The sequence below is a fragment of the Tyto alba genome, unplaced genomic scaffold (assembly GCF_018691265.1).
Source record: "Tyto alba isolate M040663 unplaced genomic scaffold, T.alba_DEE_v4.0 Super-Scaffold_10, whole genome shotgun sequence".
Taxonomy (NCBI): domain Eukaryota; kingdom Metazoa; phylum Chordata; class Aves; order Strigiformes; family Tytonidae; genus Tyto; species Tyto alba.
This window is the reverse complement of record NW_024881262.1, coordinates 386,137-598,110: the sequence shown is the minus strand read 5'-3', so window position 1 is coordinate 598,110 and position 211,974 is coordinate 386,137. Positions and strand designations below refer to the sequence as shown.

General features: G+C 49.1%; 7 protein-coding genes, 3 long non-coding RNA genes and 1 pseudogene across 31 annotated transcripts; 4 read left to right on the top strand and 7 right to left on the bottom strand.

Moving 5' to 3' along the window:
- Positions 1–2,987: 2,987 nt before the first annotated feature.
- On the bottom strand, positions 2,988–3,740 carry LOC116963243. Its single transcript, XR_004408045.2, has 2 exons — positions 3,386–3,740; positions 2,988–3,306 (listed from the first exon to the last, which is right to left on the bottom strand). It is a non-coding gene; the product is annotated as an uncharacterized LOC116963243 (long non-coding RNA).
- A 440-nt stretch (positions 3,741–4,180) lies between these two features.
- LOC116963242 lies at positions 4,181–11,995 on the bottom strand. Of its 3 annotated transcripts, none has more exons than XR_006165626.1 (3): positions 11,708–11,995; positions 5,035–7,372; positions 4,181–4,795 (listed from the first exon to the last, which is right to left on the bottom strand). It is a non-coding gene; the product is annotated as an uncharacterized LOC116963242 (long non-coding RNA). The 3 variants fall into 3 exon arrangements; XR_006165625.1 differs by having other exon boundaries at positions 4,181–7,109; positions 7,206–7,372; XR_006165624.1 differs by having other exon boundaries at positions 4,181–7,372.
- An 830-nt stretch (positions 11,996–12,825) lies between these two features.
- MINDY4B (MINDY family member 4B) lies at positions 12,826–19,562 on the top strand. Its single transcript, XM_042797017.1, has 6 exons — positions 12,826–13,005; positions 13,472–13,563; positions 14,527–14,644; positions 15,180–15,250; positions 16,943–17,843; positions 18,550–19,562. Exons 1-6 carry the CDS (start codon positions 12,826–12,828, stop codon positions 18,898–18,900), a joined length of 1,713 nt encoding a protein of 570 aa, XP_042652951.1. The 3' UTR covers positions 18,901–19,562.
- A 6,151-nt stretch (positions 19,563–25,713) lies between these two features.
- On the top strand, positions 25,714–34,323 carry SIAH2 (siah E3 ubiquitin protein ligase 2). Its single transcript, XM_032999336.2, is given in 3 exon segments — positions 25,714–25,873; positions 25,876–26,108; positions 32,847–34,323. Coding segments are annotated over 3 exon segments (936 nt in total). The 5' UTR covers positions 25,714–25,728; the 3' UTR covers positions 33,405–34,323.
- On the bottom strand, positions 33,022–36,244 carry LOC122153737. Its single transcript, XR_006165622.1, has 3 exons — positions 36,052–36,244; positions 35,517–35,688; positions 33,022–33,125 (listed from the first exon to the last, which is right to left on the bottom strand). It is a non-coding gene; the product is annotated as an uncharacterized LOC122153737 (long non-coding RNA).
- Positions 36,245–37,057: 813 nt separating this feature from the next.
- ERICH6 (glutamate rich 6) lies at positions 37,058–45,936 on the top strand. The gene is made up of 10 exons (XM_042800346.1): positions 37,058–37,166; positions 39,342–39,388; positions 39,493–39,609; positions 40,837–40,938; positions 41,016–41,164; positions 42,169–42,236; positions 43,062–43,413; positions 44,599–44,751; positions 44,993–45,224; positions 45,667–45,936. The coding sequence occupies exons 1-10, from the start codon at positions 37,058–37,060 to the stop codon at positions 45,928–45,930; spliced, it is 1,593 nt and encodes a 530-aa protein (XP_042656280.1). The 3' UTR covers positions 45,931–45,936.
- Positions 45,937–45,952: 16 nt separating this feature from the next.
- On the bottom strand, positions 45,953–48,168 carry LOC116964605 (annotated as a pseudogene).
- Positions 48,169–51,805: 3,637 nt separating this feature from the next.
- Positions 51,806–60,868, bottom strand: SELENOT (selenoprotein T). Its single transcript, XM_042797080.1, has 6 exons — positions 60,702–60,868; positions 59,230–59,340; positions 58,014–58,140; positions 56,631–56,718; positions 55,024–55,175; positions 51,806–52,617 (listed from the first exon to the last, which is right to left on the bottom strand). Exons 1-5 carry the CDS (start codon positions 60,866–60,868, stop codon positions 55,051–55,053), a joined length of 618 nt encoding a protein of 205 aa, XP_042653014.1. The 3' UTR covers positions 51,806–52,617; positions 55,024–55,050.
- A 525-nt stretch (positions 60,869–61,393) lies between these two features.
- Positions 61,394–85,311, bottom strand: EIF2A (eukaryotic translation initiation factor 2A). 2 transcript variants are annotated; one of them, XM_033004610.2, is made up of 14 exons: positions 83,882–85,311; positions 74,643–74,712; positions 74,232–74,306; positions 72,654–72,772; positions 71,389–71,488; positions 70,915–70,997; positions 69,676–69,749; positions 69,390–69,534; positions 68,401–68,517; positions 65,531–66,102; positions 63,953–64,069; positions 62,958–63,086; positions 61,972–62,037; positions 61,394–61,878 (listed from the first exon to the last, which is right to left on the bottom strand). In XM_033004610.2, the coding sequence occupies exons 2-14, from the start codon at positions 74,687–74,689 to the stop codon at positions 61,813–61,815; spliced, it is 1,710 nt and encodes a 569-aa protein (XP_032860501.1). In that variant the 5' UTR covers positions 74,690–74,712; positions 83,882–85,311; the 3' UTR covers positions 61,394–61,812. The 2 variants fall into 2 exon arrangements, with proteins under 2 accessions (XP_032860501.1, XP_032860500.2); XM_033004609.2 differs by lacking the exon at positions 83,882–85,311 and adding an exon at positions 77,032–77,137.
- SERP1 (stress associated endoplasmic reticulum protein 1) lies at positions 77,249–77,992 on the top strand. Its single transcript, XM_042801259.1, has 3 exons — positions 77,249–77,434; positions 77,522–77,597; positions 77,732–77,992. Exons 1-3 carry the CDS (start codon positions 77,351–77,353, stop codon positions 77,770–77,772), a joined length of 201 nt encoding a protein of 66 aa, XP_042657193.1. The 5' UTR covers positions 77,249–77,350; the 3' UTR covers positions 77,773–77,992.
- A 922-nt stretch (positions 85,312–86,233) lies between the features above and the next one.
- On the bottom strand, positions 86,234–211,431 carry TSC22D2 (TSC22 domain family member 2). Of its 19 annotated transcripts, XR_004408831.2 has the most exons (7): positions 206,690–211,430; positions 205,891–206,123; positions 203,524–203,666; positions 186,644–186,727; positions 185,791–185,916; positions 183,512–183,659; positions 138,245–138,835 (listed from the first exon to the last, which is right to left on the bottom strand). XR_004408831.2 is itself a non-coding variant. In XM_042801198.1 (5 exons), exons 1-4 carry the CDS (start codon positions 116,039–116,041, stop codon positions 88,743–88,745), a joined length of 2,166 nt encoding a protein of 721 aa, XP_042657132.1. In that variant the 5' UTR covers positions 116,042–116,718; the 3' UTR covers positions 87,825–87,935; positions 88,732–88,742. The 19 variants fall into 19 exon arrangements, 4 of the variants coding, with proteins under 4 accessions (XP_032860503.1, XP_032860504.1, XP_042657132.1 ...); XR_004408819.2 differs by lacking the exons at positions 138,245–138,835; positions 203,524–203,666 and adding an exon at positions 119,736–123,763 and having other exon boundaries at positions 206,690–211,423; XR_004408818.2 differs by lacking the exons at positions 138,245–138,835; positions 203,524–203,666 and adding an exon at positions 127,600–130,027 and having other exon boundaries at positions 206,690–211,423.
- Positions 211,432–211,974: the final 543 nt, after the last annotated feature.

Here is a 211,974-nt window from a genome sequence, read left to right as displayed (position 1 = left end):
AGGTCACACCACCGGCCCCCCCAGCGGACCCTTCTAGAGCACATCCCCCTGGACGGGTTTTCTTGTCACAGTTTCTACCCCAGGCGGAGATGATTTACCGTTTGGGACCAGCATGAACAACTCTGCGGACGTGGTGCGGTGAAGCGCAGCGAGAGGAGCCCCATGGCTGACACCCCGGGGCGCGGGGGCCGAGGGGCCCCCCACGCCTGCCGCGGGAGGGATGCCCAGCGCCGGCTGCAGAAATGCCAGCGCCGCCGCCCCGGCCAGGAGCCGATCCTCTGCGAGCTCCTGCAGAGCTGAGATCGCGCTGGGGAAGAGGAGGATTAAGCCCCACAGCTTCCCCTCCGACATCGCAAAGCATTCCCCTACCGCGTGGAGAGGTCGGGAGAGGTCTGCGCCAAGGCCCTGGTGGTGCGAGCGGGGGTTTCTCCTCTCGAGCCAATATTTGACATCTGGAGATGCCAGCTGCCGTGGAAGCGCGAAGTTTCGCTAACTTCTCAGCTGCGTTCTCTTTGTCGGCAGCCGAGGTGCGGGCCCACGTCCCCCCCGGGCCGGCACAGGGACGGGGGTGTCACTCCGATGCCATCGCCCCGCGGTTGGGCTCCATCCTGCCCTGGGGAGCAGCAGGACAGCGTGCCAGCAGCCCCGCCTGGGTGGAGGTGGGGAACAGGGCGAGGGGAACCAGCCCCTCGGGGGGGCCGGGGCGGGGGGATGCTCCCCACGGCCGAGGGATGGGGTGTCCTGTGCCACCTCCTGCCTCCGGTCTTCCAAACCGACTGCCAAACCGAGCCGGGGGGTTCTCCCTCCTGCAGCCGGGTCCTGGGCTGTTTGCCGTCCCGGTGCCGCAATCCGTCACCACCAGCAGCCGGCGTGAGGGAGAGCCGAGGGGCAAAGCCGGATCTCAGCCCGGCATTCTGCAGGAAGGCACGACAACAAGCACATTGACAGCGTGATCGCGTTCCTGATGGAAAAACACAAGAGCAGGGGTACAGGACACTGCCCCCCACCCCAGCACCTGCTCTGGTGTCTCATCTGACGAAGACACCACGACGTCACAACACGGCTCGCTGGGAGGTGGTTGGCAGGGTGGGGGACAGCCGGGTAATGACACTCCCACCCATTCCCCAGGAGCTGGTGCCTGGTCCGCTGGCGAGGGCCAGTTCTGCAGAGCCGGGTTCATTCTCCTCTGCCATAAAATGCCCAAAAGTGGTGAACTCTCCAAATCTGGAAGGGCAGCTTGTCGCACGCCCTGATTTCGAACCCCTGGAAAGAGATGGGTTTGCATCAGCCTGCTCCATCCCCCTTTACCTACAAATGCGGAGTAGCGTTGATCTGTTTTATTCTGTTTACAAATCCATGGGCGAATCTGTTCTCCTTATGTCAAAAATCTGAAGAAATGACAAGAGCTAATTACAAATCAACTCATGAGATAAGCCAGTATTTCAGAGAGGGAAGGACTGACTGCCTGATTTTCCAGGTCAAACTCCTTTTGTGCCAGCGGGCACCCTAGGGAGGCAATTAAATGAGGCAAGGATGCGCTCGGCGGAGCTCGCTTCACCGTTAGAGCCCAGCTCCTCCGGGGAAGTTTTCTTTGGAGCCAAGCTCATTTCTTCGGGCCCCAGAACACAACTCCCACAGGCTGCGGCGGGAAGGGTGCTCAGCTCCCCACGGCTGGGAACGCGCGAGGGAGAAGAGGAGGTTGGCTCTGGCTGTGATTATCCCCCGGTAGCGCGGTGCTGCGGAGCTGCTGCTGCGGAGCCTCCCTGGGATGCTGCGGGCACAGGACGGTGCTCAGCCGGCACGCTCAGCACCCCGCTCCGCCAGCTCCTCCCCAGCCTTCTCCCGAGCAGAACTACGTGGTTTACACCCAGTTTGCTGGGAACCTAGTGGGTACTCTGCCCTTTCTTTAAGTGCTAGTCCAATAGAGGCAAAGAGAATGAGGGGTTTATGTCAGTTTTCAGGAAGCTGGAAGACTGGAGCCTGTGTAGCACCAAAAAGGAGAGCAGCTTTTGTTACCAAGTGAAGCCACAACTCCTTCAGCTGGATGAAAAAAATGGGCATTTGATGTCTCGCACGCTGGCTGGCCCGCATAGTTTCCGTTTCCATAAAGCAAGATTTGAGCCACGCTGTTCCAAACGTCCCTGCAGGGAACACGAAGCTGTCGGAGCGCCGGACAGACCCAGCTTAGACACACCTGGGGAACCCCGAGCAGCTCCCCGGTGCGCGACGGGAAGCCAGGCTCAGCTCGTTCGCATCACCTCTACCTCAGGTTTTTTTCTACCCAAGCCCAGACAGCTGCCCCCCAGCTGGTGCGTCCTCACAGACGGAAAGAGAAGAACACGGATGGTGTGATTTCCACGGCCCCACCAGCACCAAACCACTGGGCTTCCCCCCGCGCAGCCCTGGGGTGCCGGCCTCGCTGCGGCAAGCGGCAGACGTCGAGGGGCCGTCGCGGCACGGATTTGCCTTTCTGCGGCTCGTCTCCCCAGTGAACTTACTCGACTTCACAGACCTCTGCTAAGTCTGATTTTTTTTTTTTTTTTTTTTTTTTCCTTCCCCCCTTTGAGCTACACACTTCCCACCCAGCCCTCGCAGCCCAGACCCCGTTGTCAGCCCTCGCCGAGGGAGCTCCAGGCAGAGCCCCCCGGCCCCGTGCCAGCCCGGAGGCGGCCGGCCTCGCACGGCCCCGTGCCCGCATTAAACATTCACGCTCCTCGCACGGCACGCAGAGGCGCGGGCTGGGACCGGCTCTGCTGGAAGTTTAATTGCGGTGTGACGGTGGGAGCCGACGGCGAGCCCCCCGGGGGGGTTCGGGCGCCGGCCGAGGCGCGGGTCTGGGGGGGCTGGTCCCCAGCAGCCCCAGTGCCCCCACCCCCAGCATCGCCCGCGGCTGCAGATGGGCGACCGGGAGGCCGAGCCCACCGGCCCGCGGGCAGGGCTGCAGGAGACCACCGGCAAAATTGCAGATCTAGACAAATGGAGAGAAATTTTTAGTTCCCACGGGTAAGATCTTTATTCTGCTTCATTATCACGTTTTTTCAGTTCCAAGTGTTTTTTTAATATCGTTTTTAATGTTATGTTTTATTACAATACTTACTCGGCTGTGCAAAAAGGTCTTCATGTACTCAGTAATGCAAGTACTACAGCTTTTACTCTTCCCTTATTTGCAGGGGTCTTGTCTGGCTGGCCTCTTGTTTCTTCATATGTTAGCGAAGACTCAGTTGTGGTGGGGATTTTTTAATTTGCATTTTGTTTTCCCTTTTCAGTTTGGAATTCAGTAATACAACTCATCAGGTAACTGTTTCTCTAAAAGGTAACATTTCATATTTGACCAGTGGTTTTTGTGACTGCTCCACCAGGTTAGTGTGTAGAGGAAATCACACACCTATGTAGGCAGGACAGCAGATGGTTTTATGGGGATTTATTTCTTCTGCTCCTCCTTTAAGGAACATGCGTTTTCTTCAGGTATTTTAAAGGAATGTCTTCCTCATCTAAAACAAAGTGGCGGAGCAGCCCAACATAAATTCACCTTTCTGACTGCAAGTGATGGTTTTCATGGTCAATTTTAGAACACGGGAAAAAATATATAACAACTTAAGATTTCTTAAATATAAGTATTTGGAAAACCTGCTGTGCCCTTAGGTTGGGAGGCACTGCAGTTCATCCCCTGTAATTCAGACACACACAGCACGACGTTGTACTCCAGTCCTTAGTTTGTGGGGATGTCTGCGGGGACTGAGTAAAGCTGGCTGCCCCCCTCCCGGTGCCCCCTGGCAGCACCAATCCCGCGCCCCCTGCCCCCCCGTCAGCCCAGCTCCCGCTCCTGCTGCCCACCCCACCGGGAGCACTGGGGACACTGGGCGCAGGCGAGGCAGCCGCCCGGGACGACGCAGCGAGCGCTCCTCTCTCCGCGCAGCGAGGCCGGGGCAGCGCTGGAGCTGGAGAGCCTGGGGGGCTGCCCCCCGCCGCCAGCCCCAGGACCCCCCGGCTGCCCCCGGACGCGGCCGGTCAGCCCAGCTCCTCGGAAACGGCGACGGTGAGCGGGCCTGCTGAATTAAGCATGGGCTGTAATTTAATCTCGTTAAAAGAAAGAGACGCGGGAACCTTACCCGGCGGTGTGGGAGGCTCGGCGTGTTGCTGCGCCGGAGGCTGCAGCCCGCAGTTACCCGCAGCAGAGGGGTATGATCGTAATCATTTATTCATGGGACTGCTGAAGAAGGTGAAGAACAGCCCTAAAACTGATGCACCGTAATCCTCATGGGATAATAGGTCAAACGACAGAGCGAGACGCGTCCCTGCTCGCTGGCGCTTTCCTGGCGAACAGCCCCAGAGCAGGAGGCAGAGGTCGGGGGGATCAGTAAGTTACTGCTACTCCCACCCCAACGCCCGGGATCAGCGCGCTCGCGGGGGGTGTCTGCAGCCCCCCCATGTCGGGAGCCTTGGCCAGGCGCGGGGGGGTCGGCGGGTGATGGCAGAAGGGGTGACGGCCCGTGACCCCCCACACCAAACCAGGCCCCCCCCACGGCAGCACAAACATAACGAGAAGCTCAAGGGTTTTGCCCCGGGGGGGAAGCGTGGCCGGGGCTGCGCCACCGAGCACGGTCGAACACGTCCCGTCCTGAAAAGGTTTAGGAGCACGACCGTGCTCGCTGCCAGCTGCACCAGAACACAACTGCTCCGTCTTCTCCAGTCCATGACCGCTCACACAAAGCACCCACCGCAGAGGCAAACAATTCTTAACGGGAAGAGCCACGATGTCCGTTTGCTTCACTTTGCTCAGCGAATACCTCACTCACTAAAATTAAAATTAATTAGGAAATATGTTCCGGGTGGGCTCAGGCAGCGTCCACAGACGGGGTGGTTCAGGGTGAGGCCAGGAGGCAGGTTCACCCCCCCCGGGCACCCGCACCCAGGCAGGACCCCCACAGCACCCTGAGAGGGAGGGAGGGGGGCAGCGGGGCCAGCACCCTCGCAGCACCCGCCCGCCCTCCCAGCCAGGTGCTCGTGTTAAAAGTTACCGTAAGGGAACCTCACCGGCGGCGTCAGAGGTTGCAAGCGTGTCTGCTTTGGGTGGGAGCCACGTGGGTTTTTGAACTTCCTCTTTTAATCCGGCTGCCAACCCAGAAGGGACAGGGGACGTGCTCGGCAATGGCCGTGCCTGCGCTCCGAGGGGGGCCCAGACAGCCCCCCTCTGCCTCCCACCAGCGCTGGGCACCTGAGGGGGGGCTGCACGGGAAACGCAGATCTTTCATTTGTCCCCAGAGGTGCCGCTGATGACAGTGAGCACCTGGCCCAGGTCTTTGCCCAGAAGGTGTAGCGTATCCAAATGGAAATTATTTCCACGCTGCAGCTGTACTTCACAGGAGAGGCTGAGTGAAGCCACCGAATTAACCACAAACATCATCTTTGCTTTGAAATTATGGGGCCTGGGTCTCAGTAGAGGATTTTACCTGCCCTGGCTGGGAGCGCACACGCTGCACCCGCCCCCCTGACGTTAGAGATCCCCCTGGCGCTGGGATGTGAAGGGAGCTGACCCCAACCCATCTTCCTCCTCCTCCTCCTCAGGGGCTGCGAAAGCTGCTGTTTGGAAAGGTGTCCCAGCTCTTCAGCGGCGAATGGGCAAACACACACTTCAGGTTTCGCGAGCCGTACTCCGACCTGGCCTACGCTTTGGAGGCAGAAAAGGTAAATGTTTCGGCACAGGGACTGGCATCATCTCCTTGGTGTCTCACGGGAGCTGGCAGTAACCCCGTGCCAGCACAGGCAGGACACAGGAACAGCCCCGAAACCACGGATGAAACGCAAAAAGTAAAGTTATTCTCGTTACCTTGTGACCGGGGAGTCCCCGAAGCAGCACCCGGGCAGAGGCCGGCAAGCGGCGACGCCGGCCCCGCGGAGCCCGGTCCCTGCTCGGGAGGGAGAGATCCCAAAGCTGCTGCTTTCGCCCGCACCTCCGGGATTTTCACCGGTGTAGCTTTCCACCGCGCTTTGGTCTTTGCCCCAGCAGGGCAGGAATCTCAGGGACGTTCTACAGGTGCCCCTGAGCCTCTCCCAGGCCGGTGTTATCGGCACGCAGAGGTTCCACTTGCCGAGCACACAAGGCCAAACAACAATGAGCGTGATAGATGTGTTTTTCAACACCCCAGCTGCAAGTCGCTCGAGCCTGGTTACAGCCCTCCTCGCCAACCTTCCAATATTTTCCCACATTCCACCCCCTCGCTCGAGACACCACCTCCGGTGGGCTGGCAAAGCTGGACGTGTCTGTCTGGGCTTGCGGGGTGCAGGGCAGGGTGATTTACAGCAGCACATCATAAACACATATAGAAAAAGGAGTAAACCTCTCCATATAATAATGCTTTGAATCAGGTGTCCCACCCATCCCGTCAGGGAACTAAACCTCTCAGCCAGCCAGGCACCACCAGTAGCTTGTTTCATTTGATGCATTAAGTCCTGGAGGTGTTGAATGTCGTTCTCTATGCTAGCGGTTGTGTTGAAGCAACACACACCTTCAAAATCAGAGCCGCGTTTACAGTGTCAAAGCAGCAGATAGTCCACCACCAGTCGAGTTTGTAGTGCTCCTTGGCATACAGCACTTACCTGCTCAGAAAGAAAATAACAATGAGGAACGTTAATATCAAGAGCATTTAGCATAGTATAATCCTGTAACACAAGATTACTGGGGCCGGCACGCCGATGAAACACTTTTTCAGACCTGCAGCTGTTAGTCCTCTCTCGCTAGAAAAGGCAGAGGAGTTGGTGACAGGAGAGGCCAACCAGACCCAAGTATTTACACGCTGATCTCGCAGAAATGGTCCCAGGGCACGTGCCTGTGGTATGAGACTGCAAAGCACGATGAGCCAACCGGTGATAAGGGAGGAAGCCAGGAGCGTCAGCCCCTTCCAGCAATTCGCACGCCGTCGCTCCAGCTCCTTCAGCTGGTACCACTCCGGGTTGGAGAACCTGGTGTGGGGTGATTGCCCAGGCAGACTGGAGAGCTGCGGCTTGTGCTTTTTCAGGTTGAATTTCAACTCGATCTTGGGTCTGTGACACCAGTAACAAGTTCCAACGCTGTCTCCTCTAGGCAAGGCACAGGTATTCATCAAAGGTACCTGAAATACAAGAACTCGAGAATCTGATATCAACAGAGGCCGTAATATAGGAGAAGCTGGGGTACAGAACCATACGGCATTCTCAGGGGTTATTACCTGAATCTTCACGTGTCTGGTCCCACCACACAATCCATCAGTGTAAACAATTCCATTTCCCCTGCAGTTAATATTTTGGGAGAGACACCATCCAGAAGAATTTCAGTCCTCGCTGTGTTTTGTACTGGAGGATATGATCATAGGGTGTTTGATGGTGAATATTCCAGCTGTTTAACAAAAACCTGCTTTAGTGAGATGTGAACACCAATGTTGTAAAGCTTCAGTACTGGCTTTAAAATTGTTCCTTCACCATCCCATTCATTCTTTCAATCAAGCCATTCGCTTGGGGATGGTAGGCAAGGTGGAATATCTAATCTATCCCTAGACTCTGAGCCCAGTCTTGGACATTATGTCCACTGAATGTGTTCCTGGGTCACTTTGTATTTGCTGAGGACGTCTGTATTGATGAGGAGTTGTTCTGATGTTTCGTTGTGCTGTGTTGATTAGCATACTTGGTGGGTTTAGCAAAAACCAGTCCTGACACTGTGTCCACAGCAGCGAATACATATCACCACCCCCTCGAGGGGGGCAGGGGGCCCACGTAATCGACCTGCCAGGTATTCAAGGCCCATCGGCTGTGTTTTATCTTTCCGCACGGCCTACATAACGCCCTCTAATGCAGCTGAATACAAGGAGAACAATTCTGTACACATCTTTATAAATAGGCAATGTCAAAGGGGTTTGGTTGTGGGAGGTGTCCCACGCACGTGCAGTATAAGCTGATCGATGCCCACAAGCTCCATGTGCGTTTATAGCTTGAGCATGTACTTTGGCAGAGGCCATATTACCCACTTCCCTACTATTTTGACTCAAGTGAACCACCTTTTTGATGAGCTGAGGCAGGCCTTACTTTTAAAGGATGCCTTCGTACATATTGCCAGATGTGCTGCCCCATATCTGCCCCCCATATAGGGCATTTCTGTATATACCGATGTATATATATCTACGCATATACCGTGTATATCTCTTGGGCCCAGCGGGGTAACCACCTTGTGAGGCTTTTGTACACCACCCAACCGTCAGAGTATACACGCCTTCCCCCCCAGGATGGCCAGAGATGCTGCAGCCACTGCAGCCCACGGACGAGACACCTGTTTGGAGCGTACGCAACCGCTCTCCGTTGTCTTTGCCCAGCTGCCGTGCACCTTGCACCTTCACCAGTGAACCACGCGGCTTCCTTGTGCTCTTCTGCTCTCTCGTCATCAGGGGGAGCCTCCTCCACGGGACATACAGGGACATCTCCAAGGGGAAGAGTTTCCTTGGCGTGGGCACACGATTAGGTGACACAGTTCCTAGAGGAGTCGTTACCTGTGGTTTTCCCAGTAGAAATCGTTGCTGTAAATAACGTTTCCATTTCCAATGTGTGGCTGCCTGAGCCACCCCTGCCTGGGCCCTGAGGGTATCAGCAGCAACCCGCCATGAGTAGGGACGGGGGTGTGTACAGTCACGCTAGCTTGGCCTGTGATTCTTTCAGTTTCTTGCGGTGCCCAAACTACAGCTAAAATTTGCTTTTCCATTGGCGTATAATGTATCGCAGAGCTCTGTAATGCCCGGGACCAAAATCCTGCAGGTTCATTCTGATTTTTTTAGCCCAGTCATCTGGCACAATCCCCACACGGTTGTGTCTCCTCGAACTGTTGCTTCTCACTCAAAAAGGATGGCCTGGCCGCGGGGCGTGCACCTGCACACGCCCAACCAAAGCATTCCTGCAGGCAGCAGAGGCTGCTTGCTGTGGCCTGGCCCGCTGCCAAACAACCTCCCTAGTTACCCTCTGCAGAGGGCACATTAACACCCCCAGATGGGGGGTGAAAGTTCTTCAACACCCTAAAAGTCCCCAAAAGATCTGTAACTGCTCTACTCTGGTAGGTACAGGAAATCTCTGGACTGTTTGCTGTACCTTACTTGGTATTTCTGTAATCTGACCATGTCAAGCTATTCCCCGAAATCGTACCGTAGCTCTAGGGCCCTGTATTTTCTTTGGATTAATTGCCCAGCCTTGGTCCTGGTAAATGCACTTTCAGCAATTCAGCAGCTGCTTGAATTTCTTGTTGTGCCTCTGCCATAATCCATAGATCATCAATAAAACGGTGACCAGCCAGGCTCCAGGCCCCAGTGCCACACCAGCCGCTGGCATCTGAAGGCACGTGGAGGGACTGCGTGCGCACCCCGGAGGCAATGCTTGGGCGGTGTATTGCTTTTGCTGCCAGGTAAAGGCAAACTGGCCTTGGCTTTCTGGAGCAATGGCTATGAAAAGAAAGCGTTAGCAAGGTCTGTCACCACCTTCCAGGGTTGTGAATTTTTGCTATTTTTTTTCTGTAAGAGTAATGATGTCTGGTACTGTAACTGCAAGTGAGGGGGGTGACTTTATTCAAATCCCTATAATCTGTAGTCGTTCTCCAAGAGCCCTATGGTTTCTGAACAGGCCAGACAGGATTATTAAAAGCAGTCATGGTTTCCTAAACGATTCCCACTTGTTGAAGTGCCTGGAAGATTGGAGCAGGTTGCTCCCTCCCCCTCCAGAATACAGCAGTGTTTGACAGTCACCACCGCGGCAGGCGCAGGCAGCACAACAGGATCCCGCTTGGGGAAGCCAGGAGGACAGTTACAGGTCCCACAGCGAACCCCGCTTGCCAAGTCCCGAAGCAGAAGCGACCATTTAGAGCTTCAACTGTTTGTCCTGCCAACACATCGATACCCAAAACATTCTTTAATTGTGGCAGGTAACACCGCTGCGGTAAATGGAGTGCCATTCCCTGTTGCTAAGATAACCTTAGCCCAGAGAGCAGGGGCTGGATTTCCCCCAAATCCTCAGGTCGGTGGCGTGGCTTCTTTATTATTACTATTACGACGTAATCCAATAACCTCAGCCCCCGCACCCCCCAGACCTCACACATGCAGGATCCCCCCCGACCGCCGCTCTCTAGTTACGGAACAGAAGGACGTCTGTCCCCCTCACAGTAAGGGGCACTTGGGGGGGACCTGCCAAACCATCGTTTCTGCTGTTTTGGCATTTGCGGGGCAGTGCCTTGCCTGGGGGGCTGGGGAGTGGAGCGGGGGGCACGGGGTTGGTGGCAGGGCCAGGGGCAGTTGTCTTTTTTTGCGTAAACGCTAACTTTTGCCATCAGCGAAACATTTCTGATGTAATCCCAGCTACGTCTGACCATGGGACACCGGCTCGTACGAGATCATTGCGCATTTGTTCCCTGGTCACCCGTGCTGTAACTCCTTCCAGTTTTGCTGCCTTCCCTTTATTCGCCACCCAAGCATCACCCGTGGCGTCTCCCACTGCCGGTATAGCCAAGGCTTTCAGTGAGGCAGGCACTCCTCTCAAAAACTGCCCTGTGATGCTTCCCGTGACTGCTACCCTGCCCGGATCAGATCCTGTAAGCAACGCGTGAGCCAGCCCGACCTGCCACATCAAATTAATACCTTCTGCCATCGTACACCAGTTTCCAAGGTACAGCACTGATTCAACAGGCACGGCATACGCTGTATAACCTGCAGCATGCAGCCACTGACGTAGCGTAGGCACAGTAACGTCTTGCCCATCGGGACCTCTGGTATTTTGCAGCTGAGCGTAGCCCCACTGTGTGTGATTATCACTGCCTAGAGGGTATAATACAGCTTTTTCACCCGTTAATAAATGGGGAGATGCGGCTCCACTATCCCAAGCTCACAGAATCCACGCCAGTATACCTTCCCCACTCCTGCTGACAGACCTCTAAAATTTCCCTTAACTCTTTTGGGGTGTAAGTACGCATGACCTGCACTCCCCCGTCCGCTTGTTCCCGATTCCACCACCTCCGACTTCTACATCCAACTCAGACTCAACCTCAGAGTTGTAGGATTCACTCCAGACATTTCCATCCTATTGCTCAGGATCCCGTGAAGGTTTTGCGATGAGAGTGCAAACCTGGGAAAGCAAAACCTTACTTTTCCCACATCTGTTCCATTAGCAATACGTGCTACCAACCGCTCTAGTGCCCTGCAGCCCACGGCACCGTGCCGCTTGAGCGGTGATCACTTCTTGTGTGATCGCCTTTGCATCTTGTAAACTCCCGACTTCCTTTACCAATTTTCTCGTTTCGCTCCATAATGCAACAACCTCACAATGAAGAGCTCTACGATCGGTCGCTAACATCCATCCCACACTCCCTGCTAACTTGGGAGAAGAATCTGATGCCGCTTTCCACAGCAACCCCCGTGCAGTTCCAGCTGCCTGGGGGTAACCACCGCCCCCTCAGCGACCTCAGGCCAGGCTTCCCAGGAGCCAATTTAGCCAGGAAAGTGCCCACGGGGGGGCCAGTCCCCAGCACCCGGCCACCCCAGAACACGGGGAGCCACCGTCACGGCCTCCCCAGTCCCCAACGCCTGTTCCAGCCACAGCGCGGCTGCCCCTGGATCCTGCCGACGACAGCAAAGGTGTGAGCCAGCACAGGCAGGACACAGGAACAGCCCCGAAACCACGGATGAAACGCAAAAAGTAAAGTTATTCTCGTTACCTTGTGACCGGGGAGTCCCCGAAGCAGCACCCGGGCAGAGGCCGGCAAGCGGCGACGCCGGCCCCGCGGAGCCCGGTCCCTGCTCGGGAGGGAGAGATCCCAAAGCTGCTGCTTTCGCCCGCACCTCCGGGATTTTCACCGGTGTAGCTTTCCACCGCGCTTTGGTCTTTGCCCCAGCAGGGCAGGAATCTCAGGGACGTTCTACAGGTGCCCCTGAGCCTCTCCCAGGCCGGTGTTATCGGCACGCAGAGGTTCCACTTGCCGAGCACACAAGGCCAAACAACAATGAGCGTGATAGATGTGTTTTTCAACACCCCAGCTGCAAGTCGCTTGAGCCTGGTTACAGCCCTCCTCGCCAACCTCCCGTTATTACCCACATCCCCGCCCTCTGCACACCTGCACCCCACACCTGCACCCCGTGCTCTGCACCCCACGCTTGCACCTCGCTCTCTGCACACCTGCACCCTGCACCTGCACCCTGTGCTCTGCATGCCCGCACCCCACACTCTGCATGCCTGCACCCCATGTTTGCACCTCGTGCTCTGCATGCCTTCACCCCACAACTGCACCCCACACCCTGCACCCCACACCCTGCACCCCACACCCTGCACCCCATGCCTGCACCCCAGGCTTGCACCCCACACCCTGCACCCCACACCCTGCACCCCACACCCTGCACCCCACTCCTGCACCCCATACCCTGCACCCCACACCCTGCACCCCATGCCTGCACCCCACACCCTGCACCCCACACCCTGCACCCCACTCCTACACCCCACACCCTGCACCCTGCACCCTGCACCCCACTCCTGCACCCCACACCCTGCACCCCACACCCTGCACCCCATGCCCGGCTGAGCTCGCTCTGGAGCAGCCGTGCTCCATCTCTGCGCTGAGCGAAGGTGCCGCAGTGCAGCCGCTGAAACGCTGAGACACCAAAACACCGCGGCATCGAACGCTTCCAGGGAGAAGGCTCAGGAGAAAAGCACAGGTTGTTGTAGGTGGGCACAAATAAGTGGTACTTTCCAGGTTTTTTCAGAATTGGAGTTACCTACGTCTTACTGCCCCTCCCTGGATATCCAATAAGTGAATTTATCTACATTCTCATTATCCGAAAGATGGAGGGTTTCTTCTTCCTTATTTACCATCATGCTATTGCCACCAAAAAGGCAGAAGACCGAGATACACGTCTAAAATTGCAAATAGCCTTAACCCGCCAGGAGGCTAAAATGCTTTTTACAAATGCAGGTGAAACTGATTTCAGAGGCTCTGAGACTGCAGAGGACGGCAGCCCTGACGTGTGCAGCCAGCGCGGTGGTGAGCAGGCATGCTCACCCCCAGCCCCATGTCAGCCCCGCGCTGCCTCGAGACCCCAGTCCCTTTGCTGCGGGGCTGGAGGAGAGGAAAAAAAAAAGCCCTGGTGCTTCTAAGCACGGGTGGTACGTGGAGGCCAGAGCCCTTCCCTGCGGCTGCAACCCCTGCCCGTGACCTCCCCACCGCGAGCGCGCAGCCAGGGCCGCCCCGAGCCTTCTCTTGCGTAAAGGCTTCTTGGGTTTAGGCACCTAAAATCTTTTTGAATTTGCTTTTCCATTTATCTTAGGAGTCGTCAGCAGCGCCTCCGAATTCCCACGGAGGAATTACCCCCTTGCCACTGCCAGTGGGTGGGCGCCCACCGGGCGGGGATTGCGGGGATTTCCAGGAGGTCGGCGCGGCATGTGCCGGTTCAGGCTCCTCAGCACAGGGGGGTTGTCTGTCTGTTTCTAGGGGGGAACAAGAGCCATTCTGATGGCTGTTCAAGTGCACATCATCGCCTACCTGCTCTTCATAAGAAACACAGAATACACTCACCTGGACAGGTAAGAAGCCGACCCTGCCTGTGAAAGCCGTTTCCGTGCGTTATTTGCGGTAAGACAGCCTAGCCCCCGCCCCTAGGTTTAACCAAACTAGACCCAAGTTCAGGTTTGCAGCTATAGGCGGGGATTTGCACCCAGGAGAAAAGCCTCGCCTGACTCCCGGGCAAGGCTTTTCCCCACCAAAACCGTTTCTGCTGCCTCGTCCCGGTCCCTGGCACCGCGGTCACGGCCTCCCCAGGCTGCCGGCCGATGCTGGCCCCGGGCGCGCTGCGAAGGGGAGGGCAGGGCTCAGCCCGTGGCACCGGGACACCCCCACGGCACCCCTGGATGGGGTGAGACCCCCCACGGCACCCCTGGACGGGGCGAGACCCCCCCCATGGCACTCCTGGACGGGGTGAGACCCCCCCCCGGCACCCCTGGACAGGGTGAGACCCCCCCACGGCACCCCTGGACGGGGTGAGACCCCCCACGGCACTCCTGGACAGAGTGAGACCGAGGGGCTGCGGGCAGCGGGGGGAGCCGCGGGGGGAGCCGCGGGGGGAGCCGCGGGGAGAGGAGCCGCGGGGGGAGCCGCCGTCTGCCTGCGCGGAGCCCAGGGCGCCGTGGAACGGGCGAGAGCGGCCGCGCCTCCCGCACCCGCGTCCTTCGCGGGGCTGGGGCTTCCACGGGCGAGTCGCGCCGAACCGCGTGCACCCGCTCCCTAACTCCGGTGCGCCACGCACTGCGAGCCCGTCAGCCCCACGGCCCCGAAAGACACTTGTGCCTCCTCGCAGGGGCTTTGGGCGAGGCCAGAGCCGGCCCCCCCCTTTCCTTGAAGCGCGACCCCCGTTCCCCTGCCCAGAGCGCCAGGCGGCTCCCCTGGGGCTGCTCCCCCGGCTCTGTGTGTACAGCTGAGCCCCTCGGTTTAGGAGGGGGCCTATAGGCTCTGGCATTATTCTCTCATTAAAAAGCTCGGCTTTTGGATAGAATTCATGTCTCCTTTACAACACCTCCCACCCCCTACCCTCGTGCCCAACAGATCCAACTGTTTGAGTTCTCTGAGAAAGCAGCAGCTCAGGAGTTCATCCTCGGCCACATAAACTCCGTAAGTACAGGATATTTGCTTTATTCTGAATGATTCTGTTGCTCGCTTACATCTCCCACCCAGAAGTGGACCTTTTGGAGATCAGCAGCATCCCCCGTGGCAGGACGCTCAGGCTCTTACCGTGCAGTTGGTTCCTGGATCCTCTCTGCCCTTTCCTACGGGCAGTGACCCTGCTCCCACCGAAAGCCCTGGGGCTGGAACCGCGAAGTCAGCACTCTCGCTCCACAAACGCTGCGTAAACAGGGGCAGCATTCTGTGCATTACTCAAATACAAAATATGGTTCCTTGCAACTTTAGCAAAAATGTGAGAAAAAAATGTGTATGAAACCAGTTTAGCCAATATCTGGAAGTTTCTTCTTTCTTTTTTTTCTTACCTGATCCTGTTCAGCAAAAATACTTACAAAATCTTCCCAGAATAACACCTTACTCGTTTGGCTCAACACACAAGTTTGTATTTAAGCAGAGGAATTGCTTTAATTCAAACCCATATACCTGCCATAATTCCTCCCCTGTGATTACTAATTTCTTTTTCCAGTTCAAAGACGAAGGAAGTAACGGAGTGATCCTGTTTTTATACAGTTTACTTTTCTCCAGGACGCTTGAAAGGTATATTGCATTTTTCAAACATTCTCCTCTAGGTTAGTTACGTCTTCTGAAATGGTCTTTTCCTTGTTTTACTCAAATGTCCATTCCTAGTCGAATGTGGAGAGGCAGCTGTCCGAGAGGCAGATGCAGACGCGCTGGCTGTGTTTTAGGGGTGCGGGTATTGTACACCCCGAGTATCCGCCTGGGCAGCAGAGAGGGGAGAAACCCTTCACACATGCAGCAAAAATAACGCACTGTGTGAAACCGGGAGTTACCCCACGGACAGCGAAAGTCACTGTCTCTGTCAGTTCAACTTCAGCGGGAAAATCACAAGAAATTTATTTAAACACGGAAGAATTCTGCCAGCATGACCGTGCTGGCAGAGGTGACGGGTGCGGCCTTTCCAAACCCCGTGTAACTAGCTGTGGGTAAGGATGCTTGAGAAAGGTCGAGGCGTATTTATACCCATATAAAACGTGATTCCTGTGAATGGGGCACTGTGATAGCTATTTAGCAGAAAACCGCACCACTAGTTCCAGCAGTCGTGTTGGGCTGTGCCCGGGTGTGCCAGAGGCCTCTCCTCGGTGATCGCGGCGAGGGAACCGCGGCTGCCTCCCCAGGGGGTGTGAAACGGCCCGAAACCTGAATTTTAGCAGGAACGGATCTGAAGTGCCAGCGCCCCAGCTGAGCACAAAACTGCTGTGTGAGGAGAGCACTGCTGTGCCAACAGCAATGACGGATAAGCCAGTCTATGGAATTTCTTCCTGCTTCTTGTTAATCAGCCCGGGATGTACCGCGACCACCCCGGGCACCGAGCCGGGCGCTACCGTAACCCTCTGTGCTTCGTCCTGCGGGGTCCGAGAAGATTTAGGCAGCACAGCAACTCCTCTGTTAAAATCCAGTTTTGGAAACATCACCTGTACGCAGGTATGATTAGCCTCATTTCTCAAGTTTTCTTTTTTTATTATTCCCACATTTCATTTAGGAAAAAATTCTCACTTGTTAATCCAATGAAAAAAAGAAAAAGCATAGGGCCACAGAAAATTATTTTGCAAATTCTAATCGTGACTGTCCATTTAAAAAATGGGTGATGATGATGATAATAATAATAATAATAATACTACTAACAACAGCAATAACAACAAAAGCAGGGGCAGTCTGGCGTTCCTCTGCCCGTGACCAGCACGGCCGAGCTGGGAGCGGCCACCGGCCGCCGTCCTGCCGAGGGCTTTGCCTGCTGCCCGTGGCGCGACCGGGGCTGTTTCCCGGCAGCCGTGCTCAGCCTCCTCCTCACGGGCCGAGCGGGGCCGCACGAGCTTGGCGGCGGCCGGGAGCCGCGTCCCGGCGGCGGGGCCGGCGAGCAGCGGCGGGGCCCCGTGGGCTGCCTGCCCTGCGGCGGGGCCCGGTGGGCTGCCTGCCCTGCGGCGGGGCCAGCGAGCAGCAGAGGGGCGCGGTGGGCTGCCTGCCCTGCGGCGGGGCCAGCGAGCAGCAGAGGGGCGCGGTGGGCTACCTGCCCTGCGGCGGGGCGCGGGCAGAGAGGCAGGTGAGCGTGGCGGGGACGCGGCTGCTGGGTCCACACCAGCCATCCCCACACCGGCCGTGCCCACACCGGCCGTGCCCACACCAGCCGTGCCCACACCAGCCATCCCCACACCAGCCATCCCCACGCTGGGCATCCCCACGCTGGCCATCCCTTCACTGACCATCCCCACACCGGCCGCCCCCACACCGACTGTCCGTGCCCCGGGCACCGAGGAGCCGTGAGATCCCGGGGCTGCGGACGCCCCGGCTGCCCGCCTGGCTGTGCGGCCTCAGCGGCAGGCACGGTGTCCTCCTCGGCACCGGCGGCCGGCTCCTCTCCGACTGGAGAAGGGAGAGAGTCTTCCACCTGTACTTCTACAGCAGGCAGGCAAAGACAGCCCACTTAACAATAGGTATGCACCCGAGCTCACGGGGCACCACACCGGGTATGGGTGTCACATACCGACTGTGCATAGACGCCTGTATGTGTGTGGCCAGGTGGGTCTTACACGTAGAGTTCCATGTTCTGTGTTTAATGTACATACGCAGGCTGTTTATAACATTAACCTGTCCCAGAACGCGAGGAGCCCGCTCCAAACAATGGTGTGAAACAACACAAAGAGAACCCTGGCTTCGAAAGGGCCGTGGCCATTTCGGAAGGGGTAACGCTCTCAAGCTGGTGGCCCGTTGCTGGCGAAGCTGTAGGAGCCTTTTCTCTGGGGGGGCCAGCTCCTCGGTGCCTGCCAAACGCCGGGGCGCTGACACCCCCAAGCCCACAGCTGGTTGCGGGGCACGGCGGGTGCTCAGCACCGCGCGAGGCCGCGGCCGCGCTGCTCTCCGGGGCCGGGGGCTGAGCGGGGCTCCGGCGGGCGGAGGAGCCAGGGAGCCACCGGCCTCACCTCCCCGGGCGCGCAGCCCGCGGTCCCTGCCCGGCACAGGGGCCACTCGGGGCTGCGCCGCTTCCCCCCCGGCTCCCAGCTGCAGCCAAAGAGCTGTTACTGGAGAAGTGACAGTTTTTCAGGGTACAAGATGCGACTGTCGCTTCTCTGTTAAATACTCAACACGGACGCCCTGTTTGAAACCGTATTTCACCTAATCTGGCTTTGCTATTAACGCCCCACCAGTCCCATACGAATGCCCCACTGCCTAAGTGTCCTAGAACAACTAGTAGGAGCAGGGAAACCCACAGGCGCCCACCCCTCCCACGGGACAAATCCCAGGAGAGGATGTTCCTGCAAGTGCAAAGTTTAAATACACCAGGAAGCAGAATCGCTTCACGATTAATTCAAAAGTTTGAATAAGCCAACTTCTAATGCAGCAGCGCTGGCGTGCAGGACGAGTTAACAGCCTGCTTTCAGATTTGAACTTAGACCGGAGTTCATATTTTCCTGCCCAGCAGCCAGGTGCCACCGCGGCCCTTGTGTTCCCCCTCGAGTTTTAAATCCATACCAGGAGGAGTGAACTGCTCCTTGTAGCATCAAAGCAGTTGCAGACCAGGCTGCACGCTTAGGATGCAGGTTTCTCGTTTCTCTGTGCCACTGTGCACCGTTTACCTTCACATTCTGAGTGCCCGGCCCCTTTTCCTCGCTCTCCCTTCACTGCGGCATTCAAAGTAAGAAACTTGACAACACCACACTCCAGGCGAAATTTGCAGGAAAGCAGGGTGAATCGAGATTCACGGTCGTGATACGCAGCGTGGCCGCAGATGAGGACGTGCACATCTGCTCAGAAAAACAATATGCAAACGTACCCTGCGAGGAGCGGAGAGCTGCATTTATAGTGCCTGAATTTCCCCGGGGGGTCCCGCACGGTGCGGGGGGCAGCCCCCACCAGCCCGGGGAGGCCGAGTCGGCGCTGCCCCGCGCTCCCTCCTGGGGCAGGTGGGCAGCACACCTGCGGCAATCCAGCCGCTTCTGCCTTTCGCCGTTTCTAAAACTTTTCTGAGGGGGGGTTGGGGTTTTTTTAGATTTTTTTTTTTTTTTTTTTTTTACTGCGTTTCCTTTTCAGACACTCATTTGCATCCCTGGGAGGAGGAGGAGGAGGGGGAGCGCGGTGGGGACCCAGGGCAGAGGCGTCCGCCCGTGGAGGTGGCCATCAGGACCAAGTGGGCAGGCGCGACCGTCAGCTGGAACAGGACAGACCCCTTCTGAAACGGTGCTGGACCCACCGGGAAAGCCTGCCCCGGTGCAGAGCGGGCGCCCGCGGCCCTGCCTCACTGCACACATTTCCAGGCGCGAGGGTGCAGGTTCTTCAGCTCCCCACGGCAGCTTTCCTCCCACGCCAGGCGGAGATGTTACAGAAATCGGGGTTTCTCTTAAGAGTGCAGTGGACGTGAAATCCATGTTGGCCGTTAGCAATATTGTGTGCACCTGATTTATTTAATCCAGTCCGTGCAACTAATTTAGCTGTTTGCAACGAGTAAAGTTTCCTCCCAGCTCTCTCCATCTGTGACCTCTGCAGCCGCGTCTCCCTCCCGCTTCAGCACCAGCTCGAGCGTGGACCCCGGCCGGGCTGGCTCAGGGGGCTGCCCTGCACCCCGCGCACCCGCGGGGAGGGCAGCTCGCCCGTGGGGACCGGGGCAAAAGGAGCTCTCATGAGGGGCTCGCTGCTGGGCAGTCACTGACTCCGAGCGCGGCCGAGTCCTGGCACCCTGCGGCACCTCGGCGAGCAGGGCACATCGCTCCTTGCTTGTGTTAACCGCTTTCCGCTTCCTTTTTTATAGACATCACCCAAAAAAAGACCTATTAGTCATACCGAAATGTGTGTTGCTAGTGACAACTGTACGGAGAACAATAAACCTTTCTGCAACTCATCCAGCAGTCTAGTTTAAATGATTTAAATTTAAAAAAAAAAAAAAAAAAAAAAAAAAAGAAGTGGGCACAACCAGCCTGAGATTCAGGCTGGCTGGGGGCGAGGACCCCGCTGGCTAACAAGCTGATGCGGGGGCTGCGCTTGTCATTGCCCCCCATCTCCAATTTCTGCTCATTTCAGTGTCCCCGCTGCAGGGCTGCCGGTCAGCCGAAGCGCTGCGGCCCCGGTGACACCGTGACAGGCGTGCCACCGCGCCAATGGGCCTGGGGCAGGGCTGGGAGCACCCAAAAACGGGGGGGGGGCACTGGCGAGACAGCCACCCCCACAGCCGGCTGCCGGGCTGCCAGCACAAGCCGGAGCCGGGGGGTTCAGCAGAGGACAAGGGGGTGCAGAGGAGCCCACGCAGAGGCAGCGGCTGTGCAATGAGGTGCTGCAAGACAGCAGTTATTTTAGCTGGGGAATACCAGCATGCGCTTATGCAAATAATGAATTAATAATGAATGAATGAAACTGTGCGGTAGACACTAACGAAGCTCAGTCACCCAGCACAGCACGGTATATTGCCAGGCTACATTCACTGTGTAATGGCTAAACGGGTTATTACGGAGATAAAAGGGCGCAAAGACCCAAAGGGCTGGGGGCTGCCGGGCCCCCCAGCCATAACCACACTGGTGACTCTGGCCACGGGCACGGGTGGGGGGACGGGGCGTCAGGAGCAGCAGCCCCCGGCCCTTCGGCCACACCGCCGTCCCCAGATCCCCCATCCCGCCACTCCCCATCCCCAGATCCCACATCCCTCCACTCCCCATCCCTCCATTCCCCATCCCTCCATTCCCCATCCCTCCATTCCCCATCCCTCCGTCCCCCATCCCTCCACTCCCCATCCCTCCATCCCCCATCCCTCCGTCCCCCATCCCTCCACTCCCCATCCCTCCACTCCCCATCCCTCCACTCCCCATCCCTCCGTTCCCCATCCCTCCACTCCCCATCCCTCCGCTCCCCATCCCTCCATTCCCCATCCCTCCATTCCCCATCCCTCCGTCCCCATCCCTCCATTCCCCATCCCTCCACTCCCCATCCCTCCGCTCCCCATCCCTCCATTCCCCATCCCTCCGTTCCCCATCCCACAGCAAACGCCCGTCCGATCGCGGCAGACAGAAGGAAGCGAAGCCAGGAGGCCCCAGGCTGCAGGAACAGAGGCCCCCGCCGCCTCCCTCGGGCTTTCATCCTTCTGCCCCCACATCTCCATGTCTTTTTACAACCTTCCTGCAGTGCGGGGCTAAATTTAAGCTGCTGATGCACCTCAGTGAGAACAAAGTCCTTGCTCATTTCTGCGCGGTTACATCACACCTGGGGATGCTTTACAAATAAGAAGGAATAATGACACAATCTGGCTATTAGTCAAACTTGTCTGAAAACCCCCCCCAGCTCTGGCACCTCAGAAAGCTCTGTCCTCATGACAGGGACAACGGCTACAGATTTTTCCTTCTAGTCTGGAAATGTCTTTGCGGAAGACAAATAAGCCTTGCAGCTCCCCCCCACGCTCCCACAGATACCCAGGGGTGCTGGCATGCCCTGGAATAGAGGAATAGTTGGGGGGATCAGGGGCTACCCGGCAAGGAACGCAAGCAACAAATCCAGACACGCACAACTGAAACTCATGCCACGTTCTAGCACCCTGCACGGGGCGACGACCGGGAGGAAACACGCGCTGTGGGGGCCCTGGGCTGCAGGTCTGCACCTCCGAGGGAGTCGCGCAAGGGGGACGCGGGATCAGCTGCGTGACACGGCTTTTGAGGCCGCAGGCAGAGGGGACAAGCAGAGCTCATTTCTCTGTTTACCGCTTGTTTCCAAATCATCTTTTTGCTGCAAACGCTTATTCCTACGGCGTAGACATGGCAACCTGCGGCGCTGCGGGGAGCCAGGCTACGGTTTTCTCCGGGGACTGGTGTCCCTGTTAGCAGCGGATCGGTAGCTGGGAAGCCAGTGGCAGCCTCTCACCCTTCTGGCACTTCCTCGGCCAGCTCAGGGTCTGACTTGTGCTTTCCCAATTATCCCAAGCAGAAGAACTGGACTCTATTCAGGCTATCTTTAAACCAGACACCAACCTTCTAAAAGCTATTTTGTACATTACTCATGTAAGACAACTCTTTGGGGCTGCTAAAAAAAAAAAAAAAAAAGTGGGATAGCCATATTCTGACATTTAAAAAAAATATATATATAAATATATAGCTTAAATAACATATTTTTAAATTACTCTCTATTATTGAAAGCACAGAAAAAACACATTTTCTTTGTATAAATATCGACACCGTTCCAGTCTGTGAAAAGGCTCTTATTTTCCCTCTTCCCCATACCACAGAATATCTAATAAACCACAAACCAAGTGAGAGGTCTTCTCCAGGGCCACAGGACTATTCTGGCCTTGTTTTCACACTGGGCTGCGGGACCAGCGGGGGAAAGTGCTCAGCACTCCAGGATGGAGACCAGGATCTCAGGGCCTATTAACTCTGATTCTCCGGTCTCAAAAGGCACGCTCATATGCCTGTCGCAAAGTTTCTCAACAGCTTTTATCCAAGTTCTCTCTTTTGCTTTGATATAAACTATAAATAAAAAAGAAAGAGGGAAATTTCTCAAAATCTTAGTAACTCAGTGGCCTTTTTTAGTCTATATATTGTATGGCCATATAATTTCTAGAGAAAATGGTACAAACATCTCTATCATACCTTGTTTAAATCTACTCAACTTTTCTTTTCCCAGCAGTTAGTTGTCAAGGGTTTGCATTTCTGTTGTGAATTCAGTTTGAACTGGAATTGGCTTGGTAAGCCATTGGTGAAGATTTTAAGCACAATTTTATTCCAAGATGCCAAAATACTGCCGTTATTTGAGAGTGGGCTTTTTTGGTTTTGTTTTGCTTTTAAATTACTCAGCGTAACTCGCAAATCTTTCCTTTTCTAGGGATTATGGAGAGGTGACTGTCACAGGCTTCATTCAGTGCATTGGCTCCTATACAGATTCATCCAGACTTTGGGTGCTCATTCCCACTTGTGCTTTCCCAGTGAAAGCTCTCCTGGTGTGGTCCACCCTATGGTCTTGTTACTTTGTGCCTTATAAAGTGCAAGGCCTTTTCATTACACTCGGATGCACAGTGCATTATTGAATGATTTCTCAAAATAGCAAAGGAAAACAACCTGTAAAGCACTGTCAGGAGAACGGTACTCAAAAGGATTTTTTCTCATTTCTTGGCCTGTGCCATCTTGCAAGGTTTAATGGAGCTTTGCGAAGATATGAAAAAAATCAGATTTCAGCTAATAAGGCAGCTTAATTTAATGGAAGTTGAGTACAGATAGAGCCTTAACTGAAAAGTTTCCAAGGCCTGGAGTCAAGAATGAGTCACACGGCTGCACATCCTAATGGATCCTCGATAATAACACCACTTTAGTGAAGTATTAAAAATGCTCAATGTGGGTATGTCGGGAGAAAGTATTGCTCGTTTAAGGACAAGAAGCCTCAGAACAAATTGCAGGGAGAACTGTCCTGGTTTCGGCTGGGATAGAGCTAATTTTATTTTTTTTCCTTCCTTCTTAGTAACTAGACTAGTGCTGTGTTTTGGATTTGGTACGGGATTTGGTATGAGAAGAATGTTGATAATACACTGATGTTTTTAGTTGTTGCTAAGAAATCAAGGACTTTTCAACTTCTCATGTCCTGCTAGTGAGCAGGTAAACAAGAAGCTGGGGGGAGCATAGCCAAAACAACGGCCCCAAACTGGCCAATGGAATATTCCGTATCCTCTAGCGTCACGCTCCGTGTACAGATAAGGGTTGATCGGGAAGCTCGCTCTGCATTCCCGGACTGCGGTTTCAGGATTCTCCCTTCCCCGGGATCGCTGGCCGGGAGCGGGCTGGCCGTCGGTCAGTGGGCGGTAAGCAATCACATTGTGCAGTACTCATTTGTATTTTCTGTTATTACTATTATTATTAACATAATTATTTTTATTTTATTTCAATTATTAAATTCGTTTTATCTCAGCCTATGAGCCTCCTTACCCCTCCAACTCTCTCCCCCATTCCCCGGGGGGGGGCTGCGCGGTGTTGGGCTGCCGGCTGGCTTTAAACCACGACAAGAATTCTTGGGAAAATAATATATTTTGAGAAAATCTTGCCCATTTTGCTGATGGGAAATAACCTCATATGATGAAGCTCATTTCTGTCACCCTGATTGGATGTGCTGCACAGGGGCACCGGGCAGGGTTTTGTACAAAAGAGGTGAGAATTGCACTTATGGCCAGAGCAAGGAGAGCCACGGCACCCCAGGGGCCAGATGAATATTGAACAATAAACCTATATACAAATACTCCTATATAACAATGACTTCACCGCCTACAAGAAAACACTCGTCTTGATTCCTCATCTTCCTTCAATAGGAAAGGGATTTGGGAAGATTTCTGTCCTGAGACTTCCACATCTTCACTTCTCCAGTGTTACTGGAACAGAAGATGTTTAAAGTATCGCATTTGTTTCCCAAACTTCTTTTATCTGGGAAATGAAAACAGCCCAACTCCTTTCCTTGTCTGGTCCCCACATGTGAAACCAGAACTAAGAAAATATCTCATTTTAAACAATGTTTTAGAGCAGCCCAAAACACCTATTGTTGTTCTTTTTCACATTTTCACTACTGCAGCCCCCCCGTAAGCATCACACCGGCTGGTGCCCAGCTCTCCTAACAGGTTTGCATTTGCAGGAGTCACCTCAGTTACCCCGGTCCCGTCCCACCGCGCCCATGCCGGCGGGTGACGTCCTGCGCCGCGATGGCCCACGCGCCAAGAAGCCGAGTGCAGCCCGTGAGAGGAGACGTTCCTCGCACCCCCCCAACCGCCCCCCCAGGGCGCGGACCAGTCACCGCCGCCGGCACCTTCCTTTTGCTAAAAGGGTTTGGGTATGGAATCATACGAGCTTAATTACCGCTGACAACGATACGTGCTTAATTACTGCTGATCATGATCATACAATCACAGAATGGGTTGGGTGGGAAGGGACCACAAAGCCCCCCCAGTGCCCCCCCCTGCCCCGGGCAGGGCCCCCTTCCCCCAGCCCAGGGTGCTCCCAGCCCCGTCCAACCTGGCCTGGAACCCTTCCAGGGAGGGGGCACCCACAGCTGCTCTGGGCACCCTGGGCCAGTGCCTCACCCCCCGCACAGGGAACAATTTCTGCCTTAAATCTCATCTAAATCTGCCCTTTTTCAGCTTAAAACCCTTCCCCCTCATCCCATCCCCACCCCCTGACCCAGAGTCCCTCCCCACCTCTCCTGTCCCCCCTTTAAGCCCTGGGAGGCCGCTCGAAGGGCTCCCTGGAGCCTTCTCTTCTCCAGGCTGAACCCCCCCAACTCTCTCAGCCCGGCCCCCCAGGGGAGCTGCTCCAGCCCCCCCAGCATCTCCGTGGCCTCCTCTGGCCCCGCTCGAGCAGCTCCGGGTCCTTCTGCTGTTGGGGGCCCCCGAGCTGGCCTCAGCACTGCAGGGGGGTCTCCCCAGAGCGGAGCAGAGGGGGACAATCCCCCCCCTGGCCCTGCTGCCCCCCCTGCTCTGGCTGCAGCCCAGGGCACGGGTGGGTTCTGGGCTGCCAGCGCACGGGGCTGCCTCACGGGCAGTTTTCCCCCCCCAGCCCCCCCAGCCCCTCTCCTCGGGGCTGCTCCCCAGCCGCCCCTCGAGGGCCCAGCCTGGGTCTGTGCTGGGATCGCCCCGACCCCCGGGCAGGCCCTCGCCCTTGGCCGCGATGAAGCTCACGGTGCTCCGGGACGGGGCTGGGAGCACCCTGGGCTGGCGGGAGGAGCCCCTGCGCGCGGCGGCGGCGCTGGAGGGGCTTCAAGGTCCTTTTCCCACCCAGACCCGTTCTGCGATGGTGATGGTGACGACGATGATACGTTGCTAATTACGGCGGCGAGCGCCGGGTGTTGAATTACCGCGGACAGCTCCGTTTCCCAGGGCAACCCCCCGGAGAGACCCCGCCCCCCGGAGACCCCGCCCCCCGGAGACCCCGCCCCCCCGGCCAGGCCCCGCCCCCCGGCGCATGCCGGGAGCGGGGCGGAGGCCGCGCGCAGCCGCCGCTGGGCCCCGCCGCGCCCCCCCCGCCCCCCCCCCCCCCCCCCCCCCCGCTCCCGGTGGCGCCGCGATGAGCCGCCCGTCCTCCGCCGGCCCCGGCGCCGGTAAGCCCTGCGCCAAGCAGCAGCACGCCGCCTCCCCCGCCGCCGTCCTCCCGGGGCCCGGCGGGGCGTCTCCGCCGCCCCCCCCCGCCGCCGCCGCCTCCCCCCCCGCCTCCCCCCCCCCCCGCCGCCGCCGCAGCAGCATCACGAACTGACCTCGCTCTTCGAGTGCCCCGTCTGCTTCGACTACGTGCTGCCGCCCATCCTGCAGTGCCAGGCCGGGCACCTGGTCTGCAACCAATGCCGGCAGAAGCTGAGCCTCTGCCCCACCTGCCGGGGCTCCCTCACCCCCAGCATCCGCAACCTGGCCATGGAGAAGGTGGCCTCGGCCGTGCTCTTCCCCTGCAAGGTAAGGGGGGGTCGGCAGCGGCGTGGGGAGCCCCCCGCCCCCTCCCCCTGCCCCCTTGCTCCCCCCACGAGACCCGTTGTTAGGGTGCGGCGCGACGCTCAGAGCCCAGCGGAAAACTTGGGGTGTCGTCAGCTTGCCCGAAGCACGGCGGAAAAGCTTCCCCCGGCGGGCGTAACCGCAGCCCGGGATCGGCGCGTTCTCTCGCGGGTTTTATTTTTACCGGCAGAGCATCGCGCGACCCTCCCGCCGCCCGAAATGCTAAATAACCCCTCGCCGCCGACACCCCCGGGAGCCAGCTGGGGCGGTGGGTACGGCGTCACGTCTGCCGGCCTCGGGGTTGCACGCTGAGCAGGATTTCCCCACGGGTTCCTGCCTCGCCTTCGCCGCTGGGCTGGTACAGAAACGTCGCGGCTTACGGGAAGGCTTGCAGGAGCTTTCCGAGGTCCGTCCAGCGTAAGCAGTAGCAGTTTCACTTGGGAGCTTGCAGAAGGTGATGGTTTCTTGGCATTTACAAAAACGCCCTCGCTGAAGGTACCCGAGGCGTCTCCTCCCGCACCAGCACGTGGGACTCGCCCGGAGCCGCTGCAGACACCAGAGCTGGAGCTCTGCAGCTTCATTTTCTGCGGGCCCGTGTCCCCTTCCTCCCTTTATTTCTTCCCCATCATAAACACAGAACAGAAAAGGAGGTGCTTGCTGGCCCTCTTTCATGGTTCTGCAGGTTTCTAAAGTGAAATAAGATGGTCGGAGTGCCACCAGCCTTTAAAAGCAAAACTTCTAACGATCCTTTCTAATTCACTGAAAATCCTGCTCTAAATTTTGTCCTAGTATTTGGCATAATCAGTAGATACAAAGGCTAGACTTCCCCCCCCCAGTTAGATTAACATATGCTGATGCTCAGTCTTTAAAAAGTGGTTTACGGGGGTAGCAGAAATTCTGTCTGTGCCTCTCCCATTAGTTCTCTGCAGCCCTCCTTCAGAAGGGCAGGGGCTGCTAAGCTGTCAGGTCAGTAATTACATCTGAATTACTCTTTTTTCAAGTCTGTTCTGTCTTGGTACTATTTCAAGTATTCAGATTAAAACATTTCAGTCTCACTTTTTTTAAAGTGGGTTTTCTATTTAAAAGAACTAGGTGAACTGCTCTGAAGCGTGTATCCTTCCTGATAGACGTTTGCCGGGGTGGCAGATACGTACAGGCAGGCGATGCCGAGCGGGTCCTTTTCACCTCTTCCTGGAACCCCTGGGTGCTCCTACCTCCGTAATACCAAAAGCACTTTAAAACCACAGGGAGGAGTGATGGAGGGACGGAGGCAGGAACTGCTGGAGCCGTCGCTGATGTGGAATAGGAGAAGGAAGTTTCAAAACGCAGAGCCATCAGCGGCGAGGGGAGAGCCGCGCTCGGGCGGGCGCTGGGACCGACGGGGCCGGTGCGGGCAGGGGCCGGTGCGGGCACGGGGCCGGTGCGGGCACTCGCTGCCCCTGCCCGGGAGAGCCAGCGCCGAGCAGCAGCTTTCCCGGCCAGCCCGCGGAGGACGCGCAGGGAGTCACGGCTCCTCTGGAGCCAACCCTCCGTGCCCGTTCCTGCGGTCGGGGGCCGGGGCGGCTGCCGGTGCCGCTTCCTCGCTCCCCCTCACGCGGGAGCGACTTGGGTCCCCGGTGCCCACCGCGGCAGCCAGCCGCCCCGCAGCCGGGGCCGGGGCGAGCCCGGGGGAGCAGCGCCAGCCAGGGCCGGCCTTGGGCTGGAATGCTGGCCCCGTTCTCATTTTCTGAGGCGTCTCGGCGGGCTCAGCCGTGGCAGCTGGTGTTCCCCCGCTCGTCCTAAGCGAAACGGACACATCCAGGCTGGGGTGGCTCCCCGGGCCAGGGCCCTCGCAGCGCTCCGGGGCGCAGCTCTGCTCCCGCCTGCTCATCCCTACGTGTTACGGGTAAACTAAGTGTGAGAGAAGGAACGGGAAGCCTACAGACCCTTCCCTGTGAAGAGAAGGCATTCCTAACTTTACCTGTCAGACTTTACCCACTTGAAAACAAAGGTTTCTTAAGCCCTTCGTTGATGGGACTGGCTCCTTCACCCCGTGAGGTTTGCTTTCTCCATGGGTAGAGGAGTAAGCACCGACAAAGAGAAGTGTGTCTAAGAACAGCCCCCACCCCTTGCGCCCCCGGGAGAACTGAATAGTGATCTCTGCATCTCTGGGGCAAGTTCTGGTTCAGGTGTCTCAGCTGTAAGACACTTCTCCAGTTCAGCATTCTCTAAATATAATAGGAAGGCAGCTAGTACATGTCAACCAGTTAAGAAAACGGCATTTCCAAAAATTCCTCCTAGTACTACTCCTGTGGTTGATGTTGTGCTCTTCACAGCCGTGGCCTGGGGAAGGAGGGGTGCTGGTGAGGTTTGCAATGGCTGAGGCACGCACCGCAGATCGGTTATGGGACTGGGAGGGCTTTGGCTCTGACCCGGCGAGACGCCAGTGCTGCAGGAGCCCTGGGGTGTGGGGGAGCCGGGTGGTGCTGCCGGCAGGACCTCCAGTTCTCCTGCGCCACGCGTGCGCCTGGCAGGGCCCGAAAACACAGCGCTGGCGGGGCCCCGCGTCCTCCCCACACTCACCGCGCACCCAGGAGCTCCTCGCAAAGGCGTAAGTCAGCCTCTGCTCCTCTTCCCTCGCACGCCCGCTCTTCTATGTGGATTTTTTTCTGCCGTGAGCAATCCCTGCTCGGCTGCTTTCACCGTTCCCAAGAGCTGCACAGTGAAATGAGCACATGTGAATGCTTTTCACTCTTTCTTCTTGGGCCCAGAAACAGCAGCCCGGCGCTGGGAGGGCGGCCGGCCGTGCCCCTCGCAGCGGGTGTCCATGGCGTGCTGCGGCAGCGCCGGGGCTTCGGCCAGAGCCGCCCCGCGCCGCGGCCGGTGCGCAGCTCGTCACCCCGTGCCGGGGCCTGGCCCCGCTCCGACTCACCTGGGGATTCCGCCGCCTTACGGCAGCCTGGCGTAAGCTTTCGGGGGGGGGGGGGAGAGAAAGTCAGCGCTCCAGAAAGTGTGAAGGAGCAGACAGACGGTGGTCTGCGCAGAGGAGGTCCCTGCGCGCCTGGAAACCGCGGGGAAGGGCACTAGAAGTAAGTAGGGCTGAGACACAGCTGAGCCGACAGCAAATGGGGACTTGGTGTTGCCCGTGGCTATAGCTGCTTTGAGGGTGGTGGTTCTTAAAACGCTTTAAGAAAGAATTACAATTATTGCATCTCTGTGCTTTACAGAGCTTCTGGGAAAAAAGAAATCTATAAGAGGATTTAAATCTTAAAGTCACAGGAAAGTTACTGAAAATATAAAATGCCTTTTAGTGCTCTGAGAAATCTGTAGAAGATAAAATGCACATCAGAAACACCCTCAAACTCCTAATTAATGAGTGCCAAAAGGAATTATTTGTTTTCCTTCACCAAAAATAATCCCCAAAACTCTTGCACAGGTACACCAGTGAATTCTCACTGCTGTGATTAACCCAACCTAACAGTAAGTTTTACTTATTATAAAGGAAATTACTTTTCTAGTTATTACATACATGGAAAAAAACTAAGTACAGGGGGGCTGGTTTTTAGGGGATTTAAACCCCTTTCTTACCAGCCTTCCTCGGAGTGGTGATGCTCTGCATCTTGGAAGCCAGGACAGATACCTTACATGAATAGTGTCTTTCAAGATCTTTAACACAGCCATCTGTAACGGGAGTTACTGCCGTGTTTGAGTCTCCAGATGGTCCCGGTCCTTTTTGAAGAAAAGTGAATCCAGTAAATACATTGTAGTGTACTCTTACACTTGGCTTTGTGGAAGAGCCTTTCTGCACCTCACAACCAACGCTTCCTATTTAAGAAGTGGAAGGCAGAGTGAGACTGTACATAAACTAACAAGTCTTAAATAATACCAGGCTAATCGCTTCCTTTGATTTTCTTTAGACAGGTGGTGGGAGGTAGGCAGAACCGCTCTGTGTCCTCAGACCACTGCTGCTAGACCATCAGTTCAAGGAAAGCATGACAGGTTTCCCATATAAGCAAACAACTTGAAAACAGACACTGTACGTTCATGTTGCTATTGTTTACAAACCTATTCCCCCATGCTGTCCAATACTGTCTCTAGAGCCCCTTCAGGGCTTTGCTTTAATTTAAAAGAAAAATGTCATTCTAAAGATTTGGAGTAAATATACTAAACCTCAATAAGGTCATACTTCCCATTTCCAAGACACGGTAGACTCTAAAAAGGCGGTGGGGTTTTCTTCTGATAAAAACGCGGTTTATTTTGTTTTTAACTGAACAGACATCCCTTGCGCACAGGGGTCTGCTTACATCGCCCTGCCCGCACACGCGCGCAGAGCTGGCACGCTCCGTACGCAGGACGCGCCGCTGGCTGTCCGCTCCCCGGTGAGCCGCAGCGGCGGGCCCGGCAGAGCCTTGCCGGTGCGAGGCTGGGAAAGCCCGGAGGCTGCACGGTGCGAGGCTGTGCGTCCCCGAGAGCTCCCTGGGATCGCTGCTGCGCTGGGCTGAGCACCCCCCCCGAGCTTCAGCGAGTGCTTCGGGAGGCTGGACGGATCTTAAAAGCAGTTTCACAAAGCACTGGAGGAGGGTGAAGCACGAGAGGGTCTCAGTCCTCGCCGGGTCCCTGAAGGTTGCTGGCACGCAGGCAGGAACAGGCGGGCCTCCTCCTTCCAGGAGCGTTGTTTATATCTCGAGCTACTCGTAGACTAGAGGGAGAGCAGCAGGGATCTGGACTTGGCAGTCTGTTCCCAGCTCTGCCACTGATTTCCCAGGTGGCTTCAGACAAGTTACTTCAATCCTGTGTCCCCGTCTGCCTTTGTTTACAGGGTTGATAATACTGGCCTGCCTCTGCGGAGCACTTTCAAGCTCAGCTGATGTTTTCTGAGCGCTTTAGGATGCTCAGAAAGCTATCCTGTCAAAATGAAGGTCAGAGCAGCACATGCAGAGCGACATATGTGGCAAAACCAGTCATGTATATGGTGATGAGCTCTAGGCTGACCATCTCCTCTTAGGAAAGAGAATACAGTGCTAAAGAAATGACTGTGAAAACAAGTACAGAGTACTTTCCAGCACGGAATACTAGGGATGATGAGCAGGGCAGTGAAAAAGCAGAAAACAGACACACCAGCCCAGGCATTAGCAGCACACCAGCGCTGTTAACACCGCGCACAGCCCGGGCCCCCCACCTCAAGGACGCAGTCGAGGCGAAGGTGCACAGGCCGAGTACTCGGAGCTCCTGTGCCACCGGCGCGCAGGGAGAGACGCGGCAGGCTCCCGCGGGGTGTGATGGGGATGGGATCGGCGGCGCTGGCCAAGCAGCACGGCCCAGCCAGTCAGTGCGTGCTGCTGGCCGTCCCCAGTGCCGGTGGGGCTCCTCGCCGAGCGGAACCCGCAGCGCTGGGTTCGGAGCGCACCGAAGCGGGCGCCTCTCACCGCTGTTTGCTCCCCTGGGTTTTGCGCTCTCGCTTCTGTAGCCGCCGCTGGTCGCTATCGCGTAGCCGGCTGGTTCCGCTCAAGCAGCAGCTTGTATTGTTGCAACTGGCTTTGTTAACGAGGGTGGACTGGGAGCTGCTCTTCAACACCTCGCAGGACTGAAGCGTTCAGCGGGGTACGGCCGCGGGAAGCGCCAGCAGCTGCGCACTAAAGCCCTTAGCAGAGGATTAGGCAGCAGGGGCAGGCAGCGAGGAAAGGCTCACGTTAACTCTTCACGCCTTATGAAACGAGCTCCTCCAGAAGCGCAAGGTCAAGTTTCTGTCCCAGGCCATGTTCGCAGTACGGGGTGATTTGCATCTTGGGCATTTCACCCTTCGAGCTGAAACTTCTCACAGACATATTAGCCCAGAAATAGTCATTTATACCTTGGTTGTAGCTGTCCTCAAAGAAACGTCACGGCATCCGTAAGCAGCCACGCACGCCCGCTGTAACCTGCGCGGTGGCGTTAGCAGTGGTGCTGATACCGCTACAGACACCTACAGACTGGGGGAGCTGTGCTCTCGGGGAGAATAGGAGAGACTTGTTTCTGCTGTGGAGGTGGTGTGAAAACAACAATATGGTCAGTGCAGACAACTGAACTGACTGCAGAAAAAGGAAAAGCTGGCCCCGCTTGTTTAAAGCGATTAACCCTCTGAGTTGCCCAATGACAGTAGAAGTTAGACGGAACTTACTTGTGTGCTAGCATTATGCTCAGTGAAAAATCAACCTCTCTCTCTCCACTTCTCACAACTGCAGTGTTGAAACTGTTACAGCGTTTATAAAAATTGTGGGGAATCTGCATCTGAATTTAATGGGAGTGCTTTTGCTCTGTGATGGTAATAAGATACATCTCTTAACAGTAATTCACTCTAGTAGCTGTTTGCTGAAACCGGAATCCTTTGTTCCTTTTAAAGAAAAGAAAAATCCAAACCAGGACTACTTCAGCTGATCTGGACCAATCAGATCTAACTGCAACAGCAAATCTAACTACAACTCAGCCTTACAATCCATTTTATCTAAGTGCTTGCGTTAGAAAAAAAAAAACAACCACAAAAGACAAGAAGAATCCATTTTTAAGTGGAAGCAAAAATAAGTAAAGCTCAGCTCTGAATCCAGGGCTCAATAGAAGTATCTAATGTAAAATTTGCAATGAGAACAAGAGTCCTGGTTGGTTACCAGTGTTTCCAGTTGACAGGTGGGAGCAGCAAACGCTCATGCTGGTGCCTTTCCTGACAGCTTGTATTTGGTCTTTTTCCAGTACGCCACAACAGGCTGCTCTCTGACGCTCCATCACACAGAAAAGCCAGAACATGAAGACATCTGTGAGTATCGTCCCTACTCCTGCCCATGCCCTGGTGCCTCCTGTAAGTGGCAGGGATCCCTGGAAGCCGTGATGTCCCACCTCATGCACGCCCACAAAAGCATTACCACCCTTCAGGGAGAAGACATCGTTTTTCTTGCCACAGACATTAACCTTCCAGGGGCGGTTGACTGGGTGATGATGCAGTCGTGCTTCGGTCACCACTTCATGCTAGTGCTGGAGAAACAAGAGAAGTATGAAGGTCACCAGCAGTTTTTTGCCATCGTGCTGCTCATCGGCACCCGCAAGCAAGCGGAGAACTTTGCGTACAGACTGGAGCTGAACGGCAACCGCCGCCGGCTGACCTGGGAGGCAACGCCGCGCTCCATCCACGACGGGGTGTCCGCGGCCATCCTGAACAGCGACTGCCTAGTCTTTGATACGGCTATAGCACACCTCTTCGCTGACAACGGAAACCTCGGCATTAACGTGACTATTTCTACGTGTTGTCCGTGATGTATCTGCGCAGCTAGCGAAACCTAGGCTGTCTGGACATAGTGCTTTACATTCACCAAGGGTTTTCTTTCTTTCTGTTGTTTTTGGTTTTTTTAAATGATACTCAACTATGCCATCCTGTATGCCAAGGTTCCTAACTAGCCAACATTTTTAACTCTGGAGAGAAGAGGAACAAAAGTGTTCTGTAACTAATATGAGTGGGAAAAGTTCTTTTTAAATTCTTGGGTGCCTTAGGAAGATTCCCCACACACAGTCACCTTTTTAAATTTAATTCTATTTTATTTAAAGAGTACTTCCATTAGACATGTGGCTTAAGAGACCTGAAGGACTGCATTCCTGTTTGGAGCACACCTAAAAGCCCTTTCAGCAGGAACATAGACTTGCTCTCTCACTGGTGAGCTTTAATAACAGTTTTTAATAGGTGGGAAAGAAATCCAAGCAACCTCTCACAAGAGAAGTTGTGACTCAGAGGGGAACAATAGGTATTTCAGTGTTGAGACTTCATTTCCTGCTACCTTATTAAAAAGGGATAAGCACTGGATCATTTGCTGTGTTTTTAAGAGGAAAAAAGGGGAGGAGGGGCTGGGGTAAAGCATGGCAGGTCTCGCTGAGCATGGGAATTGCCAGCCCCCGTCTGTTTTAGGAGGATCCATGAGCCCAGCACACGGCACAGCCGCTCGCAGCTGGGTGCAGGTGAGAGCAGGAGGCACACACCTAACGTATCTCAAACAGCTAGAGCCAGTAACACAGGAATATACTCGAGCTGTCCACATGCAGCTTCCCTTGGAGACATACTTGACTATTGTAAAAGTTTAATAATAATATAGCAAGAGCTTTATGGCCAGTGTCGCATCATTTGCTATTTAAGTTTTGTTGCCATATTTACTTTTATTTTGTAATAAATATTTTGCAAAAACGACACTGCATAGCATGCTGTGCTACTGTGCGTGCGCGTGGTTACTGTGCGCACTCTGCCTCCCGGGACCTGCTGGGCTTCCCCCTGCGTGGGCTCGCCCCGCGGCAGGACCCGAGGGGCTGCTGCCCACCCCCCCACACCCCCCCCACACCCCCCTCGCCGCCCAGCGCTGCTGCCCGAGGGGGAGAACCGGGTGGGGGTCTGAGACCCAGGGGCAGCTGTGGCTGCCTGACTCCCGCAAACTGAAATCACAGTCTGGCACCGAAGCTGAATCTGCCTGCAGGTCCCCCTCTGCGACCAGAGCCTTCTGTCTGAATCCCTCAAGAAAAATACCAGCTCCACAGATGGCTTTGCTGAATATTAAGATGTTTGCCATTTGGAAGAGGCAGTGAGTTGTGAGGTGATACAGTCTGCTGAGTTATTCAGCAGTAGGAAGCCTCACAATAGCAGAAAACTACATGTAAAGTGACAGATGAAGCTTGGTGTGAATAAATAGAATACGTAGGGAAGAAAACCAGCCCTAACTGCATCCCTCCAGGGAAGAGCTCTGGAGTTACGGCGGAGTCCTGTGAAAACGTCACCCCGTGCCTGGCAGCAGTCCCCAGAAACGTACACAAGAGAATGACAAGGACTGCAGCAGCGAGGGGAAGCTTGTTCCGGCCGTGAGAATTCGGAAGTGACCACAGAAAAAAACCTCCCAATGAATTACTCCAGTCTTTTCGCATCCAGTTCCCATAAAGATCCTACATTTGATCTCATTTACACTGTGCTGGCAGAACTCCAGTGGCATCAGCTGAGTGAACTAATTTGCTCCTGCTCAAGCAGGATCAAAGTCAAGCTCTGGCTCTGACAGGCGTTAACACCTGCGCTTTCAGCAGAACTTGTTAAGCAAGAATTCCTAAGGATTTGATTCATTTTCCCTTATTTCAGCAACATTTATAGTGAAAGATAATTTTTCTTACTGACAGTTGGGACACAAGGTCAACACGTCTTTGATTCTAGCAGGATTAGTTAAATTAATTGCTCCAGCGTTGCCTATATCCCCCATTAGATAAGTTAACACACATTATTGCACTAGGTCTTTCCACACCATTCAGTTCTGAAGGAATGGCAGACTTTTGTTATATCTCACAGCAAAAAAAAGCCCAACACGCAGTACCTTTTCTGACTGAAACCTAATTTAGGATAAGGAGTACCTCAGCTGGTGCTGCCACGAAGTGATGTGTTTCCTCTTCAGCTCAGTGAACGAGCAGGCCACAGCTGTTCCACACTCGGTCCAAGCGTTTTGGTTTTTCCTCCCTGCGCAGCTGGCTCGGCTTCCCGGGGGTGCTGTCCGGAGGCAGGCGAGGCTCGCAGGGCATCAGCACCCTGCCAAGGGAAGCGGCAGCACATCAGTAAATCTGTGAAAGTTCCTCACGATAGTCAGAAAAGAGCTACCGAGGCCGGCCTGGTTTCCCTGACAAGGCTCCTGACCGCCACCTAAGCAACCTGACTTTGAAACAGGGTGAAACGTGCCCGCAGAGGAGCCGGGCTGGCCGGGGGGCCAGGGCTCGCCCCACCCCCCCCCCCGTTACTCTTCCCGTTTTTTCCCTCAAAACGAGTAGGGCTTGCTTATTTTGTCGCCGAGCTCACGCGCTCGCGGGGCGGCGGCAAATCGTGACAGAAGCTCCGGCCAAGGCAGCGCGGGCCCGAGTGGAGCCCCGAGCCCGCGCGTGTCTGCCAGCGACGCACCTGAGGAGGAGAACCGCTCGCTTTCGCTCTGTCGGCGGGACGCGCGGGTTCCGCGGGGGGGCCCGACGGCAGCCGGTGCCGCAGAACCGCGCCGGGCGCAAGCGGGGAGCCCCGGGCCCGCCCCGCTTTGCCGAGCAGCCCCGGGCCCGGGCCCGGCCCCGCACCCCCGGGCCCGGCCGCCCCCCCCGCCTCCTCCCGCCTGAGGCGGCCCCGCCCGCCCCCGCGCGCTGTCCCGGCAGCCCCCGCGCCCGCCGCGTTGCTTTGGAGACGGCGCGCGCCAGCGCCGCCCCGCGGGGCCGCGGGCGGGATCGGGATCGGGGGTCGGGATCGGGGGTCGGGATCGGGGTCGGGATCGGGACCAGGAGCGGGATTAGGATCACGTTCGGGGTTGGGACCAGGAGCGGGGTTGGGATCAGGAGCGGGATCGGAACTGGGAGCGGGATCGGCAGCAGGATCGGGGGTCGAGATCGGGAGCAGGATTAGGACCGGGACCAGGATCAGGCTCGGGGTTGGGAGCGAGAATGGGATCAGGAGCAGGATCGGGATCAGGTTTGGGGTCGGGACCAGGACTGAGATTAGGAGCAAGGGTCGAGATCAGGATCAGGACCGGGACCAGGACCAGGGTCGGGGTTGGGAGCGGGACTGGGAGCTGGATCAGGAGGGGGATTGGGGTCGGGAGCGGGGTTGGGACCAAGAGCGGGGTCAGGATCAGGATCAGGTTCAGATTTAGGACCATGATCAGGGTCGGGACCGGGAGTGGGGCCGAGCGCCCTTCGGCCTCACAGGGGCGCGGGCTCTCCCCGTGTGTCCCCTCCCGGGCGGTGGCACCGGCTGTGGGGAGGCCCGAGGTGGGGGAGCTGCTGCCCCCGGGCACCGTCAGCCCGTCACGGGCCGTGGCCCACGGCGAAACCCACTCGGGAAAGGCCCCGTCGTGGGTATAACCATCCAGGGCTTCAGCGTCGCTCTGCCTGACTAATTGGTGGGTTTGTGTCTTCAATTAAGGGAAATGGCAGCGCCGGGCAGCGTCGAGCCCGCCGCGGCGCAGAGGCCGCCCGGAGTTCTGGCGTCGCAGACAGGAGCTGGCGGGCTCCGCGAACTCGCCTACAGAAAACCAAGTAAGAAACAGCTTTGCTCAAGAAAGAGGTTGCTCACTTGGATTGTCTTTCGCTCAAGCCACCCTGTGCCCCGGTGCCTTTCGAAGACGCCCGACTTCGCCACCTCCCAGAGACCCTTTTGCAAAGTGGCGGCACGCCCGGGAGCAGCCCCCGGGAGCCCCCCTCTGCGGTGCCCTCGTTAGCCTCTCTGCAGAGCCGCTTCTAAACGACCCTCAGGGTCCCCGAGAAGCGTGCCGGAACGCTGCGCCAGCCGGCCGGCGTGGGAGTGCTCAGCAGGCGGCAGAAATAGCGTATTGTATTCCTGTGAGAGGTACTGGCAAAGCCTCCAAGGACTGCTGAAAATATCTCAGCCTTTTTCCCGCCCTGCTCAGCTGAGCCGTCCCGGCATGTGCCCGAGTAGCCGGCTCCTTCGCTGGCCCGCTGAGGTACAGCACCGCACCCTCGCGTGCAGCACACCAGTGGTGGCTGCTGCCGGATCCCATCCCTTTTGGGCACCACATCCAACAGCCCTTGTGCTTCACTGTCAGTGCCGGGCAGCTCTCCTCTGTAGGAGAACGTCTCCCACATCTCACCTGCCCCTCAGAGCAGGAGGAGTGATCGGGGCCACAAAACACAGCACACCAACTGGAAGTCCTGGGGAAAGCTGCGTGCAGATCCGTCCCGACAGAAAGGGGACGTGCACAGCCCACGACAGACAAACATCACTCTCTTCTAGCCTTTAGAGGACGTTTGTTTGGAAATATGCTGAGAATGTGTTTGCAGGAGAAAAACATTGTAGGCTTTGCCCTTTTGGTGGAGCTTTGCAAATCCTTGGGATGACTGTCGCAGAAGCAATCAAAGTACAGAATAACCAAACAAACACCTACCTGGGTTTGGATGCAGCAGCGGTAGGTAGGGGCGATACAGAAGCTGCAAAGCCCACCAGAGAGGGCAGAGTAAGACCGTGGCGGGTCCACCCGCCCGGAGCACCCCGGGCACCCCGCGTCCCTCGGCACACCCAGTCGTGCTCCGGCTGCGCAGCCCCACCGACTGCACTTCGCACTCCCCGAACTCACTTCTCCGGTGGGTTTACGATCAGTTACTCTCTATGACACAGCTTCATTGCACAGGGTGATAGCAGCACGTCTTTTAAAAAATTTAAAATTTTTAAAAAATTAATTAAAAAAAAAACAAAACAAAACCAAAGTTCAGGCAAACCAGCAGCCACGACATTCAGCCTTCTAAAAGTGTAAGCAAATCCCACTGCATCGCTTTCAGATTCTCCTCCTGTGCATTCACTTCTGGGCACATTCCTGAGCTGTGGCTCCCACCGCAGGCCTGGGAGCTGGGTGTTGACCTGGGGCTGTTGTGATTTTTACCCCATCCTTTTTAAATACACGTTCAGATTTTTTCATACTTTCCAAAGAGAGGGATTTAGAAAGGATTTGGTATTCCATCCTGCCCAGAGTTTCATCTGGCTGTTTTCTGGAAAGCAGGACAAGCTTACTTAGGAGGGCAAGACCAATTGTGTGGCGACAAGGGGAACCGAAATTCAAGACTGAGAGAACTAGGAATGTGTTTAGCTTGCCTGAGGAGGAGGCTGTGGCAGCGGGCGTGCTGGCCGTGTCGATGTTCTCGAGGCGATGTATGTGGGACGGGACACAGTTGTGCTCCTGAGGGGCTGGATGTTGGAAGCGCTGTCTGCCGAGAGGGAACCGGGGCTGCTGAGGACGGTGACGGACACCCGGTCAGCCGAGATGTTCCCTGTAGCCCCAAAGGCCAAAAAGCCCTTTGCTGCACACACGCAGCACGGACTGCACTTGGAAATGAGAAAAAACTTCAACCGTCTCTACAGCTCTTTCTTCTTAGGACAAGGGAGGCTGGAAATGCTTGACAGGGTAACGGGATACTGGATTAGCGCTACAAGCCACTAAGCAATAAGCTGTCCCCACGACTTCAGTGGGATTTTAAAGCCCCGATCCTGTGTCAGTGCGCAGCTCCAGTCCCGCAGGCATCTGGGGAGGGTGACAGATCCAGAGCTGCCCTTCTGAAAGCGTAGGACCACGTCTGGCAAGATGGTCTCAGGCAGCCGATGTGGTTGGCATGCTGGAAAAGGAACAAATGTGTCTAGAAGATAAGCTTTCTGAGAACACAGCACTGCTCTTCAGTAACTCTCATTGTCGTTATTACTTGCAGCCCTGTCAGAAGAGTTCGGCAGCTTAGAAGTTTTGTGTGACATGGAGGTAAGGGCTCACCCAGGTTGCATACATACATTCTATGCTTAATGGCTTTACCCCTGAACAGAGATATGACCCCACATTGCTTTTGGTATTTTTTCCACTTTGAGTTCGAAGAAGATTTTGTGAAGCTGTTCAAGGAATCGCTGCGCACGCTCCCCTCCGTTGGCCTGCCTACCCTTCTGGCCTACAGACCTGAACTGTCACGAGAAAACATACAGATTGAGGTGAGTCAGTGGTGGGTGTTCCCTACTGCGTGGCTTCTTCTGTTTAATTCCTACGATTCCCATGCAGGAAAAATAAAAATAATACCCTTTGCCAAGCCAGCGCAGGAGTTCCTTTATGTAGGTGTTTTGCTTTTGGGAGGCTGTTGAAACGCTGCTTGTTGTGCACGCCTAAACAGCAAGAGGCTGTGCAGCTCCTCTCCCCACTGCTGCATCCTGTGTTGGGAATTTCCTAGCAGAAGATTCTGCCCTTTGGCTAAAACAGAGATACAAAATTTACATAAATACTAGGTATACAGTCAAAGAATACGAGCAGGGCATAGAACTCCCTGCAACCCTTAGCAGAGTGAAGTAATCAAGGAGAGTTAATGCTAGGCAAGAGGTGGGGAGCAAGGGAATTCCCAGGAACTGTGCTCCAGAGAAGCCAAGTTTTTCCAATTAGTATGTTCCGACAAGGATTTGAATGAAAGTGTTAAGCACGGAGCAGAGGAAATGAAGCACAAGAGAAGCTCACCAGCTGAGCAGCCCGGGGCCAGCACCCTTCACCCCGCGGCGCTGCCGCTGGACGGCCGGTGTCTCCCCGAGGAGCGCCGAGCTGGGTGCGCTGCCCTTGGGGCTGGGAACGCTGCACACCAAGTTCAGCAGCGTGCTCCTGGCAGCTGCACCTTCATTAACTCTGTTTCAAAACGTGTTTTCAAAAAATAGGTATTTCTTTCAGAAGGTCTAGTACCCATCCTGCAGCAGCCCTGATTTGCATCTGGTCAAATATGCTCAGCGCTTTTGTCAGTAAATCTGCTGGTGGTTCCTCACGAAATTCCCACCGATTTTACTACGACCAACAGCGCAACAATCTGGGAGGTTTTTTCTCTCCAAAGCCCCGAGCAATGTGTTTGAAAGGGTTAATGCATCAGGGTACTCAACTATAGCGTTCTGCATGCTCTGAAGCTTTCCCTCGGAAGGAATGGGTCTCATAAAGACCACAGTCATCCCATTTCTTTGAGGGTTTTCATTTATTTATTTGCTACAGATCTGCTTTTCTTTTTGGTGGTTTCCTGGACCTAATGTTTTGAATTAAATTGTTCCAAGACACCACAAACACAGATCTGTTTTAACTGCTCTCACACGTGGCATTTTGAGCAGAGCCCTCCCTCCCCAAGATAAGACGAGGATTTGCACGCTGACGCCGTTTTTCCGTCCTCCCCGTGTTCTCTCTCCCCACCTCCACTTCAGGCAGAGGAGGGCCCTGCTCCGAGGTGCGAGTTCTGCGGCAGCCTGCTGAAACCCTTCCCCTCCCTCGAAGACACTTGCTCACCGCCACGGGATTATGAATCGGTAAACTGGTGGGGAAGATTAGCAGAGGCGGGCTGCGCAAAGGCCTGCGCTCGTGGCATCCCCCTTCTGCCCCTCAGAAATTCTGCTGTGAGCGTCGCCGAGAGCTCTTCGAGTTCATCCTAAGAGAGAGGAAGCACCACGAAGGCTCCCGCAGCGCGCCGGCTGCCGCCGGCCCCCGCCAGCCCCCGGGCGACGAAGCCAGCAGGCTGCGGCCAAGGTGCCCGAGGTACCGCGCGGTGATGCAGGGGGGAGCGGGGAGCCGGCCTCCGTGCGGCAACGCGGGAGGGAAGGGGAGCGTTAAGAAAAGCAAACTGCAGCAAGAGGGAACGGAAGGAGGAAAAAATGTGCTTTAGGCAACACAGGTTCCTATTCCATCATCTGGACACTCACTCGTGGCTTTTCTCTTGCCAGGCTGAGTTAGAAGGTGCAGGGTACGTGCTGAGGAAAGCATTAATTCCACTGCTGACAGACCGAACATCTAGAGACAGGCAGAGCCAAAAACATAAGTGCAGCTGCGGGAGGGGTAGTATCTGGGTCTAGATTTCACCTCAGGGACAGAAGCAAAGCTTGAGTTTGTATTTCTCTGTTTTGCTGCATAAACTGTGACGTGCATTTGCATTCCAACTTCCAGTCACGAGAACTCTGCACGTTTGACTTCTCCTGGGCTGTTTAGCAGAAGGCCCAAAACCCATACAAGTACCTAAGCCTATGCCATAGGCTTAAAGAAAAGTAAATCAGCATGCCTGGAAGTAAACCCTTAGTTTCCTTGAAGGTCCTTTGCAGCCTGATGGTGTGAGCCCCTCGTGCTACGTGCAGAGCATAAACCAGAGCCACTGTCAGACACTGACAGATTTATAGGGAGCTAGGTAAGAATAGTGAACAAATATCATTGGAGATGAGCAGTTTTCTGGATCTTGTGGGCAGATCTCCTCTTTTACGTAAAATCTTGATGCAAAATCCATTCCAATGTTCAGCCCTGCTGTCAGTAGAGGTGGTGTCACTGCAGTCGCAGTCTGTTCACTGAAATCTCTGTATGGGAGCAATTCCTTTTTGTTGGGATACTATTTATTTTGGCGATATTCTGTTGCCTCTTAACTGCTATTTGCAGTCATGCGAGTGGAGAGAAAAACAGGTCCAGAAAGTTGTGTTCCTACAAGAGGGATATCCAGTACCTCTAGCTTTCAAACCAGGATATATGAAACATATACCAGGAATGCTTTTACTTCCCAGGCAGCGGGAGAGACAAATGGCCAGACAGTTAGCTTTCCTGGCAGCAGAGCCGACGAGAGTAACTGAATGTGAGTTTGCTTTTCCTTACGTATTTATTTGTCTATTTATTACAACAGTTAATTCAATGGAATTGCGTCTCTAATGCTCTCTAATTGAACAGGAGGATTTATACAGCGACACGTTAGTGCACTGTCGAGTGTGCAATCCCATTAAATTAGATACTGCCGTATTAAATAACCCCTCACATGAAAAAACAAAAGCAGTTATATTCCCATTGCACAGAGGAGGATCTCCGTGCCGGGACTTTCAGTATTTGCAGCTGAACGTTTCAGCCGAGATGCACAGAAATTACCTTAGAGAACAGCAAGTTGGCAAAGCCAAGCCCGTGGAAGGTAGGAACTGCCAGAATCAGGGCGATCAACGTTTTGCCTCATCAGGTGAATGCTCCGCTAATCCTAGCCCAGGCTGTGGATGGCCGAGCAGCCCTCTGGACCTAGCTATGAAGTCGAAGGCATTTTGACCAGTAACAGATGAGCTAGGTTTACAACATGGGCATATTTTCACAGGGGATGGCAGGGCACTGAGGCTTCTGCAGCACCAGGGATTTCAGATTGTCAGTCCTCCAGAGCATGGAGTCATGAACACTATCCAAAACAAGCCATTCCTTGCTCACACAGACGTGTGGATATACGCAACTGAAAAAACGACACCTTTTTTCAGAGTCCTGTTCTCCGAAATGGCTGAACACTTTGGACTGCCCCTGTTCGATAGAAAACACCCTGAGACAGGCTCCCAGGACAGACCATTTCGGCCAGAAATTCCCACTCCCCCTCGCCCCAGCCCCAGCCCCACTGGCGCTGCCCGATGCGCGCGGACCCTCCCTTTGCTCCCAGGTGCGACCCGAGCCGGCACCATCTCCTACCTGCTTTCCCGGGAGCCCCCGTCGCCGCAGGGCCCGACGCTGGTGCCCCCCGCGAGAGCAGCAGCGCCCGAGGAGGAGCCCGTCTCCCACGACGTCGCCCGCTGCGATTTCGCCCCGGCGGGCGCGGAGGCGAGTAGCTGCTGCCCGGCGCGACGCGCTCGCCGCGGTGGGAGCCCAGCCCCCCCCTGCCCCGCGGGGCCGCTCTCCTCCGCGTCATCGCTTCTCTCCCAACCCCAGGCAGCCAAGAAGGAGTTACTGGAAAAATACTACAAACACGGAGGGAAATTCCTGACCGTGCTTCCGGACGGAGCAGCGCAGCTGTTGTATCCTTTACGGGGCCCACTTGCCCGCAGTACTCCAGGGTCGTAACTGTGATTTGAAGCGTGTCCTGGTCTGCTTTATCGCAGAATAACCTGCTCCACCCCTCAGACTCGCCTCCATACAGCTCTTGGTCTGAAGCGTTTCAGACCAGCCAGGAGCCTTGATGAAGGACGGGCACGTGCGTCTAATTCCCAGCCTAACAAGTGCGCTGGCCCAGTGTTCAGTCCCACTCCCGAGCTCTGGCCACCCGTGGAAGGGCACTGCTGGCCAAGCAGGCTCCGAAAGCGCTCAGCCCCGTCCCTCCCCCGGGCACAGACCAGCACGTTTGGGGCCGATGCCCCTGTCCTGCGGGCAGGGGTACGCACCAGGTGCACGGACAAACTGAAATTGCTGCCTGAAGAAATAAAAACGGGGCCGTTCCACCAAAGGACCCTGCAGCTTTCAGGCTGCCTTTGCCGTTGTTTAAGCCATAACATTTTAAGTCACCCACATTATTTTCCTTACTGTGGCTGACTTCCTTCTGACCCGGGAGTGTATGAAAATGCACCTGAGCTCTGCCACCAAAGCAAATGGGCGTGAGCCTGCTCCTCTGCTCTGCCCTCCCGGCTGCCGCCGTCCCTGGGATGCTGCCGGTCGCGGCGGTGGCGAATGGCAAAGTGCTGTAAACGCCCGTGCTCACAGCAGCAGCTCTTGCTGGAGGGGAGCCCCAGTGAGACACCAAATACCTGCTGCTTGGGTCCGTTCGAGTCGGGTCTCCAGGGCAAACTGCTTGCTTGGTTTTTTTCTCTGGGAGAATACCTGCCCATTTCCTCTGCTGTCACCCAAGCTGAGCACTTGCATCACTTCTCTTTGCTAGGCTCGTGCTTTCAGACATAAGCACTGTCCGAGAAGGTGTCTTTAAACTTGCTAAGCAGTTCTGCCTGGGTTATTGGCTCGAAAGCAAGAAAAATGTATTCTGTATCTCTAACCACTCTTCTGTCAGTGTATACAGAATACTCCAATGTAGGAGAAAAGCACTGGCAGCCTCCCCGGTAACACTGGCAGCACACCACCATTCCGCCTTCAACACAGCGAGCTGGGTAGTATGTCAATTTTTATCCTCCAAAGTAGCACTCTGAAATATTTAGTATGTGGTAACAGACCAACCAGATGAAGAAAGGGGTTATGAACACCTTATCTGACAACAGCTATCCATCGGGAAATCTGGCAATCATTGTTGTACGAGAGAAAAACCAGCTTATTTGCATAGTACAGGAAGACAAGCCGAGTAACGCTGAAATACAGGCAGTATTTAAGTCCAATGGCAGAAGTACTTGCTATTATCCGAACGGAGCTGTGTGGTACGTTCACGTTGGTCAGAGCAGTTTTGTTCTCCACTGCGTGTTTTTAATTTCAAAGGTCATGAAGGGTATCTTTAATAGCATTCAAGAATTAAATGCAGCAGCTGGTAGGCCCCGCTTTGGGTGGCTCCCAGAGGAGCAAAGCTTCCCCAGCTGTGCCTCGGTCCCGTCCCTCCGGGGAGCGAGGGACATCGGCCGTGGGAGCTGCAGGGTTCAGCACTTTGATTTTCCTCTCTTTTAGGATAAACATGACTATTCAGGGAGGGCAGTATTTGGACCAGGCAGGCAGCAGGGTGAGAAGGTGGACGTGGCCAAACAGCGCCATGTCATCAGGACCCCACATCCCGCTGAGCCCCATCTTCATCTCCCTGAACCGGCACGTGGGGGTCAGGATCCTGGGCCAGGACAAGATCACCGTTTCTTTCCTCGCCATGGGACAACAAGCAAAATTCAACGTGGGAACCAAAGTGCAGGTATTTCTCACGCGCACGCAGGCAGCTCCACACAAAGCCGCTCCCCACAGCGGGAGCGGGGCGGCCAGGGAAGCCCCAGTCCATGGGGAAGAGCGCTCATCCTGCGGTAGGTGCTCCCGGGGTCCTGCCCCCCAAAGCAGCAGTGGAGGTGGACCCCTGCTCAGCCCCATGCAGGCGGGGGGCTCAGCAGCCCCAGCTCTCGCAAGGGGCTGCAGACTGCGGGAAGCGCTCCCGGGCAGGTCCCTGGCCGCGTCCCCCAGGGTCACCCTGGCTCTGCCGCGGGGAGGAGCCGTGACCCCTGCGGGCAGGGCGCGGGGCAGCTCCCTTCCCCCCTGGGCTCCTGCTACGGGGGCAGCTTTGTCTGCTGGGGAGAGACCGAAGCCCCGAAGCCCCGTCCCGCGCTGCTGCGGCTCTGCTGACGCCGCTTGCCTCCGCTCCCCAGGTCGGCGGCGGCGGCCGGCTGCCTCCCCCCGCCCGGCTGGGCGAAGACGAGCTCCTGCTGCTCGCCTTCAGGGTGAGGATCCTGCGGCTCTTGGACAGACTGTGGGGATGCTTAAACTTTCCTTCTAATGACCAACGGGACAAAATCAAGCCTCCAGCGTACCTGATCACACAGACTTTAAAGATCTTGCGGCTTTGCACAACTTCTGACATCAGCGCCGAGCTCCGCAGCTCGGTCAGGGCGATAGTAAACGCTCAAGTCTGACCGGCACGCATGTGGTGTGAAGGCCAACGCGAGCGGCGCGGGACGCCCGTGGTGCCGCAGTGCCTGCGCACAGGCACCGAGGGGTCACCCGCAGCCCTGCCCCGCGGCCGAGCACAGCGCAGCCCCGGGCTCTGCACGGCCCCTCTCCTGCGCCGTCCCATCCCAAGCGGGTCCCGCTCTGCGTGAGCGGGGCTCTGGGCTGGGGAGCACCAGAGCACACGCGCTTGTCAGCCCACGGCGAAGTGCATCTTGGCCACGGAGGCACCAAGAGGGGCTTTGCTCGGGGTAGAGTAAATCCGTGCTTGGTGTCAGCGCGTTGCTCCCGGGCAACCTCCCTTCTGTCTCCTGGCAGAAACCAGCCCAGGCTGACCGGTCGTCTGGGCCGGTGGATGTGGCACAAAGATAAAAGCAAACAGCACAGCCAAGTCAGAGCCTGGGTCAGGTACACAGGGAGGAGGCGTTTGCTCAGGAGTCACCGCACAGGCACCGCTCTGCACAGCCAGCGCCTCTGCCACGGACGTGGCGCCAGAGGGATGCCCAGACCTCCCTGGCACGAGCGCTGGACGGCAGCTCAGCCTGCTGCAGGTTCCAGACACGGCGGTTCCCCGTGCAGAGAGAGGGACAAAAGCCCACGGTTTGCCCAAAGCAACCCAAGGTCACTGTCTCGGCGCTGTTTGGGTGGGTGCCGGGGACAGAGAGCCGTTAACGCGGACAGCAGAGCGCGTGGACGAGCCGCAGCCTCCTGGCAGCAGCAGCTCATACCCGGCTGATGCAGTGGGAAGGCTCTGCTGCTCCGGGCACGCAGCGTTTCCCTCCCGCCGTGGGAGCAGCACGGGTGGAGGTGCTGGGGCACGGACCCCTCAGCAAAGCGGGGGCCTCAGGCCGGCCCCCGCCCCAGCTCCCAACAGTTCGGACGTTCGAGGCCAGGGGCTTCGCCTGGCCCTTCGTCCCGCGCCCCGGCAGCCTGGCGAGGTGGCTCCGGATGTCTTTGCTGTGCGGCGCGTAGATGAGGGGGTTGATGAGGGAGTTTGCCTCGCCCAGCAGCAACAAGGCGTCCTTGAGCGGGCCGGCCAGGTTGCAGGAGCTGCAGGCGGCCCGCACGGTGCCCCCCACCAGGGAGGGGCCCCGGGAGAGGCTGAAGCCAACAAGGATGATGAGCACGATCCGCTGCGCCTTGCAGTGTCGGGGGCGGGCGCGCCGGAGCCGCCTGGGCTGCACGCAGGCGATGCTGCCCACCGAGACCTGCAGGCACACCAGCACCAGCAGGGACAGAGCAAAGACACCAAAGCAGATGGTGCAGAGGTACTCGCTCTTGGCCACGTACAGGAGCCCGCACTAACCCGTGTAGTTGCCTCGCTGGAGGGAGGGCAAGATCAGAGGCAAGTGCCCGAAAAGGAAGGAGAGCATCCAGAGGACAACAAGGGAGAGGACCATGGGCGTCTTCTTCAGGAGGGTGGGGTAGGAGAGCAGCAGCGTCGCCGCCAGGTACCTGTCCAGGGAGATGAGGAGCAGCGTCAGGATGGAGCCGATGCGCGGGGTCATGCTCATGGCGATGCGCAGGAGGCACAAGGACTTGCTGCGGTCAAAATCCCCGTCGAGGATGTCCAGCACCTCGGCGATGCACATTGCCCACCAGCAGGTCAGCAGTGGCCAGGTTGAGGATGAAGACGTAGCTGGTGCCTGGCTGCTTCCTCCTCAGCTGGTAGACGGCCACGATCACCATCAGGTTGGCCGGGGGGATGAGGCAGCACCGTGTACAGGAGGTTGACCATCTTCCCTGGCGAGGAGGGTCCAAAGAGACGCCCAGGAAAACTTGGCCCCAGCGTGGAAAAACCCCACCACGAGGAGATGTGTCCTGAGCTGGAGGGGTGGGACAGAGGCGCCTCAGATCCTCCAGCTGCAGCCCGAGGCCAGGAGCACCTAAGTCAGTCCTTGAAGGAGCACTCTGCCCATCCCAGGAGACCTCCGGGACCTTCCCAGCCGCCACAAGTTGCCGGTGGTTTTTCCAGGGCTCCTGGCCTCCCTCCCACCCACCCGATTTCGCCCCACGCCTGCAGCGGTGCTCCGAGATGCAGAGCAGCCGGAGCCCTCGCCTGCGCTCAGCACGAACCGTCGCGGAGCGAACGCGCCCAGGGCAGGAGCTCGCTGCCGGGGCGCCGGCCGGCTCCCGCGCACGCCTGCGACAAGGAGCAGCTTGGCCAAACAAAGCCGGGACGAGCGGCCGCCGAGGACGGAAGGCGGGCGGCCCGCGCTCCTCCCAGCGAGCCAGCAGCAGCACCCCCTCCGCGCTGGGCTGAAACCACCAGCCCCTCCCAGGCCGGGCGCCCGACGCTCCGGCTTCCTCGCGGTGCTGCCCCTCGGCAAGGGGGAGGCGTGGGGCCGCAGGTACCCGCCGTGCCAGGACACCGCGCCCGGCGCTGCGGGGCCGACAGCCCGGGCTGCCGCCTACGGCATCTGGCACGGGGACACCTCCAGCCCCCACAGCCCACTCACGGACGGGAGCACGGGGGGAAAGGGGACGGGCAAAGGAAGCACCTCCTCGGGCAAACGTTGAAGGCGGGTCTGCTAAGGGCACGTTGGAGGCACCAGGGCAACGGGGCGATGCTCGGAGGGCTCCTCACTGTCCCACCATTTATCAGGTTCTCCCGGCCTCAGGTCAGCAAACACACGAGGTGAGCTTTTACTCTACACAGCTGCAACCACAACACTAGTAGGAAGTTGCACAGTACACAAATCCCAAAAAAGATAAATCTAATTTATGTCTCTGAACAAACATACTATATTCATTAAGTTCCCATTTATTACAGATCTGGAATTTAGGCCTACCAGTCCCAGACATATTACTTGCGAGTTGCTCTTTCCGAGCAGCCTGACGGCTTTGCCAACAGCACAGCAAACACCACGTGGAAGGGGCTGGGGCCGCGCTGCCGTGGCCAGGCAGCCCCCGCCTCCAGCAGCACCCGGTCCCGGGCGCGGGGCGGCGGAGGGGACCGCTGCTGCTCCCACCGCAGGGCGCTGGGCCCCCGGGCAAGGGCAGAAACGGGACGTTCAGCGGAGCAGCTGAGGGTTAGACCCACGGCAAAGCCTGTAACACACTCCACGGGGGACAATCACACACTGAAATTACCTGTGCCCACCCTCCCCCGCCTCCGAGCTCCCGGGGAGCTGCGGGCTCAGGGGAAAAGCTTTGATTAGATTTAAATATCTTCTAGGTTCTAAATCTTTGCTTGAGAAAGACGATCACACTTGGGAGTTCAATTTTGGCCTGTTATGCCATTCCAATTCCAGTTTTTAGCAGGCTTATGCGTGATTTATGCCAGCACGGGACGAGACCTGAACAGAGATCTCTGCTGCAAATGGCTTACGTGTAGCGGCCCATTTTTCTGCACTCGCAGTGGGAAATGCGAGACCCACTTTTTTCGTCCTCCCCCAGTCTGCACCCAGCTCACAGCAACTCCACATGTACATCATCTACCCTTGCGCTTAACAAGCCAAGACCCACAAGTGTGCATTTGCCCCTCAGATTTATTTTTTGATACCCATTTTGCACATGGGTGAAATCAATCAAGTGTTCAAATAGGGCTTTTAAGATAAATGGGTCTTTGCACCTTCATTTTAAAATGACAGAGTAGCATTGTGTAGGAGGGGAGAGCAAAAAACTGCAATTTTAACAGCAGGACACCACACGGGTCTCTGGGCTTCCCGCTGCCCCCCAGCGATGCTGGCTGCCAGACCCTTCCCCACAAAAGAAAGACGCGTTTAGTAAGGTGATTCGAGGAGAAACCCTTTCAGGATTACGGACCGCACGGAGCGCGCAGAGGGCCCAGGAAGCCCCGTGCTGAGTGTTTCTGGAGGCCAGAGGCGGGAAGGGGAAGCGGCACGTCCTCACCCGGGGCCCGTCCCCCCGGGCACTGCCAGAGGCTCCCCTGAAACCGCGCCGCTGGGCTTAAGCCAGACCTCAGGAAGCACCAACTTCAGACCAGAACAAGTTCTGATTAAAGCACCACAGACACCAACTCGTCAGTTGGCGCCTGCAACTGGTTTGCAGGAAGGCCGGCAGGTACCGCTGCCTTTAACGACCGCCAAGGTTCTCTATTTCCCTTTCATCGTTCCGTTTGTCTGTCTGGAAGTGCTCTGCGGGTGGCGATCGTGGGGCTTGGTCCAGCCCATAAAAACAAGTCTGCTCTGTGCACCGTACAACCCAGAGCAATTACAGACACATCTAAACCACTGCCCAGCCTCTGTCCCCAGCGCAAAAAGCTTCTGGTGCATGTCAGGGACAGGAGCAAAGGCTGGCGCGTATCTAACTCCAACGTCAATGCACCACCGTGCTCAGATGGCAGGGAAGGAACACGGGGGCAGCAGGCAGACCGCGAGGAAGCGTCACCAGGGCGACACTGGGGACAGCTGACGGAAAACCTGAGCCTAGCAACGCATCTGTGCACGCACTTGTTTTCGGTCCAGTTTGTCTGAAATGTATAACTGAGCAACTAAAGCTCTGCCCGCATTAGAAAATTTCGGTTCGTCTATTTCAGCAGAGAAGGCACAAATCACCTGAAGAGAGGAATTCCTCAGGGAGCCCAGGCAGCTCTGAGGCTGCGCTGAGCAGCACCTCCGCACCAGCGAGCACGGGCTGGGGACAGCGCCTCAGCCACCTGCAGCATTCCCTGCACCGGACACCGTCCGCACAAACCCCGACGGCTCCGCCGCTTCCCTTCTCGTCCGGTTCACCGCCCCACCGGCGGAACTCGCTCGCCCCATCCCGCACGTCGGCGGTTCTCCACGGGGGGTGACACCCCGCAGCTCCGCGCAGGAAGGGAGGTGCTGCCGGAACTGGGGCCCCTGCCCAGGGCCGCAGCGGCAGCAGCTCCACCACCCGGCACACCGCAGCACACACCGCGGCACGGCGCACACCGCGGCACGGCCACGCAACACGGCGCACACCGCGGCACAGCCACCCGACACGGCGCACACCGCGGCACGCACCGCGGCACGGCGCACACCGCGGCACGCACCGCGGCACGGCGCACACCACGGCACAGCCACCCGACACGGCGCACACCGCGGCACGGCGCACACCGCAGCACAGCCACCCGACACGGCGCACACTGCGGCGCAGCCACCTGGCCCGGTGCACAGCACAGCACAGCACACACCGCGGCACACACCGTGGCACAGCGCACACCGCGGCACACACCGTGGCATGGCGCACACCGCGGCGCAGCCACCCAACACGGCGCACACTGCGGCGCAGCCACCTGGCCCAGTGCACACCACAGCACGGCCACCCGACATAGCACACACCGCGGCACAGCGCACACCGCGGCCCAGCCACCCGACACGGCACACACCGTGGCACGGCCACGCGGCACGGCACGCACCGCGGCACGGCACGCACCGCGGCACAGCCACCCGACACGGCGCACACCGCGGCACAGCCACCCGGCACGGCACGCACCGCGGCACGGCACACACCGTGGCCCAGCCACCCGACACGGCGCACACCGTGGCACAGCGCACACCGTGGCCCGGCGCACACCTCAGCGCACACCGCGGCATGGTGCACACTGCGGCCCAGCCACCCGACACGGTGCACACCGCAGCGCACACCGTGGCCCAGCACACACCGCAGCGCACACCGCGGCCCCCGCCGGCGCGGGAAGCCAACCCGGGGAGAATCCCCAGCCCCCACAAGAGCTGCCTTCGGGGCCGGGCTTTAGCCCGGGGACCTTCCCCCGGTACAGCAGCACCCAAGCTCTGCGCAGCAGCCGCCGGGTTTCGGGAGGCGCACAGGCAGAGGAAGAGTCCAGGCTCTGGGCGTTCCCTGGGAACACGGAGGTCGTCAGCGGCTTAGATAAGACAAACACAAGATTAATGACTTTGGAAAGTAGGCTTTTTATGCATTTTTTCAATTGCAATTCTAAGATTATCCATCAGTGACTCAAACAAGGTACTTCACACAGTAAATGAGAACTCTTTATTTAAATTAACTTTCTTGGTTTCTATTTAGGACAGTAGAAAGGCCCAGCTTTTCACCTCTTCAGAGTTGTCAAGGAAAAGCCTCTTGAACTGGCCAACATGACTTAAAGAGCAGTTGATCTTAATTTTTACTGAAGTCACAAAATGATGTAACTACTCTGCATATAATTTTGTTTATATAATTTAGTATATAATGCACTGTTCAACTCTGCCATATATTTTGAAAAATATACAAACCTGCTTTAACCACATTAGAGATATTTGATAGACAGCTGTCAATTACTTAACAGTTCAGGACAATATCAGACACTCCTAGAACTTCATTTTAAACTACAAAAAGAACATAAATTCATATAAAATACAACAGATTAAACAAACTTTTTTTCCGAGGAGAAATTGGGTATCAACTCAATCTGCCATTGTGTGAAACATGAATATAAAATAAGTTACAATTAGTAATGCCTGCATTGTTGAGCTATGAACTGGTCGAATGAAATCTTAAAAAAACTATACAGTATTATTGCACTCCATGACTGTGCAGTATCTGGAAACAGGCCAGCACTGAAAGAGGTCTTTCATTAAGTTTTTTTTCAGGAGGCACAACGCGGCTGCGAGAGAAGCATCCAGTCTGTACTAACAGCGTGCTGTCTTCAGTACAGGCCTTCATGGGTCTGAGCCACGCTGCCCGTGGAAATCACCACCTAATGCCTGGAAACGGAGACACAAGCGTTACAGTCGGCAGCGGCCCCCGCGCCACCCACCGCTGCCGAGGCCATCGATCGCCGAGCCGGGGAGCACGGCAGGCCCGGGGGGCTTCACGTGAGCCAGGGAGCACAGCAGGCCCGGGGGGCTTCGCGTGAGCCGGGGAGCACGGCAGGCCCGGGGGGCTTCGCGTGAGCCGGGGAGCACGGCAGGCCCGGGGGGCTTCGCGTGAGCCGGGGAGCACAGCAGGCCCGGGGGGCTTCGCATGAGCCGGGGAGCACGGCAGGCCCGGGGGGCTTCGCGTGAGCCAGGGAGCACGGCAGGCCCGGGGGGCTTCACCCGAGCCAGGGAGCACAGCAGGCCCGGGGGGGCTTCGCGTGAGCCGGGGAGCACGGCAGGCCCGGGGGGCTTCGCGTGAGCCGGGGAGCACGGCAGGCCCGGGGGGCTTCACGTGAGCCAGGGAGCACAGCAGGCCCGGGGGGCTTCACGTGAGCCAGGGAGCACGGCAGGCCCGGGGGGCTTCACCCGAGCCGGGGAGCACGGCAGGCCCAGGGGGCTTCACGTGAGCCAGGGAGCACAGCAGGCCCGGGGGGCTTCGCGTGAGCCAGGGAGCACAGCAGGCCCGGGGGGCTTCACCCGAGCCGGGGAGCACAGCAGGCCCGGGGGGCTTCGCGCGTCAAAGCCCAGCTACAGGCACTGCCTCGGGGCGGGGGGGGGTCACAGCTCCTGCAAGACAGCACTATCATTACCACTACTATCATTTCAGTCCCGGCGACCGCCTACAAGGGTACCACCAGAATGACACTACCCTGGCATGACTTTAGGCAAGGAGCCATGAAAACACAAAGTCACCCCGTGTCTCACTAACCCGCAGCGTTACTTCCCACAGGGATGGAAATACAGCCGAATGGGGATTTTTTCTAAACTCGTACCCCATTAAATTAAATTCTACACAAGAACAGTCTTAGCATGCGTTGTATGCTGAAAAGTGACATCGATCTACTTTGCAACTAAGAATACTGCCCAAAACCCTCCAAATGCATACGTATAGGATGCTGGGCTTCAGCAAGCCCGTCTGACTAGTACAGGAAATGCTAAACTTTTTAATACTAAATAATAATTAAGAAACATGAAACAACTTATTTTATGATTCAGATGACTTTTGCTGAGTTACTAGGACAATCCAGACTTAACTGAACAAACAGGACATGCCTGCAGGAATCTAAAGTCAACTGTTTCTGACATTCCCTGCACGAGGACTTCGAGGTAGCAATCCCTCTGAACTGCTCTCCCTATTCCAGGAAGCCGCAGGAGGGTGCGTGGAGGGACCAACGGGGCAAAAAAGCAGGGTCTGAGCTCTGAAACAGTGAGAAAGAGCAGAGCGAGCCCCGGCTACAGAGCACCGTTTCCAACAAGGAGTGAGACTGCCTGTGGTGCTCAGGCAGAGCGTGGGGCTCTGCGCCTACACCTCCGCGTGCTGCGCTCCTGCTGACGTACACAGGAAACTGCAGAAGCAGAATCATGTCAACCAGAGCTCCGGAGGTGATCTGCACAGGCTCTGAGCAGAGCCAGGTCATTAACTGCTACAGCTGGGACCAGCTGAGCCGTCTGAGGTGTTGAGGCCAGCTGCAAGATGCCAGTCGGCAGAAATGGCAGCACAGGGTCTGTCACCTGAGAGTGGGTGGCAGGGTGGCAAGGGAATGCCAAGAAACCAGATTCTCAAACCAAAGCATTCCTGTGCCAAAACCTGCGCCACAGCAAACTGATACTTCACTGAAATGGTCTCCCTAAGGGTCAACTGTCAGTTTTTGCACCAAGATAGTCTTTTTGTAGTACGTCAATGTTCCTATGAAGAATTGTAAGCTATATGTTTTGAAAGCCACAGGTGACACAGGAACATGGAACTGGTTTGTCATTTTTCATAAAATATACAGGTATGAATGCAAGCCCTCTGCTCCTAACAGTCAAGGAGTATTTGCAAAAGGTTAAAACAGCACAGCACACAGATGGGAGCAAGAAAATGTTCCACTTTCTAGGGTCATGCAATTCAACTAGGTTGCACGTTACAGAGAAATCCCTTGCACAGACTACTTTAAGGCACATAATGCAGTGCGGTTTTTGATCTCTGCACAACATAGTTCACTAGCTTAAGACCTTCTGCGTGCAGTAACACATCTTTTTCTGACCAAAAGAATGCCAGCTTCCAGTTTTGAAACAGGCAGAGCAAACCCCAAACCAAAACCTCCCATCCAAACAGTACCCGTAAAATCACATGTCCATTTACTTAGTCACTAGAGCTGGTTCTCCAGTAAAACTTTTAAACGAACAAATACACAATTACAGTGTTCAATCTGCAACATGCAATCCTTCACATCCGAGTCAACAGACAGCTGGTGACTGGAAGAGACTTACAAGAAGTTTCAGTGCTGATAGATGGGGCTATGATCGATGATGAGGCATTGACTCCATATGCACATTGAGCTTCATTTCGTTATCAAGAATTTGTACAAGCTGCTGCATGGAAGGAAGGTGGCCAGACTCTAGCTTAGACCACACTGGAACATCTACCACAAAACACATGGAGGGGAGAAAAGCGTCATTAAATTGACAAAGTCAGAAAACATGTAGGGCTAGTTTAAACATAAAATTTAAAAGACCTAGGAAGCTATGCAAGTTGGAACCATTTTATATTGAGGAGAATATCTGGATCAAAAATGCCTCAAACATCTGGCTATACTAAAACCCTGTTCACCTAGGAGAACAAAGAGTCTAATGCCTCTATTGAGATGTACATCAGATGGAACTAGAGGTTCAACATATCCATTGACAGAATGTTTAAAAACAGATTACTGAGTGGCAGAATAGCATACCAAGTTTTTAAACCATTGCTAAATCTTGGCAACTTGTGGGTCTCATTAGTCTTCATCTCACTCTGCCTAACGTCTAAGCCTGACCCACAAAAGTTCTGCTTACCAAGATCTGGCCTGGAAGGTTCCAATCAAAATAGCTGCAACCATTATTTCCTGCCCTCCCCCACCATGGAAATACAAAAGGCAGCACAGTCCATAAATACTTCAGGGCAAACACAACATTCTTTTCTGATGTTGACAAATACTCCCTCAAATATCCCTCACTGCTACAGCTCTTCACAAACCCACAGTGAAAAATGCAATTGCTGTCATCGACATAAAACAAGAACCAGACTGGAACCACACTGTCCTAAAATGCAAACCAGAAACTTTCAGAAGGGCAGATGTGACTATTCACCCCTAGGAAGGCTCTGCTGCCAATCTGAGGTTTAGGACCAGAGGTGCATCGAGTTCAACTACTTTGATGCAACAGTCAGTCTTTAAAAGGTTCCGCAGTGTAGGACTTGACTCAGAAACTACTATACTGAAATGCACAATCATAAACTGAGATTATAAAGCAGAGAGCTGGATCACAGACTTGTACCTAGAGCTTGAAAAATTCTGTACTCCATCAAGCTTACATAATCTTTGAAACTATAAAATTATTTGAAGGCAGAAGGTCCACAGACTCTTAACCTGAAAAACCAGTACTGCTGTCCACTGGTACCGAAAATCTGGGAATAGCAGTGGATTCAATAGGATTCCAAGGCTAAATAAAGCACATTACAGAACAGGTTAGGGAAAGCATCTAGTTAACTGGAGTATGCTTCCCTAGTTGATAATTTCTTACTTCATGCACAACACATGCAAAGAAAGAACATAATACAGTTACTCCATGTGACCAAGCTTTCCTCTAAGTAAGTTTTTACATAGCTATTTTAAAATAAATTTAACTGATATCTGTATAAACTGCATTATAAGACTTCTATGATTTTCATCATTTATTGCGATATAGAATATCTGAAGTTTCAAAATTAATGCAATTACCACAGACAATCACATTTTTAAACACACCACATTTCATAACGTCATCCTTCATTCTCCCAACCCAACAGCTCTCACAACGTGGAACACGACGCGATTCCCTTAAACGGAAAGTTCTCGGCTCACCATTCAACGTTATTTCAAATGCACCTGTTGACATACACTGGTTCTCAATCATGTTGCTCAGGAAGAAGACCATCATGCAAGCATAAACCTAGAAGAGAACAGAGAGAATCCCCAATACTTCAGCCATGTGAGCCACAGCTTATTTTCCTCACTCTTAATAAGCACTGGAAGTTTACAAGTGTTTCTGAATTCCCCTCTTCAATCAAGTAATCTTTCCAATTGCACACACATCTTCCTTTCATCCTCCTCTTAAGAAGATTATGCACACTGCCTTCCCTAGACAGGTTACCAAAATAGCTCTGAAACCACCAAACTCGCAATCAAGCATCTCACTCCTTCCCTCCACAAATCAACGCGCATCTCAACAGCCAGTTTGCAAAGTACATGGCTACGCTGGCACCTGCAGGAGGACAAGGGAACAGGACTGTGCCTACGCGCTGCCTGTCATCCTCAGAGTAACACTTCCCATCAAAGAACCCCGGCCCAGACACAAACAGCAGAGCAAGCCAAAGCGCATTTGTTCACAAGATCTGTCAGCCCTCTAGCACTTCTTCAAGCTAATCATCTGGAGTTTTCCATGTGTATTGGTGCCTCAGGATGAAATGATGCAAGCTTCACCAACACAGCGTCTCCTTCCATCGCCAGCACCCTTCTGATTCCCTCCTCACACACAAGGGCACATTCCCACGGGTTACTGCAACACCAAAGCACCCAGCATGGGACATATATATAAATACATAAAGGTTAATAAACTTGTAAGTTGCTTTTGTTTAGTAGAATAAATCTGGAATAAGGTTACTATAAATCAGAATACAACAACATTAATCTGTTAGCATCATCAATAGATGCACGGGGACATCATCCCACAAGGCACAGGCTATCATGCCAGAGTATGTTCTGCAAAAACACCCACAGAATTTCAACTTGATTTTTCTAACCACCATCTAATTGCATGCCTAAGCTATTAAAAGCCTGATGAAAGCAACAACTGCAAAATAGTTGTGAGACAGCAGGAAAGGGAAGCTGTAATTTTAACACCACTGATACCAGCTTGAAACTCTTCTCTTGAGTCCTTGAAAATAAAAAATCCCTTATCATCCTTGTCAATAACAATGAGCTCAGCTGTCCCTCTGCAGCATCATCAGCTTGGAGAGAGAGATGCTGAGAATTAGTCGGGTCTGTCAAGAACATGAAGCACTACTATTAAGAGTAATTATGCTACTGTAAAATTCTCTAGTATATTTATAGAAGCCTAAAGATTCTGTTTTGGCTCCAGTGTATGAAAATTACACCAGTAAGAATTGTGAAGTACTCCCAAAGCACTCTCATGAAGTCATTCTAAAACTACTTTTCCAAAATAAAAGAAGAAATTATGCTGTTTACCTTATTTTCTTGGCCCCACTGCCAGATGCTTGGAGCTTGCATGCCAAAGAAAGCAAATGGATCCTTGCCAACGATTATTAAGCCTATTAATACTAGTTTGAAGACAGACAGGAAGGACGCTATGTGCCTATCAAAAGACAACACACAGAAGTGACTTAGAAGGTTCACAGTTACTCCACTACTATACAGCTATAATTCAGCTAACTAGAGGAATTTTGATAGTGTAAAATCAAGTGTTTCAGAGGAAATACAAAACTTTTCAAGTTTATCTATTGTCAAAAAAATAAAAGCAACACACATTAACAAAAGTACATATCCTCAGAAAGATACCACTCTCGTACACAATGTGTACAGATTTTTTTTTCCTAAGTAGACCCCAAGTAGAAATTTGCTTTCAACTTATACATGTCTAAACTGGATAATACGTTCAGTTTCTTGAAGAAGCTGTTCCCTGTTACAGAGACACATTTAATTGACATGCACTACTTCCTCGTAAAGCATTTCCAGCAGATGCAGTAAAATCCCCAGTTTTTTGTAAGAATTAAACCTACAGCCAGAACACACATTAACACTGAGTTGTTCAATCCTGTAGCATTCTTATTGCAATTATTACAGTAATTAGGTCAAGAAGCGGTTCAGAAGCCACCACAGTAACTATGGCATCACCTTCTAGCATGTACACAATGGTTTAAATAATAACACTGGTTTTGTTTTGTCTTTTTTGATATTTATTTGGGCTTCCCCCCTCCACTGTAGTTAAGGACATCCTGGTAGTCTCTCTGATGAGGTTAGCTCTCCCCTGACCTAGCTGTTAAAAACAAACAACTCTTCCCTCCTCTGCAACCTTAACCTGTTACAGGAATTTGTCACTATGAGCGTAAGGCTGAGCAACAAATGTCATGTCTGGATACATCATGAAAGAAAGCAGGAAAAATTCACTGTAAAAAAAAAAAAAGGTGAATTATATACTTTACTTTAGATTGGAACATGACAGGTCTCATCATACAGATATCCAGATGGTAGTATTAGCATGGAAAACTAAGGTGGCTATCTGGAAGAGAGAAGATAACCGAGCTTCTATGCAATCACAATGGAAAAAAACCCTTAAGTTTCCATTTTCAGTATTATTTAAGTGTTAATGCACATGTTCACCACTCACCATGCTGAGCCTACATATTGGAAAAAAGACAATTAGTACTGCCAGCCACTTGCTTACCTATATATAGGTTGAGGAAGGTAGTTCTCCCCTTCAATTCGGATGTCTGGGTACCGCTGGCTAATAACCCGCATGTACTCCTCAAACACCCGCCTGTAGCCTCAGGAGACACTAAAGGCAGACAGGGATTGTCACCAAAACTGGACTGCTGTATGTCAAAGTCGCTGCTAAACTGGCAACACCAGTACTCGCACTGTTCACAGTCTGTTAGGTTTAAAATAAAACTAAAATTCTTCATGCCAAAGAAGAAAACTGATTTGCAGCTAAGGTACACATCAAAAAGCCTGACAGCTGCCTAGGCACTTAGTTTTACACAAATTTGTTTTCATACGCTAACACAGACGCAATATTTTTGTAAAGTCCACTAAAGCAATGAATTATTTGTTTCCTCAGCAAAAAAGCTGTTGAATTAGCAATCAGCATAAGTATCACCTTGCTCTGCGTCAGAAAAAAAAAAAAAGAAAAAGTTTCACATTGCCATTTTAATTCCTCTCTAGTTAGTTAATTTTACATCTTCCTGGGACTGCCCACAGACAGGTAACATCAGTCCCAGTTATTTCTGTATAAGGATGATCAGATTAACTACAGAAGAGTTAAACATTAGAGAGCCGTACTTTGGCTCACATTTCCACCAGCTGCCTCTGCGGTAACTAAAATAAAAGCTATCGGGCCTCAGCTTACCGCAAAAGAAACGAAACCAAGCACATCCACCGCTTTTTGCGGTGCTTCACGGATCGGCACGGCACAGCCCGGGCCAGGCACCGCTCCGGGAGCCGCAGCGAACCTTCTCGTTGCCCCCGAGAGCCCTCCCGCCCCCCCGGCCCGGCCCGGCCCGGCCGCGCCCGGGGCTCCGCGGAAACACGGCGACAGACGCCGCCGGGGCCGGGTTCTTCCCCGCAAGCAAACCCCACGCACCAGAGCTGCCTCACCCCTTCCTGCCCCGGCTCGGCTTCGCTCCGAGCAGCCGAGAGCACCGGTAACGCTCCCAGAACGATGCCGAGAGCACCGGTAACGCTCCCAGAACGATGCCGAGAGCACCGGTAACGCTCCCAGAACGGTGCCGAGAGCATCCGCAACGCTCCCAGAACGAAGCTGAGGTGCCTGGTCTCCCCGCCTGCTACAGTCGTTAAAAAATAACCAACCAACCTTCGTTACAGCCTTTGCTAAAGTACTAATTCCTTCCAAACGCGACCCTGAATCAGCAGAACAGCCCATCTCACACTAAAAGGGCCTGAAAAGAGCGTTTTTACCGCGGGTCGCCATTTTTCCAGACGCCTCTCCTCAGGCGCCGCCCGGGGAGCGCCCGCGGCCCCGCTCCCGCCTCCCCCACGGCCGCCAGCCCCCCCCGCGGCCCCGGAGGGCTCCCTTCCGCGGCCGAGAGGAGGGAGCGGGGCCGGGGCCGGGGCCGGTGCGGGCGGGAGCGGGGGAGGCTCCGGCCCGCGCGGCGCCGCCATCTTGCCGGGCGCCCTCACCAGATCTGGAACTTGAGCAGCGGCCCGCCGGCGTAGGCCATGCGCAGCCTCTTGGCCGGCAGGCCGCCCGGCTCCGCCGCCCCGCCGCCCGCCGCCGCCGCCAGCAGCACCGGCAGAAGCAGCAGCAGCCCCGGCAGCCGCCGCCGCCCCGGCCCCGCCGCCCGCATCTCCTCCTCCTCCTCCTCCTCCTCCTCCTCCCCGCCGCCGCCGCCGCGCCAAGGTCACGCGAGCGCCGCCCGCGCCGCGCGCACGCGCCGACGGCCACGTGACGCCCGCCAGGCCCCGCCCCCCCCGGCCTGGGGCTGCGGCGCCGCGTCCCTGCCCGGGTCAGGGGCCGGTCCTTAAAACAGCCCAATTTTTAAATTAATTACATGAACAAGGCGGCGGCCCGTGGGCGCTGAGTGACAATAGGTGATCCCCGGGCAGGGGGGCGGGGCAGAAGGGGTCACCCCTTTCTCAGCATCCACCGCCACCCTCCCCTTCCCTGCTTAGCTCTTCTTTCCTGAGGGTCACAAAATAAAGGGACCGGGAAGATGGGAAGAATGGAAAATAAAAAACAGAGTAAAAAAACTGCCAGGGTCACCCCAGCAGCTGCAGCTTCATTTACCCTTTGCAGTCTATTTTTGATCATGGTGGCACGGCCCCCTTGGTTTTAAGGCTCTGCCCTTGTAACAGAACAACAGAAACACTTGTTATTATTAAATGCTCTTTATTTTTATCTACATCCCATTATTGCATAAAGATCACATCTTTTTAAATATAATAAAGCTATCAAAGGGGTAAACCTCATCACCTTCCCTCCTCACACCCAAACAAGGACAAGATAAACCAACAGGCTGCTTCTGGCTTTTTAGGCAATCTGCTTGAAGAACATAAGCACATTTCTGGTTTGAACAGCAGCAGAACTGGCTGATGGGATATTCATTACTGGTTTACTGTTTCACATGTGCACAAGTCTTTAGGAAAGCTTTTTAAAAGGCCAATGTGCAACAAATCTGTGGACTTTGACATCCTCGGTCATTTGCTGAAACATTTTATTTTGTTCCAAGTTAATACAAATTATATTTTCCATTAACTTTGTGTTAACACTGCACTGGATTTCCATGAAGTTTTAAAGACCCAGTTCTAGGTCTTCCAGTTCCTGAAGGAGAGCAGTTTCTTTCTGAATCTTCTCCAACTAGAACAAAAAAAAAAAAAAAAGCACAAGATGTCACAAATGTAGCTTATTATTAAATTAAACTTGAGTAAACTGCATACTACTTAACAGTACCTGATTTTTCTCTAGCTGTTTGCCAGCAGCTGCTTGTTCTTTCAGCTGCTCAATTGCCTTTAGTTTCTGTAAAATAAAATAAAACAAAAAAACACACTAAACACAAAAATACTGGTGAACCAAGAATAGAAAACACAGCCTTAGAAGTTCCTCCACATGCAACTGCCTGATTTACCAGGAGGCAGGTCTCAATATGGAAGGCACATTTCATTTAAGCATCTCCAGATGCTCAATCCAGAATTTCCCACCAATAAAAGATGTTTCTTTCAAGAACAAAACCTAGAGAACAGAAGTGCTTCTTAGTCTCTGAAACATAAACACCATGCATTATTCTCACCAGAGGGCTAGACCCAACTTCAGAAATTACGCCTCCCCTGTCACTACCCCTCCTTCACCACACATTTTCCTCAGAAAGCCTGGAATATTAATCCAAACAGAGACCATGAAAAGCAGGAGGCAGCCAGGATAAAAAAGCCTTGATGCATTATGCAGAAACAGGAAACATTCTCTAGCCTGAACCAAACAACTTTCATCCTGAAATTAATTAATCTGAGAATTTCCAAGATTGGCAGTAAACTTCATACCATTTAGAAGTTAGGGAAGAAACTGAAACCACAAAGTAATGGTTTCCTCCAAAAAAACAAGCAGCCCGCAGAGCTGCTTTCTAAGCACGACCACCTTCAAGCTGTGAGGACGGGGTGCCCGTGCAGCAGTGCTCCTAACGGGGGGCTGGAACACGCTGCCGTGACCCTGCCAGTGGCTTCTACGCTGCTGCTGCCCAGAGAGCTTTACAAGTCCTGGCAAGCGATGGCCTCTGCTGCTTTACAAGGTGGAAGAGCAAAGGAAGTTGGCTTACAAACTCAGGAAATTACCATCTACGTAAATGCCATCCTACTGAGCTCTGCTCCCCTTACAGACTAGATCTTACGGACCACCTCTAGGAGGAATATGCTGTTTGTTAGGGGGAAGAACAAATATTCTCTCACCTTTTTTAAATTCTTTATCTTCTTGTCAACTTCAGGATCTCCAGATGTAACGGCAGGTGCAGCACTCCGTGGTGCATTCTGTGATGCTGGGGACTGTGCAGATTCATGGTTCGCATCAGCTTTGGCCTCCTGTAGACAAACAAAACACACTGTCTACAAAATACCTTTGAGTATAAAGGGGCTAAAAAATGTCTTCAGTAATTTTTAAGGGATCCAGTTAATATTTCTTCTTTCACTAGTTTGCTGGTGTACTCCAAAATTTGTAAGTGACTTGCTTTGATGTATTGCATTACCTATTGCATTCCACAAGAAAAGGGTTATCTGTAACAACTCACGTGATGTTTGTTGAATTTCTGCTTTCTCAAGACACCAACCATACACAGCACAGGGAAACATCGTAAGGATGACATGACAAACACATACACAAATATTTTATCAAGTAGACTGGTGGGTCATTCTCACTGAAGTAAAAGAAAGGGCTCAAAACCAATGTAAGAAATTTTTAAAAAGCCTTATTTAAAGAAAGTATTGCTTCAGAAGTTTGTAGAAATTGGAAGACTAATGCCAAAAGCTGATCTTTATCTACCTAGCCAAAGAACAGCAAGCAAAGAGGTGACACAGAACAGGCTGTCTGGTCTGCCCTGATAACGTGCCTCAGCCCTGACCTGCCAGGGGACACATCACAGCAGCAAGTCCATTCTTACTTAACACTGAAAAAAACTGTGCAAATTGTCTGAAGGTGAAAAGTCAGAATTACTTGGGTTAACACTGACTTCAGCTAACATTCACAGCAACTAACCAAAGCTGTTGTTTTTAAGCCATCCTTTTGCACCTGCTTTAGTCCGATTAAAAAGCCCACCACCCTCCCCACAACTGAGCAGTGCAAGATGTGTGGAGGGTGCTCCGTGCAACTAACAGTCACTGCTCTGGGACTGATCAGTGTCGTTTGTGAAAAAACATTAACATTATCCTTGAAATAACCACTTCTCCAGTACCTGTTTAGCAGCTTTCTTTGCTTCATGCTTCCTTTGATTTTTGAGAGCTGTTTTAGAGAGTGGCTTATCACTGCTGACTGACTGTGGCTTCATATTCTGAGGTGGCTCGTCCTCATGCTGCAGGATGTGCAAAATTAACAGTTATGAAATCTGTATTCCATGTTGGCAAGTGTGTTGCTACAAAAAACTCAGCAGTGAACCCCAAAACCTACTTAAGACAACACCATATGCAAAAATGAACTGTAAAGGAAGAGGAAAAAGAAAATACGTGCCCTTTGTCTTTCAAGTTGCAGAAGACAGTGTGAAAAGGGTTTCAAACCCATCCATTCTCAAGTTTGCATGGGACTATCCTGTATGTCCTAAAGATTTCATGGTTTTCTGGTAAAATAACAAAATCATCGTGCTTTCTATTTCGGGGGGGGATAAAAGCAAAGAGCAATAAACCAGCACAAAATGACTGAAGCTTGGCTTTTGTTGACAGCTTTTAAACCCAAAGTCCTAGTAACAAGAAAGGAAAAATGGGTTGCAGGGAGGGGAGATGGGGTGAGGTTTCTTGAGAGGGGAGGGGTGTTGAAAAGGAGGGATAGTTTAGTCTTCTGTTTTTTTTAAGGTAACTCTTAATTGAGGAGCTGGTTGTTTTAACACATATGACAAGATTTCTTGCCCATATAAGTAAACAGAATTGTTTTATTTAACGCATCTTTTCTCTACTACCTCTGCTTGTTGATCATTTACAAAATCAGACATTAGCATGATTAATAGATTCCTCATAAGCCAAGCAGCAGCCTTTCCTTCAAAAACATAAGGCTCAAAATCAAAGCTCTCTAAGATGGAAACATCAACAGTGCAATTGTTAATTGTAATTAGTTGCTACTCAGCCTACTTTGAAAGCTTGCAGAAAAAAAACTAATTAGACAAGTAGGTCACTGTACTGAAATCTGTTTGAACTGCAGCTGACTTGCTAACAAATCTCTTTCTAGCAAGTAAACTTAACTAAAAAAAAAAAAAACAAAAAAACAAAAACAACAAAACCAAAAAACAAACAAAAAAAAAAAAGGCAAAACAAACAAACAAACCCCCCCCCCCCCCCCAAAACTACAACAACAACAAAAAAAAAAAAAGCAAACAAACAAACAAAAAAACAACAACCCAACAAACCTGTGGGGAAGACAGGCAACCATCTGTCTAGCTGGGTTCAGGCTGGTAAGTCAGGTCACCCAAATCAGAGGCTTCTATCTTAACTAGAGTATCCAAGCTCACCATAAACTAAATTTGCAGTTTATTGTTTCAGTGCATGTTGTAGAATGGTTTTGAAGTCTGCAAATGACTTTGTAAAAGGAGAGTATTTGGACCAAACAAGTTTCAGTGTTCCAACACACATTCTTGCAAACACTGAGCAAAGCATCGAAGAGGATTATCAAGAAAACCCGTCAAAAACCCCACACCACTACTGTCAGTCTGATTACTCTTCTAATGTCCCTCATTAAAAATACACACGTATTTGAGGCCAAGCTTCAAAGACAGCACGAGCAATGAAACAGAAGAGCCCTTCAGTTCACATATGAAACACATCCTTACCAGCTTGGAACTCGTTCCAGGTTTGTTCCTCAGGGCTGGTGGCCTGTAGGCTTGAGCAGGCTTTGGCTCAGCGCTGGGCAGCTCACTCGGAACCGCCTGGTACTTCACCGCTTTGGCAGGGAACACCCCATCCAGGAAGGGCTGCCAGGACACTTGCCACATTTCTTCGTTTGATGGAACTTCGTGGCTGTGTAACAGAGAGCCCGTGTAGTGCCAGATCTTGTAGCCGTTACTGACTCGGAGCCGGGGAGCACAGGTAGCTGTTACAATATGTTCCCCGTCAGGACACCAAGCAAAGTACGTGGAATCCGAGGCTACCGGTTTGGAAACGAGTTTGTAGTTTTTAACATCCCACACTTCCATCTGTCCCCTGAGATTTCCAAATCCTGCTAGCACTAGGATGTGTCCATGGGGGCTGTAGTAGGCAGCATTGCGAGGGCCGGTTCCAAAATCAAACACTGGGTCACATTTCAGATTAAAAACCGTTGCTTTGGCAGGCATAAAACCATACACAGCACAAAACTCGACAGAATTGGGGTTCCAAACGACATCATAAATAGGGCCATTTTTTGCTAAAAAGGAAAATAGGCAGCTGCTGTTAGGAGACTGTATCTTTTCAGTGCAAGCAAAAATAAAATCAATAGCAAATCTTAACTTCATGCTTTGCTGAAACGCTGATCTGATTATTGACAGTGAAAATGAATTATGCTAACAACAGAGGTAGAAACAACATTTTATCTTCTGATAATTTTAGTAAAGGTTTGCAGCAATAACTGCAGCCATTCCAAATCACCTCTGTAGGGTCAGCATCAGCACTTTAACAGTAAGTATAAAAAATTTTTTATTTTTTTTTTTTTTCCCCTCCTCGTTATTCAAGTATGATCTCTCAGGACCTTCTCAAACTGTCCCACTGGAAACCTGCAAAACCAGGATTTTTATAACACCTGGATACTAGTTCTTTTTTTAAATCTAAGAAATATCGCATAGCTCAGCTTTGCAGAGCTAAGAAATACTGATCTAAATTACCGTACTCACTGCATGGCATTTTACAGGACAGATTTTAAAGTGAGAGAGCACACAAAAAAATGGTTTTACACGTAATGATTAGAGCTTGATATTGTTAGAAGCTATTCTGGGGGTTAGAACATTAGGAGATATTGAAGAATGATGAATTAGTGATGGAAACTCATGTAAAAAGTACAGGGATAAATAAAAACCATAGGTCATTATAACTTTTCATAATCTGGATCTATCTACCCATATCTCAGATCAATGCCAAGTACATTATTGACAATTCTTAAATCCAGACATTGACCCAAAATATCAAACTGATTTAAATTGTTCATTCCTGTTACTCTAAAGCCTCGTCATCTTTAGAAACTAGGCTGTGCAATCACCCTGTCTGCGTGTTTTCCCCTTTAAAACTTTTTAGATGGCATTAACCAAAAGCAACTGCAGAGACAAAGGTCTGACAGGAACCTGCACGTTCCTGCAGGTCTCATGACAGTAGGCAGCTGGAGATGAGGGCAGCTTTACATGGGCTTCAACAGCCAAGGCAAAGGCTGCAGCATGAGCATCTATTAGTCAAAACCAAAAACCCCTCTACAAGTGCTAGTGTGAAAAAACCTTCAAAACTGGATTTCAAAAGTAACCAGAAGATACAAATCCACGGGAAGTGAGGCACCACTCACTCCAAGTGCCCACCACTTGCTTTTGTTGGAAAAAACAAGTTTTGCTATCAGTTTGGTTTTTATCTTGGAAAGGAATAGCTAAATTAAATGAAAATTAATGATAAAGTTCCTGTTAAATAAAGATGCATTGGAAATAAATAACTTCAAAAGGCAAAGAAGGTTTTAATAAGCATGTAATTAAACAATTAGTGTTCTCAATCTAACTGATGCCAGCGAGGTTCTAGATACTGAGTTATAGCCCTGATCGCTTTTCCTGGGTGAAGTTAGCAGCAAAGGGAAATGGGGCACAGTACTTGCTACCACCAGTTTCGCTACAGAAGGCAAACTGGAGATCTTCACCCAGTCAGCACTGGTACTGCAGAGAATATATTCACAACCTCTCTAGAGTCACCTAAGCATAGTCAGTCTACCTCACCCCACCCCCCGTGTTTTGAAATACTCACCACAAACTAGCCCTGCCTATAGTCCCAAACAAGACAGTGTTTCACAAACAGCAACAACTCAAGATAAACAATCCCACCCCAGGGAAATTAATGAATGGACTTCCAGTTCAAACAAGACACTGAAACGAAGCGTATCCACTTGCTTCTCCCCAACATGTCACTTCTGTGTCTCAGAGGACTTTCCGTTTCACAATACAAAAGAAAGGACTTCTGTTTTCCAATATACGTCAAAAAAATTGCTCTCACTCTGCCTCGACTCCTCGAGTAGCAGTCTCAATCACATGTCTCGGAGCACAGGTAGGACAATTGTCTGGTACCATACTTTCCTGCCCATTTTGGCTTCTCAGACATTCAAGGGGCTCCGTTGTCCAGGTGTTTCCTTAGTTAACATGCACAGTTCCCTTCCTGTGCACATGAACACCCTCCCAAGCAAATTATTTGCATCTATTAAGTGAAAGTGTGTGTTCTCTGCCTCTGACATTAAGACAAGAAGTATACCAAAGACAACAAGATAATGCAGTTATCAAAAGAAAAAAAAAAAAAAAATCACCTTACTCCAGATTTAAAAAAATTTCTGGTGAAGGATTTTGTTAAGATTACTTTATTTTTTCTTCTAAAGATTACTTCATTACACTAACAAAAAACCCCTCTCATATTAAACAAAAGCTGGTAAAACAGCAATTCCCACTATCAAGAGCTACAGTAAAATGAAAAAAAACGTCTGAGAGCTACTCACGCAATTGTACGACCGCACTTTCTCCGTTTGTTGCAATGTAGTGCAGAGTTTGCTCTCCGTAGTACGAAGCACCTGTTTTATCAACTTCTGTACTAGCTATTACTAGCACAGCAGTGGCTAATAGAAAAGACATACAGTTATTTCAATACAATCATTGCAAATTATATAAACTACTTCAAACTACCCTGAACAAAGAGAAATTAGTTTGATTATGAATTCTAGTTAGTTGCTTTCATAACAGTGCTGTTTTAATTCTCTTCTGAATTTATTTTTTCATAACTGTTAACTCAAACAGAATAATTATCTTCCTTTCTCAGATGAAGAGTGTAAGTCTATTAATTCACCACGCAGCCATAAAAAAAGAAATTCATCTGACTAAAGCAGAAACCAAGCATCCTGATCAGTCCTTGAATAAAATGTTTCATCAACAGCTTTTGTATGTACACCTATTTTATCAAAAACTGTGTGCCCACAGGTGGTTTCTGCATGTTTGTAATACCTTCCCTGTGTGCCAAACAAAGTGGGTTGAAGTAAAATCATTTTTACAATATTATTCTGAAACAGCTCATTGCTAAAAAACAGCAAAGGACACAGAGGACTGTGCAAGTCATCCCTATTGGAACAGGTCTGTGTATATACAATTTTACAGATTAAGAACAGTTTATACTCTGGTATAATCTTATGTTTACAGTCTAAATACGTTATCATCACAGAATGCAAAATTAAATCTGAATTTTCTATTAAACTGCAAAATTTACCAACCTGTAGAATATTCTCAATTACAATACACAAAATCACGGAAGTCAACACAGAAGAGTCATGAGCACTTCAGGGTATTCAGAACTGTAACCTTAGCCATTAATGCCAATGCAATGTTATCTTCAGCATTTAGCTGCAGATGCAAATTTAATGCAAAACCCACATAGTAAACAAAGTCATTAAATCCAAAACGGGTGGAATGTAAAAGTTTAAACATACAGCGGTTCTACCTTTTTTGTTCCATAGCATTGTCACCTTGTCAGCTTTAAAGAAACTTTTATTGGCTAGTGCAGACTGAGGGCCACCAAAGTTGGGATACTGATAGAGTCTAACGAATGAGGGTGCGCCTTTACTGCCCGGAACATACACAGCCACCTAAAACAAAGACACAAGATGTTATTGCAGGTGATGCTCTTGGTAGCACGGGGTCTATTCCCGACGAGTGCATTGTACTAAAATCACAGCAATTTTCTGAAGAAAACCAAGAAAAAATATTGGAAACAACATCAGAAGTACCTTGGTTGGCTGTGCTCCTGGCGATAACACAAAATCATTAACCTTTTGCAAATGCAGCTTGTTTGCAATAGTATCTGCAGAAAAAAAAAAAAAAAGTGGGATGATGTTACTGACAAACGACATTAGCCTGGATTACTTAACTCTGCCTTTTATGGGTCTGTGTCATGGATAATAAAGAACAGTGTATATAGCAACAAAGGATTCCTTTTATTAGGCAAACCACCAATCCTCCCCCATTTCAGCACACGTTGTTATTCTCAAAACCGACCGCCCCAGGCCTGCAGCCCAGTACTCCGTACCTGGGAGCTGAAGCAGCGGGAAGGTTCCAACCCCCGGGTGAGCGCGGCTCGCGTCCTGGGCCAGGGGCAGCGCTCCTCGCCCCCGGGCCCAGCGCGGAGGAGCAGGGACCACCACGGGCACAGGGAGCCGGGCGCCCTGGCCACGCGTGGGGCGCGGGGGACGCGCGTCCTTCACCGGGAGGCGACCCGCACCGAACCGCACCGGCCCGCGGCCCAGGCAGCCCGAGCCCCGCCGCAGCCCTGGCGGGCACTCCCCGCTGCCCCCGCTCGGCCTCCTCCGCCTCACCGGGGCCAACCCGCAGGAACCGCACCGCTCGCCGGCCGCGCTCTTAGCTCCCCCAGCAAGTCTTGCATCAGCTTTATACTGAAAACAAACAGCCGCCACAACCCAAGCCCACACGCCATTGCTCTACCCCCAGCAGTTCTAATTCATTTTTATCTTCCTGCTTCTTTCCTCCCCTCTCCCTTTTCAGTCTCTACTGACTCCAAATATTCTACCACCAGCAGTAAATTTCCCTGGAAAGAAATGCTCTCGCTTCACAACTTCATTTTTGTCATCCATATAAATTTTGTAATGAGCCATTGTTTAACAGCTCATCGACAGAATACACACAACCCAAAGCAGTAATCATAAATCACGTTCTCTGCTGACAATTTCCTGGCTCTCATTAAACGAAAAGAATACAGAATCAGGCCTCTTTAATTGAAAATTAGATGTATTTCATACTAGGTAAGTCACTGAAACAGTAAACAAGAAAGTATAAACATCATTAAGATATAATGATTCTGAATTCCAAATTCAAATAGAATGTAGACTATATTTAAAATAAAAAACAAGCAAAAGAAGAAATGAGGAAAAAATTTGAAAAAAAAAAAAAAAATCACCCAAAAGAAGATGCATATATAAAATGAAATGAAACGTATAGAAAAACTTGCGTACTAAAGTTGTTGTTTTCAAAGAAGTGTACTTCATTGTTTACATTCCTGGCACAAATGCTTTCATCATCTGCCCAGCAAGGACACCTACATTTAAAGAAAAAAATTAGAAACACTAAATGATGCTCATCTTTAGCAGTCTAGGAATTTTTTTCCTCCATTTTTAAAGCCATGGAAAAGTTCAAACATGATACACGTTTCAAATGGACAAATGACATCTGCATAGTAAAAAAATGTACAACTGGACTTAGTTATTGTCTCCCCAGCTTTCTCTGTGGTGCAAAATGATAGTGAATTTATACTAAGAAAAACAATTATAACTACATACAAAGATACTTACAAGCACAGATACTTGCTTTCAGCTAGTAGCAGGCGGTATTTTGAAAGCCAACACCACACTAAAAGCTCTATTTACCTGCATCAGATTTTGGAAACCACATTTCTTGGCAAACAATTAGCATCTGGAAATGTTATTTACCAGTTCTGCATCTTTTTCTGGATGAAAGATTTTAAACATTTTCCAGTTTTCACATCATGAAGTTGTAGGTTGGGCACCCCCGCCGTGCCATCTTTAGCAGCTGCAACACAAACATGGATTACAGTAGGGGTCTCTGGGGATTATATCTGCTTCACTGTGATGACATTCCACCTCACGACTCTACAAGCAACCAAACAGGCATAAACTTCTTCCTACCCCCCGAGGGACTAAACCCGAGACTGCCAACTGCTTTACCTATAAACACAGGTCTTTCTGCGGTCTTTCAGCCTGCAGAAAGAACTCAGGGTTCGAAGTGCAGGGTTCCTACTCCCCGTTACAAGACTAGGACCACCAACACCAGCATGGCTTTTTTAACGAGTGTTTTTTCATCAAGATCAAAAGCTACCCTCTTGGCAAGCAACGAAGGTATGCTCTCCCCTCCTACATTTTGTCCTCAACAGAATGCAATGCATTTTGTCCATCACACTGCAGTCACAGCTCTATCTGCAAGCCACACAAAATGGTTCTGCGGGTTTTAAACTCTTTCTGTACCCTTCTACTCACTCTGGATACTACAGCCTGCCAATTTCTACCAACGATTCAGAACAGACCTCTAACAGTTCTCCGACAGTCCACAGCTGGCATCAGTCCCATCACTTGTGCTGCCTCGTCTTACCCTACAACCCCTCCCAGAGACCTTCTCACACGCTCAGCCTATGGCCAGCTCTTTCTGTCCAAGGAAGCACTTGCACCGTCTGCTTCAGACACACAACTCAGACTCATCTATCTACACCTGGAACATAAACTCCACAGAGAGGCAGAGGAGAGAATAAAGCCCCCCGAACAACCGAGAACATGCAAGTCAGCTACACCCAGTGGAGGACAGGACTACTCTGAGACAGCTTACAATCTTCCTTGTCTATACATGAATGTAAACTGCTTGAACAGCACATTATTCATACACAGTTTTTGCACTAAGATCAGTCAGCAATTTTTAGAAACATGTGATTTACTTAATAGAGTAATTGTTAGTATGTGCACTCTGATTTAGTGTTTGTAAGAATGGTCGACACCAGATGCTTTCAGAAGATGCCATCCCTCCCTCCTCCGCTATATACTTGATTACCCATATAATTTTCTGTACACTTTCTATACTGCTCATTTAGCCAATATGGAACAATGGCAAATCAGGTAATAGGAAGCCTGCAAACCGAATTAAAATATGCAGTTACCCTGTGCACTTTCACAGCTGGTAAAATACTCACTTGTATAGGCCTGCCATGTTGCCAGAACATTATTCTTTGGCGAGAATTCAAGGCAAACTGCCTTTGGAAGATCAAAGGAACGCAGTAACCCAGCACTGGTGACATTCACAACATTTACTCTGGAACCAAAAGATGTTATTTCAGTAAAGCATGCTTAGAATAGTTAATTAATAGCCAAGGTAACTTTTAATATATTTTACTCTTCTAGATCTGTCCCAAATTTGGCCAATGTAACAAAATTAGAAGAGCTATTTTTCCCTCCTGCTTTTACTAAATTTTTGCAAGAACACAATTTAAAACCGGATACCCAAGCATAACAGAAACTAAGCGAGAGCACTGGTCAGAAAATATCTCATATTCTTATCTGCGACATTTAAACTCTGAACCAGAGACAAGATATATTCTACCCATAGAGTCCATCCACACTTCCACATGCTAAAGTTGAGCAATGGCCAAAAGAAAGGTTCTAACTGAATTAAACCACATATTTATCCCAAGCATTTTTAAACGTCTTCTATGCATAAGGATACAACATTTAAGATTTGGGCTTTTTGAGGTTTGGGAATGCGGGGAGACATGGACCATAAAAAGCAAAGGTCAGGCAGCTGAACAAACAAGGTCAAGCGGCACCTCTGAACACTGTGTATTAAAGATCTGCCACGTACGGAACCCAAGGAACGGAGGAGATCAAGTCAAGAAGTGTCCGAGCCACTGTGGTTCTCAGAAGCTGCATTAGGAGCCTGTTCCTCACCATCTCGCTAACTGCTCCCCCTCAAAAGTGAAGGAAGGTAGACAGCCCCCAAAACAGAGGCATAGCAGGACTGGAAAGATCTGCCATTTGGAATACGCTCATTTAAAGTATAGGTACCTGAATATACATCCTGGCTGTTTGAAAAACATGTTACCCCACAAACATTTTCTGGAAACGGACCTTTCCGATTGATAAAAATTAAGTTTTTAATGAAAAACTAAGAGTCTGGGTATCTTTGAGAACCAGAAACAACCATGAAAGTGATGAATCCTACATCTAAGTTATCTATTTTAAAAGAAATGGTTAAATGGAATTACTAAATACTTTTGCAGATTGCTTTTTTTGACCTGTTATAAGAATACTGCCATTTCAGCAGAAGCCTTATCACCTCCTTACAGCAGCAACCCCATTATGCACTCTTATGTAAAGTATGATCTCTGTAATGCACCTGGTCTACAAAAACCAGAAACCTTGTGATGTTTGTACATAAGGTGCATAGACTTTTAATTTTCTGTGAACTTTACTAACACATTAATCACAGAGAAACAGGTACTGTCATACTGGGAACTATGAACAAAAACCCAAATAAAGCATAACCAGATTCCAGGGGAACGGGTACATTATATATACAAGAAAAACAGTAACTATATCATCTGATATTCAGGAAGCAAAGCCATTACTGCAAATAATGCAAAAACAAACTGCATTTAAAGTGTGTATGCAAACATTTGTGTTCATAGCGATAGCCTTTACACAGACAGGAGTAAGTGGGGCGTAACTGATTATTTAATACAAACTAAACGATTAATGTCATGAAATGCACCAACTTTTCTCCGTTGCACCAGGCAAAGAGGGAACCATCCTTGCTAAAAGCAACAGTTTTGCAGTTTTTTCCAGAGTCCCTAAAGAAGTAAGAAATACACATTAGTATTCAAACACGCTGCATAAGTTAAAGTATTTTTAACAAAAGTAAAAAGCAACATGCCAATTTTCCTGCTGTGCTCCTGAGTAGCACTTTGTAACAGTGCAACCTACTCTGCAATTGTTCAGTGATTATTACCTGGGCAATGAGAAGGCAGGCAAGTGTAAGCCTTCAAAACCATCAATTTTCTGAACTACTGACAGAAAGAAAAAAATTCACTTAAATTTATACACTTTTCAACTCTAGAGTCTACCTTTACTTTTTAGAAAATTATTTATTTTGGGGAAACGATCAGAAACAGCAATAATAACAGTACCTTTGAAACGCTGTGCTCTCTGTGAAACTAGGTGGCCCATTCACCATATAAAGCCCTTCAGATCCTCTCACTGGAAGAATAAACAAACAACTTCTCATTCCAAATCCAGAACGTCTTCCAAAGCAAAAGCTTTACCTAATTTGTGAGCCTTGAGACCTGCACGCGCCTTTCCCCTGCTTGCATTTTAAACGAGGGGGGCTGTAAAGGAAATTCAGAACGCAACGTGTTGGCTTCGTCCCAGGCAGCGGCAGGACGGACAGGCGGGGCGGCGGCAGCGGAGGGGCAGAGCGGGGCTGAGCCATGGGCCCCAGCAGCCCCGACACCCAGCGCCAGGGCAGCGGCCTGCCGGACACCCCTGCAGACACAGCAGCCCCCAGCCAGCACGGCGCCGGAGCCGAGGGCTCGGCCCGCCCGCACCCACAGCCACGCCAGCCCGCTTCGCCCGGGAACCCGCATGTCCCTCTGCCGTGGGGCCCCGGTGCCAGGGCAGAAGCAGGGCTCCGCGCAGGGCTGGACCAGGCACCCCTGGAGCCCCCATCCCTCCCCTGTGACCCCGCGCCCGGCCGGGAGGTGAGCATCCCCCAGGATGCCTCTCCGGGCAGCCTGCGCCTGTGTTCAGCCTCGCAGTGAAACAGTTTTTCCTCGGTTTGAGCGCAGTTTCCTGTATTTTAGCCTGAGCCTGTTGCCTCACTGGATACCACACAAGAGCCTGGCTTCCTCTCGCAGGATGGCCTCACAGAGCTGCCCCTGCAGCTGTGGGACAACACCTCGTCCTAACGCGGCCGATGGTCCTCAGCGCTCAACCCTGCTGCCCGAGGCACCTTCACAAAGCCTAACGTGCAGAAGCTGAAAATTCCCTGTCACTGCAAGAGCCACACAAGAGTCCTGCACAGTGGGGCTGAAAAGGGCTGCCTGGATACTCCCCAACGCCAGGATTAGCCGGCTAAACACAGGAAGAGCACTGCCAAAGAAAGATTATGTTGGACTGATTTTTTTGCTGACATGAGGCAGGATTCGCCCCACTGTTAGTTTCAACAGCAAAGTTCAACTTTGAAAACGGAAGGCATGAAAGAAATATCAATATAAAACATGGTTTAAATCTCATTCTTTTCAGAGACATTGCCATGCTTATGGTAATGGACAACATGAAATAAAGGCAGATTCATGCAAAATCATGCAGTCAGATTTGCTATATAACGAATATAAAACCACCTTCACAATTTTTGCAATTGCAAGTGTATCAGAATTCAAAGTCAAAATGGGTGATCGTTACACAGGCATTAGCTGTTTCCTGCAGTTTCTCGTGACGCCAAAGACACCTGCTGAGGCGACAGGATTTTACTGACAAACAGGAGTCAGGGAAGCGAGATCTGCCCCAGCTGAAGCTGCAGGTGCTGCAGCTGTGTCACACCGAGGCGGCGGCAGGGCCGGGGGTGCACGGGAGGCCGGGCAGCGGAACGGCAGCACGGCTGCACACGCGACAGTTTAACGTCTGCCACCCAGGCGCCCCCACGCTGCCCTTCAGCTGCCAGGTGCCCGCCCTTCACCCCTCCCGCAGCACTTGGGACATTAACAGATGGAAAACGTTTTAAGCAACAGCTTATCAGTTTGGAGAAAGTCCTATTTCGGTAGATTTGGAATCCCCACTTGCTCTGCAGCCCTGCGCATCAGTGCGGGCACACCATGCCCAGCATGTCTCTAACTGGCTTCGCACCCTGGCCTTGGGCGTATTCTCCAGGTCTCCCAAGAAAAATTAAGATCCAAATTTACAAGAGATTACAGACAGCAGCACACTGTCCAAAATCCACCCTGACCAACCGCGGCCCCCAATACGCCCGAGTGAGGATGAGTATGTTGGCATGTAAAGCTTAGTAACGCAGGAAAGGAAAAACACTCGTGTCCGTTACGGCAAGGACAACTTAAAAAGTCGAAGCGAGAGGAAAACGAAGAACTATTAACGGAAACTCCGCACGGCGCGGCACCGATGGCGTGGCCCCTCCGCGCGGTTCGTGAGGCCGCTCCGGGACGGTCCCCGCGGTGCCACCACCCGCTCCTGCCCCGGGCCGGGCCCGCCCCGCGCTCGCCCCTGTCCTGCAGCACAGCGCCCCCCGAGAGAATTAACCAGGAAAAGGGACGCGCAAGATTTAAAAACGCAATTTTGCGTCCCCGAGAACCGCGGGGGGGGGGCGGTTCGGGCGGGGAGAAGCAGCCGGCACCCGCGGGGGAAGGCCCGGCCGCCGGCCCACCAGCGTCCCGGGCCGAGGGCTGAGCCGCCCGCGGGGCACGGGCGCGGGACGGGGCCCTGCGGAGGGCGGCGGCGGGTGCCGGCGGGTACCGGGGGGGCGGCGGGCGCAGCCAGCCCCGGTCCCCGCCGCCCGTCGCGACGCACCTGCCAGCAGCGGCGTGGGGGGCGCCATCTTGGCGCGGCCGGTCCCCGGCTCCGGCTTCCGCTTCCGGGTGAGCGGCGGCGCGGCCGCCCCGGAGCCGTCCACGTCGCGCGGGGGGCGGTGGCGGCACGTGACGCGGGGGCGCCCGCGCGCGGGTTGGCGGCGGGGCGGCGGCCCCGCCCCCCCTGCCCCGCCCCGCGCGCGCTTCCGGCGGGCGGCGCCGCGCGGTGCTGACGCTGGCAGCGGGCGGCGCGCGCGGCGCGGAGCGGAGCCGGAGCCGGAGCGGAGCGGCGGGGCCGGGTCCGGCCGGCGGGTCCCACCATGGTGGCCAAGCAGCGCATCCGCATGGCCAACGAGAAGCACAGCAAGAACATCACGCAGCGCGGGAACGTCGCCAAGACCTCGGTGGGCGGCGGGGGGCGGCGGCGGGGGCGGGAGCGGGAGCGGGGGCGGGGGCGGGGCGGGGGGGTGACGGCCGCGCTGTGCCCGCAGAGGACGGCCCCGGAGGAAAAGGCGTCGGTCGGGCCCTGGCTGCTGGCGCTGTTCATCTTCGTGGTTTGCGGATCAGGTAAGCCGGGCGGAGCGGGCGCGGGCGGGCGGGCCGCGGTGGCGGCGGGCCCCGGCCCCCCCTTCCCGGGGGGGGGGCCCGCTGCGGCCTGCCCGCCTCCCCGGCGAGCGCTCCCCTCCCCTGCTCTCTTGCAGCCATCTTCCAGATCATCCAGAGCATCCGGATGGGCATGTGAGGCGCCGGCCGGCGGGCCAGGCCCCCCCAGCGCTGCCATGAACTGTCCCCCCCGGCCGGCGCCCCGTCACCCCGGCTCGTCGCAGCGGAGCCGCGCGCGGCGGCGGCCGGATCGCATTCCAGGTCCCTTCACGAGTCATTCCGAGTTTTCTAGCCCGTGCCACAGTGCCTTGAACAGCACCACATGTATAAAGCAATAAAGTTATATTGTTGATCTACAATCGTGGACCTACTTATTCAGTGCAGTACACAGTCCTGTTTCTCTGTAGATATGTCCAACTGTATGCCATGTAGATACGTAGGAATCGACGCCTGTTGTAAGCACCCCGTCTTTGAGATCTGTTTAAGTCTCTGTATAGCTGGAAATGGTTTTATTTAAAGTCGGAAGCCGGGATGTTTATAGTAGCTGGCGTCCGAATTCGGAGCATGTTGGCGATGAGGCAGCCAGGCCGTGCAGCGCCCTGCAGCTCGCCCGAGCGCAGCGTCCTCTCTGTGCGCGTAGAGTAGTCTCACTGCAGCATGTGGCAGTGCCTCAGCGCTCAAACGCTTATCGCGACGGGAAGCTTTATCCTAGACCTCTTGTCCTAATAAATACGGAATGCTTGTTTGTATAGAGTTTGTGGGTGTTACTTAACTAGAAACCAGCGTGGCCGAGCAGCAACTGTTTCTGACATAACCCGGTGCTGAAGTTTCCCAGGCTGCTGGGTGGCTCCGGCCAGGGCTGCCGGCTCGCCGAGCCTCTCCGGGCTGCGGGCCGAGACTGTGCTGTAAATACTTCTTCAGCGACTTTCAACAAGCGGTGATGGATAGTTTTAAATTTTACGATGTTGTACGGGAATGTTTCGTGCGGGTACAGGGACCCTGCCCCTCCTGCCCACAGTTCTGCTTTTATGTGCAGCATCTGCAGAGTGTGGTATGTCTTGCAATATATATTTAATCCTATTTAAGGTAAATCCTGCTTTCGACTCGATTTCAGCTAACGATGGATCCAGTACTTAACCGCTACCTTACGGATGATCGCAGTTCCTTCTCGGTGATGCCGAAGAAAAAAAGAAAAAAAAAAAGCCCTCCTCGCATCTGTAGAAGGCTGTAACCTGAGATCACAGTGGAAAATGCTGCTATTGATCATATTTTATTGCGCGTTGGCCTCTTGCTGTCTGTTGTGGTAACAAAGGCAGTCTGAAATTGGTCTGCTGTTGTATGCTGTTGCTAAAGGAGGATTGTCTTTTTTCAGGTTTCTTAGCAGAAGCCAAATTTAAAGTCTGGTTAAGTTAGAATTAATAGAAAAAAAAATCTGTAGAGATTAATTAAATGCCTGTTAGCTGTGAAGGAGCAGATCTTTTGTATGAGTTGTCATATTTCCATATGAAATCACGGGGACTGGTGTAAACCAGGGCGGCCAAGAGCATGCCCCAGAGCCGAGCTGTGCAAGGTCACGTACGTTCCTTGTTCTTGGATGCTCGTATTTTGTAAGTGGTGGTGGGGGGAAGTATGTATAATCGCTGATTTTAAATAAAGTTCTTTTCAAAAGCGAGTTGTGTCCATTTTGAGGTTGGCAAAGTGGTGCCTTACTGGGTGTTGGAACTAGGCCGCTTCACCCCAAGCGCAGCTGAATTTGCCTCTTCCCCGCGAGGAGCCACAGGCCCCCCGGCTTTGGCTGCTCGGGGGTCTGGGCTGTGCCCTGGTGCTGCCCCCCTCCTGTCCCGTCCCCACGGGGCTCGGCAGGTGTCTGGTCTCTGCTCCCTGGGGATGCAGCAGAGGCCGGGGGGGGGGTGGTGTCTGGCCGGTTCCTGTTTCTACGGGAACACAGCCGTGACGGTGCTCACGAGCAGCTGGGGTGACCTGAATGTTCACAGGGGGCTTTACTGAATTTTGAAGGACAAGTCTGTAGAAGACTTGCTTTGGTGCAAAGACAGAACGCACCGATGCTTGCTGTGCAGTAGACCAGCGTGCTCGTTCCACTGCCAGCACCGCTGGGTTCAGACCAGAAGCACATTGTTAGTCTCGTGTAAATAAAGGGATGTGCAGCAGCTGCTTTGGTCGTAATTGCAGCGTGAACAGCAATCTTGTCTGACAGACCAGGGGCCAGCGATGGCCACTGTCAGATAATTGCAGTTTGGTGTAGTGCGCCACTTGAAAAGTGCTACTGGATTGAAACCAAAGTGCTCTGGGGGTGCTCTACATTGAAAAGTGGTGAAAGAGTAGTTGCAGCCAAAACCGGGCAATTACACAAGGGGTGAGAAGGATCTGGAGCTCACAGCTGCTTTTGCAATGAGCTGACAAAAGGAGAGCGAGGTCATTCTGCAGGTGAGGTGTATTAAATATCAGCAAAACGCAGTTAGAGGAGGGATGGGGCAAAGTGCTCTAGGAGCTGCCTGATGAGGAGCGTCTGCTTCATCCGTGCCCGGCAGCCAAAGCCCCCGGGGGGGTCTCTGCTTCCAGGGCTGTTCCCAAAGTCCCGACAACAAGGGACTCTGCCCCGGCAGCCAGGGCACTAACAGGCAGCTTAGTCATTTACTGGGGCAGGGAGAGGGAGGCAAGGAGAGGCGGTCAGCAGGGGGTTGCTGAGATCTGAGGCGTGCAGAGTTTATCTTCAGAAACTGTCTTGAGTGGTGCGCGCTCTAAGGTGACAGATGAGGGATGCCGGACATCCTAGGTTATTCCTTCCAGGCAATGGGTCTTTGTTTTATGATAACTTTGCATCCCACTGGAAAAGTGACTTGATTTGGGCACGTGAAACTACTACAGAATTTCCTTTGACCAGTAGATTCCATGTGCTTAGAAAGATCCAACTCTGTGACACGACACAACTTGAAAAGACAAAAAAAAAAAAAAGAGAATAACCCCCTGCTTTGTTTCTTGGCTCCTGTGAGTGGCAGACGCTCTTTGGTGGCCGTGTAGCAAGGAAGAACAGGCCATCAGTGGAGGATGCTCAGGTTAGGAAACACTCGAACAAACTGGGTATACACAATTCCACGGGACCCAGCAGGATGCACCCGTGGGAGAGATTCCTGAGGACTGGAAGAAAGCAAATGCTACACCTGTTTTTGTGAAGGGCGAGGAGGAGGATCTGGGGAGCTGTAGGCTGGTCTGCCTCACCTCATCACGCCCAGATGATGGAGCAAAGCCTCGTGGAAACCACTTCCAGGTACACAAGAAGCTGATCGGAAGCAGCCAGGGATTCACGAACAGGAAAAAGGGCTCGATTAACCTGCCAGCCCTCTGTGAGGAGATGACTGGCTAGCAGTGGATCCTGCTTAACTTCACTGCGGCACGGCTTTCGGCGCAGCCTCGCAGGCAAGCTGGGGAAGGAGGGGCTGGGTAAGCGGGCGGTGAGGACGGGGCCCGGCTGCTGCCGGCAGCGTGCAATCCCACCGGAGGCCAGTCACTGGTGGAAGCAGCTCCGCAGGGAAGGGCCTGGGGTTGGAAGGAGTATCACCTGCCGGTCAAGGCCTCCTTCCCCTCTGCTCAGCACCCCTGAGCACATCGGGAGCGCTGCGCTCGCTGCTGCTGGGCTCCTGGTACAACACGGGTGGGGAGGCACTGGAGCCCCAGCACAGGGCTGCAAAGTCCATCTGGCGCACTGCAGGGCTGAGAGCCTGGGGGAGAGGAGGCTCGGGGGGCTCTGAGAAGTGACGGGACAAGCAGCAACCGGCACATGCTGAAATATGAGAAATCCCATTTAAACACGGAGAGAGAACCTTCTTTTACCATGAGGGTGATCGGGCCCTGGAAGAGGTTGCCGAGGGGAAGGTTGGAGCCTCCATCCACCCCCCGGCTGGGCAGAGGGCCCCGGGCAGCCTGCGGTGCCGGAGCTCCGGCTGCGGCTCTCAAGTACAAAGCCGCAAAGCACCAGGCTTGTTTCTTTACAAAGAACCTGGGAGCACAATACCCGGATTTATATCCCCTCTGATGAGACTGCAACTTCTCATTTCCATGGACTGACAGAGCAGCTTTTCAATGCCACGGCCTGCAGCCCTGGCAAAGTAACACGGTACCCCAGTTCACCGAAACAGCCAGGTTCTTCACTAGAGCTGAACTCGCCGTCCCCTTGAGGTTATTAACCATGCACAACTCACTTTTATCTCAAATCCTCTTTTTTGTTTTGTTTTTTTTTTTTTTTTTTTTTGCTGTGAACCCTTCTCAAGACCAGCTGCAAGACTGCACCTCAATTAACGCACACCAGGATCCCTATGTTTTGCTTCGCAAGGCGAGCTGTGCCCCTTCCCCTGCCCGGCCTTCCCCGGGCCGCCACAGGCCGAACCGCAGCTGCAGCCGCCGCAGCACCGCGACTGCGGCCGCGGCTCCGGCATGTCACAGCCCCCCCGCACCCGCTGCACCCGCGCCGCAAGGTTCCCTTCACCTCAGCGCGGCGCAGACACAGGAATTATCGGCCCGCTGCCGGCATGAAAAACGTCCAGCGATAAAACCGACCTTATGAGCCGACACCACCATGTGCACCCACTCGGCCGTAAACCTACGGGCTGCACAGAGCTCACCTGACGGCATCAGGCGTCACACATCGCCTTAAACCCGCCCCGAAGGAACCGATTAATTTACAGAAAGGGAGCAAATTCCCCCTTCAGCAACAATAATTGCTTGGAGGCCTGAAGGCTGTTCCTCGGGGAGCCTAAAGGGGTCGGTTAGCAGGGATTGCGGGGCGGGCCAGCGCAGGCCCGGCCCGAGGAGCGAGGCCCGTGTCCGCCGGCCCCGGGGAACGGACGGAGCGGCCCCGGGACCCCGCGGGAGGGCGCCGGCCCCGGCTCCCAGGGGCCGCGGCCCCGGGGAGGAGCCGCGCGGGGCCTCCCGCCGAGCCCGGGCCTCCGCCCGCCCCGCTGCGCCGTCCCGTGGCCGGCGGCCGCCATGGCCGGGCGGCTCCGCGGCCCAGCCCGCCCCAGGGCCCGGCCCAGGGCCCGGCCCGGGATCCCACCGCCCGGCCCGGGATCCCACCGCCCGGCCCGGGATCCCACCGCCCGGCCCGGGATCCCACCGCCCGGCCCGGCCCCGCCAGCTCCGGAGGCCGCCACCGCCCCCCCCCCGCCGGGTCGTTGGCCCCGGCCAGGCCGGGCCCGCTCGGAAGCCTCGTCCTTTCCCCGGCACCGGCCAGGGCCGGGAGCCGCCGCCCCCAGGGAGGAACTCCTCCGCGTCTCAGAAAGCAGCCGGCTGGCCTCACACTCGGCCTTAATCCCCGCTCCTCGCAGCGTCGCTTTCTGCTCTATCCCCTCCCTGAGCAGAGGCCTGCGGCCCCCCCCCCCCCCGCCCCGGCTCTCATCAGGGTCTGGGGCTGAGCCATCCCCGCGCAGCCCCGGGGAAACAGACACTAAATCCTTCCCTCGGCCGGTGCGGGACCTGCGGGCAAACGCCAACAGCGCTTTGGGCTGGAGCTGCGGCTGTGCCCGCCGAGGGTGCGGGGACACTGCTCTCCCCCTCGCCCGAGTCCGGCTCCGGCAGCTGAACACGAGTGGGCGCAGAGGCACCGGGTCGGCCACGCCACAGCCGGGCCCCGGGAAGGAGCTGGGACTTCTCCAGCACTCTTCAGAAAGGAACGGGACAACTCACAGTCCTTTAACCTGAACGCAGACTGTCCGCAAAGAGAACAGCACTTGCTAATCACAAAAACGGCATATCGCACGGTACGAGCAGAAATAAGCGCCCTTGTGTGCTCATGGCGAGGGGGAATATCAAGGAAACATGGCTGTGCTAGCTCTCGGAACTCAGAATTGCCCCGTCCCACACCTCAGTGACTCACCTTCCTGGGGGATAACAGAAGTGCAATGAAACCTGCTTAAGCTAAAATTCAAGGGGGCTGATTTGCTAGACTGTTGCTTGACTGGAATCCTACCTTAGACCACAATACGTTGTGAATTCGTTATTGAAGAACAAAACTCATTTTCAGGAAAGACAGGCCCTGGCCAGCCCAGTGCTGTCTCGAGCAGTGGCAGCAGGAGAGGCTACGAAGGACAAGCAAGTTTCGCCACCCTTTACAGTTCATTCCCCTCCTGCTTCTCTCCGCACACCCAGAAGTGTTGCGTAGGGGTGGTAAGAGGATACATCCCTTGTCATCAACCTCCTGCCCAAGAGCTTCCCTAACCCCTTTCAGAGCATCTTACCTGCCTCCACAACACCCCGTGGCAACCAGCTCCGAAGTTCACTCTCTGCTACATGACGAAACACCTTCCCTGGAGGCGAGATCTGGTGAAGAGCCGTTCTGTGCTCACCTCAGCCCTCACCTGCTCTGGAGACTGAGCTGCTCGTGTCAGCTTTCCCCCCTTCAAGCCAGCCACAGCCTTCACCGGCTCGCCTCGTTAAACACTTCCTCCACTGCTTCCACAGCCTTTCCCCGCACGTTCTGTGGCATCGGAGACGCAGGGGCTAATTCAGAGGCACCACAAGGCTAAGTGTCATTGCGTTAAGACCTTTCTGCTTTTGTGCCCTTCTGCCGCAGACACGACGATTGCAGACGACTGCCAAGCATGCACCCAGCCGCGGCGTCAGCCCCAGGACAAAGCACTGCCAGGCCCGCCGCTGAATTACTGCTCCGTTCGTTACGCTGGCGCTGCGGAATAATTTCAGAGGCGCGTAATCACAGGAACGCGCGACAGCGCTGCTTCCCCCAGAGGACAGCATCACGCCTCAAGCAGCCGCTTCCACACGCGGCGCCCTAAACGAGCAGCCGAGAGCGACGAGCCGAGGCCGAGCAGCGGGCAGGGCTGCCCGCGCCCCGCCGCAGGCCCCCCGCGCGGGGGGCACAGACCTGCCCCGCGCCCAGCCTCGCGCGGGGCAAACACGGCCGGGCGGAGATCGCCGCCGCCGGTGCCGTCACACGCAGGGACAACACGGAAAGGCTCTGCAGCAGCGGGAAGCCCGCGGGCACGGCGCGCGCAAAGCCGCGCGGCAGCCAATCCGGCCTGGCAGAAACACGACCGGTTGTCAACAAGCCTTTCTTCCCCCTCTCTGAAGTCAAACGTTTCACGACATCAGGATGATCCTCTCACGCTGAGGAACTGCTGTTCCTTTCTCTCCCCAGGCAGCTGGTCAGACTGCCTCTCAGGACCAGACAGCAGCAATTCAAAGGCCCTTTAACTGCCATTTTATAGTGCTCTCGCCCAGCAAGCCAGGTTGGCATTTAGAGCTGAATACAACTTACCACTAGGAGAAAACTAAAACCAGAAACCAAACCTGACAGGAGCAGAGCAAAGCAAATAAAGCATTTCTAACAGGATCAGCTCGATCTTTGTTTCATCCCCCATTTTCAGCAGATTTACTAAATGCTTTTTTCTTTCTAAGAAAACACCCCTCGAGACCAGCTGTGTGCAGCTGGATCCCCCGGCCTGTGCAGCACAGCTCGCAGGCTACCCCGCGCGGTACAGGAGGTGCCCAGGCACCAGCCCCGCAGGAACGCAGAGGTGCTCAGGGCCGCCCCAGCAGCTGGATCCTCCGCTTCTGCCATCAGTGGGGTATTAACAGCTTTAGCCACATTTCAGATGTCTCCTTTTTATTTCACTCCTGAAGAATGAATTAGTGAATGAAGAAGTTACAGTGTTCCCTCCATAAAAGTTTTAATCAACTATTCATCTGAAGGACTTCTGTTCCCAGAAGTCTCCCAATATTTTTTTTTTTTTTTTTTTTTTTTTTACTTACTTTACCAGCTACATCTTTACTGCATAGCTGGAGTGAGCTATTGATCACACTGGAGGGAAAATACACTTAGCTACTGAAATATTTTGTTTTCTAATTTGCATGCAAAGCTCTTGTTTCACTAAAGGATTTACTACAATATACATGCATGCTTACAGCAGGCCAAGAGCACCCACTTACAACTAAAGATCATTTTATTTTACTACTTCAGCGAGTACTTTTTAATACACACACACACACACACACACACACACAGAGCTTTTTTGAACTGTGCTGTGAACTGATGCTTACCAGGAAGGTGTGATGCTCCAAGTTCCTGGAACACGAGACAAGGATGCTTCCTCGAGATCTGAAGGCACCAAAACTTGCAGGTCCCAGTGTTGCTTCTTTTGTTTCACCTAACACATAAACCTGCCCAGAGTTAGACAAATACAAGGATAAGAGAGAGGGAAACATCTGCAGGCAGCCGGACAGAAAAGGTGTCGGCTGAGGAGGAGGGGCCGGGCGGGGGTGCCTGGAGGGGTTTTGCAAAGGGCAAGCCTGGGCTTTAACACACCAAAACACCAAACTGTTTCAACACCCCAGCACAAAGCCAAATGTTAATCCACATATATCAGTGGATAACCAAAACCAACGGGTCACTGACAGCACCAGAATTATGCTTTTCCTAGAATAAAAGAAAAGTCTGTTGCACAAGACTCGGTTATAGTTCTGGCATCATTCTATTACTGGCTCACTGAAGCTACCTCTCTCCGTTTTGTTAAGAAAGAAAGTGCTACTGAATTGAGTTACACTGTAACAACATCTAGAGCCAAAAAAAAAAATTCAACAAAACTGCAGTTTAATTTCAGAAAATGTGTTAAAATATATACACATCAATTTGACACACTGCGTAAGTTTACACAAATGATGGTCTCTCTTGAAACTGTATTTATGAAATGTACATTTTTAATTTAAATACTCAGTATACACTGCACTTAATCTGCATGTTGCATTTATTAAATACATTAAAATCTGCAATGTAACAAAACGTTTTCTGCATACGAAATTCAAAACACCATTTTAAATGAACAAAAGATGGCTCACTTCATTTATTTTTTTTTTTTTTAAACAACTAGTGCATAGCACACTAGCTCAGCTCCACCAACACCAGCTGTTCTTTCTTTTTTATTTGACATTGTTCACAGACTATTACATATTACAATAAGAGTGCTGGATAAAAACATGAGGTACGAAAGTGGTTCAAAGATTATAGGTCATGCAGATCATGCTAGACAGCAAAGAAAGTTGTGAATGAGAAAACACTAAATAAAAATACATGAAGAATGTGCATTATAAAATAAAAAAAAACTCAATTACACAGCTTTGCTTCTTTGGTTACAAAGTAGGTTGAACAATTTCACAGCTTTTTATTCCCACCCAAAAAAAAAAAAAAATTATACGAAATGTCAAAAAGCAGAGGAATCATGGCAATTTCTCTCTATTAGAAAGTAGAAACAGAAATGAGCAAAGTTTTCTTCATCAAAATAGCCCATCAATTATTTATTATATCACAATAACTGGTGACTACCTGTACAGATGCACTATGGTCTTCATACTTACACTCTATACAAAATTTACATTCAAGCTGGATCTTTACTACCGTAAATAAATACCAAAGGTAAATTGCCATTAGTGTTAGAAATATGCCAGGATTCTTTTGTTCAATTATTGCCTAAACATTTTATCTATTAAACGCAATCCCATCTATCATTTTACTGATACATACATTTATTTAAAAAAAAAAAAATTAAAAAAGTTCTGTGACATTGTTCATGTACATTATGAAAATAGCAGCCCTGTAATAAATAAAACAAATAAATGAAACTAATGTAGGCAAATGTTACTTATATTGAAAGAACAGTGGCTCTTAGGATGAATTGTTACTTCTTATCAGATAGCAAGGCTCAAAGTAATCCACGGGAAATGGAAACCTTGGGGAGCCACCAAAGCTCTTAAAGACCTCAACTCCTGCACACCAAGCAAATGCATTCTCTGCATTAATACACTTCTACGACTTCCCCTGTGCACTGATGACTAACGGACACCAGCTGCACTTCGTGATACACCAGTGAGGGACAGCTCTTGCAGAATGATTGTCTAATACTGAAAAGGCCAAACACACAACAGAAGCGTGGCTACTCGCTTTCAGAGGAAGTGGAAAACATCAGTGGCACACGAGGACAGACTGCTCTCAGGTTTTTGTTTTCAGGAGGCAAGAAAGCTTTACGCTGAGGAGACATTCGGCTGCTGTGGAGGCTGCGTTGGCTGCGGAGGCTGTGCTATCACTGTTTGCGCTTGTGAAGTGCTACTGGGATTGGCCTGTTGGGTTGAAAGTTGGGATAACTGATCATTGTTTGAAAGAGATTTTAACAGTGCGTTTTCTCGTTCAAGTAAAGAGTTTCTTTCAACTAATTCTTTTATTTGTTCCTTCAGGACTTCCACTTCTTCTCTTACTGCATACATCAAATGGCTTTTCACTAGATCCTGTGGAGAACAAGTTAACAGTTAACACCAACTGAAAGAACAGTTTCATTCCACTCCAACCCCAGGATTTACTATTTTACTGCTTTCAGTTAAGTAAGTGGCAAGCCTGGAAAACTAAAGCACTCATCACTAAAAATATATGAATACATCAGCCTTTGAGAGCAAATAACCTAGCTCCTTAATTCACCGCAGAGTGGCCCTTACATCAGAAGCTTTGTTTCCAGCATTCAGCATTAAGATCTAGTCACCTCGGTTACGCTGAAGACCAGGAGTAGAATTACGTCCCAGCTACCTGGAGTGAAAGCATTAGCTCTGAGGCTTTGACCTGGAGGTAGGAGTCTGCGCTACACGATCCCAAGCGCTGAGGTGTATGAAAACCAAGAAATAAACAGGCCTCTAAAGCAGCAGAGGCAAAAAATCAAACAGATGTAACTGAAGCTGAACAAAACGTCAGGGATGGCACAGCATAAATGCCATTTAAAAACTAGTAATGAACTTCGCTAAAGAGACTTAAATGTGCTAATTATTTTCAGCACCCCTTTAAGTTCAATCAGCTCATTCACAGAAATTTGTAGGAAAATTAATTTAAGAACACCTCTGGGCCTACAGTAAAGGCAATCCTGGTTTGTAGTCATCCCATAGTTGATACACAAAATCCTTTTTTTTCAAATGATGGTCTCAGTCTGTCCCAACCAAAGGGATGTTACAGACTCACAGAAACACAATACAGCTGGAAACTTATGCTCAATGACAAACCACTAATCCTCACAGAAATATCAACTTATTTTTTACTTACCATCGCCTGCTCTATTTTGTTGTCAATGGCAACAACGCTTGCACCAGAAGAACTGCAAATATAAGGAGAAAATTTTGTGAGCATTACTGTGTCATTTGATTAAAACTATGCACGAATCAGCACCCACAGGACTCCTAGAGCATGCTTCCACTGAGAGGCTAGAGCTTCAGATTCAAGAATTCAGCACACAATCTTGGGGGTTTTGTTCCCCCCACTGTATTGTCCAGTAGTCAGAGCTCTTAAAAGACACTGCTCCTTCATTTTATAATTCCTCAGACTACGCTTACAACACCCTTAACCAGAAAAATGCATTAAAATAAACAGTGAATTAAGTGCTTTCATTCCTTGACTCCTTTTTTCAGCTTTTTTCACGGTGGAAAACAGGAATTCATGTGATATTCATAAGGTCCTTACCCCTAGTTTTATTTCCGGTAAATTGCTTTTATAACACCTTGAAGGAAAAAAAAAGCAGTTATTCGTTCTCTGGCTTTATTTGAAGACTGCCTTCAAGGTAAAGGAGTTCCTGGATCAGCACCATTTACAACTGAGTGGCAGCAGTCAACAGACGAGCAGGACACAACCAAAGCCCTGCACTTCACGACTGCACTTAGTTGGTTTCAATGAATTCTCTCGGGGTCACATTTAACATCTAAGAAACACACCACAGCTGGCTGGTTACAGTTAGGGTCAGTCTTGTTCCAAAGAGGACAGCCCAACAAAACGAATCACTGCCACTATAAAAAAAACGTGTGTTTACTGTGCGAAGCAAGACGTTGAACTACGTCTTTAAGCCTCGGGTGACGGCAATCCAGGCCTTAATATCTGTGCTGTGTCTTCCCGTCACAATACAGGAACGCGAGCCAGCGGCTCGCTCGGAGCCCCCCGCGCCGGGGTTCGGGGGGCTGGGGGTGCCCCTGCTCTCCCGCAGACTCGGATCGCCCCGCTCGGAGCGCAGCTGTGGCGCCGGGGCAGGGCAGCCCGCACTGCCGGGACTCCGGCGGAGGATCCGCTGCCCCAGCTGCACCCACACACACGCTCTGCCCGTGCCAGCCCTCCCACCCTACGGCGCAGTGCTCCCATTTCACCCCACAGCTCCGTGTCTGACAGCAGACAGCCCTTCCCGGACTAATTACCGGGCCCGCCAGTGATAACGACTGATAATGCTCCCCCGGAGATGGAAGTTGCTATCAGCACTGCGCAGCTACGTTTGAAAAAAAGTTAACGTAGGGGAAAAATGCAAGGTTTGCAGTCATGCTTGGAAACTCGCCTCTGAAAATATGAAACACTCACTGAAACCAAGTGTTAAGGAAAAATTACTGAAGGTTTTTTAAAATGAGTACTGGCAACATGCTCAGCAGTATTAGTTACATACGGGAAACAAAGCTCAACTACTGAAAGAGTGTGACGCTATTTAGAGAAATCCATTTCAGCAAGTCTCACAAGAATTGTCAGTACCTAGCACCCAACATTTACAAGCAGAGGGAATCGGCTTTTCAGCTTGAGGTAATAACAGCCTCTATTTCCAAATGAAACCAAGCTTGTCATCTAAAACAAGTGATGAACACTCATTTCAAAAGAAATTTGTTCCAGTGTCCTACTGTCTTCCAAGCCCCTTTCAAGCCATGCTTGTGGTAAACCACATCAGAATAAAAAGTATTTATAATTCATTACAAGGTTAATCTAAAATGGGAAGGAATATTTAATGTGTTTCAGATCTATCTGAAATTGTCAAAGCTGTTTGTGCTCAAGAGTCACTGAAATCACCAAGACTGCTCCATGTCACTGATACAGCCTTTCATGAACACCACTCTAGGAGTCAGGTGAGGCAGCTCTGAAGAAATAAAGAGGAGCAAAGTTAAAGCAAACAGCACACTTTACACTGTAAAGATGCAGAAGCAGATCCCACTGTAATTATACACCTTTCATCGATAGTTTTCTAGTTAAATTTGCCGAAGCACTGAGCCCGGACGGCAGAGCCGCTCCCTGCACAAGCCCCGTGCCCAGCGCGCAGGCCCTGCCCGCCCGCCCCAAAGCTCCACGCGGCCTGAGCGGCCTCCTGGTAGTCAGAGGCGGTTTCATCCTGGCGACAGTACTTCATTCCACTTTCTAAAAGCATACGAGAATTAGATTTTAAGGTAGCACACCTCCCATACGATTCTGTTCGTTCCTCGTTTAATAGAGCTCCCCTCAGTAAACAGCTCCGGCGAGGCATTGGGAAGCAGAGCGCTTCAGTGCCAGCTGTTCTCGTGGTACAGTCCAAACATGCTGCCAAATCTTAAGATTTTGTATTTTTCTCAAGGCCTTGGCTGTTGATATCAAATCTCAGTTTGCATTAAAATATTTTATCCCGTGGCTGCAGAATTAAATTTATAGGTACAATCCAGTCCTTATGAAAAGGCCAGAAAAAAAACAGAAGACACCTGTTAAAGAAGTCTTTTTGGATGTCATAAGCATCCATCATACTGGAAAGAGTTTGATACAACCTGTGAGTGCACCATCCACTGTATGACCTGTGTCTCAACTAGCAAATCCTTCGGTTAGAAGTGGAAAGACACTATTTAGCTCTAAGGAAAGACAGACCAACTACTACACTATGCTTTTAGACCAGTTGCTCCAGGAACTGTAGAAGTCTGACAATTATTGCCAAAGCTGTGATACATAAAAATCCAGAGAGTAACACAGGACAGTTAAAGGGATGCATTAACTTTTTTTTTTTTTGCAACTGCAAATTTCCCTCCCTCAAACGGAGCTTTTGCAGCCAACTAGCTGCCATACACACACACACACTGTAATTTAAGAGAACAATTCAGTTTGACTTGGCCCTCCAAGTTAAGGCTCTGCAAATGAAGGCTCTGACTGGAAAGGTTATACTGGTATACCAAGATCACTCTGAAGCTCATCAAGTACAAGGCAAAATTTATAGTCAGCAAAAATTACAAAGATTAGCAAGTACATTTTGCCATTTCCAGAGATGGGCAGTAAAATCAACATTTTTCTACGTTACATGCCAGATAGGCAAAACCTTATTTAGTCTGACAAATCCTTGTTTGGATTGTTTTTTAAAAAAAAAAAAAGTCCTACTGGCTTAAATGTAGTTTTTTCCACCTTTTACTTTGAAAGACCAAGGGGAAAATTACACCTTGACTGCTAATAACGCTGCTGAGCTATAGCTCACAATCAGGTATGCAGCGTTTGGAACAAAAGTGTTTTATCAAATACTTACAGCTTGCACTTCAGAATTCTTTATGTTGTATTTTAGGTATATTTCTCCTATATGTCTAGAACCCAAGAAGGGCATTGTAATTCTTTTGTTTCAAATGTCTTGCAAAGTGACAGAAGTATCTTGGACAATCATGTGTATACAGATTAAGAAAACGGGAAGAGAACTGGAAAGTCTAAGAACAAGTCTGATTTCACAGTATGTTACACAATATACAGCAATCACACTTTCCACAATGCAGCACGCTCTTAAAAGCCTCAGTATAGTTCTGCCTTAATTGCTGCTAAAACGTTTCCTATGGAGACGTGATATCCCAAGAGTATGGTAAGGTATTATTGGAAAGATGTTTCAGCACCACCAACAAACTATAATATTGTTTTTAAAGTGCTTGGTAGCCCTGTTAGCACAACATATAATCAGTGTGCGACTTGATTGAAAATACAGATACTATGTAATGACCAAACAAGCGTTCTTTGTAAAGCTTAATTTTTCAGTTCAGGAAAACTTACTTACTGTAGACTATTCCAAAACTTGAACAACACTGTTCACAGAATGGGAAAGTGATTAATGGAAAAAAATGAGGATGAATGGATCAGAAGACAGCAAAAAAGGTTAATGTCTTAATGTTAACTTGCTAATGGTGGGAGAAAAATTTAACCATCAACACCCCCCCACATTTGTAAGCACCGAGATCTATTTCAATGGTGAACTCAACCACCACCACTGCACTCAGCTTGGCATTTTCACCATTAGTGTCTTTAGATAGAACTACCATCCTTCTAAGAGACATGTTCTCAACTTCAAAATTCTCTTTGAAATCTAGGTGGAAAGACTAGGAATCAGACTTCAAAATAAAGGCATTTGCAGCTTAATTCTCTCTGCATGCTTAAAAAAGCCACAGTGGTTCACTTTTAGAGGTCCCACAGTCCTTAGTTATGTGTGTACTTTATGCCAATGTTGGATGCACTAGGAATGAGAGTTACAAACAGCCCTGCTTTGGCACTGTCAAGTACTGGAGTAGATAACAGCATTTCACAGTGAAATGAGACTTCAAATCCTCCTGACTGGATGACAAACCAATTTTGAAGCCTCAGTTTTTTTGGTTAGTAACAAAAAACATATTGTGAATTCAGCTGTATTACTGATTATCTGCATACTACTTTCCCAAAGAACTTCTTAGCAGCAAGCCACCCCCACGAAGACTGCCAGAATGCCATTAGTTTTCTTGATTTTTCTTGATATGTCTTTTAAATTTTAGCATCAAGAGTTACACTGTACTATTCACATCATGCTTTTAGATACATAAAACCTATCGCTCAACACTGCTAAACCTGCAAGAGTGGAAAAGATTGCCTGCAGAAAGGGCACACCAGTGCTAGCGAGAGTCTTGTCCAATGGCCTCTGTAACACAACTCCTCCTTTAAAGCACTACATCTACTTTGCTTTAGGCAAAAGTGGAAAAGATCTACACGCTGCAGTCTTGGACAGACACCCCTGAACCAGGTGACCTCCTCTGGCCCTTCTAGCTCTTTTGTTGTTTACTGCTTTAAACCAAACTGTTAAGCAACCTTTCTGGAAGGAACAGTAACGTACCCTGAAGTGTTCCCACATTTGTTTTGCTCACAAGTGAGTTACAAACTAAAATAATGCATTAATTTATCCTTTCCCCTCACTGGTTTACTCATTTATGAGCTACTATAGTCACTTAACCAGCCACTCTTCATGTCTTACCACTAGTTGAGCTATTTAGTACACCCAGAGAAACCTTACCTACTCTTGAAACAGTTAAGGCATGTTTAATTAGCCTCCATCCAATTACAAGATTTTATAATGATAGCTTCCCAATACGGTCTACTATCCAGCCTTGAAAGAGTATCTATGCAAATATTTCAGATTTTCATCATTGTTCTTTGTCAAAGCTGCGTGAGAAGGTCCGAAGCTGTGAATCTGCATCCTCAGGATTACGGGCAGGTGCCTGGCTTTCCCTGCAAGCCTACCTCAGCTCCTCCGTCAAACACAGAAGTGCTTGCTGCCATATGACAGTTAAGTTTTCCTCAGTTTTACATGCAACTCTGAAGATCAATTATTCAAGACAACATAATTGATCTCAGAAGCAACACATGAGCTCTGTAAGAGACAGAATACTTCTGGGGAAAATCAAGCCATTGTTTGAGTCAAATTGTTTTAGGTTTGGGAGTTTTTTGACATTGAAGAAAAATGCAGCTCATTCGTAGTTTTGGTAAGATTGAGTTACAATCTTTGGTAAGATTGATGAACCGAACACTCTTCCCTAGGCATGAAGACTAGTCACATTGTGCATCACTTCCCTGAGAACGAAGCATCAAGAAACACACTAACCACAACACTGACTGGATCAGTGTGTTACATGAAATGCCTGCCTTGTCCTAAGGCTTTTTACATTTCACATGGAGTTTTAGACTCTTAATTTCAAATCTGAAAAGTTTCACCTCTAAGAGAACCTCCAGATAAAGTTACAATCAAAGTGAGATGTGTAACTCTTGACTTTCTCCTGTGTACAGGAAGAGCATCCCATCTAATAGAAAGCCACCGAATAGGGAAACAGAAGTTGAGCAAAGTCCATCGCATGCAGATGCTGTCTAATTCATCACAATTACATAAGAAGAAAGATGTTTACCAGCAACACTGAGAATACATTTACTTGAGTGCTAATGTGGGGAGAAAATACACATTATGAGTTAATTTATATTGTGAAGGTTTAATGCTTCACACGAAAACACAATGGAAACATAAATCCTACTGCTTTAAATTCAAGTTTACCACCAATGGGTGTGTTTCAGGCAAACCCATCCAAAGCTCCTACAGCACTATTACTGTATAAAGGCAATCCAGGCACAGAAGAGCAGTCACCCAGACCCATGTGAATATGCCAAGAAGCCATTATTCCCCTTCATCTCCTCAGTACCCATGCCAGCTGAAAAGACAGACCCATGAGGCTTGTGTCCTTAGCAACACCTATGTAAACACTATGTCAGTAACAACCAGTATTTCACTAATATTTAATGGTTTGAATGTTACCAGCATTTGTCCCTGACATGGTGTGTTAGCAAAAAATAAACTACTCTACTGGAGCAATTTAGTAATCTCTTACTGTCTCTTGCAGGAGCACATGGCTAGCTTTGCTGACTTCAAATGGTCCCAAGAGATGGCTGCTCATAGAAGAATAATCCGTATTTGTTAGGGAAAAAAAAACTGAAGTTACACATGAAGATGTTCTATTATGTTTACACTAAAGTCTAACTCAGGCCCCTGAGGTTCACAAACTATTTCTGAAGGAGCTGCAAAACGTAATTAAAGAGTCTACTGCCAGCAGGCTTAAGATCCTTATGTTTTGCAGCAGAGTGTTAACCTCTATAGCGATAAAAAAAGGGGTTCTGAGGAAATCAGAAGTGCTTATGGTTTTCTCCAGAGATATTTCTCTTTCACAAATTGGAGACCACAAAAAAAGCCCCAAACCACTGCCTCATTATCCAGCTACTCAGGTCTGCCAACAGACCCCCACGTGCAGCCGGGGCCGTCCTGCCTGGGCCAAGGGAGCTACCGGGGCCCGGGGGCCTCCCATCGCGCCGCCCAGCCCAGCTCCACCGCACCCCTTCTGTCAAGCGCTCCCCAGAACCGGCTTCACTGGCTGTGCCCCTGAACTCCTCTCCATTAGGTTTTCACTGGAAGTTTGCTGAAGAAAGCTTTCGGTTTCATTCATCTAGTAAAGCAAAACGACGTAACATGATCCTAAGAAAAATCTAATAACCAGAGTACAAATGCAAAACCCTGTCAAAGACTTCGGAATCTGAAGAGATTAGAAATTTAAAACAAGCGTCAATCCTGATGAATTTGATTCTAAGTCTTTACAAATACTTGTTTTTACCATGAAGTGTTCAACAGCAAAGATGCAAAACTATTTTAAAGGAAGCCATTGACATTCTACCTGAACTTAATGTTTTACTATATCCCATGCTTCCAATACTTGTTTCAGACATTGTACATAAGCCTCAGATTTGTGAAGCCTCAATCTTAATCATTAATTATTTGATTTTAGGGGGTTTTTTGAATCAGCTTCCTCACCTGAAAAATTATTTCAAGTTGAGACATGAAAATAGATAAACAGATGAAGGCTAGACCTTAAAGCAAGCTTTTGGTCTACATACCAAATTTGTATTCAAAGCCCTGAAGTTTGTTTCAGTTAAATAATGAAGTCCTTGGAACCTAAATACCAACTCTGACCCATAAATACAGGAAAGCAGCACCATCCAGAGCTTAAAGAAAAATGCAAATTTGTCCAAGTTTCTGCTAGAAAAGGAAGGCGTGCTTTTGAAACTTAGACTAATGCTAGCACTTCAGCAATAAAAAAAAAGAGCAGGATGCATTAGCATTACTTTTAACCATTGGTGTTGTACAGTATACAAATTGTTGCCAAGCAAACTTTAAAGGATTCAGTTAAGCTTTGAAAGTTGAAAAGCCTCTCAAGTCAAATACAGCCAGTACAATGATGAAATAGTTATCAATACTTCAATAGCTAAACAAAATTTATATTCCACAGAGCTTGTTAAGTGGAAATATTGTGACAAGCCAAAGCATCACAAGGCATGAAGTTACATATCACTAGGACTTCAATTTAATGCTGACAAAAAAAAAACAACTTCAAAATCATTGAAGTGCAAGAAAGAACAACTTTGCAGCTGCTGATGAATTAGTAATGCATCTCTGTTGCACTTCAATGCAGTTTCTCGCCATGAGTTCAATGCTACCTTGGTAGATTTACTTCATATCTCGCCACAGTTCACATTTGCTCCCCATCTAGCCTTACTTACACAGAATGAAAGCAAGCCAGAAAGCTTCCTTTCCTGGTTTTGTAACTGAAAGATTTTAACTTTGCCAAAATTGTGTTTAAATACGACTCAATGGCCACAATGCCAAAAAGTTACTTTTCTTTGGAAAAGGAAGCTGTAAATATTTTAGTGAAGATCAGCTGGTCGCTGACTAGCATTAAACTCTTTCAGCTTACACATTATGTATGATACACACATAATGGAAGGAGGAAGAAAAAACTGTCACGTCATATAGTTTAGACTTGTAAGTTTCAGTGCAAATATTTCACTTCCATGACTGCTTTTTGACCTTCAGGCTGCAGAAGCCCAATATGAAGCTCTAAACACAAGCAGCAGTTCCGTGCAAACGAAAATGCCGAGAAACTTGCATAGAGCGAAGCTGTTCATGCACACCTCAGCACATATGCATTCCATACTTAAGCATCCATACCTATCCCAGAAGGTCTTTGACTCACGTAACTTGTTGAAATGGAACGCTTGGTAGAATGCAGTTGACGGATTCCTATGAGATCCAAGAATCAAACAGACATATTGAAAATGGGTTTGTAATAAAAATACTAACTCTCTTATTCAACCTGCATTACAAAGTAAATCAGCTGTCCAGACAGGTTAAATTTATGTCCAAAAGTTTACAGACTTCACAGAATGCTTAAAGAATAGTTTAATGACTGAAAGGCCTTCCTGTTTCTATGGGCTTCACTAAGGACACAGTGGTTCAAAAAGAAAGAGTAATCCTTGAGCCCTATGGATTTTCATGCTATTTCAAGTTGCTACGGTTAAAAGACAACTGTAAAGCCATTAATGAAACATCTCATGTTATGCTGACAATCCTGTATCGGTAAGCTGTATACCACTCTAATGCTATACATAACCTAAATTCAAAAGATACCTTTCACATTTTTCATATTTCACAAAACGCCTCTGCAAACAGTACCCAGTATTTCTAGTCTACTTAGCACCCTACTTTATATCCAAAATACACGAGTTCTCCAAGGGGACCTAGAAGTCAGAGCTAAATGTGCCATATTCAAGCTATGAGAGATTAAGTTACAACTGAAAACCGTATCAAGTTAAAATTGAAAAGTGGAATCTAAAATCTCGCAGACTTTGTAAGTGGCTGTCAGTCACCCCCATGCTTCCCCGCCGTGGTGTGCAGTAGGACAGCTGTTGGTGGGAAGCGCCTGGTGAGCAGTAAATCAGAGTGCTCCAGCTGCCACCCGGCTCTCACAAGCCTTCAGCATAGGCTCCAGAAACCCTGCAGAAAACTGGACTCTACCCCGAGACAGCCTGACCCTCCTCGTTCAGTGCCCATTTGCCCCACGGATGGATAGCAACTATACCAACAGTGTAGTCTGAAGATCTTAATTCTCCAAAGCCTCATCTGAACACTTATTGGTTACAAGATACTGGACAAAGCATAAAGTCAAAATTCTCTATTGCTAGTAGTTGTATCAGAGCATTATGCTTAAGCTTAGAAACTTCTTTAATTAATACTGCATTTCATCTTTACGTTGATATAGCTATACCAGCCCTAGAGAAGAATGCAACAGCTTAGTGGAAAATTTTTGAGAAAAGCTAGTATTTGTTCAAATTCCTTTTAAAGCCAGTTTTAAAAACAGAAGTTTATACCAACACTGGAAGCACAGATGCCCATCCCTCTAAGTTTATGGCAAGAATACTTCTTAAAACAATTGTCTTCAAGTTATTTAATTATTTCCATTTAATTACAATTGCTGTATAGTTGAAATCATAGAACAAAAAAAAAAAAAAAAAAACATAGCAGCAGCACCATAACAAAACACTATCTGAAGTAATCTGATTCCTACAGCAGGTATATACCAAAAACCTCACAAGGATAACAATATTTGTGCATCAGCAATGATCAGGAACCATTTGTCTGAAGTGTCTGTCACTCCTCCTCACACCTTTACCACTCTACCCTTCAAAAAAAAAAATAATTCCATGAGTCTGGTATTTAGCCTAAAATCTGCTACAGAAGTTGCTTGATCGAGCTGATATCACGCTCTTATGCTGGTACTACTTATGTTTTCATAAAAAGTACTGAACACTTGAGTGACAACTAAATACAACTAATTATAGGAAGAGCAACACAATAGCTAAAGGATATTTGAGTGATACAGGGACTTAACATATGGAAAGCAATTGGCATCTGCAGATCCAGAGAGCATTCCTTTGTTGAAAGCAAGGAGAGGCCCAAGCTCTTCTAATTCCGTTGTCTGTGGGGACTACGTAAAAAGTCTCTTCCTCAGAAAGTGACTAAATAGAAAGGCATTTAACTTCCAAGATAAATTTACTTGCAGCATATAGAAACCTGTTGCTATTGTTAGGTATAAAAAGTTGTGGTTTATAACCACACAGCATGTATTTCATATAGTCTATTTTTATACTGATAACCTATATGCTATATATTCTTGTACTATTCCTAAGCAAGTATCTGGAAAGGTATTAAAGTTTTCCTTGTTAAATTCTCGTTTGTACCCCTTGCTGTTGAAATTGCTTTTGCATTACTTCAGACAATTAAGAGAACATTTTCTAATCTGTAGCTACATTTTAGCAAGATATTAACTGGGGGGGAGGGGGTTGTGCTATCTAAACAGGAAAAGCAACTCCACAGAGGTAACATGAACGATGCCTAACCTGCAGGTCTGAACTAACACAACTGAGTTTCGGACTACTGAGGCATCTATTTTTAACCACATCAAACAGTAAAAGGTTAGAGAGCTACTAAAAATCTTCCTTCAGTTTGCAGTAACGGTTTGAGAAAACAGCTTACAGAAGCAGCATCATCTAGCCTGCTACTGCCGTGCCCCTGCTGAAGCACCAGAAGTCCCTCCGATGCTGCCTCAAGCGCCCGTGGGGCCAGCCTGGACCAGAAGAGCAGACTGCCCAGGTGCCCTCCCGGCTGGCGGCCGGCCCCGAGGGGCTGGGGCTCAGCCCCGGTTGTTGGCAGGTTGCCCCAGCAGAGCCAGCAGCCAGCAAAGGGGCCTCCCTGGTGCTGAGCCAGAGAACCAGCGCCCACCTCCTCTTCCACTGAAGGTACCCCAGGCACTTCTTCCTCCATCCCTGGGGCGAGGGGAGAACAGGTACTCCCCAGGACAGAGAGGCTCGATGCCAGTCCCAGAGACTACGACAGCCAGCCAGCTTAGCACATTTCAACATTCCAACTGCATCTCGACTGGTAAAAAATGCCTCCACGTTTCTGAAGTCCTACAACACATACTGTATTTATTTCCTATAAAAGCTCACAAACATCAATAATGACAACACCCTCCGACGTTATGGTTTCTAACAACAGTTTTCATGCAACATAATTTTTATCTAAACTTAAAGGATGAAAATTTATTCAGTTCTCTGAATACCTGAAATTTCAAGTTGTCCCTTTAAAAGGTAAGTCTAAACCACATCCAAAGTCTCACCTCATACTCAAGAGTATCCTCCCACTGCCATTAATCAGGACATTGCCAAATACAAACTTTAATCTAGAGAGCTCTGCTTTGCGAGAAATCATGTCCATGAAAACTGGCAATTTTTCAAGTATACAGATAAGTGCCTTTTAGTTTAAATAATGAAACTGGCTTTGGAAGTGCTGGCTATCAGCTTGGCATACAGAGGCAGCTGAACAGACGCCTTTTTTTCAGCTACTAGCTTTGAAGGAGGAATAGTAACATCATTGTTCATGACACAGCTGAAGCTAAATTTCAATCTGCAAACTACTGACCAACATCAGCCATTAAGGGCAACAAGAAAAGGAACACGTGAATACCACCACACTTTCCTTTTGCCACTTTGGGGGAAAAAGATGCGTACTAGACCAACTCATACAGTTTTCTCACTCAGTATCACTGACTTATTTTCATTAATTTTGAGAACAGGAATGATCCAGAAGACTAAAAAGGCATAAACACCCATCTTTGAAGAACATGAAAATAACAGGTCAGACAAGATGTGCTTGATACCGCAGAAGAAAACCAAAGCAAAGCAAAATCACCTATTTATTATTACCTAGACAGCAGCAAGCCAACATGGATGGCCTTTTCAGAAGCTTATGTCAGACAAAAATTCCTTCTGAGAAAAATAAACAGGCCTCTCAGAAAAAAAATGCAGAAGTTGTGATCACATTATAGAATTAGCAGATCTTTTAATGCCATCTTGCATGACATTTTTGTAAGTAAAAACACAGCTTATATGAAGCGGGTCCACCATTGATAACTACTCTGTACACGTGGCTCTCCAATGGTTCAGTGGAAGAGTGGAAGGATGCATCAAACAGAGCTCTCCACGGGTCTCCTCCGAGTGTGTTATAGGATACTTTAATCCATGACTTGGACAGTGGAGTACAGACTATCTTTATACCTGCAGATGATCTGCAAGCACTCTGGACAGCAGGAATAGAATTCAGGAAGATCTTGCCCAATTGGAGCAATGGTCTGAAATAAAAAGGATGCAATTCAATAAGGATAAGCATGAAGTATTATGCTCTGGTAGCAATAATCAGCTGCACAAGTACAAAACATGGAATGAGTAGCTGACTGCAATTCCACAGAAGAGAATCTAAACAGAATTTTAAAAATCAAAACCTTGCAAAGGTGTCAAACTTGCAATACTCCTCTTACACAGGATGTACATATACTGACTGAAGTCTTGTTTTATTCAGCTTGAGCCCTTAGCTTAGATTTTATGGCCGGTTTTGGATACTAACTCTCCAGAAGGATACAGGCCTATGGAAATCCAAGTAAGACCACTAGAAGACGTCGTATTTATTTTTTTTTTTCCAATAATCAGAATCACTAAGTAGAAAAAATAAGCATTTAAGATAGATGAAAGTCAGTTACAGGCTTCAAGTTGCTTAAAGCATCTGCAAAGGAGAAGAAAACTTGTTCTCACACCTGCTGGGTATAAGCACAGCACAAACATTACAGGGTTTAATTGAAGCGAAGAAAGTTTAAACTACACATCAGAATTGTTTTCCACACAAACAGCAAGGAATAGAAATGACTTCTTACAGAACTGGTGGGATTCCCATACTCGTCATTCTAGAAGAGATGAAGCTGTTATTGCTCCAAAAGATTTCAGGCCCTTAAGTCTCCAGATCAGCCCATAAGCCCATCTTTCACAACTCTTTGGGAATTCAGGACATCACTAACAAGAACTTTAAAGCAGTAGTTCTGCCTCTGAATAGGATCAACTCCTTTAAGAATAAAATTTAACTATGAAATAGAAAGAAAGAAGTAAAGAAAGCGGCTAGTTTATACTCTGAAATCAAACTGCCTTTCTGTTTGACTGTAAAGTTCATGTCTTTTTCTGGTGGAAAGTGAGAAATGACCATTCTAAACCAGATTTTTTTCTTAGTTGCAGACAAAACTCAAACTGAACCACCAAGTTTAAAATTTGAAAGTAACCGTAAAACACCCATTATTCTTGTGTTCCTAGTCTTAAAAGTAAGGTCATTAATCATACAGTGATGCATCAATAGGACTCGGAATTCAACAGCAAGCTTCGAGCCTCCTACCCTGCTGCCCAGAAAGCTAGAGAAGTCTGACAATATGCCTGTAAATAAAACTGTGTTCTTCAGCCACATCTACCAAAATATGTTAGGATGTTACTTTGTACATCTACATATTTCTGCAGTGCCAAAAGTGAACTAAACACTTCAAGTAGTGACTCAAAAATAGTCTAAAGATCAAGTCAGCAAATAGAAGTATTTAGCCTTTATGCAATCTCAGAATTACTATTTAACAGTCAAGAGACATGATGGTAAGTACACAGTCTGAGCTTACTTGGAGAACTATCAGCATATATGGATGTGTTTTTACTATAGTGATCAATAAGGAATCAAGTCATTAAAAAAAAAAAAAAGGTAGAGCCATCAGCTGCCCAATTTGATATGTACTAAAGGACAACAAATTAATTCCTCCTTAATCTCTAAAAGCTTATAAAAAATTGGATGTATTATTACCCAGAAACATTTTAAACCCAAGTTAGTTTTTAGCTATATGTCTTACTGATCACCAATAAAAGGCTGTATTTAACTAGGCTATTAGCTATGACCTACAGTGAAGACTGATTACAGTTGGTCTCCAAATGAAAACACTTGACATGGTTTATTTAGGATGTGAACCAGGGGGTTTGCAGTCACTTGATCATAGCTTATCAGGAAAGTCCCAGTAGAGTTTAAGACATTTTGAGATTATGTTTACACTAGTAACAGAATTCCTTCTCTGTCCCTCCTTACAAATAAAGAAGTGAAACATCTTTTAAAACACCTTCTATTTAAAGCAACTGCAACTTTGAATCAGCTTTATTTCATGAGGCTCCACCTACAAAGCAGACAGCTCTGCAGGAGAGAACTGACAAAGACTAAAGGTGGAAATGTCAACGTGGAACTAAGGAAAAATAAAATCTCAACATTAAAGTTCTTAAATTCTGTGTTTAATTACATATTTGATTCACATAGTTCCTTAAAGCCACCCTGAAAAGCTAGGATGAATTAGACACTGTTACATTCAGTTTTAGGTGCATTCTAGCCACAGAGGACAGGAAAATCTGACTCAATTAGCAGGCTGCATGACAGTTTTGGGCACAGTGGCTCTCAACCATCATGAGGGACTTTAAAGGGGTTGACAGGCTACTTTTAACTGAAACTATCATAGCAGTGGAGAGAAAGCATACTGCACAGATCCGATCTCCACTGGAAAAACAAGAGATACAGATTTAAGTGATAAAAAAAATCACCAAATTAGGACATGCTTAAAAGCAGTTCTGTAATTGAATTCAAGAGGAAGGAGATGAAAGAAAACCCAAATGTACCACACAATCATTAGCAAGACACTGCCAGTAGCACCATCAGTCGGTTTCAACTGCTTTCAAACCAACTACACACTCCCTCCCAACACTTTCAGAAACAATTAAAATCACCTTCAGGTAACTTTGTTGAGAGAACTGAAGCAGCACAAGTCACCTGGAATAAGACAGGGAAGTCTGACATCGGCAGCTCCATTTCAACTAGCTGCATCACAAACTCCTGGTATTTGGATTTCACATACAGAAGAGAAAGAACTAGACTTTATCAGACTCCTTTCCATAGCAAAGATCAGAGCAGTAGCCCATACTTTCTTTGCCTTGCTCTCAAAAGAGGATTTTGGAAAATAATCTGCACTGACTAGAAGTCTCTACGGAGAAGTGAATGCTAGATGACTGTCTCAAGCGCACAGGGTATGAAAGTCTGGCAGAGACATTCCACTCATCATTTGTTTGCTCTATAAAGATGGTGGCATCAATTTCCTGGGGGCTTGGCTCTCTAAAGATGACACCCCTAACACTTTTTAGTCCCTAAGAATGCTAGGAAAAAGAATAAAACCACTTTCACAAAAACTGGTAATGAGAATGCAGCATGGACAAAGCAGGTTAGATCAACATTAATAACGGTCAGACCAGAGGGATGTAGCAAATAATCTGAGTATTTAGTGAGCAACAGTTGGAAGCTTCTCAAATGTTCCAGCCCACCCTGAACAAAGAGCAGTCACTGGTATCACCACACGCCCCCTCCTGAGGACAACCACCCTTCTCCTCAGTTATACCAGAGATGCCAACAATTTCTTCTCGTCTCAGCACTGCATAGTTGTAGAAAACACTTTTATATTTGACTCACCAATGCATTTTAAAACATTCAAAGTCTTTAACAGTCTTGTACCAAATTAGAGCAGATGCACTATACCATTTCATATCTTTACTGCACTGCCAGACCCAAGATGATGCTGATTTGTGAGACAAAAGGTGATCTAGCTTCACTTCTACACTTTACTATTATTACCTGATAGAATAGCAGCAAGTTTTTATGGTTTTCCCCAAAGGATTGGTCTACTGACTATGAAAATCTGGTCTAAAAAAACAAGAAGAATTTTGACACAAGATTGAATTTAAACTCATTTAGCAGGCTACAATAATTTAGTATCAGTAAGTGTTCTGCAAATACAAAGTTCCTAGCTATAAAATCAGATAGCTTCTTCTACTATATACTCTGGAGAACAGCTAGTGCAAAACATTCTTTTAGCACAGGCACTTCATAAAGATTTGCTTTGGAGAAGCTAATCAGCCTAGATGTTTCAGGTGGAGCTGTACCTAGTTATTCACTTAAGTCTACCAAGTTTTGCTACAAGTAATTCAAAGCCTTCTCCGATTAACATCACTTTGTAGTTTCTGCCTTTCAAGTCTCTGGTAGACACTAAATCAGTAGAGCACGGGAACATGAAAAATGAGACATTTCCCTTGATTTTATTACATTCTTTGAAAGCACAAGTGCAAGTTTCCATAAAGAAAGAGTAAAAGTTTGTGTACTGGCGAAAATTAAGTCCAGTAGGAGATAATGCTTGAGAGCGCCTTGGATTAATAAAACAGTGGCACCCTGCCTTAAAACGTAACTAAAGAACAGCAGCCAGTAGTAATTGCATTAATTAAATTACCTGTTTTAGAAATAATCATTCAGTATTTCTGAAGGAGCTTTGCTGAAGAGTTCAAATAGTAAATTCTGATATGACTATTTGATACTAATCATGGAAAGACCAACGCAAGCGCTCATCTTCTAAACCTCTTATTTCTGATTTCAACAGTTGCAACTCAAAATTCTAGGTTCCAATTCTCTCAGGTCCCAGAAATTGGTCCCCAAACTTCAGGAGTCCTGTATAGTAGACAACCCTGTAATGTTAACAACTTAAAATCATTCAGGGCTCACCAATGATCGTTTCCATCATCTACATCCCATGATCTCACTTTCCAAAGCCAGTCGGTGCACTCTGGTCCGGTCAGGTAACCAGTGCTCTCCTGCTCTTCCTCCCCAGGCAGCAGCATCACAGATACACTCACTAGAACACTGAATGCTAGTAAAGCAAGGCTGTTTTGTGAAGGCTGTCATGGTTGTCAGTCAGGCTGAATTTTAATTACATAATATTGCAGACTATTTAAGGACTAATCTGAGTGATTCTGTTCTCAAATCAATACACTTAATAAATGTAAGATTTCTCATACTACTGACTTGTCTTCTCAGTGGATAAAGTTAACCTTCAGTTCTTGTAGGGAGAATACAAGACAATGTAGTTCACATGACGCACAGCTTAGCTTCAAAACAAAAAAAAAAAAAAAAAAAACCAAACAACACAGTAGATCACATCTTCAAAGGGAAACAACTACAGATTAGAAGTTGATAAACTTAATGGCAATGCAGAAGAAAGTCTTTGCTTGACCCAGTCAGGGATTCTTGCCACTATTAAGCAGCTTTCAAGAAAAGCCACAAAAAGGCCCATCAATACTATCCATCTTTGGATGAATTGAGACAAGCTTAAAAAAAAAAAAAGGACTACTTGAAAATAACTTACATGGTCTCAATAATAAACATCTTGAATGTCACCTCACAAGGACAGTTCTTCAGCATCTATTGTAATTTGCCAGTTAACATCACTATGCTGTATTATGCTTTTACAAATTATCCCATTCAAGACAGCAAGCTTGGAACACATTTAAAAAGCAGATTCTAATAAGCTAGATGAAAGGAGGTAGTAAAAAAAACAATGTAAATTCCATATTTCTGTATTTAAAAGATCCACATTTGCTAGTATTGCATTATACACACAAAAGTCTGGAAGAAATGTCAAAACTCTTAAAAATACAGACTTTTACACAACTTGGCTGGTAAAGAAAAAGGCATTTATTAATATGTATGAACATGTTATTGTAGAGGATTAGGCTCCTACTGCCTGCTCTGCCCACAAAGCTAATTTCTTCAAACCTACTGATGAAAGGGAAAGCTGATTCTGCTTATTGGTGAAAATGGCCTTGCATAGTGGAACAAAGTATTCATCTTCAAAGAAAACAGCCCAAATATAAGACTTTTTTTTTTTCCTTCCACTGAGTTGCAGTACAGCAGCTTCAGATATATCAGCTATCTACAGATACAAGTAGTTTCTGGTTTTGTGACAACAAAGTATTTCAGTATCTGTGGGGAATAAAGCAAGTGGAGAAAACAGATTCAAGCAGACTCAGGCAAATTCTATCCGTTCTTACTTATGTGATATTGGTCAAGAAAGCATTTATTAGCAAACATTTTAAATTCAATATTTAGCTTTTAGAAAAAGATATTAGAACCTAGACCACGTATTACATGGTTTATTACATGGTATATTATAAGTGTATTTGTATGCCTTTCCACACCGTTTACAAGTTCTTTAGATCTCTCCAGGTTTCACGCCAGTCTGCACTTGGCTGAAGTTCCAAGTAAAGCACTGTCAGTATGAGAACTTACTGCTTGGCTTAATGAAACAGTATTTTTAAAAAGGCATTTGTAGGGTTGGTCAAGGTATTTATATTCCTTCCACCCAAGTGTTCTACATAGGAGACATTCCCAGGAGTTGTCATCTACACCCCTACAAAAATAGCTGAAATAACTTGACAGAGGAGCAAGCAGTGGTTTTTTAACCCTCATTTTTGATCACCCCATCCTCCAATAAACCAGACAAGTTAAACTTGCTCTAGAAAGATACAAAATCTTCAGAAACTTCACTGAAACCAGTATCTCATTTCTTATCCATTCTGCACTTCTCCACTGCCACATCACATACATACCACATTCATCCCCTCCCAGAAATAAAAGGGTCAGGACCATGCCCTTGCAGGAAGCAGGTGAATGGTATCCTGGGCTGCATTAGACAAAGTCTTGCCAGCAGGTCGAGGGACGTGATCCTTCCCCTCTGCTCAGCACTGGTGAGGCCATACCTGCAGGACTGTGCTCAGTGCTGGACTACCCAGTACAAGAGAGACATGGACATACTGGAAAGAGCCCAACAAAGGGCCACGAGGATGATGAAGGGACAAGAAAGCATCTCTTCTACGAGGAAAGGCTGAGAGAGCTGGGACTGTTCAGCCTGCAGGTGAGAAGGCTCGGGGGGATCTCACCAATGTACATGAACACCCGCAGGGACGGGTCCAGGCTCTTTCCGGTGGTGCCCAGGGACAGGACCAGAGGCCATGGGCACAAACGGACACACAGGAGGGTCCCTCTGAACATCAGGAAACACTCTGTCACTGGGAGAGCGACTGAGCACTGGCACAGGTTGGACCAGACAACCTCCAGAGGTCCCTCACAACCCCAACCAGCCTGCGATTCTGTGACCAGTTTCTGCTACTGACACAGATCCCCATTTCAACCTGTAATCTCTGATGAGTACTGGACAAACTTGCCAGTCATCATTGTGATAGATAGCTGACACCTCCCTATGATACTAATTAATATTTCTACCTTCTCTCTGCACTGTTAAAAGCATTCAAGCAACCTGTCATGATACAAATGCAGTACTCCTAGCTTCAAAGGGAGAACAGATATATAAAAAAACCCTCCTGGAATAATTTTAGTTTGCATGACAAAAAAAAAAAATTAAGACAAGCATCCAGCTGTCCTTCATGTGGCTGAGTAACTCACCTGTCCTGCATGAGTAAAACCAGATTATCCCATTATGCAAAGAACTTTCTAGCACCCAAGACACATTTGTATTTATAAAGCATTAAGTTTAAAGATAGAGGAATTTTCAAGAGGAATGAAGATACAACCTTATACTGCACTTCAAGTGACCTTTTGTCTGAAGAACCTTCTCAGAAGACAGTAGCTTCAGCAGTTACTATAAATACTTCTATCTTTACAGTTTGTCAAATATAGGAATAAAAGCAGACACCTGTGGCTGACAATCTAGATTTCTCTACCAGAACTAAAACAACTGTACTTTAGCAGGAATTGTCTCAGAAGTTTCTTATGGAATCTTTGCCAGCACGCAAAAAGCACAAGGTTTGCATTTTCCATGAGCAACAGAAGCTGCTAATCACCAGCTTTAAACCTGAAAAAAATAATACATAGCCTCAATATGCAATAGGATGATATTTAAATACCCAGTACAGTAACAGAGAACAATTCCTTTTTACTACAGTTGTCACCTGAAGTCATGAAAGATTATCAGTACCTCCTGTAAAAATGTACTGTCTGAGAGAAATTTCAGCTCTTCAGTAGTTTGGTAGTAGTTTCGTAATCTTGCCTGCTCAAAAAACCTAAATACTTAAATATTCATCTCTTACCAAGAAGTTTAAAAAAGCTTCCATGAAACATATGCTGTTATTTCTACTATACAAGACAGCATTCAGAAATAAGCCGACTACAGAACATTTGTACTCTTCTATAGGGGAGCAGAAAAAAAATTAACCCACAGCAGCTGATCAGAATACTTCAGAGTATGAGATACAGAGAAGCATTTATGTCAGAGCTGGTACACTGCAGTTTTAAAAACTGAACTGTTTCACTTCGTGAACTTTTTTCTAGTATTTTCCCCTGCTTCTCCTTTTAATAATTATCTCACCTGAAACACTAATAGCTCATTAATTTTAAGAACGTATTGACTCCTCCTTAACAAAGGCATTTGAATGTTTAAACTAGGAAACAATGCTGTCAAGTGAGAAATCACATTTTTCTCTTTAGTTATCTTGTAACACTCAAACTGAATGCAGGGCAGGATAGGTCTTCCATAACCTAGAAACCAGTGTGGTGCTGGAGTTATCTTATGTAATTTTTGTTATAGATAGCACAGCAAAAAGTGAACACAACTAACTGGTGTTTTGTATGCATTAACCATCATTTGATATCACCAACTGTAACATTCACCTCGGATGTCCTATCTCAACTGTTTTCCAAATGCTACAGTTCTGGCTGTCCAACTGAAGACACTCATGACTGGAGAAAGTCTGTCTGTGTTTCATTCTCACGGGCTGCTACAAACACTGGTAAAGATAATCCTTCAGGAGGAAAGCAGAAAACATTCAAGTCTGCAGAAGAGCTCAAATTTCTAGTAAGTTTAAGAGCAAAGTGAAGAAAGGGACAGTATTCAATAATAATGCAATTCAGGTATCGCTTACTGGTACATATTTGAAGAATTTTTCCTTTAGGAATATAATAAAATATACATCTAGGGCAATACATAAGGAAACCCTTATCAGAACTACAATAATGCCCATGCCCAGTTTTGTCCTTGTTACGAACATGGTCTCAAGAGCTCAGTTTTATCAACAGTTAGTACACCATACAAATACGTGATTTAGCTGAACAGAGATATATATGCTGTGAAGAGGTCTGCACAATCAGGTTTTCAACAGTTTAGCTGCTGTAGTTGACAGTTCACAATTGCAGCCATTCATTAGCGTTCCTGGAATGCAGCCTGCACAGTTCAAGCTGGTCAGCTATCTCTGGAAAATGATCTATACTCTGCTCCTTTTCCAACATGCCCAGTAATATTTTGCCCCAAAAGTCTGCCAAACATGTAGGAGGTTTGAACAAGCTTTCTCAGTAACATTCTTTTAACAGAGGCAACATATTTCTTTTCCCCCAAGAGCCAAAATAAAGTTATTATGCCCACTGGAATATTATGCTTGTCAACTATAAATCTGTGTATGCATAGACACAAAGGTGAGTCGGGGAACTGACATACACCGATACCAAAATCCTCCCAGGTACTCTAACTGCCTTCCACTTATAATAATTAGTACTGCTGCTGAAGTCCAGCAAATGGAAGAGTCAGGGCAATTTTAAGATCCAGTTCTACTTGTGTTTTTACAGTATTTGTCAGACTCCAAATTCAAAGTGGACTGCAATAGTCACATCTGCCTCAATAAGAGTACTATTTCCCTCATCCTTGAATACTGTTGCCGTTTATTCTACTTGTAGCCAAATTTAGAAAGGAAAACTATGTTATGCCATAGATCTTTCAAAACTTCCACAGAACATATTTCTCTTTTTAAGAACTTAGAAATTTAGACACATCAACTGAAAAAAACAGCTTTGCTTTTTAAAGGAAGGTGTGGCATGCCAAAGGCTTTTCTTAATTCTTTTGGACCACTTATCCACCCTCTCTTCCCACTCAGGTAAGATTTCTTGATTAATTGATTCTTCATTATTCATCAGGCCAATGGAAACCGCAGTTTTGTCTAGACTACTGTAAAAGTGTACTGGACTATCAGAACAGGAAATTAAAGGTTTTCAGGCAAGGTCTTACAAAAAAGTCAGTTCTACACCTATATATACACAGTTCTATATGTCTACCTATATAACAGGCTACACAACCTCACGCCTTCACCTTGATCTTAGACATAGCTTGGTTTAAAACAGCAGACCATAAGATAGGAATAATACAAAGAACATTTTTAAAGATGGGAACTGACTAGCTTTTTATATCAGACCTCTGTTTCATACTTTATTTCTCACACCCTGTTTTCAAAGAATTCCCATTCTGAACTATTGTACCTTTAAAACAGTTTCTCTTCATATTCAGAACGGGTAATGATTTATCTAGATAAAGCCAGGAAATTTAGTGCTAGACAGTATTCCTTGATGAATCACTATTTTGGAAGATGACTATAGAAGAACAATCTACACAAGTTTGTCGAGCTTCAAGTATGTACAAATATTTAAATATAATTGAAGGTGTCAAAAGAAAATGTAGATACCTGCCCACACACTGACACACACACACCCCCAACCGCCCCCTTCCTGGGCATGTTACGCATTAATATTAAAAATAAAGAGAAAAATGCTTTCCACAAATTTCTAGCTCTTATGATCACAAAATAAACTCTCCAAACAAAACCCAGTGTTAACTTCCTGAATGTGCAGGCAGCCTGAAACAGGGACTCATAACGTGTGAACTCCCTTTGAGCCCTATTAGTTTTATCAAAGTGTCAACCCGCAGCCTATTAATGATACTTGAAGGTCTTCATTAACTCTTTCACCACTGACTTCAGTAGATAAAGCAGCTGGGCATAAGCCCATGGGAGTAGTGCAATTTAAATGGCTGGAGAGAGGAGAAAAGCATGAGCAAGAGAACAGCAGACAGGCAGGAGAGAGTTCTATAATAAAGCCTTCTCAGTCAGTAAAGCAAAGACAAATAGCTGTAAAACAGCCTTAACAAGCTGCTAGGTTTTTATTTTCTCCTTTCCCTGTCTGAAACCAGTAGAAGTCAGGCTACTGTTTGAGGGGAGCAAAGAATAAACTTGGATCTACTAGCTGCATATATATATATATATCTCCTACTTTGTAGGAAGTCTAGGCCTGTTTAAAGTAAGCGTTCATTGCTTATCAGTATCACTACTGAAGAAAGCTATTCCAAGCTGGGAGAGACTCTCACGTAGCATACAGCTCCTTGCCTAGTGTACCTCTTCAGAAAACGACAAGGTTTTATCACCCACTGCAGAAGCAGACAACCAAGAAGCACGCATTTCTTTTCAGATAACCACAAGTTAGTTTCTTTACTGAACATCACGATGTGGCACGTCAAAAAGAGCGCTCTGCATTTAGAGTCCATTTCTATTTCTTACTCATAGCTCTCAGAGTCAAGTTTCTGAAGAAGTTTCTTTAGAAGTGAATATGTGAAGCAATGCTGCAAGGTAGCTCAAGCTCAAAGACAAAACTACAAAAATAACTTTAAAAATCACTGTTCAGGGTAAGGGTACCAAGAACTGTCTCATTAGCATTTAACACAAAGTTAACAGACTACAGGTTTGAGTAAGTAGGACAGCTTTCCCCTTATCGTTATATAAAGTAATTCATTTGTCACAGATAATCATGTCTGTTACTACTATTTATATAAAGTATTAGAAGCTATGCAAAATGAATGCAAAATTTATTTCTTCCTTTCTGACTCCTTAATCATCAGAATTATTAAAGAGAAGACAAATCATCTTCTGATAATACACCGAGCTATGAAAGAAACCTACCAGCTTGAAATCTAACCTTATTTGCACAAAGAAGAGTTTGTCAGCTGGATCAGCAATCCTCTTAAGGTAGGCACAACTGCTAGAAAATTTTAACTGTTTAACTTTAAGTCCTTTGCTGCTTTAATCAGAACTAACACAACTCTCCAAAACATGGCTTTTGCTTGCATAAAGGCATTAGAGTTACTATCTCAAATGCAGCGCTAGTCAACGCTCCAGTGAGCACAAGACCTGCACTACTGTAGATTTACCTCTCCAAACACTAATTTGTCTTGGTACCCTCTCCATCAACTCCACCCCGACCCCACACATGCAGCAGCTTTACTAAAAGGCGCTCTGAGCGAGACTCTCTTGGTTATCTTAGAGTCAGGTACTCTCCCAAGGTGAGGGTATTCTTACAGGATAGTTCAAGCACGTCAGACCTTCTCATAATGGTGTTAACTCCTATTTTTAAAAATATAAACAAGTATAACCCACATGTATTTCATTCCTCCAAACTGCAATAATCCCTACAGTGAATGTTAATGGCACTAATTCAGTGCTCACCCACTGCTTTCCCTACAAGTCTTCTCTCAGTCTATGAATGGTTTTAGCCATCACACTATCCTTCAGAGCAGTCTCACAAGTCTATAGGAATAAAAGTCACATACATGCTTCCTCTCTCAGGCCCTCTGATGAGTTTGCTCATACTACATACCTTTGCTACAATTAATAGCTCCAAATTACTTTCCTATAAAGAAAATTCATGGTAAGGTTCTACTTTCCCCTGTGTCTACATCTCTGCCCAAGTAAATGGTGTCCATTTTTTTTTCCAACACAAAAGACCGTTATCTCTAGAGCTTTCACTGTGTAAGAGCATACAAATTCATATCCAGATGCAAGTACTTTCCTTACTGATACTATGAAGTGCAACCTCAACAGCAGGATAAAAATCAAGAATCTGTGTTATAAGCCTTTTCCAAGATACCTCACCTGGTGGCCCTGAGATAGCACTAGACCTCTATTTTTAACAACACTGCAATATAGTGGTGCTGATAAACCCACTTTAACCTGGCTGTCATTCGAGCGTTTTACAATATGCTCAGGGGACAGGACAGAACATACTTCCTTGCATACTGAGCACCAGGGTGCAGGACAGTTTTCAGTCTTTGATTTGGAACAGGTCATCTTAATTGTGCATTAAGCAGATTTCAGGCTACTTTCGGTCCTGTTTTGTGAGGAAAGTAATCACACTCACAGCCTGAGAACAAAACAGTTCATTACTTGCCTAAACACTTTGCTATGCTTTGTACTCCTAAAGAAAAATAGCCCAGGTAAATTTCAGTATAACTTTCTGAAAATATGAACTTACAAGAAACACTTGACAGTAACTTGAAAGTCAGTATTTTTTTTTCCCCTTAAGAAAAGGTACTATTATGGCATTATAAAATAATTCATACCTGTCTTCATCACCATCAACAGGAATAGATATGCCAAACACAGAGCTGGCAAGACTGTTCATAGGAGTACTTGCAGGTAACTGAAGAGGATTTGCTAGAGTGTCTGGAATGGGAGGCTTCACAAGAGGTTTATTTTCAGCTGTAAGAGAAAGTGGTGGCTGAGGTAGGGGTTCTGATTTTCTTCTCGTATCATCAATCTGGCCTACTAAGGACTGAGCTTGAGTCTGAAACTGTCCGAGGTTTGACTGTGGCAGATTCGCAGGTACATTGGGCGTGCCTTGCATTAACGAGTGTCCAACGTGCTGTGGCTGGACAACACCAGTACTTCTGCTGACAGAAGTGTGGCTAGTCAGCTGGGACTGGACTAGTGTAACAGGGACATTTGGCATAGTAACAGAAGTGGTGGTAGACACACTAGGCACATTTGTACCGGGCACAACCGCAGGCACGTTCTGAACTCCAGAGACCACAGCGTGGGGAGCACCAGGCATTCCTGACACTTGACTGCTTCCACCCATTTGATGCTGAGTCACAGATTTCTGTTGCACAACCCCAGTATGTCCAATGCCTTGCTGCACCACACCTCCTGGTTGCGGAATGGCAGTCTGACTAGCTTGTGTCTGGCCACTCTGCATTAATCCCGATCCCTGTCCGACCACTTCGCCAGGCTGTGCTGACACCCCCATCACCGGCGCTCCCACAGGTGAGGGATTTTGGCCGGTCACCTGCCCCACAGGAAGGCTGGAAGCCACAGTACTTGGAACAGAGCCTGTCGTAGCCTGTTGAATAGCTCCTTGAGACTGCATAATTGTCATGTGCTGCATGTATTCGGTCTGACCAGAAGGTTGCGTCGGTAGTAGATGCACTGGTGGAATCTGGGACTGAGAATAAGCAAATTGTTGAGGCTGAGTCACTGGTATGTTTGCCTGCTGCACTTGCTGCTGTGCCACAGAAATGCTTGGCTGCCCTATTGTCACATTTGGAGGTGCCATGCCTTTCCCGTTGGGTCCAGCCTGTGCAACACCCTGCGTATTTACCTGTGGCTGTGATTGCTGTGGCACCATCATTTGCTGACTTGCTACCGAAGCCCCAGAAAACATAGGCTGAGTAGTACTTTGAGGCATGGCCCCTCCTATGGGTTGTTGCGGCTGCTGTTGTTGTCCAATGACAAAATTAGGTTGCTGTAGAGAGGACTGGTTCATTTTCTCTGTCTGGAGCAGCTGTGACACAGCAGTCAGGGAACTGTCAGCTATAGAATCAGGGCCATGGGCCGATGCTGGCACCGCCGAGACCACGACGGAACCCCCTGTGGCACCGAGGCCGCTGTCCCTCTCTTGAGCAGCTTGCTCGAAGGTGCTGCTGTGCCTAATGCAATCTCCAGTCCTGCCCAGGACACCACCACTATCCGAGTCTCGGTCATAATACTCCATACACGTCCATCGTCCTCGCCTGTAGGGCTCCCCTGTACCATGGTCCAGCTTGATCACCCTGAAGCGCGAGCTGCACGCAGCAGCCACTGTCTGAGACATCGTCCCAGCAGCGGCAGATGCAGGAGGCCCTGTGGAGGGCAAGGCGGTTTGAGCACTGCTGCCTCCTGCCACAGCAGTGCCAGGGGCAGCAGCTGGCAGGGGCACAGCGGAGCTCTTGGGCACAGCCCCCCCATTGGGGGCCACTGCTACCCCGCCAGCAGCCACAGCCAGCTGCCCCTCCAAAAGGGGGTTGGGAGAGACGCTGCCAGGAGTTTCAGCCTCGCCCACGTTGTTGAGAGTCTCTTCGGAAGAGCTCCGCTCGCAGACATCCTCGGGGCCGTAGTCGGTGGCTCGGGAAACATCGAAGATCTCAGAAGACACGTCCTCGGTGCGGGACTCATCTGGGTCGTCCAGGCTCTCGGTGTCCTCGGTGATGCTGCTGGCCACCTGGGCCGTGGTCACGCTGGTGATCTGGAAGCAGCTCTTCTTCTTGGCCGGCATCTTGGACATGTTTCCTCCGCGGGGAGGGGCTCCGGCAGCCGGGGCGAGGCGAGCACGGTGCCGGGGCGGGCTGTCAGGCCGTGCCGGTCGGGCCGCCGGCGCTACCGCACATCCTCCGGCTGCTTCCTGCGGCGGGCGGGCGGGCGGGCAGCGCGGGGGGCGGCGGGGCTCCTCCTCTTCCTCCCCGTCCGCAGCCCTCCTCCCGCGGCCGGGACGCGGGGCCTCCTCCTCCTCCTCCTCCTCCTCCTCCCCGCCGCAGCCCTCTCTGCGGGACCGGCCGAGCGCCCTGCGGCTTCCTGCCGGCCTCGGCGCGGCGCGGGCCGCGGGCGAGCGCGGCGGCCGCAGAAGCGGAGCCCACGGCCCGCCCCACGCGAGGGGCCCCGGGCGAGGCCGAGGCCCGGGCCCAAGCGGCCCCGTCGTCCCCCCCCCTCCTCCTCCCCGGCCTGTCTCCGCGCTCTACCTGGAGACCAGCACCAGGCGCATCCTGCTTGGAACCGGCCCGCGGGCGAGCCCCGCGGGCAGCCCCTTCCCCGTCCCCGGGGCGACGAGGCGGCGCGGCGGAGGACGAGGAGAAGCGGCGGGCGGCCCCGCTGCGCTGGCCGGCCCCGGGAGCGCGGGCTCCTCCGCGGCTCCCCGCGCCCAAGATGGGGCTCAACTTCTGCTGCGCGGCACCCTGGGAAGGGCGGCGGCCACGCCCCCCACGGACGCTGCGGCGTGGTGACGTCACGCCCCGCCGGAGATCGGTGTGGCGAGGCGGGGGGAGCGGGGCGTGAGGCGGCCGTTTGGAATGCACCACCCCCCCCCCCGCCAACCCCTCCCCGCCCCCCCCCCCTCCCCCCGCCCGGTTTGGTCCCGCCCGGCCGCGCGCGGCGCCGGCCCCTTCCCGCCGTTTGCGGCGCTGAGGGGGAGCGGCGGGAACCGGACGGGACGGGGACGGGAGTCCGGCCGCTGCTGCCTCCCGCGGAATGGCGCCTGCCCTGGCACAGTAGCAAGCGGTTGCAGACACTCACTCCTCTCATTACCAGAATCGTCATATTTCCCAGCCCAGATTGGCTGACGGCCGATGCCTAGCCGTGGCTCTTGCATCCAAACCAGCTCCCCGCGGTTTGTCGCCGCTGCCGTGGCCCCGCTCGCAGCCCGCCGCGGCGGGCGCTCCAGCCTGGCCCGGTGCCCGCCCGCCCCAGCGGCGCGGCCCACGGCCTCGCCGGTGAGGCCCTGCGCCCGCCGCCGCGCAGCGCGGCTTCCTCACTGTCCGTTTCCACTGTGCTTCCTGCTAGATCCCCTTTTGTTGTTTGTTTTGTTCGGTTTTGTTTTGTTTTCCCACAGCTACATCATGCTGGTGGTTCATATCCAAACCATAAAGATCCTATCTTTGGTGTCTCCAGATGCTCACCTCTCATAAATCCCTGATACAATATATGTCAGTTTTTTATCATATCTCATTTCTGGTTTTCCAGCCACCAATGTCATGAGGGTTTTCCTCTACGGTAATTGGTCCCGGTTTGAACGGTCACACTTTGCAGCTGTACCATTAACCCACTCTGGCTCCCTGCTTAGGGCCACAAAGTGCTCTAAAGGCCAATTCTAAAATATGGAAGATCCCCACTACTAACTTCTCTTCGGTTCAACTGTTCCCTGTAAATGCAACAGTTCAGCCAAGTGCTGATTTATTTTGCAGTTTTGCAGGCTAATCCATCTCTTCCATATCCGTTTTCAGTAATATTTTCCAATGTGATACTTTATCAAATACACCTCTACTCTAGCTTCAACAGAGATTAAACCTACTGCATTAACAATGTAAGAACTCATTTATGTTAGAAAAGAGTTTTTAATTAATCTGGCATGAACCACCTTGATAAATTTATCCATTAAAATCAGACATGTCAACTACACAAGTCTTTGGCAAATGCTTTTCCACTTTTTTTTTTCCCCCCCACCTTTAATTTGAAGTTCTTGTCAACCATGCTAGCTCCAGTTCCAGAAAACTTCCGCAGGAGGTGTTTGGGTAAGTGTTCATTTGTGTTATCAGTGTCTTCCAATACTGTTTGGGCAGGTATTCCAAGCAGTCAGAGCCTGCATCCTTGAACTTTTTGTCTTCATTATCCTGTTGCACCTTTTCATTTCTTCTCTGGGAGGAAAGAATCCTGATGATTGCCCAAGTCTCCATTTCTTCGAGCATTGCTATAATTTTCACCAGCCCGGTGAAGATGGTCTGGTACAATTCGGTGGGAATCTGATGGTGTTGTTTGACCAAATGTAGAAGATAACTGGTAGGGTTTTCTCCATTGGCCTCAGGTCAATGTCCCACAGTTTCTTCCCTGCTAAGTAATAAACCCCAGCTTTTCTGGGTGTACTCTGAGTAACGGACTGTCCCTTCGTGTGTCACCATACACACTGAGTAGTGTCTTTTAAGTCCTGAATTTCAGGTTATACCCTATTGTTTCTTCTTTCAGGAAAGCATTCTGCCCTGTGGTATCTTGTGAATTCTCCTTGTGTGTGTAATGTCCTTGGTTTCCGTGTCTGTGTGCAGTGTGCCAAGACTTGCTTTTCTTCTCATCTTCCTTGGCACTTTGTCTTCTGCCTACTTCTTTTTACACTAGTGTGAACATTACTTTTGATTCTGCTTCTCTTTGTACTAGCTGATCCCTTATTATTTCCTGACCTCCTATTCTTCAAAGTCTGCCTTCTAGAGTTTCTTCGCTCTGCATATGTTAGGAGATGATGGACTGTCTGTGCAGCATCCTTTTTCCTCCGTAATGATTTTGAATTCCCATCTGAACTCCATTTGTATTTCTTGGATTTCCTCCTGGTATACAGGAGTTTTTGCTCCTGATACGGCATGAGTTCTGTCGGGCAACACTTTCTGGAGTAGCTTCTACCAAGTACCCACTGAAAGATAAAGTATATTATTTACCTTTTGTTTACTGCCATCTCTTGATGCTCTGGTCGAAACTTCATTCCTAGAGTTCATCTTTTCTGTCCAACCCTGACTTTGAAGAGGGAATAAAGACAGTCCCCCAGACTTCCTCCCAAACGAATTGCCTCCAACATGCAGTCCTTTGTTTCCTGCACCCTCTGCAATGCATGATTTCAAATATGCAAGTGTTAGAGAGGAAACATAATGTACGTAGTACAAGATCTCTTAAAAATTAGTGATATAATCTTAATACAAAATTGCAATGTTACAACTTTGTATTTCAATCTAAGAAATGTCTTATGTCCCTGAGAAAGTGTATTTTTGGCATGGGACGTGAGGCATTAGACCTTAAACCTGCCATTAGCCCAGGAACTATTACTCCTTGTTCCACAAGTCAACCAAGTATAATTTGATGAAAGAATGGAACTCTGAGCAGAGAGGGTGATGCTGCTAAGTTTCATTTTAACAGACAGCATGTGGATCTGTCTGGGAGCTTTTAAATTAGTCACAACAATGGTGGATGAAATACCCAAGGGAAAGTCATATAGCCAAAGATGCATAATAATGCAATATATCACACAGCACTACTGTTTATGCCACAGATACCAGTGAGGTCAGCAGGATTCTGGGATTTTTTTCAGGTTAGTATGAAAGCTGTAGGGAAGTGAAGTAGCTGGGATTGTATGTGGTATAGATCTTCTGTAAATGGTGATGACAATCTCTGGAGAAAATTTTAGAAGGGCAAGGAATAGCTAGCTACAGGAAACAGTAAAGACTTGAGATAACTTTTATATGTGGATTTTTTTTAATTTCTCTGTTTTCAAATGGAAAGCATTTGGGCATATTAATCCAATACATTCAGGACAATGTATGATAAAACCATTCCAGATAGAAATACATTTTGAAAGCAGTGACCCCACCCAGATAAATAATAGGCATATCAATGGAAAGATGCAAGATGCCAGAATGTAGGAGTGAGTCAATCCAGCAAACACTTTTCAGTAAATAAGGGAGTCTGTGGGGGACTGTTTATCATGAGCAAAAGGGACAGAAGCTCCCCCAAACTGTAATAGTTAACATTTTCTTTGCTTTAAAATAGTACATTTAAATTATATATATTCTACATATACATATATAAAGATATATATGAAGATATAAGGTATTTGTGAATGTTCTTATTGATTGACTATCGGATTTGTGTGTGGCATTTCATCTCAGTAAAATGTGAAATCAAAAAAGTCTCCCTCAGGAAGTGCCATCTTAAAAGTGCAAGAGAGCCTGAAAAACAGAGGAGAAGTTATTCTACTAGACCTACCCTTGTAAGTGATCTTTCAAAATTATTATAGGAAGGAGACTGACACACACATAGTGGGATGAAATTCTTTCCCACCATGTAAGTACACAGACCCGTAACAGGTAGGGTAACACTTTTTCAACATTGAACAGCTACCAGTAGGCTGCTGAAGAGTTGGCTGCTAAGCTGTAAGAAGAGATGTTTTTCCTGACAGTGCAGTGAACCAAAATTAGAAGTTATTTTCTTCTCATTTTTACAACCACTTTGTTACCTTAACGAATGAAAATATGTGTTAATACAGTAGCATGGTCTTCTAATTTAGATAGGTCTGAAATTTAAAATAGCAAAGATGCTATTTTAGAATCCATTAATTTGTCACTGTTGTTGTTCAGAATAAATTAACATTTGAAATTATAACATTCTAAATCCTGGATTGAAACAGTAAGTTGCTAAACCATCCATTCATGAGCTGTGTCTATATGAATATTTTTAACATCACCTAAAATGTAATGAGGAATGGGCTATTTGGCTGACATTTAGTGTGGTCTACCAAAGGAGAAAGGGAAATTAATAAAAGGTAAAATAGGGAAGGGATGAGGAACAAGAATGAACAAGATAAACTGATTTGCTAACAAACCAGAAAGGTTTCTGAAAAGTCAAGTATAAAAATTGCTACAGCCCCTGGCCAGGTTAGCCAAGATATACACAAAGAATCCACACAATGGCCTTGGCAGCATTACGCTGATAATGTTTTTGCAAGGCTGAATTAGTGCTGAACAATATTCTGGTATGTTGGGCACAAACATACTGATATTTTTATTAAGTGTCAAGCATGTATATATTCCTTTTTTGCCTTCAAGAAAAACATCTGCCACAGTTAGTTAAAAGAAATTCCCACCTGACTCCTGTTTGAGTTTCTGTGCATGTCAGCTGTGTGGGACTCTCGCGGTTTCTGTGTGTGTGTGCACGTGTTCCTGTTTTTCGAGATCTAGCCAGGACAGATGTAGCAGGCGGTGGTGAGGGCAGCAGACTCCTTGAGAGTTTTGGGTAATTCCGCTGCACTCTCTCCATCACTTGCTACCATTGCACATTTCACCGGGAGGATCCCTCGACGGAGTGTCAGCAGCAATGCTGTTAGCAGCTTTCCACACTGGTGGTTCTACTGTTTGGGGACTGCAGGTGAATTTGCGTATTTTGGTATTGAAGGATCACGCGCCAGTCATGCATAAGAAGGGTATCTGTCACAAAATCTCTCAGCCTCAGAGACTGAGAGGGCAGAAGTGCTGTCACAGGTGACAGAAGAACAAAAAAGAAGCTCCTCTAGAGTGTAAGCTATAAAGACTGAAGCACTGACTGCATGTATGTATCCAGTGAAAATGGTACGAAAATGTTCTGTTTGTTTGTTTATACGGTTTTGAAGGGGCAAAAGGTGATCCTTCCCATTGGTCATTGCTTAAATCTGTGTAACATTCAGACAGGGATAAAAGCTGTACATTAAAACCCCTAAACATTTAATGGAGTTTACACAGGCACACACACGCTCACATCTAGAGATGTATGCATGTGTGTATAAAGATGTATATTAACAAGTGTATATAGAAATTTAAAAATTTGAAAGTCCCTAATGCTAACAATAAAAACGCAATGTTTTTTAAAAGAAAGCTCTAGGAATTCTCAAAGGGAATTGGACTATTTTTTGGTATCTAGAGTTCATAGGTTCAGATTTCCTAGCCTTAATAACATTAGGTGATTATTGTTGAAGATTAAAAAGTAGCCTGGGGAAGCAGTGTGATCTAACAGATAAGGCATTTACCCAATTATCAGGAGGCCAGATTGAAATTGTTTCTGTGGAAGTCAGTAGGAAAATTTCAGGGGATTAGTTTTTTAACTTCAGTCTTACACCTAAGTTGGCATTTATCTGCAGTATGGCCTTGTACAAGTTATTTTTCCTTCTTTGTGCCTTTTTTTTTTTTTTTCTGTCCCATCTATCATCCTGCCTTGTCTGCAGATACAGGGAAGCTTACAGGGCTCTGCCTGCTTTTTTCTGTGTGCTGAATACTGAGACCTGAATTTTGGTCAGGCTGTGTGATACTGTCTTAGAAATAGTAACATACTGGCACAATAATGGACAAGCAATAAGCAATTAAATTATCACTAGTTTCTTTTCAAGTTTGATCAGAAATTTAGGAGTTACTAAAAATTCAACTTTCATGTATGTGAGCTGGGGTTTACCAGTTCAGTATTTTAAGAGTGCACTCCGTTTCAGATGACTCTTGTATCAAGATCCTGCGTTAACATCTTAAATTTTAAAATAAACAGTAATATCAGAAATACCTTTCCTTCACTGTAGACTGTACATTTTCCATTTTATTAAGCTAGTGGTGCTAGACAGTAAGACAGTTACCCAAATTATTCTTGGTTTTAAACCTCATCTAAATTACCACAAATTATTTCAAATCAGACTGAGATGCAATGGTGATTTGAATTTCAAGTCCTTTTGAATTTCAAGCTGCAAGACATTGACTGCAAGACCTGGAAGACAAATTCCAGGTTGCAGACTGCTGGAGGGAAGAAGGGCATAGAAAAGGGCAAATGAGTTACTTGAATGTCTAAGTAGGATTTTTGCATTTATAAAGGCCACTAACTATCAAGAGAACCAGGGAATAGTAGCTGCAGTATTTAGCTTTAGGCTCTTCTTAAAGTCTCATGTGACAAAAAGCATGGAAATTTCCTCTTCCCTGACCCTAACAAAATTGCTCTTTTTTTCTTTTCAGTATTCATTGTCTACTATATGGAAAATAACAGGCACTAAGTCAAAAAACTAATGAAAAAAAATTAACATGACCAACAAATGAGAGCAAATGGAAACTGTTACCCACGTGGAAACACATTTAAAGTGCAAATAGGAACGATGAATGTTATTAAATCACATCAGTTGTTGTTAGCCTGATCCTGACCCCTTTCAAGTCAATGGCAGAACCCATTAAATGTCGGTGCAAGCTGTGTTTTTCTTAACTGAGATATGTTAAAATCCAAGATGAACATTTGTACAGACCAGCAGACAGGTCTTTAGCATAATATGCTCTTCTTCATGATGGGTACCTTTACTTCTTCCATACTACGTTGTGCTGCCCCTGATTGTGGTGTGGGATCAGTCTGGAGCAGGCCTTTTCCTCTGTTCAGCATAACGCGTCACAGACAGTTGTGCACGCCTAAAGAATTATGTAAATAATTGATGGAAATTACAGCATTATATGGAACAGTTGCCTGAAGAGTGCTGTTTCTCCAGGAGAGTCTGTGGCTGTCTGTTAATAAACCAGTTATTGGCAATTACTTCTGGGCTGAATAGGCCCCTGTGTGGTTTCATCTGTTTGGTTTGGCTGTTAGCATTTACATAGTTGTTCTCAGCCTTACTCTCTGCTGTATTTTGAATCATTTGTGGCTTAGAGGCAGAAAGAAGAAAAGCGTAAGTCAAGTCTGAGCTGCAAATCCAGTTTGGGATTCTAGTACCTTCTTGATGCTGAAAAAAAAAAAAAAGGTGTGCATTTTGAAGTCATTATGAGGCAACTACCATGTGTTGGCACTAGCAATGAATTATTGCTGCAGGAGCAACGCTTTTAGAGAAGGCAAAGAGCAGACCTGGGTTTGGTCCATAGTTTAAAAGCCAGGAAGTATAAATCCTGGCTCTAGGATAAATAAGTCAGCTTGGTCTGTCTTTTCTTTCTCAGTCTGAACATGAAAAAGTTTGTAAACTGTTGATATTTAGTTAATAAACTGGAGTGCAATGAAATTTAAAGACACACAAAATTTCTTCAATGTGATATACAAATAGATTACCGCATTTTCAGCATTCCAATCTTATGATCAAGTGAAGTCCAGGTCAGGTTTCATTTAACCAAGTTAAAAGAGCAATGTGAATGGTTTCAGGTACCTTACATGGAGTTCAGCAGCATATTCACCCATATATTTCAAACTCACATTGAGTAAAGACTAATAACAATGGTAGAGTAAATCCACATCTCTTCAACAGACTTTGTCTGTCTTAAATTTTTCTGTTTAGCATGAGTGTACTTCAATGGTACTTTAATTTCAATAATTCATTGCTGAATTTCATGGAATCTAGGTTGCTCATTTTCTTGACTAATTCTTCTTTGAACAGTAAGTAATGACTTTGCTTCATGTATAAACAATTATTCAGTTTTTTTACCAGCTATATCAATTATATCTCAGTGTTAGAAGCATGAATAATGGCAGAACATTTACTTTTTTAAATTAAGATTGGATATTGTCTAAGCAAAAAGGGAATTTTAGACAGCTAGTCAGATACTTTAAATAACCTGTGGCATAACTTGATCTATAGTTATAGATCAATTTGCAGGACTGAGTTGCTGAAGTGTAGGTCCTTATGTAATATTTGTAGTGTAAAAGTAAGAGGAAGCGTGGAGTAGAAAGATCATCTGTTTGTAAGATGAGAGAAGTTACAGAGTAGACATTAAAGCGACAGCAACTCTATAATAATAATAATAATATTTAGATGGCCTATTTAAATAGACTTTCCAGGGAGTCCTGATTGTTTGGAACGGTGATGTCTATGCTCTCTAACTAGCTGAGACAACATTTATTTGGTTCAAGTGTGTGAGATACTCGGGTTCAAAGGTGAACCTGGATCTATGCCCCTCACGTTTCACTTCAACCAGCGCAATGCCTTTTCTTCCCCTTTTTACTGGTTAAGCATGCACTCAAGAGCAAAGATTAGAGCTAGATAAATAAAGGTGTGTGGGAACTTCTACATGCTTAGCTTCTGAGTAATTTTTGACAGCTCTATTGCTACCATATCATGTGGGATACAGATTAGCCAAAACTGGTTCCCTGGCCTTTTTTGCATAAACGTGCTACATAAAACTTGCATTCCATAATAGCTGCAACTTTTCTACAAAAGCACAAGTATTGGATTTGTAGTGGAGAATGAATTGATGGACTCTCTGGTTCCAAATGGAAGCTGTATACAAAAAAATTATACAAAAAAGTTATACTTCTGTGGCTAATTCCTGCTTTTCTCATCAGACTGTACAGGAGGTAGAATAAAAGCCTGTGACTTTGCACCTACTGAAACACTCATGCTGTCAGGCACAAAAATGATGGGGGGAATATAAACCTGAATTTTGTTCACATAAATCTCCATTTTTCTACTGTCAGTTTTGTTTTAAAACTTATAGAGTTGCACTGAAATCCATTGAAATAGAACTGTCAGTGAAATGGAGAGATAACTCAGCAAAAATAAAAGTGTTAGGAGTAGACAAGCAACAGCTGTTTATGAGGATCTGCATTTTGTATCATAATTATTTTATAATGGAAGACTTCCATTATAAACTTGATTAAAAGAAAAGGGACAATTTGTTGTCCTTCATCATTAATGCTGAAGAAGTGATCTCAGCATATATCTGTGTGTGCAGATTCAAAACACTTTCAGAGTTCTGGCTTGGGAGCCTGAGATAAATGAGAAAACAGAACATTTAGGGAAGTGAATATTCTGAAGCTTGTTAGAGTAAACTGATGTAAGCGGTACAAACTTACTTCTGGGTTAAATTAAAAGTATCACAATACTTAAAAAATCACTACTAGGATTTCAGTAATAATCACCTATTTCATGGTGAGCCCTAACAGATTCTCCATTAGGAGTCTGACCAGTGGAATTGCCCTGATGCTGTTAAATAGTGTGGAAACTCATTAGTAATACATTGCAAAAGCAGTTATATACTAAGCATTTTCATTTGGAGGAGGATTTTTCTTCTCAGTTGCACTATAAATAAGTCATTCCGTATGGATAAAAATTAGTTTATAAATTTTGGAAGTTAAGACCATAGGGTGTTTTTCTTCAGGGGCTTATATTCTGTGAAGGCATCTGAAAATCATTAAAGTCTGTTGATACGGAGCGGTGTCCAAGAAGAGGAGCTGTGGTCTCTGCAGGGATCAGTCAGGACTTAGTGACTCCCTCTTACAGAAAGAGAGCGGTGGTGGTTGGGTTTTTCCCAACCACGGTCACACTCTTGCTGAAGTTTGAATGAATTTGACAGGATCTGACGCGAACTAGTAGACGGGCTGCACGACGTCAGCATTGCTCTGCAGCAAGCGTCGCATCACGGCAGCCGAGTTTAAGCGTAGGTAGAGAGCAGACACAGAGCCAGCTGAGCTCGGTCCTTGGCTTTATCCCGGGGGAGATCTTGTCACCGTTGGTGGTGCTGACCCGTGCAGCGGACACCCCGTCACCCAGGCTGCCGCGTCCCGTGCCCCAGTGCTGCAGCCGACCAAACGTCACGCCGGCGCGGAGGCGAGAAGGTGAGGGGCGGCGGCAGAAACACGGGGCGAGCGTCGGGATGGGAGCAGCAGCACGCGTGCTCTGCTCAGGCAATGGGCCAGGCTTCTCGGGCACCGACAGGCTCCCCCCTCCTCGCACACCTGCCCTGCCGTTGCTGCGCGGCCGTTGTGCCCAGTGCTCTTCCTTTTGAGCGGCACGCCGTGAAATCCCCACTTCTGGGGGCTCTGGCCGTTCCCAGAACAGCGGCCGTGGCTCTGAGAAGCTCGGCTGGAGGGTCATGGAGGGAGCGTGTGACAGGCACCCAACCCACGGGTGAGCAGGGAAGCGCTGTCTGGCACCGCGCTCTCAAGATGTGTCCCGTGAGAAAACAGCGTTTCGCTTTTACATTACCAGAACTAATCCCCTACTTTAATACTCTCTCTGCTTCCCCACCCATTAGCACTTACAGTAGTTCAAAACCAGATTTATATATAAAGTGCCAGTTGCAAAATTGGTAACCGGCTTGCTTCTGTAGCTGGTGTCAGCAGGACAGGAACATATGAGTCCGTTTTACACTGGCCTTTGCAATCATCAGCAAGTGCATTATGCGAGAGAATTGAGAAAATACTTGTCAGAAAGAAATATTTGTTAATATTCTTTTAGTTTACTCTAACAGGCAACTATTGTTTCCCTTTCTCCTTAATGAGGTTTTGTTTAACCATGCAGTGAGTCTCAGGTACAGATGTTAATTCGATATTCTATTTGTATCAGTGTAATTTACCTTATATTAATGGCTGCAAAAATTAAATAGTAATGTGCTGAGAACATGGTAAATAAAAATATGGTTTCTGGCTTGCCAAATCTTCATCACTGAGCATATTTTTCCTTAGTGGTTGCCTTGCTGTAGTAAACAAGGTTAAGGGCTAGGCCATTTTATTAGTAACAATTTGGTACTGATGCACGAGAAAATTAATTTCTGTCCTTCCTTTTCAAAAGAGGAAGTTGCTGTTTTGCTGTAGCATGACATACAAAGCCATAAAAAAGAAACAAACAAATTTTGGTTAGGATAACCAAATACATTTATTGGTACTACAAAACCAAGTTGTTCTGTGATACCAAAAACCACAGTTCTTATATGATTGTTTAGTTAGTGATAGAATTAGAAGCAGCACTGTGACTTTCTTATTTGTGGATAAATGTACTGAACAGCGCAAATATCATGCAGAATTAAGTTTCAAGTTGTATTGCTCTCTTCTGAAAATGCAGAGTTGAGTAACTGAAGCCAATACTAGCAGGCATACATGAAATGCAGGAATCAAGCTGGAAATCCTTGTTCAAGCAGAATTTCCATAAAAATGCATTTTGGAAGTAGGCGTCAGCAAGCACTCAGAAAGATTTAGTGATGCTTGTTAACATGAAGAAGCTGTTTCCAAATGCTTTCCACTCTGATGCATAGATTCATGGGGTTTTTTCTTTTATTAAAATGCTAGTCAAGTGCAGGCACTGCCGATGATTTAACTTTAACCTGAATTGGTGACAAAGCCTGTGGAATTCTCAAGAAGTTTTTAATTGGATCTGAAATTGAGATGAATACACAACCAGAGGGTTCAGACATAACATACATAACAACAGTTGCTGGAACTGCAGTGAGGACAATGGATTCCTATTGCCTTTCCCATACTGTGGCATTGGGCGATGGCTTGGTCTCGGCAGGAGATGACGCAGGGATTAAATATCACTCTGAATGCTGCCTGAAGTTGCGGGCATCAAATTGTTATGACTGGTTCTTTTAATACGCTTCCAAATACTAGAAGAAGTGTCAGATGCATTTATATTAAAGCCAAATATGGTTTGGAAAATAGTGGAAAATACAGAGGTGAATCTCTTTCTTACTGAAGTGAACAGCAGGATTTCCTTTTACTGTGGACACCAACCTGTGAAGATAAAGTGCCTTCATTTGAGAATGGGCGACCCTAATAAAATGAGAAGTTTGGCAATTATTATGTGACATATTATCCAATATCTCCAAGGAGATTTTCTCTCTGAAAATATATGGACTATGTCTCTCTGAATTAGTAAATCTTACACTTGTCTGTTCACCTCTTTTTTTTTCACCTCTTCAACCTTCCTCCTTAGAGACAATAACAATTTCAACTCACATACATGTGATTGCCTTGAGAATGTTTCTAAAATGCTTTTGGATTTACTCTATGACTTGAATAATCCTATTCTATGTCAACACAAATTTGGCCTGTATTTTTAATTTGTTTCTTAGTTTTTATATAATGTTTGAAAATGAAAAAAAAAAAAAAATCACCTGCCCTACTTAAGTAGTAGACAGACAGGGTCTCATTACTGAATACCATGAGTGATGTAGATTTCCCTCCTTGGACAATAGTAATTGTTTGTGTTGGCCAATACTCATACTCTACAGATAACTCACTTCAACAGCACATAGTAATGTACATTATGACTAATTCAGCTTGTAAGCAGTTTTATTGTGGTCTCTCCAGTATAGGAGGTTTGGGCTTTTTTTCAGCACTAAGTCATGCGCAATTTTTAGATGATATAGTCATACGAAGAGAGGATCAGTTCAAGGAAAAAGGAAAAGTTTTTTTCTAAATTTCCTGGTGTTTCAGCATGAGCAACTTCACTTTGTGTTATGATGACCGTATAAAAGCCATTCAGTTTCTCACTTTTTTTCCCTCAGTGAGGCACTCAGAAGATTACATACGTTACTGTGAATCAAGCATTGTCTAGATCAAAGATCCCCTGGTTTTTTAAGCTTTAGGACTTTTCTCCATCTAATTATCTCAGATCTGTTTTTTTTTTCTTTCTCATCTGATGCCAATAACAAAGGGCAGAGACGGTAACTGAGATCAATATTGTTCTCTGTTGCGGAATTGCAGGTTGCACAACGCTATACAGTGGATCAAACACAAACCTGACAGATCTGCCAAGGCCCTCCAGATCTCGGACGCCTTGACGGGAAGGTTTGCCTGCGGGCTGCACGGCCCTTACCCGATAGTCCTTACTGTTCAGAGATGCTGGTTGAATGCTGGTCTGTGTCAACGAATGCAAAACAAGCTGAGCACAAGATGTGAACTATAAATGGAAGATTTCTGAAGGGAAGGATGCGGGCTATGAGAAAACGTTGCTGTCAGAGTGTGGGTGGCCCTTGGGCTGTTTCAGCATGGGGGCTCGCCTTGCCGCGACGAGGAGATGGTGGGCGTGCTCCTGCTCTCTTCTGCCCTGGTGTGGGGTGACTGTGGCAAGCAGCTCCCTTCCGCGGAGCACACAGGGCGTAATTCTTGGTCTGATGGCTGTATTGGCTTCAGTGAATCCGAGTTTCTCCCCAGGGTGACACTAGGGCTGGCTCTGTCCAGTCACAGTCTGCTCCGGTTGGGAGATTATCGTGTCATCAAGATCATTGCGAGTGCGCATAGGTCAGAACAAACCGGAGGAGACGAAGGTGATGGAAGTATGATGCTGAAATACAGAAAAACAGGGCAGTGGAACTGTATTTTTATTCTATGTAGACCAACATCACGGTTAACCCGTGCAAGTATTTCAGTATTTACTCATGTGGTAAAAGACTTTTATAATGGTAAGTAAATATATGGTACGATAGATTTAGCATGTGGGAAAGTTCATGGTGAGCTCTGAAAGAATATGAAGGTTAAGCAATATCAGTGTACACGCAAGTAGCAAGAAGGAGGTTCAGATTATTTTAAAGTTAAAATGTGCATGCAGGCATACTGTTCAAATTAACATGACAGTACACACATAAGAATTTATTTGAAATTACTCCTTTCAAGAATGCTGACATATTCAGATTTCTTACTCTATACCTTGATGCCTAAGAAAATACTTTTCTTCCAGTGTCCTTCACAGAGCGAGGCCTTCAATACCATCACACACCCAATTGTTAAAAGAAATACGCTGCATCTTCTGTATCATGTACTGTCGGTCTCACTTCTGTGAATGGTGTGCAGAGACATTTCAGCTTCTGTTGAAATGTAATTAACAGGTGGATTGCAGGGTACTTTCCTTGAAGTTCCATAAGGCTTATAAATACTATCTCCCATTTTTTTCGGATAATAAAACTGAAACCTGATTCACTCAAAGCTGCAAACCAAGTCAGTGCCCAAAGTAAAATTAAAATCTAGGATTTCTTGGTCTCCTGCCTACTCCTGTGAACACTAAGCGGTGCATTGTGTAAACTATCTTGAGCATATATATGCACTGTATAATACATGTTGCACTAGTCTGTTGTTTCTGCATCTGTGTTTTTGCAGATGCATTTTGACACTGCATAGGATATGAGGGGGAAAAGTAATTTTGAGTGTTAAATTACTAAAGGGTATTTGAGCCTATCCTTTGTTGTGTGTTCTCAGACAAGAAGGGAAACGAGGTTCTGCTTATAACAGGGGTGATGCAGAGCAGAAACTTGGAAAGCTGGAGATAAAGTTATGCAAGGAGAAGGAAGATACTTTCAATTCCCTCCCACATTTTCTGTTTATAGCCCTCCCTATTGCATTTCCTTTCTCATTCCTGCTTCCCCCTTTTCATGTGTGGCAGCAGGAGGGGATTTTCTAGGTTCCTGATGTGAGATTTTCCATGTGTGGTCCGCGCTGCTGACTTCTACGGAGCTGCAGTGGCTTCCCAGGGCTGGTGATCTAGTGCTTGGCCATCAAGGTTCTTGAGCACAGCACTTGGAGGACTGCAAGTCGAAGTCTTCTGTCTTCCTAGCAGGTTGCTAGAGATTTTACATAAGAATGTACATTTAGGTCACATCAGCATAACTGAAAACAGTCGTTAGGTCTGGGATTTTACTTTGGCCGGTATTCACAAAGACAAGCTGTGGGATGTGAAATAAAGTCAGTAACAGGAACCTGACAGGGACTTGCATTATGTACAAAGAAACCCCAAGTGACAGGTTCGTATGACTTTACCCTGTAGAATGTGTAATGTATATTACTTCCTTCCATGACTCATATGCAGTTGCACGTAGATAGGAACCCTGTAACCCTGTTCTCGCTTTGTAAATCATTAGACTTAATACCTTTCAGCCTTGTCTTGCTGAAATACTAAAATGAAAAACCACACCCTCACAGTCCCCGCTGGCCCTCATTCCAGCCTGGACAAATTCCTCTCTGCACCAGTTGCTGGCCCTAGCCCACTCAACTGTAAAAGAAAAAGCTTTCTGCCAGAGCGCTGGTGGTAGGATCATGACTGCAGGACAATCCTCCTTCCTTTAGTTTGCAGTTACATTTATAGGGAACAACTCGTGGTAAATTAAGCCATTTGGGGATCTACAAATGCAGAGCAGAAAAAGCTGGGTAACACATAGCATAGCAACGTTCTGGTCTGTAAGGAATCTACCTAGACAGCACGCTAATTCAAATAAGAACAAAATTTTTAATGATTAAAGCAATCAGAATCTGATACCACATCTGGGTGGGTGCAGGGGGCAGAGATGAGCATTCTACGTTTTTTCGCAGACAACACAGAACCTGAATTACAAGCTCACATCACAGCTCTGATAATGAGTGAACTTGAAAGCACTTGTCCACAGTCTCCACCATGCCTTGTTGCAAAGAAAAAGTATCAGAATATCTTGGAAGGCAGGGAAGTTAAAGATGTGTTAGAGTTTTATGAGCTTGTTTTCACAGGTTATAAAACAAGAAGAGTAATTCAGCAATGTTTTTCTTCATAAATTTTATGAGTATTAGCAGAGTTGTTTTCTTTAAAGTACACTAGTGCATTGTATAAGTGTTTAGAAGAAAACAACAGAGGCAAAGAATTTTGATGTCAAGTTTGCGTCCAAACTCACAAAGTATAATGCAAGACAAACCTTGTTCTTAACTGTGCTGGTATCTATCTGGAACAACTGCACTATCAAGTGAAAGTAACACAGACACTGTGTACAATCTGACTCTGTAAAAATTGACTTCTGGTAACACAAAGGACCTCAGGAGTACCCAGTGGATATCCATGAAAATTACTGGATTTGCATATCAATTGCTTCAATTTCCTACATTTACATTTTCCACCAGTTTTTTTTAACCGTATGCCAACTGCTCATGGAAGATTTGATTACCCACCCCAAAAAAGGCCCAAGAAAGGAAATATCATAAAAATATCATGGCTGTATATTCTTATTTTATTCTCCTCAGTGACTGCCTGAAGCTTAAAAGGACGACCAAACCCCACACTTCTATACGGAAAATCACTTCTGTGTAAATATGATCCTTGTCTTGAATTTGTATGGACTTTTGGAGAACCTAATTTTCAGTCCCTAAAAAGCCATGGTAGTCTAAGCTAAATAACGACAGTCCTTACTCAAGCAAATCCACCCTTGAAACAAGGCATCATCTTTGTGCCTGAAGGATTCCCGTCGCAGTAAGTCACAATCTGAATCATTACCCCTGGAAAAAAATGTGCAGAACTGCCACTCTGCCTCTCAGAAATACTGAGGCTGGAGCAGTGGCCCTTATGAAATCCGGGAAGCACAGATGCCAGTTCCTGCAGCTGGCAGGGAAGAAGCGCGTCGGCGGTGCAGGCGGGGGCCCCGCTGCCTGGGGAGAAGCTCTGCTGAAAGGCCCCCGTGTCTGGTGGGCAGCAAGCGGGACACGAGCCCCCAGCCCTGGCAGCAAGGGTGCCAGCAGCATCCTGGGCTCCGGCAGCAGCAGCGCCGCCGTCCCTCGAGGGCAGCGATTATCCCCCTCCGCTCAGCTCCCTTTGGCCTCCCCCAGTCCAGGAAAGACACCAATAAACTGGAGCAAGTTCAGCAGGAGGCTGCCGAGATGGTCGTGGGGCTGGGGCACTTGCACTGTGGGGAGAGGCAGAGGGACCGGGGTTTGCTGAGCCCGGAGAAGAGAAGGTTTCAAGGCAGATCTAACAGCAGCTCTCCGGTAGAGGCAAGGAGGTTATTGAGAAGATGGCACCAGGTTCTTCAGTGCTGCATGGTGGGAAGGTGGGAGACAACAGGCATCGGCTGAGACAAGAGCTTCGGACTGGGTAGGAGGAGAAACTCTCAGCTCGAGGGCAGTCGAGCAGTGGAGCAGGCAGCCCGTTCGCAGTCACCACCTTCCCAGGTTTTCAAGACCAGACTGGATGGAGCCCCGAGTGCCCCGTCCTGACCCCATAGCTGGCCCTACCTTGAGTAGCAGGTTGGACTAGAGACCTCCCAAAGTCCCTTCCAGCCTGAGCTATCCTGTGATCCTAGAACAGCGGCATCTCTCTCTCTCAGCAGAGGTTCATGCTACGTTCTCCTCACTTTTGTCAGCAGACAGTGATAGCCTTTTCTCAGACCTTACTTTGTGCCACCGCAGTTAGCCAGTTTTCTTCCATTTTCTATGTCCCCAGGTACAAATTGGAAAAATAATGCCAGGTATTGCTCTGTCTCTGGTGGCTGTGGTGGTGGCAAGAGCAACGCAGAACAAACTGGAGTCTGTGGGTCCCACAGTTCTGTGAGCCAGAGAAATGACCTGTACCATGGCTGTGTAGGCTACGTGCTAGGTTCCTGTGAGAGTCAAGAACTGCAAAAATCTGTCGTAGCAATGTCCCGTCAGGCCTTAACACTCGGTTGGAGTCACGGTTCTTCAGGAGACCAGAATGGGGGAACGGAGAGGTAGACCTGTGAGAGGAACTATATGGCGAAAGAGTGCACGTTGTGGGGTTTTTTCTGCAGCTGCTGAAGTCCTCTTTTTAGTCATAACAGAGTTTCTTTAAAAAAAGCAACATGAAAAGTGAAGAAGGTTTAATGCCTAGTCCTTTGATGCCCTAGCCATGGTGAATGGCAGTAAGACGTGGTCTTGGCATTCTTGTGCAGTGGATTACAAATCACACCAGGAATAAGGAAATCCTTGGATGGATGCTAATTCATTCAGTGATATCAGGTGAATTTCTTAATCTCATTACATCACAGGTACTCCATTTTTGAAATAAGGTTGATAAACATCTAGCGTTGTTACTCGCCTTGAGATCTGCAGTTATAAAATAACAACAGCATAGGCAGATTCAGGATGACAAATGATCCACACATAGTTTCATGATCCTGGCCTATGGCAAAAGCTGTATGTTGCCATGATAGTTTATTCAATAGCCTCTAGCAGTTGCTAAGTAAGCGCTGTAGATTGTGAAATAACTAATACTCAGAATTAAAAACTGTGGAAAGATGTATCAAGTTCACCACAAGACCTCTCTAAAGACTTCCTCAATTTTTTGTTTAGAGAACATTTTAAATTCATCACCATCATGATTATTTTTATGTTGCCATTTCGCAGAGCCCTATTCAAGATTTATGCATTGTAAAGAATAATTGCGTTATCCAAGTAGGTCTTCAGAATTTGACTTCTTCGTTGGTTTGTTACTCAATATGTATGGTCATTTTGTGGGTGTTAGGATCTGACCATAAATTAAAAAAAAAAAAAAAAGGTTATCATGCATTCATCACTGTCTTATCTAGGTGCTATCTAGCTTAGCTTTTCACTAGTACTTACAAAACATGATTCCATAAAAGCTTTTTCTCATGACGTGTGAATGTTAATGAATCAGGCTTATTCATGGGAGCAAGATTTACAGGGCTGGGTCCAAAGGTAGCAAGCATATTAAAGTTCTGTAGCTTTTGAAAAAAAGAAGTAGGAAACTATCTCTGAGCATGGAAGATAGGTCCTGAACAAATACGTCAGTGGCAGTCTCTAGGAAGACAATCCTTCTGCAGTGAAACATGATCCAAATGGGTGTCAGAGGCATTTTGCCAATCACCAACATTAACTTCAACTCTCGTGTAGTGTGCTTAAGGAAAGCCCAAGGTTTCTGTGCTAAATTGGAGGAGAATGAATGCATTCCTGTTTCTAGGATCAAGACCACCAGGCCTTTAAGACACTGTCCAGTGGCTTTTGCATCCCAGTAAATGCGACAACTCAGTCCCGGCAGTGCCGGCGTGACGGGCCCTCGTTGTTGCCCGCTCCTCCCGACAGCCCCGTGCACTTGGTGGCCTCGCGGTGTGCTTGCAGCAGGAAAATCTCTCCGTTCTCCGTTACAGCCAGGCTGCCCGTGCCGGCGCAGGCAGCAGAATCTGCTGCTGGGGCCGAGCTCCGTGCCGGCACCGTGCGGTGCCCGTCAGAGCCGGCTACACCCCGGCCACTCGGAGCCGGGGGCAGGGCTGCTCCCACTCGCGGCAGATTATGTCGCAGCAAGCTCGCTTACAGAGAGCAAAGGTGTGCAAAGACGGACTCCGAGCCTTTGGACGCTGCCAAAACGAATAAAATTGCTTTACCCATAGCAGTCCTGAGCAATCCCCATCCTTAACGTAAACCTCTGTATGACACATTTGTCTCCTTAACCCAGGACATGCCTTTATAACCGTCTAGTTCTGTCTAAGCAACGTATGAAACCCATCAGAATGATACTCATTTTGGAGACATGTAGTTACACCTTGGACCAGAGTGAATTTATAAGCCTTAGGGGTATATAGCGTAGCTTTCATCCAAAGCTTAATTTTATTTTCAATTCCATTGATGAATTTACTGTACTGATTTCAAAGTCATAGGGCATGTTAGCTGGATGGCTAAAATTTCTTCAGAAAGGGGGATTGTGTATTTATAAGGATAACAGTAATATTCAGAGTGACATCAGTAAGGGTTATAAAAATAATCAAAAGAGTTTAGTTAAGGAATTAATACATTACCACACAGAATAACAAACGAGGAATGAGAAAATACAATTCCTCTGTGGAGGTTTTGCATAGCTGCCTCCCACCGTGCTGCTTTCCTCTCCCTCGCTGATCACTGCGGCTGGACACCAGATCATATACATCACTTTAAAGTGTTAGACCTCTCTTGTACACCAGGGGGGCAGCCACAGAGTAAACATGGTCACTAAGATCTTGCAGTCCCTCATGAATACAGTATGGTTTTAGTAAGGAGCAGAAGTGACTATGGTAAAAATATAGTAACGGCCAGGCATTTAAGGTTTTTTGGAGGTATATACTGTGAGCTCGGCTCTTTCATGCTGTGGCAAGACCAGCGTGCTTGATTTCTGCTGCATTCTTGCCTCGAGATTGCTTGTGCGAGTTTGTTCCTTCCAGTCTGTTCTCCCAAGCGGTGCAGACCAACCCCCAGTCCCATCCTCCCGGAGCAGGAACAATGTGTTGTCACGTCTCGCGGTGACTTTGTAATGTGGAGAAACTGGCATGGGGGATGAGATCACACTTGTTCTGTTTTCTGACCCGAAGGAATGTAAACCCACTGACCTCATATATGTGCAGACATTGGCAGATACTCTTATTCGTGCCACTTTGCAATTCAGCATTATACTTAGAGCTTACACTGCATTGTGCAGTGTGGAGACTGACAGCAAGAAGTGGTCTTATGAGACGCCAGCATTGCATCAAGAATAAAAACAAGCTCCTCGGGTAGGCTGACCTTGACATGAGAGGTGGCCCAAAGGTGGCCCAGAGTCCCTCGTTCCCTGGGCAGGCCCATGAGAAGGGACCCAGAACAGAAAACCTGGCTACCACGTTAGTTACTGCAGAAGACGCCTCAGAGGAAAAAGTGTGATGGGGAGCGGAGTCTCTGGAGACTACCACCCGGATCCAGGTGAGCTGTGGGAACATCCCCTCCAACATCCGAGGTGCCAGTTCCCTGCCTCCATAGCGGCCTCCGTGCAGCCCCCGGGGAAGGTGCCGTATGAGTTCCCTTTGGAACTCATTCACTCCTGGTGTGACTTCCACATGGAAGCCTGCAGCCAACAACCTCATGAATGTGCAAACTGCATGTGCTCTCTTACCTGAAACCAGCCTTCTCTGTGCTCTATTTCAGCTCAGGTTGGCCCCAGAGGCAAATCTGTGGCATCCCAGTCGAACGGGGGGTCACTCCTGAGGAAGATGACATAGCCCTTTGTTCTGCTGGGACACGGAAGAGGCTGCTGAAGAGGATCCACCTCCAAGCAATACATGGAAGGAACAAGCCATCCACACAAAATAATTGTTAGCGCAGTCTAGGGCGGTGAGAAGCTGGTATTAACCTCTCATCATATATCCTTGATTTCTCCTATAAAATTGTGTGCTCGGGCAGCATAAACTGGACTTGAAAGGTCGAATTTAGACAACCTTGACTTTAGTTGGTCTAACTCTGGTTGCCCGAAGCGTAGGTAGTTGAGCGAAGGGTGCTGAGGTTCCTAGTGTGCTCAAAGGATATCTTCAATGGCATTGAGGATAGTGGCATTTAGGTGTAGACTCCCTGGTGGCCATCGCTTATAGAACATAAGATTACAATCCCTGAGTAACCCTATTAATGAATATAATTAATTATATTAATTCTAATGTGCAGATATAGCTTCTGCCAAGAATGCGCCAGAGTGAGCTCCCTGCTACTGGTGCACAGAGGCTGCTGTGGGATGGGACGAAGCCGGGGAGGCACGTGGGGCCGTCCGGTTTGTCGCACCACGTCCTGCAGGAGTGACCAGTGGTGAAACGCCGTGCGGCCGGGCGGACCTGCACAGGGGCTGCGTGCTCCCAGCCGGGGCTGCGGTGGGGCCGCACGGGCTGTCTTGGTTCTTAGAGCTTGGTGATGGTATGACCCCCAAATATTCTTTTCCAGTTGAAACAATATATTATTCTGGATTTTCTTTAGATCGGTTTCCTTCCTCCGGTGAGGCTGGGTAAAAAGCTCTACAAGCACAGAATTATAATATGTATACATTGTGCTTAAATATAAATTATTTATTAGTATTGCTTCAGCTATAATAAGGTCTGTCCATTTGCATGCTATGGATTAATGAAAGATACTTCTGCATCTTTATAGGATATGTTTGTGCTATGCTATAAATTATCTAGCTTTACTTTGATTTCAGAAGCTGTTACAAGGTGGCTCATGGCTCAAATCTGTATTAGATGGTAGCAGGGAGGTAAAAAACCAAACAACTGTTCTTGCGTTTGACATTTTAAGTGCTTTTAGCAATGTTGAATATCCAGAAAAAAACAACATTACTTTGAAAGCTACCGTGGAAAATCATCAATGATAATATGGCCAGAGACAATTATAAACATGTAAAATGAGCAAAACTGGCATTTTCTAAATACGCCTCTAAGGTCTGATCATTTCCTCTGCATTTCAAAGGATTCATAGATTTTTCTACAAACAGTAAATTTGTATATATAGCGAAATTAAAAAATAGGTCATAGTTACATGCAAAAATAACACTTTTCCTTTAAGACTGAATAGTTCAGAGTCCTTACGCCGCGCCGAAGGTCCACATGAGCAGAGTTACTGACTCCGGTGAGGATAGCTGTGGGAGCAGAGGGATGTGAAATCAGGTCCAATTTTTGTTTGCTTATTCTAGCATAGATCCTCCTTAGAAAAGCAAGAAAAAGGCTCTTTATTCCTGCAAAACTTGTGGCATTATCCTCTGTAACCTTCACGAGGGTGGGGAGCTAATACCAGAACCTTTGCCCAGCTGCTCCCAGGCTGGCTACCCGGGCAGTCGGCAGGAACCGGGGCACTCCTTAACTCTGACCCCCCCAAAATGCAAAGGGTTAGTGCTGCAGGAATAAATCCTCTTTCTTAGAAAGAGTGGCATAGAATTTGGGGGGAGGGGTGGGGGGTGGGGAGTTAAAAGGTTTGGTCATATTCCCACTGAAGGTACTTGAAATGCATAAGACTGAATTATCTAGGGAGTATGACAAAAGTCTGACAAAACCTGGCAGTTTTAATTAATAGCCTCTCTTCAGCTGTCAGAATCCAGTGGGTCTACTGACAAGCCAAGACAGAGAGATGACAGATCAGCGTCTACTAACACCCTCTGGAGATGCCTTTAAGGTAATAAAATACATGTTTAAAAACATATACTTAGTCATCTGCACAAATCTTGAAGTCTTTCACAGATGCCCAGATGCACAGATTTGTGTCTCAATTACAGATTTCCTTGAATGAGACACTCAATTTAACTCTCTAACACAAGTCAAACCTGACATAAAAATGATTAATTATTGAACAGAAAGGTATCATCATGGCCATCTGTAAATAAAAAGAAGTGGGGAGTTTCACTATTGGAAATACAAAATTCACAGTTGTAAGGTCTAATACGTGGTGGGTTTTTTTTAATTAGCCAGATGAATAATAGATTATGGAATTGCTAAAATGACTGCTTAACATGGGTTTGGGTGCTGTTGTTTTGTTCTGCAGTGACAGAGATTTCCACAGGAGAAAAACGTGGAATCCCAGCCTAAAATCTCACCTGGCAGAGGTCGTGTCTTCAGGCTCCTATTGTGCCAGGACTGACGGCCTGCTAGGGGATGTCACTGAAATGCTTGCAGCCGCCAGTGAAAGCGCATCAGCCCTTTCACTAACGGCAGGTATGACGACAGGGGCTTCAGCGTGGCCTTTCCTGACGGTGAGTGCCCGGGTGCACAGCAGAGCTCCCTTTTATAGCAAGCCACACTATTTCTTGCGAGACACGTGCAGCGTCGTGTACAGGATAACGATTGCGTCTGAGCAGGCTAAACCTCGCGGCGCCAGCGTTACCGCATCGCCGCGGGGCTGTTCCTGCTCCCGCGTGGAGCGGAGCACAGCGGCGTGGGGTCTCAGGGGGAGCTCCGCGCTGCCCGTGCCCCTCAGCATCCTTACTGCAGCTGCCCTCTTGCTTTGTGGGTCGCCTCAAAGTTGGAGCCCCTAAAAGAGCTTTTCGCTGGGGGAAAAAGCAGCTCTGTGAAAATCCTCAGGCCGGCCTGGGGATCCTTCCTTTCAGGAAGGAGCCGTAGCGCCTGTGGGAAACACCCTACGCCTGCTTTCTGCAGGCGGGGGGGGAAAGTTTCCCCATGTGTCCTGGTGTGCACCAAGCCCCTCTGCGAGGAAACACCGCCGCGAGTGCAGTTCCAGCTGAAAGGAGGTCAGGTCAGCCGGGAGGCTGGGGGAGCAGAGCGGGCGCTAGCTCACGGCTGGAGAGGTCTGGCCTCCACTGCCCGCACACGAGGACAGTGACCACGCGAGACTTGCACCACAGCTGAGTATTTAGCCAGTGCTAAGCACACTCTCGGCAGCAAAGAGAAAGCAAACAAGTGAAAAGTGGCAGAAATAGGCCTTTGGGTTAGTACTTCAGTCCCCGTACCATCCCTGCGAGTGAACACGTATGCCCTCAGCCGATCAGTTTTCTTTCATCTGCGTAGCTGTGTTGAGATCCACAAGGCAATATAGGGTGCGCCCCCCAGCTCTGTGTGAACACCTCTTGTGTGGCTGCTGGGAGATTTTGGAGGCTGTGAGCCTATGGCAAAAAATAGGTGGGTCTGGTTTCCCTAGTCATCTCATTTAGTATTATACATGCCATGGTGATGAAGCAGTGCGAATCGTGAGTCTGCTCACATTCACTGATAAACCGGTCATGCAAAAGGCTCTTTGGAGTAGGAATTCAGCAGAAGGCATTTTACATCTGTCAGAAATAATTCAAGGGTGTGGAGTGACTCATTGGGAACTGCATGAATAATCAAGACTTCATTTTCAGTAAGACAAAGCCATGAACTTTTGTCTGGCACATCAGTGGGGAACATGTTCCCTGTGTTAGGGATTGTATTCTGGGGACTGATCCTAGCAAAAATACCAGAAGGAGGGATTTTTTTTTCAGTGAAAACAGACTGGCCACCTTTAAAGTGCAGTTTTGTGTATGCCAATATAGCATGGATGTAAGACTGCAAATCTCAGAGCAGAAAATAAAACTGAGAAAGCAAGCAAGCCTCGCACCGGTGTGTGGTCAGAGGAGTTTCTGCTGTAATCAGACAAGTGGCATCACACCTCAAGGTGTGCCAGTTTCCTAAATAAAAACAGTATCGCAGTGAACCAGGAAAAGAAATCCACAGCCTCAAAGCAGGCTGGAGTTGGGATCAATCCCAGACAGAAGCCCTTCCCACCACCAGGTCATTCTTCCCTCGGGATGGCTCCATCGCTCCATCCTCTTCCCAGGCCTCTCTCCTAAAGGACGCTCTGTTGTGAAGGGCCCGAAGTGAACCTGTCAGCAGCGTCCTACTTACCATCAACCAGTTCTCAAAATATACACCTTAACCTGCCATGACCCTCACAGCTGATGGTCAGCAGGACCTGCGTGTGCAGAAAGGTGACAGGAAGAAAACGAGGGTAAGCACTGAGGCATCTTTTCCACCCAGAGCCCGGGGACACCTTCTCTGCCATACAAATCTAACAAACGCTTCTTGAGATATCACTTCTTCGATTTTTTTTTTTTTCCCAGAAGAGAATACCATTTGAACTATAATCTGGTAAGATGTTAGGTAAACAGCTAATAAGTCTAATTATTGAACAGAATTAATAGTTTTGAGAAACAGTTGATGCCAGGTAAATCTTAAAAATAAAGGATTAAATAAAAATCCAGGCATAGAATTTGAGTATAGAACAGAAAAATGGGAAATTAAATCAGCCTAAGCTAAGTGTTTTAATATTATTCAAGGACTCAGATCTTTCCCTAGCCCAGATAAGAAGCAAAGAGATTTGTGCTTCAAAGGAGTGATAGATTAACTATTTCCTTTGCCCTTGGCCAAGGCTAGAAAGTTGCCAACCACCGCTGGTTCCCACTTGCTGTATGGAAATGAGGAGCTTGATTTTTTTTTTTTTTTTTTTTTTCTAGACTGCAAGTCAAACAACAATAGGAGTTGTGCCAATCTGAGGTTTTGATTTGTGGTGCCGTGTAAGAAGAACAACAAGAAGGGGGGAAGGCGGGATCATTCTTCAGCTGCCCTGTGCCAAGGTCCAGAGTCAAGGTACCCTCCAGGGTCAGGTGCTTGTTCCGTCAGAGCTGCCGGGTACTGCAGCCCCTGGGAGACAGAAACTCTGAGAGCTGGAAATATCAACAGCACTTGGGAACTGGAGACACGGTAACCGTAAGAGGTGGTAGGAAAAGTTTTATAAGCTGAGAAGAGGCTGGGAGAAAGCTTGCAAGTTCTGGTCACAGATTGGAGAATGGACAAAAATGCATCAAGTGATGGACGTTAGCTGGTGCGTAGCAAGGTCCAGAGGTTGCCACTACAGATCAGGTACTCCCAGCACTGATTTTCTTTATGTAAGTTGTAAAACACTTCCAAAAAGTACTGGTTAGGTGACAGGAAAATCTGCCCTTGATCTGTTCTTGCAAGGTCAGGGTGAAATTCATCACGACCACGATTCACCAGCACTTCACAGGACTCCCTGAGCCCACGCGAATGAGGCAGCCAGTGAATGTGAGCTCCGAGAGCGCCAGCCCATGAAGAAGGCACGGCTTGGAGCAGGACGAGGAATGCAGAGGCGTGTGCTGGAAGGTGTGGCAGGTATGTGTGAGCTGGTAATGACTGTGCTGAAGAAATCCTGGTGGTACAGAGGTGAAGGAGTCCAGGATCTGGAGCACCACCCAAGCTTTGGTGTCAGCCGAAGGGCTGATCTGCAGCCGTAGCAGCTGGTGCAGGCTCCTGGCATGGAAACGCTATTCAACAGCAGCGATTCTGAGTCTCACACGCTAGCAAAAGATATGGGCCTGCCTTGCTATTATCTTAATTTTCAAAGACTTTATAATGCTTTGCAAAGCTGTCCTGTCTTTCATTTGAGACTTCACTGGACAGGGCACTTCACAGCTATTACCACCCTCCTGTTCTCAAGGTCTCCCTGAAGCTGACTTCCTTGTCATCCACGTACAAGTGAGGAAAGACAGCAAAATTAGGGGTTTCGTTTACTCTGATGGAAAGTGGATAGAACTGAGAAATACGCTAGATTGTAGCAAAAACACTGTCTAGCATTTGCAAAACTGAATTACAGAAAGCTTAAGTTCTGGAACTTGAAATGTACGGACCCTGACAGACCGTGAGCCAAAGCTGTGGCAGGATCTGAACCCGCCTCTTCAGCCCCGCGACTGAGTTGCGAGTCCCTCTTTCCTCATTTTCCGTGCTGCAGCGGTGGCACACCACGGGCACCTGCACAGCCCACCCGCGAGCACAGCCCTGCCTGCCCGCATCGCCTCGCTGCGAAGAACGACTCTCAAGTATGAGAGTCTTTGCACCAAAACTGCTCTCCCCCCCCCCCCCCCCCCCCGAAGGTTTGGTGTTGTGCACCTTGTTTGCTTCACCTTGCCCGCTCCCGAGAGCCGTGGCAGCGCGGCGCTGGACCCGCTGGCCTGGGCAACGCACCGCTGCCCTAAGTGGTCTGGCTGGACCCCGGGCAGTTGTCCCCCCCCGGCGTGACCCGCTTGTCCCGCAGCCAGGAGGGACGCGCCCGGCCCCGGGTCCAGCCAGCAGCTCAGCACCAGCCACCGCACCGAGACGCTCGCAGGTGTTCCAGGCAGGAGACACGCTGGGTCCATCTCATCTGGATTTTTGAGGTTTCCCATCCCAAAGGCTCGGCTAGGTGATTGTTGTTCGGTTGTTTGATTTGTTTTGTTTTGTTTTTTTTGTTTGTTTGTTTGGTTGGTTTTTTGTTTTTTTGTTTTTTTATTTTATTTTCTGAGTGGTAACCTAAGGTGTTTACTACCAGACAGAATTTTTGGTTCCTTAAGAAAAGCAGCCAGACTCAGCTACTGAAAGCAGACATCTTCAGGGGTTGCACTGGGTGTCTGCTGACTTTGGGCCTTATTCTTTTATCTGCCTTGTCACTAACCCAGGCCTGCTGATGTGGAGGGATTGGATACACGGTGCCAAGAGCCTCCTGGGGATGTTCTCCCCCCGCAGCACCCAGAGCCGCTGCCCTGCGCTGCGCAGCGTGTGGGGAACGGGCACATCAGGAGGAAGGGGAAGCACATGCTGTACTCTGCTCTGGGGTAACGCAACCAGGGCTTTTCGCTGGAAACGTGAGATATGTGCCAAACGTTGCCATTGCCGCTCAAAGAAACAGGGCTGCTCTGGTACAGTCATCTGGGTTTTAATGTCTGGTTATTGTGAAAACTAAGAAACGCCATCCTGTCCACAATAAGAGGCCACCTCTGAATCACATCCTTCAGTAGATGTGCCAGGAGGAGTGCAAAGGAGGTTCTCATCACTATGTATGTCAGTAATAAAGTTTGCTGGGAGTAAGCGAGGGGTCCAGAGGCTCCTGGTATTTATCTCATGAGTTCTTTTGTTTGCATGGCTTGATCCTGGGAAAGCTGCTGGAACAGACCAGGAGGAGAGCGTGTGAGTCAGCCCTTTACAGAGGCTTCGCATACCCCTGCCCGAGAGGAAAAGGAATGTCATCACAGCCGCTGTCTGTGTGCCCCCCGGCTTTTCTGAGCTGAACAGAGTTGTGTCAGCTGAGAAGAGTGAAGTTGACCTTGTATGTGGACAGTGCCATGACAGCACAATTAAACTCTAATTGGGGGCGTTCTCTTGGTGAAAATTAGTACAGCCTGTGCTACTGATTTCTTCCAGTTTGACTCATATTTAAGTCTTATTGTTGAAAGAGTAGAAGAACAAACCTAGTCAGTCAAAATGGTCATAGGAGGAAAAGAGAAATCGATTTAGGAAATATGAATCACTTGAACTTCACAAAATTCCTGAATGGGGAAGCTGGGGCACAACGATAATGTAAAAAATCTGTTCGGTACTGGAAACAAGCCAAGTCCTGTGGCTTCTAAGTGGGTGTCTAACCACAAGACTTCCTGACTTCATCTAACTAAAGATGCTTGCTCATCATTCTTGAAAAAGATGCCACTCTAATCTTTTTTGTTCATGTAACAGTGCAGAGAAACTTAGCTTTGTATGTTATGTGTCAGTGCAGTTTGTGACGTGAAAATGAAGCAAACTAACAACTCCATCTTGTACTCTAGGGAAGTCCAAAGTAAATTTAGTATTGCAGCTAACATTATAGAACAAGATTTCTTGGGGGGGGGGGGTTCTAGTATATACAGTGATTACAAAATCACCTGCTTTGGTGGAAAAGGGGATTATAGTGACTGGTTTAAAACTGGCTACCTGGCCTGGCCAAACAGCTTTATCCACTGCAGAGATCATAAAGATCTTTATCACGGTGAGATTAAGGCATTGATTTACATCTGACAGTAAATTAAACTGAGATGAGTGATGCTGTAAGCATCTCCAGTTTCCTGCCTTGACTCTCTTGGATGTTGCTAACCCTAGACAGAAAATGCTGAACAGGATTTCTAGCAGCTCCTGACTCAGTGCAGTTTACAGCCCAGCGCATTAAAGATTTCTTGCACTTCTTTCAATACATTGCAGTAGTAAGAGCTGACTACGAAGAAATGCATGAGACCCTAGCAAAACTGAGTACAGGGCAGTACAACAGCAAATTATATTTAATGTATATAACTGTAAAGTGATGTAACTAGAAAAAATTATAGCTTCACCTATAAAAGATGAGCTGACCATTACCAGGCAGGAGTGAGGCCTCCAGCTTGTGCTAGGGAGTGTGAAATGTCAGCTCAGTGCTCTGCAGTGGTCAAAAATACCCAACAGCTTTAACACTGGCAATTAGTAGGGGACGAAAGCAGAAGACATAATTATGGTAGGGTACAAATCCAAGGTTCAGGCACACATTGAGCACCGTTTGCAATTCTGGTTGGCTCATGTCCAACAGGTACATCAGAACTGGAAAAGATTCAGAGAAAGGCAACGTGCTAGAAGCCATCGAGCAGGGTGGATAAGGGTGCCTACCAAGAGCAAAGGCTCGTAAGAGCCAGGTTCAAAGCAACTCAGAGAAGGTCACTCCTCGTGCAGCAGCACTAGCCCTGCAGAACGCTTTGCAAAGGGCGTTTGCAAAGATTTCTCAGGGACTCAAGGGGAAAATGGACAAGTACATGGAATAGAGCCAGTGGGACTTAACAAAGAGACCACAACCGGCTCGTAAAATCTCTTGAACCGAAAATAATAAAGGGTGGGAGATCAGCCGGGGAAAACCAGCAGACACGTTTGCCTTTTTCTTGCTGCTCTGTAGGTATCTGCTTGCGGCTGGGTTGGGAGCGAGGACACCGGCGCGACGGGGGCCGTGGCCTGCTGCGGTGTGGTCCGTGTTACAGCCTACACACAGAGGCTGCTGTGTGTCCTGCTCCTCTCTTCTTGCTTCAGGGCCAGCAACCTCCAAGATAGGGATGTGGAAGGCAGCCTGTGGTCATGAGAGCTTTGGGCGTGCAGTTCAGTCCACCCCTGCACATGAATCATCATCTGACTGCACCGTGAGAGGTTTACTGAGGAACTGAATGCCGTCCTTCACACGGGTCTGTACGGACAGCCCTGCCTCTGCCTGCACGTCGTCAGCACGGGGAATTGGCCAGCGGCAATCCTGTGTCCCCTTTCCCGGCTTCACGCTCTATAATTATAGAGAAACTGGGAAAGAAAAACAAGACTGATCTCTAGCAGGGACCCAGCGAGGATCAGGCATCAAAAAATGCCCCTGGGTTGGGTTCAAAGTATGCATGAAGAGGGAAGAAGCGTGTTGGAGCGATCCAGCTCTTCACCACGTGGCCTTGCCGGTGCTGAGGCCGCTACAGTTCCTACCCCGTGACTAACCTTGTCAGAACGTGGCCAGTGAAACACGTCCCGTGGCCAGGCTGCCTGCCTGCCTGCCTGCCTGCCTGCCGAAACGTAGCGGGGGCTCCGCTGAGAGCGTGGTAAATCTCTGACAGGCAGCTGAGGATTCAGGCAGTCTGCCCCCTCCACTGTGGCCTGCTTGCTTCTAATTTTGTGTTGCTATTCCCCATCTGATAACCATCACCCTTTGCTGAAAAGTCTGGATGAGCGTTTCAAAACACTCCTCTGAAAGAGGGATGTGGTGTTGGTTGTGGCTATTTAGAGCCGCTGCTCTGAGTGACGGCTGACGCTCACGGATGCGTCTGTGTAAACTAGCAGGGAGACAGATCTGCTTTCATACGCAGAAGTCGCGGGTCTCTGGTCTCAGGAATAGCATCAGAAGAGATGTCCTGCTGAACAGTAGCCTTGTTTAAGCAGTAACTGCCTTAGCACATTGGGTTCACACCTGCACCTTCACCGGATGATGCTGCGTTCTGGTATTCTCTGTGGTTCTCACAGTTTCACAAAGGTAGAACTAGAGATCCAGCTGTCCTCGAATGGCACAGATTTTAGTTGATGGCAGTCACACCGTGACTGCGCTCCCACCTTGTGCAATGCGCACAACGCTCTGCTGAAAGGTTCTGTGGTGTGCAAAGGAAACACCAGATATTTTGCTTCATAATTGTCGCTGTTTACATATTATCTTGGAAATACACTGATTGGTATTCAAGCCTGAAATGAAGTGAGTGTTTGGAAGGCCTCAGGAAAACCCTCAGGTTTTCAGGTGTGAGTCATCCTTCTGGGTTTTGTCTAGCAAGGCGGCGATGTGGCTCAATGGACTTTTTCTCCCTATAGCCTGAGGTGATACCGGCATTGCTTCCAGCCTTAAGCAGCGAGCTAGTGGGGCCGTGGGCGCCCGGGAGCCCGAGTGCAGCCCGTGGAACACAGACCAGCGCAGCTCCGCACCGTCTGCAAGAGCCCGTGGCTTTTCCAGGTGCAAGGGCTGCCCCGACTGAAGACCCCGACAAACGCTGATCATCCAGAGGACTTGTGACAGTCCTTCAGATCTCTGGTATATATTACTCATCTCTCTAAAACTTACTTTTATTCTCATTCCTGCCTTATTATTATTAGAATGGATATAATGTTTTTTCCCTTCCATCTACATTTTTTCCCTGAGTTACCTGAACTGTAATTCCATAATTACTCTAAAACAATTCTGTAAAATTTTTTAAAAGTTTACCACCAAAAATTTTTGTATATAGTGTATTTTAAATTGTATTCCTAAGGACTTATATTTACAGGTGTTAAAAAAAATAATAAAAAAAAAAAAATCTGAAAGCTGACCAAATTCTGCACTTTTCCTGTGCAAGCCCGGGCAAGCTCAGCAGTCACTCCAGGTAGTGCAGCTCGTCCTCATCGTGGTGGGAGCTGAACCGCTCGTGTCTCCTCTGTGCTGAAGGGAGGCGGTGGGGTTGGGGGGCAGTGGGGAGGAGGCGGTGGGGCTGGGGGCAGTGGGGAGGTGGTGGGGTTGGGGGGCAGTGGGGAGGAGGCGGTGGGGCTGGGGGCAGTGGGGAGGAGGCGGTGGGGCTGGGGGCAGTGGGGAGCCATGGCACGGGCGAGCGGGCAGCGTGGTTTCCAGCCGTCCTCGGGCAGAGTTTCTCGTTAAAGCCCCGAGACACCAGAGGATTTTGCCGAAAGGGCTGGTGAGGCTTCTACCCTCCGCAGGCGGCACCTGGCCCGGCCGTTCCTCTGCCTGGAGCTGGAGCTGGTGCTGGTGGAAGTGCAGGTAGGGCCCCCCCCGCCGAGCCTCTAACTGGGGACTGGCTGTCCCTGCTTTTCTTGGAAAACTCCTTCAGACTTGCCGTGCTGTGACAGCTTCTCGAGGTGCCACCCGGGCACGTTCCCCTCCCCTCTGCTGCTCCCAGCGAGCTCACGGCTCCCCGCAGAGCAAGCCAAAATCCAGACAGCCCTGGGATGATACCAGAGGGGAGCGATGCAGGGGAACGTTCAGAGCTGGGGAGGGGGTTGAGGGAGAAGGGGAAATGCTGGGAGCCCGTCGGTGGGTTTGGAGGACCTTTGGCGTGGAGACGTGCCCCCGCTGCAGTGAAGGATGCAGCAGCAGGAGCCGGCGCCTGACTGGGCAGGGGGGTCCTGGGGTGATGCTGAGGGGGCTGGTGCCAGATGGGGTGGGTGGGCCTGCCCCGTGCGGGGCGATGCCGGGAGCCCCCTGCGAGGCCACCGGCGTCACCGGCCCCTGCCCCGAGGAGCCGCGGTGGAGGCGGCATCTCCCCGGTGTCCCCCAGGACCGAGTGCCCCGGGGAAGGGACCTTCCTCCCGCGGCCATGCACGAGCCATGCGGAAAGCAATTAGTGATCAAAACAGAACGAAGAGGAAGAAAATGTGACTGACTACCATGAACATTAAGAATTTTTTTCTGGCTGCTCTGAGAGCCACCAGGTTAATTCAAAAAGGCACAGAGTTTATTTCTAGACCTACTGTACTTCCATGTCATACTATATAATAACTATGTCCCAATTTTGCGCATAGCTGTTAATTTTAAGTCACGCGAAGCCACGTGTGGTTAATGGTGGGGCGAGGCAGCTGGGTGCTCACACCCGGAGGAGGGGAAGGCCGGGGGTGCAGGGAGGGCTCGGGGCGTGGAGCCAGGCCCCGCGTTATCTCAGCTGCTACTGTGAACTCTTCAACCCTCACAGATGTTAAACAGCTTCGCGCTTGTCCCCTCTGTCACGGACTTTCAAAAATTCTGGCAGTGTAGGGCTGCAGCCAAGCTGGAAGCTGGGTGCTGTGGGCTGAGCCCCGCTCACCCCAGCTCTGCCTGCCTGAACCCCGCACGCCAGCTCACTGGCCCAGCGACTTCTTCAACTTTCATTGTCCGTGTGGTATTTAAAGTCCCATATTTTAAGCCCACTGGTCCCTTCAGGAGTGCATTATGGGCTGGCTAAACGTTACGTGGTCGCCTGCAATGCCACAGGGACCTGAGCTGCGCTCTCCTCCATGACAAAGCCCCTGTACAATGCTGCTTTTGGGAGCGTGTACGGAGCAGGCACAGCTATTGGCGTCTGCTGTCTGCTCAGCTCTATTTTGAGGTGTTTAAACTTAGCAAACTGGCTTTTTTTAGGTCCATATGCATAGATCGGGTGGTCACCTGTGGCAATATGTTTATTCACAGATTCTAGCTGCTTTCAGGGAACAGCCTTCTCTAAACATAATTAGGGCTATTTAAGTAGCTGCTCACAGTTACCTCTCGGTTCACACAAAACACCACATACTCCCTCATTGAGCAATAACTTCTGGAGATACAAGGGTGAAAAGCCACGGGCAACTCGCTGTTGAGTGCCTCAGAGATTTTTATGATCCCGCTGTAAATGGATGTTTACTTTTGAAGGGCTGCACACCTAGTATACTCTGCCATTATATGAGTCTTCACACTAGCAGATTTACCTGGCAGTTCAACAGTTGTTAATACCCTTTAGCCTCCCTTGCCCTTGCCAGTATTAATTCGATTGTAGATAGCTGTAGAAAAGCCTGATTTGGGGATGGATGTGCATTGAGCTGGTGGCACAGCATGCCCTTCCAACTCTGGTAAGTAAGCTCAGGAGGAGGACTAGGGACAGCTTCTAGGAGAGGAGGAATGGGAAAGCCTTGGCACAAAGAGGAGTGGTGACGCCTGAAAGGTTGGATGACATCCACAGAGGACAGTTTGCATGTCACAGTGACCACGTTCCTTTCCTTGCGCCTCTCCTCGCCCCAACATCACAGTGCTCCTTTTTCCTCTCCATCTTGCCCTCTCCGTCCCCTCCTTCTCCTCCCCTGTGCCCGTTTCTGCCCCGTGGCAATCACACAGCCCTCCCTGGCTCCATCCATCCCCCCCCATGACCGCCTGGCCCCGCTCATTCCCCGTGTGCACCCCCCCTCATTCAGCTGTGCCCCCCGTGCACCCCCCAGCCCCCCGCCTGCCTGCCTTGTCCCCCCTCGCAGCAGGCCTGGGGCGTGGTGGGACAAATGGTCGGGGTCCTTCAAAAGACAACTTCTCAGCATCGAGAGGATGGAGAATAGACCCAAGAATTCACCTCTCCAGGGACACGATGGCTTGCTTTGAATAAAAAATAAAGACATATTCAGATCTGGGGGATTTTTTTAGTGGCTTCCAGTCACCAGACCCTTTGGTTTTGTTGAGAAGACATGCCACCACTAAGAAAGGATGAATTTGCATCTCTCACAGAGAGAATTTTAGGCAGAGAAGTTTTTGTAGGTCCAGAAGGAATGTGCGATTCATCAACACGTGTAATAGAACATGTAAGAACTTTCCTGAGAAACTCTCAGGATAATAGGATTTCATTATTTTATTATGCTAGGATTTTAGGAACGAAGCAAGGATCAGGAGCTTACACATCTTTGGTAGAAACTTTGCATTCCCTGTGCACACGTCATCGCTGCCTGGCCCACCCGGGGATTCGGGTGTCCGGGGAGCGCAGAGCAGCGCCGGCGCGTTGGATCCCCCCGGGGAGCCCTGCAGCAACCACACCACTCCCGCAAGCACTCGCCTAGCAATGCTGCACTCACCTGGCGCTGTCACAAGTACAATTACTCTAACATGGAAATAAGAAACGTGAAAGACGCAAAGGCTGATAATAAACAGCTCCAATCCCTTCCTAAAAATGTTATTAACTAGTTCCTAATGTAACACCAAGAGGGAAATTTGGTGCCAGTCTCCAGCGCTACAGATGCCACCGAAAAACAAAGCAAGCTTTCCAAGGAGAAAAAAGGGCCACAAAAAAAAAGCATGAGCTGTGCAGAAACCCTCCTTGTATTTCATGCCCCTTCCTGCTTTGTCAGTAATGGTATAAATATAAACTCCAGCCTGCTAAGGCTAAATGCAGACCTTTTTCCTCTTTGTTCTGCCTTTGAGGGGACTGCTTTGAAAGCAACCAGACTGTCTTTGTACCAGCTCCATGCTGAAATTTAAACAATCCTGAGATCTACTAATAACATTTTCTTGCAATATCACAGGCTAAATCCTGGAGGAGGACAAAGCTGAGCTGACTGCAAGCAGCATTACGGACGGTGCTCTTTACCAGGCTCTTTTCTAACAGGCTGTATCAAACAAACCAACCCCCTCTCATTGTTTTAGACCTTTTTTGCCATGTTACCTGCATGTCTTGCACGATTTATGTTTTGTCATTTTCCTTCCTGGTAACCAGTCTCATTTGCTGCCCAGCCATTGCAAACCAGTGCGCAACAGAGGGGTTTGAAGTACAGTCCTGCACAGAATTTCTCGGTGTGTTGTTGGCTGCGTGTTACCAGCCGCATGGTGAGGAGAGAGAGACTGCGATAGAGCTCGGAATTTGCACCCGCACCCCCCATTTCTCAGAGCTGTCCCACCTGCGGCGCAGCAGGAGGGCGGCAGCCGGGCTGCCCCCGCTCCCGCGGGGCCTCGCGTGCCGGGCCGGGGCGGCTGGGATCCCGGCACCATCGCCGCAGCGGGGAAGGGTGCCCCGACACGCGTCCTTGACGTGAGCCTTGACACAAAAAGAGACACGGGAAGGTGAACTCCGACAGCTTCCGCGGTGTTTCGTTGCCATCTGCACTCACTTTTTTTTTTCCTGCAAGTTGCTTACATGTGGTTTCAGTGGAAAAGCTCTTCAGCTTTTGTCCTTCCTTCTGCCCTTAATAATTTCATTTCTGGGATTCCAACAAGGCCATCCTACTAAATGGATTATAAAACATACTTGCTCTTTAGGCTCAGCAGGAAAAATGTTGCCCCTGTAAGGGCTCACACTGGTTTGAGCAACATTATCCCGGGTCTGTACAAGTGCCAGTGAGCAGAACTTGGCCCCAGGCTCGGCCCCAGCGGGTGCTGAGCTATCAAGTCATCTTCAATAAGAGTCTCATTTTCAGAGCAGTGCAATTTTCTCCACAACGATGTTATCTTTGTTCCTCGGTTTCTGGCAGCAGAGCTGCTCACACATGCTATTAGCAGATGGCAAAAGATGTACATGGAATTTGCTTTCAGAACATTTCTTCCATTCTTCCTCCCAGACTGAAGAAGTGCAAATTCAAGCTAAAAGCATGTACTAGCTACAGCCCTTTTCCAAACCGGGCTGCAGAGAGTTAAAAGCAGGCTCCAGTAGAAACCTCTCAAATATTTCAGTCTCTCTGCTATAGTTTAACTACTCAGCACATACCCTTTGGTCAGAAATGCAGGGAGTGCATTTCTGTAAAGCCATGCTCCTCGGTGCCCTTATGTCAGCTTCTCTTCAGGATCAGCTGTTAACAAGCAGCAGGCACTGCAGGAAGGCAGAAAACTTCCCCGCAGCCTGGCCGGTAAGTCGCGGCATCTGTCTGTGGCCAGAGCTAATGGCCGGGGGCCTGGCAGGGCTTGGTGCGCTTGGTGTAGACCAAGATGAACACACAAATTTAAGGATCGGGCTAATAAATTGCCAGAACGGGCATGAATTCAGGAGCACGGCTGTCTGCGCGTTGTTCAGGCTCCAAAAGGAGGAGGCACGAGCCTGACGAATGCCACATCATCCCATCTTTATGCTGCTGTGAGCTGAACCTAAACTGGCCTTCCCAGGGGGCTGCTGCCGGGGGGGTCTGGGAGCTGTTGCTGTAACCATGTGCTTGAGCGCGTTCCTGAGTCACCATTCCCTTTTGATCTGGATGTCTTGTCTGGGGAAATAAATGGCTTTTTGAAAGATCTTCTTATTCAGGGTTCTTGTAACTTACAATTTTTTTTTTTGCCTCCCTAAACTGAGGCAAATTCTGCTCAGAGTTGTTCCTGAACTTGACGGAAAACAAACAGATGAAAGCCCACCGCTTTGAGACCGCCTCAGCCTTCAGACCTTACACGAGCACTTATTTTTCACCTGTTTTGTCTTCTCCCCAAAGGCCAATTTTGTTCCAAGTTCATGAGCTCATGCTGAAAAACAACAGAACACTTCCAAAGTCCTAAACTTCCGTGGAAACGCAGGTCTAACGCTTTGGGTCCAAAGTGAAGCTTGGCGTGTTGACCCCACGCGGCGCCAAGCGGAACAATCCCACGCCAAGACGGGAGGCGGGATAGTTGCAGCATTTGGGGAGAGGTGTGCTCAGCTACCCGCGCCGCAGGTCACCGCGGCTCTGCCCGCTGCCACCACCGACTCCCGCTTCCCGGGGGAGCACCGTTCGCAGCCACGAACCGGCTCCTGGAGGCGGGTGCCTCGGCCCCCAGGCAACCGCCCTCCTCCCAGTGACCCGCTGGTTAGACCAAGCTGGCCACTGGCAAGCGGGGTTCTAATTAAGCCTCTGCCTGAAGGGCCTCGAGCCCCACATCCTGCTCGCCCCGGTTGTGCCTCGGCGCCGGGGTGAGCGGCTGTGGCTGGGGGTGCTCCACCCCGCGCCGAGCGGTGCTGGGCATCGGGGCTGGGCATCGGGGCTGGGCATCGGGGCTGGGCATCGGCACCAGGCACGGCCGCCTCTCGCTGCCGCCTCTGGCGCTGGGCACAGCCCCGCCGCCCACGCAGAGCGCACCGTGCCCCCGCGGTGACGGCGATCCCTGCTCTGGGGCGCGCGGACCCGCCCCGGACCAGAACGCCTCGGCCCTCCTGGCCACGGGAGAAACGGGATCCCCGGGTTTTCCCACGCCCTGGGTGGGCGCCGCAAGTACCGGGTTAATGAACCGCCGCCCACCCCGCCGCTGCGGGTCAGCAGCACCGCGGAACGCCGAGGGTCTGGGCCCAGCACAGCGAGGCAGAGGAGAGCTGGCAGTGTGAGTCCCGGCAGGAGCAGGGCTGGGCAGTGCAGGCTGTGCCATGGCAGAGCCGTGCACCCCGGGGCTGTGCCGTGGCAGAGCCGTGCACCCTGGGGCCATGGCAGAGCTGTGCACCCCGGGGCTGTGCCGTGGCAGAGCCGTGCACCCCAGGGCTGTGGCAGAGCCGTGCACCCCGGGGCTGTGGCAGAGCTGTGCACCCCGGGTCTGTGGCAGAGCTGTGCACCCCGGGGCTGTGCCATGGCAGAGCCGTGCACCCCAGGGCCGTGGCAGAGCCGTGCACCCTGGGGCCATGGCAGAGCTGTGCACCCCGGGGCTGTGCCGTGGCAGAGCCGTGCACCCCAGGGCTGTGGCAGAGCCGTGCACCCCGGGGCCGTGGCAGAGCCGTGCACCCCAGCTGTGCCATCAGGCACCACGTGTGTGAGGCATCTCCATGTCTGGTTTGGGATTTAGCCAGCTGCCTGCAGTTCCAGGTGCCGATGCCATGCCTTGGCGTATGAGCCCACTCATTCTCAGGAAACCATGGTTAAAATCCCCAACGGGAAAGGTTTCAACCGTAAGTCAGATACATGCTGCAGACCACAGCTGAAACCTGTCTTCAAAGGACTGCTCAGGCAGAACAGGCTACGATGCCCCAAGGATACTGGAGGTTGTTGCTATTTTATAATGCAAGATTGACAGACAGGAGTACTCCAAAATTCGGACTGCTACCTGTCTGGATTTAGAGTTTCAATTTTCAAACCACTATTTCAAATGTGAAAGTGAAAATTTTCTTTTTTCACAAAGACACTTGATCAAATATTTAAAAACTGCTTCAGTGGTACAGTTATCGTGTTGATGGTCTTGTCTTTCTACCCTGTCTCAGAGAATTTGTTCCTTTTGTTAGATAACGCAGATGGAAGGGGTGCTGACTACTTGCTTTTGTTCGTGGAAGTCTTTAAGTTCCAAGATTATTTAAAATCGTTTTCTTCCATACAAATGTACTTCCTATTGCGCACTGTGCCCTCTCATCAAAGATGGAAATCCAATTCCCTGGTCTCAAGAAGTCGTCAAGATTTCAGGTGTTGCTGTTTTCACACCGCCCGAACACCCGTCTCCGTGCGCCCCTGCAATTCTGCTGGCAGACCAGCGCCGGGGCAGCACGTCCAGCGCTGCTCTGTGTCTCTGACAGGACTGAACGATCAAAGTCAAACCTTTATGTGCACCTGGTTATGCCTTCCCCTGAAACGAGCGCACGGTAGAGGCACTTTTGTGCCAACCACGGAATTTGTTTCCTTAAAAAAGTATTTTCCCTAAAGCCTAGTAGAGATTGCAGCCCTAGGCAACTCGCTTTGTCCCAGCGCTGGGGGCAGGCAGCGGAAAGAGCCGGCACTGCGGAGGGGGCACGGCCCTGGCGGGCGGGCAGCCAGGTGATCCCTGAGTGCCCGGCAACCGAGGGCAGGAGGAAAGAAAAGGCGTTAGGGGAAACCAGGATTTTTGTGGTTAAAAATGGGGAACAGAATTTTTTGGGGAAAAGAAATAATTTGTCACCTGGCTAAGAAGGCTAAGTACGGTGTATTCTGCAGTTCCTACCCAACTGCATGACACGGCTTGTATCGAGTGCTGTTGATACCACAGATCTCTACTATGCTATCTTCTTCTGTTTAAAGCCAAAAAGCTACTTTGACTTGGCTACATTTATTTGCCCTTTCCCTCCCCTGAAGCAAACATAACCAGTAAAATTCCCTGGTGTATTTCTCTCCTTCCTGAAGTTTCTTTTCTCATTTGCCCTCCTCCATACAATCAGACCCCTTTTCACACATGGCTGAACCTAGAAAATAATTTCGGGTGGGAACCACATGAACCAGTTCAGTGGACATCAGGTAATTGTGCCTTAGAGGCCTTTCTGAAGGACAAATATTTCTGGGTAATTTTCCCAGCTACTTTCCCTGTTAAATGAAAGACCAGCGAAACTAGGAAAATAACAAGGTGGCTTTGTAAAAGTCTCTAACTCACGGCCCCGTGAATCCACCTGCCCCATACCCCTGTGTGATCTCCTGCTGTTTTCTTCCCAAGATGCCCAACTTCACAAGTCACCTGCTTGTGCAAAATTTGTGTTGCTCACCGTTGCTCTGAGAATGGCTGAGATTTTCAAATACACTTCTCAGTAGATTCTTAGCCACTAAGAATCTAAGCCACTGCTTAGAGCCACTTCTAAGCCACTGCTGAGCTTTTGAAAAAAACAGTTCACTTTACATTTGCAACATTATATGAAAAATGATCTAAAAATCCTCTCTGATGCAGACAGACAGGCAGGAGTGATCCTGGGCATCTGTGGTTGCTTCCTGGGATTTCTCCTATGTTGAGCATTATAGATGAGTTCACATTGCAGCTTTTCCTTCCAGGCATTGTAAATTTGGGTATTACTGCTAACAAATCAATAACATTTGTGATAATAAATAAAAACCTAAAAGATTGATTAAAGTGAACTGACAAGTGTTATAGCCACAAGACAGTCACATAATCCTAACTTTCATACGAAACTAGACAAAGAACATCAAACAAAATTGAAGAGACTTTATGTTCTTCTTCAATATATGCAATTTCAATTACAGAAGTTAATAAATTTGTTTCATACTAAGAATGGAGGCACAGAGGGACTTTGCTAGATAAAATTTCTATTTTAGGAGAGATTTTAATTTAATAAACTGGACTTGTTTTCTGAGAAACAACTTGTAACCTAGAACAGCACAATGTCACTTAGGTTGTAGATTCATTAAAGCAAAGGCCTTTTTAAATTGCAAAACCTAACACGACAAGGCCCTGGTTTGTCCTCTTAGGAATGCAATACCAATAAATAACAATGCCGTGAGTTCCCAATCCCAAATTCTTTACTGTTGCTCCAGATACTACAAAGGTTATGAGGAATTTGCACAGCACAGGACTCCTTTCCCGCACATAACTGTGAATGTGCACACGTGTTTCCAGACTCTGGACAGCAATCACCATACAGACCCAAAGACGATGGGCGTTGTGGTCGTGGTCAGTGTAGAGATACATGTGAACGGGCAGGTATGTGCTGAAATGGGCTCATTTTAATTACGGAAAGCATGAAATCTGATAAATGTATTTGAGAAAGACGTTTTAACGCGATGCGAGTGCATTTGCTGCCCGTCCCCAGCGCAGCTGCCCAGGGGAGCGCTTTGGCTGCTGCAGGTCGCCCCAGCCGAGCCGAGCCCTGTGCCCCGCACCAGACCCGCTGAGCTCCACTTCCCATCGCGCACTGGACCGCAACGGGCCACAAATCCTCCTTCCCGTGCGGGCTCCAGCTCTGGGGGACGTGGGCCTGTCTACCCGATGCCCCTCGCCATCCCCCGGGCAGGCGGCCGGCCAGCCTCCCGCCGCCCGTGTCCACTCCTCCCGGGCAGCAAAGCCTCGTCCCACGCAGCCACAGTCACTGCTTCAGACTCACCATCCCCACTCCAGCCAGAGAGTTCAAACAGCGTTTAAAATACATAAACACCAGGAAAACCCTGCACCCCATGTAAAGATTTAGCTCAAACTCCTGTGCCATTCTGCTCAGGAGGGGAAGGAGAGCTTTTGCACGAATCTGCAAAATCCCCCACAAACTAGTACAGAAGGACAAGCAGTCACTGCCTCGGTCTGCATTAGGCTGGCGATGCGGGGCTCTGCATTAGGCTGGGAGACGCCAGGCCCTGCACTAGGCTGACTGATGCTGATCTCTTTGGGCTGTCAGAGCTGTTTGCCTCATCAGTGGCTGGCACAAAAGCCCTTCTAAAGCTTTATCCCAAAGGAATGCAGTGTCCAGCAAGGACTGATAGTGATGGGAGTGATGAAGTCCCTTCAGGCACGTGCTTCCAGGGCACAATGGGAGTTACCTGCAGCCCCTCATCGGTCCAGCAAGGTGAGGGATGCTGTTGGCTTGGAGAGAGAAAATGAAAAAGCAGATTCAAGGCTGGAAGACATCTGCTTTTCAGTGGCAATATGCTATTGCCTGAGAATTAAACTACTCGTGTCGTCACGTTTTCTTTGGGGATGCTGCTGAGGGACCTCTGAAGAACAAGGAACATCAACAGCTCTCCTGTGGAGCCTCACAAGGCTTTCTGTGTACTCCAGGTGACTAATGTTAGTTATGTATCTATGTGACTCAGTGCTGAACAGAAGTTACTTCTTGTCATCTGAACCTACTGTTGCTGCTCTTCCTGGGTGCAGGGTCATTAAGGCATCTTACCAGCCGCACTTGGCAAAGCAGTCATCTGCCACACACCTGATCAGTCTAGAAAAACAGCATTTATTTACCGCAGTTGCTCCAGATCTGGGTTGAAGATAAAACTCATTGGTTTTCAGGGCATTCTGATGCTTGCTAGATGTATTTGTTGCTTTTGGAGTAGCTGTCAGAGACAAAATGACTGGTAAAGCTCAAGGATGTCCTTTGGGGGCATGTACTAAATAAAAGCAAATTAAGATAAACTGTAGAAGTGCGCGGCTCCTTCCTCCTCCTGCTTATGGCCTTGAACTACTGAGAGCTCTTGATTATTTCTAGAGCTTCCACAGAAAGTAATTTTTGCAAGCTGTCATTATTGCACAAGCATCTGCACCTCTATTGGGAAAACGTTGCACAAAGCAAGATGATGAAAGCGATTCCTCTGTATCGAGCTCTTCTGGAGAACACAGACTGCCTAAGGCTTTAGATGCTGTCAAAGACACAGGGACATTAAATTTGTCTGAGGTTCATCCAGTTCAGCAGCGTCTCCAATAGCTGTCATATCAGCTTCTCAGGGGAAGGCAACTGAAGTACTCAGGGCTGACTATCACTTGAACCACATTCTTGCAGACTATTTCAAAGATTTCCAGTAGAGGCATCAGACCTCAAAAATTTTCCCAATCTTCTGGAAAGTATTTGCCATTCCCAGCATTTTGCAGACCATAGACCATAAAAGAACAGAACCAATAATTACACAAATGCAGTTCCCAAGAGATTGTTTTGTAAAAAAGCTTGACATTAATCACCAGATCAATGGATTACCTCTGACGCCTTTTAAAAGGCTTAGCTACATCTGCTGACTTCCATTTCGCAGTCAGCTGAGCAGTGCCGCTTTCACGTTCCTCTAGAACTCTTGAGCATAACCCCCCCTAGTTTTGGAGGTTTATTACTCAGCTTACTGATTTGCTGCTCCTTGGCTGACAGCTGGAGATGGGTTCTCCCGCTCACCCAGTGAAGCGTGTCCCCCCAAGAGAAGGTCCTCCCCAGATGTCTCCACAGCAGGCGCGGACACGGGGATTTGTGGCGTTTTGGAGCTGTCCCCCCCCCGCCCCGCGCTGCTCAGGCACCGTGGGCATCGCCCGGGCTGCTCGGCAGCGCGCACGGCTCAGCAGCTCCCTGGGCACACACTGGTTACAGCAACAAGCATAAGCTCAACGACAATTTCTGAGAAACCCCATCTGAGACACTTAAGGAACATGACTTGATTAGGTAACTTTCATAGACTCAAAAATTTGCATAACACTACGGATAGCAACATACGGTCGACCCATCCTGCCCCACGCCATAGTCACAGAAAGAGACGCTGCGGCTGCACAAAACCTCCCAGCCACGAAGCCGTGCGCTTCGCGGGGGCTGGGAGATCCCTGGGTGCCGAAACAGAAGGTGGGTGAGCTAGAACTGCTGGGCTCCATAAAGGGGCTGCGGGTGAGAGAGTCTGAGACAGAATGAGGTGTTTTCAGGGTGCTTTTGTCAGCAGGTGGGTTCCAGGGAAAGGGACCAGGTGCTCCTGGGCTGGGGAGTGCTGCAGATACTCAGCTGTTGGTCGTAGGCGGGCAGCCCGAGGACCGCTCACTCAGCGGGACCCTCCTCGTCTGCCGTGGACGCTGGGCTTGCCACGCAGCCCTGCAGCCAGCTTCCCTTCTGCCCTCGCCCCTGCAGCCTGGCTCTGCCGGGGAGCACGGGCAAAACGGGCGTTTGCAGGCTGCACAGCACCTTCTGCCACTGCAGGAAGGATCCCCAGCCCTCTCCTGCGGTGAGTGGGATGGGGAAACCCTGTCTGAGCTAGGTTTGTGCGGGATGGAGTGTCCCCGGAGTGACAGCACCCTTGCCAGCTGCGAATGGTGCCCTGAGCAGGATGGCTGCAAGCTGTGGGCAGAAGAAATCACCCAGCTGTGCACTGCAGACTGCTCAGTGTCACTCACAGCACCATCCTGCTCTTGTACCGCTCCACAGAAATACATGTTCTTTAAGATATAAGAAAAAGTGTGCTGATTCTAATTATTTCTAATAATATAGCTGTCCATCACGTGCATACACCCACAGTTTTCTCTATTGAAATGCAAACATAACATCTTTTAATCAGTCCTTTCTGCATAGTTAAAAAACCTGCTGTTTGATGTACCGTACTCTCTTCCCTTCATGCCTGCTTTGATTTCTTGATGCAAGTCCAGATCCACTCCAACTGCATCTATCTTATACTTGTGTTTGGAATGAAATATTTCATAACATGCACAGGGAGATCTATTTTGAGTAAATATGAAATTCTATAATTAGAAAAAAACAGAGACCAAACCATTTCAGGATTCTCAGATTACAAACATGTTGTTTGTCCCCATTAATAGCAGTCTAAAACTATAAAGTATATGGTATAATACTTGCAATGTTTATATAACATATATATAGCATTTTTTAAAGACACATTGTCCTTTAAAACCAGCTACATTAATAACTTCTGGTTACTGTGTGTATTTGTAAACTGTAGCAAAACACGATTTGAAAAATGCTGGGACTACAGTAATGTCTGTGAGTATCAGTGCTACCCAAAAGAGCATGGCATCTAGACACTAGATCTCAGCTTGTAGCCCTCCCTCCCACGGAATATATTTATTTTGTACATTACTTAGTGGTTTGGGGTTGATTTGCAGCCCAAGCTGGAAGAGGTCTGGTGGTGCCTCTCCCAGGCTGCACAGGAGATGAGCAAGCACCCTTGGGACAACCCAGGGGCTGGGATGGTTTTGGCAAGCTGGGCAGGAGTCTGTATTTAGCAGGGGCGGACCTCCCTCTCCCTCTTCCCCATCCCTCTCCCTCTTCCCCATCCCTCTCCCTCTACCCCATCCCTCTCCCTCATCCCTCTCCCTCTCCCAGCAACCCTGAACTGGCACCATCTGGCAAGCACAGAATCATAGAATCACCGAACAATTTGGGTTGGAAGGGACCTTAAATCCCCCCGCAGTGCCACCCCCTGCCCCCAGCCCAGGGTGCTCCCAGCCCCGTCCAACCTGGCCTTGAACCTTTCCAGGGAGGGGGCACCCACAGCTGCTCTGGAATGTGTTCCCTGTAAAAGTATGGATATCTTTAATGAATGACATGTTGATTTCTTCTGCTTGGATGGACGCCAGGCGTCCTCTTTAATATCAATAAAGTTTCATTCATGATTTCATCTCCTTTCTCATGGAAGGAGCACAAAGAAAAAGGCTGCCTGAAGACCAAGGGCTCCTGTTGGGAGGGCAGCAGCAGACCCCCCGGAATTACTGCTGACCAGAGAACCCGGCTCAGACTGAAAAGAGAGAGTATTAATTAGGATTAAAGGGAAGTAACTGGCTTAGTATAATATGACAGCTGTGCCGAAGAGAACACCACATTTTCTAGCTGCAATCCCTACTGTCAGATCTCTGTGTTACATTTTGGGTATTGGCCCAGTCATGCTGGCTGCAGAATATTCTCCGTTACTGTAAGTCACTGGAGAGGGGCAGAATTGTCTATATTTAGGCCATGAAGTCCCCCATATTAATCTTTACTCCCTCTTTGTTTTAGCACTCTGCTTTCTATTTTTACCTCACATATCCTGCAGCAGGTCTGGACATTTGAAAAAGGCAGGCTGTCCTTTCCCCAGAATAATTAATGGCCATGTCTATCATTTGTTTTCCATTTACTTCTTCCTTTCTTCATTTGTGGGTTTCCTTATAATGCAGACTATAAAAAATACTCCAACCAGAAAACAGAAGACCCGAAATGGAAAGCAAATGATAAATCAAATGGCAATAGTAGAAAAGAAGGGGTAACATTTTAAGCGCAATTTTGCCTAGAATCTCAGTCTCATTTGTGCTTGTTTGCGATTACATTTGAAAAAGAAAGCAAGGGATGTGTGGATGGCGGGCGCAAATCCTAACAGCAGAGCTGCCAGTCCGCGACAGGAGCACTACTCGCTGCGCACCTTCGTGCTCCATCAGCCAGGCTCTCTGCTGACTGCGCCACAGGAGAACGGCTCGCCCGGTAAGAAGGACGGTACAGCTTGGCACCACGGACACCAGACAGTCACGACACTTCTCACCGCAGGCCGGTGTTACTTCTGACCGGGGACCGGGGCTGCCGCGGGGCACGGGGTGCTTCACCCTGGCTCTGCCTCTCGCTGCTGGACCACTCCTGCCCTGGGCCTGGCCATTCAGCCTGCTTCCTCCAGCTCTCCTCAGAAGGAACCTGGTCTGGGCAGAACCTTTTTCATTTCCTCCAGCTCTCCCAGTTTGTGAATTCAAACATAGTGGCGACCTGCTGGCCGCTCTCCCCAGCCATCCTCAAGAGCGCAGGCAGCATCAGGAAGATGCCCTTCGGTTTGCTCTGACCCCTTTCTGCTTTCCACTGGGGTGAGGAAAGCAAGAAAAAGGTGAATTCAGAGGAGGAACAGCCATGAGTGTGGCCCTGGAGCCAGGTCCCCTCCCAGAGTGCAGGGGTCTGCGCTATTCCCCACCCTCCTCCAGTGCTGCCCTGGATGCTCCAACAGCATTCTGTGTGCAGGTTGGCACTGCAGACCTGGAGCTGCTGCCCCCAGGGATGGGGCCCAGCGTGGAGCGGCATTTTGTACCTTCCCTCACCACCTCCTGTCCTCCCAGCCCGGCGGCTGCGGCAGGGGAAGCCCCGGGAGAGTCGGCAGCAGTCGCAGAGCCCTCTCCCATCAGGGCATGCTTTGGAGCAAACCTGGCGTGGCTTCAAGTCATAGAGATCAAAGTGATATTCCCTGCTAAAGAGGAACCCACTAACCAACAGTGATGCTCTTCTCAAAGCAGAAAAGGTATGAAGAGGGGCATAGGCAAGGAGTAGGGAAGAAATATCTTTGGAAAAAAGCTCCAAGGCTGCTGGTGATATGAAATGCACAGCCTCAAACCCGGGCAGTGCACAAACAAACAGCACTCTGGAAAGACACTAAAAACAAAAAAGAGAGAGAAAAGGTAAAGAGGCATCTCTGAGCAGTGGTGGGGCCACCGTACCCCTACCAGTAACTGCCAGCACCAGCCGGTAGGTAACTCCTGTTCTCATCCACCTCAACAGACAAGAAAAGAAAAAGAGATCAGAAAAAATAAAAGGACAAGGCATTTTCCTGGGAGCGAGGAGCAGCAGTATAGCAGGCTTGGGACTACAGCACAGAGAGTTCCTCTTTCCTTGCAAAGGTGCGTGCAGGTCCTGAGTGTTTTTAACTTCCCCTGGGTTTGCTGGCCGTTGGTGCTCACAGCGTGACAGCAACGACAGGTTGCAGCGTGCTCCTTGTTCATGGTAACAGACCCTAACCTTTGCAAACTTTCCCTGGGTAAAATCCAGCAGGGTGCTGCGGGCGTAAGCTCTTCCTTCCCACTGCTGAAGGGACGTGGGTCCTCCCTGCCCGGCCGTGGCTACAGACAGATTTAGACCGACCTCTGCCATCTCGCTGCACAAGCCACGCACCCCCGCTGAGGATTTATTTTCTGCACCTGGCAGTGCCCCCCCGGCGAAGTGAGTCACCGCACGGGGCACGCACAGGGGCACCGGACAGCGCCGTCCCTTCCAGCCGCCCCGCGCAGCGCGGGGCGCGGGTGCCGTCACTTGCCCCGGGATGAGCCGGTCGGCCCGGGGGGCCCGCAGAGCGACCCCCCCCCCGTCGGTACCAGGCAAAAGGGGCAGTGAGGAGAGGCAGGGACACGCAGGGCGGAAGGGGGATAGTGCGGGAGGGTGGGGAGAGAAATTATTTCAGAGCTGGAGCTAATTCTGTAGAATCTGGCTGTTAAACAAAGAACCACAGTGTTTTTAAAATTCTGTTTATTGAATTAAGTCACTCTCTTGCCAACTGGATTACTTCAACTGGCTGAACAATCTGACACCTCTTTTTAGAAAAGAATTTGCTAACATGACCAACTCAGTATGACGGCATACCTAACCATCCCCTTCACTGTGCTCTCAGGGAAAACCAGGCACTACAGCTGAAAACAAAGCCCTTTTATGGGAAACTTCTATAGAATTCAGAAAAGACTTGGAATAGAAAGTAAAAGAAAACTCAGAGCATTATCTGTTTTGAAGACTAATAGAATCATGGATTGGTACTTACAGTCTAGCACTTTTTAGACATTTGCATTAATGTACAAGATGTGTATTCTTTTCCATTAAAATTTTAAAAGAAGAAATAATCTTATTATTACATATTAATAGGTGCTTTTGGAGCATGAGGTTTCTCCTTGGCTTCTGGGAATGCTGTTACAGAAACACTCCATATCGGGCTCTGAAGTCAGGGGAAGGGCCTCCCTTTGCCCTCCGTGTTAGCGAGCGCTGCGCTGCCAGCATGGCTGGGTGTACATGCTGTCATTTGTACTGCAGCAGCACCCACAGAGCTGAACGGAGACCAGGGCTTTACGATGCTGGCTGTGATCTTTGCACCCTCAGAGGCAGTCCTCGACCCAAGCAAGTCTGCTTAGAAGGGAAGTTTGTCTGTGCTTTATATATGGCAGCAGACCCAGAAAGATTATCCATGCTACCTAAGCAAGGTTGCTGGAAAGCTCTTTCTAGATGCCAAAGCAGTGGCTTAACCTGAAGATATATGTCTGCTAAAAGGAAACAGAGCTAGTAAACTTCACCTTTTCTTAACTTCTTTACTGTTACAGTTTAATTACTCTGCAGTCTGGACACCTGATAGAAGTCATTCTCTCCCCAAACTCCCCAGCAGACACGTGCCAGCTCTCCTTATAGCCATGAGCTGTGACAGTGGGACAAGTGCAGACACGCAGAGTTTGGAAAGTTATGGGCACCCTCTGGCTTCTTCTATGGCATCTCTAAGATATTGTGACTTCTTCTTTACCTCCAAGACAGCTCTATCAGTCTCTGGGGGCTTCTTTGTTCCTCTGAAATCCAGTCCTGCCTTCTTGCCCGCTGATTTCTTGCTCAGAAACAAAAGCAGATGTTTTACCCCAAGCTGATGCTTTCAGTGTTAAAACACTTGAATGTCACAGGACGATGTTAAAAAGAAAACAACGTAGCTAGAAAGAGCTCGAATCCTTCGGGACAGAAATCCCAGTGGCATGTTTTAGGACGCCATCTGTGTGAGAGATCACTGTTCTGGAGAGTTTTGGTGGCTTTTTTTGTATCTACCTTTGATCCATTGATGGAAATCATCAGACTTCATTAGATCAAACCATAACATCTCTCTCTGCCCACAGGCAGATAGATCATAGCCTTTGGCCACACGCTGTACCGATCACTGGTTCTCAAACTAAAACTAGCACAGGCGTATTGAGATCAGGTCATGATTTTAGCGTACAGTTATTCTTAATGAGTATAATCTAATATTCCCGAGACAGCTCCATATTAACTCAGGGAAAGACCTGATGGGGATTTGGAACTAGCTTAGTGAAATCAATTTACAAAACATGTCTCCAATTAAACCAGCTCAATTTGCACAGTTCTGTAAGTAACAGCCATTTTTATGGCGTGCGCCCGTCTGAGGACGGGCCCGGTGCAAGGCAGCACGCTTTACTTGCCCCTTCTCTTTCTGCCGCCGGCTAAAGGCCGAGCTGGAGGAACGGAGACGTTGTCCTTCACTTCCTTCCACTCCTGGAAAGCCGGATCACTGCACTCCCCCGACGCCACGCTGGCCGCTCGCCTCGGCGCGGGGGAGAGCGGAGCGGAGAGGGGGCCCGGGGACCCCGCGGCCAGGAGCGGGGGGCCAAGAGGCTTTGGGGGCCCCACGGCTTCGGGGCTGCCGCCCCCCTCCCGCAGACGGGACCCTTCCCGGGAACAACGCCGGTTCTCCCGGGCCGACGGCCCCTTCCCCCGGCATCCCCGGCGGGACCCTGGGCCTCGTCCCCCGGCGCTCCCGAAGCCGCCGGGGCGCGCAGGGCTCCGGGGACGCACCGGGAGCCGCGCACCTCCCTCGGCACCGTAACCTGAACGGATCTGCTGCTTCACTTAATACAGACGGCTGCTGTTTCAGTGTCCCCTCGGGACATTGCGTTCTCCAGAGAAAGGCCCGGGGACAAAGAGCATCTTTTGAAGGCTCTCATTACTTTTGTGCCATATTTCTCCTATCTGATAAGCCTATCTGTGAAATTCCAAAAAGAGATGGTTATCTGCTCTTACACAAATAACTTAGGCTAACGTTACTCTGATACAAACCTTCTGTGATACATTTCTGTAAGCAAAGAACTACTTAAGTGCTACCCTTGAGGAAATACTAGCACAATGTTTCACTTCTGTCTCATTTTGACTCTAATAAAGACTATTTTTTTGTCCCAGCCCTGCCCTTATATCATTACAGTGTGTTTTTCCTTTCAGTAAGCAGTTACTGCACTTATTGCTTCGAATGCACTGCTCTTTGGAATCAGCAAAACACCAAGGACGTCTTACATGAAGGAAACGTGATTTTGTCAAACAGTACAAAAGTCATTTTGTGGATTTTTGGACTTGCATAAGCCCTGTAGATTTATATTTCTCGATAATACCCCAGAGTACACGAGAAATTAACAACTCTGCCTTGGAAACTGCACTGGCCCTCGCGGCTGGACCCCAGGGCAAGACCCGCAGTCTCAGGCTGTCAGTCAGCACCACACCGACCCTGCACGGGGCCATATTCCCACCACCACTGAACATTAATTCTGACCTATCCATGAGAATGAACATTTTCCCAAGGCAATTCCCACAGCCAGGGCAGGAGGCAGCACCGGGGACGGCCGCTGCCGAGCGGCGAGCAGAACCAACCTTCCCCCTCTGATGCATTTGCTAGACTTATTTCACGGGCTGTTATGGTCTTTATCCTTTTTTTTAACATGCAGATTGAGCTGCCCACTAAGAAGCAAAAGAGAAAAAAATCCATGGCCCCACCAGAAAATATCTGTACTTTTCTACAAAACACATATTAGATCAGTCTAAGCTAAGCTTATCAAAAGTCTTAGACATCTGCACGTTGCTCACTCCAGTGCAGAATCTAGGGCTAACCACAGCAGAGAGAGAAATAGCTGAGGACACAAAACACAAGAAGAATTTTAAGCATTCACCACTAAAATACAGTATATATTAAAAATGCTGTCAGTGTTTACTGCTAAAGTCAAGAACATCCCTGGATTTAAGCTTTGTTCTATATTTCATGCTGAGTTCAACAATAAATATTCAATCACAAGAATGTAGTTTGAAAGTTCAGAAATTTTTCAGGCCCCTCAAAAAGAGTTTAAAATGGCCCCCTAAAGCAAAGGGCCTTTCACAACATTCAGAAGGCACTGAGGTTATTACTGCAAATCACGTTCTCATGGTGTAAATGTGCCTGCCGCACAGAGTACTGCCTGTTAAGAAGTGGCTTATGAAAGAGCGAATCCATGAAGAAACCCAGGTGGAGGGTTTGGTGTGGAGCCACCCCGGCTATTCTCACCCACCGTGGGCCAAGCCCAGCACCGACCACGTTCTCAGGCACGGGAGCCACAGCTTCGCCGGCTCCTGGCCGGACCATCAGAAGGACGCGGGGCTCGGGCTCACCCAGAGAGACTTTACGTGGAGACGCTCAGCCGGAGCAGAAACTGCTCCAGATGTGGGGGTGGCTGGTCTGCTGCCAAAGCACCCCCGGGCCCCTGTCTACAGCCCGGCTGCAACCCCCCCGCCACGAACCCGGGACAGGGGGAATGTTTGGGTTCAGCGGTTCATGCGGCACCGTCGTCATTGGTTCTGCTCGTTAATTAGCGCTCCCAAGCCTGAGGACACAGTTGGGCTTCACTCCCAGGCGGGCCACAGAGAGCAGGCAGCACTGCGGGTGGGAGGTGGGTGACGGGGCAGGTGACACTGCGGGTGGAGGTGGGTGACATTGTGGGTGACACTGCGGGTGGGAGGTGGGTGACATTGTGGGTGATGCTGCGGGTGGGAGGTGGGTGACGGGGCGGGTGACACTGCGGGTGGGTGACATTGTGGGTGACTCTGCGGGTGGAGGTGGGTGACATTGTGGGTGACACTGCGGGTGGAGGTGGGTGACATTGTGGGTGATGCTGCGGGTGGGAGGTGGGTGACATTGTGGGTGATGCTGCGGGTGGGAGGTGGGTGACGGGGCGGGTGACACTGCGGGTGGGTGACATTGTGGGTGACTCTGCGGGTGGAGGTGGGTGACATTGTGGGTGACACTGCGGGTGGAGGTGGGTGACATTGTGGGTGATGCTGCGGGTGGGAGGTGGGTGACATTGTGGGTGATGCTGCGGGTGGGAGGTGGGTGACATTGTGGGTGATGCTGCGGGTGGGAGGTGGGTGACTGTGGGTGACTCTGCGGGTGGGAGGTGGGTGACTGTGGGTGATGCTGCGGGTGGGAGGTGGGTGACATTGTGGGTGACACTGCGGGTGGGAGGTGGGTGACTGTGGGTGACGCTGCGGGTGGGAGGTGGGTGACATTGTGGGTGATGCTGCGGGTGGGAGGTGTGTGACATTGTGGGTGATGCTGCGGGTGGGAGGCAGGCACCACGACCGGCTCCACTCTCTGAGACCACGCAGGGGATGCACAGCCCTCCAGGACAGGTCTCTCTGTGAGAAGTGAAAAGCCTTTCACAAAGGGACCCTTCACAAATTGGCCTTGTCTCCTGTTTTGCTTATTTATAAAACAGAACAAAAGTCTGAAATGCTGGGGAGCAGGAGGAGGAACAGGTTTGGGGTTTTTTCCCCCCTTGCTTAAGAAGTATTTAAGGAATGTTAAGTTTGCCTCGATTTGCTAGAGGGTCTCCTGGGACCCACAAGGATGTTACTTTTCCCGTTGCTTCCTCAGTAATTGTACAGACATTCAGGACCGGAATTTCTCATCTAGAATACAAAACAGCAAAACCTCACAGTTCCCTGCAGTAGTTAAATCTGTTCTTTATTTATCAGAGCAGTATCACTCAGAATGAAAAAGCCCAACTCCTTCCTCCCCGCAAAGCTCATGCGACACCGGCCAATGCTCCACACCAGTGGCTCAGCCCAGCCTAGGGCCCGGCAAAGCCGCCGTGAAGGGCTGGACAGAGTCTGTCAGAGATGCTGTCAGTCAGAAAGAGGAGCAAATCTGCCTCCTAAGTTTGCAAAACCCCTAAGAATGCAAGTGCAGGTTGCCAGCTGAAAAGCGAGAAGATATAAAACACATTAAACTATTCAAAGTGAAGAATAAAATATAAAATTATTCCAATGAGGAATATTTTCATTTTAAAAAGCTGATACATATATTACCAGTCAGAAAGGCTGCTCTCTCTCCCAGAATGTACTGCTGCTGACAAGACCTTAACTTGTTGGCTGGTATCACCACTAACACCTGAGACAGCAAACAACAGCTAATCCTTACACCGTTTTTGTGCTAATGACTGGACAAAGATAACTGGAGTCCCTGGCAAGCTTCCCATTTAATTCAATTATCTCCAACCAGATCTGTGGTGATTGCACCAGTCAGCATACGAGAGAGCCAGAAGCCAGAACCCTGGATTCAGATGTTAAAAACCAAGGAAGTCTCCACTGTAACTTTCTGGTAGGGTTACCAGCAGTCTACTTTCCTGTTACTGAGTGACCCAGCATCCTCAACAGTTTATATAAAATGGTGTGGAAAAACATTTTTTTTTTTTTTCTGAAAGTGCTCATCTTTTTGCTGAGAAAATGGAAGCAACTTATTTCGTGTATATTTTTTTAATTTATTCTGAAACACTCTGTTATGTGTCAGTTTAAGCAGAGGTTACGCTGCATCTCCTTACTCAGAGGCTGCGTTAGAGCTGCAGAGCCTCCAGGAAGATCATGTTTCCCCTAATGCAACGCAGATGTCTCGATGGCCAGTCTGCTCCAGGCACCCTGGGAGCGCTGACCTCTCCCTGGGGACCCTGACACTCGGAGAGATTTCGGTTCCTGAGGTATTAGCTGAAAAATGCAGCTTAACGGGAAAAAGACTTCAAGTGGAAACTGACTTTGAAGCTGGTTCAACAAACTGAACACTATTGAATCTGGGAATGTCGAAATGTTTCACTTAAATAAAAAAGACATTCCTGACTCTTGTTTGGAGTTTCATTCCCACAAAATATTTAAAAAAATAAATTTTCTTTGTTTTTGAGATTAAAACAAATGGAATCTATATAAATTCCTCATCAGACAGGTACTGGATTTCATTCATCTCTGACTTCATTTCAAGGTAATTTCTTTAGAACCCAAACAACAGAAAATCTAAACAGCGTCCAGTACACAGTTACAGAACTGCGGGGGTACAATACCAGCTCCCTCCTTTCCCAGACTCACAAACCGTCTGATCTCGCTAACACCAGTGGCTTCTCTGCAAACAACTGCGAGGAGGGGGAGGAGACGGGGCAGCGCTGCCGTGTCTGGGCAGATGTGGCTCTCCAGCACGCTTGGGCAGATGTGGCTCACTCTCCAGCGCCAGAACGAGAAGAACACGAGACCAAATCTGAGGAATGTGCGAACACGAGGACGCTGGCGCAGGCCTTCGTGAACCTCTGCAAGCCCTGCCAGAAAGCGCTGCAGGCTCCTCAGCTGCGGGGTGACGGGACTGGGGGGACGTTCGTGATGCCTGTGTGTGAGTGGAGGATGCCCGGTGCTGCACAAGGACTTCTGCTACAGCAGGTTGGTCTACACCCAAGAAAAGAAATTAGCGGCTCTGTGGATCTTAACGGCGCAAGAAACCCGTATGTTTGCCTGCAGCAAGCAAGTCACCTTCTTAGCACCCTGCCAGCACGAATCAAGTTCACAGTGCAGCTGTATTAGGTAAAACCCCCGCTAATACAGACGGGGCCAACGATGGATAGTGATCCCACCAGGTCACTGCCAACGTGCAGTATATTTAGCACGCCAAGGCTGTGGGGCACGGCATAGCATTGCTCAGCAGATGGAAAATCCTGCCCTTGGCGGGGCTCATCAGGTTACGCTCTGCGGCGCGTAGGGGCTGAACCCGGGGCTGCTCTCGGCAGCCCCCCCGCCCCGAGCAGCGGCTCCGGGAGCAGAGGCCACACAGCAGCACAGCCCAGGGCTGCCAGCAGCTCTCACACAAATCTTGTCATACAGTGCGCTCACAATACTGAAATGAACACTGAAAACACAGTGATGGCTTTTTTCAAAGCATTGACCATTCATTGACAACTAAACTGTCAGCTTAAGCTTAGAGAAATGTTAGGAAGAGGTGTGGTACCTTGAAATTCTGATAAACGTGAAAAATAAATTAACTGGTGAAAATGAAGCTGCGAGAACACCTGATATATCCCCTCATTTGACACAGCTTCCAGGTCTGTGTGATAGTTAAAAAACAAGTTCCAAATATTTACCTTTTACTTTTGAACATTCTACTGTGAGCCCCAACAGATTGAAACATTTGCCCGTTCACATTATTCAGTTAAGAAGTTTTGAAATAGAAAGAGATTTGCATAGAATTTGCCTCGGTGGCACTTTTAAAGTGTTATGTCTGGGATAACTGGTAAAACCCCTAAAAGTCTGTACACTGCCAACACAAATAGAATATTTAAGGATGGGGGATTATCCATTCCTTCACAGGGCTGCGATACATACCACTAGCTGTCGTACACAGGCTGCTGTCAGTTCCTAGCAGCAATCTTGTTTGAAGTTCAGTCCAGCACAAGTAATGCTCAGATAGGCTTTTCTCCCGGAAAACAAAGCCTTCAGACATTCAAAAGGAGCCGTAAGGACTCATATGTGACCACCATCTTGGATAGATCTCAGAAACAGCATGAGACAGCAGAGATTTTCTGAAGCTTCAGAAAGCTTTGTTTTCTTGTGGAAAACCTGTTATGGCATTCCTGTCATCTTCTGGCCTGCGTGTGCAGCCTCCAGGATGGCCGAGAGTACAACAGAGAAGCCAAAAGCAGCAGCAGCAGTTAACACGACGCTATGTTCCTATCTGCAATTTGGCTGGAGAATAACAGTTCTCTGCAAATAGAGCTCAGCTGCCCTACATCAGCAATCAGTCTTTGAAGTTAGAACACCTGTGCTGTAGGTCCAGCTGATTAACCTTAAACACAGGTTTAAACACACCTCTACATTTTACAGCAGTTTTTTCCATCCCACGGCTCCAATGGATGGAGGTGCTGAGCGCTCCTGGCAGGGATGCTGGGCACTTGCCTCCCATGCCCTCCCCTCTACATGCTCAGTATCTTGCAGGAAAGAATAAACCTCCGCACTGCGCTCTAAAACCCAACTGTGTCCAGGCATTTGCTGGAGGGCCCAGGCCGCCCTGCCAGGCACCACTTTTATGCTGATTTAAGATCCATGTGGGATGACTGAAACAGGTAGCTAGGCCTTAAGCCTCATTGATTTTGAATTTATAATTAATGACTAGGAACTGTTTTATATATGATTAATAGAATGCAGGTGTTCCATAAACCAATATGCATAAACTGCTCATTTGTCCCACGTACAGCCCTTGCCATGGCTGACTTAAAACTCAGTCCCCCTGGATCAACAAAAAAAGAATCACGCATCTTGGTTTTAAGACATGAGAATAAGAGAAGAGTAATTAATTAGTTTTTAGAATGGGCAATGTTGAAAAATTAGCTATTATAGACTAGACGTAGATTAAGTGGGAATTATTAGAACAACGTGAATAGTTCTCAGAAGTTCAAAGCTGATCTTTGATGTATAGTAAGATAAGTGACTGTGGTGACCGAAAAACTTTCTGCCTACGACCACTAACTTCAGAAGAGGGACTGAGACGCGATGATAACTATCAGTTGAGACAGGAAGATATATTGGACTTTTGAAACCACTGAAGAATGGAAAACTGAGGGCTTGTGGGAAAACACCAAGAACGTTGAAAATTTCTTTTGACAAATATTAACTGCATAATGTTATGTAGAGTTGTATACATAGAGGATGTTTCCGAGCTATCCTCTGCCATTCATTGAGGTGATGGCCCAACTCTGAGTTGTTAATAAAAAGCAAACCTAGAGAAACCCCCAGTCTGGTGAAACTCTCTAACAGTAAGGCAGGGGAGACTAGAGCCGTGCAGAAATTTTCAGACTTGGGAGTTAGTGAGCTCTAACATAACTGTGTTAAACAAACCTTTATCTGTTGCTAAACAGGGGGGTCAGCCAAGGTGAAATCGTGCCCGACCGGGGCCGGTGGCTGCATGGGATATGGTGGGGTGGCAGGAGGGCTATGGTGGGGTGGCAGCAGCGAGATGGCAGCAAAAAAAACTCCAGGGCCTTTTAAAGCATTTCCAAACGCTGTCCCGATCCTCCTGCTGGGTGTCAGGTTATAGCAACTAGACAATCCACCCAAAGCAGCTGCGGAGCCATGTCTAAAACTGCATCACCTGCTTCACGGAAAGAGCTGACAATAGCATTAGCACGGAGCTAAAATTAGAGGCTTAATTAAGCTCTGCAGTCACTGGCATTGATGACAATTCAGCAATTCATATCCCTAATTTTTTTTGACTGAAATAATCATAAAGTCAGCTCCCATTCATGCTTCTCCTTGCTCCAGGGGGAAAAGCCCTGGTAGCCTGGCACACCTCGCACACAGGGAGCCCGTCTGGCACCTCTGCCAGGGCTCTTGCCATTCTCAGCAGTTACTGTGGCAGGAACAGACGTGGAAATAGATCGTGTGTCCACAAATCAGCACCGATTTACAAAAATGGGATGCTCTATTCAATGCCAGGGCATGGGAACCATCATTAACCATCACCAGAGCATGCATACATACAAGACATGGTATATTAGAAATGGACAAATAAAACCACACGCAGGATAATGATAGAAGATGAGGAGAAGACAGAAACAGGAGAAAAGTCAAGCTGTCAGATGCCGAATCTCCGTTGCTCTGGACTTAAGAAAGATGTTGTTAGTGCTGAGTTTGCCTCACCATTTGAGATGGAAACTGGTATTTGTTCATTTACTTGGGCCGTTCAAGAATAAGAATTCGAGAATCGGAGAGAAGGACCAGGCTGCAGGATGCACAGCTGTGAGCACACACGTTAGGTGTGTCTGGAAGAGCCTCACTGGATGTCCTGCCGCCAAGGCTGAGGTGGGGTTCCCACTCCTAGTCCTCTGCTCTGCGGGACAGCTTGCTCACTGCTACACATTCTTCCTCAAGCGGCAACTTGGTTCATATGCTAGCTCTGGAAGTGACTTCCTTTTTTTGCATTAATATTTCTGGGATGCAGTTCTGGTCCACTGGAGTTGAGTGAAAATTTCAGATTAATGTAGTTCTTGAGTAATTCCATGCAATTAATTCCTCACATGATAACAAAGAGTTAATTAATATATAGTCTGAAAGACAATAAGAATAGATTTACATTAATATTATTGCCAAGACTACTTCCTTCCCAAGAAGCAGATCGTGCCTATATCGAGGCAAATTTCCCGTTTCGCTGCCGCCACTTTCTCACGTGGCGTCCACAGCTGCAGGGGAAGAGCAGCGGGACCCGAGCGTGGGAGGCGGCTGCGCGGTGCCGCCTGGTCCTGCGTGCAGGGAACTCTAGAGGTGATGTCAGGCTTCTGCTGCTGCTGCTCCCAGCAAAGTAGGGAGATATTAACATCAACAAGTGCGGCAGTGAAAGCATCTCCTGCTAAACACCAGATCAGGTGTCAGAGGGGAAAACAGGCCCAGCCTCTATGAGCTCTGTAGATAAATCAGAAGATCCTTTAAGGTGTGCAATAAAACCTGTTGAAAGGAATGTGAGCCATTCCATTGACCTCACTAAGGTGTGTCACACATTTTAGGCAGAGGAAAATGAACCTTATTTAACTGTACATGTTATTTACAAGTTGAAGGGGTTGTACTTTAAGATGCAGAATGAGACCGAACATATTGCTGTTACAGCTGCAAAGTCATAGCACTGAAGAAGCAAGCAATTGCTCTGCTTCTAACTCAGAGAAAATGTGTTGAAGACTTGCTGTGAAGTATGTGGCAACATGCAGACTCTTGCAGGCTTTCAATGCAAGTACCCTGTGTATGCCTTTCTGCCTGCGGCGCGCTCACCTGCAATTTGTGCGAGATTGCCAGAGTTTTATTTTTAGTTCATTGTTCTGTACAGCATTTGGAGTTTCTGATCCACAAATACATCTCCGCATGGTGGTACATTTGGAAAAGCCACAGGGTGCTCCTGCCTCCACTCACACCCAAAGCCTCTGATCACTGACAGCACCAAGCTTCTGAACCAGTCCCTCTTCCATTCTTTGCTCAGCATCTGGCTTGCTGTTAGTCTGGCCAGCAATTTTATTTGCACCCTCTGCTCCAGATGTTGCCTGCAGCTCTTCACAAGAATCTCCCCATTCTGCTGTGACCCACGTGGAAGGAAGGGCCGTGTTCGAGACCGGTTCTTCACTTCAGCTGTGATAAAGCCCCGGGCACGGCCGGGCCCTTCCAGTGCTGCTCCTGCTCCTACGAGCAGCCGTGCAATTCAGTGCAATCACCACGCAGCTCACTGCAGCTGGTCGGCCGTCTCTCCTCCTCCCTTCTTCCTACACTTGCTGCAGGCACAAAATGTTCCCAGGCTCCCACAGTCATCCCATGGGGTATGCCAAGTCCATATGTTGCTGTCCCCTTTCACATGCAGTTCCAAAGAGCCAAAAAATTCACGCCTTGGAGATACGCTTCTTTGTGCACAGCCCATCCAGCAGAACGAAGAAGCCTAGCCAAGATGGCCACAAACCCATGTCATTGCTTGGTAAGACTTCACTTGGCATTCAGAAGTATCAGGTATGTTATTTTGGGGTCAAGTAATATAACCAGCCCTATTTCCAACGTAACATGCCTAACTTTTTCTTAAGTAAAACATTTTATACTCTTTTACTTTAAAATTCTCGGTTTGCCAGGAATAGAAATGTCCTACAGACATCCGTTCGTCCCACCACTTTTATCAGCATACAGGGCTACGATCAGAGGACTCTGGCTTTATCCTAAAAGTCACCCGTGTGCACCATGAGCAAACGGGTATCTGTATTAAAAGTCTACAGCTTACAGCTGCCCTTGGCTATGCCAGGTAGCTAACGGTCCCCAACTACCACAGGTAGCTGGTGCTGCCTCTGTCCCCGAGGAGGGCACCGAGTGGACTGAGGCTTTACTTAATGCTGGCTGCAAAACACAGACCACTGATCAGCAGTGTATTTTAAACGCCAGGCTTTTTTTTGACTGACGCTCCCAACCGATGGGTAAGTTCATGTTTTAAGATATCTTCACATTTGTCTGTGTCACAAACGATCGCTGCTTTAAACATCATTAAAATACTTCCCTTAATTAAGTACCATCTGCAGAGTCCCCACATGCAGGAAGATACCTGACACAACTCTCTAGGATGCCAAGGCGTAATCAGCGTGAAGAACTGCACTTTGAATGAAAGCTTAGACTCTGGGCTGGAAACATCTTCTCCTGAGCAGCAGCAATTGCAGCTCACGTCACAACATTCTCAACAACAGCTGAATATCCCTGTTTCAAAGGGGACCGAACGTTATAATGCAAAGCGAAACACTTGTATTCATGGCTGTGACAGTTTCGTGGGGCTCATCTCCCTTCCCGTCTCTTAACGTATATGAATTATCCTCCCAAGTAGCTACTTTTCTATCAACAATATGCACCACATCTTTCCAAAGGCAAAGTGGAAATCCCTGCAAGTATTTCTGGTGCTGCTCCCAGCCAGAAATAACAGTAATCTGATCCACGAGTGAATTCCATTTCTGTTGCTGAATTCCTTTGTACAAATGTCTTTGCTTTGAAAAGGTTTGGCAACAGTGAGGCACAGGCTAATTTTACTTATAAGGTGTGAATCAAAGAAGATTTGCAAGTTTCTCAATCACAGAAAGGAAGTGCCTGTGGCCTCTCTTACCACTTCTGTCAAAGGAAAACGTCACAGTTCAGCTGTAGGACATGCAACTTCAGACCTCCTCACTGCAGCCCTGCAGCCCCCACACTCTCCTCAAACACAGCGACGTGGCCAAATCCAGAGCCTTGTCTCCGGACCTGGGAAACTCCCAGCCTTACTCAAACCCTCTGTTGTTAATGGGCTGCGTTACCACGGGCAAAATTCAGTCTGCAGTGTTAGAGGGTTGAGTGAATTACTGACTGGGGTGAACCCAGCACACACTTTGTGAGAGAAACGGGTGACCAAAGGACGGGAGAGCAGCTCTCCAGGCGGCACCGCGCCAACAGCCCTGGGAAGCTCCGGGACCGAGCTACAAACACCGCTGCAGCGGAAGCAAGCTTCCAGGGACGGCGTAGCGCCCGTGGCCCGACGCCGCGGTGATGTAAACGAGGGCCTACGATCAGTTAATGCCTGTGGTGCTCCTTCGCTGCCGAGGGAGCTCCCATCCAAGGCAAGGTCGTTCTGAGGATGGGGACAGCTCTGCCACCCTGGCTGCAGCGGCCCCGGGGAACACGTACAGCCCTTCGGCTCCGTTTCCTCCAGTCCCCAGGCTTCCACAACTTCTGAGGCGCCGTTCACAGCCGTGTTTAGCCAGCAGCTCAGATGCAGGGGCCACTGGCAAAACCCGAATCGATGGCAGCTTATTCCTGTCCGAGCGATGCGGCCGGCCAGGCTGCTCCCGCAGCCCCCGGGGAACAGGCGCTGGGGCCCGAGCAGCAGCAGCGAGCACCGCGCGCCCCTAACGCTTCATCTCGTCATTCGCTGCTTACGACGGGCTCCAGCTCCCCCAGCCCTGCCGGGACGACACCGAAGGCTGGCAGGCTCTGACGTGTCTTTCCAGTACCACCACTCAATGCCCTCTAGCCTCTAACAGACCGTTTCGGTGCCCTGCCCCAGCTCAACGGTGAACAACACCGTGCCTCCTTCCTTCTTAAAAGAGGTCCTGAGGGTTTACAGACGACAGGCACGGTATAAAAATTAAACAGCACTGTTTGCAGGAGTGGAGGGTCCTCCGTCTCCCAGCAGTCTATGGGATCTGTCCTTTGAATATATGGGTGAATTCTCCTATAAAAATCCGCATCAGGCATGCTTAATCTTGCTTAATTATTTTTGTACACTGCTGCTCTGCAGCCTGACAGTTCATCTTCTGCACAGCTCCATAGTAGATCACAGCCATTTGCCAAACCAAATTGTTCCCTGACAGTCTGCAGAGACATATATTTGCCATCTGCAATCTATTCCTTGGTTTCTGGCGCATATTTTCAGTGCTTTCTTTTGAAAGCTGTTTCAGATTTCCATGGGCTTCTTCATAACCTCTACTAGCAAAGCCTCACACAGTTTAATTGTTGACAGCTGTGTCATGAGAAGGATTTTACGTTTCTTTTGTTGCTCCTCTTGCTGCATACATACGGGTTGCTACATTAAGGGCTGCTCAGCTGTGTAACACGCACCAGGATGTGGAAAGCAGACACAGTTTTCTGTGAGTGGGTTATGGAGGGGCTAATTGTTTGTTACAGTTTTACAGAGGTAGTTGCAGCTCCATACATTAAAACACTGACAAGTAAAAGGCCTTTGGGCAAACCGGTGTGAAGCTATGAAATTACAGATTATTGACACGCAAGTACAGAGTTAATTAGTATAACTACAGTATGCAATGTGCTCAGACTGCTATGTGTCATTTCACACCGGAAAATCCAACGCTAGCAACACAGTCACCAGAGCTAGGAAAACTTGCAAAGCTGTATTTTACAGAGTTGCATTTCGCAGCAGGGCCCGTCCCTCTGGCCAAGGCGCGGGCCCCACGCCGCAGCACGCCGGCTGTGGGCGACCCGCAGGCTGGTTCCTGGGGGTATGCCACGCGGGGCCCCGGGGCCTCTGAGCGCTCCTGACTGGGGCACAGCGAGAAGAAAGGGACCACAGCTGTATTTCCAGCCCAGAAGCAGAAGAGCCTGGCACGGGCAGCGTCTGTGCCTCTCTGACCCAAAGCCCAACTGTGGCTTGTGCTGTCCGTGATGCGCCCTGTATCTGTGGAAAGTCTCACTCCAAAGCAGTGAGACACATACCTAGATGCAAAAACCTCTGTATCTATAGCGAAGGCCAGCATTAATAAAGTGCTCAGGTCCTGGCCTCTGAGACTCTTGGGACACTCAACACCCTCCACCCACACATTTCGCTGAGTACAGCGCCACGGGAGAAGTACGAGGCTGGATAAAAGTGAATCTCCCCTTTTCCTTTCAAGGAGTTGGCATTTCAGTTTCATGGTAAAGAAAAACACAGGGTGTTTTTTTTTTTTTAAAAATCACTACTGATTACTTTTTTTCTTTTTTCCCAGGCAGAAAAGGGACTGTAAATATCTGCAGAAGATGTGGTATCTGGGAGCATATCTAGGAGATGTGAAGTTGTGGTAATACTATGAAAGATGGAAAATGCTGCGGACTAGACTGTTGTCTCTTTTCTGCCAGGCTGAACTCAAATTTGAAACATCTGTTCACACAACTTGAGATGAGCTCTCGCAGTCAAGTAACATAAGCACAAACTCTTCCTGACACCAGTGCAGAACAACTATCAGTTAAGCTTTTTGTGGAAATCTAAGAATCCAGATCCTTCTGATGTTCCCTACAAGCACAGAACAACAACGTGTTTTTGCTACCAGCAAATCACTTCCAGAGAAAAATTAGCACTTTTTACAAGTATTCTAAACCCCCGAATCTTTTTTTTTTTTCTAGAACTAAATTGCACACATTGTCCTTTAGAAGCTATTCAAGCTGGCCAGTAACGACTATATATAACATGTCTCAGGCCAGTACAATTGGTACTTGAACAGTGGGTCTTAATTCAGCCTATTACAAAGATAAAGGTCAGTGGAAAATACTCAGTTTTGAACATGCACTACCACTATTAAAAGCATAATCCAAAGGGCAGAGAGTAGGATTTTATCTGAGCGTACTGAGGACAGAATTTACTTGCTGAATTTGCATCCAGACCTTAGTTCAAGGTTCGCATCCCTTGTTGCATCCCCAAGCTTAGTCGAAGTGGGATCTACGCTTTGTGCAGGGCTCAATTCTCATATAAATGCCCGTGTATCCTTACACGAGAAATACCTCTCTAGCTCTGTAAGATACAGTAAGTTCAGAAATAGTGCAGTGGCAAATCAAGCAAAAAGCCACAGAATCCTCTGCTCTCTAGACCTTTTCTCTGCTCCTGCAGCTCTAAAGCAAGCGTTGCCTGCAGTCCCCCAAAAAATCTCTGCCTTCAACACATTCTGGAGAACAAACCCACTCCTGTCAGCGGAACAGATTAGAAACCAGGGACAGTTTCTGGTTTTGCTGCTGCTTCTGCATGTGCATGTTCAAGTCAGTCGGTTCCCATGCTGCTGTTCTCAAATCCTTTGTCTGCCTTGCCTGTTCAGCGATGGCTGAGTAGGGACTGTCCCCAGCTACGTACCTGCACAGTACCCAAGGCAGGGAACTGGATTTGAAGTGGAGGGCTCCAAAAGCCACAGGAAGAAATAAAAAAAAGAGGGGGGGAAAGGAAAAAAAACCCAAGTATACACGGTATCCAGGCGCTTTTCAGCGTGTGGGGGAAGACCATTCTAGTTATTTTTGTCTTCTCTCTGTACAACAGTAGATGGAGCTCTCCTTTCACCAGCCTCAGGAGTCCATTAATGCCTGCAGTATTACAAATTCGAGCACTGTAATTATTCTGTCAGCACCTGCTAGGGCTGCTGCATGTGACATATCTGGGGTGGTTACAAAGGAGGGCTCTGGGGCTCCATGGCTGCCTGCTTGACATCATTCAGCAGCACAAAATTCTCTGAAACTTGTAAATGACAAAAATGTTTGATTAACCACAGTATTGCCTTTCCTTCCCGTTAAACACTGTGTAATGTTCTTCCTTTCTTCTGTAAATTGTTACGAGGATTACATGGAATTCAGCACAGTTTGGGAAATGAGAAGGCATGTTTTATTTCTCTTGCAAAATAAGGCATGACAAATTTTCCTTGCCACATTTAGAGAGAACGTATATAAAAATTGTATAATGTCTGTGAGCACTGAAGACTACAATATCCAGAGGATTTTAGAGGAACTAAAGGTCAAGGGATCTGTGGCCAATTTCTCAACCACTGCTTGTAGATCTAATGCCTGCAGTGTGTATGTAACAGCAGGACAGAGGAGGAGGGCTGAGGGGGAACACTGGCATTTACTTGCATCGCTGCAATCTTGGAAAAATTACAAATCTGTGTCTTGATTTTTCTCTCTTCCCCCATCTTCATGTGCTACTGCGAGTGACTCCCGTGAGGCCCCACACGGACACCGGCGGTTCTCCTAGTGTCGTGCACCCCAGGACCAGAACTACAGGTTGCAGTTTCCTCAAGACACATCAGCCAGATCTTCTGCAACAACAGCTGACAAATTAAATACTTCAGAGATGTGAGAGCAAAATCATGCTGCTCCCTCTCTTTTTTGGGGGCTGGGTTATTTTCCTGTTGGTTGGTTTGATAATGTACCATGCACATCCTGCTGCACATCCAAGTGCAGGCTTGGCTTTAAAGAAGAGTAATCACATGCTGCTGACTGCCAGGGAAGGCTATCTTCAAAGCCAGTGTACAACTTGTTATTCTCTGGGAACATGTACTGCTATACAAGCAATATATAAAACCATATTTCGACTTTTTGGGGATTCTTTGAAGAAGATTTCACGTCATGCAAGTAGGAAAACTGAGAATATTGTAGAGTTACACAAGATGCTGGAGATTATATTTGTCAGCAAGGTAATTCAATATACATCTATTCTGGCATTCAATAATTAAAGAGAGGCCCCCAGCAGCGAATTGCTGGGTGATTATCTCCCAGCAGCAGCTATCCTCAGCCACCAGAGAAGTGCCAGCACCTGCAAACAGGCCCTGGCAACTGCACACCATGTCTCCACAGTCAGGCACGAGCACAAGCGGGCAGTACTTCTACCAGAACTGATCTTTCATTTCTCTGAATAGAAGTTAACAGAAGAAGAGAGACTAGACACTCCTCTCTGAAGATGGGGGGTTTCTGCGGATTAGCCTAGTAGTGAGTGACTAACTTTCTGGATTTAAGACCTTATCCTGGCCCTGATTCTGCATAGATACAATGGTCTGTTCAGACAGGATCCATGCTTCAGCCCTACCAGAGCAAAAATCTAGGTAAGGACTTTGACGTTTGGTCTTTAATGAATAAAGCCAACAGCTGACAAATTAAATACTTCACAGAAGTGAAAATTAAACAGTCCTGCAGTCACGAGTGTTGGCATATGGAAAGCTGCCACTGAGCTAATAATAGAAGTGTCTACCGCAGCAGAGAGGGAGGTCCCAGCGTCCTGGAGCAAGCCATACATCTGGGCACTGGGAAGACAGCCATTGGCCAACGTATGTTTAAGTAGCACATACTTGCTACCTTCCTGCCAGTTACTCATCTTTTGCAACCACAGGCTGAGGGCAGCAGTCCACAAGCAATAATGCAGTACTGGGGACAAAAATCAGATTGGGCTCTGTGCACCAGGCTCCCATTTTAGCAGATGAGTTTCTTGTAGCCACAGGAACACGGGAGGGTCCTTCACTAGCACACTGCCTGGTTGAGTACGACTGCATTACTTAATCCACCAAAAAACGAACGACTTCTTCATTTGTCACACACCTGCATTTGCATATTCCGGGCACCAGCCACTTGCTCTGGTTACTTCAGGCATCTACAAAGACCATAAAATCACTTGGGGACAGAGTCTTCCTTGCTCACTCCAGCCTGACCTCTGCATCATTTCCTGGTGTGCAGTGGAGCCACACTGCTGGGAAACGGGAGAACCAGGGTCACTACGTGGAATATGAACAAAGCATGCAGATATTACTCACAACCAGAGTTGGAAAATGATTTACAGACAGGTGGTTATGAAGCTAATCAATACTGCTTGCATAAGATATTCACCCGTTAATGAATGATAGAGGAAAGCGAATCAGGACAGTGGAACTGCAGACAGACAACAGCCAGGCTACTTACTTTCAGTTGTCTACAAAAAGCAACTGAAGCAGAGAGGGGAAGACCAAAGTATGGGATGTGCTATAGTAGCCAGCAGCAAGATCATGTATGTTTTACACTGCCCTAGGAGGAGAAGCACACTCACGTGAAACATGCATCACCCACACATGCCTAGCTCTCCTGGAGATGACAGACAAGGTTGATTCACAGCACTCCTTCTAAATAGTGTCCTACACTCTGTAATGCAGATAGCTGACAAGAGATAATGGGCACTAAAGAGCAGAAGTGAGATAAAGCACTAAAGAGAAGAGGGAGATAAAGTGCTGAAGAGGAGATACGCATGAGTGCACGCACACACAGAGGAGCAAGCTCTAACAGAAAGTACAAGGAAGGAGGCTCTGCCAGCTTCAGCACTGAATCGCCGCTTCTCTTCATAAACTACCTGGCCCATGTACTTCAGGAGACTTTCAAAGCACCGAGCTGTAGAACGCTTTTGGCTGCCTCGCTACGGAACAAGCCGGACAGTGAGGGGCAAAGCGAGTGGAGGCTGAGCAACTCTGCTTGACGTTAAGGACCCGGCCGTCTAGTGAAGAGCAGTTCCTGGTGCCTGAGGGTGGCGGGGAGGCACTTCTGCTCCCAAGGAAGGGGAAGGAAAGGAAATTCCAAGAAGTCCTTTGGCTATCTGGTTCTGTAACCACTGACATCCACTGCAAGGGGTATTTGCTACCTTAAGATGATGCACCATCAGTTTGGGCGATGACTACCGAAAGGATAATTGGGCCATCTCCTCCCTTTGACAGAAAACAGACCCAAGTGTCTCACATTTACTGAAGGGGATTTCTGTCCAACTGACCCTTTTAGAACACTTCTGAAAACAACAGCCTTAGGAGCTATCAGCACCTTGTTCTCTGAGTTTGTGCATAAGACACCTGGTGCACACACACCAGCTGCTTTTCAGTCAAGCCTGATACTGATTGCCCATAATGATGGCAAACGCACCCAGGACTTTTCACTGTAGGCATATGCTCCAGACAAATCTGGTCCTTTTTGCCTGTGACTGTAGCAGGAGAAAATAATCTCAAAAAGAACCTGCAAGTTCTTCTGTTTGATGTTTCAGCGCTTCCTGTTCAGAGCGGTTCAGATCAGAAGCCAAAAGACTGTCTGACAGTTCCGCATCTTCTAGGTGCTTCCGGCAAACATAGCTGCCGTCTTCCACAGGTGTAAGGCCTCCACAAGCAGGATTTAGCTGACCATTTCATCCTTACAGCAAATTCACATATTGGTACTGCATCATCTATCAGTAGAATAGGGCTTTTGTATCATGTCTGACTGGGAACAAGTGGTTCAGAAAGCTCAGAGCTGCATCAGGTGAGTGTATCACTAGTCTCTTGCTCACGTCCCCCTGAGCCTGCCCGAGCAGGTTTGACTCCTGCAGCACTGACTGCAGGGGACACATCTAGGATGGATTTCTTGCGGGTTGGCCAGGTTCCTCCACCCGTGAGGAGTTGGGGATGGCTCCTTCTCCTTGCTCGATGTACAGGCTACTGCAGCCAGGCACGGCAGGGAATACTTCTGAAGGCCTGCTCTTCCCTCAGCACAGTGTGCCGACCACGGCCACGGAAAGATTCCTGGCACCAGGGTTGTTGCCTTCTCTACCTACTGCTCGCACACTACCCCTCCCTTTGGTGCCTTTATGCCCTCCTCTTCTGCTGCCACCTTTGGTCTCTGCTCTCCTGCCCCCGATTTGGCTCGAGCTGTGTGTGATACAGCAAAATGTGAAGAGCAGGAGACAGGCAGAGGGAGTACCGGGAGGGCTCGTGCCCTCTTGCTCCCTTCATGCCACTCCTGGGAAGGTGACACTTGACCATGCATAGCAATGGTGTTGATACCACAAAGGGCAGTGGCTCATAAATTAAAATAGCAGCAACACTGACAGTACTCACAGGTCTCAGAAAAGAAAGGTGATGTGGAATTGGCCTGTTCATCTTTTCCATGACAGGCAATATTTCAGCTTCTGTTACCAGCACTAACATTGTCTGCTTCCATCATTCTTTGCAACTCACGGTACTCTGCATCAGGACCACACAAATAAGGAAAACCACAGTATTCCTTTTGCTTTCTATGGAAAGAGCTCAAAAAGCAATAAAACCCAGCCTCCCTGTGCCATTCTTTGTATGCTCCAAAGCATTCAGCTGCTCACCATTTATCGTGTTACAGCCTATGGATGTACCAACCTTCTAAGTAAAGCAAGCTGGTCACCCAGCCGTCAGCTGCTGTGGGACAGGCTGTCTGCCCGGGGGCCAGCACCAAGAGGAGCTGTCAGCCAGCCTGCCTCACTGAAACAAAACCCGCCGTCTTCTATCCAAATCTATTAACAGCAGAGTAAAAAGGCAAGAAGCAGGAAGGGTAACCAAACTCTCACAAGTACATATACAGCACTGCCTCAAGCTACCATTTTTCAATTAATCTTCTGCTTTATGGCCCTCAGCACAAGAGGAAAGCCGGAGGCAAGATGCAGAAAGCAATCAGTTTCTCTTCCAGCTTCTCATGTATTCACACTAGACCAGAGCTTGGATCAGGGACACCCCCAGGAAGCGCTGGAAAACACATTCCACGCTTCGTGAAAAACTGTTTTTACAGGACAAGTCGTTTTGGAAATTACAAGCAATGAGCACTGAAGTGTAACAACTTTTTGAATGGTACCCTCATCAGAAAATTCCCGTGGCATTTCAGTCACCCAGAATAAAACTTTATGATTTTGTAATGTTAATCAGGAATATATTAAAGAAGACTTACCGGAAATCACAAGCGAATCCTAGGGACTGTGATCTAAGTCAGAATCTGGCTGTTTCAAATCTTGCTGCAGAAAGGTTCGTAATCCTGAAAACAACAGAAAGGACATAGCAATGAAGTATGTGCAAGAGTAAGGAAAAAAACCCAAAATCTGATTTAGTAAAACCAGGGTGGGGTACAACATTAGCCTTGTCTTAAATGGTTCTGAACTGCGAAGTCCCTCCGCTTCTCGCTCTGAGGCAGCCTGCCACGTTCCACTTTGGCCCAGGACAGGCCTGGGAGAGAGCGGGGAAGCGTGGACGGGCAGGAGGAGGGTCTCACCTCCGAGGCGTCCTGCGCCGTCCCCACAGTGCTCGCCCCCACGACCATGCCCAGGAAAAGCTGCTGGTGAGGTGGGGCCCCGCGGCAGATCCCAGCCCCGCACAGCGGGCAAGCCGCCCCCCGGCTCGCTGCGCCCGGGGGTGCCCGCGCGCACCCCAGGCAGACGGGGGGGCTCCAGACAGGGGAGCTGGCCGGGACACCCTCTCCCCAGGGGACAGCACACGGCCCCACGCACTGACGTACCCCCTGCCCAAGGCAAGAAAACGACTTCCCAAAGCCCACGCAGGCGCCAAGAAACACCGGGTGGTCCGGGACCCTCTGCTGCGCCAAGCCCCAGCGAGCCGAGCCGGCTGAGCTCTCCGCAGCCCGTGCCCAGCTTCGGGAGTCTGCAGCAACCCGACGGGCCCTGGGGCCGGCTCCTCGCCTTCCCGGGGAAGGCCCGGCATGGACAGACGGACGGAGCGTTGCCGGCACCACGACCCACACGGGCAGATCTGCCCCTCGAGCCCCGCTGCCTGTCACCACGGGCGAGACCCGGCGGTGTGAGCACAGTCAGTGACCTGCTCGTGTCCCCCCACACCCAAGCAGTTCATGCTCCAGCTTCAAAAGTCTTTGTTAAGGACCGAAATACTCCATTTCTTCCCGGGTGGGTGATGCACACTCTGTCCTGGATGCTACTGGAAATACTAAGAAGGAGGCGGCAGTGAATGCCATTTCCCTTCCCACAAACGTCTCGAGCTTGCTTTTTTTTGCATTAGCTTTTGGTTCATTTGTCTGTACTCTAAATCTAGACAACGAATTAGCTAGATTTTTTCAAATGATAAAATTCTTTGTGCTTCTTATTAAAAGCTGGCTCAAACAGCATTGTCTTTAGTGACTGCATACCTGCGTTTTGGGGTGTGACATACCTGTGTTTGGCCAAACTGCTATAGTTTGCCTCTTTACTGCAAGCAAAGGTTTTCCAGGGGGAAACAGCATTTGCAGTAACAAGCTGTCCCTTAGGCCCCAACAGCACAAACTGTAGCTTACTGTAACATACCAGCTGTTCCAGATTTCTTTCTAAGCTACATTATATACAGCACGGAGGTTTCAGCAGCTGTAATTTTACTCAATGCAGAATGTGATTTTCTTTCATGCCTCAAGCACCAGCTTGCACAATAACCCAGCAGTTCCGTAACTGGGATCCTGATTTTAGAGGTAAGAGTGAGGTCTCCAACCCCGGTCCCAGGGTGTCACAAGTATCAGATATTTGCGTGCATAAATGTGGTTCACAATTACACCAAAGCTGGTATATGCACATGGAACTTGGAAATATAAAACCAAAAGGCAGATATTTGATAAAAACTTGGCCACTAAAACACAAAAGCAGGAGAATATATGGGCAGAAATCTAATTTCAAGTCACAGTAAACATGTGTTATATACATGGGCCTTGAAAAACACTTGGATGGAATAAAGCAGCTAAGAGGTCCCATGGTTTTCCTTACCACCCAAAGACAGTGTAAAGCAGCAGCTTTGGTGATTTACTTTTCTGAGTTTCTTAGATTATTACGCAAGGAGATGAGACAGCCACGACAGACATCTCACTACCTGCCTCTCCTCCTCTCTGTACTCTGGCCCTCTCTCAGCTGAGTGCTTCCTTTTTCTTTTCTCCTGACTTCATGTTTCTGCCAGTCCTGGTTTTCCTCCCAGATGGCAAATGTTCATCTCCTGGCTACATTCACTTGCAAGAAGAAACAAGCCTTCTGCCTTGCTCTGCACAGTATTACAACTAATGACAGGAGAATAACCTTCACCGCTAACCATAAATGCAGCTAATCCACTAAAAATCTGAGGGACCAAGCTTGCAGGACAAGCTGCTCTCAGAAGTCTCAATCCTGTGAGTAAAAAACAGAGCACCAATTTTAAGAGTATTTTATGTGGTAGACAGAGGCCACTCATTCAACGTACTGGAGGTAGATGAACACAGAATCAGCATTAGCAGCTGACCATTTCTACTATGGGAGAGATTTATCCTGTAGCGCTAGATATTAAAGTCTTTACATAGTGTGCCACTTGCTCAGCAAACCCAAGATCAGATGACACTGGCACGCATGTGGAGATGATAAAGAAAAACTAATAAAAAGCCAGAGATAAATCAACCTAATGAGAACTAGACCAAGGACGGAGGCTAGGAAGGGCTCTGTTCAGTGTACGTGCCCCGCAGCCAGCACTGTGCTCCTTCCCAGCCAGGTAAACACTGGCCTGAGTTAAAGCCGGGAGCTCTCTCACCAGGGGCAACGGCAAAGGCTGCGAGAAAGCACACAAGCCTAAAGCCACGAGTCTAAAGTTATTTGAAGACACAAGCATATATGGAAAAGGCCTCCAGTTTAAAACATAGGTTATAAAAGCCAAACAGTTGTGCCCAGTACTGCGACCAAATGCCATCCTTATTCCATCAGAGCCTAAAATAGGTTGACTAACAAGGCAAACAACTGTAAAAATCCCGAGCTGGTGCCAACGGACAGGCAGCGGCACCGCACTGTTACACCTCGCTTCCAAAGACTGGGGTGCTCGTAGAAGCAAAGCCTCCGTTAGGATTCAGGAAGGCATTGAGCTGAGTGTCGATACGGCAAGGACAGAACTTCATCGGTAACTGCACAAGGACCCCCAGCCCCCGATGTCAGCCCCGGCCCCAGCGCCACGGGCAGCGCGCCCACGGCGCCGCCGCCTCGCCAGAGCACCTTAGCGGCCGGTACAAAGGCGGGAGCCCCTTTATTTCACTCACTCGACCCACAGGACAAAAACTGGGCACGAGTCCACGATCCGTGACCTCCCCAGGTCCTCCGAACCCCCTCTGCCGCGTGCAGGTAGTTCTCACATTTTCGCTATTGACAGCACAGGCTTTGTTAGTGCTGGAGGCTGAGGTTTTGTAACAAGCCCCGGGAGTTCGGTACATTCTGTTCAGAGTGCCAAAGGCACTGAATAACCACTTACATTTGCATTTGCCTAAACATAGCCTAAACATACCGCAAGCAAATAGCAGGAATAGGTTTAGCACTCAAGAGCACAATTAAAAACAAAAACCACCCATCAATAATTTGGTACTTTTCCAGAAAGACCAGAAAAAGCCAATATGAATCAGAATCATTGAAATGGTATTTCTGTACTGCAGCAAAAAAACAAAGAATATAAAGTTCGAGATGTTTGCCAAGAACTTTAAAACCTATTTTTAACCAGTCAGTACATTTTATGAGCTTATCTGTAGATAAGATAAGCTGCTAAATACCATTTCTGGGGTTTAGACTTTTTGCTACAGACATGCAATCTCTGTTGCTGCCTGAGCCTGACTGCTTTTCTCTGCAGCAGCAGAGAGATCGCAGAGAGGTAGCCAGGCTTACAGCAGAACTGCTGCATTATGAATCAGATCATGCTCACCAGGAAAAGGCAGGCTGTAGTGTTTGGGGTGGGCTAGAGAGCCAAGAGACTTGGGGTGCTATTCTTGGCGTCGCCAATGATTCGTTGCATGACCTTGTGAAAGTGACTTAATCATTGCATACATCAGCTTCTCATGTTAAACATCAGTAGTACTGCAAAACACCCCAGAGGCTGCTTGCTTTAAGAAGAAAGGGGAAAAAAAAGAAAGGAATGAATGTGGTGCATTTGGGTGCAGTCACTTTCCTGATTTCAAAGGCAGTTTGGACTGTGTTTGGAACAAGGCTCTAACCCAAGTAATACAAAGGGAAATTAAGTGTTAAAAGAGGAACAGCATCCCCTTACAATTATTTTGTCCCTCTGGGTGTCTGATGAGACAGACGTTACTAGAATCAACGCCCATCAGGTGTCTGGATGCTGTGGAAGTAGATGCCTCCGATATACCTGACGAGATTCATCCTCGCAGCGTCCCTGTGCGAGGGAAGTAGATGCCGAGCACTGCGTGGCATGGGGACGGTTACGGAAGAATACTCCCACAGTTAAAGGCCCCACGCCGCTGGACCTGGTGGCGCACGCCAGCGGTTTGTTAAGAGGAGCTCCGTGGGGTGACAGCACAGGACACAGCCCGCCGGCAGCGGGGAGGAATTCCCGCTCACGAGTGGGGTCCCCCCGTGCGCCAGGCAGCGGCCCGGGGAGCGCGCGGGTGCCGCCGCTGCCCTCGCCCGCAGGCCCCCCGGCCAGCCCGCGGCGCGGCACGCCGCCAGCCCAGGTGTCTCAGCGCCCGTCGGGAGTTTGGCTGGAACCGTGCCCCGGCCGCGCCGGACGGCTCGTCGCCCCGCGCGGCGCGCCCTGCAGTAATCCGTGCTGTAGGCGCGCAGCCCCCTCCGGAACGAAGCTCCAGACGCGTGTGGAAACCCGAACGCTCCTTAGTTCGCACAGGTCTCCGGGGGGTAACCGCGGCAGAGCTGCCTCGGCACAGTGGGCTGTCACAGCGGCCAAACCTGCTCCACCCCAATCGAACACCGCCAACGGGCACCGCCAGTCCCGCTCGCTCCCAGTTGCTGCCCAGTTGCACAGGATATCTTCGGCTGCTGCCCAAAGCCAAATTCTCGCTCTGCGTGACCTCAGGGAGCCATGAGTTCTGCTGCGGGATTTCATTCCTAGGTAACAGGAGCCTGAAGTATGCAGAGCTTACCCCGGAACATCCACGCTTCAGCACTGGAACACACCGCAGACCAAATCTGGAAATGGTTTGTCTGCCGTGGCCGCCCCCCAGGGCTGACTCAGGTGAGAAACATCCACTTGTCAATGCAGGATGCACCATGCGCTCCGCTGGCCACTGTCCACCCACATGCCCGAGCCCGGGACTCAGACAGGAAGGTGGAAAAGGCAGGCAGGAGAAGATAAGAAGATTAGAAGAGAAACTGCCAAGTGAAAAATAGAATCAGACCATGAAAGAATGCAAAAAATGGCACGGAACGAGTGTAAAACCTCTGTAAAACTAAAGGTTGCACAGAACTGTTAACAGACTACCGGACAGACTGTGGAAGAGTGAGAAAGTTAAAAGAAAACCATCATGTTTACTCTCCTAAGACTTCCAAAGCAGGAAATATGAGCAGCAAATGCCCAGAAACTTCCAGAATAAAATTCTGCCGCAGCTGGGGTAGGCAAGGCAGGGAGGCAGCACTGAGCCCAGGAAAAGGCTCTGGATCAGCATCCCCCAAAGCACACCGGGCTCTGCAGGACGACTCTGAAAAGCAAGCCTCAGCCTCCACTGCAATAAACGGGAGTCTCCACAGAGGAGAAAGAGAGTCCTAATCTTCTTTGGTTTTTTGTTTTTTGTTTTTTTTTTGTTGTTTGTTTAACTACATTCATGAACCCATTGTCATTAGATATGCATGTCTGTGCCAAAGCCCTTTTCCAAAGTACTGGCAGTCTTGTCAGCAGCAAACATGACCACTGTCCGATTACCACACACACTTTCAAAGCTCTGACAGATCCTAGATTGCATCTTGCAGACTGGATTCACAGCTCCACCTCAACATGCCACCTCATGGTTTATTGGGACAAGCTGTCTCTTCTTTCTGCACACCACACAATCTCACACTTACTGTTTTCACTCCCTTGCTTCTAGGTTAGCTGTACCTTTGCCGAACAGAAATACTGCAATTCCCAAGAAAGGAATTGTGACAAATCACTCCAGACAGTGACAGCAGCTCTGTGACTGCTAACACCCGGTACAGTGAGCCTTCTGGACAGGGACTGTCATTGCCATTTTACAGACAGGAAAATAAGCCCCTCCTGAAGGCAAGGACACGAAATGGCACTTCCTGAGTGACCAGATCAGCTGCTTTTGAATGCTAATAGTCACTCGTGTTTGCTCTGCATTTACCATGTTAATCCCATGGGAATGCCAGAGCACAAGCCATTGACTCTCCCCGCCTCCCTGCTCCATAACAACCACAGAGCTTCTCACCTCACCCCTTGCTCAGTCATCAAACACCCTTTCATTGGACACCCTCTCTAACAGAACAATTACATGATTAACTCAATTCATATAAACTCAGGGCAATTACTGTACCTACACCCAGCCTGAAGTCCTCTGCTACTTCCCCAGAGCGTTTTGTGTGCCTTGGCAATTAAGAATTACAACAGTCCCATCACCACAGTATTTCTTTGTTGCCAAAAAAAAACATTTATAAAGTCCCAGAGCTGCACAGATTACACAAAACTTAAAGAAAATCCCTGTTGCCACTGGATGGGCACGCTTGATGGCATCCCCGCTCCTGGCAGAGGTCAGGGACACAGTGTGGATCTTGGAGCCAGCCTGCCTGAAGAAGTCAGTGTGCAGTCAGCTATAGCATGAACCTACAGCAGTAAAATTCCTCGCACAGACACCCTCAGCATGCACTGGGTGCAAGGCAGCTCACCCCACTGTCAGACACTGTCCACGGGAAGACTTCACTTAGGATAACTTGTGAGCTACGTGTTCTTGTTCTGGTATCCTGCACACGAAGTTCTCCATGAGGAGATACTCTGAGGACCCTGGCTGTGCCTGCAGAGCTGGCAGAAAGAGATTAGAGAAGAAAAATAAACCCAAACCGAACCTAAACCCCCACCATAAGTAAACACCATCCCCCCAACCTGCTAAGCCTTTCTGCTGCCCCCCCAAACCATGCCTCGCCATGCAACACGACCTCTGCACAGCTGAACTAGCTCACGTCCTCCTGCACTCTTCCCAGTTGCCCCACCGCCGCGCTACGATGGACGGGGCCGTCATCGACAGGCAGCACACCTGGGACTCCACCGGGCCCCAACACAGAGCAGCTTCCCAGAACAGAGCGACGCCTGATGAAGCCTGGTCAAGATCAATGAACAAGGGGGAGACTCAGACAAGGCCTCAAACCCTTCTGATTTACACTACCAAGTTCTGGTCACCACACACAAATCCTATTTTAGTTTTGCTACTTCTCCCATTTAGAGAAGCCTCCTTGACAAGCATGCACTGTGGTTCCTCCAAACCCACAGCAGCCTCAGCTGTTCGTGAGACCGGAGTTCTGTATATCAGATGGATCAAATGGATTCCAGCCTCTCCACCACAGCCAGAAGCAGGAATTTTTTCCCCAGGATTTCCTAAATCTTTTAATCTCCTACTTCTGAAATCTGTAATTCTACTTTCTAAAGTCCATATTCATGAAGGGAGATTGAAGTGACCAAACGACCGGTACCAGGGAGAGAAGAAATCCTATTTTTCATTCTTCAGCTGCAGTTCACGACATCTCATTTCACAATCACCTGCCAGGAAAAGGCTTATGTAAGAGTTAATACAGAGATTGGAGTGACTTAGAGCATTTCACTAAAAGAAAAAACACCCTCCAGAACACTGAGAAGAAACTGTATTGAGTACATACTCTTGCTGGGGAACAAAACAGCAGTTAGGACTGATGTGATCTCAAGATTGGGCAAGATCAAACATCACTTAATACTAGAGACCTGGACATACTGGAGAGACCAATGAAGGGCCATGAGGATGATGAAGGGAGAGAAGCACGAGAGACAGGGAGAGGCTGAGAGCTGGGAGCGTGCAGGCTTGCTAAGGGAAGGCCTGGGAGGGTCGTATCAGCGTGTAAGCACTGATGGGGGAGTGAACAGGACAGAGCCAGACTCCTCTCAGTGGTCTCCGGTGACAGAACAAGAGGAGACAGGCACAAACTGAAATACAGAAAGATCCATTCAAGCTCAAGAGAAAAATCTTCTTCCTGTGAGGCCAACTCTGGGATAGATTGCCAGGGAGGCTGTGTAGTCTCCAAGCTCAGGAGTTATTCAACACGTCTGACAGTGCTCTGCATGACCTGCTCTGAAGAGAAGAGCTGGACTATATGATCTCCAGAGGTCCCTTCCAACCTCAGCCGTCTCTCAGTTCTGTGAGAAACAGGAAGAATGTGATTGCTCTTGTCTAGAAAGAGAAAGCAGAGAGTGGGCATAACAGATCCTTTTGAAGACAGTGATCCATGTTTCTTCTTCCCAGTACAGATCAAGTAACAGGCTAGTTTTGGGGAAAGAAGATGTAAGGCTGAGTTTCTACAGGTAGTGGTATCTAAAAGCTGGAACAGACCATGGAATGCCAGCAGCAGCAGATTTAAAGAGGAAAACAGGTGAACAAGGCATCAGGATGGCCCGGGAATTACTAATCGTGCTTCAGAGACGACCCGACTTCCCGTATTTCAGCAATTTCAAAGGCATCTACCCCCCTGCCCCCAACCTTCTGCTCCCCAACAATCCCAAACTTCTGTGCTCAAACTTTTTTTTTTTTTTTGTATCTGTAGCATGTGAAAGGCTCTGAAATGCCTTTGTAAAGGCTCAGAAGAACAATACACCTTTTTAGAAACACAATGCCAGTTGCATTGGTAGATTTCATTATTTCAGAGCTAGAAAAGCTGATTTTAAAAGAAAGTGAAAGTCACAACCTTCTGAAGGCTGGAAACTCACATTTTCCCAATTTATACTCTACAGTCAATGAGGACACAGTTTAATCTAGTCTATGAATTCTTCAAAAACTGCTTAGAATTTTCAAAAGTTATTTTTCATTTCATTTAGTTAAAACTAAAATCCACAGAAGCACAGCTTTGTTACATGCTGTTCAAATACGCATGGTTTATTATAACCCGAGGTAAGCTGTGGTCATCTGAATCCGTATTAGCATCTCGCTCTTCAGCACGTAGGCTAGTATCTTACAGCCTGGTTCCACAAAACAGAAGTGACAAACCCTCCCGTTTGCCACAGTGTTTCTGCAAATCACCCCGGGGGAAGGCTGGCCACAACACTACTCCTTTTGCATTTGAGCAGTACTCAGCCAATAGTCGATGGACCTGGACCACGGGTGGGGGCTGTAGGACAAGCACAGATGTTGCTCACTAGCTTACCCTCTTCTTCTCTCTGATCAGATGAGCTTAGACATTACGATCCTACCAGGCACAAGCAGGTTGTGCCTTAATATGTATATGGGTAAGGAAAAGGGACTCACCATGAAGCTCTGGTGCACGCTGCCAGCTAGACCACCTAAATGAACAGGACTCTCTGCCTCCTCCATCAAGCTCAGGCCACTGCCACCTGTGATTTAAGCCCAGCCCTAGATAGCACTAACAGTGAAACAAGCCTCAGCTGCAACCATAGCAGGAATCACAGCAAGAGCCCAGAAATATTTCACCAAAGTAAAACATTGTCGAGCTTAAAGGCTGCAGTGGCACACAGAGGATAAATATCTAGTAACACATACCAGTAGCTGGTCCACTGACATAGCCAGCACGTCACCACTGTTGATGGCATTACTGCAGGCTCCTGCACACCAGGTGATTATTAACAGCACACAGCTTACTTTCCACAGTGTAACGGGAACGCGTTACTGTAGGTACAGTCACTTTGTCATTGCTTCGAGACACCAAGCACAAATGTTCTGACTCCAAAGATTTGTGTCTTTGCCTCTGTTTCATACAGTAAGAGAACTGAAAGCAACATTACCAAAAACCTTCAGTGCAAGCGATTTCTTTGAAGCAGGAGTTTGGGTCCCATTCTCTGATGAGCTAGAGCTCCTCTACTTCTCCTTGGAATCCAGCCCCTGCTTCAATCCTTCCCACTGCCTCAGGATGGAGAAAGACTGCAAAGCTTCCCTAAGCAGTCAGCTGAGGACTCCTTTGCAGATGAGACCACCAGCAGTGTCTAGTCAGTCTCTGCTCTCCTCTTGGCTCTACCCTATGCAAAGAGAGCTCAGAAGAGCACTGACCAGAAACACATCCAAGGCCCTGCTACTCCACGCTGACACACAGGAAAGCTCAGCCAGGAGCAGACAGTGGCTTCGTAAAGCAGCCTCTACCACCTGGATGATAAGAGCCGAAAATGGGTGGCTTCAGCCTGGACGTCTCCAGCGAGTCCCTGCTCAGGTGGAGCCACCACCGCAAGAAGCCAGCGGCAGGCAGGAGGAAGGACCTGTGGGCAGCGGCTCTCAGAGCAGAGTGGGCACAGACAGAGGGAGAGCTGCGGGAGCCAGAGGACATAGGAATTCTGTTTTATCAGCAGGCCACAAGCCAAACTGACAATGCTCCTTAAAATGACAGAAAAGAAGAATATCCACTGAATTGTGTAACTGGGGAGGGGAAAGCCACCGCGACCTTGTTCCTGCCAGCAAACAAGCTGGTCTGAGTCTTTCAGCATGTACAGAATGCACTGGTCCTTGGCAGCAGAAAGCAGCGCAACATTTCTTTTGCCATCCCCTGGGAAAAGTCTTTTCTCTGTAGGAAGGCTTTGCAATCTTAAAGAAAGCTCAGTGGAAGAGACAGGTAAGAAAAGAAATCTGTTCTCGAGACTCTGATGAATTTAACTTGCTAGTATAAATGTGATTACTGCACATTTACACAGAAATCAAACACCCTAAGAATACCCCAAATACAGCCCGAGAACAGAAAATTGTTGCCTAGCCCAGTACTAACTTCATTCCAATTAATGCCTGCATTTTTTCAGCTATATTGCAAATAGCGAATTTGCTTTCAAAAGCCTAGAGCTTTCAAACTCTAATGTACACTAGCAAAAAATAGTCAGTTTAATTATCTAGAAGCCAAATCTAGATAAGTAGGCAGTGCAAAGGGACCACCTACTTGAAGCCCTGCCCTGTCACACACTTCACAGGATCTACCTTTGTGTGCTTTTAAATATTTTTCAAGTGCTCATTTATTTTAGTCTACATTTGTCTTAATAAATTTGTCTTCACTATTGGAAGTGGTGTTTCTGATAACAACATTTCTACTGTTGTACTAAAGCCACGGAGAAATTCAGACTAACATGTCCTCGTGAGTGTATTACAGACCCTGAGCCTCACCTTGTCCTTGAGAAGGCACCTGACAAATGCCATTAGTCAATGCTGCCGTATGCTCCATCACCTCACTTTTGTAAGAAAGCTGGAACGTTCCATGCACAATATGGGATGCAACAGGGCAGCAGTCACTAAGGAAGAGATTAAATTAACATGCAAGCTTGTGTCTGCCTCGCTGGCTGGGGATCCATTTGTGCTAGGGTCTTTTTAAAAACAGCAGATAATCCCACGGCTACAAATAGAAAACTAGCTTTTGCAGGTGGCAGCCTGCAGGGAACGGGCAGAGCGGCACAGCCTGTTTCGGTGGCTGATGTGCTCGTGAGCGGCTGAAGGGCAGGGCTAGGTGAGGTGGCTGTTTCAAGGGGAGACGGGTCATCCTGGCCTTGTCCTCGGTCAGCAAACAGACAACGCACAAGCACCTTCCCCCACACCTCCTTGCGCTCGTCTCCTGCTTTGCATTTGTCCAGTGCCCAGCCCAGCAGGCCAGGTCTTCGGGGGAGATCCCGCAGTCTCTGGAAACACAAATAACCACCAGAGATCACCACCGTCGGGCTGGCTGGCAGGCTGCGCACCAGGGCACCCAGCTGATGGCAAGTCAGGGGGAACCTTATTTACTTCCTCGGACCTTAGACTGGGCTTGAAACGGGCAAAGAGCATGCAGGGGGCACGCAGGCCCTGCCGAGCCCTCCCGGCGGGGCTGTGACCCACACCGGGTCGGTGCAGGGCGCTGGGAGCATCTCAGGGGTTTGGGAGGGCCCCAGGGAAACGCGGCAGCGCGACAAAGCCTGCTCTGCAGGCGGCAAAGAGCAGTCTAAGCTCACGCCTAACCGGTGCAGGGTAACGTACCTCACTCCTTCGGGAGCATGTGGAGCTTGCTTTTGATTTATACTAAGGTCTTGGGCAATGAAGAGTAAGTAAGAAGCCTCAAAGAGGCATAATGACTTCCCTTTACACTATAAACTTGAATCCTGGTGTGACTTCCTGTAAGGCGTTACAGCCTGCTACAACCCTCTTTTTTTGCTGTTGCCTATATGCCATCATAAATGTGGAAAACACAGAATTATACATAATATTGTTAGCATTTTTTCAACCAAACCAACTTTTTAAGCAGATAACAGATAGTGAATTACATACAAAACAAAAACCCCTTAATGAATAATGTATTGGATTTCTTTGCTGCTGGAAGATGCGTTACTTTCACCCAGCAGACCAGTAAATTGGGTTTGAAACTACTCAGAGACAGAAAATAAACAGATGAAGCCAACTAAAAGCAAGCTACCTTTTTCTATTCAAATGACATGTTAGTCACATTAGCGAAAGCAACAATTGTTAGCCTGTCTCTGTAAGCAAGGACTATCCCCGAGTCTCGCCAGGACCAGCGTAGTGAACCAGAGGTTTCTTGGTTGTGCAAACTGCAAGCAGAGATCTTTCATGCCTGTTTGATCACAGAAATAAAGCAAATCCTCACTGGGCTTCATTTCATGTTATGGGCCAAAATCCACACTTCAGATTAACAGGCAAAACAGAATTAAGAGCGCAGCACCACCAGCGAAGCAGGACAGGGCCCCTTCTGAGGGGGGAGAGCAGCTCCCCCGGGAGGCGAAACGACCCTGCACAGGCTGGTACAACGCGAACGTATTCGCTTCTGTTACAACCCACGTTCTCTGAAGACCCAGCGTGTTGCTGAAATGCAGGTTCAAACGAACTCAAAGCAAAAATAAATAAAATAAAAAAAAAAACATCAGTCACTGCTTTACAATCAAAATTCATGTGAAGAAACCAACCTATGAGTGCAAAATTAGATCAGCCCAGATTCGCAGCCGATTTTGTATATAAACAGATCAAGCTTGTTCAATCTTGGATTTGTCCCATTTTCAGTATTTTTCTAGTTTTGCTATGTTCTTCCTAAACTGCGGGCCCAGGAGTTCAATATTTCAGATGTGCTACAATCACACACGTACTGTGGCGTATTTTCCGTCCTCTCTCTCCCTGTGCGTACAGGGATACGCACTTGCAGATACAGCATTTGGAACAGCTCTACCTGCTGTCAGGGCTCCACATCACAACTGTTTACAGGCGTTCATAGCATTGCCAGGCTACAACTGTTCCACCTGTATTTTCCATGCCAGGAGTCTGTCTCTGCAAAAACCAAGTCAGGTGTTTTCAACAAGAAGAACAGGGAACAACACAGTACTTTAAGCATAAAAACATTAACAACTGCAAGCTCAGAGGAGGGTTTGACAGGTGGGCAGGAGAGGAACCAGGAGGCCACTGATAAACAAAATAGAGAAAGGAAGTACCGCATGACTACTGTAGTACACAATGCAAATTCTTCCCCAAGGAATTATGTCAAAACAAGGTTAAATATTTCACTGGGACTAATACTTTCATTTAATTTATTTTTATAAATCAATCTGCATAATGTAAGCTGGCATCCTTCACATTGCAATTTTACTTACAGTAATAAAACTAACTCTGCAAATCATCCCCAGCTATATGTTATTTTTATATCTAAGAGCATCGAGTGATAGAAACTTGGCAGGACAGATCTGACTAAGAGAGAAAAATTGTTCTACTTCCCAAACATACCAGAACAGGACCATGCTCCATAGCCTGATTTTAAAGCAGTAGGATGAAAATGACTCAGCCTACGTTAAAATTAGAGGTATGACGAGATTGAGACTGCAAGATAAGTACTGAGTTAAATGCATTTTTACTTGACTTAAAGAAGCTTTTTTGTAATGCCTGGTAAAGGAAATACTGGAAACCTAGCAACTTTAAAAGTCTGAAATAGTCCAGCCTACACGGTGTTTTTGGGGGCTGGGAGTGCCACCTGCCATCATCGCTGCTGTCGGAAAGCAGAGGAGCCGTATGGGGCAGGGACGGCGCCGGGGGGCTCGCTCCCTGCAATGCTGCAGTCAGGCACCCCCAGCCTCGAGCTGCTGGCACCGAGCAGGAGGCAAGGACGGGACGAAATGGGACAAAGTGGGGTGAACCAGGATAATCCGGGACAGGGGCTGCTCCGTGCCACACGTGCCTGTCAGCAGCGACCCTCCAGCAGCGCGGGCTCCTGCCGAAAGCCACTGCAGCCCCCGCTCACCGGGGGCTCACAGAGGTGCCCCCCAGCCCCCGCTACCCCGCCGTGGGAGGGAGATGCTGCAGGGAGGCGAGCGCTCATCCCCCCGCTCTCAGCAGCAACCTGAAACATGGGGCAACATCACTCACCAGCAAAAGCTTTTCCCCCGATCAAATACTGACACAACTTACACAGCTGTCAGTCGCTTAGCTCAGAGTAACCCTAACAACATTTTCTGTATCTTCTGTTGCTTCTCTTTGTGCTCAGAAATAGAAGCACAGTGTTTCCAGAGCCTCTTATAATGAATACTTACTCAACCTTGCTTCATATATATATATATATGTACTTTTTTTAAAAAAAAAATATATAAAAACATAAATCTCTCCAACAGTTTGAATGTTAGATGAAAAAAGCATTAACTGGAAGAGTTCACTAGGCTAAGTGACCAAGACATTCCTATTCCCCTTCCTCTCCTTCCAGAGACACTACTCATAGCCAGGAGGAATGTGTCACAGCTCCATGTTTCTGCCTGCTGCTTCCCCAGGCTTTTCCTTTCTCTTACAGGAAATCCTCCAGCTGGCCCTGTTTTGTTCTGTAGTGCATTTTAAATTCAGCTTCTTTGCATCAATTGAATTCAGGTGCATGCAGGCATTTGGTACCTGCACATGGGTGTTCTCCTGATGAGATTTCAATTACTTTCTTCATTGCCTAGGTTTTCTTCTAACAAACTCCTAATGAGCAAATTAGAAGGAAAAAAAAAAAAAAAAATCAATTCCTTCAATGATTTTCTGCCCTTCAGCAATATATACCACACACTGTCTCTAAAGAAATGTGAGAAACCAACTGCCACCAAAGGACTCTGCGTCTCCCAACATGGATTAGCAAAGTCCTGCCTCCATTTGTGTTGAACAGTTTGCACAAATAACTGTGGCAGTTTTCTCCTTCATAGGAGGACACAGAGGACAATACTGTCATAAATTACTCTTCCATCCATACGGTCAGTGCTGGCTGCCTCCCTGCGCCTCTGTACAAGCCCAGAGTCACCGAGCTGCTGGTGAGTGGCACTGGCACCGTACGCCGAGGCCAGGACGACAGACAGAGCCTGGGGGACCAGCTTTATAGGCACAGATCGTTTTTACTAACCCGTTTCCAAACAGTTGTGGTGCATAAGTGAGGATGAGAAACCACAGACCACCAGCATTTTGATGCTAACAATTTTAAAAAATTAGCAGGACTAAATCACTAAGAATCTGCTACTGACTGAACAATACAGTCTTGTTTATTTGGCTGGATGTGCATGAAATAAAGGTACCACTATAAAAATACTTTGCACCAGCTGCTTGTGAACTGTGTTCCAGTCTGAATATGCTCTGCTTCAGCAAGGATGGAAGTCCACCACCATCACATCTCACGGCACACTATGACAACGGGGGACCTAGCTCTGCTCCATCTGGAGCACTGGAATTTTTTGTTTCCCCAAACCTTTATGCTTAGAAGCAAAATTATTTACAAGTTGGTGTCATAAAATACCATGGGCCAAATTTTACCCTTGACATTAATTCTGTGGAGACTTAAGCAAATGCATATTGTGTCTTTCTAAAGTTTTCCTGGGGAAGTGTCATGCCCATAATGGGCACTGGGCTCTCAGAGGTAAGGGGGTGTAGTATGTGAAACCAGGTGTCGTGCCGTACACCGTGGCCTGGGGTGCGTGTGAAAGGGGACACTTGGGTTTGGTGCTACTACTGATGTGCAGTTCAGCGTCACTTAAAATGTGTGAGCCTTGTGTAACACATGAGAAGGGGGCAGAACTCCTTGTAAAATGCTTGGCTGAAAGCATTGTTCGTAGGAAAAATAATAACGGGGTAGAATTTGATTGAGAGACAAAAGGAATTTTCAGAAAGGAGGAAATTCTCCGTTCTTTGGCTGGATACTATGTTCCCGTTTGTCTGCAGGAAAGTGCTTTTTGTATTTGGTAAGGGAACATTTTATCTGTCGGTTGCTGTCCATCATCTACCAGAGATCAAACTCCATCATTAGTCCTTGCACTGAGTAATACCTTGCTTTACTGAAGTGCATATGTTTGTGCAGTAAAGCACTGTGATGTTTAAATAATGTCCATGGGATATCGCCACTGTAACACCCCAGTGTTTGAAAGGGCTGCTCTCCCCACAGCCTGGGAGGGAAATTAGAGGCCAGACAGTAGTGGGGTGTGCAGAGATGTGACAAGGGCTGGCACCGTGCGGGGTGAGACGGCCTAAAGCCACCAGCCCTGCCCGCGCGCTCCTGCCTCCGTCCGCAACCTGGAGATCCGACTTAGCAGAGTGATACAAACAACACTGAAAACATACTACAAATGTGAGTTAGCAACTGCGATACACAGTTCAGTCCCTGTACCAGTGCGATTCCCATTACCAGTCTCCATCATACGCTCACGGCCGTGACACTGGGCGTCCCCGGTTGTCGGGAAGGGATATGTGGGTTGACGCCAACTCAAGCCTGTTGCTCTCTTTGAAATTCCTCTGCTGGTTGTTTACATGTTTTACCTTAGGTTGGGCTAACTGGGGCAATCCCTCTCCCTCCCCCACCCCACCGCCAGTCTGGCTAACTCATGGAGACATTTACACCCCCAGTCGATCCACTCAGCTGTTGATAGCTGTTTATCTAAAACAAAGGCCACCCTCCAGTCCCTTTCACGGTGAGATAAAGTCACCTCCTTTGCATTACTCTCGGAGCATCCCGTCACGCTTGCCCATGTCCCCCGTCACCCTTGTCCATCTCCACGGAGTGCTCCTCCCCTGCGGGGTTTATTCAGAGAGCCATCCACGTTGTGGGGTTCAGTCAGTCACACGCTTTCTGGAAAAAAACCCATGTGTTGTATCAGGAAAACCCGTCTGTCGCATCGACCCGTCGAAGGGGGAGGCTACAAGTCGGGAGCAACCTGCAGGCAACCCGAAGGCATGCCTGCGTAAGCGCCGGGTGTGATTCTGGGGGAAAGCTGTTCACCCCGACCTCTTGTCCTTCTGAAGGCTAGAGGAGGCTGTGCTCTTGGCGGCCCCCAAATTCACCTCCTGCGCGGAGGCGTGGGGCTGCGGCTCTCCCCTCGGTCGTGGGGAGCCCGGCCGGAGCTGGGTGACTCCTCAGAAGGGCCGGCGGGCGGCCCAGGAGCCGCGCGAGGAGCTTCAGCTTCCGACCGCCCCGTCTCCCGCGCCCGGCCCCCGCACCGCTCCGGCGGCGAGGAGCGCAGGAGGGCTGGCGGCCAGGCGCCCGCGCGCCAAAACCGCCCCGAGAGGTGACAGCAGCTCCTCCGGGAAAGTCTCAGGGAGAAAGAAAACGCAGCTCAGTTACTTGATGTGACCCATTCATCCACGCTGCATTTGGAGGGGCAAAGCCCCCCAGGTCCTGTTCAGCCAGCCAGCCCTTGCCTTCACCGGGCCGCGCGGGGACTCAAGGCAGCACGGATTATCCATGTTTGACAGCGACCGCGGTGAGAGGGTGAGCAGGAAGACCAAACCCCAGGAGGCTGTCCGCTGGTGCAGCTGGAGGGGGTGAATCGCTCTTGTTTCAGAAGCACTGTCCTTAGCCTGGGGCTAAAAGCAGCAAAACAGGGAGCAAGGCAGGGCACTTGCTAGAAAGAATATCCTCTGTTAGGTTTTTTTCGTTTGTTTTGTTGTGGGCTTTTTTGATGCTTGACAGCTATTACCACTAAATAGCAGAACCCATGACAATACAGAGAATACAACTGTTTTGCTCTGAGAATATGGGGCAGCACTTTCACCAAACAAGAATGGATGTGTTGGGTTGTTTTAATTCCTGGCATAGCTGGGCATGTCTTATCTCCAGCTCAAAAAGATGGAAATGCATAATGAAGACAGCCAGTTGTCTTGTTAGGTAACTACACACAACTTTTACCACAGGATAGGAATTGTTGGCACGATGTGGTATCCATACAGAGAAACTTAGTATTGCCAGCTGAATAGATCTGTCACATTTCTTTCTGCAAATGTTATGTCTACTACTACTACAAATAGCACAGCTGAGTGATAAAACTTAAAAAATGTGAAAAAATATTTTCTCTATTTTCAAGTCTGTTTGCCTTGTGAATCTGACAACATTTTGTTTTGTCAAAGTCAAAAGCTGCCACAGGGCCAGCACTTCTCTGACCTCTACATCCATGCTCATCATTAACAGCAGCAGAGCTTAAGCAGACTTTGCAGCGACTCACAAGGGACAGAAAGGCAGCCTTGTTAGGTATCTTTTAACTAAAAGGAAATAGGAATAAGACAACCTTATACAAGAATATTGACCTTAAACCACTGAAACGTGCTTTTTAATGTCTGCTGACTAAGGCCTGGCCCTACAGAGATTGAAAGCATTTCACATTGCCAGAATCTTCCTTCCATGAATAGTCACTGATTTCATGTACTTCTTTAGGATCAGGTCTTAGATGACACTATTTTTAACTACATGAAGAACAAGCAAGTCTAAAACACGTTAACCCTCCAGCTGAGTCTATATATATTTTGAAGCCGTTCTAATATGCACATAATTAATATATATATTACTCAGCAAAGAGTAAACAGCAAGTGCTGCAGTAAGTCTCATGTCACTAATTTAATTACTGTACAGAAATATGCTACTCCAAATTAACTAGTATATTATGGTGTGTTATAAATAATTAAAACTAAAACTGCAATTGACAAAATGAATGAAGCAAGAACATTCTATAACCCAGTGTTCTTGTCACCCTACTTAATAACTTCCTGATTTGAGTAAAACACTAACTCTGAGTCTGTTTAAGCACAGGAAGGAATTTGTCAGTATCATTTATAAATTTGGAAGGCACATCAGTCACAAAAAAATTAAAACAGGTCAAAACTTACACATAAGCCACTCTCAGATAAAACATCAATCCGCATGCCATACAAAATAAACCGGTCCTTTGTCATCTTCCACAGGTCTCCGAGGTGAAGCCGAAGGCAGCAGATCACAGAAGTGGTGACACAACCCCCCCCCCCCCCAGGACAAAGTCCCGCTGCTGTCTGTGGGACACCAAGGCATAAGAAAGAACCCATCCTACCTGATCTTAGAGGATGAGGGAAAGAGAGGGGCTTCTCCAGCCATCCCAGCTGACACCACTTGATGCTCAGGGAGTGAATCGGAACTACGTGTCTCCCATCAGCCAGGCTCTTCCACAGCAATACCTGCCTTACAGCACTGCAGGCAAGGCTGATAACTGAGTGCAAGGCGCAGAGTCAGGAAAATTAGGTTCTGGTTTGGCATGTGAATTTAAAGCAGTTCAGCTTTTGAGACCTAGAGATGAGAAGAGACAGACAGATGAACACTATATGAGTAGTATCACTGTATCTTTTAGAGGGATTTTAAAAGCAGACCAAAGATGGCTTTTATGCAGCTTCTTAGAACTCTGCATGCTCCATTACTTCAATCAATAGCAAGTGTCAAACTGTTTTTGCAGAGGTGGTTGTTTTTGTTGGTTGTTTTTTTTTTTTTTAATTTTTATTCTTTAGTTTCACTGAAATAGCAGGTCTCTTTTTAGATAGACATAAAAGGGGCTGACAAAACCTGCTGCTTCATTATCTCCAGGTGAATTCGATATTCTGCTCCTTCACTCCCCTCAGCTTCCTGCTCTGTCTTCTCTGAAGTACTACAGAGCTTTCCACCTGCTTTATTATTATTATTGTTATTAGCTGGTATTTATTTACAGGACAAAAAGATTTATCAATTAATCTGCTGTTCATGCTGTCTGAGCTAGCCCTGACCCTCACTGGAATGGAGAACAATCCCCATTGACAAGTTAGGGCCAGACGCGCGCTGCTCCCTTGCAGTGCAGCCCCATGGAGGCGAGTGCCACTGCCCACCTTCCCCCTCCACAGCAGCGGGTGGGATGCGGAGGGATGGTGTCCCCAGGATGAGCCTTCAGGGAGAACTCCCTGTGTGGAGAGGGCTCAGCCCCTGCTTCTTAGCCTCCAAGAAAGGGGTTGCGACACCCCTGGAGTCCACCATGGCATGGAAGGGTCCTTCCTGGTGCCGGCGCGGGTGGGTCCGCGGGTGACCCTGGGGTGCTGGCTGGATGGTAGATGGCACCCACCTCCCCATCAGTGTGAAAGGGGAAAGGCAGAGGGAAAAGCTTTAAATGTCTTCATAACGTTGACTTAGGCAGTTACGTTGGAGCAGATGGAAATTACGAGGAACAGGAATCCTCTTGCTTCACAGTGTAAGGCAGCTTCCACTCGGCAGAGCGGGGGCAAGAACAGCAAGTGAGAATGGCCCAGGGGAAAAGCTCGTTTGCAACTGCCCTCTGACAGCGGGAAAAAGGATCCTCCACCCATCTGTTACTGCCTACGCTTGCTATGGCACCCTTACGTGGAGGCTGAGCAGAGGACCCGACAGCCTGTTCTGGTACAAGACACCCCACAGGCTACCCCAGGGAGCCTCTGGACCACATGAGGTTTGTCAGGCACTGGGCGATGCTGGGAGAGAATGGGATGCTCTCCCCTAGGAGATCCTGACTTCTGGACAGAGCCTTGTAGCTGAGAGCAGAAGCCTGTAATACCATCCTGCCATGGATGAGGACAGAGGTGGGTTTGCACTGGCTATTAGCAAGGATAGTCTATAATTCTCACTTTTTTATAATAATGTCAGATTAATCCTGGTTTTGTTAATCCACCGGGACAGAGTAGCTGACATAAGACTCTTCCAAGCTGCCATGGGTGCTCACAATGAGCCAGAGAGGCTGTCAGGCACACAGTTAACTCCCACAGACCAACCACTTCCTTCTTTTTTTTTAATACGCACTTCTTCAGGCAAGTCTCTCCTGGTATTTTAAAAACTCATTTTAATCAATTTAAAATTAATAAAGAAACAGTGAAATCCTTGGGGCCCGAAAGCTCCAATCTCTGCCACGCTGGAAGTGATGAGTCAGCTCCAGCACGGCCTGCCATGGAGCCTGCCGAGGGACGCCTCCGAGGAGCTGCCGCTGCGCTGAATTAGGTCACTCGGTTTGCTATTTACGGAGCGGCAACCGTCTCTGCCGTGGGATGTTTCCTGCCTTCTGGGGTGAAAGAGCAGCTGTAGTCCGAGGGCGGGCACAACGGCCGGCAGCAGCGCAGACACTGGGGCTCTGTCCCGCGCTGTGCGGAGTCTCCTCGGAGGGACTCCAGGCTCCTGCCCTGGCTACTGGCCCGCGCCCTGCTCAGCCCGGGAATGGAAGCCAGCAACCCCGAGGGCCAGGCCTCCGGCTTGTGCCTCCGCCCAAAGCCGCGGCTCATGCCCGGGCTCGGCCCCGCTCGCTTCCCGGGAGAACACGTGCTCCCGCGGCGCCAGAGCCGAGCCGCAACGCTCCCTCGCTAAGCGCCCGGGCCTGATTGCAGTGCCACGGCCCTAACAGGCAGCTCCCACCGCTGCTCCCCGGGGGATTAACACCGAGCCTCCGCTTTGCACGCCAGCGTGGCACGGGAGGAAGAGCAGTTCCCGCCCCGGGTGCCCAGGGCGCACGGGACACGCCGGCCGGCCACCCGCACGGCCCCGGCAGCGGCGGAGCGGGCGGCAGGCTGGCACCCGTGGGCTGCGGGCAAGAAGAAGCGCTCTGCCCTGCTCCCCACGCCCAGCGCCGGGGGACGAGGGAGGCCGGGGAGCTCCTGCGGTGCTCTCGCAGCACGGAGGTTCCCAGCCTGTATCCGGGGAGCAGGAACAGGACTAACAGAAGGGCATCCCCCTGTTTGGGCCGCCTCTGCCTGCTTACCAGGCTCAGGCTTCCCCAGCACACCCCTCCCGGGCACCCTGAGGAAGGGCGCAGGGATCCCCGATGCCGGGGGCCGTTCCTTAAAGGTGCACGATGCCACCGCTGTTCCCCTGGGCTGGGAGAAGGGGCACAGCAGAGCCACGGGCCAGCCCTTTCAGGAACGGCCAGGCTCTGCTGGAAGCAGAAGGGCTGCCCATCCGCTGGCGGCTACGCAGAAAGACAGATCTGCATCACCACCAGCTCACAGCACTTATCTGAAAACATCAGTGACCCGCTTTGGAAAAAACAAGCATCTAGTGTCACCGCGAGAGCGGGGACCACCTCTGCACCCCTGCCCAGCTCCACTCTGGCGTGGAAAGGACTGGCCAGATGGGAAAGCAGAGGAGGCAGCTCCACTCCCGTTGCCCCGGCAGCCGCCCAAACTCTCCTCTCATGCTGCTCGATTCCGTTCCCAGGTGCGGTTCCCTAACGTCAGCTCTTCCTCCCCTGCGCGGGCACACCGAGGGAATGGCACACAGCGAGGGTCTGCCCTCGGCACCAGAGGAACACGCAGTGCTCGGCTGGGCCCTACGATGGGGACCAAAACAGTCACAAAGAACTGCTTGCGCTTTCTCAAAAGCAGTTTCACGTCCCCTACAAGCAGTGGCTCCAAATAACAAGATGCCTTGAGTAATTAACTGCATGTTCTTTGGATAGAGCTTGTAAAAGGAGCTTATACATATTAAACAAGAAAGAAAGATCTACTGTCTATAACTTGTTCTTTACTAACAAACAAAAGGTTTGGCCTGAATCCATTTTAGAGCAAACTTTACATGGGCTTTATGCTGAAATTATTCAACAGAAAGGACTGAACAGAGTCCAGGGCATTTGTGAGGGGCTGACCACAAAAAGCAAGGTTTGTGGTTGGTTTGTTTGTTGTTTTTAAGAAAATCAAATACTCTCTCTTTTTTGGCATTAACATGACAGAGCTGTAAAGATTTAGCAGTAGCACTGCATTAGCCTCCAAGAAACACACAAAACAACCGCTCCCTTAGCTAGATCAGCTGCTAGAGCAAGTGTTGTAGTTGCCATTATCAGAGCTGAAAGTGGAAGGGAATTTCTCATTAATGCACTGAAGGACAAAGGATCGTCTCTGTAACAAGGGCCTGTATAGTGCTAGGTGCTGGGACTACAGTATCTTTGCATCCTGACATACGCTTGCCCAACATAGCCTGCTGGTCCACCAGTAGAAATAACACTTTGGTAGTAAAGTGAAATAATGCTACTGTATGAATTGCTATTTTTTTACTTGCAACAAGAACAAAAAAGCAGTGTCCTGCAGTCAAGATAAGGTAATCGCAGCAACATGGAGCTTGTCTAGGTAAAAACACAGCAGCTACTCAGCATCAGCATTACTACATAAGACTCAGGTGCTCCACTCTATTTGGAATCTATTGCAATGGCAGGCAGTTAATACTGCCTTGTGGTCTGTGAAAAATGGCATGTAAAAGAAATATGGGGAAAATGTCGTAATTCTTTAAATGGGCTTGTTTGGATACCACTGGAAAAAAACCTGCCTGAGTAAACCAGTGTTGAGGCCTTTATCTTTACAAATGGCCTTTAAAGAATAAAAGCGCTGCTGCTCTCCTGTGCCTCTGCCCCGAATCTGGTATTATATTCATGTGGGAGCAGGCAAACGCAGCCATGTCATGTAGCAGCAATAGGCAAGCAGTGGGAAGCCAGAGAGGCAAAGCTCACCCACTTCCATCCCCCAAAGAACCCAGCCCAAGAAAACCCAAAGGGGACCCCCCTGCAACTGTAGGAATCCTGAGGAGATGACTACGACAATCCTGCAGTTCAGTATGCCAGCCGAACACACCTAGTTTGGCCAGTAAACTGTTAAGAGAAGCTTTAACGATGGGCCCTTTCCCAGCTGTTGGCAACTGGCTCGGTACAAAAGGTCAGGCTGGGAGTTCTCCGAGGCACAGGGCTCCATCCTCCTGGCAGGGTGCCTCATGCCAGCCAGTCTGGAAACCAGCTCAGGCACAAGTGGTCTATGACCTGGGAAGACACAGGCAAATCGGCTGCCAGAGAGAAGAGCGATCGGGGCTTGGAGGACTAGGCTCACTTGTGAGTCCAATTCCTGCACTGGCAAACACCCTCTGTCTCCCAACAGCCTTCAGAAGGGTCCAGCCACTGCAGGAGCCCAGAGCTCCAACACTTCTGCTTACCAGCTGCCTGAGCTCACAAGTAGCTGTGTTTCTGAAGTCACAGTCGCCAGAGACCCAGAAAAAGATCTTCTGAACATACTGGTAAGCACATCAGTCTTAACACTGCAGAGCAGCCTAGTGCCTATTTTGTGCCTAAGCCTCTCGCATTCAAGAAGCAGTTTTGGCTCTTCCAGAGAGGAGCAATGTGACAAAATTATTTCCTGCTCACCTATTAATATTAGCTGTGATAGAGACAAAAGATTTTGGCTCGTGCCCTCATTTGTTCACTGAAGAGAAATAAAGATGAACTGAAGTAGTTGAACATGTTTCTTCTTAAAATTAGGAAGTGGGGTTCTTTCAGTGGTAGGGATTAAAGCCCAGCTTCACGGGAGGGCTGCAGAGTGACTAAGACCCTGCGCAATGGTAATAGATAGAATAAATCTGTGAAGCTTGTGTGTGAGATTTCTAAAAGCTTTCCTCAAATGTCACAGACTGAGCATCACAGGCATTCCTGAGATATACAACAGAATTATTTAAAGAAACAAACAAAGCTTTCTTTACATATCAAAAACAAGGTAGGAAGGGAATATAATTTCTTGTGCATTCTTTGCAGGTCGTGTCTAACGGCATAGGGCAAGCAATCGCATGCCTTGCCGAGGACTCCCATGCACCCTACCTGTCCTATTCATATACTCCTACTGGACAAAGCAAAGTCTCTGAGAAGATAGGCCTGCAAGAAGATTGAAATTCAAGGTCAGATTTTGTAGTGAAGCAACAAAGAAATATTCAGAGCTTTAACGACATTCGTTATGAGTGTCATCATTTCAGTTCTCAACTTCTGTTTTTTCCCTCTTACTGAGATTAGGTCAGGGTAAAATACAAACATCAAAGCACTGTTGTAATCAAAGAACAGCTATTTTGCTTTATTTTCTTGACCAATTAACATAGCTTGCCAGGAGGAAAAAAACCCACCCCATTAATACTCAAATAGGAGCAACTTCAGCTTTGGGTCATAAGCTGCTTTCTATGGTTTGGGTTGCCAGAGTTACTATGGGCCTAATTCTGCTGAATCAGAAATCATTTGGAGTTCAGGAGCAATATCATCATAAAGAACAGGACACGATCAGATTCAGGCCCTGGGTGTCTACAGATCGCGTCTCTGTTTGCCCTTTCCACTTTTCATTTACAGTGCTGTCATCCTGCCAGACTGCCA

Excerpts from the sequence above, each read along its gene's own strand:
- EIF2A (XM_033004609.2), bottom strand. The coding sequence starts at position 77,059 with ATGGCGCCCCCCACGCCGCTGCTGGCAG. Across the intron at positions 72,773-74,231 it reads GCCTGGTGCAACGGAGAAAA|AGTAAATGTTGTGAATGTCA; the intron begins GTTGGTGCATTT and ends TTTTGGTTCCAG. Across the intron at positions 66,103-68,400 it reads AAGTGCGGTCGTACAATTGC|CAAAAAATGGCCCTATTTAT; the intron begins GTGAGTAGCTCT and ends TTTCCTTTTTAG.
- SERP1 (XM_042801259.1), top strand. The coding sequence starts at position 77,351 with ATGGTGGCCAAGCAGCGCATCCGCATGGCCAACGAGAAGCACAGCAAG. Across the intron at positions 77,435-77,521 it reads GGAACGTCGCCAAGACCTCG|AGGACGGCCCCGGAGGAAAA; the intron begins GTGGGCGGCGGG and ends CTGTGCCCGCAG. Across the intron at positions 77,598-77,731 it reads CTTCGTGGTTTGCGGATCAG|CCATCTTCCAGATCATCCAG; the intron begins GTAAGCCGGGCG and ends GCTCTCTTGCAG.
- TSC22D2 (XM_033004612.2), bottom strand. The coding sequence starts at position 116,041 with ATGTCCAAGATGCCGGCCAAGAAGAAGAGCTGCTTCCAGATCACCAGC. Across the intron at positions 97,319-114,062 it reads GTTGATGGTGATGAAGACAG|GAATCCGTCAACTGCATTCT; the intron begins GTATGAATTATT and ends TGGATCTCATAG. Across the intron at positions 88,784-97,246 it reads TCAAAGACCTTCTGGGATAG|TTCTTCTGGTGCAAGCGTTG; the intron begins GTATGGATGCTT and ends TTATATTTGCAG.
- MINDY4B (XM_042797017.1), top strand. The coding sequence starts at position 12,826 with ATGGAGGGTTTCTTCTTCCTTATTTACCATCATGCTATTGCCACCAAA. Across the intron at positions 13,006-13,471 it reads CAGAGGACGGCAGCCCTGAC|GGGGGAACAAGAGCCATTCT; the intron begins GTGTGCAGCCAG and ends GTCTGTTTCTAG. Across the intron at positions 13,564-14,526 it reads GAATACACTCACCTGGACAG|AATTCATGTCTCCTTTACAA; the intron begins GTAAGAAGCCGA and ends GCTTTTGGATAG.
- ERICH6 (XM_042800346.1), top strand. The coding sequence starts at position 37,058 with ATGGCAGCGCCGGGCAGCGTCGAGCCCGCCGCGGCGCAGAGGCCGCCC. Across the intron at positions 37,167-39,341 it reads ACTCGCCTACAGAAAACCAA|CCCTGTCAGAAGAGTTCGGC; the intron begins GTAAGAAACAGC and ends TATTACTTGCAG. Across the intron at positions 39,610-40,836 it reads GAGAAAACATACAGATTGAG|GCAGAGGAGGGCCCTGCTCC; the intron begins GTGAGTCAGTGG and ends CCTCCACTTCAG.